The sequence below is a fragment of the Cloeon dipterum genome, chromosome 3, assembly GCF_949628265.1.
Source record: "Cloeon dipterum chromosome 3, ieCloDipt1.1, whole genome shotgun sequence".
Lineage (NCBI taxonomy): Eukaryota > Metazoa > Arthropoda > Insecta > Ephemeroptera > Baetidae > Cloeon > Cloeon dipterum.
Window position 1 is genome coordinate 10,978,791 of NC_088788.1, and position 242,343 is coordinate 11,221,133.

Below are 242,343 nucleotides of genomic sequence, written 5' to 3' on the forward strand. Positions count from 1 at the left end.
TTGCGGACGAATTTTGCAGGCAGCCGGGCTAATCAAACTCGCGTGAAGCAGGTATGTGTGTATTGTTTCGTCTCGATGCGGACTAGAGGGCGGAAAGGGGATGCTGATGGATGTTGGTGTGCGATAGTGCATGAATGATGTTGCGGCAAACGTACTTGAAACTTTTTTAGCCTGATGCCGCCACCACGCGCTTGATAAATTGCTTGTTGTTCTTTGCGCCGAGCGAATTTATTTGTTTCCTCGAGTGGCATAACGAGACCGCAGCAAGCAAGCAAGTTTATACCGCTGAGCGTTGCATCTCTCGCCAGGGGAAAACGAAATTGACCGCGAGCGTGTGATGCATTAGCAGCTAGTTCGCCGAGAAATGGATCGCTTGCAACTTTTGTGCCGCTCTGCCGCGCTTCTGAATAGAGCTGCAGCTTGAGAGCGCCCTGTCGGTTAATGAAAGTAACAAAACCACGTAAACAAACCCTTTACCTCTGCAAAGCACACTCGATTGGCACCTGACCGCCGTGTGCAAACAGCCCTTCGACAGCTTTTACAACTATTTGCCGTTCTGTAACTTGATTTCTCGGCTCAATTTCGCTTTAATTTTTGAGCTTTAATTGGAAATGTGAAAATAACAACCATTCGCGAAATTCTTAATCCACCTCTGTCCTGGAACATCAGGTATATGAAATCAAGATCGGTGCTCTATTAATTGCAACTTTTCACTACGTGAACGTGTTCCATGCTTGTAAGTATATAATTCCTCCACTTTTAGCAATAAAAGCACTGCAGTTTCCAACAAAAATAAAATAAAATTAAAATTCATTAAATAAATTTTAGGTTCCTAAATAGCTCCCTGCTTAAATTTATGCATTTCCTGATGTTTAAAGACGTTAATATTTTAGGTTTCCCAATGATTCATAGATGTGCGGTGTGATGGAATATATTTTCGTTTAAAATTTGCCCTTAAATTCGACATGATTATGAGAATTAGTACGAAGAATTGTTAAATCTGCCCTAAAATTTTTAGTTTTAAACAACTGATGTAGAGTACAAAAACGTCTTATTTAATATTTCCTCGTATAATTTTCACTAATAACAAATTTCCAGAATAAATTTCCGCGCATATTCCATTCCATAATTTCATGAATTTCATAAATTTACCTTTGTGCATATTATTTTTCTGTTCCTTAAAAACGCTTCCTTTGCTTCCAAATTTCCCTTCCTTTTTCATCTCAAGTTGAAAACACATCAAAGAAAGATAAAAAAATGCTTTTGAAAATTTTGAAGTAGGTAAAATAAATTTCCGTTCTAAATAAACAGGTAAATATGTAAATTTTATGCCAATTTAAACGCAGAAATTTTTCAGCGTGGCTAAATGGAAGCAGTTTTGACTTTCAACTGGTCTGGAGTCAAAAGCGGCAGTGGTCGTAAGTTTTATTGCCTGCAGATGGTCATTTTTCAGTCTGTACGAAACCAGAAAGTAGTAAAACACGTGGGCCGTGTGTGTTTTCTTTACAGCCGCGCGGAGCAGTCTCACCTCTGCATGAAAATTCGAGTTCATTGTTGGGCTAGTACTGGGAAAAGAGTGCTTCGGAACTCGTTTGTTTACAGCCGAGTGTAATTTCCCTCTGGAGAGCTGCTACTGCGATGCCCGTTGTTTGCAGGAGTTGCTTTATTTTTTAATTAATTATTTCGCGCCGCCTGGCATCTCGAGCGCTTGTTTTGTAGCTTTTTTAATTAGCCGGGTTTGCAATAAATTTGCAGCTAATTCTTTTATAACCATCCTCTTTGTGCGTTGCACAGTTTTAATTATTACTTCTGCTGAAACGACCTTTTTTGCCAAAAGCCGCGAGCTGCAAGCATTTTGTCACTTCTCTTCTTTCAACCTAGTTACTTAATTTAATTATGACAGACTTGTATGATAAATGACCCTGACCTCCTTTTTTATTTAACGTAGAAGATGGCCTTTTTAAATTTTTTAACCGCACAGTTCACCTCTAATAAATAAGATAGACATTGATAAACTTTTTTCTTCGAGACACTTGAAAATTTTCGACCCCAAAAACATGTAACGACGTGTCTATTCTAGGAGAAGTCTTGCTTGGCTTCCACTGACAGAATGTGAAGAAAAATTATTGCTTTGTTGTACACACACATGACTAAAAAAGAGAAGGGGCCAGTTTTTTGGCAGGGATTTTTTTCTACCCTTAAAAGAAAACATTATTCTTGACTTCCGCTATAAAAAATGAATGGGCTCGCGAATGACTAATGACAGAAGTTATCATCTAAGCATTCGATTAGGTTTTATTATTTTTATAAAAAAAAGTAAACTCTTTGTGAAGCCGAGATGAGGTTGTTCATACAAAACGTAATATGTAGTTTACAATCGCTAAATCATTTGCACAAATGAAAGCGACCGAGCAATTTCCCGTTCATGTGTGCTTGAAGCAAATGTAATAATCCTTTTATCCAAGCTCTCATTATAATTCTAATTTAATTCCGAGACAAATGCGAATTCCCAGAGAAACCAGCCGACAAAGCGCTGTCACCAGAGAAAAACAGCTCTTGTTTGAAATGCGGTCGCACGCTTTCCCAGCTGGGTTGTTTTTCCTCGGGTCTCGACTCGAAGAATAAAAGTGAATTTTTAATCACAGCTTGTGGGATTTGGTGGCTGACAGATGAAAAATTTACCGGTTCGCAGGCGTGCTCAGCTGGATAAATTAAATATGAGCGCAAAAGACGCGCCGGGCGCGCAAACAATTGCTCGCGTGGCGCACAAAAGGAGAGCGATGAGTACCTTGGGGAATGACTGCTGCCGTGCAGCACAAATGCTCTCGCGCAATATTACACCCGCAGAGGAAGGAGGAAGAAGGAAAGGTCCGAGATGAGGTCTTTTGCATAATTCAGCTTCTCGAATCATCGTTTGCTCACTTTTTGCGCGCCTCACGCCAGATGTTTGCATTTGCTGCCACCCGCGTCGAATGGTTGCCACGCTCCACTTTCCACTGTGAGCGTGCTAATGATAACTTGTGCAAAAACTGAGAGTCCGGCTCTTCATTTTCGCGTTAGTTTAAAGCAGAAAAAGAGAATTTATCTCGTAGACAAAGTGCATAAATTTTAACACTGATCAAAAAGCATAAGAAAATAAAACCGCTTAAAATTCTTGAGGCACTTTATTGGGACAAAGGATTTATATAGTTCAATTTATTTCAATCTCGTAGTATTTCCAGTGCTCATCAATAATCCAAATTATTCCTATTTTGAGATAATTTCCTGGTAAAATAGGAAATTTCCTGCTCAGCCAGGTTCGGCTGCTGGTTTAGCAGCCCTAATTAATAAGCTTTCTCTTTCGCCTTGGGCTCTTTTCTCAGTCCCAGACGCTTTATCCTCAGCCCTAGACGCAGGAAAGGAAACTCATGAATAATAAGGGCTGCAACCTAACGCAGAAAATGTTGAGCAGGAAATGTCTGTAAAGCTTAAAATTAATAAGCGACTCGTAAATCACCGTGGTACGTAAATTTATTAAAACCAAAACATCATGATATTTTATATTAAAATTCATCACATCTGTAGACTTGAAAAACTAAAATAATTATTCAACATTTTTTTTAACCTAAGCTTTAGGGATGAGGGTAGAAATAATGAAGACGAATGAATTAAAATGAAGATTTTTTGTAGATGCATTGGTTTACAGAAGAAATCCGAACACCATACCTGACATTTATTGTTTGTGTTATTTTTACAAATTAAAAAAAAAATACTGATGGTTGGACTCACCCCTTTGAATCGGGTTCTGCATTATTAAACGCCCCGCGTCGGCACTGGGGGCTTACGGACGAAAACTGAATTTTTATTTTTAAAATCATCTTTCGGTTGTTAAACAATAATTCTAACCGCAAACAATTCATGGCTCACAACAAAAGGGCAGGACCGCTACAAAATCAATCAATTACAAACCAAAAATGGGGTTTCAAATTGTTAGAATTTACATTTAAAATTTTGCAGCAACGCGTGGCAACCATAAATGCGAGCAAAACGGTTTCATGCACTCCTCCGCATAGAGCTATTCACCCCTCGCGATTGATTTCTGCGGCAGGCATCGTGGATGGCACAAGGCTTCTTGGCTGCACACACCATTTCCTCTTCTGGTCCTGACCGATCGACCAACCGCGGTTGAAATTACACGAGGAAATTTCCCTTCTTGATATTGCGGTTATCGATGGCATCTGCCAGCGATTTGCCGGCAGATAAGAGAGCTGCTCCTCGAAGAAAAGTAATGATTTAGTAAAACTGGAACACTGCATGGAGTCCTCGAAAGATAAAACGCTTGCATAAATGCTAAAATCGAAGAAGCTGCCTCTGACTGCTTCCGGCCTTGCACTGCGTACATAATATATGTATGTCATGTATATTCTCCTTCAGAATGCAATAATCGTCCTCCTTTTGCTGCGTGTCGATCGCAGTAAAATTTTACTTTTGTCATGCACTGAACAACGGTTGCAATATTGTGGCCTTAAAGGAAAAGTATCGAACACGCCGCATGCAATCTCGAGGATGCATAAAATGTTGCTACTTTTATACGAATCATTTGCTGAGGAAAATGTTCATATATTTTTTTAAGAGACATAAATCAACAGTTTTTGTAGACGATCTTTTATTCTGAGTTTCCAATTATCACGGGACCTTCTGTTTTAAGCCATTTCAACCACAATCAAGAACTGTAAAAACTGTCTTAAAATCGGTTAAAATTGTTTGGAATAAATTAATAAAATGATGGTTTACATCACAAATTTATTCACGATTTTTGGTAAAATGTTGATCTAATTTTGATCAGTATTTCATTCAAATTATTTTGCCATGTTGTTTTAGATAAATTTTGAAGTTTTCATTTTCTTCAGGGTAGGAACCCATAAATTAGACCTGAAACTCGCAGTTTGGTAGAAATTTCCGCGACGTTGCAAAAAATGCTCGCTAAATTCCAACATCGAGAGCAGCATAACATTTTATTTTCTATAGAAACGTCACAGAAATTTCTACCAAACTGCGAGTTTCAGGCCTAATTTATGGATTCCCTTTCCCCGTCTTGCGCTAAAGGGTAATTTTCATAAATGGCAGAAATGTCAGCAAAAAATTTCCTTATATCCTCCTGCAACGCGCTACTTTTATGGAATAGAAGCGGAAGAAGACGAAGCAAATTCAATAAACAAACGCGCCACTAGGCACTAACGCGCTTCTTTCAAAAAATCTACCCACCCCGCACCCAAATGACGGGAAACAGTGCACGTATAAAGTTTCATCACGCCTAATAAAATCGCATGGCTGCTGTGAAATATTCAGGCTGGCGTCCCCAAATATTATGTTTCGGCTCTCGCGCGCGCGACGCAACACCGAATTTCCGAACACGCATTGAATTTTTCATCAGCACGACGGGCGAGTGGAGACAAAAGCGACACGGCCTAGTTCCCTCTGCTCCCCACCCCTCGACACCCCTTTGTGTGTTTGTGTTGAACCTTATTTTGAAGCAGCAGCAGCAGCAACACACGCGTGAGCCATAGGTCGACGACGGTGCTCATCCTCGAGAGCTGCTGGGGTGCAGCTTGTCGTCAAAGGAGATTGAGCCCGGCTCTTTACGCCCTTGTCTTGAGAGACTGCAGACAGCCCTCCATCTCCTGCCCAAACCTGCATTATTACCCTTATAACCCGCACCCCCGAGTACACTACCCCGACCGCTCACAAGAACTTTTATACGCCCAATTTATTATTCACGCACGTGAAATTTCTCCGGCTGCCGTGATGTAAAAAATATACGGCCGCTGAGAATTCGGGCCGACGAGTTTTCAGTGCGGCGCGGAAAGTCTGTGTCGTTAAATTCCGTCTTCTCTATTGTTCCGGCGCGGACGAGGTAATATGATAAAAAGTGTCAATTTTTCTCGCATCCTCGCGCGGATATGTGTTGAATTTAGCCTTGGAGTAGATGGCGAGAACAAAACAAATCGATTTCACGTTCAGCCAGGCCGAACTGCCGACCTACATTTGCAGTCCTTTTGTCAGCTGTTGCTCTCGCGAAAAGATATTTTCACCAGTATGCAAAGTGACGTTAATGTTGCAAGTTTTCGTGATAAATGTCGTGGAAAATAGACTCGGAATCAATTGAACAGCAAATGAACTGAAAATGTTTTTTGCCATAGCTGCATTTTTCGTGGGTTTTTTGCAATTTCTTATGTGAAGCAAAAATATGAACTTATCCATGGAATAGACGGATTATAAGACTATTTTTAGACGGTTTTAGCAGTTTAAGAACGATTAAAAGAATGATTTTTGGATTAAAATTGCATGATTCTTGTTCGTTTGACGGTCCCACATCGATAGGAAGCTCAGAAAAGGTTGATCGTCTAAATTGCATGCTTTCTTAATTGTTAAAAATTGCAATTGAATCAAATATTTTCAACTTCTCATCAAAAATCACAAAAATCAAGGCCTTATTGAGAAAAAAATACATTTTCCTTACGTTGGCATCAGCACAGCCAGCGTAACAAATTTTAAATTCATTCGTTTAGTTCAAACGACTCAAATTGATTTTAAATTTTGCAGGTAGTAATTTGCGTGACCTGAATTCTGACTTATTAATTTCAATTTGCGGCTTGTAGGTTGCAAAATTAAGCCTCTGCGATTGATCGAAGCGCGCTGCATTTCCAACATACATAAATATCTAATATAAGCGAGAACCTCACCGAGATATGGAGCAACGCCTTGCGGTGTTTTCGACGAGCATTAATACCGCGCCGGACCCAGCCCCACGCGTAATGATAGGTTGTGCGAGCAGATCGAAATTCGATTTCGAGGCTGCAGCAAAATCATTTCATCTCGGCCGGCATAATAATAATCCGGCGGCGCTGATTGCGAGCCGGCGGCCGGCCGTCCGTCTCGGCATATCCGATTCCGGGAGATTTATCGGCCCTTTGTAATACGTTCGGAATCAAAAGGGCGAAGCTGAAACCGGCACTGCGAATAATTTACGACGTTGTAATGCGACGCGAACGACGCGTAATTGCGCACACCTTATTCTTGTTTTGTTGCTGGAAGGAGCAAGAAGCAGAGTAATAATTGAAAAGCGTGCGCATCGTAAATTTTGCTGCACTTTTAATGAAGACAGACCCGACGCCCTGAGGTTCGCGCTCGCATGGCCTGAATAGAAATGGGGCTGCTTCTGCTCGGCTAGCTTTTATACGCGGCGCGTGCACCCGGCGTAATTTTTTAATTAACCTTTTTCTCTCCAGTGGAGTCTTTATAACGATGTTTGCGTCCATGCAAGCAGTAGAGTTCAGGATGTTCATATTATGTTTAAAAGATTATATTTACGGCTACGGAAGCAGTCTGTTTAAATGTGGGTTAGGAATATTCCACAAGGAAAAATCAGAAGTTTTTTGCAAACACAACTTTCTGGGAACGTACTCAAAGTGCTAGAACTATCTCAGAAAGTTAAGATGGAGCTTTATAGGTCACGATTAACTTCATTAAGTACTAGTTTGTGGTAACAAGGGAGCCTAAGGTTTGTGTAATCTAACTCTATATCGTGTAACAATTAAATTAGAATGAGAAAATGGTCTGATTTTTAGGGAAAATTTAGAAAAATCTTATCTTCTCATCTCGTTAAGAGCAAGAGTTTTTGAGGGAAAATACAAAGTACACGATTTTTAATTGGCACAAACTGTTGTCGATAAGTCAAAGAGCTTTTAAGCTTTAGAGCTGAGAGTGTGGGTAAAGCGTAAATAAATTATTTTCCAAATTATTTATGAGTTTTAATCCACTTAAAAATATTTTAAATAAAGCATAAACAGACAAAATCTACGAATAATCTTAAAATTCATAAATTAATTTTTGCAAACATGCAAAAACTAGAAAATTCGTCTGGGAGCGTGCGCAACTTAAAAATCTCTAAAGCTAACTTAATCGGATATTATATGCCAGATTGAGCACCAGGTTGTCCTAGATCTTTGAAGCGCTTTTTAATTTTTGTTCCAGTCTTTAAAAGGTAGAAATTTAATTGGAGGATGAAATAGAAAATTAAAACAAATTGAAGGTCATTAATAATGTTAATACTATGCATAGCCCAGTCTTTGTGGCATTTTCATTGTTAAACTATCTATATCATCAAAAAAATAATGTCTGAATATTTTTAATAAAACTGAAAAATCTCAAATAGAATGCTGACCTCTTGAGCAAAAGGGAATGTAGCAACAGAGCCAAAAAAACTCAGTTGATTTTAGCGGATTTAGACGGTTTAAGCGTGTGGTTCAAATGGCTTGAAATTGGAAGAAATGTGCCCATTGAATCGTCCCGCTAATAATGAAAGCTCTGAAAAACAACGATCGTCTATAAATATCCTAACTCTAGTCAAGGACGAATGCAACACAACTGTTGATATGTGCGTGTAGAAACTTTGAAAGGAAACCTATAATGGCGGAACAACACCTCAATAACAATCACATCAAAGCAATAAAAATTCCCAGTATTACATGAAAACTCGATGAGAAAGTAGAGTTGCATATTACAAGTTGTAAAAGGAGCATCTTAAATCGTGTGGCAGGCGCCCCGCTCGTCGTTTTCTCCTTTTTCAATCGAATACACATCATACAGTTTGAGCTCTCCGCGATTACTTCCGAGTGGACAGGTCGTTGACAATAATCGAGCGAGTGTTACAGCTTTCCATGGTATGGTGCATTTCGCCACGAGTGAATTTATCCGTTGGTGCTGTCGCTCGTTACACCATCATCGAGGGCAGAACTGCATCTCCGCAAAAGCAATTGTCGTGGAGAGTCGCGCGCGCACGAGGAATGTTATTGTTCCGCCGTTTTTATGGCGGATTCCAGTCCGCTTCTTCTTTCTCTGAGCTGCGACACCCAAGGTCGGCGCAAAATTACGGCGTCGAATGCAATCGACGACGCGGTGTTTGCGACACGAGCGCGATTTCCGCTCATGCAAATAATGCACTCATCCGAGCGAATCTAGGTCGGTCATTTTTACCAGCCGAGCGAACTTAATTAAGGTGGATTTAGTTTTCAGCGAAAGTTGATTGAAAAGCGATGTTGCTGCCAGGCAGGAGCAATTTGCTTTATTAGATTCAAATTTATGGAGCTCTCTCGTTCCGACACACATCCCCCGCGCGCGCCAACAGCGAGCGTTTCTTCGCCGCCCACGCGCAGCTAGGAGAGCGTCTGTCTAATGAGCTTTTTATGAGAAAACGTTACGTTTACAAGCGGCTGCCGTTTGCCTTTTCAAAAATGACTTCTGTTCCGCCACCGCTTTGTGCAGTTTGCAGAAAACATTCTGTTGTACGTTACGAGATCAAAGCGATTAGTTATTTCAAAAGTGCCTGCAGCCAGTTTGATAAATAATGCATTGCTTTGAGTGGGTTAGCTGCAAGTTGATGCCGAGGCGAAACTCCATTCCCTGTTTGTTCTCCTTTCAGCGCCCTGAGAAGCGTTTAGAAGCATTTTGCAAATTGAAAAAAAGATTGAATTTCAGACTGCCTTGAGCATCTCTAAAAAATATATATACGAGAAAGGCATTGAATTTTAAACGATTTATAATTTTTCTTAGCTTCTAATCATCAAATTAGATTAATCTTGTAATTTTAAGCCATTTGAATTACACTTAAGATAAATTAAAACCCGACTAAATCTGCTAAAACAATCTGTATTGGCTAAAATTCCATACACAAATTGCACATTTTCAGCTTGTATGAGAAAATTTGTCCTAGTTTTTAATTATGCAGCTGAAAATTTACGGTTTAATTTTTTTTAATATTTTCTCCTAAATTTACTTTCGTAAATACAAATTTTGATACATATTTCATAATTTGTTCGTGCTAAAAGAAAATGTATGCATTTTCGAATCCTTTCCTTGATTAACTCAGCTTTTATATATGTTTAAAAAACTCTGAACAATAAATTACAGAGCGCAAAAATACATATGACTATAGAGGTCTCAGCCGCGTAATTTTAAGCGGCGGCAGGCTGACACGGCTTCAGCCAAACTTTCGCTCTGCGGCTGCAGAGCATTATTGCCAGCGACAGGCATGGTTGAAATATTTAACAAACTATACTAAACAATTATAAGCTTATAATTTTAAAAATTGTTATTTTGTATAAAATCTAAAGGTTATGATTAAATTGTTTAAATTTTTAGTTTAATAAAATTGATTTAATTTTATTAAAATATTCTTTTTTTATTTAATAATAGTTACTTTACAAAGTTAGGGGGATAAACAGAATTTTTTTAAAACATATCAATACAAAGCCATTATAAAAATATTTACAAATACTTTACTATTAGCTATGAATATATATTATTTTAAACAATTAATGGGAAATGTATTCGTCTTCTCCAAATATAAACCACCTGAATTATGATTTCAAACTAAATATACTCCATCAGAACAAAAGCATGTCATTCCTTGCGACAGAGAAGCAAAATCTGCATTGCAAAACCAGTCTCCATCAGCAATCTCCTTCATTTGTATTAAAAAAAGAAGTCGGCGGCGCCAGCTCATCCTCTGAAAAACATTAGAATCGACAGCAAAATCCATTTCCCTGCTTGGGAGAAAATTTAAATACCGAACAGAAAAAGAAAAGCCAATTTCCTGAGAGCATAATTCTCGTGAAAGGGGAAAATAAAGTGGGTTCTGAGTAATAAATTTGGAAATCCGCCCGACTTGGCCGAATAGCGCTGAGATGACCTTGCCTCCGCGGCTCCGAGTCAGCCAACAGGAAAGCGATTGGGTCATTTGCCTCCCCCGGCTGCCCCCGCGCCTCGCAAAACAACAGAGCTCGTCTGCGTGTGCACAGAAATAACTTTTTACTCGCGTCATTTCCTGGTGCCTGCTGCAGCCAAAGACGTTCATTTCCACGGCAGCCGACGACGGAAAATTGCCGCTCAGACTTGGGGGCGAAGAGTGACAGCTCTCGCTCTCTTCTCTCTCTTTCAGAATGGCTTCGCCAGCCTGCACTTTTTCTTTCCCATCTGCAAATGAGACTTTTTACTTCTTTCTCTCTGTTTTCGATTCAATTCGTCTTCCGCACTAACATCCTAGGTTTCCCTATTTTCCCAAGCTTGCTGAATGATATGATCTGACCAATTGTCCTGCCTAATTTCAATTCAGCAAAATGCATCCATTTCATTTGTTGTTTTTTTTCACATCAAAGAAAGGGGAGTCTTTTAGGATTGACATCACGTCATCACCATGGGTATATTCGTAAGAGTGCCAAAGATTTTATTTAATTTTAAAATTTAGTGGTGATTCTTCTTTTAATTATTTGTGTGTGTTTCTAAGAGTTCATTTCTTGGTGCCGTAAAATTGCGCACAGCTCAACAAGCACCTAAATTTTCATTGTCGAATTGATTGTTGCCCTTTTCTTGCAACAAGGAAAATCGCGTTTGGTTGTTAAACTATGCGCAATTTTTACGGAACCAAGACCATTAGAGGAATGATACTGCAAAAGCCTGAAAAATGCTTGTTGCCATTGCATAACCTCGCCCCTTAGGATTCAGTTAAAGCCTTAATTGATCTAAGAAGCGCTGTAATTTTTTGAGAAAATTGGCTGGAAAGTTGCCGTGTTTTTCAAATGGTAATGGCTGTCTCCTTACTTGAAATCCGATTTTATTTCAAAACCAAGAGTTTCCACAATAAGTGGCAAACACCGTTGGACAGATCTCGACGAGAGGAATCGGAATATGCCAAGAAAATATGTTCAAGCACTGTAAATTTTGGAGAAAATTGGCAAAATTTGAATTTTTACTGTAGGAAGGTCCTTTTTTACTATTGCAAATTGTTGAACAAATTGTTTATCGATCAATTGTTTATGGCATCCAACAATTCAAATAATTTTCAATTATTGCCCAGTATCATTCCACTTTAATTTCATGGCGACTTACAAATCATTTAGACATTTTTATTTTATTATTAAATAGAACTTAATTTACTAAAAGAGAATAAAAAATAAAAAGATTTTCTACAAAATAATTTAGTTTCTCCCTCAAGGTTTGCTACGTGTCCTAGACAAAACATTGTACCAAGACATTTCCTCCTCATTCATTTCAAGTTCTGTTAGTGTTGTTATAACTATAAAATATATCCCAAAAAATATAAGAAAAAATACTCTAAAGAGAAGCAGCTATATTCTGAAACCCTCTAAGTGTTTCACGACCAGTGCGTTTAATATTTTTTCTATTACAACCTCATAGCACAATTTTCAAACTGTACTAAATTTTTATTTCACTCTTTTAGAAGTGCAAATTGCAAATCAACTGCTCTCACTCTGCCACCTTTAAAAACGATTAAATGAACGCTGCGGATCGCAAATTGATTGTCAGAGAGCTTTCCACTCATGAAATCGACAGCCTTGAAATAGACATGCGGGATAGGCACTCACTTTTTAATTGGAAACTAACCAGCAGCTCTTGCACTACGTTGCGATTAATGCAGGCAGAGGAGAGAGGAATCGGGTCGAGAGGGTGCACTCAAAAAAGCCAGAGCGCGGCCCATCCATCCATCAATCGAATCGCTGACGTTTTATGCAACTGGCAGGGCAGAACGATACACGCTTTGAAAAAGTGTGCTCACATTTCAGCTTGCAGAGAAAACACGGGACATTAGTGTCCGCTCCGCACGCTTCATTTAGCACTGCAGTCGTTTTCAGCAACTCTACTGCGTTGTTTGTTGCGTAACCGTTGGTTTTATTTAAGCTGCATATTGTAGCAAAAACATTCTTTTTATCTAAATCTATTGCCAATGAAAATAAAGATATAAATATCTTGCTTAAATTATATTTAAAAGGCACTATTACTAAGAAATATTTTGTAGAGCTAAACATTCGAAAAATAAGGTTGCCGTTGGAATTCGCAGAATCGGCCAAAACACGTTGGCCATCAAGAGCTGAACAAAAGAGCGGCAAAAACAATTGTGACTTCATCACTGCTCAGAATGGCAAAGATAATAAGTTTAGCATGCGTCGATTTTTCAATGATTGTTTGGCTGTTTGTAGGATTTTCCTTTGTTGCTCATTGCAGTCATTGTATAATTAAACCAAACAATTGCAACAAGGAACATCTATCAGTGCAACAGAAGTGACGTATCCCCTGAACAATGTGATGGCTGCTCTCTTTGTCCAGCTTTGTTACAGCTAACGCGATGGCCGATGTCAAAAATTCAAACAGCACAAATTCTAGAATTTTTAGCTAAACATGAGAATGTAATATTCCATTTTTTAACATAAATGTCCTTTAAAGTCTGCAGAATTTCTCAAATGATAATATGAGCCATGGAAAAGATTTAAGCCTCAGAAAAGGATTCGTGAAAAATGTATTGGAAGGAAATAAATTTATAAATCAGCTTGAAATGTGATATTTCTAACCGAATTGAATTCTCAATTGCCTCGATCTGAAAGTTCCCTGTGGCAATAATAAACCGAGGTCAAAAGTCCCCTTTGCTGCAATTTAAATTTGATTCAAATCTCTGATTTATGTGAGTTGTCTCATTTATATTAAATCCAATATTTTGGCAAAGATTATCTAAGAAATCCAGGCACATAGGAAAATTACTGGCTAAGATAAAAAGCGGTCAGATTTATGAGTCTGGTGATAAAGCCATAACTCATATACGCAGTAACAACTTTGCCCACGGAGACCTCGCTGAACACTTTTTGCGGCCGGTGGTCAAATTAACTTGTCACTTGAGAGCAAAATACAGAAGCCATAACTTAAAATAATTTCCGTTAGCAAGAGAGATTATGCCCTTTAAGAAATCCGGTTGCCGCAGCACGTTTTACTCTCTTGAGGGAAAATAATGCGAGATAAAAAGCGGTACTCGCGCACGGGCCAAATTCACGGTGCCTTGGTGAGATGTGTGCGAGACGAGTGCTCACTTTTATTTACGACCAGGCCAAAAGTTAGTGTGATATTTTATAAACCTCGTTTTTCGTTCTCTTGCAGCAGGATTTAGAACTTCTCGAAGATTACACTTTGGCCCTGATGGAAATATATCGCACGAAATGCTGCTTTTCTTTTTGTGAGAGTACGTCAATCTTTGGCTGGTATGCCCAAACAACAAATTGTTTGGAGTGCTTGGAGCATTTCCTATATTTCAAAATACGCCATAAATCCACCCGTCCTCCTTTCGCTGCGATGCACTCGAAATTAGTTTCTGTTATTTTTACCGTGGAATGCATCTAATTAGGACCACTTAGGAGGTGGCTCGTTCATTTCAGCGGTGTTGACACCCGAAATATATTTCTTTCACAAATGGTCAAAACATTTAGATCGAGCAAACACCAAAACCACTCGCACTGGCAACGCGCTTGTTGGTTCGCAGCACAAACTGATTAACGGCGTGATTTATTTCTCGCGACAGCAGAAGAAAGTGCCCGAAGCAAAGTAAGTTATTTACGGTCCTTTTTGTCGGCTTAAAATTTTGATTTATGCCTGCTGCTGTTGGCCGCGTCGGTGCATTTGTCCACCCACGGCACACTTGGCCAAGTGGCGACGACTGCTTTGAGTGAAAGCGATATTTTTGAAAATGAGTAGTTGGAACTGGAAGCAATCATCGCATATATATCAAATTCTTTCAACCTTACAAAAAAACTTGCACTTTTTAACCACTGCATTCTAAGTAACAAAAACCATTTTAAGATAGATTTTACCAAAATGTAAAATGTTAATTATATTTTCAAAAAATCTAGCAATAATTGAACACTTTCTCTTTCACTCATTAATTTCAACCCTATTTTATTGTTCACTAACAAATAATTTTAAAACTGCATATTAGAATTCACCAGTTGTAAAATTCCCATGGTTTTCGTAGCCTCCAACTAATTGAATTTAGATTATAAAGCACGCCGTCATTTTCGATTCAAACCTGCCTCTGTACACTCTTCACTTAAACTATTTCTTTTAATGTTCCGAAATAAAAAAAATCAGTTCAGCCAATCGCCGCGGGAACGTAAAAACAATTTTTTGAATAAAAAAACATTACTACCGTTTCTGCGACGAAACCATCAACAGAAGATCATTTAAAATTAGAATGCACAGCTGCGGGATTGAGACTTAAATCGCAGCAGTGCCTTAAAGTCATTAGTATGCGGTGGTGCCAAAACTCTTGGCGACTTCGAAAACTAAGGGTTTTTGCAAATGGTGAATTGCTATCATATAAAATTTTTTAACTGCCTTAAGTATTTTCAGTTTAGAAATGGAATTACGGCAAATGCCCGAAAATGATTTACCAGAGAGGCATTTCGTTTTGTAAAATGTTCGAATACGTGATTTTAGCCACATGTAAAACCAATGGCGGTCAATAAAATTCCACCCATAGTGGTTCTAATATCCCTCTCGTCGTCGTTAATAAAACTGTGGCTATGTTCTATTATCGTAATGTTGGGCGCGCTCATGCTGCTCATCCTCAAATACATAATTACCGGAGGTATATAATGCTGGGTGCACGGATTTGCAATCATTATTTTGCAGCTGGATGGCGCAGAGTCGACCTGATTGATTTATTGCGACCGACATTCGCCAAGTCAGCAGAATGAGTTATGAAGGGTGTATAGTGATTTGACGGGCAGGTGATTAAATGTGCGGTTTTGAAACGTGGATTAGAGCTTTCAAAGGTTTCTTTCGCCAAATTTAATATTATTTTTAAAACTAGTGTACCATTAAAGTAAAGGCGTTTCGGCAACCTTTCTCGAAAACTAAAATTCTTTAACAAACTATTTGTATATATTTTATGCTTGATATGTTTGATAGAATTTTCCTAATTTTCTTTTAAAAGTAAAAGAAAAATTTAAAGAAGAGTAAATGCACAATTTATGAAACAAGTTATTTTGATTAAAATGTGAATAATTTTAAATTTTAAACTTCATCACTTTAAAATAATTATTATTCTTTAAATTCTTTTTAATATATTTTTTATAACATTTTTTGTATATATAATTTATTCATTTATCATTTTGAATTTTAAAATTAAATTAATTTTAGCCGGTTTTTAATTTTTATTTTATATTACAGAGTATATCAGAGAAATTTAGTCATTGAAATTCCTGTAAGGAAAATGGTTGATCTACATACACGTACTTTACATCCCATTCAAAAGGACTTGAATTATTCTGACTGAGAAGTGGATAATGCTAATTAAATTAAATATCGTGATAATAATCTAATATAATATTCCAAAAAGTTCCCTGGCACTTTATTGGAAGCGAAATTGATAAAAAGAGCCGTGTCTCTTAGTTTAATAAAATTCAACGCAGAGAGTCGGGAACGTTTCAACGTAATAAATTTGGTTTTTATCCTCGTCACGCGGAGGCGAAAGAATAACACTCTCTGCGTGCGTCAACATGGTGTAATGGATAAGAAGTGTCAGAGCATGAAAACTTTTACCATCTTTCAACGCATTCTGCTTTTTCCATATGTATAACGTATACTGCCATCCTGTTTCGGGGCGGACTACTGTCCGAGGAAAATGTTATGCGCGCCGGCTTTCTCGCGACGAGCGACGCCTCTAGACAATGCGTCGTGGGAGGGCGCGCTCGAATTTTGATAAAAACGTCAATCTAACCTGCCTTGCCGCGTTTGAATGCGACGACACGAGCTGCGAAATAGGGCTGGCCAAAATATTTATGTGTTTTATTTTCACCCCCGGCTTTTTATGTTCCTCTCCGCTCGCTTGCCATTGCATTCGAACAAAGACTATGGCTGCTGCGTTGCGAGCGCCAGCCGACAAAAAAAGAAGGTCAAAGACGAGTGAGACACGTCGCTTTTCGCGAGTTTGCCAACCATGTGCCCAATCGGAAGCATATATGATGTACGAGGGGCCAAAAGTTTCGGAACAAATAGGCGGTAATATTACCGGCGCACTTGGTGCCAAAAATGCAGGCGAACTATCAATATTTGCAACGTTAGTCTGTCACAGACTGATTTGGGACGCTATTAATCCAGAGAATTGTGCGTGGAGTTCAAGATAAGGAATTCCTAAAGTGAACGTCGCTTCAGCCACGTCTGTCTGTAATGTTTGGCTTTGAGATTTGGATTGAGTGAGCTCCTCAAGTCCATAAAATTGCCACATAAAACTCGTCAGCAGTAAAAAAAGCTATTTCATGTAGACTGTCGCCGTTTTTGGATATTTGATTTAGTTGTTGAGAAACTCTATAAATAATATTTGAACGAGCAGAAAGGACTTTCCGTTAATTTAAGTTAATAACAATCACTTCTTGTTAAAATATATCATGTTTAGTTTCGTTATTACTTATTAGATTCTATATATTTGGCAAAGTGAAAAAATGTTGCTCGATAATTTTTTTAAAGTGAATTTCGTGGCTCTTCGTCCTCAATTTTGGTACCAACCAATTGGGCTCCTCAAATGCAATTCATTCTTGGGTATTTTATAAAATTCGACTTCAATTTGGCCTAAAATTGTTATTGATTTTATACATTTTTTTGCCAAACTTGAAAACCTTGTGTTTTTTCTGAATTCCCCTATGGCCTCCGGATTTTTTCATATCAACGATGAGTGGGCATTTTTTGTTGTGCAGGTACGACCGGAACCGACCATCCAGATTTGCGGATAATCGTTTTGCACTGTTTGTCGTTATCACAAGGCTAGATAAAAGGACTGACATCCAGACTCCAGAGTTCCAGACTGGTAGATGGAAAGGAAAATGATGATTATATTTTATGAATGATTTAATATGGACCAAAATATTTTGGGCAGTAACTTCTGCAATAGTGCAAAAGGGAAAGGATCCACAAGACTTAACCTTGCGGCTAAACTAAAAAAAAAATCGTGGATTCTTCGTCCTAAGGAAATATGGCAATTCTGCTTCAGCACAATCTTATTTTCCCTGTGTTTCATTGAATTGGAAATAATTTTCAATGACATAATTAATTCGTTAATTTATTTTGAAATGACTATTGAATCAAAATGGAAGACCAATAACATGTTGAAAAATTATAAATTATAAAAAAAATTAATATCAAACGCTCTCATACTGCACAGCAGCTTCTTCGGCCCCGCAGGCCTCATCAGCATCACTTTAGCTTCAAAACAAAAATTTGTAGCCTTATTAATTTGCATGGGATTAACCATTGTAAATTAACCCCACACATGGATTTTCTTTTATTTATATATAATTCATCTTCATGATACCCTTCGCAAGGGATGGTCAAACTATGTATATGTCTGAACTAGGTCAATTATAATAATAAAAAAATAGCATTTAGCTTCCTGTAGCAAACATCAGAAGACTCTCGCAAAAAGTGGTGCCGGCTGGCCACACAAGGACAGCGTAGGAGGCGAAGAAATGCTCTTCAGCGGCTAATTAGTAAACAGGGCGGCGCACAGATTGTGTTGACAGAGCGTAGGTGACACAAAAGCAGCCGAAATAATCTGGTAACGTAATCTGCCGCGTTGCTCTGCTCCTTCCTTTGTCGCCGCCGACAGTGGCTGCATTTTTCTCCCTAGGGACAAGAAATGTGGAGAGAGAGAGAGAGAGAGAGAGAGAGAGAGAGAGAGAGAGAGAGAGAGAGAGAGCACATTACCGCGTCTCTTCGCCGTCGTGATGTAAATAGAATTTGAATGCGAGCGAGCGCTAATTAGGACGTGCTGTCTCTCGGTTATTATGACATGCAGAATCGATACCGCGCGGCACAATACAGTGCTGAGAGCGAGTTGGGGGGCTGCAGACAACAACGTACACAGCCAGCACGCCGGCGCTTGAAATCAGCCAGCTGTATCCTGCTCTCGCCTAATTATGCTTTCTCTATCTGCATATTGGCTTTTACTCTGAAGCTACCAGAAAATGACTGATCCGCATCCGCACGCACATTGTTTTGCAGCCGCGAATGCGAGGCTCTGTAAACAGTTTAATGGGCTCTAAAGTGACGAGAAACATGTTTTACATTTCTGGATTGGTGAAACAATAAATAAATTAATAAATTACTGACTTTCTTCCAAATGAAATTTAAATTGCCAAATGTTTTTTTAGCTCTGTGCTGTTTTGCTTAGGATGGATAGCTAGCAATATTTTGAGAGGAATAAAATAAACAACAAGTTCTCGTACTGTTCTGGCGCAGAGCTAAATAGCCATTATTTGTAAATTTAATGAAATTGTCCGAATGTACAGTATATTTCTTTTTTCTGTTTTTATTTCGTATGTTCCCTAGGATGGCAAAAAGTAGAACAGTTAAAGAGAACATTTTTTACATTTTATCTCCTTCTAACTCGTTGCTGGTCAACGTTTGTCTGTGCATTTACGATTTATCCAGCGTTTTATGTTAAATTAAAATATCTTTGTGTATTTTTTCATTAATTTATGCGTAACATATCATTTAAGCCTAGATTTATTTTCTAAATATGAAAAAAGATTTAATGATTAGAGCCGATTCTTGGTCTCAATGCGAGATTCACGAAAATCAGCCCTCAAAGTGCAATTTTCTCATGGTTTAGCATTTTTATAATTTTCTTAGTTTATTTGAACACAGATGTTTATTGTAATATTATGTCCAATATTTTTCGTATCAAGTATAGAGTGATAAAATCAGTTGATGACTTAAAATAGCTCAGCAAACCTTTAAGAATAAGAAATTTGCTAATTATTTGATTCATTTTCATAGTATATAATAAAAATTAGCCAGTGAAATAATTTGGATAGGACTTAAAAACTCAATTTTTTTAAACTACACATGCAAAGGAAAACGATAATAACAACCCCAGAAAACGAGTTATCTCTTTTAGCAAGTAAAACCATCTAATATGTAAGAAAATAGACTCCTAGCCCGTTTAAAAATTATATAGATTCAGCCAAAAACTCTGAAACGGTTTGATAAACACTTTTTTTCTTATAAATTACTTTTTTGATTTTGACTCCTCTTGTCACCCTCGAACGGTGTGCAAATTTTGAGGTAAATTTCTCTTTTGGGGAAATCAATCATGATTTTCAATAGGGAGAATCTGGAGAATGTGCGCTCACCGCTTGAACAGCGCGCAAACTTCTAAGCCGATTTTCTCGCAAATTGAAACGGCAACGTCTTTCCTCATTTTTAGAGAGCATTTCAAGAGGTAAATAAATTATCACATTTTTTTCTCCATAACTTTACATAAAGAGACAAAACCTCGATCACCCATTTGACTGATTATAGTGTCAGCGTTTTGAAAAAAATAATTAGCTTTAATTGTGTAACAATTTTTTGAAACATAATCCCTTACACACAGGATTAAGACACTACTTTATTTTTCAAAGCTATGCAACCGCCTGCACAGAGCCGTCTTCCCGATTGCCTATATACCTCTCTCGTCTCATGCAACGCGGCTGTGTGTCAGTCATTTTCCTGCAATCAGGCGGCGTCGTGCCTGCCTGCCTGCGGACTCGTTTTCTTTCCGATAAGCCGCGGATTTTTGCCTAACGAGGGTGCTCTAATTCTCTCCAGCAGAGTTGGCTCGCCTTCTTCTTCATCTTCCAGCAGCAGGCGACGCTTCTTTTCAACGCGGCTGGCGAAAAAAGGCTGCATACATATTGCTGCACCACTCGTGTGTTTGATTAATAGAGCTGCTTGATGTGAACTGACGTGGCTGCGCATTCTAATTAGAGTTGCCTCTCGAAAAGTGGAGCAAACTATATTAACCTAACTCGCTAACTAAGTTAGGATTTGATTAGTTCAGACACACTTCCTCGTGTGCAGCCGAGTCGCGTGCCCTAGTTTGTAATTCAAACTTCGTTAACCTTCAAAGGTGCGCTTTATGAATAGAAGCAATGAAGAGATGCGCCGCGTTTAATTGACCGTATAACAAGCTGTGCAAGGAAGATAAGATCCTAATTTCATTAAAAAAATATCCATGCATAGACTTGGGATTTAAACCAATTTTTCGGAGGAAATCGACATTTTAGATTAATATATGGTTTATAAATGGAGAATTGTATTCATCACTCTTATATCGATACTTATTTTAATAAAATTCTTAGAACAAAAAAATGGTTAAATTAGTCGTAAAACTTTTGAAATGGAAAGAGAGATAATGTTAGTTTCATAACTCTAACTCAGAACCAAAAGATGTTAAGAGTTTGTCTTAAAGAGAGGAAGTAATTACTCTAGTTTCATTTCAGGATAACATTGAGAGTGGTAAAATACACGAGACAAAGTCAATGTTTGACAGCTATTATGTTGATTCGCAAGGTTTTTCCTACAAAATAAATATTTTTTATTGCTCAAGTAAGTTGAAAACTAAATCAATTCAGCCTTAGAAATTTGTTATTTCAAAAATTACTTTTAAAAATAAATAAAATTGCATTTTTGGCCAGTTAAATTCTGACAAAATCAATTAACTTGAACAAAAAACTAATCAAATGGCCAAAATAATCGAAAATAAGATTTAAATTCTGAAACTTGAAAAGCTTATAAAGTTATTGGATTGGATGTCTAGCATAGCCCGCAAAATAAATTTTGCAAAATTGCAAAGAATCGTAAAAATCTTCCTATAAGTCTACGAGAACGCATTATTTAAATCGGGAAAACCTGCTCAAGACCAACTATTTTTATGTGTAAATTATGAAGTCAATTTTATGAATCACGAATAAGTTGTAATCTTTACAGAGAGCTAAGATAAAACCACTTGCGAACATTGAAGCGTTTTTATTTCGCAGGGCCTTAAAATCATATCCACTCAGCACAATCAGATAATCGGGCTGATTACATTCCAACCAAATTTATTATCTCTGCGTAGATAAAATCCATAATATCAATATCTTTAAAAGGTAAAGAGCAAATCTTATGATCTGATATTATCTTTTTTAGGTCAAGGCTTAAATTGAAAGCGCGTCAGACATTTAACGTCTGCACAAAGCTAATCTGTGAAATTGGCTCTTCGCGAAAGACACTCTATTGCACTGCTTGACTGCGAACAATAACTTAACAGCCAAGGCCGTGTAAATATTTGAATGGCATTTTTTTCAAAGTTTATCTTTCCACTTCGTTTGCTGAGAGTACCTTCCTTGTTTACGGAGTGCGCTCGCGATAAAAATGCAAACCGACGGGGAAACAGAATATTGTGCTTAATTGGTCGTTCAATGCTTTCCACACCGCGCGAGGTGATAGGTGAAAACGTTCGTTCTGACATTTACGAGCTTTGCGGGAATGAATTTTGCAGTATTCACAGCAGTGGGCAGTAGCTCGAATAATGGTCCAACGAATCAAACGCCAATTTGACCCGCCGAGCACACAGCATGAAATATTAATGCCATGCTCGCACCCCGTTTCAATCGCCTCGCGAATTCATGCAAAATTGCACACGGAATTCACACTTTGAATCCAGAATTTCTAAACAAATGCATCATCCATTGTTCAAGATAAAAAACCACACCTTAAGTGAGCCCAGGAAAGATTAAAATTTGAATTTAATAAATTTAAATTATAAAATGATAGTTAAATTTAATTTTGAAATCTAGAATTTTAAACTATAATGTTTGACTTAGTGCTAGGAAATGCCTTTCAGTTTATTGTGACTGATTGAGAATTTAGCTTTAAATTGGGATAGATTTTATTTTGGACCCACTTAAAAAATGAAATAATGGCTTTTAACAGATTTATATTTTTATAAAATATTTTTTTTCAATTTTTATGAAGTTTAGGAACTCAAGTCTCTTCCTTTGCTTAGTTTTTTGTTTTTTGTCACTCCTGGACTCTTTTAGAGTTTTGGTTCTTAGCCAGAAATATGTTTGTTTTCTTAAAAAAAAATTATTTTGAAACTTAAAATCTATATTAAAGTTTACTAAATTGATGAGCTTATCAAGATGAAGCTCTATTTTTATATAAAAAAAAACAGATGATAATGTAATTTAATAAAAACGCAGTTAAAAAAAGAAAAATCTATGATTGGAATTCTTGGACGCTAACAGATGAAGAGATGAATCTTCTCAATATTTCACGGATGAATAAAGCCAACTTTTCTGCCTGACCTGTGCCACAAAAGGTTTTTTCCAGCTGCACGCTCCACCGGGCGAGCACGTGAAAATTATTTAGTGTCAAGGAAGAAATTTATTCGAGCCGGGAGGCGCGAAGCAACTGACCGGTGCAGTGCGAGAGCCGCCGCGTAATTGGGTACGGCAGGACGTCGCCCCGCTTCGAATTAATGGCCTGTTTTGGGCACTGCTCGTTTGCATTCCCCGTGAGACTGGCTAAAGAGGGCCAAAAAAGCTTCCGCAGCAGTTTGCTTACAGCGTTTTTCGTCCGGCCCGCGGGGAATCTTTTGGGAAGCGCTTACATAATTTCCAGCTGATAAATTGATAACTTTTTCTGCCAAAACGGGGACGCCGATTAATTATTAATTATTATTCAGCCATGTCCTGTCATTTGCATACGCGGTCGTTAGCTTTAATTGCTGCGATCTCTCTGGCGTCGTTTGTGTTTCCGTTTTGCGGTGTCTGATGTAATTGCAGGTCGGCCGAATCGGGTTATGCAACCGTCGCATCAAGCCTCTCGCGCGGGTTGCCGAACCAACGAAACGTTGCTCAAGATAGTCGCAGAGAGTGCAGCACCAAACAATCGACCCGTATTCTTACAATGCATGTATTGTGCTGGAAAACTCATGAATTTGAGCTTTCAATTTGGGTGCTATTTGGTTCATGGATTAAAAATAAAAACAATTAAATTTACCAAATAGTCACCGACAAGACAAAGCCTCGGTCTGATTAAAACAAAAGGTTATTTTAAAAATCTGCGCGGATTAACTCAGGAGGGGCAGATACTGGTGTAATTTTGAGAAGAAAAATATTTCACTAATAATTGCTATCCATCCTGAGTAAATCTACGCAGAGCTGAGCAATTTACAATCAATGAAGTTAATTTCATACTTCTCATAGCATAAAATTACATGCTGTTGTATTTCTTTTTTTATTTTTCAAACATATTTAATAAAAAATAAAAATAAAGTAGTTTGGGTTGAATGCGCCACGTTTTTGAGCAAAAAAATATGTTGAAATATTCTAAATAAAAAATAATCAGCATTTAGGTATTCAGGAATATCTTATTCATGTTTATTTTGAAAATACTCAGCGCGGTTTCATATCATTACAATAAGACATTTATCACAATTCATGGCTTCACTTCTCCAACAACACCATTGAGTTAGTACACCAGGTTTTGATGATAAAAAATAACAATAACATGAACTTGTGCTATACCACTAGACGCCAGAGAATCGGAAATGAATAAGCCACTGCAGCGCACTATCAGACAAACGATGACACGTCTAGCTAAACATTAACATTTGGTGCGTCGACACTGACCTCTCATTCTACAGACAATTCGGAAGGTGCACTCGTGGTTTTGTATTTTGTTCCATGATATATAATTCTAGTCTTTCGTGGTACATCAACCATCAAACAACAGACCCGGATAAGAAAATCAGTCGGAAGGTTTATTGTAAAGCTACATAAAAACAAGTAATGTGTTTTCTGCACGAAAGATGAGAAAATTGTCTATAATGGAGCTGAGGTTTGTGCTATATCGTTGTTTGAGAGTATTCATAAAATACTTGTAAACAATCACATCAATGCAGGTTGTCGATAAGTTGGTCTCTGACGGTAGGCTACTGGTGGCTTTGATGCAGTCAGTCTCTGGTTTTGAGCTCTTCAGCCGAGGAAACAGTGGTACTGACTTTTAGGCACCTTCATTTCATCCAAGAGCCTGAAATAAGACATTTACAATGTTAAAAATTGAGCTTTACTTCCATTATATCCGCCGCATCTTTACCTTTTTGTCGTTTCAGTAAAAGGTGTGGGGCCGCACACGCAAAAGAAGGTTGGTTCTTGTTTTAAAGCATCACTAACGCTGAGGCCCTCCTTTTCAATCAGAAGTGACTCGATAATATCTGTTCTGATCCGCCCTCTTGTTCCAGACCAGTCGTCACTTGCCTCGGAAAGGATGTGTTGCACATGAAACCTAAAAACAGTACAACATGATGCCTACAATTTTTCAGCCTACAATTTTAATTTACCTCTCGTCCTCCTGAGATAAAGAACTGAACTGTTCTTTCCATAAAATGTCCTTTTCTGTTTTATTGAAGAAGGCCAGCTTCACCAATTTACTGCAAATTAGCAGCTAATTAGTTTTCAAATATTAAAATTCAAGAATTAACCTACCAATACTTTCTGCTGTCTGCCAAGACATGCAAAATTACCCTGACCATCGGGGTTATGCCAGTGCCAGCAGCAATCAGACAGAGTCTGCTGGCGTCTGACAAACATCGCGCGTCAAAATTTCCTACAGGTCGGCTGACTTCGAAACCCTTCTGCTCGACTTCCAGGTTGCAAAGAGCGGAACTCAGGGCTCCGTCTGGATATGATTTGACCATGAGGTAAATTGAGTCGCAGTCGTACGAGTAGGACTTGAGGGAAGGCACAATTGGGGTGTAACTTCTTGCAACTATCACACCTGCAAACACGATTCAATTTCTTGGTTAATTCAGTAAGAAGAAAAATCATTGAATATAAATTAAATGAAAACATAAATGCCATCCAAACACGATCTGGCTCAATTTTATGTATAAATTTATCAGAAAAATCATTAATAAATTCTAAATTTAAATGAAGATATATGATGTATGATTGGGATTTTAAGACCGTTTTATCTATTTATCAATTTCAAATTTTTTTAGCGAGGAAAAATTATTTCTGGATTTCTTTTCTTCTGATTAGGCTTGAGCTGCTGTTCAGTTCAAGATAACCATTTTCTACTTTAATACCAACAAATTAAAACATGAGAATACCTTGAATATTCTTTTGCACTCTGAAATGATGTCCAACAGGCACAGTGAAACACACCCTGGTCGAAAACTTGAATTGCAGCACTTTACTGTTGTGGTTAACTTGAGTTTCCTCCACCAGATGCACAGGCCAGAACTCGCTCTCGGCTTGCACATCTTGCGAAATGACTCCGTGCGCTTCGTCAGGAACGCCAAACGTCTTCCAAATGACGTCGGTCGCCTTCTTGAACGTGACCTCGACCTTGCCTGAATCAGGATGCACCCTGACCGCGGTGCAAGGCCACGTGACAGGCGCACTCAGCTCCAGACGCGCCTCGTAGGTCAAACCGGGCTCGCCGCCCACGTTGCAGACCAGGATGGACACTTTGGTGCCCCCGTCGTCCAGGGTGACCCTGACCCACGGCGGAAGCTTCCCTGGAATTCGAGACACCTGACGGGCGTAGAGGACAAGTGTGACCGCGCCCAGCTGTTGGAACCAATCTAGCCGAGGGTTGCTTGGCTTTGGCGCCACTGCTGATGATAGACTTGGAGTGCCAGAAGGATTGTACTCTGCAAAATTATTTTTTTTATTAGGTTGGAAGCAAATTCGCTTTGTTAGCAAGTCATGCTTTGATTAAAAATTATATTTTGTGTGAGGTAAAGGGTTGTAAATCCTCGTTAATAGAAAAAACTGATATTTTTATTTTTTTTTATTATTTGGGGGATTTTAGAAGCATTAAAGTTCATAATGAAATCGGACAGGAAATCCAGCCAAAATTGAAGACGAATGTTTAAAAAATGGCTGTTATTTTAGATATGGTGTTTCTTAGGCAAAATAATTTTAGCCTGTTTATAAGTAGAGATGGTTTCTTTAGAACACAATTTTTTAAAAGTTAAAGAGGATTTTAAAGAATTTATTATTGTTTTGATAATGCAGTTAAAAATATTATAATATTTGATTTTTACGCAATAGAGTCACGTTTACTTTTAAACCAACATTTTGAAAAAAGTCTATAAAGTGACATGTGAAGAGTTTTTGTCATAGAAATTAAAATTGCTCATTAACTTCTTTTTGTAAGTTATAAAGTAAAAATATCAAAATATAGGTCAACAATTTCTTTGTACCAGAAAAAATATTGTGAGTAAGAAAATATGTCAAAAATATATTTTTATGCTCATCAAAATCCACCTGAATATTAAGATGATTGCATTGCCCGAAAATTGAATGGATTTTTGGCGGATTTCAGACTGTTGTAAGACGGTTTGGACAATTTTTAAGGCTTAAAATGGTTTTAGATATGATTCAACTGGCTTAAAGTAATATTGTTCGTGCTCATTTGATGGTTCTTTCACAATTGGAAACTCAGAAAAATTTTTCCACCATCTCAAATTCACAGCCCTAGTTTTTAGATTGCAATGTACTATGAGCTAAATCCGGAAAATAAAACATTAAAATTAAAAAAAATCTATATATCTTGCGTTTCCTCCGCATGAAACAGGTGAGTTTAAAATTACGGTAAAAACTATAAGGAAAATGCAACCCTGTTAAAAAACCCTGATTGTAAACGAAATTTTGGCCATGGAACACTAAATCTTGAAACCGTCATAAAGATTACACAATTTAATATTTTGATGTTGTTGGCGTGACAGTTCCTTCTCAAATGAAATTAAACTCACGCATTAATTATCTCCTTTTAAACGTTTTTATCAATTAATTATGCTTGGTGATTAAATAAATTTGCAATAAAATATTACCTATTGCTTTGGCAGACGGAGGAGGCATTTCAGCCTTTTCCCCTTTCTTGCCGAACAAAAGTTGAGTGAGGGGCTGCATGGGTTTGCTGGCTGAAAACAAGAGTCCTCCGCGCAAAGGGCCGACCATGCACTTTTGCAGGATGGATTCGTAGTTCACCCAGGCGTGAACCTGCGGATATTGATCAGTTCCATCAATGCAACACTCGCAGAAAGGATGAAAAGAGCGAGTTGGTTCACGTGCCCAATGTTGGATTCAAAGAGTGCAGGGCACAAAAGCACCGGAGGTGTCTATTGAGGGTGGGCGTGTGGGCGCGCACGGGACGGGAAGCTACATTAGTGGAGCGCGCACATTATTAAGGCGAGCTCGAGAACGGCGGCGCAAAGTTTCCGACCCTACCTGATTAAAGAGACTAGTGGCGTCTTTGCCGACGCCTCTCATTAGTTCCTCCACGCCTCCGGGATGGAAATCCATGTAGTGTGTCACATTGTACACGCGACCTGCGAAGCGAAAATGAACTCACTGAGGGGGTGCATTAAATATATGTTCGTGCCGGGAGGAAAATCAATCGCGTCAGTGTGCTGACAGGTGCGAGAAAGGAAATTTCGCTCCAGACGTGTTTGGTTCTGCACAAATTGACGTTAATCAATTGCTTGAAAAGGAAAAGGAATGGAGGTAGCGATAAGCGCGGAACCGAATGTAAGCCCACTGATGGAGAAAATCTAAAAAGATAAATCGCAAAAGAAGCAGTGTAACAAATATTTGTCAGAAATGTTACCATTTAGAGGGCTTTCAGAACTCCACGTGGTGAAAATCTGACAAGGAAACTCTTAGGTTTCTACCCATTAGTGTTTGGCGAAACTATTGATTTCGTGTAGCCTCTTCTGATGTAAGCAACGTATAGTAGTGGAAATTTTTCGATTCGACAATGTTAGCGATTTTTGAAGATTTTAATTATATAGTCCAACATTTTAAAATTGACCTAAAATACAGTTCCTGCTCTTGATTTTGCAGAAATTTTTATTGCAGACATATTTCAATGATACAAATCGATTGGTGGGTAAATTATGACGTTCCAGAAATTCACTATTTTTACATGTAGACTCAAACTTTCTTGGATCATTTTTATATCTGGAGAAAATTTCTTCATTAAAATTAATAAAAAAAATAAGAACATTAAAATTGTATTAAAAAATTTCTTTTTACAGTGATAAAAATGAAGCTACATGACCTGGAAAGTAAGATTACAAATGTTTAAAACATTATCTTAAACCGATAATGAGTAATATTCTGATTTACCAGCGAAAGTCTACAATCTAGGGACTTTTCCGGAAAGTAAAAATGACCCATTGATCGATTTGTCTTGTTGGGTAGAGGCTTTCTTTAAAATATCATCGCAGTTGAGTGAAAAATGGCTTCAAAACTCAATTTGGAATCATTTCCCATAACTCGCAAAGCCCGTGTAATAAAAAATGGTTTTTGAGAAAATAATCAAAATGGTCCGTCTAGTTTTAGTTAATTTCGTTAAACTCTTCCTTTTAAAAGATTTAATACAATTAAGAAACTATGGTATGTCTAATTTGTTCAAAATATCCAAAATCCAAAGGAAAAATAAATTTAATTAGACCATCCATCTTAAGCTAATTTCTTTAGAATTATCCCATAAAAAGATTGCTTACGAATTTTTTATATCATCCAAGATAGTTTAATTAATATTGCAACAAGTTGGTAAAGAAAGACTAAAATTATTTCCTGCACGGTTGGAATTAGTAAGAAACTCTTGAATTCTCAAATTTTGAAATTTATAGCTAAGCTTTCTGACTTAAATGAGATATGTTAAGAAGTAGTCGTCCTTTGCATCGCGAAATTAGTTGGTGCAGATAATTACCACCTCATTCAAGACCAAATATCATAAACAATACTCGCAAAAGCTCAAAATGTTTTTGAGAGCCAGAGCTTTGAGAGAAAGTCAAGCGGAATAATTGGATTCTAACTTTTCCTTTCAAGCAACGACGTCCAAAATGAGATGTAAAACTTGTTTGCGGCTCGAGCCGCAAATCTAATTGCAGAAGAGCTGAGGGTGCAGAAAACAACAATAATTCCATTTCCAGGAACGAGATTATGGCCGGAAAAAGCACTCGGTGCAAGAAATGGCGTTAACACAATTAGTGGCTGCTTTTTTTCGGGGACGAGAGGGCCGTAAAAGCCGGTTAATCAACCGTGCTGGCTAATTGAGCGCAAACAGAGTTTTATAGCGCGTCCAGAGTCACTTCCTTCAATATTTGCAGAGGCGAGTGTAACTGCCGGCGGATCGATGCGAGCAAAGGGCCTTTAAAGGTGCACTTTCGACGACTCACCCTTGACGGCCAGCCACGCGTCGTCCTGCCGGTTGTGCTTGGCCAGCTCGGACGCAGGTACGTCGCGCGGCACGCCACCCACGCCGGTCAGGTCCTTGCCCGAGTTGCCCAGCCGGATCCAGTCCATGAGCGAGTGGCCGGGACGAAGGGCCACCTTGTTGCGCGGATTGCCTGAAACACAGGATCACAACAGTTGCGATTATTCTGCCAAGAGTATCGATTGTGCAAGAATATAGTCCGCTGTCAGCAGGTGATTTATTAATGCTCTGTGTATACATATTTTTTATCCGCACAAAGGCAAGAGTAAATTGGAAAAGTTGGGAATCGATATTCCCCAGGCAACACTTCAGAGAAACTAAAAATACGTATGCTTCTTTGTAGGAAAAATCTTTTCAAGGCTGTGGAAGCCAGATGTGCTTAAAATAGAAACTATAGTTAATGAAAGTCTTGATCAATAAACTCTCGTCCGAACTTTAAGTAAACGGTTTAAATGGTTTCTGTTGATTCCGACTGCTCCTTATTTCAACAAGCTTGAAGGGAACTGAACTTAAAAATACACATCTCTAATTAGACCACTGTTCCATCTACAATGTCACTTAGGAGAAAATTGTTTTACCTAAATAATCCAATTTTTTACGTAACACAAAATAGTTAAATATCACTAAAAATCTTAAATACATTTTTCGTATGAATATAAATAGTCTCTATAATTCTTATTTCCTACAAAATAATTATGAAAGTATTTTATCGTGTTCAGATTATCTTCTTACGCCCTGGAGGACATTATTTTAAGTTCATAAATAAATCAACCATCTAATGGAGACCAAAAATATTCAGTTAAAAATTTTTTACTATTATTTCTCTATATTGGATAGGAAACAAAAATCAAATAATTTGTTCATTGAGAAACCAATTACATTCCTCATGTAACCGATTTTAATCTGCATTCAGCAGTATACTATTTACTGGCGACAACAAATAACAAAAACACAGACAAAAGCCGAAAATATCGATTTTGGTGGTGGCGATCCGAGTGGTTAACAGGGTCAGACAGCTCTCCACCAGCAGCATTAATCAAACTAATTCTGCTCGCCGTTCACGTACAGCGCGTGCCATGGAGTATAATTGCATTAGCCGGGGAAATTAATGGTGCAGGTGCGATTAAAACAAACAGCTAAGCGAGCAGCTAGCTATTCGTCATGGGTCCCGGAGCAACACCGCGCGCAGCTTCCAATTAGTTAATGAGTCGGGGGCCGCCCACTCGAACCCACCCCCAGAGATGGGGTCAAATGGGCATCGATTTTCAGTTCGAAGGCGACTAGCGGTGATTTGTCTTCTACTCGAGAATCCTGCTCCTACCATGCTCTCCTCTGATAAAAGGGTTATCGTATTTCTTGGCACGTAAGATCCATTATCGACGGACACGCTCGATTTGGCGAGAGTAAGCGTTTCACAAGCTATGAGCAGGAAAAAAATTTTGTTTCGTATTGGCATCACCGATCAACGATCACATACCTTAATTTCATAGTCATATCTTGACATGTTTTTATTTTATTTTTAATAAGAGAAGGATTGACCAAATTTACGAATAGTTAGTTAACATAATTTTAGACTTTTTGGAGAAATAATTTAGGGTGAACAGATCGTCCTGGTAGCGGAAAATCGTTCAACAACCAAACGCGAATTTCCTTGCTGCAAGAAAAGGGAAACAATAAATTCGGCAATGAAAATTTGGGTGTTTGTTGAGCGATGCGCAATTTTAACACAAACAGGACGAGATACTTACTTACTTCATCTTTTTGTATTGACTTATTTATTACAAAATATGACAATAAGAACATTCCAATTTACAAACTAGAAACTGTGGAGCATAAAATTAAAAAAAAATGATAGAAATAAGGAGAACTAGTTTTATTACGAATAATTCAAACGCTTTTCCAGCCATCTCGAATTCAGCTAAAGAAAATTTCCCTGACTATGTTAAGGAACTAAAAACTTTTCGGTAGAGTCTTTCAACTGCACCAATTAATTTGCATTTTCCACGCGGCTTAGCAAAAAAATAACACTGCAAGTAAAAGCGGAAATTGCCACGAACAAGCATTGCCAAGTTGGTTATTCGAGTAGTCATGGCTGCAGCCTAGCTCGTTCGCTCTCGAGCGATCGGTCGGTCGGGTTTTGCTTTACAGCGGGAGGATAACCAATAACCACGCCAGCCGGAAGGAAAGGAAGACCAGGAAACAATTTAACTTTATCGCCGAGCGCTAAAACTTAGCAGATTCACTCCAATAGAGTTAACCGCGGCCGGTATTCATCGTCTTCGTCAGCGCAAAAAGCAATCTCAAGAGTAGTTGCAAAAATATTTCAGCTCTTCTTCGAACGCAATTTAACGTTCTTGGTGAGGCGAAAACTACTTAAAAAGCCTCTTTCTAAAGTTGAAATGTAATTTCACGCTTCGCCAATACAGAAGCGCATTATTTGTTTCCTAACTTTTGAAATTTGAGAAATTGCAGTGGTGGAGTGGTTACGGTCAGCTCCAAATATATTACCATTAGATGACTGGGGGGACATAAAGCTCGGCGGCGATAGGAAAGAGCAGTAAACGCAAGGGAATCTAGGAGTTTCGACAACGCCCCAAGGAGTCGTAACTAAAATAGACTGGGCAAAAAGCAATTAAATACGCTCCATATTGCATGGTGTAATCAAAAAACGAATTAAAACTTTTGACGCTGTAGCAATTCCAGATAGAATTCCCCTGTTACGTCTGCCAAGGATAGAATTCACAGGAGTGTTACTTTTTTTATTTTTCCCTGATTTTCAAATACAATAGACCTGCATATTAGTGTAAAAAGGTGCAGAAATTAAAAAAAAATAGCGACAGTGTAATTTTCACGGATTCAAAAAAAATTGGGATCTATTTATGTAAATCACATCTAAATCGTTATCCTATTCTAACCCCTTGAGGGAATTAAATATTTGAAGATGAAATTTTAGCGATCGAGATCAACCATTAAAGGTTACCATTTTCATAAGAACACCCTATGGTGGCTCAGTTGATAATTTCCGAGAAAAAGAGAAGGTTTTGCAAAATACAATTTGGAAAGTTAAATTGTATTTAAAACTGATATAAAAATTTAGATGGAATGTGTTCAAACTTCAATGATATTTGAGCCTGGAAATAGTTTCTGGAGGATAGAAATAAATAGATTCAATTTTTAGGCCAGATCGCCTCCTCAGCACTCCTGGAAATAGAGAGGAATCGTGAGTGCGGCAAAACTGACCTAATTTCGCTGCCAAATATGTCCACTGCTCAAAATAAAAAGTTCCCAGTCTCTCAACAGCATAAATTGAATCGTGAAAACATCATTTTTTTATGAAATTTCGTGGCAATGGAATGCTCCGTGTCCGAGCGTTTAATCACATCTTAATTTTAATTGCCTAAATTTGACGCTTTAAAAGCTCCGCACTAAATGAAATAAATGAAAATTATAAACGACTTGGCCAGTAGAGTTTTTGGTTAACCAGAAGATTTCAGGAAGGAAAACATTTAAACTATAGGTTATAAACGGTTTTTGGGTGTTTCCAGAAGAGATTTGATAAAGCCTTTGTTGTTAACTCTCTTTTGAGTTTTTTTTATGTTATTGAAAACAACATAATATATTAAGGTGTCGTAATTACTAGGTTTTAGGGAAAAATTGAGGTACCTTTCCCGGAAAATCGGGGTAAAATCTGGAAATAATGGGCCTACTGGATTTCACCAAATCATGAAAATCACTAGTTAAAAAAGCTAGAACCACAAACAATACGCAAAATGATGTCTAATTAGACAGCCAACAAAATTTATGTTTTTTGCAAACCAAATGAAAATTTCAAATTCGAGTAGTTTTTAGGTTATTTTACTATTAATTTTAATCTCGAAAAAGGTCCCGAGATTGCGGATTGCGAGATACAGAGGGTCATAGGTCGAAAAAGGGTAACTTTGAGTTCTGAGTTCAGGTGATTTTTATTATTTAGATCTTTAATCTAACGAATGAAAGCTTAATTAAACAATAAAAGTGTACAACAGAAAGATAAATACTATATGGATATCACCGTCCACTGCTAATTTTAGCTTTGAGATAGGGTTCAGTTCTTCGTATCACAATCGAGTAAATAGAAGATAATTATTGCATTATTGGTTTATCACAGAATTTTCCTTTCCAGTCCTCACCCGCGCAAAAGTGATAGGTCTTTTAAACACATTAAATAGTTAAACCCGTGACAAGCGTGCCTCTTGAACATATGACTGTCAGCAAAAAAGGCTCCCTCGCAATTTTGGTTGCGAAAAACTCTGGGTCAATCTATTTAATCTAACGAGGCTCGTTTTGAAATTCAGCGATGTATTGATGTTTATAACTTCAAAACGAAAAATACAGCTTTGACATTTAACCTTCATGCAATGCCCATATTGAATTTCCCGACCACCTTTGTGACCTTTCCGTTAGAGGCTATAGCTTTCTCCTAACAGCCCTTTCCCAATCGTCAATTTTCTAGAAAACGAGCTGCAGCCCCGAGGGGACATCGATTTCGAAGAGAAGAAAGAGCACTCAAGAAAGCACTTTGCCAAATCAGACACGCGATGAAGAGCAACAAACTGCGGCGGCAGCGCACCGGTGCGGAAGCCATACCTGACGGAGCGGTGGCGGACGGCGCCGAGTCATCCGGGTGTTGTTGTTGTTGTTGGCGGCGTCGGCCGAGGCAGCAGCAGTTGCACCAGGGCATCAGGGCTCAGGGTGCCGCCCCCTCGGCCGGTGCAGCTCTCGCGGCTCTCGTGCTGCGGGGGTGAATCGATGGGGGGCGGGTGGCGCGGCTCGCGTCAGGGTGCGTGCTCGCTGGGCTGCCCGTCCGTCGGGCGAGTGTGCGGATGGCAGCGAGCGTGCTTGACCCGACCGCGATCGCCACCCCTGCGCTCGAGAGCCACCCGAGAGGGTGGGTGGGTGGTGCCGCCGCCGCCGCCCCTGCTGCCACCTCGACAGAGCGCCGGGAAGCAGGCCGTGCGCTAATGCGCTTAGGGCCGAGTGCCCGAGCGGAAAGGGTGCGCGCCGAGCGTGGGCAATACGCTTGGGCTTTGTGGTCCGACTCGTTCCCAACGGTCTGGAAAATGACATACGACCGATGCCCACACCAGATTATAGGCGCAGAGCATGTGAGAAATGACAAAGCGTGCCTGCAGCGACGGCGATAGAATTTAATCCTTTCACGGCGAATTTCGTTCATTGCAAAAAGGGGAAGAATTTTTACTCTTGACCTATTTTGGATTACTTATTTGTAATTTTATATACATACTTAAAATGAATAAAATATGTTTAAAAAAATACTCAGGTTAAGCGATAAATTTAATTAGTCATAAGAATGTATCTGGTTTTTTTAAAAACAGCTGAAAGTGAGGCAGACTCTAAAAATTAACTAGACATACGTAAAAAAGGGAAGCTCTAAAACCCTGTTTCCCCTTCACAAAAATCTTGTTTTAAAATTTTTTAAAGTGGATCAATGCATGACGACAATAGAAAATTATTTGAATTGTTGCATGCAATATATAAACAGTTTGATCGATAGAAAAATTTGATCTATAATTTGCAATAAAATAAAAAAGGACCATGCAACAGTAAAAATTCAAATTTTCTCCAAAATTTTCAGTGCTTGACCTGCTTGATCTATTCAACAATGAATGACACTTTTTGGGGAAACATTTTGTTTTGAAATAAAATCAGATTTCAAGTAGGGAGACAGTCCTCACCATTTGAAAAGCGTGCTAACTTTGTACCCACTTTTCTCAAAAAAAAAAATATAGTCCTACTTGGGTCAGTTTTGGTTTCAACTGAATCCTAAAGGAATATTTAATGCATTGGAAACAAAGATTTTCCAAGGTTTTCCCTCCTCTTTAATTTATTATTACATGAAGTTTTAAGCAATAATTATTATTTCATATTTGGTAGTGCAAAATCCTGATTAATAACTCGCAAAAAATATTATTGGATTTGCGGAAGTCATATTTTTGTAAATTAGATACAGGGTTACAAACTAAACGACAAAATCAATTCGGAATTCGGACAGGCTGCTTAAATCAATATATTTTTTTTTACTAAATTTCATGAAATTCGAGTGATCCAGTCATTTAATCACTTTATTTCTCTTACAAAGCGTAGAAGTAAAACTGCAACACAAAGAGCAAATAATAATTCAATTGAAGGCCATGCATTTTTGGCTTTCATCCATTTTCCTCCCAAAGTTATGAGCAGCGCAAGAGCACGTTGACAAAATTCCAAAACATTTTTATTTATGATACATCCTAATTTAAATTGATTTATCTTCTCACCTGTGGCTGATCCAACATTTTCGGTGGAGAGAAGTTTTTTCGGAACAGCCGAAAGAGTATTCGGCTTGCGTGATTGTGTTTTTTCATCTTGCGATTTCGGAGCTGGTCGTTCAGGGCAAAGACTTGCAGAAACATTCAGCGTATTAGGCTCACACATCTTGCCGTGCAATCAAAGTATCTATGTAGTTGAATCCACAGTATGCACAATGTTTAACCTTGCACAACAAACTATTATGAAGAAAATGTTCCGGATTTCACTGTGTTGACAACATCTGTCAAACTGCCAAGTCTTAATTAGTGAGTTTTTCAAAACAGTTTACGATGACGAACAAGCAATTAAGGTTCAATAATTCGTGAAATCACTCAAATTCTCTTCGTTCGTTTGAGATGATAGACTGAAAGGACATAAATACACAGTTTACTTGGCACGAAAACTATGAAAAAGCATGGACTTCACACTCTTAGACACTGCCTGCAACACCTGTTTGAAGTAAACAAAAATACAGGTGTACCAACAAGCAAAAAATGTTTGTCTTGCGTAAAATTCAGAAAAAATGATAAAATTTGATTTCCTTATAAAAAAAATTGACCATTATTTATTAAAAATTTTATATCTTTTAGCTGATGAATTAATCAGAAACATAAAATATATTTGCTATGCATAGGTTTGTAATTTAATAGTTGGTACTGCGTTCACAGCAGCTGTTTGATTTTGGTATTGTAAACATTGCAGAAGGAATGTTAGTTTTTGTGTTCTCTCATATAGAATAGAGGTTGTCAATGTTTTCAGTTTTCACTCCATTTCTTGTTTTTGACTTAAAAATTTGTTTCAAATCAATTTGATGTTAACATTTTTTTAATTAACATACCGCTCTTGAAATTTGGCATTCAATTTGTATTTGACGAAGATGCCGACGTGTGTGATTCGCGGTTGCAAAAATAGACCAGAAATGGTCCAGCAAAACAGGCAGAACAACAAACTTCAGTTGACTTTCCACAGGTGTGACAAATTTAATTTTTTTAAGAAAATATTTTATAATTAAAAAAAACATTGCCAAAGAATGAAAAGGTGGAGAAAAGTGAAAGTATCTATCATAGAGTTAATTTTTAACACAAAATTGAAAAGTTTTTCAGTCATTTAGATTACATATAATATAAATTGTGTGTGGCTTCATTCTAAATTTCAGGTTCCCTCTGATGAACCCAGAAATGATGAAAGTGTGGATGCAAACAATAGGCACCAAGAATTTAAAAAGCCCAGAGTGTCCAATTCACAAATGCTCCATAATCTGCTCCGATCATTTCGATCCAAAATTCATCAAATTTTCTGGAATGCGCACGCGACTGGTACCTGAAGCCATTCCTACAATTTTTAGATACACCACTGCATATGTACGTTAAAATTAATTTAAGTTTAATTGGTATGAAAACAAATTAAATATTTGAACGACAGGTTATGAACAGACCATCTGGGAAAACTAGCTCAATTAAAAATGAACCTTCTTCCTCCGTAAGTAAAATAAATTAATTCGATTTGAAATAAATTAAGTAGCAACTGAATTTAAGACACATGCTGTTGGAAGAAAGAAAATCGATGCCACGCTAACCTGGAAGCCTGGATCAAAAAAGATAGTTGATGTTCCATCTGCACCTGTAAGCTTTATAAATGCAAATTTTTCTTCTTTGAATGCAATCCTAATCCTGTTACAGTTATTCAGCAGCAAAACAAAATGTGTTAAGATTCTCCCTGCTCCTGAACCAGAACAGCAAATGTTTGTTTTCTTGAAAAGTGGCTCCAACTCTCCTCCAGTTCTTGAGGTTTGTATTTCCCCCATAAAAACTCGTAATTTAATTATGTCCGCTTTCCAGCAACCACAAATAAAGGCGCAAGAAATAACTGGCAGTAGTTCCATCATTTCAATATCGAATTCAATCTCCACCATTAGTGAGACTGGGCCATGTAAGACATTCCAATTATTTAAGCTCCAATTTAATTTACTATTAACTATTCAATTTTAGTCGCGATTCCCATTGAAGAGATAGGAAAGCAAAATGTTGTGTGCGTCGTCGGCATCAATTCTGGAGAACAGCCGAGTGTCAAAATTTTAGACCCAGTTAGTGTGGAGGGCTCAAACAAGTTTGAAGATCTCTGCCGAGTGTGCCTTGGAATGTCACCTTTGATGACGCCTATTTTTAAAAACGGAACTGATCTGGTTAACAAGATTCACAAACATCTGTCAATCAGGGTACAAGTTTTCACGTAAAATAAATATTTCAAAAATTAATTTGTTGACGTCACAGGTTTGCCAGGATGATGTACTGCCAATGAAAGTGTGCTCCAAGTGCATAAAAATCCTTGACACGGTAGAAGAGCTTTCAGCGTTGAGCTATGAAAATGAACTGAAGTTAAAACTGGCTCTAGAAACAGACAAAGAAATTAATCAGATCAGCACAGTGAAAAATTTAGTTCCTTCGGCAGAAGTAATTTTATCGTGTTTATATTTTTTAAATTAGATCATAAATCAATGTTCTACATCCAGGTCACTAAAAAAGAGATTGAGAAGGAAAGTGAGCAGATCTTCCATTGTCTAGACTGTGGCAAAACCAGCTCCAATTTTAAGTCGTTTGCTCGCCATTGCTATGCTGTGCACAAGAGGAAAAAGTGCAAGTGGTGCAATGCCTTACTCGCAAATGCGGAAGAAATGGAAGCGCATAGAATTGAAGCGCACGGCTCGAGTTGTGAGGCTTGTGGTGCCAAGTTCAAAGGAATCAACGCGTTGCTCAGGCATATTCGCCAGCAGCACCCAGATTTCAAGGTATTTCCAACTAAGATGTTTTTCTCTGATTGTCGAAGTAAATAAAATTCAGTGCTTGAAATAAATTTTTGTCAAACTTGCTTACAGTCAAACACATGTGAGATCTGCGGTAAAAGCTTTATCAGCAAGTATAGCCTGGCGGTGCACTGCCAAATCCACAATACCAACACGCCGTTCCTCTGCGATTCGTGCGGCAAGAGTTTCAAGAGCAAGCAGAAACTGAAAAAGCATATTTGCAATCCAGAGGACGAGATGGAGGTTCGCAGCAACAACAAGTGCAACATATGCGGCAAAACCTACACGTTCCGCTCGTCCCTGCAGAGGCACCTCATCCGACACACTGGCAACAGGAGGTTCCAGTGTCACAAATGCTCCAAAAGCTTTTACGGTGCGGTCAATCTCAAGAATCACATGGTTGTGCATGAGAAATCAACTCTTTTCGAGTGTCAAATGTGCTGTGCAAGGTGAGAAAAAATTCCTATTAAAATTTGTTTTGTTCATTAATAATGTTTCGTTCAGGTACTACCACAAGAGGAATATGATCACTCACTTGAAGGACAAACACTCAACACAGTGGAACTACAAATGTCCGTACTGTGTCAACCTGTTTGCCTCAATTGATGAGTGTGTGCGGCACAGAGACGAGGCTCACGGAAGCGAGCATAAGGAACAAGGCGTGGTATCAGCCCAAAAAGACGATGTTGAATTTGAGGAATTTAGGTAGGACTCTCAAAGGAGTCATAAAAATTGCACTATAAATGAAATAAGGGAGAAAATTTTAATTAAAAAAAAATATTGGAAAACACGTTAACAATAGAACAGTGCATCTCGGAAGCTGGGGAAAATGAGTTAGCTTCCATGCAAAACATACATGTTACAATATTTTTATAGTTTTTTGTTAACAACAAATATACACGGAACAAGTATAAAAAATATATAAAAATCCAATGCATTTTTGTTGGGGTTTCTTGCTGCAAAAAAAACTGCGAGATATTGCATTTAGTGATTGTGCAAACCCTTTTGGTGATTTTTCTTCATAAGCACCCTGTGATTCCAGATGCAAAATATGTGACAGACTGTTTGAAAACATCTACGCCCTGACGCACCACTTCGAGGAGCACGTCATGCACGGGCCAGAAGACCTGAACATCAAAACCATTGGGGTGGACGGGTTGCTGGAGTGCGCGTTGTGCGGCGCCAACCTGACCTCTACCTGGGCGATGCGGTGCCACATCAAGAAAAGCCACTTGGGAGTCAGCCAGAAGGAACTGCTGCACACGTGCGACACGTGCTCGAAGCAGTTCGCGACCAAGAGCCAGCTGCGGCGCCACGTGATGATGCACACCGGCGAAAAACCCTTCAGCTGCGGCAGATGTGGCGCTGAGTTTAGGAACAGCACTGCACAGAAGATCCACATGCGAATCCACACCGGGGAGACTCCCTATCACTGCCAGAAGTGTCCCAAGCAATTCCGCAGTAGCGCCATCCTCAGGAGCCACGAGGTCTTCCATGCCAGGCCTTTTAGCTGCAACCTGTGTTCGCAGAAGTATGCTTTTTGTCTTTGATATGTAAATTATCTAGTAGATCACTATCGCCTCTTCGTAGAAATACTCATGATGGATAACAAATTAGTGAAATTTTTAAAGGGAAAAAATTAAATAACACGCTCTCGTTCTTTACAGCGGCTAAATTTTGATAAGATTCCATAGTTGAAAATTAAAATGAGCCAGTTTATTTGTCCTTCATATTAGAGCTACCGTCAAAAGATCTTTTTCTAATAACATTTCCTTGTTGCCAAGCGATCAATTTAATTTTTTGACAGATCTGAAGACGTATTGCCTGGTAAACATTTCAAAATTACACTGGAAATTTTAATTAGTTTTTAAATACCTATTTCCTCTTCTGAAAGGACATTCAAACTGAAATACCGTAAAAAACAACTAACTGCCTGCCTTATTAAAATGTATGTTCACAATGTCCGGAATTCATTTATTTCAACAATGGAACATTCCTCAAGTGGCTTCTTTGATGAGATTTATTTTGTATTTTTTAATATTAACTTTTTGAAATAATCCTTAGAGTTAGTATTAATAATTATTGTTTCTCTTCAACTATTTCATTCCTAATGTGTTTTATTCATGTTGTCCTATAGATTCTCATGCAAGTCGGCGCTGAAGTCTCACTTGAATTTGCACAATAAGGACGAAAGTGAAGATAAGCTGGTGGTGTACAAATGCCAGTTCTGCGATTTCATCAGCAAAAGCAGGTCCACAGTGAGGAAGCATGAAGTCATTGCCCACGTGGAAATTGACATTGAGGCTGACGTGAATTTGGAACAACTAGCAGGTCCGAATGTGGCGTCTGAAGTGCAGACGGATGAACATACTGAATTTGTGACAAATGTTGCAGCGACCTATTTTACTATGTAAAATCACAATTTATATTTACTTAAAGCTCTGTTGACCTGCAATAAATTAATTTTGAATCTAAAGTGGACAGTAAATTTTTCAATTAAATTTTTTCGTGATTTTCTGTTCATTTAAACTAGGCTATGAGAAAAAGTAGCAAAAATGAAAGAACGACTAATCTGATTTATCAAAGGTTAATTTATTTTTAACAATTTCTTCGCATCTCTTTAATTGTACTACACAAGTGATAGGAACGTTCAAAAGCGAGTATTTATGGCTGTGAAAAATGTTTATAAATTACCCAATGTACGTCTGTGTAAGTCATTATAAAATTTAATCAAAACAAAAAGCAAGCTTCAATGCCTGTTTTTGCTCAAGCTTTATCTTTGTGAATATTTTGCCGGTGCTCGGATAGGGCTGTCAGGGAGGCCGCGCTGTAGGAGCACAACGAGCATTGGAAGTTACCAGATTTCAACTTCTTCAGGGCCGCGTCCAAGACCTTACACCTCTCTTTAAGTTTTATTTCTATCACGGAATGCACCTCCGACACCGCACCGTGAATCAACTGTTTGTGCTTCACTAGTTCATCCATGGCAAAATGCTTTCCGCAGCACACTCCTCCCCTGAAATTTCCGTGATTGGCGAATGCATGGTCTACCAGATTCAATTCAGTTTGAAACTCTAAATTGCACAGTCTACACGACAAGGAATTAAAATCAAATAAAGTCTGTTTGGATTGGCACTGCTGCTTGGTCAGTTTTTTTCTCTCGCACTCGAGCTTGTGGACTTCTAACTGCAGGTCACTCTTCAAGTTGAGCAAACAAAAATCGCAAAAGTGGAATTCAAGGTGCTCTAGGCCACTGTGCCGCGAGAGCATGTTACGGGAACCAAAATTTTCTGGGCAGAATGAACAAGTAAATCTAAATTCTGAAGTAGTTTCGATTGCTGGGGAATTTTCAAGGTTAAGTTCCTTGATCTTCTCTTTCGCAGGTAGACTCTCCTTGGAAGTATTGTCAACACAACACGCAAGTTCATCCTCTTCCCTCAATTTCGACACAGCGGGCTTAGGAGGTCTCTTTTTGTACGTTTCTTCCGGTATTTTACCTCTCAGTTCTGCAGTTTCTTCTGCACTGTCAGTGCTGCTGTTTGACTCGAAGATAGTTGGGCAATTTCTTGATAGAGCGATTTTTCTATACTTTTCGTCCCTCCAACATTTAAAGCAAATGTCCATCGTGTCTGGACCCAAATAGGGGTTTGAGCATTTGCGACAAACACCATATTTTTTTCCTGAATTGCAACGATGCTTACTCTTTGCAACGGAAGTGCTGAAGTGGGTATTGCAGTCTTTGCAGAGAAGATAATCTTTTGCAGAAGGGGCTGGCGTTTGTTCCACTATTTTCTTTTCCTCTGGCTTGTTTTTCTCTTTCCTTTCTTCTAGCGTTCTACGCAGTTTTTCCTGCATCAGCTGGATCATATTATTTTTTAATTTCCTAGGAAATTTGCTACAATTCTTCTTGGGTGAATTTTTCTTAATTTTGTTGCCCTCCTTGGTCTTCTGTTTTCCACTTGATCCGTTCTGCATGATGCTGTTCAAGTCCACGTCGAGGACCATTGGTTCAGATGAGCAATTGAACTCCTGCGTCTGCTTCTCTGATGATACAGAAATCTGTATTGGGTCGATCGCGTCTGAGTTTCCATTTATTATATTTTCATCATCTACGGAAAACTGGTCCAATACTACGGGTGCATCCACGAGGATCACCTCCTCAAAAGACATTGTTTCTGGAAAACAAAAGATATTTAATATAAAACTTTATGGCAAAACGTAAAACCAACATCAATTGCAAAAATTTGCAAAAAAATATATTTTTGGTTTTTTTCCAAATTTCATACCTACAAAATCTTCAGTTATAAGGAAGCATAATATTATTTATTTCCAGGGCAAGGCTCGATCGTTTTTGGTTCGTCCGTATGAACATAACCCGTTGTCCATCACGGGCTAATTTGAATTCTACGCACTGTCATTTAAAAAAGGTGAGCTGCAAGGAGGGGGAAAAATTTATCGTAATGTTTCTAATACTACTTTAGCTGATGGCAAAAACGTATACCTTAAATTAACAATCAAATCTGCGGAATTTGGGGTACATACGGTACATACATGGAGTATGCAGGCTGACACTGAAAGTCTATCTAACACTCGACTCGAGATTTTTGTTTTGGATCACGTGACCCTCTGACGACACGCAGTATTCTCATTTTTACTCACGTTTGGCGCGAAAAGGGTTATGCTGTCTATAGTTTTATTATGTAAATATTATTTAGATAATGGAAGAAAAAAAGGAATATTGAAAAATTAATGGTTATGCTAAATTTCTGTTTATAATATTTCTAAAAATTTGAAGAGCATCCGGAAATTAATTTTTAAACATCTTATTTCTAAATTCTGTTTGAAATTTATTTGTTTGAGCATCTGAGATTTTCCTGAAAATTATGTATTAAATTTTTTATGGAAGGAGCCTCAACGTTTCCAATGAATATGACAGAATGCGATGAACACCTCTAATGCTTTATTGAGTCTAGAAATATTTTCCACGTAAGGGTAACAGTGATTAAATGGAATTCATCTTTGAAATATTTTTATGCTATCCATATTATGTAATTATATACTTCATTTATTCTGTATGAAATATTTTTGACGCAAAGCATGACTAGACTTCTGCTTTGAATTCAGCCCAGAATTCAAAAAATTCGAACTGGAAATTGTATCAACTCATGATGTAAAAGAAAATGAATATTGTGCTTGCTGAGTAACTGGAGGGAAAGGATCATTCTTTGTATATCCAAAACGAAAACTCCAAAGTTATTCGCGTAAGAATTAAAGCATATTTATATCATTTAATTTATTTAATAGTACTTAAACTGTATAGGATGCCGATGAAACCAAACAAACAGTTCCTCGTTCCTCATCTGCGCATTTTGCAGCGAAAAGTTTAAAACCAAAGGGGAGTGCGCAGAGCATACAAAAAATGCTCACCCGACCAAATTGAAGGGTCGACATTGCAAATTTTGCAATGTATACTTCTTGTGCCCGACTGTAAAAAAGAAACATGACCAACTAATTCACGAGATCTAGAGTAGAAGTGATTCATTTCACATATACCGCCGATCAAAATAAAACAAAATAACTTCTGACTTTTTTGTTTCAATTTAAATTTAACCTATGGTTATAGGGATGCGGGATGGGCAAAAATAGTCCAGTGTATTAGGCAAAGAAATTATCGATTTATAGGAAATAATTAATGAATGCGCGCAGTGCGTTTACTATCATATGAATTTTTATTAAAGATGCTGTGGGCTGCGGCGTGTTGATGGACTGCGACTTGTAGTAATGGCATGACATCGGAAATGTGCGTAGACTGGCTGCGTTTCTGTGTCAATGTTGATGCGAGGAAAGGAACAGTTGTGAAACGGAATAAAGACTCAGAGCTGTCCGAGTGGGTATGTCAGGGACTTCGGTGAAGCAGGGCGCAACATCCGAAGTGTGACACCGCTTAAGTCCGCAGGCGAGTGAAGCTACATCGGGGACGGCCGCTTTCGTTCAGCATGGAGCAACAGCCGACAAAAATTGGGCGGCTCAGACCTCATCTATATAGAGCATTAAGAATGGTTCTTCCCAACAGACCGAGAAGTGTAAAGTGAGCGGAAAGCGTGAGTCCTGCTCAATAATATTGACAGCTAATTAATATATTAGAAAAGCCGGTACATGGAAATTGTCACGATTAACCTAATAAACCCCTTTTTATATCCCTTGACATATTGAATTGAAATAATTGCCATTGTGCTCCTAAAAATGTGATGAATAAATAATGTCGTCTACATTTCCATCGCCATGCACCGTAGGTACTATATTCCCAGTCACAGTAATAAATAACATATAAATACTATAGAGAGAGCAGGATTTCACTTTCTTATTTTCTAAATAAAGTTATAGTTTTTGTGGTTTCGAAACAGACAGAAAATAGATTTTTTTGTTTTATTGAAAAAATCAATTAAATTTTATTATAACTGTCTAGTAGACTAATGAGTTGTTCATCAACAAACCAGCTGATTAATTCGTCGACATCATCCACTTGCTGCAAATCGCTGAAAAAGTCTGTGACGTCTGGCCTGTCTTCATTAATAGTTTTCCCATCACGTAGGCTTCTTGCCAGCGTAGAATATTCACTACGACGGTGATTCAAACAAAACTTGACAGATTTTAATTCAGGGAGAGACGCAGTCGCTGCGCGTTTTACCAGTTCCATAACTTCCTTGAAACGTTCAACTCTCGAATTTTCATTAAACTGCCCAACGAAATTTGATCTCAATTCAATTTTGAGCATCTTGAGGTGTCTCAAAACCTCATTCGTGGAAATCAGAGTGGTCAACTTTTTCAGGTCTTCTACATCCATGTACTGGCAGTGGAGCGTGACCTTCTCTAGGTTGGGCGCGCGAAGAATGTTGCAGAGCTCATTTCGACTTTCGGAACGGCTATGAAAACATTTGAATTAATAATTAAATTAGCTCTTCCTGAAAAATAAGAACACTCACAGCCAGAGGGTCAATTCGACTTCCTTGAGGTTGGAAAAATTGGTGATCGCTTCAGGGTCGTTCAAGGTTGTGCGCAAAGAAAGTGTTTCTAATTTTGGGCACGAAGTGAAAATGCGCGTAAGTGTTAAGTGAGGATCTTCACTTCGTTTATCGTCACTGATGCTGAGTGAAAGCAAGTTTTTCCCGTACGTGTCCAAGAAGCGGTTCAAAATTTCTGGGGGTAGTTTGTTTTCCAGGTCAAGGCTTTCGATTAAGGGAAAATGCAATAATCTCTGCCACTGATATTCAGTAATGGGACTATCCTCCTCGTACCAAAAAATCTGAAATCAAATTTATTTTTACAACCAGGTCTCATAATAATATATATTTTCAATCCTACCCAGAGATGTGTCACGAAAGGAAATTTGAGGTGCATGTCCTCGCTCGTAACTCCGTATTCAGAATCTTGATAACCGAAGTCTACCAATAAATGGCGCAGTTTTGAAATTTCACGGCAGACGTTGTCCGGAATACTATTATTTGACTTCCAATCGTAATTATGGGGAAATGATTCATTCGCAAAGTTTTCAACCACTTGCAAATTAGGCAGACAGTCCATACACAAACGGCGAAAGTCGCAATGACAGACTGAGGCATTGAAAATAAACACTTTGAGGTTCGAAATGTAACTCATTAGTTTTTCTGCCACTTTGTTTTCTTCAAAATCTATTGCATCCACTCCTTGAGGAAAGTTGATGCTAAGGAACTGAAGGTTTGGAAGTTTCTCGCAGAGATGACACATGACATCGAGATCTTCGAAATAACACAACTCTTCCAGGCGGAGGACTTTGAGTTGGGTCAGTTTGCCGAGAGCCTCGAATAACTCGGGGTCCACAGCATTGTCGGGAAACCTGCATTCGCATTGGCGGCTGGCTTTGGTCAAAAGCAACAGTTCTTCAACAGTATGAGCAGCAGTTTCTGATATTTTCATCACCGCCTTTGAAATTAATTATCATGATTAAATATAAATATGCGTCAGCGTTTGTTCATATTTAAACCTACCGATTTGAAGGTTTCATATTTTAGTTCCATTGGACAAAAGGACATGTAAGACGTTAAATCCACGACCTTCGGCCCATGTGCGAGGTACAGTCTCAAGGTGGGCGTCATTAGAACGCTCATATCTTCCTCAAAAAGCAATAGTCTTGTGCACTCGCTCGTCATTAAGTGCATTAAAACTTTTTCGAGAATCTTTGATGCTGAAATAATTAAAAAATATCAGATAAAAGATTGAAATATAAGCAAAATTATTTTCTCTCTGCTATTATTAAACAAAATACGAATTAAAAAAATAACGAAAGCAATAATTAATCTTTGGAAAATACCAAAAAAACTGTTTAACAGAGGATTTAATTGTACAATTTTTGAGTGTGAATAGAGGTAGCTAAACTGAATAACGACCAAAAACAATTGGCGAATCTAATTCATTATTATCATTAAAATATCAAACCAGTTAAAAAGAAACTTACGAATATCAAAAAAGTTTTCAAACTTCAACCCTTCGTCGGCTGGAACTCCTAGCTGAGAAACGATCCTCTGAATTCTCTTCGTGCACATATCTATTTGCCGATAAATTTTAAACATTTTGACCATAGCCTGGCTGTCCATGCTGACTTTAGTTCACTATACTTTCCAATCTACGCTTAATTTCTTAATATTTTAACAATGAATGTTAATTTGGTATAATAAGCCTTTATATTATTACCAAATTTTGATAATATTTTTGTCAGCACCAGGAAATGCTGCTATTTTTCTTACACACCACGTTGCAGGCCAGTATGATATTAGCGTGTTGTTTCTTCCTCTAGAGCCTAAGCGTACGTATAGGTGGCGTGTTTGCGTCTGGGGGATGATTTTAAGGGTAAAGGAGGGAAACGTGCGTGGCAAACACACACACCTCCCATTTCCAAACATATCATGGTGATCAAATAATTTGTTTAACTCTGGGAAATTGATAGAGGTGACGAAAAAACATGTCTCGCGTTGGAATTAAGGCAATCGGTCCCATAGGAAAATTAAGAAATAAAAAGATGACCATTTTTTACTTTTTGCGTGGCCCGGAGGCCGGCGGGGGCCAAAGGTTAGGGGCGCGGAGGCAGAAATGGTTCCTCGATCCTGATCGACGCAGAATTTTACGATAAATTTTTTGAGCATTGGTAGAGCGCTGTAGATGCGATATAACTGGAGATAGCAAATTTTATTGTTGAATAAACGCAATTTTGGACATCTTGGTACTCTGTTTTCGGGGCCTGGGTTGAATCCAATGGGCTCTACGGGGTTCCAATTAACACGTATCATTCGATGCCCCTTAATGAGTTCTACTAGGCCGAGTTTGGTTTTTAAAAATCGGACTGTGTTTCGAGTTTTAAGCAATTTTTTACTGTTGCAATAATTGAAAAGTCAAATTTTTTTTAACAGCCGTGGTGAACAAGCATCGAATGGGTTTTGACCTGAGGTGAGCGGCCAGGTCCCCCCAGATTTTTAATACTCAGGGGTTACTTATTCATGGTAAAAAAACAAGTTTCAGGGTACTTAAAAGCTTCTAAAACTTACCTTTAAAGTGTGTTAAATTTGCCTGCACTTCATTTGAAACCAATTACGACCCCATCTGATCGAATTATTGTGAGTTTTGGAAAAATTGCTGACTTTTTCACTTTCGGCACCAACGAGCTGCTACAATATTTCGTGTAATATTTTCTATCCCTTTAAAGGAGACTTGCGCTCTTCCCTCTTCTTCTTGGCCTGGGGGGGTCCTGGATGGTTGCCTTGGGCTTCTTGGCGGGGACGGGCTTGGCCCTTTGTTTAATTTTTAATATTACCATATTTTTCAACATTATGTTTTGCTTTCTTGTTAAATAAACAAATGAAATATAAGGTATTTTAAGTATTATTTTGTTCCTTATTCTCAGGAAATTTCCGAGTTTTTCCAGAAAATCTATATATAGAACCCATAATGTTGCATGGACCTATTTTACTATAATGCAAAATCACAATTTTTTTGCTTTAAGTTCTGTTGATCCGCAGTAAATTACATTACATTTGAATCTAAAGCGAACATCAAATTTTTTCATAGGTTTTTCTGTTCATTCAATACATATAGGCAATGAGCAAGTAAAAAAAATTAAAGAACGAATAATCTCGTTTATCGGTGCTGTCAATTTATTTATAAGATTTTCTTCGCATCTCTTTAATCAGAAATACCAGAAATACACATGTGCTAGGAACGTGTAAAAATGAGTATTTAAGGCTGTGAAAAATGTACATTAATTGCCCAATTTCCGTCATTATAAAATTCCAAAATTTAGTCAAAACCAAAAACAAGCGTCAACGTAATGAGCCGCCCGTTTACGCTTAAACTTTGTGAATTTTTTTCCGGTGGTCGGATAGGGCTGACCAGGTGTACGCGCTGTAGGAGCAAAATGAGCATGGGATCTCACCATATTGCAACTTCTTCACGGCCGCGTTCAAAACCTCGCACTTTTCGCTTAACTCCATTTCTATTGCGGATTGCACCTCAGACACCGCACCGTGAATCAACTTCTTGTGCATCACTAGTTCTTCCGAGGCATAATACTTTCCGCAGCACTCACCTCCCCTGAGATTTCCGTGATTGGCGAGTGCATGGTCTACCAGCTTCAATTCGGTTTCAAATTCTAAATTGCACAGTCTACACGACAAGGAACTAAAATCAAATAAAGTCTGTTTGCACTGTCTCTGCTGCTTAGTCAGTTTTGTTCTCTCGCACTCGAGCTTGTGAACTTCCAACTGCTGGTCACTCTTCAAGTTGAGCAAACAAAAATCGCAAAAATGGAATTGTTGGTGCTCTTGGCGACTGTGCTGTGACAGCATGTTCGGGAAAACGAATTTTCTAGGGCAAAACGAACAAGAAAATCTCAACTCAGAAGTAGTTTCGATTGCTGGGGAATTTTCAAGGCTAGGCTCCTCAGTTCTCACTTTCGCAGGAAGACTCTCCTTGGGAGTATTGTCAATGAGAGACGGAAGTTCATCCTCCTTCCTCAATTTCGACACTTCGGGCTTGCGAGGTCTCTTTTCGTAGGATTTTACCGGTTTTTTTGATTTCAGTATTGCACATTTGTCCGCTTTGTCAGTGCTGCTGTTTGATTCGGGGATAGATGGAGGACTTCTGGATTGAGCGATTTTTGCATAAGTGTCCTCCTTCCAACAATCGTAACAAAGTTCCAGTATGTTTGAACTGAGATAGGGTTTGGAGCATTTGCGACATAATAACTCTTCAGCTGGTTTTTTCCCCGAAGTGTTCAGATGCTTACTCTTTGCAACGGGAGTGCCGAAGCAGGCATTGGAGTCTTTGAAGAGAAGAGACGCCTTAGCAGCAGGTGCAGGCGTGTTTTCCACCTTTTTCTTTGGCTTCTTGTTTTTCTCTATCCTTTGATATTGCATTTTATGTAGTTTTTCATGCATCACCCGCATCATATTAGTTTTGAATTTCCTTGGACATTTGCTACACTTGAAGTCTGGACTCTTCTTAAGTTCATTGCCCTCCTTGGTCTCCTTTTCTCCACTTGATCCGTTCCGCATGATGCTGTCGAGGACCATCGGTTGAGAACAATCCTGCGTCACCACTGGTGCTGCAGAATTTGGTATAGGATCGATCGCGCCTGACTTTCCATTGATTGTATTTTTACCATCTACGGGTGCATTCATGAGGAGCTCCTCCTCAAAAGACATTGTTTCTGGAAAACAAGATAAAATTTAAAAGTAAATCCAACATCAATTAATAAAATTGTGAAACATTTTATTATTATAGTCTTTCTGGAAATTTCATACCTACAAAAACTTCAGTTATGAGGCAGCATTATTTATTTCCAGGGAAAGCCGGGAAAGCCTCGTTTTTGGTTTGTATGAAACCCGTTGCACACCACCCTGGCTCATTTGTTTTCTGCGTCCTGAGTCATAATACAAAAAATTGAGCTGCAAGGAGAGGGAAAAAATTAATATAAAATGTTTCAAAATGTAGTTTTTAACAAAAACGCACGTATACCTTCAATTAGCAATCAAATCTGCAGTAATATGGAGAGGTGCAGTGTGGAGCATGCATACTGAAAGCTGCTAATCTGACACTGAAAGCCTGACACCTGACGCACCTGACACTGGAGATATGTTTGTATCACGTGACCCTCTGACGACGCGGTGTATCCTCACTTTTACTCACGTTTGGCGCGAAAAATGTTGTTGGGTAACAGGGTGTAATACAAAGAACTCCGATCTTTTCCTCTATCTTATGACGTCGTGCATTGTAGAATTTGAACTGTACAGAATTCAACAATACACATTTCAACAGGTCAGAATGAAAATGAATTTCAATAATTCACAGAGAGGAATGCATAAACATTAAAAATATTACAATAACAAGTCGATTTAATTGAATTTTACTGTCACCGTTACAGATCAAATGGGTACATTCTCTTCAAATCACAATCACGCTAAAACAATATTCACTAAAATTACCTTAATTCACCTACACACGCCTCGCACGCTCGATTGCTGAAGGTCGAATGGCACAGCTCGCGTTGCCTGCCGGCGCAGGTAAGGCATGCGCTTGCTCTCACCACCTGCAACGCAAATTGCCTAGGCCTCCACGTTGTGTCTAATTATATTAATATTTATTTGGGAGATTAAAAGCTATGATGAGCTAAAACTTACAGCAAGAACCAAGATTTTGCTAATTGAATTTTGAATTTTACCCTTTTTTTGTCGAGGCTAGTTTTTAATCTTATGTTTTGCTTTCTTGTTCAAAACATTAAATAATGAGAAATTGAGGTATTTTCAATTATTATTTTGCTCCCTTCTTAGTCTCAGGACTTTTCTAGACAATCTATTTAGAACCCAAGCGACTATATATAACTGCGGCAAGAGTGCCAATTAGGCTAAAGCTATAACTTACAATCCACAATTACATAGCGGCTTTTACCACGACGTAAATCAAACTTTGTCTCTGATGGCGTAAAACAGCGTTGAGATGCGACTGACAAAAGCGACGAGACAGTAAATTTCTATTTTGTTCGTTAAGATGGAACGCAGTTTTTCCCCATGCTGCTGCTTCCGCAAAGAGATAAAAGCCCACGAAGGACCTGTAGCCTTTAACGGAAAAATCGAAAAAATTAAAACTCTACGTCACCGAATATTAATTTTTTTATTAAAAGATGAGAGCAAAATATTCATTCTCTACTTCTAATTAATCAAAACTCAGTCCACCCACGTCTTTGTCGATTTTGTGTTTTAATACAGTCGGTCGCGTTTCCCGCCACCAACCCTTAAACCTTAATTATCCCCCTCCCCCTCCTGAGGTTTTACAGGGTAGTGCGACTACAGCGCTTTCTCTCCCAACCTCTATCAACAACAACAAAATAAAGCCACGTGTGCCGAGCGCTCGCACACATTTAAATCGGATTGTCAAGAATAATAATAGCTCTCTATTAGAAGCACAAGCAAGCGGCATAATAAGCAGCGCAATGGCAGAGCAGGAGGCACAACACGCCCTAGCCGTAAGCAGGATGCACCAGTTCGTAAAAAGCGCTGAGCGAATAAGACAAATTGCCCTCAAATTTGGTTTGCCAAAAAGTGCCGCTTCCGAAATTCATACCCTGTTGGATCTGCGTGAGTATCAAACATTTTAAAGCGCTTCTGTTTATAACTAGCTTGTTCTGTGAATCGTGTTGTGACGTTCTTGTGAGCGTTTTTGTGATTAAAACCAGAAATATAATATGGATGTGGTTTTTAATAAAACAAACTTTTTAGCGGGCAACATTTTTAACATTTTTACTATATTTTTTCTCAGGTCAGCTTCAATTAAACTTAATGTTCACTGATTTAATTACATAAAAATGAAAGTATTATAAAGCATAGGCAATTTTAAATAAGGCGTGGAGTGGAGGGAAAATTACCTTATCATATCATCTTTTTTGCCGTTAAATTTCATATACTTCAAGCCTTGACACTTAATTAAGCTCCTCCAGACATTTTTGCGGTTTAACTTTACTGGTGACAAACATTTTAAATTTTCCCAATTACAAGTTATTTTTAATGGGCCTACTATTTGATCGATTTATTTAGTATTGTGTTGGATCCATCCCATATTTTGCCTATGCAATTCAAAGATTAAAAATTCAAGTTCAAACACAAATAATGACCAAAATGCGGCTCTTCGATAAATCGCGCAAATTAAACCATGGCGCGTCATTATCATAAATCGCATTTGCAAATTTAATTTTAATTTTTCAGCTGACGACATCTTATTTAAAGTTTTGAAAGATCTGATGACGACCGAGTGCATCAAGCTGACCAGGGAGGAAGCAGAAATGAATGTGCTGATGGACCCAGCATTGCGCCTTTATCTTTCGCTTGGAATAAAGGTCGTAGATCTAACTGCGTACTTGTCCTTTTGTCCCATCAGATTGAAGTATCAATACTTAAAACAGGTGCGCAATAATAATTTTTAATCATTATCTGTAAAATTTTGATTATTATTATTTTGATTTAGGCCGTTCTTCGGATTGTGAAAATTTCTCCCAACATTGAAGAGCTATTGTCGCTAAGCAAAATTCCAAATTGTAACAGAATTTACGATACCGTCGTTGATGAGGAGCTGTTGGAGGCGCTTGGCAAATTGACTAAACTGAGAGTGCTCCAAATAGACGAATGGTGCTGCTTCGAAATCAAAGACTTGTTTAAACTTTGCGACAAACTTCCCAATCTGCAATATCTAAGAATCACTTTACCTGACAGTTACGATGATTTCGTTTATGATGAATATGAAATTCTTGACGATCTGAAGAGGAGCCTATCGAAACTGAGAGAGTTTGTTTTTTTCGCTAAATACAACGGTTCTTTAAGATACGCGTGCATGAAGCATCTGCCTAATTTGAGAGTTATTAAAGAATTCGCGGAACTCTTCTGTTTTTCTGATGACGACGAGTCTACAGAGCCAAATACCATCCGTCCAGGAACTTCTGATCTGCGACATTTATTTGAAAATTTAAATTATGAAATATCTGTGTTCAAGGATATGCATTTGTTTTATCCTAATATCAATCACCTCGAGGTATATACGATTTATTTTATATATTTTGCATCCTACTTCAAGAGCTATAACCAAAAGTTTTATAGTTGATTTTGTATATTTCGTTTATTCGTTTTTTCCAGTTATATTGGTACACAGATTTTGTATGGGAGAACTACGCTTCTCGACTGGAAGAACAAGTTTGGCCCTATCTGCTGCATTTCCCCCAACTTGAGAGCCTCAATTTGGCCGATTTCCCAGTTCATATAACGCGCAGCTTCCTGGAATCGTATGGACTGAATCTGCGTGCATTGAGCATCACGAAAGATGATGATAATGCAAGCGATGCTTTTTTAACGTTTGACGAAATTTTCACCGCATGCCCGAAATTAGAAAAGCTTGCATTTGGCAGTGACATCAAAGACCCGAAGCCCATCAGCTTTTGCGCTAATCTTAAAGTGCTTGATTTGGAGCTATCTCTGTGAGTATTTAACTGAATAAAACTTCAAGTTTCTACAATTTCAACTCCCCTCCCCCCTTCAACAGGTACTGTGAAGAACGGAACGAAATGCTGAATATCCTGCGAGTGCCCAATTTGGAAAAGGTCACATTCAGCTGTAATGGAGTGAGTGTGAGAGATCTGGAAAGGCTAACCTCCCTCGTTGCTGAGAAACAAATCCTTCAGAAGATTCACACACTTGCTGTTGAGCTCGATTACAACACCTTCGGTCTGCTCAGCAACAACATTGACCATTTCAGAAAAAATGTCGAGTTTCTTAAGTGCGCGGTCTCTTCCCTCACAACATTGACATGTGTCAAGTTTTATTTAAATTATCGACGTAGCGAATATTCGACGATGGCCAGGAGCCTTAGAGAAAACAAAATAACCAATGAAGAAATTCCAGACGTGGCAGCCTTTTTTCAAGACATTCACATCTTGGACAGTAACTCGAACCCAGCCAGTTGGTTTGTTGACGAAGAACTCATTCTAATTCTTGACAGTTTCAAAACTAATGAGATTTTTGGAGGAAAAATTAAGCTGTTATACAACGCATGAAAATCTCAATAACGATTTCAACGGCCATTATACCCTTATTATAAAATTTGTGTATAATATGGTTTTTATCTGCTTATCTGATGTTTTCAGGGTAGGGCCCTCTTAATTGTAGTCAATACAATGTTATTCAAAATGTTAACGTTTTATTTCCATTAAAAATTTTGTTTGAATATTAACCATTTGTAAGTTCTTTGTTGTTGTTGTAAACATGGTGCAGTTTTGAATCTTAATTAAAAATATAATACAATTTTTATACATGGGGAGCTCTGTAATCTATGTATATTAGTTAAGAGAAAATAATATTATTAGCTTGATTATTAAAGGCCTAACGAGGGCTAAGCAGAAGGGTGGTGTATAGATTCTGAGAGGTGGCCTATTTTAACACAGGGGGCAAGGGAACAAAGAAACAAAAACTCACAGGTTGGTAGAAATATCTACTATTCTCATCCCGATTAAGTCACGGTTAACACGACAAGCCTGCTCTCTTCAAATCACAATCAATCCAAAACAATATTCACTAAAAAAAATACCTTAATTCACAAACACGCCTCGCACGCTCGATTGGTTAAGGTCGAATGACACACAGCTCGCGTTGCTGCTGGCGCAGGTAAAGCATGTGCGTCGCACTCGCTTACCACCTGCAACGCACGTTGCGTCTAATTATATTAATATTTATTTGGAAGATTAAAAGCTAGGATGAGCTAAAACGTACAGCAAAGGATGAGCCAAGATTTTGCTACATTGAATTTTGAATTTTTCCGTTTTTTGTTGAGGTTAGTTTTCAACATTATATTGGTTTACTTTCTTGTTCAAAACACTAAATAATGAAAAAAATATTCATTATCTACTTTTAATTCATCAAAACTCAGTCCACCCACGTCTTTGTCGATTTTGTGTTTTAATACAATCGGTAGCGTTTCCCGCCACCAACCCTTAAACCTTAATTATCCCCCTCCCCCTCCTGAGGTTTTACAGGGTAGTGCGACTACAGCGCTTTCTCTCCCAACCTCTATCAACAACAACAAAATAAAGCCACGTGTGCCGAGCGCTCGCACACATTTAAATCGGATTGTCAAGAATAATAGCTCTCTATTAGAAGCACAAGCAAGCGGCATATTAATAAGCAGCGCAATGGCAGAGCAGGAGGCACAACACGCCCTAGCCGTAAGCAGGATGCACCAGTTCGTAAAAAGCGCTGAGCGAATAAGACAAATTGCCCTCAAATTTGGTTTGCCAAAAAGTGCCGCTTCCGAAATTCATACCCTGTTGGATCTGCGTGAGTATCAAACATTTTAAAGCGCTTCTGTTTATAACTAGCTTGTTCTGTGAATCGTGTTGTGACGTTCTTGTGAGCGTTTTTGTGATTAAAACCAGAAATATAATATGGATGTGGTTTTTAATAAAACAAACTTTTTAGCGGGCAACATTTTTAACATTTTTACTATATTTTTTCTCAGGTCAGCTTCAATTAAACTTAATGTTCACTGATTTAATTACATGAAAATGAAAGTATTATAAAGCATAGGCAATTTTAAATAAGGCGTGGAGTGGAGGGAAAATTACCTTATCATATCATCTTTTTTGCCGTTAAATTTCATATACTTCAAGCCTTGACACTTAATTAAGCTCCTCCAGACATTTTTGCGGTTTAACTTTACTGGTGACAAACATTTTAAATTTTCCCAATTACAAGTTATTTTTAATGGGCCTACTATTTGATCGATTTATTTAGTATTTTGTTGGATCCATCCCATATTTTGCCTATGCAATTCAAAGATGAAAAATTCAAGTTCAAACACAAATAATGACCAAAATGCGGCTCTTCGATAAATCGCACAAATTAAACCATGGCGCGTCATTATCATAAATCGCATTTGCAAATTTAATTTTAATTTTCCAGCTGACGACATCTTACTTAAAGTTTTGAAAGATCTGATGACGACCGAGTGCATCAAGTTGACCAGGGAGGAAGCAGAAATGAATGTGCTGATGGACCCAGCATTGCGCCTTTATCTTTCGCTTGGAATAAAGGTCGTAGATCTAACTGCGTACTTGTCCTTTTGTCCCATCAGATTGAAGTATCAATACTTAAAACAGGTGCGCAATAATAATTTTTAATCATTATCTGTAAAATTTTGATTATTATTATTTTGATTTAGGCCGTTCTTCGGATTGTGAAAATTTCTCCCAACATTGAAGAGCTATTGTCGCTAAGCAAAATTCCAAATTATAACAGAATTTACGATACCGTCGTTGATGAGGAGTTGTTGGAGGCGCTTGGCAAATTGACTAAACTGAGAGTGCTCCAAATAGACGAATGGTGCTGCTTCGAAATCAAAGACTTGTTTAAACTCTGCGACAAACTTCCCAATCTGCAATATCTAAGAATCACTTTACCTGACAGTTACGATGATTTCGTTTATGATGAATATGAAATTCTTGACGATCTGAAGAGGAGCCTGTCGAAACTGAGAGAGTTTGTTTTTTTCGCTAAATACAACGGTTCTTTAAGATACGCGTGCATGAAGCATCTGCCTAATTTGAGAGTTATTGAAGAATTCGCGGAACTCTTCTGTTTTTCTGATGACGACGAGTCTACAGAGCCAAATTCCATCCGTCCAGGAACTTCTGATCTGCGACATTTATTTGAAAATTTAAATTATGAAATATCTCTGGTCAAGGATATGCATTTGATTTATCCTAATATCAATCACCTCGAGGTATATATACGATTTATTTTATATTTTGCATCCTACTTCAAGAGCTAAAACCAAAAGTTTTATAACTAATGTTTTATATCATTTATTCGTTTTTTTACAGTTATTTTGGTACACAGATGATGAATGGGAGAACTACGCTTCTCGACTGGAAGAACAAGTTTGGCCCTATCTGCTGCATTTCCCCCAACTTGAGAGCCTCAATTTGGCCGATTTCCCAGTTCATATTGCGCGCTGCTTCCTGGAATCGTATGGACTGAATCTGCGTGCATTGAGCATCACGAAAGATTTTGATAACACTAGCGACGCTTTTTTATCGTTTGACGAAATTTTCACCGCATGCCCCAAATTAGAAAAGCTTACATTTGGCAGGGATATCAAAGACCCAAAGCTCATTAGCTTTTACGCTAATCTTACCGAACTTGAGCTGCAGTTAACGCCGTGAGTACTAATACAAATTTTCAGATATATGTAATATCAATTTACCCCCCACCCCCTTCAACAGGTACTGTGAAGAACGGAACGAAATGCTGAATATCCTGCGAGTGCCCAATTTGGAAAAGGTCACATTGAGCTGTAATGGAGCGAGTGTTAGAGACCTGGAAAGGTTAACCTCCCTCGTTGCTGAGAAACAAATCCTTCAGAAGATTCACACACTTGTTGTTCAGCTTGAATACAACACTTTTGGTCTGCTCAACGACATTGACCATTTCAGAAAAAATGTCGAGTTTCTTAAGTGCGCGGTCTCTTCCCTCACAACATTGACATGTGTCAAGTTTTATTTAAATGTTCGACGCAGCGAATATTCGACGATGGCCAGGAGTCTCAGAGAAAACAAAATAACCAATGAAGAAATTCCAGACGTGGCAGCCTTTTTTCAAGACATTCACATCTTGGACAGTAACTCGAACCCAGCCAGTTGGTTTGTTGACGAAGAACTCATTCTAATCCTTGACAGTTTCAAAACTAATGAGATTTTTGGAGGAAAAATTAAGCTGTTATACAACTTATGAAAATCTCAATAACGATTTCAACGGCCATTCCCTTTTTATAATATGTAAAATACATATTATCTTGCTCGGCATATCTGTATGTTTTCAAAGTTGGGCTATCAAAGTAGGGCCATCTCAATTGTATTAATTGTAAAAATATTTAGTTCATATTTCCATTAAAATTGTTTTTGAATAATAACTTCGTAAGTTTTTGTAAAATTGATGCTTTTTTGTCTTTATAACTGAAAATAATTAATTTTATTTTTATATATAGAGGGAGGTCTCATCATACATATGATGAGACCTAACAGGATTAATAAAAGGCTAAGTAGAAGGATGGTTTATAAATCTGCAAAGAGGTGGCCTAATCAAACGGGGTAGCAATGAAAAAGGCACCAAAGAAACAAAATCTCACAGGCTGTAATCAATTTCACTTTATATTTTTTTTTTCAAAAACATTAAGTTTTCTTTTGTTATAATGAACTTAACGATTTATCAGGTTTTATCAAATTAAAACAAAACGGGACAATAAATCAATTATATTAATATTGTAATATTTGATTTAGAATAAATTTTATACTGATATTTTCAATTTTGGTAAACACATGTTAACCTTTCCATTATAACCATAACTGGAGTTAGAGATTATTCACGAAACCTGTAAAATGCTACTATATAGAGCTATATCTCCGCACATTGGAAGAGATTTTTCCAGACTCTAAGCAAATTTATTTTTCTTTAGTTTGATACTAGATCGAATTTTCTTCTTTGAATTGCAGATTTGAAGGACTTCATCAATATTTTGTAATTGTATTATACTTTATTATATTTCATGGTACTGCATTTCTGCGCTGCAGATGAGGCAGAATAACATATCAACACACCTGCAGTGCTGCTGCGCGCCGATATTTTATTCTTAAAATATATTTCGATCTTTATAGGATCTGGTTCGGTTTCAGTTTAAACAATGTTTCTTTTTGGTCCGTTTTTTCCAAGCACGCACTTTAGAGATAGAGATTCTTATAACACAAGCATTTAAAGAACACCAAAGGAATAGTGTAAATTTTATTAAAATTAAATAACTATCACATGAGATTCGAACCATTTTTTTAAAGCAAGAAATTGTAAGTTTTCCCCAATTTTCATATTAAAATTTATAATATTATTTATCAATATAGAAGAATTAAGCGCAAGCATTTGATTGGTATTTTTGCATGTGAGTAATCCGAAAATTGTAACTGCTGGCCCTGTTAAATGATGTTTGAAATATGTAGCCATGAGAAGTAGTTTTGGAATGCTAGTAATTCTAGAATTTCGGTGAGAGCCTATAATATTTTGCGCCGCATGTACTGTCTGCTCTGGTTCATTTAGCCTCTGCCTCTCTGAAGAGAAACGCTGAGCACGCACATATACAATTTATATTCTTAAAAGGTAAGAAATATCTCATATTTAATTGTGTGGGGCCCCCATAATGTTTAGATCATGGAAAATATATTTGCCGCAGTTATTGTCGCTTATGATTATCATCCTCTATAAAACAGGGAGCGCATGTTTTTTTAAAATTTGATTAATTAAATTTTCTTAGTTGAAATTACTTTTTAAAAATGACTCCATATAATTGTACATAGATACTCAAACATGCCGGACGTCAAAAAGGAAAAGAAGAGCAAGTCCAATGCCGAATTCTTAAATAGAAGAAGAGCAGAGTCGCTTCATAATCTTCTCAAGAAAGGGGAGACCCCTTCTAAGGAAGACATCAAAAGAGAGTCTGAGAGGGCCCAGATGGAAGAGCGTAGGGCTCGGAGAGCCGAGAGGCAAAGCCCAGCAAAAGCCCCCTCAGCACCACCACCACAACAACTCGTTGGCCAAGTTGAAACCAAAGACAATCCTGTAGGCCAAACTGACGCTCAGGATGATCTTCAGCAAGTTTAGTGTTTTCCCTGGCGCACATTTAATAATGCCTGAAGAGAAGTTTAAAACATAACGATGTCAGTATAGACGAATCGACTTTAAGCCTTTATTCCTTAGCCATCCCATATCCCATAGCCATGACACAATTTGCATTCCAAATTTAAAAAAAAAAAATTATAAAAAATAAATAAATGATCCTCACGCAACGCAAAACATGTAAAGCAGTTTAATTTCCTTGACCTTGCTATTTAAATAGCCTGCGCAAAATAAGTGTCAGTATTTTTAATTTTCCGAGTGGTTCTCTCGGTTGAACAATTCGGAGTTCTTCCATTATATAAAATGTTCTCCGGAATCCGGATATTTAATAGTTAACCTGGTAACGAGTAATTGTAATCACTCATCAAGCCTTTTAACAATCATTTTGAGAACAAAGCCATTTGGTTCGCACGAAGTAAAAATTAGGAATCAAAATGTCTGGTAAATGATATAAGTAGTCAATTTTTAGTACTATTCTGTTGAATAATTAATGCAAAATCAACTAGCAAGTTTACTACGGGATTAAGCTTAATTAAAAATTGTGAACATATACGGCTCTTCCACATAGATACATTTATTTGTATTCATACACATAAAAACATCATTTTAACATAACGAGATTTCATTCTTTTTTGACAAAATGATACAAAAATTTACTCGCACTTACTCTCAAATAATATTTGCCATCAAACGCAAATCACTCCAACTTTCAACTTGGACATGCATTAGTCAAACAGGTGTTCTAGGAATTGCACAATTTCTAAGCTTCAAATTTTATTTGAAACGTTATTACAAGTTTTATACAATTTGCAAGGAAATTTAAAAACTGACAAACAGAAATAAGCGGTTTTCATTGTCTTGAATCTACGTTATTTTTGCAATCTTGGATTGTAACCACTTGAATTTTGAAGTATGACAAATCAATCAACATTTTTTCCAATATTTGGAATTATTTACACACAGTTTCGCCCTCACTATCATTCTTGCAGTTACAATCAAAATGTCTTTCATTTCGTAAGTTAGAGTTATACTGCAATGTGTCTACTCTATAAAGTCGTCATAAGAAAATCATCTACACAAAGAGAATTTATTTAATGCCTATAAGTCTATAATGGTCTTACAGAAACCACAGTTTCATATCCTGTGTTCTTTTACATATTTGTTCACTCTTTATTTCAACGTTCCTGCGCAATCCACAAGTTGAGATTGCAATTTATATTGAAATTAATAAAAAAACAGCACTTTTTGCTGCAGATCTTTATAAAAATCAGTGCAGGGTGATTTTTCTATTATGTTTTTATGTTTTAATTGTACCGACGAGATTCTACAAACTAGCTGTGAATCGTTCAAATATTAATATGTTTTGTAACCCACGTTGAAAGACAGAATAATAAAATATTATCATGAATGTTTTCCTTATATTTACACAGACCGCGGCCATGTGAATTGAGGATTCAAAATATTTTGTGGCACATCGAGGAAAGGTTTCTTTCAGGGGGGCGGGAGGAGGAGGGTATTGTGGTGGTGGGTAAAGGGACAGGTCGCTGCAGCAGCGCTTGACGCGCGATGTACGAGCAAGATCGTCCAAAGTCGATGGCAAAACTGACGCGTTCAACGAGAGGAATGAGTGCGAAACAGACAAGAAGAGGGACTGTTGAGATTGAGCTTCGGGGGGCGCCTAGCTCCGGGGACGAGAGGGGTTCACACGTGGCTGACGGCGCCACGTGGATGCCGGCACAAGAGCTGCTCCTCCATGATATAGTCGGCTCTCGAGGGCCTCCAGTTTCTGGTAGGTGTGCACGGCTGGTGTTCCAGCAGTGGTGGTAGTGCCGGTGCCCCCGGAGCTTCCGTCGCTGCTGCTTGTACTGCTTCGGCAGGAGGAGCCTGTCATTTCTGGTCCCTGAAAGGCAGCAAACGAGAGCGGTGAGTGCAAGGCGGCGAGTCGTTTGGTCAAGCTTTCAAGAAGCATGATTCGGATTGTGGCAGGAAATAAATCGTGCGCATGCGGATGGAATGAATTAACACTCAAAAAACTCATAAGGAAACCCTATGGTGATGCGGCATTCAAGTTTTTGGCGAAATCATTGATATCATGTTATTTGAAAGATTGGAGAAATATCACCACGAGAAGATTTCTAATTCCACTGATTTTACGAGCTAAAATGAGCTTAAAAGTAAAATTTCGTTTAATCATGAAAATATTTGCTGGGGCGAGACAAATTGAAAAATCAAAGAAAAGAATTTGCAACTTTGGTTCAGAAAATTATAGATCATTAATGATTATATTAAATCTTTCAAAATTTACTAGTGAATCATAAAGCACTGAGTATGAGTAAACAAATGTTATAAATATAATCAATACTTAATTATTTTCTGATTTGTTTTTAAATAAAAACACAACAGACTGTTCATCATTAAAAAAACCAAGGATGTGATCAGATTTTTGCTCTGCTAAATAAAGCATAAACTAAAGTAATTTGTCATTTTTGCCAAAGTCCCATTAGTTGCTAAAATCATTAAATTGAAAAATTCTCACTAGTGTGCATGAAAATCAACACAAATTCAATAACTTCATCATAAACCAAAACTTGTAATCCCTAGAGTTTCCTTGTCAGGGACGAATTCAAAGGGCTGGTCACGGGGTTCACACCAGGCTGCATTCCGACTGCAATCTAAGCTGTGGTGTGTGTGCTGTATTTTAACGAGAGACTGGCTTGAGCTACGAATGACGCCTCAGAACGGAACACCACTTGCAAATTAGTGTGTGTGACGCTGGTTTAGTGTCTGCTGGAGTATGTGGGGACAAGTGGTTGCGTGTTGGTGACTTTGGGCGGTATGTATATATGGGCAGCTGGGTGTGTGTGTGGCTTAAACTTAGGATATTATTCAGATTATAGTTTCTTACATATTTATAAAGACCGAGAAAACTTGGCGAACTGAAAAACAAGAGAGTTTGGCATGAAACCCCGTTTTATACAATTGTACACTGATCAATTTTGCTAAGTTACTTTAGGCGAAAATCATCATAATTCAAAACTAAACTGATTTGAAACTAATTGGCAGCACTCTGGCTCGGCTACGGTTTCAGAACAAAGCGACTTACTTATTGCCAATGATAAATTGGAAAAAAGCGAGTAGGATCCATGAGAGAAAAACACTTACAAGCTGTTTTTGCTTTGCATAATATGATGGATTGCAACACTGAAAATATATATATATATTTGCAACTAGCGCTGAGAAAGGGATGAAGCATGCTTGCAACTCATGATCAAAATGTAATCCAGTCCAGAATGAATGGGTGGTTCTGTGTATGATGTATGAGGAGGGGCTGAAGAAGCTAATTAAACAGGGACACTGCTCTTCTCATCTCTCAACCATCTCCAAAACGGACAACAAGATTGACAAGAAATCTTACTCTGGTGTGTGGGATGGGAGGCTGATGCCCGTCAGGGGGCAGTCGGGCGCTCGCCACCGCAACACTGGGCATACACACGCAAGTCAGTCATAAATAATGTTTTTTTATGTTCAAACCAGAAGATTTTGGGAAACATTTGTGTTTGTATATCTCATTTACAGGGCACACATCACAGCAATTATAGCAGCAGCGAGCCACACAGCAAGTCACAAACAACTGTTTATAGTCGAGTGGCTAATATAGTGACTGTCCAGTAATATGACAATGATCTCAAAACTGGCAGGCGTTTCTAAAGTTGGGAGCCCTCTAGTGGAAAGCGAGCTCTATTTATATGTATAAAAATCAATCAGTTTGTACAGAAATCAAGGAGGGGACTAAAACAGACTGTGAACATCGTCACAACGAATCCATACAGAAATAATAAGAAACTGGGGACCGATTGCACCACTGCTAATAATCCAAGCACCATCAATGGCGTAGTTTGTCGAGCAAAAGTCACTGGCCCAAGTTTAGTTTGATCTCGATCTAAATTTCAGGACTTATGCTCCACAACTGCCATACAAACATTTGCACGGAAATTTTTATAGAAGAGACTGAAATGGATACAATTCTTACCCTGGACCAGGATAGTAGTATGGCGGTGGGCGCTCGTACTCAGCACCAGGCGGTGGGCTGCGGTAGTGGGGAGGGCCTCCAGCTGGGAAGTCCCAATGCCTGAAAAATATACGTTTGTGTTATTTTCATTCCCACACACTGGATAGACTGGCAGCTACCATTAATGTCAAACTGATTTATTAAACGCCTTTCCTAAATAAGGATGAGATTGTTATTTCAAACTTTTTGATGAACTAGTACTAAGCAAATAATGCTTTATTAGAACAAGAAAATATTATAATTGATTCTGATCTAAATATAAAAAATACATACAACTATAAAGTCATTAATTAAAAATTCTCTATGGACGACAAGAGTGAATAATATGAAAGGAAAATTTCACGAACTGGACAGCGGCTGTTGCAGCCCCTTGGGCCTACATTATAGCCTGCAAAAAATAATTACTGCAGCACATTGTTCCCTTACAAGGAAAGTGCATCTTAACCGAAAATTATATGTTGTGTCAATAGTATTAATTTCGTAAAAGATAACAACATGCCAAAAAGGATATAGTTCCCGTTACTTAAGGATCGCTTTAAGAAATTTCAAACAGCAATAACTTCTTGAAAAGTGGTTGGATTTCATTTAACTACATTTTTGGAATCTGCTCAGCGAGACAAATTGACTGATGGAAAAGATAGAGATTTTTATAAAATTTTCCGACAAAAAATTGATCTGTTAAAATCGCTTGTAGTCTTGCAGTAGAGTTTTAATATTTCTTAAAACCATTCTTTATTTTTACTAATAATTTTGCGGGTGGAAAAACTTCCTATTTAATACAAGTCAATAATTATCCCAGTAAATTAGGGGGATATTTTTTTAGAATAGGATAAAAAAATCGAAATTTTCATCAGCATTCAGAATTTGTTAAGATTTTAGCTCTAGCACTCATTGCGTTAAACTAAATCCAAATTATGGTTTAAAACGACAAAATCACGTTTCATTAATTTTTTGAGATGCGTTTTTACTTATAATAATCTATTGTATCGCACATACTTTGGAGTGGCAGCAGTGTCTCTGTATCTGGATCCCTCTCCGGTCATCGGCCTGCGCCCTCGTCCACTGGGTCCATGGCCAGCTCCAGAGCTGCCAACGCCGCCGCCACTGTAATCCCCATCGTATCCATTCTGGTTGTCATATGACTCTTGGAGGGCCTGCTGGCCCCCCATGCTGCGATGGTGACCCCCTCCTCCGTATTTCTTGTCATGAACGCTGCACAAGCCATTCCATAATTTTAACATGCTGTGTCATTCAGGTCCATGTTTTCGCTCAGAATTGGCAATGAGTACAGGGGAAAATAAAGAGAAAAAGAAGGCTAATGTATGAGATAGCGAGAAGGATACTTTGGAGGAAGATTTTTTTTACCAGAAAAGTTTAATTTAGGAGAGCGAAAATATAGAGAATTTGCACAGCTGTGACCAATGAGACCAATAAATAAGGTTTAATTTCTAAATTTAGTTTTTTTGTTGTTTTTATGCCAATTGAGAAATGACTGTATTGAAGCGGCTGATTTTAATTTACTCAGCACCAGCGTCTATTTTACCGACTAAGGTTTTAATGCAGCACCCACATTTTTTCTTTTCAAAGGAGGGATTCTCATCGACTGTTTTTTTTCAATACGGATTTTTTAGGGCACAAACAAAACCGTGTGGTGAATCAAACACAAAATTAATGTGCATGCGGAGGCATAACAGAAATCAAGGGACTCAGCGGTTTGAGAAAAGAAAAAAATGGATGCACTTAGAAACAGGCTGAACAAAAACTTACTTCAGTGGAATGTTATCTCGATCACCGTATGCATCATACATGTCACTGCAAACAGACGGTACTTGTGTTACTGCAGGCAACAACCTACCTTGTACTGTGTTGTGTGTTTGTGAACATTATTTTAAGTTTAAGGATGCAACTAAATACAAATTTATAATTCTTCTGAAGTACATTGCCTCGTCTTTTTTAAAATTCAAAGAATGTGAAAAATAACGAAACCCTGCTCCTGAATCATATTAAGCATGACAAATTGTACAAAACAATGATATTAAAGCTATGATCAAGTAGTTTGGACGCTCAAGTTATTGTGATAGATAACAACATTCATTATTAGTGTAACATGGAACAGGTGAGAAGCATTCTAAAATTTCAGCAGCAGATTTGCAACTTACGTGTCCAGCGGGCCCAAGTATGTGTTGCTCTTGCTGTACAAGCTGGCCAGAATCACGCACACGACAATGCATGGCAAAAAGAGAGCCAGACACCAGCCAATGCTCACCCAGTAACCATTCTGCAAAACAAAAGAAACGATCAAATGAGTTAACTGCGCGAGCACAATTTGAAGCATCCTTACGAAAGGATTCACTATTTTGCTGCACATTGATATCACAGTAGCATTGTACGCTTGACTAATTGGCCAGCACTTTCCAATGGAGTTCTTGGTCATCGACACTACCCTCAAGTAGTAGTTTTCGATGTGCTTCATGAACTCGTCCACGAATATTTGAGCAAGCTGAAACAGGAGACAATTGTGGGTGGTTATTTTGTTTTTAGCGGCTAATTCTTAAGCAAAAAATTCACATACTATCTGGTTTTTGTTCATTATTGTTAATACTGATCAAGAAAGTGTAGCTTACCTTGACAACTTCATCAGGTCCATGTTGCTGTAGGTATTCCTGCGCGTCGTCAACTTCCCTGAGCAGCTGGTCGATGGCCTGTCGCAAGCTGGTGTAGTTGAACTTCAGATCTTCCTGAAGGTTGTTTGTGCTCTCCCTCAAGCGTTTGGACAGGTCAATCATCTTATCTAGCACGTTGACCTGGAAGCCTTCGATGTACATGACATCATTCCTGAGTTCGTAGTAAACAGTGTCTTCTGGCCTCAGTTTCTTGGTGGTCTCGTTTATTACAAGGATGAGTTTGTTCAAGTCGATTGATGCGATTTGATTTTCTACTAGATCAATGTAGGACGTGAAGTTGAGATCGGAGAGTGAGGAAGACGCTAATTCAAGCAGGCGAGTTTTAGCTTCATCAGTCAGAATGGTAACGTCATTGCTGATCTTGATTTGCTTCTGCATTTCAGCCATTTCATCTGCGATTCCGAACTTGAACTGTGATACTTGGGAGACGTTCATCATGGCTTCAAGACTCAGAACTTTATAAATGCTTTCATTTCGGTGGCACGAGCTGGAATAGAGAGCGAAAATGTCCATAAATAGCGTTTAATTTGAGGCAAATTTAATTGCTTTGTCGTGGCAGAATGATTTTATCTTCTTAACTAGAACTCGCGCAAAATGTAGCATAAATAAATCAAATAATTTTTAAGTACCTGATCATGTGGGTAACGTTGATTCCTGCAGTGGTGCTCTTTGGGTCCCGGTCCATGTTTTTCACAAGGTCGTTAACCAAGGACATGACCTGGTTGTTGGGAGTAGGGTCCTTCAGAGATTCACAGACAGTCTTTTCAGCGACAACACCGAGCAGAAGGTGGATGACCGCAACCGCAGCCAGGCCGATCGTGAACAGGAACATCAGATAAACCGCTCTGAAAATGTTTAAATTAACCTCAGCCTGAAACTTCAGCAAAAAAAACTTACGCCATCAGGTATCTGCCTCCAGTGCCCTTGTTGCAGCAGTAGTCATCGGTTCCATACATCAGATCCACCTTCTTGCCGCAGAAGCCATAGAAGAGGCCAAAAGTGAGGCAGATGAGGATGAGCAGCAGGAGACTGCTGACCGTCGTGTCCACGTAGTACCTGTAGATAGCATACTCCTTGATGTAGTCCTCGCCCCGGTCGATCTTGCCGATGGCATTTTGAGGGATCTGCTGGCTGTTTTCAATAGCTCTATTGATCTTGAGAGCCGTGTCTTCGCATGCTTTTCCTGGGAGGGACGAAAACGTTGTGAATTCAGCAAGAAAAACAAGAATCGGGAAATAAGTTACCAGCTTTTTGAATGGACTGCTTGATGCGAGGGATGGTGGTGTTTACTTCGTGCTGGATTCTGAACTGAATGTCATCAAAGGCTCTCTTGCCCTTCATGACCTCATTGCCAATGTTGGAGTCGATCTCAAATGCAAGTTTTTGGTAGTTGGCAGAGAGATTGGAAAGCTGCGGCAACGATTCAATTAGAGATATGACATTGACAAGAATGAATTTTCAAGCAAAAATCTGTCCTATCCTAGAAATGAATGATTGCTAGTTGAAAAGGCATGCAACGCGAAAAAAATACAGCGCATCCCACTCCATGCAAAACATGCAAGAATTGATTCCTGTGTAACAACTTGAGAGATAAGTAAGTACCTTTGGCACATATTTGTCCAACAACTATAGGCATGGAAAAAAGTATTATTAGATTAGTAAACGATGCACGGACTGAGCAGAACCTATGAGTTATTCTTGAATTTTGGGAGTCAACAATTTTTTACTGTGGATACTAGGGTTTAAACCCTCCCAACAACAGATTAATATTCAGGAGTATTATGGGATCAGGGGAAATGGGCAAAACAAATGTATTTTTAACCTAAAAAGGTATTAATTGACCAAAACCAGCTTAGAAATCTCACCAGGTGACAGTAGATTAAATCCCATTACCAAAGCGTGGTTAAAAATTTAAAATCGCATCATTTTAAGGTTTACTTACTTTGCTAAAATCAGATTTTGCGGAGACTCCATAGATTTTGAACTGAGTTAGGGCATCTCGGCAAGGTTGTTGGCACTTTTCAATCCTGCTCTTCAGCTTCTCTTTGATTTCCGTCATACCTGCACAAAAAGAGGTTTAAGGAACAGGACTTACAGATATCAAAACGAAAGACTCACCAGCATTGAGCTGCAGACCAAAGCGCTGAAGTTCTTGAGATATTTTGCTAATGTCTGAGAGATCACCCTTGATTTTAGTCAGACCTGTAGCGATTGCGGTCAGATTATTGAGTGCGACCGCTTTTGAGACTTCTGCTAATTTATCCTTGACAATTTGGCCACTAGCTGTGAATAGAAAATTTTGTTTTACAAAACAAGCTTGAGGTGTTTTAAGGCAGCAAACATACCTTCAAGAATTTCATTTAAGACAGTCTGCAACTCTCTGTAGTTTGTGACAAGTAATGTGTTTACTTCCTAAAATTTACAAAAATCATTAATATATATCTTTAAGAAATAAATTAAGTGTTAAGTGTTACAACCTAATATGTATTTCAAAAATTAAAATTCATGTCAAATAAAAAAAGCATAATTTTACCTCTTTGGTGTTTGACATGTAGAGCTCCACATCGCCGAGCCCCGTCCGAGCATTGTCGGGCAACTCATGCACGCCGTCGTCCATGTACTGATTGGTGACAAACGCGCACACCACGCCGAACCTGCAAAAGATCGACATCAGAACGGACAGGTGGCAACAAGCGGAAGACTCACAGAATGATAGTAGCGAACGTGGCGAGGATGATGCCCAGGAAGGCTCGCTTGCAGGGATCGTGTTTCTTATCATAGGCGTGCGACCTGGCTCCGCACTTGCCCGAGCAGCGACAGCAACAGAAGAGGAAGCCGGCGCAGGGCATCACCACGCCGAAAAGCAGGGTGCCCATCGCCAGCATCAACGGACCGGCGTAGTGGAGCACCACCTTGTGCCAGTCAGTCACAAGTTTGGACTGGATTTCGTCCACGTCCAAGCGGCCCTGCTTCACGGTTAAGAAACCTGCAACAGACAAATTCCGGATTTAAATTTGTTAAAATTTGGGAGACAAATTTACTAGAAATAAAATACTGAGCGACATCGAGGCAATTTCTTGTCTCTTTTTAATTGGTTTTAGTTTCATCGCTGGAGTATTGTTCGAACAGATCGATAAGCTGGACGAAATTTGAGGCAGCGATTAATTGTTGCGTGCTCGTCGGTCATATGGCCGGAAACTGGCAATTTGCGAGCCGCTACGCTGCGTCCTTATCAGTGCGTTTTTTACACCGGAAAATCAATTTTTAGTTTCTGCGTGCGGGGGTTTTCTGTAGTGCTACTTTGAACCACTTTGGTTTAATATAAACCACAAAACCCGATCTGCTTGTTTGCATCCTGTTTGCATTGACGCCAATGGGTAATTCCCAGAAGTGCAACTAACAATACATGATGCGGAGTGCAGATACTACGTAATTAATTTGGCTAGTAAGCAACTTCAAAAATGCATCTCTATTTTTCAGAATCTTGTACATTGCTGAGCGATAGAAAAAAAATCTGATCTCTTCCCTTCCATGCAGTGCCATAAGGAAAGTAGGCCAATACCGTCTTACAAAGACACTCGTTGTTGTCAAGTTAAGAATGCAATTTAAAAGTTAGCTTGAAACCGTGGCAAATTTTCCTAAATTCTAGAACAAAACAAGAACTAAATTTGCGCAAGTAATGAAAAAGCATATTTTTTAAATCATTTCTAGAAATTCATAATAAAGGAGTAAATTATTTAAATCAAATACATAAAATAAATTGGTGATGATGGAATCTGGAAAATATTGTTCGTTAAAAGCATTTTATTTTTCCTGTTAGCGTTCCGTGTGCATTTGACGCGCACAAAAATGACCACTGTCGAGTGTGACTCACTCGCTCGCTCGCCGTAGCGGTTCTGAAAATCTAACTGTTATATCAGCACGGCGGGACTGACGGATGCGAGAAAAGGAAAGCCTAATTGGACACACATTTTCTGACAGAACGTAAGAAAATCGTGAAAGACGTCGGCTCATCAGCAAAGCTTATTAAACGAAGGGCAAATTTAACGCTTGGTTTATCACGTACGTTGTTAGAAAAAAAGAGAGCATCATCTCAGTTACTATGGACCGAGGCAGAAGAGTGTTTCAAAGCGTGAGGGAGCCAAGTTGTAAAATCGGCAGAAGAGATGGCACGCCAGCTGAGGCATTACTTGTGTTTGTGACACCTGACAAATGCAGACACCGCAGCAGGAAGGAGCAGCGAGTAATGAATACGAACACAAGATGTGGTTTAAGTTTAGAGGAACGGCAGCCCACTGCGGTTTGAGAGTGTTTCCCCATTTTTGGAGGTAAAGTGTGGTTTCAGTTCGGAAACAAGAAATGTGCCATGCATAGAGACAAAAATTTAGATAACAAATTTATTTGTAGTAAAAATTTTAACGAAATCGAAATTATTTTAAAAGCATAGCTTCCCATTTTTGCATTCACTTTTCATAAATATTATAATATTTCACAGATGGAAACCCAATCAAAAAATGCTTCAAAAGATTTTTTACCTTCCCACGTTATCAGCCAAAAAAAACTACAATTAGCTAAAACACATTAAATTTTCACTTCCCCTTTTTAGTAGATTAGACTGACAAGAGATAACTGTAACTAGACACTTTTTCCTTTCCATAGCGACGCAAATTGCACGAGACTATTTTTCGAACTGCTCGAGTGAATCACGTTGCACAGAAAAATAAATTGTGCCGTTTCACCGTTTGCCATACAAACTTTTATTCTACGAGAGAGCTAAAAATAACTTCGTCGACGCGTCTATATGGGCGGATAAATTTTCTGAATTACAGCGAAAAGCTCACTCGGCAGACGACGCGAGAAAAGGATCGTTTCTGCCTCTTGGTCACGCACGAACCCTAATCGATAGGAGAGCAAGAGCCGGCGAACCTGCGAGCGCACCACTTGCCGTGCACTCGGCGTGGTGAAACGACACCGCAAACCCTTTCCCTGTCATTCATCGCACTCGATGGGAACGGCGGCAAAAGCGGCAAGTGAGAAAGAACCTTTCGTACGTTGAGCAAGTGAATTGGTAGTCGTTACAATTATCATACGATTCATACCCAAAAGTTTTGGTTTCAGTTGGCGGTTATTATTGGCTAAGAAGGAACCATTCAACTAGTCATACAAAAATTGTATTTAGTTGTATTTTCAGTACTGTGAATGCATTTGCCAGTAGAATATTTAGGAATGAAAACAGTACAAAAATTGGGTTACTTTAATTTTATTAACTTTGTCTACAGTCAAACCGCCACTAGGTAATAAATCCCATAAAACGATTAAACCTTCAAGATTGGGTTTTTAATGGTTCAAGTTCAATAAAAAAGTTCGTTTGTAAATACTTCTTGAAAATAGAGCACTAGAGATAACATTTAATAGATCTTCGGTGTACTATGAATCAAAATTACATATTTAGGTGTTTCCTGAAGGGTTTTGTGTCCCTATTTCATTGCACTGCGATTCTATACAACACCACCGTCCTTAGTCACAGGCGGGCCAGATTCTAATGAATAATCCAGCACTAGACGAATTAATCTGATTTTCCCGCAGGCGCAGCCAAGCGAGACGAGAGAGCAGTCGGGAGAAGAAAGGGTTGAAATGCCGCATGGGCCACGTGACCTGGTTTGGTGAATGCGGGTATCTCATTGCGGCAGATAAAGTTACATTCACCCCCAGGCCGGAAATGGTACCGCGTGAGAGGAGCAGACTGCACGCGTAGGTAGCCAGGCTGCATTCACTTTAGTCGAACTGAGGCGCGACACACTGAGGAGCGTGTTGTGCGGCCGCAGATGCTGCGAGCGAGAGGGAAAGTCACCCACCGCGCCGGCTGCTGCGGGGTGGCATTCCTCTGTCATTGCTCCGACAAGTTAAAGATGCTGAGAGCATGTCGAGGCTTTCAAGTTTGCGGATATGTTGTTCCGTGGCCAGAGTCAAGACTGACTTGACATGGAAACATTGAAGCGCAACTCGGCGGCACGATGTGAAAACTTCCAAATATTTGCGTGGGAGTGATGGAAACATTCTGTAGGTCTATCTTATTTCAAATTTCGTGGCACTATTACATGGCTCAGATTATTTTTCTTGTGAATGTCACAGATTTTAAATCCAAATATCATACAGAAGTGCGTAGCAATATTTGAAGAGGGTCTTACAAGATAAAAGAAAAAACTTTTTACAGCTAACTAAAATAGAATAAATGTCATGCTTTTCAAACAGTGACTGGATATCACATGCGACCACGTTCTTAAAAAAAGTGATGCGGCTCTTCCTAATGCTATAGTGCTGACATTTCCATTTGAGTTTTATATAACGACCCCTCAAGCTTGAGGTTAGGGATGAAGCTAAATCCGATTACGGTCGCGACGGCCAACGAACTCTTTTTATTGCTGAAGCCGCAGAAAAACTCACACGCACATGTATGTACGCTAAATTGACGCGGACAAAATAAGCTGGGTGTGAGATTTGCAGGCATCGTTGCAGATGGCACCCAGATGACACTGAGAGTTGGGGGTCTTTAAGCATGAGCAGGCATGCGTGATTTTCATTGAGTGGAACCTTGTGCATCATTCAATGGTTGAGCTCAAATTACTCTTCACGGCAGGAAAAAAATCGAGAAATAATTCCTTTCAAGGTATAGGACTCTGGTGATTGCTTTCGATATTTTCCTTTCACTATATATAGCGAGAAATTTGGAGCTTTTGGGGAGAGTGCACGTCCTTTGATGATTGAAGCTTCTAAGAGCATCGATCAACGAAAGTGGAAATCATTCGGATAACAATAACCTTTCACATTTTCTCTTACATTTTGTTTTATCCTTGAAACTAGACAGGTTTAAAATTGAAAACAATGCTTGCTTTTTCATGTTTATCACGGGTCACGCAAAATATAATTCAGATTACAAATTTGAATGATAATTACAAGTTGTTATCAGTATTTAATTTTCAAATCTGGAAATTTGACAGGATAAGCCTCGACTGGTGTAAAACAGTTTGCACGATTGTAGAGGTTGCCAACGATTTATCTTCCTTTTTAACGTTACGTGAGAGTTTTAATATTTTTTTTTTTAATTTCCATAAGAATGGAGCCTGATGGATTTTTAACGCTGCTTGACATATTCAAGTCCCAATTAAATGCAGATTTTATAAATCATTACAGCTCTGGTAAAGATTTTTGGATAGAAACGATTCTTGTTGTAGAAGCTAAAGTCTATATCGAAATGGAGAACTAGAATGAGGCTGACCAAGGCGGTCTGAGTCAACCGCGGGCCACAAGGGTGTAGCCAGTCTAGGCCTATTGAGAGGCGCAGAAACTTATAATACCGCAACTTATACACTCACGCGGGCATTCAGTTCTATAAATTCTCTGCTAATGAAAAGGTAATCAAATGTCAGGGTTTCAAATGAAGGCCAATTTCACAAACTCGGATACAATTGCTGTGGCAACCAGCTGAGAATGAATGAAACCATAGTCTCGTTCCGGAGCGACGCCGAGCGAATCAAAGCGTAAAACAATAACAAAAATAAAATACGCTTTTTTTCTTTCAGATCCGGCCGCGTCGCTCGTTCGTCTTTTTCCCCTTTTCCCACAGACCTGAGACAATGCCTTTCTTTGGCCAGGTCATTCGCCGACTCCGTTTATATCACCTTCCACGAACAGCCATTCTTCCTGCTCTTGTGTGGAGAAGAAAGCCGTCGCTCCGTATGTGGGCAAAAATGACAAATTGCGCGTCTCATCGCAAACCAGCTGGACGGGAAGACTCGCAGCAGCTGCGCGTAATCATATTCCCGTTTCCGAATCGCCACCCCACCAGCTGCTTATCTTATCACACTATTTATTTCCGCATAATGCTGTTGGCCCAGCCGGCGCTCATCTGCACGCCAAGTGCTTTTTTTGCAAGCTTAATTAGCGCCGGCGGTGAATTGCACGTGCTTGTTTATAATCAGATAGAGAGACACGCTTGCTTAACAAAAGCGAGCTAATTTTGCCGTCACCTGACAATTAACAGTTTCGCAAATTATATGCTAAAACTGCCGAATATTATCAGATGGGGATGGTAACTAATTGTAGGCTTGAAGTAAAGAAGAACCTGCAGTGAAGGTTAAATAGATTTGTCTCTTGGATTTAAAAGAGTTAAACGAATTAGTCTGCCGTTTCGACTAAAGCTGATTAAGTTGTGGTGGCCAGCAAAACCCATTGCCGAAGCCGCAGAAAGATGCACGCACGTGTACTCTTAAATTGACACGCAAATATGTGTTTGTTGGTAGCGAAAACTCGGGAGGAACATAAATGGCACACATGAGTGAGCACCACTAGGATGCTGCTTCGACGCTTTATGGGTCAATATAATTTATCAATTTATATCCGTAATGAGAAGAACACTGGTACGGTGTTCAAGATGGATTCAGTGGATAGATCATAACAGGAAAATCGTGAGTTAAAAGAAATCAGTACAATTTTAGGCAACACATTTTTCAATACCTTTCTTTGAAAAAGAATATGGTTTAACTCTAAAAAAAGATGGCACAAAATTTACTATAAACTAGTGTTCATTAGAAACCCAAATTTATCCAGAGCGTGTGATTTTTTTAAGTTTTACTAGAAAAAATCTGTCCAGTAAAGCAATAGATCAAACGCCAGCAAGGGCAAGTGCTATAAACAGACCGAAACTGCCAGAGAAGAAAGAAACGCAGGACAGACATAATGGGTTCACCCATAACTTTTACGACTCCATGGCATACCAGAAATTATAATATCTCAGCCAGAATCCACAATTCCTCCACGAATCACGCGTCGTCCTCGCCAGGAATACATATCGTCCACCGTGCTGCATAAATTGCGGCAATTTGAATAAATCCACGACACGAAAAAATCTCCATATCGTTGCCTTAACTGCTCACACGCGCCCTTTTCCGAAAATAGTCTGCCTCCGCTCTTTATTGCCGAGGAAATCGACATTCAGGGAGGACTTGAAAAGCAGCTCGTTGTTTGCCTTTCGCCGTCATGACCAATTCAACAATAATACTGACGCAGCCTGACCCCAGGCAGCAGGCAGCTCATTCGTGTGCTTGCTCCACATTCGACGGCTCGGCTGGCTCTTGGCAACGGCGGTGCAGCCAGCCAGCTCTATCACCGCCTGCCTGCCCATAATGTATCCTCTTTGCTTTGCTTTGTCGGGCCTGCTGTTTTTTGTTTCAACTGCAGCGTGGTGCTCGCCCGCCTGCCCGCTTTTCTGACGCCACGAGCAGGAGGAAGAGCAAGAGCTAGCTGCATTGGCACGTCGATAATCAACTGCTGCCGCTTCGCGGATTTTCAATTGAGCACTATATTAGCCGATAATGCTCTCCGCTCTCAATGTGAAAGTGGAAAGGGCGCTTCTGATAATAAAGTCACGACTTTTTGTCTGGTGCTGGAGAAATGAATGATTAACAAATAAACGTTTGGCTGGCAATAAAAATTTGTTTTTTCGCTGTGTCATAGCAAGGTCGAAACCTGTTTGAATATTTTGAATTTTTCCGACGGCACCGTCACCATTATTTTATTTCGTTTTGTCTGTATCGACATGAGTTATTTTCAAAACAACTAAGCCTTTCGAATGTCATGTCAGAGAGTAAGTGCGTCAACCAAAATGCGACCCCTTTAGCGCGAGATCAATAACTCGGAAGTCGGTGCGAAAACGGTGTCACTCCGCAGAATAATAAAGCCGCAGCAGTGCGCCGAGATTCGAGTCGTGCTGGGAAAAGATGCTGTGGAGCAGTAAAACACAATCGTCAGATAGCCTCGCCCGAAACAAATCACCGGCAAACTCGCGCCATAAAAGGGTAATAATATACATCCGCACGCAGCAAATTGCTTCGTCGATTTTTTTAGAAAAAAATCACAGTTAAACGACCAACCTCTTGCACGTGACTTGTCAGAGTGAGGCTTTAGGCAGAGCCAAATAAAATTACGAAGCAAAGTCGTGAATTCAACACGCGTTGAGCAAAAAATTGAAATGGTGGGATGTCTAAAAATCAATTTTATCGTGCTTACGAGTTAAAATTTGCAGTCTATTGACACCGCTGCTTGCAAAGTTCAACAGTTGCGGGAAACCTTACGTTGCGTTACTTCGGCAAAATAAGTACTGCGAGTAGCTGGAGAAACACTGGCGGCATTTCTCACTCTTTCCCAGTGCTTATTATAAGGTCACCGCTTTTCTTATTGCATACGGCCCGACCGACATTCCGAGAGCAACGTGACCGACAAGCAGCGCACAAGACACGTCTTATATCATGTGCACCCCAGGAGCCTGCTTCGAGATGGTATATATAAAGCGAGCCTATACGATAAATTTGTTAACTCATTCAATTATCCGACACCCGCAGGCCCTTGCATTAAATTACTGGCTCCTGAGTGGAAATCGAAAGATGTTAAAACCGTGCATGACTGCAACGTCTTAGCAGGTGTATCAAATCAACTTGAATTCAGGCGTAAAAATAACGTTGAATTAATTTGTGTCGGGGTATTTATCAAACAAAATTGGTTCAATACGACTTGTAGTAGGTTCTCGGGTATATTAACCAGAAGTGTCGGACTCCATATATCTTGTATTTTATTGACTTAGATAATAACATATGTTTTGAAAATTATTGTGTGACCACTTAAGCCCATTAACCAAAGTACTTGTGAGTTAGATAAAATCTGTTCTTTAATATTTCCTTAGCAAAAATTCATGTAAAGTTTAAACATTTTTTCATACATAAAATCAGCGGGAGAGAATGAAGCGTGTGATTTAATAAAATATTAGAAATAACCAAAAGTACAAAAATCACCCCAACCTATTGAAGCTAATATCTTGCCTTCTGTTAGCTCAAATTCAATCAAACAAACACAATTAAACTCAGGATCATAAGTTCTAGCGAATGCAGCAATAAAAAATCGGCAAACTATTTTTTCTCATTTAAATAATTAAATTTATTAATGTCTTAATTTGATATTCACATTGCAAAATATACCAAGGGAAAGAAGTGAATTTTCTCTATTTTTTAAGTTTTTTCAAGATTAGTCAACGTTCGTCAAATTTGAATTAAAAATATTTAATCAACAAAATATAACGCGCGCGACAGCAAAAATGCCCAGAGCCTGGAAAGATAATTTTATTCGAAAAGTGGCTGAGCAGGTGAGCGAGCGAGCGGCCTATTGTCTCTTTTTGAAAGCCTCGCTTCGACCCTCCCCTTCTCATTCAACCCTGGCCCAACACATGTGTGCTCTGCCTCAATTTTTCACGGTCAGCTCCCTGATAAATAAACAGGCGATTTCTCCTGAACGACAACGGCACCCCCTAGATTTTTTTCAGATAACTTTTAACTCCAATAAATACAAGGGAAGACTGGAACTTATGCAGCAGTTAACCCCAAAATGCAGCTCTGGTTGCATAAGTTAAATTCTATTTGTTGCACCCCAGTTAACGAATCGAAAAAAGGAAATCAAAAGAAAAAATTTTGAAATTTGAAAATTGTAAAAAACAGTCCTGAGGGCATCGGGCATGTTAACTGAATAAATTTTAAAGTGAGAAACCAAAAAATTTGAAAATAATTTCAATATGAGCAGGAAAGAATAGGACTTAACAAAGATTTGATTTTAGTTCACACGAACCTCTTTTTTGTCTGATAATTGCTCTCGAAATCTAATTTAAAAATCGAGCATGTTCGTTGGCGGCGAGCAAAATCGTTTTTGACGGACCGATAAATTGGTTCTGTGTAGACTCGAGCAGTCCGAGACAGAGGCATAAAGTTCATGAAGCGGATCATATGATCCGAAACCTCGCGTCGCCCGCTCCTAATCCCAAGTTACGGACTGAATGCTCGTCCGAACCCCATATTTTGGTCCTAAAGTGGTCCGACCCCTCTGGCACTTTTCGGACGGCTTTGGTCCGATAGAACTGAATTTTTTCGGCAGGGAAACGCGCCTTCAGTTTAGGACGGTATAAGTAGGACTGGCGGATAATAAGCTCCTCCTCCAATGATGTCAAAGCGCCGTTAAGCTGGCAGTCAGTGTAACGTCATTGGAGGAGGAGCTTATAATCTCCTCTATAAATATGTCGGTGTCCACCAGTCCTACTTAGAATTATCCGTATCTTCAGGACAGCCAATCAAAAGCACTCTATGAGATCAAACATATGGTTTGGAAGAAGCATCAGATCTAGCTGACGCTGCCACGGAATTTGACCTTTTCGACTAGATTAGACGTGAGTTTGCATTAATTTTAGGCTTTGGTGCATCCGCGAAACAATTTTTGAACATGTGTCGTGCTAATTTAGCAAAGATTCGTAATAGTTAAGCTCCGTTCAGATCGTTGAAACTTTAATTGGACTAAAACCTCGTCAGTATCGGAACGAATATTTTTTATTCTTTTCATTAATTAAGATGCATTTCAAGTTTTTCACGTTAATCATTTTGAAAATTAAACAAATTTTTAACTAACATTTACTTTAGTTGCAGACAAATTGGAAATGGACCAACCAGGTGAGAAATTCTCAATATATTTATTCTAAATTGAAGTAATAGTTCAAATAATGTCACTGCTTAGTTTCGGTTATGCAGTAGAAACATGAAGAAACCATTGGAATTTTTCACCTCCAAAATTCGTCCTCGAAAATGTAGGTTTTTTAGAATTTTTAATTTTCTCTTTTGCCTGAAGGTACTCCGGTTAAACGTCCATCCAAAAGAAGTTTCCCTGACATGACTGAGTTTCATGCAAGACTAGAAATGCAAATGGCACTAAATGGAGTAACCGTAGATGGTGTTTCGCCAAAGAGACTAAAGGTGGACCTAGATCTGGAGGGATTACCCATTAATCCTATCTATCGTAAAAGTATTACTTTATTACATTATATTATTACGTTTTAAAAGAGCACTTTTAGTTGCTTTGGAGAAGTTCCCATGCCCTTACTGCTTCATTTTGCCACCAGAGGGCATGGAGAAGCATTTGAAGCAGTATCACAAGGTCGAAAAAGTACTAAAGTGCAACCGGATTGGATGTGGAGCCATCTACTTCACAACTGAATCAGAAAAGATGCGTCATGACACCAAATTTCACTTATAGTTTGAGTTTTTTTTAACATTTCTTTTCAATCGAGGAAAGAAATATGGAAGATTTAAAAGCATCATCTACGATACTCATCGATAGAAATTAAATTAGCCGCTGCAAACATTTTCAATCACCCTCAGCTAGAATTAACCTAGAAATTAGGAATATATCCTGTTAATTGATTTATTCAGAAATAAAGTTAAGATGCAACTCCGGAAGGTTTTTTAGTAAGAAAACCGAGGATTTTATCAAGTCTCATTAGCAATTTTAAGTAATGAAATAAATCTGTCTTTCTATACACTATTTCCAATTGTTTTCATTCCCGAAAAGAGTTGTAAATCTATAAAATGAATCGTTTCTGAGGGAATATTAAAAAATGTATGTCGACCAGCGGGGCCCAGGTGTGCGATAAAATTGGTTACTATTGCGCAGATGCAAGATGGCGTCTGAATGTGGGTATGAAAAGCTCTCTTTGGATTCGTAAACGCAAGATCTTTTTTTGAATAAAACCTGTATTCCATAAAAGCCAATTTGTGTTTTGGTTTACGGTCAGACACAGCGAAATTGAAGCACAACAAATCATGCACAAATAAGGAATGTTGGATTCGAGAGGCCCGATTATTCCAAAGAGTCACGCAAAAAGCAGGCGGATGCACGCAACCAGCTTTCGATTTGCATTTTCGTTGCGGAGTACGGCATGCGTGTGTTGCAAGGCGGCATAGGCGGGCATATAATCACTGCACATCCCACCCGTTCCCGTTATGCAGTGATGCATCAGGAATGGAGAACGATCTCTGACTCTACTACGGGATGCATGTGAAAAAACATTCGCACTTCTGAATAAAATTACAAACAAACGGCTGGCGATAGACAAAGAGGCCTTTCGTGCGCGCCACCAGCTTCCTTCCTCGAATTTCTTATCAAGCACCGGCTCCGCGATAGATACACACACTTCCTTTGCATGATTCGGATTTCCATCACGTCTGCCGATGAACCCAGCAAAAGCTGTTGCTACGCCGAAATGAGCAATTTGAAGTCGCTGTGGGGAATAATAATAGTTTTTAGCCGCCTCGTTGTACAATCTTTCCCAGGCAAGCGCACGAGGAATCAAATACCTAGGCATCAGCGTGAATGAATAAACTGTTTTATCAATAAAATCGAGCGACGTTTCGTTTTAGTCTGGCGTTCGTTTCAAAGACCAGACACAAAGGAAAAGAACGCCGCCGCTTTTAGCCTACGTTCATTAAACGTTTTCAGCTTAGTCAGCTATTTTATTATAAAAGTGCAGGCACAAAGGGTCGGTGGAATTTTATTATCGCTCGTTGGCCAAGTCAGAAAACTTATCTCTGCACGGCATAACCTTTTAAAAAGTTTAAATAACATAAAAGTTTCAAGGAAAAGAAAACACTGCGCGTGATAATGATAATATAATTGGGATTCCATTCAGTGCACAAGACCACACGCTCAATGGTTTTCCTGCTTTGCTTGACTGACTTAATAAACATATATATAAATTAATATACCTATTAAAAATGATAAAAAAAACTCTGCGCAGCCTTTAAATTCGCGCCTAATTCGATAATGGTCTATAGAGATCGAAATTTGCAACATTTTTTTTTGTATTTTAATTAAAATTTTCCAATTTATGCGTGTCTGCCGTGACCTCCAGCCCCTATTTGCGCCTAATTTAGGTATATTTCGGCCTCTATTTAGGTGCGAATTGTGCCACCCTTAAAAATAAAATGAATTTAACTACCCTCATTGATCCATTTTATTTTTTCCTTGATTTTTGATTAGCTAGAAGGATAAATTTTACAACTAGTCATCGTACAGAAACACTAGAATCGAGACCCACTGCACAACACGGGAACTCCCCCTATTTGTTCGGCTGCCGAATACGGCAAGTGGCATTGTAAAGCCGCTCTCGAGCCAACAGCTAATGCAAATAATCGTCCCGCGTGCTCAACACGCATACAACACTAATCGGGCGGCACTCATCGTGATTAGCGGACAGCATCAGGTAGTTGTTGTTGCTAGACTGCAGTGTAAGAAGGCTTGCGTCACCGTGGACGCAGATTGATCGGCCCGTCGGCTGCGTCGGGTACCCCTTTCACCTCGTACCAAGGTGCAGGTGGGCGGACGGGTCTTGGGCGGTCGGCATCGTCATTAATAAAACTCTTATTGTGGACGCATATTGATTACAGTGCGGCTATTTCGGCGCGCCCCCGCCCCTTTCAGAGCTATTTCCAGCCCTTTTACTCTCAAGTGAGCATCGCTCGTGATAATGATCGAGTGAGCGGGCGTGAATTGGGTCATAATTTGCATCCGACACAATGAGCCCTCTGATTTTCGCTGGCTCATCAATTTTGTCTTCCTATAGGGTGGTCAGATAAAATACACTGCCCTGTCAAAAAGATCAGATGGGGATATTTTCGGACGAGAAAAATTCTAAAAATAAAACCATATCAATATTGATTTGAAATATTTCACGGATTAGTTTTCCAAAAATAAATTCTCTAAATAAATGTAATGGAATGTTGGTCATATACTTGGTTCTATTTCTATACTTTTTTTGCTGATCTTTGGCAGAATTTTTAATAGCACAAAGTTACAGTATGCTGGTCATTCCGATTCAGTTGGCTCTTGAATCTGGTCATCGTATCATGGCCGAGTAAATTGATTCTGCTAGTTAGCCTTTGACACAGCGTCGCGGAAAGAGATCTCTCGCAGGAGCTGCTAATGGCTTTAATTTGTTACTTGCGCCAGTCTGCTCGTGCTCGGCGTGAGGGTCGATTGAGTTCGCCATCTCATATGGCTTCTTTTTATTGTCTTTCCCCTTTAATTGCCGGCTCGGCGAACCAGAGTCATGCACACTGGTCTTATCAGAGGCTCGATCGAGCATTTCACTAAGCAAGTCAGAGCAAAATATTGTCGGAGTTTATCTTGGCTTGAAAGCTTTTAGGAACCTAGCGTATCCGGTGTAACTGCGTGATTGTTTTTCGTCCACTTCTCATGTCGGGCAGAACCTGCTATATTATTACGCCAACGCAAGCACACTCTCTGAGGAAAAAAAACTAAATTGGCGCCAATTTCTCCTGAGCTAGCTACCCAGACAAACAAATGCCTCAGTCCATTTGATTAGCTCCGAGGAAACCTCTTTTTGCACTGCTGCTTTAGCCAATCCCGTCGGGCGTCGAGGGGAATCGAATTTCGTCCGTGCACTTTTTTCTGCGGGGAGCGAAAAACAGCATCGTCTCGAAAAGTATGGAGCTCCACCGGATAAAAAAAGACTGCTTCTCAGGGCCAGTTTTCAGTTGTCAGCAGCGTTTCAGAATTTATGTGTAACATATTTCCTTCTAGTTGGCCGGTGAAGCGAAAATAATTGTGTCGCCGCAGCTTAAGTTAAGAAAGGGTCTGCACAGTAATTGAACCTTGAGCTGGCGCACAGGCGAGAAGGAATTGCAACGCGCACACGTAATATAATACACAAGTGCTTGAGTCACACAATTTACAGCAATCACGCTATTGCTGGATTTAATTAACAATTTTTGGGCTAAGCACGAGCTGGAAGAAACGATTTCCACGTTTGCTTGTGAAATAAATGCACGCAGAGACGAAATTTTGGATGCTATCGCAAAATTTACAAAATTTACGAGCACGAGTGAAGTAATAGCCTTGAATTTGGCCAGTTTTTGTTGCAACTAGTGTTTTCACAACTTTTATGCCGTAAATTGGCAATTAAAAGGTTCTAATGAAGCAAAACACTTTACGAGACTAGAGTACGGTTTTTTATTTCCGATTCGTGGAACGCACTTGATCGCGCTTGTTCTTTCTTTCTCGATCCTGTCATGCCGGATAATTCTCGAGAAAACTGGCGTCTCACCAAACAGCTTTGTACTTTTTCAGCACGTCAAATCAAAAATTCTTTTCTCAGTGACACGCGGCTCAGTCGAATTACGTTCCGTGAGAGCGCGGGCAAACAGAATTTGAGCAGGCAAGATGATATTGACGGCCTAATTCCGTCTCAAAAATAGCGTGCCGCGGCGAAATTGTGCTTCTCGGCCAGGAATAGGAATAGAGAGTCTCGAGTCGGTGCGGGCACCCGCAAACAAACTCCCTCTAAGGGAAAATCGGCCGCTCTGATTGATTGAAAATCAAACACGGACAATAACGTTCATTCTCGATTTGAAAGTAACACACAAGCTTTGCTCTCTTCGCGAGTACAGTTAGCTGCACATCAGCAAAAAAGCGCGCGCGTTCGAGTTTCGTATTCCCGTCCACTATTGCGAGTTGGTTACAGCCGGCAAGAAAAACGAAGCAAATGGAATAATTGCGCGTCTGAATGAGGAGGATGGAGCCTCGGACGGATTAGCGGAGGAGGGCTCGTATTTAGTGCTGCTGGCGAGACGCTCATAATAGAGACGCCGTCTCTGGAGCAATTCACATAGGGCTATATGCTGAGCGGACTGAGTCACGAGTATTCTTTGTAATTGGTGCATTGCGTGGGCAATGCCACTAATTCATACTTCCCCTGCTTGCAGCAAACAAAAGAAAAGCCTTTCTGTTTATTCTTCAAGCGCGAGGCACAGCAAGAAAGGGTGATTTGTTATGCGTAAAAAATTAATGATCCTTGTATAGCAGGCTGCTGTGTTGCCGATCGATTCTGTTTTCTGTTTGCCCATAACAAACAGGCAACGAGCATACTTAAATTTTTTGTCACTTGGTTTTATCGATCTTGTTCTGAAATTGCTAATATTTCTTCAAGTGCTGTTCGTTTCGTGATAGTGAATTCAATTCAGCCCTGTGGCCTGAGCACTAAAGACGAAGGAACATTTATGTGGCATGAATGGCGCTACAGGCGTCGTTACGTAACTGGTGACTCGGAATATGCTTATCAAAAGTCATTTTTCCCTGTTCCTGCTTTAAAATCAGAGTTCAGGATTTCAAAAAATCCATAATCCAAAAACAACATGTTGTGAATTAATGATAACGGAAAACCCCAAATAATGAAACCACAACGCTTGCTGACTCACAATTTGTGAATACTGTCAATCAATTTTCGTATCTGATTGTGAGACGGTTTTTATCACCAGTGCAATTTAAACAAGCCGTTGTTAAAACAACAGAATGAAAAAGGGGACCACCATCCCTGACAATGAGAGCAGACGCATGTGGTAGATTCGGAAGCTGGAAACTGCGCGTCTTTCTCTCGCGTGGACCATTATCGATTCGGCACAGGGTTGGCTCGACGCACACGCCGCTTCAGCCCCTGGATGAAAAGGGGTGGTGCGCGTGTTTTTGGGTATTGCAGGAGGTCAGGTCGCAACAGAACGACATCAACAAACCGACGGAATCAGCCGAAGGCGCACGAATGCGCCGAAAATAAAACCATATAATATATTTGCTCTCGCGCCGGGTGCAGGTCAAGGTCGCTGGTGCGATAAGGACGTGTTGATGTGCGCGAAGCAGTCGGCGTGAAATCGCGGAAAACGAGCAGCTGGGATGGAATCCTAGATGCACGAGGAAGGACACGCTCATGAGCTACGTTGGATTTGATCTCGTGGGCGCGGAAATTGGCACATCGCCGGATTGGGGTCACACCTTCTCGCCGGGGTGCGCACCACACGTGTGCAAATCCGAGCCGATAAGGGTTCACGATGAGCTAAATTGTCCGGAAAACAGCTCATTTTGCGGGGAGATATAATAATTTCAAAATCTCCTTGTAGAAGTTTTATTGCCAAAAAATAATATTTTCGCGGGAGAAGTAGTGGTGATGGCGAGACAATAAACAATGGGATAATCCACTTCCACGTGAAAACTTGCCACGTTAGCAATTGAAATCGAAGCCAAGTGTAATCCGCGTGGCAGTGCCAGAGTTCAAAAATGAAAGTCTCGTGCCAAAACGGGGCGAGCAGATGCGCTTGATAAATAATTCAACCGGAATTAATATAGCACTGAATAGCCGCAACGCCAGCACTATGTAGCGAGTGCAATTTAATTTCCCACGAGTCGCGCGGTTCTATTGCCAATCATTTCACTCCTTCAACAGCCATTGTGGAGGAGAAGAAGCGGAAGAAAAAATAGAGCAAACGTTGCTGGTTGCTGGAAAGCGGTCAATGCTACTGGTGCAGCCTTGCGAATGCCCCAGTTCGAAACAATTTGCATCAACGAAAGTAAAATGAAAATAAAACACGCTGGGAGATGAAAACAAAATGGGTCGCGAGCTGCATCCAGGCCATCGATTTTCCATGCAGTGCACGTGCATTCGGAAGCAGCTCGTTTTGCAACAATTGCATGAGATTCATGACAAGGGATCGCATTACGAGCCACTTTTGCACCCAACTGACGGAGTGGCAGACAGCATCCCCATTCGCTCAAGATGACACAGGAAAATAAGCGATTCTTGACGTCTGAAGTGGCCCGAATGGCGGTGATCTCTATTTGGCTGGTGCTACACTTCCTCAGGCCTTCTTCAAAGCAAACATTCCTCCACCAGCACGCACGTGGATAAATACACTTTGATATCCGACCTTTTCTCTCTACGTTTATTTAAATCGCATTGCATTCAGTAGTAGATTTTAGCACCCACCACGAGATGTAGCGTTTTTTATTCTTCTCAAAATTGCTGAGAATAATTAAGAAAAAGTCGATCTGCAAAAGAGTTCTCGTTTTTAAAGCTCGTTGATTGAAAAATATTATCTTCATTCCTCACCAATTTGTCGGTTATTTAGCAGGGAGCTTGCACTTGATAAATGGAAGAAAATTCAAAAGTAGTGCTTCAAACAGCAATTTCAGGCAGTATATTTTCGTAGAAAAATCAAATTAATCCTCAGTTTCCCACCACTTTGTAAATCAACAATCTCATCAGTTAAGGTCAGCAAATCGTCATGCATATGTATATTCAAATTAAGTTTAGCCAGAGCAGAAGTTGAAATAAAAAGCTCTTTTGCCGTGTTTCTCTTCCGCGGTTTGGTTCACATCAAAGCTGCTGCAGCAGCTGATTCGAACTAGAGGAGGCACATTCACAATAAAACCGAGCGCTAAAGAAATCTCCTTTGTGCCTGTGAGCGAGCCAGTCTGCGATCAAGTGTGCTAACTCGCTTTGCATGCATAACACAAAATAAAAATTCTGCCTGTTTCTAGCCAGTGGGTTTGATCAGTACGGTGGCACAAAGAGAGCCACCGGAGCATTTCTAAATTTAGTAGCGCTTTGTCTGAGCGCCACTCACGAGCCGGTTTTTTTTTTCAAATAATGTCACATCCAAGTGAAAATCTTTCAACAACAACGGACGCACGCGTGCGGCTAATTAATAGAGTCGAGGAAGTTAAAAGTGCGAATGGTGTTAGTTCGTTTGTGACATCCGCCTAATTAAGTTGCGCAGAAACGCGAGTTCGCTTTGAATAGAAACAAAGCCGAATAGAAGAAGATGCTGCATAATTCATAGAAGAATTAATTATAATTTTTTTCAGCAACTCAGTGCATGAACTAACAATTTGATGGAAACTATCATTTATTAGCATGTTCCTTACGTAGAGAATATCCCTGAAGTGCCACTCTAAAAATAATAACGTTTTTGAATACGTTTTCACGCGAAGAGGAAATTAAGAAGCAAATGAAACGGACTGCGGTCGTTGTAAAAATGTTGTTGATATATATTCAACTCGAATAGTTTTGACCTCGACGAATTGCCACGCTTAGCTCCTAAGTGTAAGTGTACAGCACGGCACCTTTCACGATAAGGGCGTCATTTGTGGACGAAATTTATCAGGGCGAACAAGATCGACGAATTTTTTACAGCTATTTTCTTTTGCACTTCTCAGTATATCTATAAATTAAAGCCAATTTTGGAAATACAACTAATACAAGATAGGAAGCTGCTAGGCACGAAGCAACCTCCAAAATTTGAAATGCTGATAATGCCCATAAAATTATAATGTGTGCATTTGGAAACCACACGCTGGAGCTCTTGGCTAAGCAATAATGTAACAAACGGCTAGATGAGATATCATAATAGGATTCGTGATTACTGTAAGCAACCAGATGTTATCTCTGCGGACGTTATTTATGTGCGTTTAAGATAAAATCGAGAGACCGCTGCATCAAAATCATCAGGGCTCACTCGCTGTTGGGTGAAATTATTCAAGGTCCGATGCTGGTGAGCACAGAGACGTGCTCTTGAACTGATGCAGCGAGGAAAAATCCGTGCCTATCCGCCGCGGACACCAGAAAACCAAACACCAGACCTTGCGGTTAACCAAATCAAATTGTCAATACCACCGCTTAGCAAACGTAACGTCCAGTGTTTGCTTTCGTGGGTTCTGAAAATGAAATTCGAGTGCGAGTCAACATCGTTAAGACTGCATGCACACCATTGGGAGCGTCAGCATTAGCCGCTGTTTATTAGCATCATAACTCCAGCTTTTCCGTCCAGCTGTTTTTGTCATGCATATATACACATGTTTTTAAATATTTACCATTCATAATCACGAATAATTACATCTATGGGATTTTGGTGCCGAATCCCATGCGGAACATTGCTGGAAGAAATTATGCTAAATAAATAAGTGTGAAGCACGTTTGTGAATTCCTCCCGAGGCATCTATTTATCAAACGGTACGAGGTTTGTTTGGCACCAAAGACATTCGCACACATATTTATGATTTATTTAAGACGACTGCTGCTGCATCTGTTATTAACGGGACAAAAATTGGAGTGTGGTGCATAATCGACTCAAGCAACCGCTAGGAGCAGCTGAGGGCGACAAGGCACGGTCATCTCAGTAGAAAGGCACCGCGTTACGAGCATAATAAACGCAACGCCCAGGAGGGAGTCGACTCGCCTGATGTAATTGCAGTCTTTTCAGCCGGTTGCTTGTGACCGTGAATGGATCAAATGGTATTTAGAATATACACACATTACTTCTTGCTCTTGCACAATCTGACTCATGGTGCGATTATCGGTATGTATATTTCGTCTGCTAGGAGCGGAGTTGAGTTGGCCGGACGCGACCCACCAGTCCTTTTTTCTAAAGAAACGATCAACAGTCATCGCGAGTGGGTTTAGTTTTATCCGCTGGTTTGGTTGGTGCGAGCGAGGCAGTGATGCGTGCTGCCTTTTCCACAATAGCTCCGGGCCGAATTTAATAATCTGGCGAAGAAGCTCCTTTTTATTAATGACGTGAGCCTCCGCGAGGAAGGCAGAAAACCGGATTCGTAGCAACAAAATGGCTTCGGCGGCTGCTATGTTTTAGATCTTCGCGCAAATAATAGTTTTTCGGATGGACGATCGCGTACTGTCTATTTATTCGCGCTATGTTATCCACGCACCGCTTGAAACTACGTTTTGATTTATTTTCATTCGGGAGATACAACAACAATTTGTAGATCCCAGCAGAGATAAAAAAGTACACACCGCATATTCATGTGTTATCCACAGCTATTCTTCCCCCGCACGAGATTGCATTCGCAGCAGGAGGGGGAGGAGTATTTTCCACCCTTCTCGGTTTTTTTCCAATGGATGATTTTTTTAAATCTCTCGTCCTCCCAGACAGAAGGGGGATCATTGTTGTCCGCAATAAGAGACTCAGCAAAGACCAGGAGCAATGCGATGCAGGTGATTCTCCTGTCACTATTTGACGCCGCCACAGCAGCGAGCTGCGTGCTCAAGTTTTTAGCCCAAGATGCCTCCAAGACGCACAAGGGTTCGTTTTTTCTATCTCAAAACGGGAGGGAAAACTGTTCTTTCCTCAGAACGACATTATTATTGCCAGACTCCTTCTGCCAGGAAATGCGAGCGGAGGGTGCGAAAGGGGCTGATTGTGCGAAACACCATCCTCCCAAGCAAAGGAAGAGGCTCAAAGGGGAGCGTTTTGAGGATTTCAAGACGTTGGGGTGTTTGCGTTTAGGGAGCTCCAAGTTGAGATATAATGATGTTTACAGTCCCCTCAGTGGCTCAGTTAGGAAATAAAGAGAGCATTTTTTAAAAGGGGAGGCTCTAGCAAGCATCCAGCAATTTTTAAGCGATTCCAGCGACTCATTTTCATTTTAAAATACCAAGACAAAATGACTGGCGTTTATACACTGCACTCAAGAATTATTCAATAGGTGAGTGTGATCCTTGGGATTTTCCGAGCTGATTTTGCACGAACACGCAATTGGGAATTCAATATAAAGAGGACAAGGCACTAGCTTATTTTGGAAAAGCTTTTTGCGTTTGTCATCTATTCAAGTAGAGTAAACAGCGATTTAAGCATCGTTCTCCATCTCGTAAATCAAAACTAATGCACAATCAATAAGCAATCATTAACCCGATTTTTTTCCGTGCGAGAATCTCCCACGCACTGCCACAACTGCGCAAATCGAAAACAAGTCGGGGCAAAGACCGGAGTATTGGTCTGGCCACTGGTTTGAGACCAGACGGCCAATATCCGTTGGGAGAACCTTGAAAGGTGGGTAGCGGCAAAAACTCACCTTTAGGCAGTGGGTCTCCCTTCTGGATGTACTGCATGAACATGGCGGTGACCATGTAGAGGTGGCCCATCCCCTTGGGGTTGAACTTGGTGGTCGACTTGTAGGCGACACTCACATTGGCCGCCGAGTAGCTGATGGACTCGTAGGGCATCACGTTTTTGAGATCATCGTGCGAGGGTTGGTCAAAAAGTTCGCTGCTCGCGAGTCCAGCCAGGGCGAGCAGGCTGGCCATCAGCGGCAGGGTGGCCCTCATCGTGGCGGTGGTGCTTCTCACTAAGTGTCCAACGGCTCAGTGGCCGCCGCTCCGCAGACAGAAAGCAATCGCCGGCAGCCTGCTACGCGCGACACAGCGGCTCTCGGTGCGATTCCTCCACTGGCGAACGACAGCCTCCGAGCCGAGCTTATAAACGGCGACGCCGGCGCCGCAGCGGCCGTAACATGTAACGCGTGTCTCCAGGCGAATTGGTGCCTCTGCAACAAGGATGGATAAACAAAAATTAGTGTCTGCCTGCAAATGTTTGGGCACAAATATTTAATAAGAGTTTCGGCTTAGCTTAAAATTATCTTAACACAGAGAGGGTTCTATTTCACTTACGAATTATTGCATTTTTAAGTTTGTAAATTAGGATTTTTTCCAGTAAAAAAAATCAATAATTAGGTTTGTTAGTAGAACGCTTAGAAAATAGCTTAACACATAAATGTTAAAAAAAAATCGAAGATGATGAACTTTTCTCTTTAATATGTTCCAAAATAAATAATATTTTGTTAATTCGTAAGATGATAGGAAAATAACTGTCGAGATTATCCATAGAAATATATTTTCATAGCTTGTGTAGCCAGTAATAAAAAATATTTCAAATATTTGTGCAAGGAATATATTAAGAAATTTGATCCAGCACTGCTTTAAAATTTTTCTCGACAGTACAAACACAAATATTTTTGAATGATTTTCTAAACTTGTAGTATATACAATTATGGAAAATTTCTCTTTCCAGCTAGAGATTAATTTTTCCGATAGTGCAATACAAAACAAGTGGGCATCAGTAACAGTGAAATTTTCGAAATATATTTCGATTACTTGGCTGTAAAATATTGGAAAATATCTCATTCCATCTTCAAATTAATTTATCCTATTACATATAAAAAAGATTTTTTTTTATTTATTTTAAAGTTTTGCTACTGGTTCAGTCTTAATTCCACACATTCCCTAGTGGATAAAATTTGAGTTTTATATAGCTTCCTTTAGACAGCTTTCACAATGTTTACAATAAATAAACTCGCTCTAGGGAAGTTGAAAATAATAATTTTAATGTGTTGATTCAAAGTAAACAGTGTGGTGCGAGAATAATCTAACAAACAATTTCATAGCTTTCATAGCAAAATAAAGGCTCTCGAGAAAGCAGCACCGTCATTATTTCTAGTTTTGTCCTGGATTCCGTCCAAATTCTCGGCCTGAGAAATGTGCATTACAAAAAAGGCGACTCCCTAATGAAAAGATAAGATCTCGCAGAGAGGAAAAAAGACATTTAAGCACACATGATGTGGGTCACTCACAATGAGACTTTTTAGGATGTCTATAGCTGTTTACCAGCGAGTGTTTTTTTTACAAGTTAGTGATGTTTTTTTTTCAAAAGCAACTGTCCGAAAGGTTAGTTTTTCAACTAATAGAAATTTTGTGTAAATAGATTGCTCAGAATAAAGTTCGACTAACGAAAGGGAGATTGCGTTTGAAAAAGCAACAGCGGGAAAGAAAAGTCTAGCTTCAATGCAATAAAAAGTTTAAATTTTCATAGGAATTCTTAAAGAAGTTGAGAGGAAAGACAAGAACACAAAACACATGAATTCGCATCCTTAATTATAATTTACTAAAAAAATATTGCATGTATATATTTATATTATATTTATTTTAGTATACATATTTCTTAAATTCAAGCCAATGACCCACAAAAACTTCTGATGATTATAAATCACACTCTATGAAGTTCGTTAATTAAGAAATTTCACACCCGGTGACTCAGAAGACAGAGAAACAGCTGACAAGGAGGAAAAAGTAAGGCTTTGGCAGCTCAAGTAGCATCAAGGCCCCTTTTCCTCGTCACAGAAAAAAAATGAAACGAGACTGAATATTTTACGATTCTCATCACCACCGTCCCCATGCGTGTGCATTACAAATATTCACCCGACAGCTGCAATGAGCGCTCTTTCAGAGGTCTCAATGGTGCTCGACGACGAAACCGAGATCACATCGACCGCCACAAACATTTCATTCACTCATTACACGCTGTCGCCCCCTAAATTCCTCGGTTCCATCTTCTGAGGGTGCAAAAAACGACTGCATACACTACACTACATTCACGGTGACGGGGAAAATTTATTCGCGCGAGGGGAGCAGCGGAGGTAATGAGTTTCGCTCATTAATATGGCAGGCAGGTAGACTTGCAGACTTGAATTGTGTTTCCCCCGCGAGGCAGACGCCACACCCTGGCTTTCGCGTGCGATGTTTGTGTATTTTAAGTTCATGCAGTTTTGCTATAATTTCAGCGACTTATGAGCTCGATAAATCTGGCAGTCGCACGGAACTTTGGCAATTATTGCGGCAAACTTTTGCGCCGGCCAATAAAACAATGAAGGATAAACAATAAAATGTTTCGCCCATTTAATGGCGGAATGCCCGAGAAACTAAAGATTTTTTTCAATTGTGATTATCATGACAGTGACAGGAAAAACTCTGAAAGATCTTAAAACGCAAAATTTTTAGCCTGGTAAATTGACTTTGTGATGACCCAACTTTTCGCTTCATTCGTGGTTCAAAAATATTTCCATTACATACAGCGAACAGGGATGTTCGTCAATCGTGAGGTCGGTGCCTGTGTTTCCAGAGTTAGTGTGAAGCTAAACTGGTTGAAAACACAATACCGGATGCCCTTCTACAAATAGTCCATGTTGGGGGCTGCTTATTCCACGCCATGGCGCTTGAACAGAGACGAAGCAGACGACAAGGGGGTAGCTTTTGAATTTATGTCTGTTTATTTTGGCCACGATTCCAACCAGACCGACTAAAGCATGGAGCGGAGAGGGTTTTATACCAGATTAAAAACAAGCATTAGTCTGGCAGGCAACGCAAATGTAAATTACGATACGCCGCGACTAGTGAGTCTGTAAACTGTACTTGTCGGTTTCAATGCGCCGCTTTAAACACCGATCCATAAAACGATAAAAGCAAAATTACTCGCGTGCTTGTTTTTGAAATGCTGCCGCCTTTCGCACTCGGCGCTTTTCAAAACACTGGAGTTCTCACGATGAGAGTGAGTTCTGTGTGCTAATCTCTCAATTTTTCACGGCGCTAGGGAATTAAGCGCATCGAGAGCAAAGACCTGTTATAATTGTGCTTTACGTTTTTTCCGAGAATGCTAATGACCAAAATCTTGACCTCAGCGCCGCAGCGCGAGAGTTTATTCTTTGCGCATCCAGGAAATGTTTGAATATCACAGAATACGCTTTATGACGCAGCTAAAAAAAATCTAGTTAGAATCCTAATTAATTAACGTATTCAAAGCGTATCCATTTAGTTTGCAGCAATTTGAGTGAGTTAAATGCAATTAAAAAGTCAGTTCACTGTCACTAAAATTTATCCAAATCATTAATTAGATTCAATGCATCTGATTGTGAGACAAGCAAATTTTCCCCATTGCGCGTTTTGAAAGTTCATAAAGATTAAGAACAAGAATATCCTTAAGCTGCAAAATCTGATAACAATTTTATCTCCTTTATACACTGCTGGCACTTTTTGTTATCACAGGAAGTGAATATATTTTTTATCACATCTATAGACAGCACACCAGTCAGTCACCTCTTGGAAAGAATGTTGTTTACGTTCCCAAGCATCTGCATTCTGCATATTAAGAGAATGAAAAGGTTTCCTGGCGCGGAAAGTGCAACGCACCCGTCGTGATTTTAGCATGAAAAATCAGCAGGCATATAGGCAGCTCGCGTCAAGGCGAATGCTCAACCTTGGAAATTCACGGGCTGGGCGGCACGCTGGCTGCCCGAGAACAAGAGCAGTACGTGTTTCATTTGAACTAGGAGTAGCTGGCCCGCATGTTTCACTTGTTTCACTTTTGACTGTGGCCTCAGAGAGGTTTTCAATGCCAGAAGCTAATGCCTAAACTATTAAACGTTGGAGAGTGCCAAAATGACACATCTCTAGCCAAAATATTCAGATCTAAATATAGTGTCTGAAAAAAATACTTAGTTGACTAGCACTTTAATTAAACACCAACTATTCCTGAAAAACTAAAATTCCAACTGCAATCTATTTTATAAATTGTTTTTAAAATAAAAAGGTAAGGAAAATATCAATATTTTTATATTTCCTCTGCATTCTCCTATAAGTGACTTTATTTTTCGAGCAAATACACCCTGGTGCCTCTCGGAGCCACTTAGACGCTCTCGATGGTGGTTCGATCGCACCCTCGGCGTCGGCCGCTGTTGGCGCAATACACAATTTCCGCCCGCTCTTAATTACGCACACAGATTGCACAGCGAAAATCAATGGTTGAGGAAGTTATAAAATCGGCAGGCACGGAACTGTGTCCAGATTCACACACGGGAAGGGGGTGAACTCATGCGTGTGCGTTACGTTTGCTGAATCACGGTTCAGCTCGCGATGCATGACAATCACGTTTGTACAATTCGCCTTAATTCAATCATCAAAAGGTAGCGGGAAAGGGAAATTGAAGAGGAGATGGGAAAAGCGTAATAATGAGTTTGCATAGAGGAAAGTATAAAATTGCAGTTATTAATGATTTGTTGTGCCAAAAGATCTGCTTCAATTTCCGTAATTGACCGATTTAGCCATTAATTTTTAAAATTTACTTTACAAACAAAAAATGTGCAAATAATTAAAAAGCAAGTATTGCAATGCAGCAGAGCTTGTTAACGTAATCAACTCATCAGAAGTTAACACTAAACATATTTTAATGGTTGGTAGAGGTAGATACCAATGAAGGCAGATGCACTCGAGGAGCAGGTCTGGTCATAAAATATTTCCAGTTAAAATGAAATGCAGTTACCTCCGAGCAGTTTGCTTTTCTGTATCACTGCAGAGCAGGAAATTCCTGTAGTGATACAGACGAATAAACAGTTCATTAATATACACCATATTCAGTGTTTTTTCAATTATATCAAAAGCATTTTTATTGAACTATCAAACGATGAATTAATGGTAAATTTTTATTCAATATTACTTGGCACGACGCAAGCCAACGCCTCGCTCCTTGGCAATGGCAACCCAATTTAAGCAAAAAGAAAAAAATGTTTATCTCTTCGGAGAAAATTGCGAGTGGTTCATTTCCTTTTTTTTTAAATTGGCATACGTGTTCTACCTTTCCGTCAGGCATGAAGGTGAAGAGCAAGAGAGCACGTCAAGGAAATAAATTGACGGCAGAGCAGACGCATGAGCTGATTGAAACATCAAGCTGGCAGGAAAGGAGACAATTTCGCAAGGGGACAGAGTAATACGAGACAAAGCAAACAGTAATGTGCATTGTGTGTTGACCAGACGCAAAGGATATTATCCCCCAGATTGAAAGAGCCGTTAGCTCCAAGTATATACTCTGATAAATTAAAAGAAGGCAGAGCATCACAACATTTTAATTAAGATGGAATTATATTGTTTTTTGTAGTGCTGAAAAAGGTGAATGTGACTCGTTGGGAACTTGTTAAAAATAATTGGTTTGAGAAATATTTGATTGGAATTTTCAAGCAGCAAGAAATAGTACCTTTTAAATAGATTACTAGGGTAAAATGTATAAAATACGAACAACTTGATTGATGTAATTGACAGGTATTAGCTTGCACCAATTTAATAAGAAATTGAAGCAAAAAGAGCAAATTGACTCTAACATGACAGTGAAAGTCCGTAAATGAATTAATTCATTTTCACCGCCAGCTATACCAAATGCCAATAATAACAATGTCGAGTGTGCCTAGCGTCTTCTAAATGTCAAGTGCACCAGTTAAAAAATCTGCTCCACGGTGAAAACTTCATCGCGACACGTTTCAGGCCAGAAAAAAATACACAGTGGTCGTTTGCGTGTAAAATGTCACATTTCCCAGTCTCTATTAGTAGCAAATTACGCGCACTATCTTCGTGAAATGGCAAATAAAAGGAGGGTTGCCAGAAGACGGTTTTCAAAAGGGTTAACTTTCAGTCCCAACAGATTTTAATCTATTTTTTTACTACTTTTTACTGTCGCCTATTTTCAGCTCTTCAGAACTATCAGGAAATTAGTTTAAAACCTCATTCCTGACAAAAAATTCTTTAGATGCAAATTTGAAAGTGTTCAAAATTCCAGATTGCGACGGTAGAATAATTTAAAAATTTAAAAATGTTGTTCCGAGAATTTGAACGGTCCAAATTTAAAAAAGAGCAAAGCAGGAAGCTGTTTCAAGGTTGAAAATAATCAATTAATCCTGGTGTGAATTTTTTTAATACTCTCTTCTAGAGACGTCCTAAATTGCACGAGGAAGGGGCAATGAAATACCCACAGGTCATTTCCGACGTTCCAGGGTGAGCTTTGGGTCCGCTTGGCTACCCTAGGTGGCCGAGAAAGAAGACAAGAACGAATTCTGGCCGTGCGCCAGCAGCAGGGTGGTGGGTTGCTATGCAGCATCCGACCACCCACCCTGCACCCCCCAGCCCCCGATCCGTCCACCCCACGATCTGGGTCAGCCCGCTCTCTGGGTGGAGGGATGCAAAAATAGACTTGCCCAGGATGCAGCAGCCGCGTGCTCCCCGTCCCCGCGCGTTTCACTGCTCTCCCTCTGGTGCAACGCAACGGTCAAGGCTGCCTGACTGCGAATCTCGCGCCGCTGGATGCTGGCTGCATCCCAACGCGACTCAGATTCCGCGCGTGACAATGAAGTGCGGATCGATTGCGTTTTACCAGAGCAATATGCCATCATTACGACTGAATTGCCTTTCGCCTGCCTGCAGCGAATTTACAACTCCATCAGTGATCTCCCTTTCTGCAATGAAAGCGACTTTTGACAGCGTCGACTAATTTGAAATAAATTCAACGATTTTAACAAACGCTTTCAAGGCCAACATCAGGTTGCAGCACTCTAAACAATTTTACATTTTGCCCATATTTCTCATCTGCTTAAAATAATAAATCGACTTTACTTTATATTATATCCTTTTTATCTGAACCAGTATGGTAATAGTGGTAAAATTTTTTGGAAAATTTTGGGAAATAATTAAAAAAAATATAGGGAAAAAAATTATTGGGTAGCACTGAAATTAACCCGATTTAAAGAATAAAAATAAATAAAAATGTTGATTTTAACACAATTTTATCAGTCAAAAATTACTTCTGAAATGTTCTGAATTGAATGCACACATTAAAATAATGCGTTTAAGACGAGAAAACTTTTATAATAAAAAAGAATTGTAAACTCGATAACTTCAAGCATTGTAAAAAGCAAATGTAACCCTTATTTTCTCTATTTCTAGTTTTTTTTATTAATTTACCTCTCAGAAGACGTAGTACATACTTTCAGTCTGTGGCAAATTTTAGTTTTGAATGGCAATATATGAGTTGTTTGTTGTTTTTAAGCTTTAATATACTGCAATGACTGCAATAATTTTGATTAGAAATTAAGGAATTGTGTTTGGTGTATAAATATTTTCATATTAAATGGACCAGATAATTCTACATACATACATTTAACATTATGTATTTTACATAATATTAGGACTTTCCTTTCCCACACATTTCCATGTGTTAAAGATATGATACATGATACATAAATATAATTTAATTATGTATGCGCAACTTGTAGCCATTCACAAGTTAGTGGAAAAAAATCCTAACACTTCATCGTTGCGTGACTGTTGTGAGGCGAGAGACAGGAATGCACACAATAATTCGTAACAGAGAAATCATACAAAATAAAAGAATTTTTTATGTGTTCTATACGGCAAAAGTATGCATACTGATAGATGTATTAATTCAGAGCAATCCCCAATTTGCACCTAAGAGTATCTAATACTCACCGAATAGCACGTCACCGAGGTTAATTTTAAGTGTCGATTCACGCACTTAGTCGCCCTGTGGTTTCGCGCAGAGCTTGATGAGATCAGCAGTCAGAAATCCACTTGTTTTCTACAAAATCGTCTCAGACTAGGACGGTCTCGCTTCAAAAGTCCACCATGTTTATCGAGACTCGCCCCCGCCCCTTTAGTCGTCATCGTCTATCCCTTCTTCCCCTTCTTTGTTCTCAGCTTGGCCTTTTGCACTGTGCTCCAGGAAGAAATCGGTGTGCGGTGTGACTGCAAATTCGTTCGAATTTGATATCATAGTCCCTCTAGCGGCAACTTGCACAAACATCTACATGACAGCTTTAAAGAGGTGGACGAGGCGGAGGGTTTCTGCTGTTTCAGATTCATGGGCTGCCTTGCCTGCGCTTGGTTCTTGGTTAATTTAAAATCTAAATCAAAGTCGTTGATCATCGATAGAGTAAATTAATGAGGTCGAATGTTGCACCTGTTCCGTACTTAAGTAATATTCTATAATTTAATAATAGTTGGCTATAAATGAAATTTATTCTTAAATTAAGAGAACAAGTTTATTATATCATTTAATTTTCCGGTGGGTTGAAGGGAAAATTAAATTCTTTCATACATAACTTTATAATTTGTGTGTCTCTATGAGCTATATTATTTGGTTGGACATCATAAAAGATTAATATCAAGACCCGATAACCCTATACATCAAAAATCTATTACTACATCAATAAAAATTTTTAGATGGTGCCTCAGGCGCCTAAATCGTGAGCAAGCTTAAAGTTATGATTTACTATTCAATAGCACTTGTGAACAAGAAAGGAAATTTCCGAAATTTCATAATAATGCAATAATAACTGATATGCGCGTGATTGGGAATTTTAGAAAATATCAATTTACGAAGTGTAGCTAATTAATTTGAATATAAAACCACTTGGATTGGCTTTTTAACTATCTAAATGAATCCCAGACTCGGCCAAAATTTTTTTCTACAATAGAGTCTAAAATTCCCAACATTATTTTAAAAAAGTCGAGTAAAAAATTCCCTATTAAATTGGTCAAAGGCCTCTGCACTCTCAATGCTTTGATGAGCTTCAAAAGAGCGCTTCATAAGTTCACCAATGAAATTCAGAATTAACATTTTTTACTCTTTTAAGGCTTTTAGGCTAGTGACTTCCTTCTTCATAAGCTTATTTCTTGTCCTCCTTTCCGTCCTTGGCCGCATCTTGTAAAAAAATCAACCGTTTATTGTCTTTTTCTACAACTTTTCAATTGATTAAACATACCAGAACTCTGATTCGGCACAAACTTCAAGGAGGCACTGTATATTCAGAACCTTGACCCCCCGTCATCTCTATCTTCCAAGAACTCGTGTCCAAGACCTGCACCGCACTTTCCACAGGAGACCTTTAATGATAAATATATTTTTATTTTTTTATTTTGCATGCAAATACACAATATAATAAACAATTTATTATATTTGTACCTTGATGGCCTTTGGTCTTCCAGGCTCTGGAGTTTTTGACACAGAGTCTTCTCTCACAGTTTCGCTGAACGCAGGCCACGGAGTGTGGTGCGTATACTTGGACAAGCTCGAAAAAAGCTCATTTCCACACTCAGCACAAGCGTAAACACCTAAAATCAATAATTTTTATAAATTATATAATCTGTGTAAATCACAACGGTAGAAATTAATTACCAGACTTGAAGTGGTCCCTGTAGTGCTCAGGGTTAACACCGCGCATGCAGAATGCCATTATTGCAAAGACAGCACCTTTCTGCAGACTGCTTTAGACTGGTGTCGTGTCTCGGCTCAAAACTGGGCGAGAGCGTTAGCGTGTGCTTTCTGATCTGAATACAAATTTTACGGAAGCTGACCTCAATGTAAGTCACCGCAACTTTGACGTGCTCAAACGATATGGAGCATGCTCATGCTTGTCACGACAGGCAGGCTTTGTTTACAAAAGAAAATGTGGGCGTGGCAGACATCATGTGATCGTGGTTTAAAGTTAAAGAGACTTCCACAAGCGAAGTGTTCTTAAGCGGCTCTTTCACGTGAATTTTGCAGTTTGAGAGTGTTTTGTGAGCAATCATGTTGAAGCCAAAGGCACTGACACAAGTCCTCAGCCAAGCTAACACTGGAGGTGTTGAAAATACCCTGTAAGTAAAAATTATGGAAATTTTGTATATTATAATCACACCTTAAAAATAGAGCCCAGAAGATTGTTATAGATATTTTGTGGTTCAGTTTCATTAAAGTCTTAAAAATATTTCAGTCTCTTGAATCACGAAGGAGCACTCCTGGCGTACAGCGGCTATGGGGACAAAAATGCCAGGGTGACAGCCGCGATTGCTAGCAACGTTTGGTCGGCCTATGAGAAGAATGGAAAGTCAGCTTTCCTTGAAGATCCTCTTCAGTTGGTTATGATGGAGTGCATGGTAATTGACTTGGTTAAAATGTGGATAATCTAATTCAAATTCAATTTTCCCACAGGATGGCAAAGTGGCGATCACTCAGGTTGCAAATTTACTTTTGTGTCTCTACGCCAAAAACACAGTTCCCTTTGGACTTCTTAAGGCGAAGGCTGAGGCGATTGCAGAGTACCTTGATAGCCCTCTCAAACAGATTGCAGCATCCTGAATGTTTTAAGGTCTGGTGATTAATAATGTTTCTCTATCTTTCATTCGATACGTTTGATTTATCTAATTAAGATTTTATACTGAATTATTTTAAAGGCTATCAATAATATAATTATGTTCTGTCATGTACATATTATGCCTAGAAAAATAAAGATACGAATTATCCTAAACGTGGTGTTTAAACAAACACAATAATATATTCTGCTGAAAATATTTATTTTACAAAATTATTTTAGCTCATCTTTTAATCATAAAGCACTGGCATCAAAGACTTATAGTTCAGTCCGCAGTTTCTGAATTGCTTGGCAAGCACTGGAAGATTTTCTCCTGCATTCCTTTCCACACTTTTGACATCTGAAAATTTAAAACTCGCGTAATCTTTGGGACAGCTAATTAAAAAATGCAAAGGTACCTCACTGTGCCCAATTAATTGAACGGATATCAAGGAGTTGAATATTTCGGTGACAATTCCTAAATAAGTGTGCACTAGTTGCGTCTCCTGTGTCATGCAGTGCAAAGAAAATGCACTTCGCACTTCAACGTCGGCGATTATGCTTTCCTGTTCCATCATTCTTTTCTCCAAACGCTCCAGAGTTTCGGTCTGTCAAATTCGCCTATTATTTTATATATTTTGTTTTTGAAAGAGAAACTCACATCGGTTCCACTGATGGACTTTTGAATTTTCACTTTCTTGAAAGCCAGCATTTTAGCAAGCGCTCGTTGATGGTCTTGTGCGACTCCTTTCTCGTGACGCTCGCACAAAAGTTGATGAGCAGTCAGTACGTCAAAGAGCAAATTCAGTTTCTCCAGAACCTCGTCTTTCTGTACCGTTGCCTGATCACTTGCTTGAGCGTAGAGGTCGTTGAACTCGCTAGAAATTCAAAATTATATTACATAATTTATCTATTGACAAAAATTGTTTTCTTTACTTTGCCACTAATTTAAATCCCATTTTTGTCTCTTCCCAGATTTTGTTGCCTTTTGCCGCCCACTCCGAGGAATCTTGATTGTCGTTTGACATTTCCAACATCACGATTCCAATATCTGATAAATCTGAAGCGTATCTAAAAATTAAAAATATATATTTTATTCAATTGAATTTCCAATTTCCAGGGCACAAATTATCCAAATTATTCCATGAATCACCACAAATTCACAAATTTAAACTGTAATTTGATTATTGAAAATGTTGCGATGAAATTAATTTTGAAGGTTTTTTTATTTGTCACCAATTCAAAATGAATGGACTGAAAGAATAAGCGAGCGTAGCTTTTGGGCTTTGAAACGAAGTCGGAATTTTTAACCAAAGTATATTAAATTGCGGTGAATAAAATATTTCTTACTCTTGAGATCGCGCAACCATCCTCTCAGAAATTCTTTTCAGTTGCGAAATCCCAGCAAGTATCACCTGAATTTGATTTCGGCTGTTCGCTATCAGCGTAGGACTCACAGACTTGACTAGTTCCTAAAAAATAATTACTTAATTTTTAAATATGCTTTTAAACGATATTTGTATCTTAAATACTGTTTTCAAATACATACCTTTGATTTTGAGGCAATGCATGAAGTTGTAAACTCGTCTGGCATGCGCCTGAATATCTCCTGAATTTTGGCATGCACCTTCGGTCCCTCGAATGTGAGGAAAAAGCGCGTGGTCGCATCTGCACTCAGAATAGGGTGCTGAGCCACTATAGTTAGCCATCTCTTGAGAGCTTTCCGTCTCTCCTCAATGAACACCGTGTCAGCTGTAAAAATTATGCTTACACTGTGAATTGTTTTATTTTTCTCTCGATTGCTTTCGTATATATTTATTTTGAAACTGATAAAAATCACGCTGGCGCAATCAACGGCAACGCCTTCATTTTAGTGGAAAATTCTGCTAATTATTGTAGGCTTCTCCAAACCTCAAATCCAATAATTTAATTTAATTTCAGAGTATTTAGTTAAAATTATGCGAAAAATTATTAATTTTCAATATGAGAATCGATTACTTTATGGAATTCATCCGGTAAGATTGCAAATGCCGATTTTACCTCCGATTAACTTCTTTGGCGGAAGCCTTGGCACCAACCTGTACGGATATGTTGCGATCAAGAGCTCGTGAAACGAAACAAAGTCCGTGTATCGCCTCTCCACACAAGAATTGAATCTCTGATTGACAAATCAAAGTAAATTATTTAATTTAAACAGTAAAAAGTTATAAGTACTTTGCTCTTGACAAAGTATTCCTGGTGGCTGGTTAACACCCCCCATTTCTCCGGTGCCAAATCCATGTCGATGACATCATGCTCGAATAGCTTGTTATAGGTCAGTCCAATCATGTAATCAGCGGCGATTCCATTTTCCTTATTCCCTTCTGCTTCCTGCACATCGCCGCTTTCTGGGGCTGCAACAGCATTGTTCACTTGCAAACCGTACCATAAATTCCACCAAGCTGAAGCGCCTTAATGCAATTACATATAGACGTGACCTCAAACAGCACAGTTTTCTAATGTTACTTACCGAGTGCGGCTGCCATGTTGGTGATTGTGAAAAACTCCCACTATGAAATCAGTCCCCCACTGATGGGAAAATTATCTCGCTCGCCTCTTCTACAAATCGCCGCTCTGATAACGAGCCAGATTTAGATCTGCTGGATTGTCTACTTCCAAGCTGGCTTTTCTCTCCACTTGCACCACTCCTATCCTATTTTTGTTTACACATTTCCAGTGTGTGCTGAGAGAGAGAGAGATAGCTATAATTTTTCGAGTTCTTACCGTCCGCCTTGAATTAGTCCACGCGATATCAGGTGTCTCCGTGTGAAATAAAACATTCCGTTCTCGACTAATTCGCCATCCCAATCCTGGCGCCTTGGTCTTCTAGCAGGATCGAAATTTACAGCAACAAACGTTTTTTCTGTATTAAAAAAGAAGAAATTGATTTTTAAAAATAGTAATTATATACTTAAGTTAAATCAAAACAACTCAATTTGTTAAAAACTGGGATTTCATTTTGATTTACTATTACCTGGCCGATTTTCTTTCCACCTCAGCTTAAATTCTCTCGTAACAGAGAAAACCGAGTCGTAACCTTGTTGTAAATGTTCAAAGGCTTCGTTTAAATATTTCACAGCGAGGAAAGGAGAAGTACACTGGATAAGCCCTATTCGGTCGAATTCTGTAAATATATGTGTATTCAATAGGTATAGACTGGCGGAGGAAATATTGTTACGTTCTATAATGTTAAAGGGCTAAAAATAAAACTTGTCAAGCAACTTTACGGTTGGTTTCCCCTAGAATAATAACAAGCCTCACAACTGCATAAAGCCCTGTTATGCAAATGATGAAGAAACAAAATACTATTTCCATTTAACGTATTATTAAACTTGAATGAAAAAAAATATAGTTAATTTTTTAGGGGAAAATAAAAAAGTCGACCTTTGTGTCCTTTGATGAAATCCTGCAAGGCGACTAACGAGGATGCTGTGTCTGTGGCCGACATTCTTGATCTCCAGTGAACTTTCGCCCCACACTTGGTGGCCTCGTTTGCGATCATGTGACTGTCGGTGGAAACCCAAATCTCGCGAAACTCTGAAATGAAACATAAAAAATCCGAATAATTTATAATTTGAAAATACTTTTGGAGTGCTTCATTTTTTCCAACGCCAATGTCAACAGAGATCTGCCATTTATAGTGGCGAGATTTTTCAAAAGAATGCCCTTGCTTCCTCCGCGAGCCAAAATTAGGCCAGTCACGTTCAGCTTTCCCGGGCACAGAGCACCTGAGTCCACGGCATCGCCCATCAACAAGTTGAAAGCGACGGCCGGCCAGAAGAACAGGCAGAGAACGGCGAGGGCGGCAGAAAAATTCATTTATCTGTATTGCTTTTGATCAGGACTCTGGCGAACAAAAGAACTGGAGCACCATTCATCCAGATTCGGTCCCGCTCCCGCAGCAGCGGTGTGGCCCGACATGCGCCTTGCCGCCAGTCAATACAAACGAAAGATCCCTCCTCCCCTCGTCCCCCTCCTCCCGGTGCCCGGTGAACAGCTGGACGTGTTTACAGGTGAAAAACAGAGTGAGGTTTTAGTTGTGTCCGCGATTGCAGCAGTCGGCCGATCGTAGCAGCCGATCCGTCCGATCGATCGAGTCGATCAAGGTTGCGCCGACCTTAATTCGGCGCCGCGGGAAGGCTTCCTTGTCACTCACGGCTCGCACCGCTCGCGGTTTTTATTTTTACATTCTAGAAGCGACACATGCGCTGTATTACTGTCCAAGGGGTTGGTTGGCAGGAGCACTTAATAGTACATTTTGCTTGGCGACGAGCTGCAGCCGCGACTTCTAGTGCAGCAACTGCTTCCGTCGGCGCCGTCCCGACCGCTGGACATGTTCTGAACGTCCGCCGAACGACAAACGAGCTCCCGACTCGCTGTTCGCCGACGTCCAGGTGTCTTTGTTTTTGATCACCAGCGAGAGGTAAACAAGCACCAAAATGTCAGACCTCAGGCAGAGGAAGCCCGCCGAAAGTGGCGAAGTGTCGCCGGTCGACGAGAAGACCGCCTCCGCCGAAAACAGCCAGGTTCGGCCAAATTTTCGTCTTTTCATAGGTTGTCATTACTTTGGACACGTTGGGCCACGCCGCGTCGTGTCGGGGCCCATATTATTATTATTGTGCTCTCGTCTGGCGTTGTTGCCGTTTTGCGCACTTACGCTCAAACTCTTTTTTTATGTTGACCTTTTTGTCGGGTGACCATTCATCGTGCGCATCCAATCAAATGAATTATTCATGTTTACTTATTGCTGCAGTCTCAGCGCGACTTGCAAATAATAATAATTATTAGCACCATTTGGTGCTAGACACCTGCTGTATGTACTCGTTCTATTTGAGACTAGGATAAACAAGAGCCGAAAGAGAATTTTTATTTTTCGCAATATATTGATCGATCTTACAGTTTACACTGTGATTGGCTTCAGCCAACACAAAGATCTTCAGTCACCTGTTCGTTTTATTCAAATATTGAGTCGTGCCCTCCCTTATCGATCTCTTTTTCTCACGAGGTCTGGAAATAATCATGATAATGTGGGCTCCTCTTGTTGTAGAAAAAAATTCAATCGCATCAAAATAACCTTTTCAAGCACTTTCTTACTTCCTTGTTCCAACCTCTGCTTTGCGGTTTTTGTGGTTTGTCAGAGAGCGAGAATACTACTTATTATTATATTTAGTTCTACTGACTGATTCAAGAACTAATTTTATCATGAAATGCTCTATAAAGGATAGGTAGGTTATGAGGTTTCTCAACGTATTCGTGATGAAAATTATCGAATTATTAATTAAATTAGAAATTAGAAAAAATATAGACGGAGCACATCTGTTTTTTGGAATGACATTATCAGGAACAAACAATTGCTTAAGAAGGTTGAAATTTTTATTTCAACAGAAAGAAGATATCGACTCCGAAGATGATAAAGGTATCGAAGAAAATTTATCCACGACAATTCCGCAAGGAACCGACAAAACGCCCGAAGCGCTCGACAGCGCTCTACAGAATCTCTCACCCAGGTATGCCTCTGCGTCCATTGATTCAATTGAGACTGATTAAATTTTAACCCAGATGGCGGAATTGGGTGATCCGAGGTATTTTTACCTGGTTGATGATTTTTGGATTTTGCTTCCTAATTTATCTTGGACCTTACGCCCTCATGATCACGGTAAGCAACCTTTTTAGATTTAAAGAAGTGTAAAAACATGGTTAAATCAAGTCTCGCAATGCCTAGAAACAACTCAGATTGATAAACGGCTTCCTCCCATTAAAGGAAATGACATTAAAAATGATTATCTATTATTGGCTATCAATACACACATTTTAAGTTTAAATTTCTATTTATTTTCCCAACATTTTAATCATTAATATTTCTTTGAAATTATCTAAATTGTTCTTGATATTATCATGTTAAATTTAATATATATACACTTCATTAAATCTTTAACTCTCTTTCCAGACGTTGGTCGTTCAAGTTAAGTGTTTTGCTGAAATAATCAACATTGGATACTCCGTGTACCGAATCCATGGATTGCCCTGGTTCAGGTCGTTGTCATGGTACTTCCTTCTGTGTTCCAATTATTTCTTCTATGGGGAAAGTCTTGTTGACTACTTCGACATGGCCATCAACAAAACTGTGAGTTGAAATGATATTTCTCGACACGTGCGTGCCATGCCCAAATCTTTGCCTAAAATAACCTAACTGCACACATTAGCATTGCATGTTTTATTGATTTTGTGTGAAATATTTTAATTTGGGCAATGGACAGTCACCAATGGTAAGATTCTATATTGACACTTTTAATGTGCTTTGTAATTAATTTGAACAAAATTCGTTTCGATGTATTTTTGGCTGTTTACTTTTATCCTAATTATTTTACAGACGTGGCTAACTCGTCATATAATAATTTCAGAGTGTATGTATTTTTGCTTTTATTTTAACATAATTTGCTATAGCTAGTTTCGCTAGCAGTAAATTAGAAATTCGCTTCTGCCAGGCAAGAGGGATTAACTGTTTGTATCTCTTTCAGCACTTTTTCAAAGTTCTGGTCACATACCACCGCTTCTTCTCATTCTGCCTGTATATTGGAGGCTTCGTGTGGTTCGTGCTGTCTCTGGTCAAGAAATACTACATGAAGCAATTCTCGCTGTTTGCCTGGACGCACGTTGCTCTCCTCATTGTTGTCACGCAGAGCTATCTGATCATCCAGAACATCTTCAACGGGCTCATCTGGTAAGTTCAGTTGCAATTGGAAGCCTTTTGTTATAAGTTTGTCTAAAATTAATCGCGAAATATATACCTAATCCGCCACGCAGATGCAACCTGTTTTAGTTTGGTAGAATATTTTCTGCACTGATAGATAAAGAGAGTAAATAATAAAATATAATGAAAATAATAGCATTAATTTTATAATTAATATTGCAATTTATTCATTCATACATTGTGAAGTTTTGGAGGAGTAAAATTAAAATCCTACGTTATTTTCAAGCTCAGCGCTCTGGTTAGTCTTCTCTGACCTTCAAAATGAAAGATAGTTGCAGAAAATCCAGAATTTATGGTCATTGAAAACGATGATTGCATGAAACAATTTATTTCAAAGAGGAATTGAGCCCTTTTAATTTATTTCCTGCTCTGATTGTTCCCTGAGATTTAAGTCTTGTACAGATTTTTCAAAGTGTTAGACTTCTATTTCCGGCACCCTCACAGTTTTGTTCTCTTTCAGGTTTATTGTGCCAGTGTCAATGATTGTTTGCAATGATGTCATGGCCTACATGTTTGGGTTCTTCTTTGGCAAAACCCCACTTATCCAGCTGTCCCCAAAGAAGACGTGGGAAGGATTTATTGGAGGCGGGCTATCCACAGTTTTATTTGGACTAGGGGTAAGCAGTATTTGTGCAGACGCGCTTGACAACTAATTTATATGCCTTTCAGCTCTCGTACATCTTATGTCAGTACCCGTTCTTTGTGTGCCCAATCACATACAGCGAAGCTCTAGGAAGTACCACCATGGAATGCGAACCGTCGCAACTCTTCAGACCTCAGGAATATTCCCTTGTACGTTTGTTTATTTTCTGTCTTTCGGCCCATTTCATCAACTTCTTTTTTGCAGCTCGGGAAAACTTGGAATATTTACCCGTTCTTGCTGCATTCGTTATCTTTGTCAGTCTTCAGCAGCGTGATTGGACCCTTTGGAGGCTTCTTTGCCAGCGGATTTAAGAGGGCGTTTAAAATCAAAGTGCGTATACACCCAGGATTTGCACTATTTTCCTTTGATTTTTTTTTCTAATTTGGAAAAAACCTGCAGACCTGCAGAAATGTTTTTTTCAGACAGTAGATATTTAAGTATTTTTTCTTAAATATTTACTAAGTACTGTAAAATGTAGGTTAAAATCTTTCCTACCAATTTGATCACAATATTATTTTCTCTAGACATTTTTATTGCACATTTAGGCCATTGAAAATGTAGGATGATAAAATTTTGAAGTGGAACCTTTAAAAATATTTTAAATTTCCTAATTAGCTGCTTCAAATGTAAAAAAACACTTGATTTGAAAAGCTCTGGTAAAATTAAAACACATAATATGAGAAATTAATTTTACAACGCTGATTTAAAAATGAAAACCTTGTGCTAAATTGAAACCAAATATTCTAGAGCCTTTTTTTATTTTTAATTTTGCCATTAATTAAGTTTTTGGGGTTTCTTTCTGGAAGCTAATATTTAAAAAGAAATTTCCCTTGGATTTTTGTTGCTGGTAAATGATCAATTTTTATAATTTTACCGATAGAATTGTACATTAATGGGTTTCTCGTAAAAAAACACTGCATTTTCTTATCTTATGAAAGCCTGCATAATTTTAAATATAATATCCTTTCAAACAGGATTTTGGCGACATAATTCCTGGGCACGGTGGAATAATGGACAGGTTTGACTGTCAATATTTGATGGCTACTTTTGTGAATGTGTACATCTCAAGCTTTATTGCTACAACGTCACCACAAAAGCTGTTACAGCAAGTAAGTGTCCGCCAACTCAGTGGCTTAGAGCAGATAGTTATTCAGCAATTTTTGTCGTTTTCAGGTGCTCACCATGAAACCGGAACAGCAACTGCAGATGTTTTACACTCTGAAAGAGGCCTTGGAGAACAGAGGAATTTTGTCCCTTGGCAATTGAATTTCCACCAAATCCTAAAAATATGCATTTTAAAATCTTCAAAGTTGCTTGAGTTGCTCCTATTTTTGCTTGTCTATCATTTTTGTATGTATATTTTGTGTGATCTTAAACTCTAATGAATTATTAACTGTCTAAGCCACGTTGTGGAAATATTGTTATTTCCCTATAAACTTAGGTGGGTAACCAAGTTTGACTGCAGATTCATCAGGTTTATTCTACCAAAAACCTATTTCACCGTCTTTATTTCTGTCCATGATCTCAATCGGACATCGTTTAGAAAACAACCGAGTGCCACACTTGCCAAAAATTGTTAGCAACCCCTCCGTCAACTTTATTGTGATGCATGTTGGTGTAACTAATACATGTTTAGCCATACCATTCCATGCCAATCACCTCTGGATGATAGAGAGCAGCTGGCCACTGCATCTCCACGGTCAAGGTTTTGGCAGGTTCACACAACCGAAATCGTTGAAACAATTCAACACCTTGAACTCGAAAAGAAATTTTACCACAATAATGCTTTGGTCTAGCAACTGACACACTTTAAAGTCTCAATATATATGTCATATTTATACGTGTATTGCTGTTTCACACCTTTGCACATTACCTCCGATTAAGAATGTGCTGATTTCCAAGCTCTTTTGAATTGCATCCTTCGTAATTATGTTGCCAAATGTGGCATAGAGTTAATTATACCACACCGTCATTTAATGATAGAGTGCATGTGTTGAGAATAAAATCGTGCTACTGCATCAAATGTTTTCTGAAGAATATTTATAAGATCGCGAGAAACTTTGCGGCCTGTTAGCAACACTGCATGAGATTGGAAATAAAGGCAAGGTAATAAGAAGCTGTTGATCACAAAAATCCACATTGCTGTTGCATAGAGGAATTAAATCTTATATATGTTGTGTTGAGATATTGGCTCCTATGAAATTAGGAGATTAGTACACACTAGATTATAAAAATTCGTTGCGTAGAGATATTGTTTACTTATTGATTGGCAAACGAAGCTGTTCTGTTGTCGGGTCTGCAAGAACTAGTCTTTAAGATACGTTAAATATATATGCAGCAATATTGCAGTCTACCATTGTATCTCCATGCTCTATCTCTGAAACTCCGACTGGTAAAAATAACTCTGAAAATGTATACTTCCTGAATCCACGCAATCTTCATCACTTCCAACAAAGGAGGATGCATGACCAGCTCACAACTTATAATTATGCTAGATAATTATGTTTTCAAGGTTGCAAACTCATGGCCAAATTATTCCTTTGGTAGTTCAGATTTGGACTGCAATCTTAGTCCTAAAAATGATTGTTTTTATGCCTAACAAACTGCGGTATTTCCATGTGAATTAAATAAAATGAGTTGAGTGGAGTAATAAAATATATAATTGTCTCTTTCCCAACAAACCCTTCAAAAATTTATAAAAATATAATATGGCACATGTCATGTAAATGGGACTATCTAATTGAATATCACATTGCTGGAATCGGAATGAACGTTGGCTCCTTGTGGCCTGTGGCTAACTCGAGCAGCGACCTTTCAATGTTGCCCAACAATCCTGAAGCTCCGATGCGGAATAAATGGGGGTTCAGCCAATCCATGCCCAACTCCTCTCTTATCATGTTCATCCACACAACAGCATCATTGGCCGTTCGTAAGCCACCAGCAGGTTTTAGGCCAACCTGAAATAATGGAGATGTTGAAGATGCAAGAAGTGAGCATTGCAAGTCATGATTAGACTAACCTTTCGTCCAGTTATAGCGTAGTAGTCTCTGATGGCTCTGCACATGACAAGTCCGGAGGGCAATGTCGCGTTCACAGCTTCTTTTCCTGCAAATGTAAAAATTGATGGATAATTTTTCAAAGAAAATTCATTATTCCAAGCACAAAAAACTCATCTTAATACAATTGAATACCTTATGGAGAGTTCAAAATATTAAGTAAAATTATAAATAAAATTTTAGGTTAATTTAAAAAAAAAAATAATTCCCATTTTAAGACTTGGGAGACATGATTACCAAGACAGGTATACCAGCACGTACGTTAATTATTAAAAATTTACAGTTCCTCTATTGCATTCAACCCCTTTTAAATCAAAAATGAAGTTAAACAGTTTTCTCAATTTATTACCTTAATTAATGTGCTCATGAGAAGTCAAACTGACAACTGAATAATCAATATTTAATATAGAACAAACCTGTTGAAGTTTTGATAAAGTCTGAACCAGCAAACATGGTAACAATGGAAGCGTTGTAAATGTTTTCCAGCGTGCCAAGTTCGCCGACAGCAAGAATCGTTTTCAGGTGAGCTTCACCGCACGCCTTCTTCATCGCCATCGTATCCTTGTACAGCTCTAAAAGAAAAAGCTGGAAAATAGTTCTTAAAACATAAAATTGTGATTACGGCTCCAATTGCGGGAAATCACTAAGTGGCGTTCGACAACAATGTCTATTTCAGTGGCTCCAGCCTGCACAGCCAACTCGATTTCTCGAACTCGTGTTTCTAGCGGATACAGTCCACTTGGAAAGCCAGCAGCCACTTGAATGCATCACAGAGAATTGATACATCCATTATAATAGAAAGATTTTAATTTACCAGATGCAATTGGTAAATTGGATCCGATGGTGTCCATGGTATTTTTGGCATGTGGAACCATTGCAGGATACACACATACAGCCGCAGTGGTTATTTTTTTCTGGGAGTTGGTACCCAACAGGAGGTGCAAAATGTCTTGGCTGATCGGATTTTTTGCTTTGCGACACAGCCGTGCCACATTTGATTCACAATCATCGCCTTTAAGAAAGAAACAATGCAACGGTAATTCAGATTTTAAGATTCATCACGTAAATAAGTACCTCCAAGGGTTGTCAAATCAATGAATGTCACAGCGCGGAGCAACCAAGCTGCCAAGGCATCATCATTTTGCAACTTAAACTCTTGCAATGTTGCAGCACGTCTATTGACTGCCGCCTCGTTGATCCGGACATTGTGGTTCATAAACGACAATTCTAGAAAAAGTTCATTCAAAGACATACAATTAGTTCTAAAATTCTAAAATGAATTTTTCATGAATAATATGTACCTTCCATTTCTTATCTTGGAAAAAGTGAATTATTGTAATTAATTTGGCGAATTCGGCAAACACCTAAGAAGAAACACACATTAGAAATGAGAAATAAGAGAATATAAAAAATCAAATTCACAACTTTTAAGAAGTAAAAGATATTATGAGAATAATATGAGTGAATAATAATTTTGCAATAAAATTTAAATATTATTCAACTCTAAATTAATTTTAGGAGTTTTAGAACAGAAATCCATCCATACAACCAATAACATTTTACGAGAAACACGATTGCAGGCCATAACTGGCCATAACCGGCATAATATTATGTAAAATTTTCAAAATAATGTTGGATTAGGATTAGAGCGATTAGAGTTGGACAAGAGCCCTCACTGCCTAGAGAGAGTACATAGCTAGCCATAAGGAGAGTAGAGACTCTACTCTCCTTAGCTAGCCACTTCTTCTTCTTCTTCTTGGTCGTGTTTGATAAAAAATGAAGGGTTTTGGCTGCCTAAATGAAAAGTGAGATCATCAGAACTAACTTTAATAATTCAGATTTTGTTGTCTTTGTCTTCAGCCTTGCCTGCAGGAGGAGGAAGAGACCAGGACAGGGACAGAACCAGACAAGAGCACATGTGGGCGTGGCAAGGTTTTGACAGTGCTACCACACAGCACACATTATATTTTCAAATTTGTTCATTAAGTTTTAAAAATATTGTCAATTCAGCGTGTTTAAATTTATTCATTATGTTTACATGTTAGTTAATAGGTATTTAAAAATACATTTTTCTTGATTCAAGAAGTTAAAACTGCTTTCACTGAAATAAAGTTAAAACTATACAGATGGCAGCATTTATGTTACTGCCTGAATTAAACTAAAATTACATACCATCCAGTCTGATGTCGGGCTTGATAGTTGCGTCTTTCGCGGTGCCCGTTTTCGCATTTTTTCATTAGTTTTCGCAGTTCTAATTTTCCTTCCTAATCATCTCTGGCACTTTTAAGTTTTACAATGATTCAAGGCTTTTTCCGAAAAATTTCAAACTTTGTCTCTGGTACCCTAAACACAGATCACAATCGCAAGAGAAGGTATGACATGATTTGAAACTAGACAACTAGAGATAATAATGTGTGCGCTTTACATTTATTAATTGTGCGGTTGAGTTTTCCAAAAAATTAATCCAATCGGTTGCTCTAAATGAACCTCTCCTTAACAGTGTCAATCTAATGGTTGTGGAGTCGTAACCCAAAAAGCATGCCCAACAAGTCCCAATATAAATTAAAAGGAGCTTCAGAGTTTCTGAAGTTCCCAGACCTCGGCAAACCAACCAAATCTCGGTAATTTTTATCTTTGTATGTTCTTTCAAATAATTCAGTTTCAAGAGAATCGATATAGTGTCATTATTATATTTTCGCATGCAAAGTTTTATGCCAGTCGTGTGTCTACTTAAATTGTACTGCCCAGTTTTGATGTACATTTAGATACCCGACTTTCTATTTATAAAATTACATTTTCTAGGCACTCTGAAAGTGAGACTGATTTAGGACTACCACGGTACGATTATCACAGCAAGATGCGCAAGGTAGAACCCCAACCAGGTCCCTCAAGCGTCGAATCTGCTCCTGCTGCCGCTGCTGGTGCTGGTACTATGCGTACACTATTAATTTTGTAATGTATTTTCCAACTGTTTATCTTTGTTTCCAGCTGCTCCTCAGACACAGAGCAAGCCAAACACATTTAGCAGCAAGTGCTTCCAGGTCTTCAAACCTGCCCCTGAGAAGCGCAAGGAAAATTTGGCAGATGAGACTGATGTAAGGCGATAATTATTGTTTTCAAATAGCATCATTTGATTATTTGTCTACTGCTTCAGGTACAGATATTGCCTAACCCTGTTAGTGCTTCTGCAAAATGCAGTGCATTCTCTACTTACCAACAAAGACAACCTTTGACTAACAGACAACCACCTGAGGAGGAAGATATCAAAGTCCTGTCACAAAGAGAGGTCCAAAAGAGGCACACATTAGCTTCTGCAGGTAAAATCTTATGACTCTCTTTCTAGCTGATTTTTTACTAATACAATTTTGCTTGATTAATCCCAACGAAGTCATTATTGTGATAAATTGAAATGCTGGCCATTTTCCTCAAAACTAACAAACGTCTGAAATTTTGGAAAAGTATCTTAAGATTCAACGAAATTAATAATATACAACCTGAGGACCATCAGGATTCGATGGCAAAAAGTTTAAAACAAAATTCCTTTTTACTTTGACATAAGCAACCAGTCTTGGACCCTTTTGGTCGTATGGAATGAGCTGACGAAATAATAAGTTGTCCTTGGGAGAAGGCAATTTATTCACCAATAAAACTGTATCAATCATGTATGTTAAAAATAATGGATGATAGGGCAAAAATGATGAAAATGAAGTAATCACGCACAAAATGCGGAGCCACGATGCAGCACCACAATACCTTCAAGCGCGCGTCCTGCATTATTTCAAATTTCAATCATTGTCATAAAAGTTCATATTAAAATAAGATTTAAATACCACACTTTTATGCCAGTTAGCTAAATTTTCTTATTCATTTTTAACATCAAATGAAAACTTTTGATCAGCAAACGGCTTTGAATTTTACTCTTGATCTGAGATAATTATCAATTTTGTTATGCTTAAATTTTGTTAAACAGGGTTGAAATTTGCTACAATAATTGATATTTGTGATGAATTTTAGGCCCATCAGGCACCAATTGGTTGAGGCCTGCACAGAGCAGACCTCCTTTCTCCTATTCAAGAAAGGAAGCTTGCACAAGCACACCTAAGCGCTCTTGCTTCACAAACAGAAAGGTTTGTGTGGACAGTAAAACCATTCGGCGTGACACTCGGCAGGTCAGTTTGCGCAGCCTCCTTTACAACAATGAAGAGAAAACAGCATACCGACGTCTGATCATGCAAGCTGCCAATATGCCCTCCATGGTGCAGTTCAGGTTGGACATTCACATATTTGCAGTCTCTGATTCACATGTTCAATCCCATCAGAACCCCCATTTTCCTGGAGAAAAAGAAAATACCTCTGATTGACCTCACGCTGGATGAAAGAAATATCCTCCCTGATTTGACTTCCAAGTCTAAAGAAGTGAAGAAGCTGGAAATTCGTGAGTTGAATTTCAATCTAATGAGCATTCTTATCATACTTTTTGAATAACAGCCGCATTCAAGAAACCTGAGGTCATCACACTTGATGCTGAATTCAAGCCAAAAGCCCCAGTTGTGGCCAGAAATTCCTTTGGAGATTCTCTGAAGGACAAACCATTCATGAAAGAGGGCTTTGCTGAAGGAATGTGAGTTTGCTTCTCAAAAAACTTAAACTGAAATTTCATGTAACCTCCAGCTACGACAGGTACAGCGACAAACAGCAATTGCGCGCCAAGGACATTGAGCAAACCAAGAAGGACGTTCAGCTGCTTGAGGTTCATTCCCGTAGCGTGTTTGAATTCAACAGTGTTGCCAGAGCGCTGAAGCTAGCCACTCTCTTTGACATCGAAAAGGAAGAGGAGATCGAGGAAATTGAGGAGGAAAAGCTTCCTGAACTGCCTGATGAGGCTTATGTAAGAATATTTTTACACTTTATAGATTTTAGCTGTCATTATGTAAAAAATCTGACACTGCGTCTTTAATCAGTTTTTTTAATGCAAAAAATATGCTTCATTCGGATTTGTTTATGAAAATCTGATTTTTATGGCAATCTTTCTAGCTTATTTTAAAGTAGTCAGATTGTTAACTTTATTGAAGTTATTGGGAAGATTTTACAGCTAAATAGTAATTTACAAGTCGTTCGTGATGTGGTGATTCAGTCGATCAATACCTTTTTGAACTCCTTAGAAATTCTTCCAAATAATCTTGCCAACAGTTATTTGTCGTAATCGATTTTAATAGCAAAAATCTTGATTCTGACCATATTTTTACGAATCCAGGGGGACATCAGCTTTAAAATCTCAGAAACTTCATGATCTAAAAATGTGAATTCGGCTTAAGTATTACCAGTGGCAAATAAGTTAGCTTTACTTTCTTTACAATGCGACTTAGTCTTGATTGGTCAATTCACCACGGCATGAATGAAGAGAGACCGCATTATTTTAATCAATTTTTATGCACAGATTATTGTGGACAAGGCGCTTTATCCGAGACCCCCACAAGAAGTCCTTGTGTCCGGATTTAATGCAGACATCACACGCAAGGACATCAGCACCTTGGCTGACCGCAACTGGCTCAATGATGAGGCAAGTCCTCTAAATTAATTCCTAATGTTTTTAACACTGAATTCATGCACAGGTCATTAACTTCTACATGGAACTCATCAGAGAGCGTGGAAACTTGGACAACTTCCCTAAAGTGCACACCTTCAACACTTTCTTCTATCCTAGATTGCGACAGACTGGCTATTCAGCCTTGAAGAGGTGGACCAAAAAGGTGCTATATTTAATTTTTTCTTGCGTTTTTAACACTGACCAATAAATTATAACTTTCAGGTGGACATTTTTGCGCAAGATCTCATTGTGATTCCGATCCACTTGGGCGTTCACTGGTGCATGTCTATTCTGGATATGAAAAACAAACACGCACACTACTTTGACAGCATGCTGACATCCAATCCATCTGTTTTGACGGTGAGACTTCTGGATAAAAGGTCATGCAACGAAATTTATTTCCATTTCGTCGTTTCAGCTGCTAATGAAATATTTAGAGGAGGAAAGCGTGGACAAGAAAAAAGTGCCTTATGATACAAGCAAGTGGAAGCTGATTCAAGAAAAGGTCAGTGCAATTATTTTAGATTATTCTTGTAGGTTAACTGAAACTATTCAATGGCTGACCAGGAACAATATAACAATTATTTGATTTGACACGAAGTTTTATCTCTTAATTTGTGTTTTAAGTGCTGATGAGCAGATGAACCCTTTTCAGTTTTGTATGGTTTTATGTTAAATTATTTAAAGATTTGCAAAATTGGCTAAATGTTTCATAATTTATTAAAAATACTGCGTGATTTTTTTGGAAATGCGGCTTCATGAAACTATACTTGTTTGAACACATTTATTGATGGGTGAGAATCTATTCTTAGATTAAAATCATTAAAAATAACATATTACCAAAATGGGGTTACTTCTGAATGACTAACCAAAGATGTTTGGAAGCTCAATCTATTTCTGATGTTCTTGACGTTAAGTTTTCGATATATCTAGAAAAATCAAACTAGGAGACAAAAATGAGAAATTAATTTTAAAATTCTTGTACTTGGTCCCCTGCTGCAGTCATCTAAAAAAATGACCATACCTTGAACTACTTTTGGTGTTCCTGGCCCAAATCAACAAGAACTAATTTTCCATAAGTTAAAACACGCATTGAATTTTTCTGTCACGTCAAAGTGAGAACTAAATTTAGAATGAAAAATTTCCTAAGCTATTAATTTAAAAAACATGTATCTAAAAATCTAAATGTTATAACTTCTGCTCTACCTGCTCCTTTTGAGCTCCATGATATTCGCCCACACTGTCAAATTTGACATTTACACATAATGAGTGTGCTATATATATGCACACTAAAAGTAATTCTCACCATTAGGTTGGAAAATCAGATCTCAGTCGAGACTGAAAATTTTCCTCTCGCCCCGAATCGGTTTAGGGCTTCAATCTCATGGTGGGAAGATTTTTTAAACTCTTGTAATTCAACTTTTGATCACGCGTTGAGATGTATTGTTATTTTATTTTTAATTTGTCAATGTAAGCCCACAATATGCATAGTGGAACCGATTATTATATAATAAGTCAGTTCCTAGCACGATCCTTGTAAAATGATCCTGCCTTTGATAAAAAAACAAAGTCCAATATTTTACCCAACATTATGATGCATTGTGACGCAAAAATGGGTTAAATGTTTTTTGTTTGATCCTTGGTTTTGAGGGCTGCTGCACTATTGACGTTTCCCCTCTAGGCCAACCAAAACTTCTATTGTGTTGTTCTATCATTCATCCTTGATCGGTATCAAAGGAAGAAAAATTTTAGGCCATTGAAACATCACATTTTGGCGCTTTGTTTGGACACGTGCTGCGTTTCACAAAGAGCTCACAAGATTCTATGACCTACTGTATAAAAATTTATAATTTTTAGCAAGAAGTTAGTAAAAGAGCATATTATAAAGAATAATCATAAAAAATTCGTGTCCTGTTTAAATAATTTTCGCAAAATATCTTATTTAAGAAGCGATCAATGTGTTAGTTGCATTATCTGTGCCACCGTGTTAAAATTTTGTTACATAATAATGTTGCTATTTATTTTTGGTTCGCAGGAAATCCCAGTGCAACACAACGGCTACGACTGCGGCGTGTTCGCGTGCATGTTTGCCGAGGCTGGTTCTCGAAGAGGGAAATTCCTTTTCACGCAAGATGACATGCCAGATTTGCGGAAGAGGATGGTGTATGAAATTTTGACCAAGAAACTGCTAACCTAATTACTGTAAGTAATTCTGAAGGGTGATTGAAGGAAAGTTGTTTGGTCCTTTTATCTGATAATAAATTCTCTAACTAGAGTTCAATGTTTATTTTATATCCTGTACTAAAATGTTCGCGCCTGTAACTAGCCTCAGATTACTTCTAATAACTCGCTTGGTCAAAGTTAATTTGAGTGGCAAAGTCGAAGTGTCAAGCTCTGCTTTCGTTAGTTTATTTTGTATAAAACAGAGGCAAATAAAGTGTGTATATTGAAAATATTATGAAATAAAATCAATTATTTTGAATGATCAAACAGTAAAACTTTAATTCAATTAATTTATTTTCACAATACTTCTAAATGGTCATTTTTTACAACTTCTTAGCAGTGTAAAGGCCCCAAACGTGCTCATTCCTGCTGACCCAGCCAAGCTTCTTGGTCCACCCGTTTTCCAGATCGTTGTAATCCTTCTGGGAAAATTCCTGTAACAATTACATAATTTAAGATCAAATTACACCAGCACTTAAAAAATGTTTTTGGGGAAAATTCTAACTATTCACTTACAGTTATGAAAGAGTCCTTAATGCTGCTCAAGAGTTCGAGCTCCCTTTTCATGACGGCTACGAATTCCTTAGTGTTGTCCACTGCCTCCACTTCCTTCCATCCAGCCTCCTCCAGCAGTTTTCCGTACTGAGGAACGGTGAGCAGGCGGTAGCCTCGGCCAGCCACGTAATCTTCAAACTCCTGGCCGCACTGTTCCTGTCCCCTTGCATAGTCGGTGATGAGAAGCTGTCCTCCAGGCTTGACCCAGCTCTGTATTCGAATTTGCAATAATTATTACTGCCAACAGTTAGACAAGTTTTCTCACAAGTAATTTCGCGAACAGCTCTTCCTTGTTGCCAATGTGGAGGATGGCGTCTCGGCTGTAGACAGCGTCAAATGACTCGGCAGGAAGATTGACTTTCAAAACGTCAGCGACTTGGAAATCGACCTGTAGTTGTGATTCATTCGGATTATTTGCATGACAGGTTCGTCATTGCTGCAAATTACCAGTCTCTTGACAGGCTCGTCCAGCTCTCCTTGGTACTGTTGGGCTTTGTTGATCATGTTTCGGGACAAATCAAGGCCAAGAACTTGAACACCGTAGGTTTTGGCCAGGTAGAAGGCGCTTCCACCAATTCCGCATCCAACATCCAGCACGCGCTGTCCAGGCTGCAGATTCATCTTCTTCGTGAGGTCCTGCAATTTTTTTTTAAATACTTATACTTTTTGGATCTTAAGCAGCAGATCTGGAACGATTAGGCGTTTTTCTTATCTTTTAATGAATAACCATCCAACTGGATGGTATTAAAAAGTCGAATTGTTTTGCAGTTTGGCAAAATACCCGTTACGTAATGGTTCAAGGGAATTGACATAATTTGAAGAAAAAACCGGCTTGATTAAAAACCTCCTTTTTAATTTTTCTTTCCTACAGTTGCGGCTTCGCTCAGTAGTGCCTTTTTTGTATTTTTTTAATTAAACTCAAACTTGTTAGGGAATGCATTCTTGAGCGATAATAACCAATTTGGGAAATTACAAAATCTTCTGATCAAATCCAAGAAGAACTGGAGTGGACCGGAAAATATTGAATTTTTCTTTTGATGCCCTAAAGTTTAGATGATGAGGGTTCAATGCTCTAAACAATGTCTAAGAGAAAAATAAATCATGTTTCAGTTCATTCAAGCGCAAAGGAATTGTTACATTTCACAATTTCTCACATTGGTTTAGTGTTGGGTTGGAGCTAATTCAAATTAATTGTATTGAAAAGAATTCCATAATTCTATAGCAGTGTCTAAATATTTTGATAAATTTTGATTTATTCAAAATAATTAGAAAATGACAAGAAATTCCTGAAATCAAAAACATATTTTTGAAGATTAAAATAAATTTGAGTTTACAAAATTATAAAATATATATAAAAAATAAAATTTCTGGTTCGTGTTGCATAATATATGAATGCCTCCTCTAGTGATTGCAAGTCAATTTCAAATTAATATTTATTTTAAAAATTCTATTCCGATGAGGGTGATAGGGGTGTTAATTTTCATAATCATCTTGTAACGTCGATAAGTTAAATGTTGGCTCAAGGCTAGGTTTAACACGTAATTATTCAAAGAGAGAATAATTTGTTTTCATTTTTTTAATATTACTTTTGGCAATAAACAGGCAATGGATAGTATTTATTTTACTTATTTGTTATTCAACTTTAAATAAGCAAAAAAGGTAACGCAACTGAAATCTAATCCAAAGTAAATCCAATGAAGCTCTTTAGGGTTCACTGCGGTCATCCAATTCCCAAAACAATAATAATACAAAAAAAATGAAAATAAATTATTCTCTCTTGGAATAAAATTTCGTGTTAAACCTAGTCTCGAGCCAATTAAACTTTATAACTTTACAATCTCTCTTATTAAAGTTTAATGTTATTTACATTTTAATAGAAAACGGAGAAATTTTCACTATATTCTAGCTAAACCAATTGAGGTTGAGGGAGAGCAGGAATTCAAAGCAAAATTTCCTAGCAAACAAATTTTTACCTTGGTGGTGCCTTCGCCTCCAGTGCTGACATAGGTTCGTCCGAAAATTTTCTCATAGCGGGAAATGCTATGGTCACTGTACTGGTGAGCGTCGAGGAACTCCTGGGAAGCGTTGCGGTCACCCATTTTTCTCGTGTTGTCGTCTCCGCAGTGTTGTGAAGAGAAGACAGGAAAATGTGTTCCTCTAACTTTTATACTAGTTTTTAGGCCCGCCCATTGCGGACAAGCCCTTTATCTTTCTCGCGTGATATCGTTACCCCAAGAGAATATATCCTGACTAGTAATCTTTGAACTCTGATGGTGTGATTTCTGATATACATAATAGTGCAAAAAATTATCACTTTCTGGTGAACTCTTTTGTCTGAAACTCAAAGTTTAGCAACTCCATACACACTTCTCGAAATATATATGCATTTTTACCCCAGAGCTCCAGAGGAGTGGTTCATAATAAAATTCAGTCGCGAAATAAGCAGGTTTGAAAATAATTCACGCGTGAATGTTGCTGATCAAATTATCCTAAAATGCGAAAGAAGTCATCACATTAATTTATTTTTTTTATTTAATTGGCAGCTTTAGTGCAAATATTGTCGAAAGTTCAATTATAATTTTTTGTGAAACCACGCAGATAATAAGCTATCAATATATTATAATTAAGTTGTTTTTAAATTCAAATATGATTTTTGTCATTGATAATTTTTTTCACTGTCATGGGTCATACACAAAAATGCATAAACTGTTGAATATTGTTTGACTCAATTGATTATTAAATCGGTAAAACCATTTATATCAGACAGATTGTAAATTTTTATAAAAGATTTAATTAACATAATATGTACATAGTTAATTTCGTTTAATTAAAAAGCGTGTTGGTTGCGAGGAATGTTATTAATTGTTAAAATTATACTTTTATCTTTGTGAGAAAGAAAATGAAGTTCATGTTCTTCGTGATGGTCTTTTCTGCGATTTCCTTGCTTTTAGATGATGTTGTGATATTTGATCTTGAGGTGTTTGACAGAATGAGCATCAGCATCTTTGCCACTGCACTACATAAGAGCTAAAACCGCGGTCCGCGATTCGCAGAACACTGACAGCAAAAAATAATAGTCGTTATACCCGTTATACCACTCGATCTTGATCAGAGAGCAAAAAGTGATCAATTGTGAATGTGGGAAGTGGAAATTTAAAAAATTAACGAGATATCCGAGACACAGTAATTAAATGCGTGAGCAGTGAGCATGGTTATTGTGCTTTGCCGCTAGAATTAATTTTTAAACATTCAAATTTTCTCCCGCCACAGAGCTACGTCAGAGTCTCCTGTCGTGGAAAACCTAAAGTGAGTCTTGCTTTTGCTCTGCTTAGGAGGACATTGATTTCTTGTAAGTTTTCTTGTGTTTTTCACTCAATTTCGCTATGAATTACCATGTTCTTGATAGAATTTGAGACCGACATTGCAACTAGACACCTCAATAAAAATTTAAACGTGTTAATTTACTTGATTTGCGCGCTAGTAAATCTTGAAACTGCTTTTTCTCCTGGCCCACTAGAATTAAATCATTTTTATCGGTGTCAAAAAACTAAATATTGTACCCGTTTTTCACTATATTAACTGGATTTTTGTGCCTCTTCAGCACACAATGGCAGTGATTGGCCGATCTGTTCGCTCCGCTCTGCGCCTCTTGGCCTCCAGACCACTCACCAAGAATGCCATAAGCCGGGGCTACGCAGAGGGCAACGAGATGGCCTTCACCTTCGCCGCCCCCAACCAGGTGAGCCTCTGACCGTAGCTAACTTCAGTCAAATTATTCTTCCAATAAATCGATTCTGACGATGAACTCTGCTTTAAGGTGTTTTACAACGCTGCCAACGTAAGGCAGGTCGATGTCCCATCCTTCAGCGGCAGCTTTGGTATCCTTCCCAAGCACGTACCAACCCTGGCTGTCCTGAAGCCTGGCGTGGTCACTGTCCTCGAGGCCGACGGCAGCCCCAAGCGCTTTTTTGTTTCCAGCGGCTCTGTCACCATCAATGAGGATTCCAGTGTGCAGGTCCTGGCCGAAGAGGCCGTCCCAGTCGAGCACCTGGATGCTTCCGCTGCCAGGGATGCCCTGAGCAAGGCCCAGAGCGCTCTCAGCTCTGCCTCTGGTGAAGCTGCCAAGGCCGAGGCACAGATTGCCATTGAGGTTGCTGAGGCTGTCGTGAAGGCGTGCGAGTAAATTTGTGTTACGAGTAGAAGAAAACTGTTGTTGTTCACACATTCATTCTGTTTTAGATGAAAATGAAATTAATTTGTAAATAAAACACTTCTCCATATATTAAATTCACAATATTTTATTGAAGCTGATCTCATCAGAATGATATAACAATCATTATTAAAGTATTCAAAACCATCACAATAATTATAACAGCTGAGTTACATTTAAAAATCTAAAATAAAAAAGTTATCAGCCGAACCAGTGGCTTCCCATGCAGTCCCGTGACCAAGGGGTTTGGCACACCCAGCACCAGTGGAATCCGCACTGAGGTCTTGTGCAAATCATGTGCATACAGCCTCCTGTAAAATAGTTTTAATTATTTATTGAGGCTCTAAATTTTAAATGGTTGAATTTTTCTGGGATTAATTGAAATCGTGTAGTACCCAAAGAGTTAAGAGGAATCACCAAGGTAAAATTTTCAACTTGAAGGATTTTGCGAGTTGAAGTCAAAAATCCAAACGGCATTATTTAACATGGAATATGTTTTGATATCAAATTGTGCATCCTGTTTTTGCTCAAACGTAATTATTGTTTACAGGCAGGCGCTACTTGACAAAACAAACCAATCAATAAATCGTTTTTGACTTTTTGGAAAATTCCTTAGATTGAAGGCCTATCCGGGCCTATCAAAAAATTGGCTAAAATTGCGTATCAGGGGATCAGAATTATAATTACCACATTTTAGAGACCGCTACCAGGTCATATAGTTCCATTATTTTCAGAAATAAATAAAATCAATTTACTTTTTTCAACTTGTAATTTTTCCAGAAGAAATTCACAAAAATTAATTTCACAATACTCATCTTGAGTTAAATTTGAGAATAAAATAACACTCACCATCTCTTTCTGTTGGAGTTCTGCATTTGGGACATGGCTTAGTTGTAACCTTGATCGCCACCTTGCTTGCTTCATCCCATCGAGCCTGGATTTTTGAAAAATAATTACTGAACAATTTTATAATTTATATATACTTTACCTGAGCTGCTCTGCCAGGGTCAACACTGTAACTGGGCTGCTCAAGGGCTGTTGCGCCAATTTCCACGTCTTGGCATTCGCCAATGTGGTACCCTTGCAGACAATTTTTGCAGAACACAAACTAAAGCAATTTGAGAATGTATTTATTCTCTGGCTCTGTTAATGGAGACTGTACCCCACATCCATTGACACAAGCAACTTTGGTGCAGCCTCCATCAACCAAGATTCCCATCCCACAGCCAGGTTGCGGGCACAGAACACCTCCGGCTTGAAGGACAAACTCCTCAGCACCAAAACGCTGGTATTGCGCATACTGTAATTCAAAATGTACACTTTGGTTTTTCAAATAAATGTAGAAACGCACCTCATCCTCACTAAGAAGTCTGAAATGATGCGTTTCTTCAATAAACGAATTATCACATCCTGCTGGACAGGGAAGTGTGTAGCCCAGCCTTTGGTCACTGTGGAAGCGCCTCTCTCGCAAACGGGAACTGCAGTACTGCCGAAAACAGTCAAGACAAGTTACATGTCCTTCGCTGCACGGGAACACAAGAACGGTGTTGCTGAAATTTGAACAAAATTCCAAATTAATACAAACGGAAAATAAATTTTTGCAATGCAGTACTGATCAATGTAAAAGATTTTGTATAAATTAATCTGCCATTGAAACGAATATTTATTTAAATAATTACTCTTATCAAAAATCTACCTGACGTCAGTGCAGGCCAAGCAGGGAACTTCCTTGATATTACTTTTTATCAAATATAAAGCCACAGCCTCATCCTCTTCTCCTTGTGAAATATGATCAGCACATCGGAAGTAGAACTGACAAAACCTAAGTTGGCCATTGCACTGCGGTGACTCGCAGTGGCCCTCGACTCGATCGGGCGTGAGAACATCTTCCCAGCAGCAAGGATCTCTGGCCACTGTGACGGCACCACTTTTGCAGTGGCCACATCTCACTCTCAATTTCCCAGCTTTCATGCCATGACACGACGATCCACAATATACGTAAAAATGAGCCTTGTTTTTCTCGTTCACTGCAGCACCATTGTTATTTTTTTTAGTTAAACCAGGTAGATTAATTTAGAAATTACCAGTCTTGTTATCTTCTCTCTCTTGGAGGGTTAGCTGCAAATCAACTAGAGTTTCGCACATAGGCATAGACCCTTCTGATGGGCTGCCAGCTGACGACATCGACAGAATTCCAATAGGTTTAGATCTGACAGCATGAAGGATGCTCTGGTCTCCCAAGTCGCAGTCCTGTAATAAAAATTTTGTAGCTTTGTTCTGAACGCAATTTGATGTCAAAGTTTTACTGCAATGATTGTCGTGTCAAGCAGCTCTTTGCCCGCAAAAATGATTTTGACTTCTTGTGGTTGCATGCCCAATTTCGGTGCGACTAGCTCTTTCACATTTTTTATGTCCATTTTTGGGTCTAAATCGACGTTGACGGACTTGCCTGTGTTGGTTTTTATGTAGATGTTGAGAGTATTTTTAATACTCTGCGTTCCTGAACTAAACATATTAAGAATTCTATCTAAAATACTCCTGAAAAACGTAAAAATAAAGCTCATTGCGCCTCTTTCAAGAAAATTTAAAAACAGACGAGGAGGGCGTGGCTGCTACTACTTGAAGTTCATCATCTGGAGGGATTTGGAGAGACAGCCTTTTAAAAAATGTCACTCCTTTGTTGATACATTGATTAAAAAATTAATTCAGCACATGATAATTAAAAAATTAAAACCAATTTTTATAGCTTTTAAGGTTGCAAATATTGATGAAAATTTAATAGATGATATCCATTGACTAGGTTGGTCTTTTTTCGCCGACAGCCGACACTTCTGTTCGCCATCTTTAAATTTTCTTCCAAAACACTTGGTTGGAAAGGTAATGATTTTGCACTGAATTTCTAATTTTCCCTTCAAAATGAATCAAACCATCGACTTTTTGAAACCTCTTTTAATCATTTCGTTTGTTCAGAAATTATTGTGCTAGCAGAATCAAAAAATCACAATTTAAAAACATTGTTCTTGATTTCACCTCTCCATATTTCGTTCGAATAGTTTGAAAACATTTTTCACTGAGGACACACTAATGATTTAAATATTTTCAATTTGTCCAGAATGCTCGTCCGACAAATCCTTAGCTCCCTGAGGAGGGTCAGCAACAACGATGTTGTGAGCCGCTGCCTGTCTGTCAATGTGCCAGCCCTCGCCAAGGCGGCTGACCCTGTCCAGCAGCTTTTCATCGACAAAATTAGGGATTACGCACAGAAGAGCAAGTGAGTTTTCTGTTGATCTATCTGCAAGTGAAATTTTCTGACAAACCACTTGATAGGGCTGCCAATGGCAAACTGGTCGACGCCTCTCCTGAAATCCAGAAGGAACTGGCCGCTGAACTGGAAAAGGCCGCTAAGCAATACGGTGGTGGCCAGGGGGTAGATATGACTCAGTTCCCTTCATTCAAATTCACCGAGCCCAAGGTTGACCCCATTAGCCAGCAGTCTTAAAAAAATCCATTAGCGCGATATGAAATGTTGAAGGCCTCCCTTTGATTTTGTCTCAGGGCCCACCAGCTGGCCGCGAATAATTGTTCTTATTGTAAAATAAACACCCGTTGTTAGTAGTATAAAACGATTGTATTGTTTTTTAAACAGAAACAAACTCAAACGATTGAGAAATTAGAAGCTCGAGCATCAACTCCGTAAACGCCCTTTGTCCATTTTTCAAACTCGGTTGAGGAGGTGAAAATGTTGAGCATCTTTTTGCCGAGAACCAACTCCAATTCTACCTGCTGGGTGATCCGGCACTGATAAATATCCAAACAAAGCTGGAAATAACATACCTGGAATTAATCTATCTCTAATTTATAAAAAAATCTTACCTGAAGAATTTTATCCGGTGAAACCATCTCGTCAAACATCATATCAAAAGCATTTCGCTGCCAAATTTTTGCCAAGTACGTCCACAGAGACAGAATCACGCCCACATACATTCCAATGAGCCTTGAAAAATCGCCGTTTTAGTTAAAATGGTTTTAATTTCGCTGAACACCTCACCCTCCAAATTTCTTCACAAATCCAAACAAGGGCGGGCGCGACGAGAAAAGGAAAATGTTCAGCGTCTTCGTCTTGCAGCCAAGATCGTAAGGCAGTTTGGACAGGTGCTGCTCGTATTCCTCGGTGAGACAGGAAGAGACTATCCTCCAAGCGAAGTGATCCTTGATTTGGTGGAGCCAAACGTACACAGCGTCCACAGAAGGGTCTTTATCCTTTGTTACTAAAAATTTAAAAACAAAATTAATACCGACGTCATAATGATCACAAAATACAAACTCATTAAGCTTTTGATATTGATTGACGGTGCAGTGCGGTGGAAGTAAAGGAATTTCGTCAGCAAACTGGTGAAACCGAGTGCCATCTTAAATCCTCCAGCCTCAATCATATCTGCCAGATAATTTATCTCTCGCCTGTACAAAACAGTTGTGTGGTCGTTGAAGTCTTCATCCCCTTCCACTTCTCTCTCAACAACCCATTTTATTGTCGGACGCAGGGTGGTCACTAAAATCGTATAGTATGTACTAAATAAAACAGTTAAATTACGCAATTTTTTACTGTTCCGTAAAGTCTTTGCAATGTCACGTCTGCTCTTCGCGGGAGACCACCTTGTAATGGAAGTTGTGGGCAACTTGGCCACCACAACATCGTCGTGTTTGAATTTATTGAGGAATGTGAAGGCAGCTCTATTTGTGGCGTAGTGATTCTTCATTTTCTCGTACATCTGGAAGGTAATGCTGTCGCAACGAGATTAATAAACGTCAGCAGAGGCATTAAAACAATGTTGCAAAATGCAAAACCCAAAAATCTTAATTCAAATTAATTTGATAAATTTTTTAACTGATTTTTTTATAACATCGAATATCATTTCATCGTTTACTTTCAATATCAGTCGCATCTCACGCAAGGAAACTCTGGATTCTACGTTTTAGTTTTTGGTGAAATTATATTTATATGGAATTTTCCGGTTAAATCCTGATTTTTTAATTTGACCCGAAAATTTGTTGATGGCTATTTGATAATCTCTTCATATTTTTTAAGCTGTTTCTTTAGCTTTATTATTTTGGTGTCTTTAGGAAAATAGATTTAATTGTAATAATTCATTTCCAAAGTCTCCAATTGATAAAAAAAAATTATCAGCATTCAGAATATTCTTGACTTATGGTTCTACTGTAAACCATTAAAACTTTCAAACATTTAAGAGAAATTTCCAGTTTTTCTCAGAATGTAAAGATCGATTTGCTTATATGGGCCAAATTTAATCCAAAACCTGTATTTATAAATCGATTTTGATAATTTGGTTCACTTTCTTCAAGACCCATAAATCACTAAAACGTCGAATGAAATGTTTTCTACCAATGTACATGTTTTTCATCATAAAAGCCTTCACAAATTCAATGGTTAAACAAAATTTCGAATCTGAAAAAGAGTTTTCCTATCAGGCTGGCGAAAAGTGCTAGTTAATTTATGGCAACTAAAGTATTCCGCCCCTAAAGACGTGTTAGCCTCCATAAATTAAGAAAAAAAAATACAAGTAACTGAGTCAGACGTTGTTAAAAACCGTTCGGGGAGCTTTTTTAAATTTGCAATCTCTTACGGGTAGAAGGTGGACACGCGTTGCTGGTACATCAGTCCAAGTACGGGACTGCTTAGCTCGAGCTGCAAATATTTGAACGGGTTTGGGGGGGTCATTTCGTTTTCCAGCGTGTAGTAGATGAGAGGCGCGGCGATGAAAATCAGCATGGCCAGAATGGCGAAGAGGCCGACAACCGTTTTTATCTTTGTCCGTGTGCGCCGGTTCGTCAGATATTTATACTCATTGACTCTCTCGCACTGAAAATGATGAATCTTGCCATTCTGACTGCATAATTTGAAAATAATAATACCTTCACGCGAAAGACCAAGTCGAAAATGCTCTCGATCAGCACAAACTCTTCTCTGGACAGAAGGGTTTTCGTGAAAAAGAAGTCGATTGAGCGACGCACTGGCTCCAGGAACGGAACGTTGCTGTAGCTAAATTTCCTCGGTATTGGTTTGAGGTGGAAATTAATCAAGGGCTCACATCAGAAACGCCTGTTTGTTGAGGGGACTGAAGCTTTGGCACAACACGCTCACGGCCGAGCATCGCGAGTGGCGGGTTCGCACTTGATACGCGGACAGTAGGAGGTAGATGGACTGCAGGAAGTAGTAAAGCTTCTGCAAGAATTTGTGCCCGAATCGCCTGGAAAGTCGGAAATGTCCTAAATAAATTTTTAGGGATTTCTTCACCAGGTATCAGATCACATTTTTTTTATCTAATTTACTTATGTTTGCAATGCTTGAGAATCGATTGGCTGGAAATAAATTACAAAATCCGCACCTGTTGGTCAAGTGTGGGACAAAATGGAAGAGCCAAAAATGCAGCGTCAGGTACACGATCGCGTGGAAAACCTGTCTCGAGCGAAATGCTGCGCTGACATACAAAATCCGGTCGAGGGCCATTCCAATCAGGTGTAGAAATACCACAACTAAAAACATGACGGGGATCGTGTCTGAATCTAGATCAACCGCTGATGTTCCGTCATTGTCGAGCGTCTCAGCCTGGGCCATTCGTAATTTAGATTCGATCACGAGATTTTGAGCATTATTTATCTTGCGCACTCACCGCGAACGAACTGAAGCTGCCAAGCACGATGAGGGTGCTGGCCACTTGAATGACGAAAATACTCGAGAAGACGTCCACGAATGCCACACGCGGACATTTCCTCTGAAGGTTCATAGGGGCATCCCACAGACCGATATTTCGGAGGATTGACCTTTGTAAATAAAATTTAAGTCTAGAAAATATTTAAAGCCATCCAAAAAGAGAAAGTGCTGGTTATGGTTACAAACGAGAATCTCAAAGGGTTGCGGTTTATTACCACCCCGATTTTCACCACTTCTGTTTCTCATTTATCAGTTATTCATTAATCATAAGAACTGCATGCAGTAATATTTTTTGTTACGTCAAAAAATAGTTTTTTAAACTTTTAGACTTGATTGAATTTTTCCAATCCTTTCCAGGGATTTCAAAACCCCGCATTTTAACGGAAAACTCGCTGCATTGCAATACAATTTTTTCGCTAGGTTTTCTGTCAATTTCTCATTTCTCATAAACAATTGCACCAGTACAGCACTTTCAAATTAAATTTATGACGAAAAATACTTGTGCCAAATGATGGAGACCAGAAGAAAGGCCTCCAGGTACGCAGAGGAGCCTCCGAGCCGAATGATCACTTCTTGTCCAAAATCATGCGGAGCCCCCACTTTTCCAACGATCTGAGAAACGCACAAGTTAAAAATAAAAATAATAATATGTTAAAACTGCTCACGATGGCAAACATCACCAAAGTGAGGCCGTTCCAGTAGAGGTTCGAGGGTCGAGGATACTTGGTGGACGCGTAGAGCACCAAGAGCGGCAGGGGCAGCGTGTAGAAGGAGCGGTAGTGGAAGGCCTGCAGGTAGTAGATGGTGATGAAGCTGACGTACTGCGAGTGGGCGCGCATGCACGTCCAGAAGGCCTGCAGGAGCTGCACGGGCCGCGGCTTCCACAGGATGTTGTACAGATTGTTGGCCTCGTACTGCGCCCACAGCGCGTCCAGTTCTTCTTCCGTCGGCTCGCGCTGCTCGTTCGACTTGAGGCTATTTCGGTCTCCTTTGACCTCCTTTAGCCGGCTGCTCAGGCCAAATTCGATGAACCGGAAGACCAGGGTTGTGCTCCACAGCCACACTGTCAAGCCGTAAGGCATTTGCTCTTCGCCGACGCTCTTAGGAATTTCGACAACTAGACAGAAATGCGTCAAAATACAAAACAGTCGGAAAAACCATGAATCAATATCAATATATATATTCTTGCTACTTAGTTTTTTCACCGCACTGATTTTTACAGTCGTTTTTTTTATAAATAAATGATTTTTCGATTTTTTCCGAGCCAATATTGTAAATAAGCGGTCATAGGGGACAAAATTTGCCGCTTTGTTGAGTAATTAATTTAAAAATGCATCAGCAGAATATTTTGTCTTTTCTCATGTCTCAATTCGAGGTCACGGGCAATTAATTGGCAAATTACTAAAACTCTTTAAGTGCAACAAATAACGTGTGCATATTGGTAAAAATTAAAAAAAAATGTGCATTGCATTAAAAAACTTATAACTGAAAAAACGCCAATTTAAAGGTTTTTACATTTTTTTTGCGTTTTTCCGGATTAATGATCCAAAAAATAGTAAGCTCTTTGCGCCTTATAAGACAGAGTAAGAAAAATTGAGAAGATCCATAGATTTGTGGAATCAGTGGCAAAAATTATATTTCTTACATTTTAAGCATCCAAGTATGGTAGCTAACAAGTAGTTAATATTCAAATTTCGGTAAAAAGCAAAAAATTGCAGAAAACCTTGCAATATATTCTGCAATGGGGGTTTTCTGGTAAAATGCAAACCCTACCCCCAGCCGCTATCAAAATTTACCTCTGTTCATTACAGCATTCTTCAGCAGAGGTGCAGCTTGAAGATGCTCTGATGCTGAAAGCAAGAATTAATTTTTGCATAATTATATATTTTAAGGACATTTTACAAAGTCTAGATTCCATGTGCTTCTTCAGTTCAGCAGTGTAATCGGTTTTCTTTTTTATCTGCATCTGTGCCCCTTTAGCTTGGAGGAAAGTGCCCCTGTTGGAGAAAATGTATTTCGGTTCTACACTGAAATAATTAAAATTTAATACCAATTCCGTAGATAGTGTCTCGCCTGATATTCGCGTTTAATTTGCAAAAAATAGTTGCTCTCAATCAGCCTGCGAACTAACAAGAGCAGTCCAACGTAAATGGCGTCAAAGTAGAAGGTGTCCGTAACTGCTTGGAAAAGGCCTGAAAAAATTAATGTAATAACCACAGAAAAGTCACTTTTTTAACGGAGTTTTCACGAAGAAATATGAAAATCTCCTCACTTCGTTGTAGCAGCTTTTCTTTCGACAAGTTTTCCATGGAGAAGACGAGAAATTTGATGTTGATCGTGAGAAAAGTAAAGCCAAGTAAGAACTGGAAGCTGCGTCTGATGAGGTAAATGCTCCTCAAATAGAGTTTGAAGGAACCCTTTGCCATGATGTAACACGCCACGGTTAGGTATCCTACGCTAAATTGGTTGGGGTTGTGAAGGCTGGTGAAAATGATGAACACTAGGGTGAGATAGGGGAAGTTGGGCAGAACGAAGCACTTTATCACGTCGAGCCATGTGCTGAAAAAAGAAGCGAAATTTTAAAGCAGTCCACGGCGTTTGGTATAGGCAACCGTCGCATTTGACATGACGAGCAAAATGCCTACTCCGGGATCTGGCAGGCGTTCAAGAGAATTATTGATAATATTGCGAAACTCAAGAAAATCTTTGTTGTAAAATGCAAATTCCAAATCCCTAAGAATTCAGTTACAGCCAAAATTAATCTAGGGTAGCGCCGCAATTATTAGTGAAAAGTGGTTGAAAAGTTATTTCCGAGACTGGATAAAACTACCTCGCAAATTAAATAACTCGAATAAGACTCTTAAACAAAAGTGAAACAAAAAGTGAATAAATTTTTGTTTGTATTTTTTGTTTTGTTATGAATTATGAAATACCTGTGATTAGCAGCTAATCGAGCACCTGCCGATAATTCATCTGAATTGCATGGTGGGCGACTGTTATGTTCATAAATATATATTTTCTTCGAAAAAGTTAGAATGCTTTTCAAATTGCTAGGACTACTGTCTTCCCTACTGCTTGAAAATGTCATGTTAGATAGATCTCAAACGAGAGGAATCGAAATACATGCCAAGAAAAGTGATTAAGCGCTGTAAATTTTGGCGGGAATAGATAAATTTGAATTCGAAATGTGGCAAGGTCCTCTTCTGATTTTTGCACTGTCGGAAAATCGTTAAATCTAAAAATTTTTATTGTAAATTCTAATTTTCAGCTGTTACTCTGTATCAATCCACTTTAATAATAACACTCACTCTTGCGTCTGCATAAAGTCGTCAACCTCAATTTTGAAGTCAGGGTCGTCAAAATTGCGCCACTGCTCGGTGTTTTTGCCGCCGTATTTTTCCCAATGCCCGTTTAATACCCAGATTTGTCTACTAATCATCAGTGTGACAAAATAGTTCCCTGGGAATAAATTATCTTTGTAAAATTAAATTTGGAAAAAAATATTAATACAAATCATATCAAAACTCGTAATGAATTTCTTGATAATCACGACTTGCAGAGATCCTGGCAGGAAAGCTTGCATCATGTCCCGCACCAGGGAGATTGATTGTTCTAATAAAAGCATTTTCCTTATTATTAAATTATTTAAAAAATAATTTGTAGCACCTGTTGTTGAATGGAATGGTTTCTCACTAGTCTCCACGATGTATTTGAATACGAGATACATTCCCACCTGTGCCCTGACAAATGGCCAAAATTTGCGCATCGAGGACCTCGGCAGCACCATCAGCCAGAGCATGATGGACAGACCCACGTCTAACACGTTGATTCCGATGCACAGCTGCATTGCAATGGAGAACCAGCAAATCTGAATTATAATTGCCATTATGAAGTGTATCCCTGTTTTCCTCTGCAATAATTGATCGGAATACCGCAACGCCGAATTTGTAGAAGACGAAATTGATCATGTATTTGCAGAACTCCCTGCAGCCCAAGTCTGCGTGTCTGCGTTGTATGGTTGGGAAAAGAACGCACATCCGGTTGGCACGGACAACGTCTAATTCCTGCATTGCGCAACTCAGGAAGATCAGCATCAGTGTCACTATCAGGGGTGTCAATTGAAAGGGAGTAAAATAAAAAATTCTGGCACGAACGGAATGAGTTGAGAATTTGCTGGGATTCTTCAAAGGTCCAAATTTCAGTTTTTGCTTTGTTGAGGTGCGTCAAGGCATCAATCACGTCCTCCTAAAATTTTCATTTAATTTTTTTTCCCGTCAAAAGATACACCAGAAACCGTCTCATTAGTTTTAAAGTCATCGTTGTTGAAAATTGGCTTGAATTTGAGAAACATCATTGCAGAGCCCAGGTAAGCACCCATTATCTTGAGCAGAACATTCTGGACGGTGTTTCCGACAAAAATGGCAGCGATGGCAAGGGCAAACAGAGGAATATTCATTTGATATACCTGTAAAAAGCTCTCGTTCGAGTCACTAGGCTATAATTTAAATAATCTCATTTGAATTACGTGCAAACAACAAAAGGCAGCCACGGCCAAAAGCGCTATGGCACGGTGGTGGTTTGCGTATGTGATGGCGACGATCGTTTCAAGGTACCAATTGATGCGGAACAGGGCCTTGCTTATGTCCTCTTTGGAGTGCTGGCTTGCAAAAGAGCGGAGGTTATTGAAAATGGATTGGGACCGCATGGGCTGTTTTGCAGGTCCAGCCGAAGGTGGTGCCTTTCGTTCATCCTTCAGGAAGTATGTCCATGCTTCCGAGTCTTTGCTTGAGGCTGGAGCTGGTTTCATCGTGAATCCTGTTTTTCTCACTGATGCATCTGGGTTTGATGAAGGTTTTGTAGTATTTATGGATGTTGACACTCTTTTGGGGGTATTTGGAGCGATTGATTGATGTTCTTTTTGATGCGTTTGAAGAATTCTTTACTTAGTCTGAGACTTTAGAAGTCGTCTTCGACATAATTGTACAAAAACGTTTCAGCCCTTTGAATTAATTCTGCACAACAATCAAGAAGACGTAACAACTTCTAACAATCTGCTTTTGCATTTTAACTCCACCTCATTCTAAAAGCGGGCAAAAATACGCATAAATCCAAATTTAAGCTCCTATAAATTGAAGAGATTTGTCAGACATTAATGTACTACATAAGGATTTCAAAAAGGCGAAATATTTAAAAGAAAATAATAATTTTTAAATCTTAAAATAATTTGGAGTTTTTATTAAGTTACCAACAGCATAAAAATACCTAAAAAAATAAGGATCTGTAACTACCTAGTGGTAGCCCACTCCATGGTTTCAAACAGGATAGACATTTTAAAAGTTTGGGCTAATGATGACAGGTTGTACACGTATTTCCCAAACTGTTTGGGGTCCTGCAAGGTGATGAATGGCGAAGCGCAGGCACACCTCAACGGCATATTCTCCATTTTCACCTGTCGGCACCTGGAGCACTGCAGGTCTTGCAAATTGTATGAAATCATCCGTTTGTTGAAATGTTCAATTAGCAGAAACTCGACTTCAGTGGGCGTGATTCCTCGTCTGCATCCGGGACACTCCCAAGGCAACCTTAAGCAGTGTTAAGAGATTTACAAAATATTTTTGAAAGCAAACACTCACGATTTGTCTTCTGGATCTTCAAGGTCCTGCCACAAACAATTCTTCACTAAGTCCAGGTCGAAGCACAAGCTGCAATTGTGACAGAGGACGTCTGACAAGACTACAGAATCACATGGGTCTTTCCACTCGGCTTGGTCGCTGAATTCACTGACGCCAATCAGCCTTAGCATGTTCCGCCTAAGAGCACCAACCTGCAATCAGATAATTGTGATGAATGAAAATTATGGATTAAGTGATCTTTTTTTATCAAGCACAGGACTGAAATCTAGAGGTCACAGCAGCACAATTTCGAAAGTGAAGTTTGATAGAGCTTAAGAAAGGCAAATGGTCAATTGTTTCTCCCACTTTTATATTTTTCTGGCGGATTACTGAGACCTACATATATTAAAATCAAATGAAGTTACAAGTTACGCAATTACAAAGAAGCTAAATCACAAAATAATTATTAATAAATTCTGCATATTAGTTTACCTCTATCTGGACTGTGCTGTCCAATTCCAGCACTTTACAAATCGCCTTTGTGAACTCCAAAGCTGGAGACCCGAGCTCACTGTTCATCGTCGTCAGGTAATTGGCTTCCTTACCCTTGAAGCGGCCTAAGTTTCCAGGAAGCTTTCTGTTGAGCTGGTCGATAATGCTGGGGAACGTTTTCGTTTTAATTCAAACCCAAATTTCAACAAATTTAAACTTACTGGTAGAGTTTCTGCCCCAGGTCACCACTGATAAGACTCTTGGCGTAATCCGCTGCCGATTGCTGGACAGAACCAAGAGGGGTGGCTTGCGACATGGTCCTTTTGCGAACCGGAGTGTCCTCTTGGCCAACCCTGCTCACCTGGGCCTCCAGGAGCTTCATGAACGTGGCGCTCACGTAGCCAGCGACAAGCGCGTTGAAGTTCTCTCTGCAGCCTGCCTCGTTGGGCAGCCCCATGGCCAGACTCCACTCCATCTCGATTTCAGGCTCTTCTGAGGCTTCACCATCACTGCCCTCTTCGTCGCCTTCCTCATCTTCTTCGATTTCGTCCATGCCTCGCTGGCTCTTGACAGGGGATTTCTGCATTATGCTTTGCTCCTCCATCATGTCGTCGGTCACTTTGCCTTTCACTCCAGCGTAGTTTGTCTGCAAATGGTTATAAGTTAAAAATTAAGAATAAACCCTTCTGAGAAATTGAAATTTGTAAACCAATTGTAGTTTTAATTTCCGATTTCCCCTTGAGATTAAAAGGTTGATGAGTTGATGGCCATGAAATAAAACTTACCGGTCCTTGCCACAAAAGGTACTGCCAGCAGTCCTTGAACTTGACGTCGACGCAGTGAAAGAGTTCCTTGTTTGAGATGCTATCGACCACAAAATTGGTGTAGGTTACAGCATCCACGATATTCGTTTTTTTGGTGCTGATGATGATTCTGTTGAGGTTTGCGAATACAACTGAGCTGCCCATGCGTCGAAACTCAGCCACAAGCTAGGAAGGAAAATATTCGTGAAAGAAATCCGTAAAAAATCTACCAGGAAATTTACCTGCAAAAACAGCTTCTTCGAGAGGAGCTGGATTGCCTGCCGCAAAGCAGGGTCATAAAGCAACGTGTGGGGAGAGCAGAGCCAACTGCAAACAAATTATATGAGCTCTTGTGTAACAAAGAATCGCGTGTTCAAACATACTGGTAGAAGTGAACCAGCTGGACGTCAGAGAAAACATTTTTGTGTACAATACAGTCTCTCAGCCAGCCAGCGACCATGTTTTTCATAATTCGCATTGCACCACTCGAGGTTGACGTTTCGCTAGAGACCGAGGCAGCTCCCCCAACAGAACTGCTTGCACCTGCCAAGGAACTCACGGAAACTGGTTGAGCTCTGTCAAAAGCGACACTCGATCCAGTTCCTGAAATATGTCACACATAAATTATTGAATTTAAATAATCTACTATAAATTGATCAAACCTTCAATATCGTTGATATGCTCTGATTGGACAACAGCTCCAATTGTAATAGACTGCAGGCTCAAGTCCATGCACACGGTGGTGTAGCAGCCAGGATTGTTGACCGTGATAGACATGACATCCTCATTTGAAGCCATCATTCTGTTCAAAGTTTAGACGATGATTAATTTTAACTTCAATCAAGAAAATTTAACATTTAATTACTTTTCAAGCACAGGTTCATTCATTGTGATTAAAAAAGTACCACCTAAATTCTTACATGTAATCATCAGCTTCCTTGCCGCCCAAATCAGGAGTTTCATAGTTTGAGCACCAGAGAATGAAGTTGTTCCTCAGCAAGTGCCTCGAAAACATGAGATCAGTGGCAAAAAGCGCCGCGTCACTGTCAATGGCTGGCAGGTTGCCGAGCGGCAGGTGCAAGTACCTGCACTGCCGCGTTCGCACCTCTAGCGCCATTGGCATGTCCAAGTAGCGCTTCAGCATTGCACGGGTGCCAAGGCGCTGCCAGTCGAGTCGAGTCAGCATCTCGTCCGACTCTGCGTAATTAGCGCCTGGCGTCTGCGTCTGAAGCTGCACCACGGGGAACTCAGACAAGCCAGGCATCATGGTCATGATGTCAGACAAATCTGAAGGTTTTAAGAATTGGAACATTTTAATTTATTTTATTGGGAATTGTATTACTCAGGGTGGATTGAAGAGCAATCATTGTTGGGCCTTTCTTGTCCTCTTTGAAGCTCTGAAGGGCTCTTTGCACTTGACGGAAGGCAATTCGTAGATCTGTTTCAACTTTGACATCGTAAGCGAGTTCGGGAGGAGGGAGCATCTTCATGTCTGTGCCGTCATTCAATCTAAAAATAAGGAAAAGTTTTTAAAATGTAGATGAAAAATGTTGAAAAAAATAAATAAAGTGTGCATGGAAATCAATCATGGTTGAAAAATATTTTCAAACAACTTCCCTTCATTGATATGGCACATTGTTAAAGAGTGATCAAAATAATCCATAATTATGTAAAAATAATTCTTAAAATAGGTCCACTCAAGATTGATTGCAAAAATCATTTGTCCAAATATTAATAAAGCCTTAACCAACAAGGATGGAGTCTTGATTTAATTTTTCTGTCTAATAAAAAAAGGACTTCCATTGACGCACACACATAGAAGTGAAAAATTAAAAATCATCATTATTTTTTATGAAATGTTACCTAGCATTCCTCTCAGCAGTGTACAAGGCGCTGATGTTGGGCATCTGATTAGTGCGCACACTGTCGACAGCAACAAACACTGCCTTCTTTGTTGGCGGCATGATGATGCAAATCAGGGCGCGCGGACTCGGCGCAGGAGCCCTGAACACGCACATGCAGAGCGCGTGAACTGAGCCCGACGAGAGGTAGGGTCCTTGGCCCATCTCCTGGCCCTTTGAATGGAGCTGCTCTAGCGTGAATGTGTTTTCTCCGACTTGCGAGTCGAAGCCTTCGAATCCTTTGGCAACTCCACACACGCAGCCCAACTGCACCAGCGCACGGAAGTCCAATGGAACTTGTGTTTCGTAAACACCAATGATGTCAGGCATGGATAGATTTCCAATAAGGTTGCTGGAGCGAAAAATTATTAGTCTCCGATCCAAATTAAAAGGCTATCGTGAGGACTTACTCGCTGTATTTCTGGAATTGCTCTTCAGGGACAGTGTAACGGTAAAGCTGGTTCACAGGCTGGCCCCTCGGCAGGTTTCGGTTGACGGCCCTCCAAATTGAGCCCTCCTCGTGGGCTCTTTCTTCAGGCATGGGAGATCTTCGATTGACATAGAAAATTCTTGGTACGACCAGTCGAATCTGGAATGCATTTGAATTAAGAGTTTTGTACTTTTTTACTAGGTAATTCACCAACCTGATGAAGTTCAGAGCCAACCAATGCCCACAATTTGAACACTCCAGGCTCGCTGGTGTGCGCAAGTTGAATTACTTGCCACGTGCTAGTCAGCAACGTGTGCTGAGCTCGGCGCAGAAATCCTCCAATGGTGCTAGTCGCACTTTTGGACGAGGCAATTTTGTTGCTCACGGTCTTACCACTGGTATTCTGGTTGGTGCGTGACGCCGAGAGTTTAGCTCGCAACTTCATTTGTTTCCGTTCATCAGCCATGATTTTCCACTTCTTTTTGTGATACTCTAACCATTCTTCTAGATCTTCCTACAAGAAAGAAAAACCATTTTATGAGTGCACAAGTTAACTCATGAAAATGGTTCTAATCAATGCAAAAACCTACCAAACCTACGAGTTAACACGCAAATATAAATGAAAATTAAAAAAAAATCAACAATTAGCTCAATTAACGATTATTTTGTTATCTGTAGGAGCTATTCTTTTCTAGAGCGAATAATCCCCATAATTTCAGAACTATTATAAAAATATTTTTGTGTTCTCCTTCACCTCATTCAATTTTGATGCTTAAATGAATCCTTAAAATGTAATCTTCTGTTTACGTTATAAGAGTTAGCAATAACACACACTTTGAGCCACCCATTCCTTATTTTTTGTTCGCTCACGGGAGAGGGAGATTGTAAAATCTAATTTTAATTTAATAGCCTCCAACATTTTTTCACTTTGTATAGTTTAAAATGTTTTGCTGTAAAATTCAGAGCCTAATTTAATCCTGTGCTATTGTGCTTTTTAACAAATTATTTTACGAAGCGGCAAAAGAAAAGCTAATGACCTACCCCTGGTTTAGGAGGGTTGCCCAGAACAGAGCGCCAGTCTTTAGCTCCATCTGATGAATCGGTAGATCCAAATTTGCGCTTAGTACAAGTTGCGACTACAGGTCCTTGACTGTTCCTTTTAGGTTGACCCAAGTCTTCAACATCAACAATTTCTGCGCTTTCCCCATTCTGAGAAGGTTAAAATGAAGACAGTACATAAATGGTAAAAAATTTACAAACCTCATCCAAATCATCCTGCACCCTAGGGGGAAGTTTCTGGAACATGGCGTCGATTTTTCTTTGCTTTCTGGAGTCACCCTTTTCGGCCAACTTCCTGTGAAGCCAGTCAGGGTGGCGGACACGCGGCACAGGATTCGCAACGCCCTGCATTGCGGCGGGGATCGTAACGATCTTCTGAATGCAGCCGCCAAGTCTCTCAATGTAGTAACCCCAATCAAGCACTGACCGGATGTCAAAGTCTTCGAGCGTTGAGTCTTTCAGCCAGCGACACAAATAGTGCCTCTTGACGCTCTCCTCCGCCTGGAAAATGGCTACGGGGACAGCTCTATCCGTGACGGGCGACCCTTCTGGTTGCTTCGACACGATGAACCTGCAGGCTAAGCCAGCGTCCTTCACCATCTGGTCACCGAGGAACTCAGCGAGTCGCTTGGCAGTGCTGATTGAAGTTGACTTCTGCGCTCCGTATTCTTCCAGTTTCTTGGACATGCTCCTGTTTTCTGACACCAGATCCATCAGCTCAGTATCAGACAGGTTGCTAGCCTTGGTGTAGAGCACGTCGAGCCAGTAGTCGGCCACTTTAGCCACGTTCGCGTAACACTCATCAAGCGTGTCTCCTTTGAGGAAAGCTTCGAAGACCGCGCTCTGGAACACTTTAATCAACCGCAGCTCTCCTCTCCTCTTCACCTCAAAACCTTTCAACTCGGCCAAAGATCCGTCGTCGTTGAAGACAGCATAGCGCTTCTTAAGCCTCTTTCCTTCCTCCTTGGACGCAGGCAACACCATGGCTCTGTAAGGTCCATCAACTTCGAAGAAAATCGAGTTCTCGCTCTTGGTTTCGTATTTCAGGTTGTCACCGTCCACCAACGTCTGGTATTGGTCGTTCGTGTAATTTTCCCTGACCATCAAGTTGAGAACCGCATTCGGATACGACACAACCACTTTGGACTTCTTCGGGTTGCTCGTTCTGATCTCAAAGTTTTCGGGGAACGACGCTGGAAGCACGCACCAGATACCATCCGTGTCGAGTTCAAGCGGGCGGCCCACCTGCTCAATGATCTCGCGCGCTTGGCGGATGATGTTGGCGCCCGTGTGACACACAATTCCGGCCATCTCCATGCTGTACCAGCGGGCGCCCCTGCGCATCACGTAGCCGTAGAACGAGTTCAAAATGCACTTGTGCGCCAGCTGCAGCGAGTCATACAGCACCTCTCTGTTTTTGGCAGACTTGATCTCAGCGATGTCGCCACTAGCGATGGCCTGCGACACCTGCTTCTTGGCCAGCTTGTTCAGGCCCTTGTACTCGTAGCGTCTGTCACGGAACGCGCGAACGGTGTCCACGTAGAAACTGTTCTCACGCTGGCACACGGTGGTGCAGCGCTCCTCGATTCTGGTCACCTTGGTCTTTTTGTATGCAGTGCGGCAGTATTCCGAGAGACGCTTTTTCTCCAGTGCGGCCCTTTCGTCCGGATTGAGCTCGTGAAGTGCTCGAGGTCGACCGCCGGGAAATACTGGAGGGAAACGCTCAGTTTCCAGCTGTGCACGGATTCGCTGAAGTTCGTTCAAACTGGCAGGCACTGAAACAGAAATTGGCCACAGTTGAGGCTTTTTACTGAGCAATAGTCTAGTATTCCATATATATGTATTTCTGGCTTCATAAAAAAAGACATTTAGAATTATCGCACGCAAGTGAACGTAGAAATTACAAGGACTTTGAATGGTACTATGTGCTTTACTAAAAAAAATATCTATAATATATATAGGTATGAACTTACAGTGTTCTCCTCTCCAGGTCCAAACCATTCTCCTTTGACATTTGGCGTTGGGCCTGTTGAAATCGCAAGCTGCGCATACCATTTCGTCAACCATGGCTGAAGGCTGCAGTCGGTTGGTCAAAATGATGTTTGGGTACATAGCAGCTGAAAATATAAGAATGGCCCTTTATTTGTAGCAGATATACGACAGAGAACAAAAGAAAAACTCCCAAAGAAAAAATGTTAACATAAGTTAAGCTGCAATTCCTGACATACCAACGTCAAGATGGTAGATCATTGGTGTCTCAATTCGGTTTGGCTTGTCACGCAAATCTTTGAGCATATTTACAATGTCATCGTGGACCTCTTGCAAATTAAGTACTTCACTCAACGGAATTTTCTCTTCTTCAATCAGTGTGTGTTCAAGGGCCCTTTGGACGCCATCCATGAGCATTTGCAATGCGTCTGGTTCCTGTCAAAGACATCCAAAAACAAGTATCGTACAATTTGCATAGCTGCACCAGCTCTTGACATACCAGTCGAAATCTGCAGGGCAAATCTGATCTGAAAACTCCACTCTCCAGAGCCTCGACGTGCCCGCCAACGTAGGTTTCTGAGTCGAGAAGCCTGCCGTCTGCAGTGAGTTTGTTCAGAGTCTCTTGCTGCTTGTTGGGGAAAACAACGTTGGCTCTGTAAGCTTCAACCATCAAAAGCGATTCGCACAGAGTGCCTGATCCTTTCCGCAACACCTAAATTTCAATTGATTACTGTCTTTCTGTCTGTAAATGAGCTCTAAATATTTTTATACCTCATCTGGATCACGAGGGATGATGGTGCACAGGGCGAAAATGAAAGGATGCACATACTTCATGTAAAGATAGTAAGTGGCAACAGCGTCGGACACAGAGTAGCTCGCGAGCACTGAGGGGTTGTTCACAGCCATTGGACACATTTCTTCCGGGTCCAGCTCCACAGGGTCATATCGCAATTTGGCCTTTGCTACAGCTTTTAAGCCCTGAGAACCCATTGGCAGGTACGAGTCTCTTTTTACCCAGCTAAAAAAGAATTATAATTAGAATATTTTTTTATTTCATTAATAAAATAATGCTTCTTAAGTAAAAAAATGGTACCACTTAGTACAAAAAAATATTACTTACCATAAGCAATCCAAGTGGCTCGCGGCTCGGCAAGAATAAACTCCATCATTGCCTCTAGAAAACCCAATCTCCTGCTGCATGTCAAGGCCGTGAAATTTTGCTCTAGCCTCCACGAAAGGCCAATCGAAAAAGTCTCCGTTGTAGGTGACAAAAACGTGAGGTCTGACTTCCAAGACGTGGGAAAAGAAGCGTTCAATCAACCCCTTTTCGTCAGGAGCGTTCCAGATGGAAAAATTCCCCTCCAAATCAGGTCTGGGCGTGTACTCAAAATCTTCAATGTCCGCAGACACAATTTCCCGGTTGGTGATCAAAAAGCCCTGCATCAATATGGTAAATAAATTATATTCTGCCAGCAGAATAAACTTACCTGTCCATCAATCATGTAGGAAATCATCATGATTTGATCACTGTTTGAGTCAGGGAAGCGAAGAGGCAACTTGGTGGTTTCAATGTCAAACGCGAGCACAATTGGCTCAGGCCATTCAATCAGGTCTGGTCTGTGCACAATCTGAGGAGGCACGGTGCTGCCTTGGCTCTTGACTGTGTACCAGCGGCCGGCAAAAATTTCCAAGTCGATTGACACTCGGACGGAATATGCAACATCATACTCCCTGAAATTTTAATGAGTAACCAAGAAATAAAGGGAAAGTAAAGCATTCACCTAATGTCTCTGATGTAATCAAGATATTCCCCGATTGTCTTCGATCCAGGCGCATCCAAGTTGCTGCCACCTGCTAGCATGTCCTTTTCAGTGTGATCTTCTCTTGACAGACTTGAGGTTAGCAGGTTGATGTAGTAAGTATCATGCTTCTCCCTTTCTTTATTCATTTGTACTATTTTATCCAGCTCCTTACGCACTTTCACCAAGTCATTTGTTGTCATGAAGTTCAGTTTGAGATATTTTTGTTTCAGTCCGACCAGATGGTTTGGCTGAATTGAATTTAATAACCGTTTTAAAAATGATTTAAACTAGAATTTGAGTTCTTAGAAATTTACCAAATCCAGGTCTTCCTTGACGACTGTTTCCACCGACGCAATCATGCCTGTAAATCTCTTCGTCAAGTAGGTTCCAACTCCATCTATTTTTTCTCTGTCGGCCAGGACTAAAAAGTACGGCTGATACGGCAGTGATGCTTTAAACCGAGATCCATCCTCTTCAATGAAATAGAAGTCCATGGCACTGACAAGTGCTCCCTCCGCGTTGACAATGGTTGCCTTAATTTAAAAAATGTAAGCCTGTGTTTTTGAAAATTGCATCATTACATACCACTCGCATGTTGATGAGGAAGCCTGTTCTCTCGCCAACAGTTTCGTACCTCTCAAATCCATATTTTTTATCAACCAAATCATCATTGATCAGCCTCTTAACTTGATTGTCATTGCTCCTATGAAATTGAAACATTAAATAAAGATCCGAAGTTTAGTAAACGGTTTAGTTACTGTTGCTGATTGGACTCGTTCCGTTTGAACCTGAGAGGATCGGCACGGAATTTACCCGTGTTTGTAGACTTATTGGATTGCTGGAAAACCATACTGCTTGGCGACGTTTAACGGGTTTTACATTACGAATTCACACTGCACTTGATGAGAAAAAAGCAAGATCCGCAGACACTGAGCTAAATAAGTTTTCAACAGTTTACTTCAAAGAGAACATACGCGATTTAATTTATCTACAAAAATGAGCTTCAAGCAAATTAAGCAAGCAGAAGCAGACAAGCAGAGCAGAAGGCAGCTGTCAGCTGATTCTTCCCGCGTGAAAAACATGTTATGCGCAAGACTAATGAAATGGTAGGGGGAAAGGAGGAGGGCGGCAAACTGCTGTCTTTCGATAGACCCAATATTAAAGCGCTGTGGGAGATGTCTGCACTCGTGTGTTAATTTTGTAACTTTCCTTGTTCAAAGATCCCATAAAATTGAAAAATCAAAAAATGGTTCTTGCAATTATTTTTACCGCCAGTTTTATTAGTAATTTAAGCATTCAAATCGAAATAATATCTGTAGACTTATAATTAAGACGTGCGCCTAGTTCAATTCGTTTAATTAATTCTTGAATATTCACACAGAGTAGCGCTGCGCCTGTCAATGTCAAGTAGTGTATTTTAATTATAGGATAACAACATAATATTTAGTTATTGCATTTTGGTAGGAACGACTACATAACACATTGACTAAAATATTGTAAAATCTGAAGTATGTAAATTTGCCAAATTTGGAATTCGCTAATTAACCTGACCCAATTCATTTCTTTTACAACTTGTTACTGATGTATTCCTCAATATGCAAAGTGAGAAAATTCAGTGATTGCAAATTTATTTATAAAGATACATTTAAAAATTTATGTTCTTGAGTTTACAAGGAAAGTCGTTGCTATATTTAATGAAAATGCAATTTATTATGGTTTGTGAGGTTGCAATGTACGAGAATGAATGTTTTTTTGCATTGAGTACAATTAATACTTGAAGTGATGGTACTGATAAAAACAAGCAGACAGATTTTCTTTTATTCAATCATCATGTAAGTCACTTGTATTTGGAACGAAGGGTACGCTTCATCTTCTGCGCCTCATTTTCCACTGGCACTTTGAAATCAATATCAGGCACATCAGGAGCACTCTGAAATGTACAAATCAATAGTTAAGTCAAATGAGGAAAATGGGTTTGAAAACTTACATCCAGTGCTGGATGGAGATCCGAGCACAGCTTGCGCCTCGCCGCTCCTCTCTTCTTGGCCACCTTTTCCTTTGGCAGAGGGGAGTTTTCCTTCTCGGTGTATTTGGTGGTAGCCTTCCTCTTCCTGCCTGAACTCCTGGTCATTATAGTGCTTGACATATCAGACAGCTCCAATTGAGCAGAGCAGGGGATGGGCTCACTGACGAGTAAGTTCTTCTTCTGCAGTGAACTGATAGTAGCAGGACAAGGCGAAGGTGAATTCAGGTTCATTGTGCGGACCGAGTTGCTGAGCGCTGTCATCATTGGAGTCTGATAGTTAACTTCAAATTAGTGCCTTATAAAGATAAGAAATGATTTTCTCACCCTTAGTGGAGTGTTGTTTTCAAGCTTCTTTGGCGTCATTCCCAAAAGCTGCTTCTGCAATGCTTGCACCTCCCTTTTTTCCATGTCCAGTTGATTGTTCTTCAAACGGAGTTCTTCTTCATTGATGGCCAACTGAGCATTTCTCCGCTCCTCCAGCTTCTTGTAGTCTTCCTTGGCGAGTTCCAGGTCTCTGATCAGCCTAGAGTTCTCTTTCTCCAGCTCTTTCATTTTGGAAGGCACCGCATCAAACTCTTTTTGAATTAACGCCCAAGTTTCTTCTTCGCTATGAGTCGCAAGGCTGTCCCTGTTTTTTTTTTTTGGTTGCCTGTTAGTTTAGTTCGTTGACATCCAAGTTTTGTTTTTTTATTTACCTTGCTGAAGGGTGGTACTGATTGATGATAAATTGAGTGAGACCTTTGTATCTGCTGCAGTCTTTTTGAAGTGTGTTGGCTCTCACACTAAGACTCATCAATTCTTGTTTCAAAACTGCAATCTTATTATCCTTCTCATCCCCAGCTTTGATGAGCGTTTTGATCCGTTCAAGCTGGGATTTGATACCTAAAAAGTTCGGAATATTAACATTCACTTTAAAATAAGTAAATCAAATGAAGCGGGTAAGAAGGGAACAAAAATTACTTTGCTCCAAGGCAGAAACTTCTTCTTGCAGACCACAGTCGGCAGCACAGTTTGCTGAAAATAATAATAAGCTTGTTAAATTCTTCTTCGAGCACAACTGGAATAGTTTGATTAATAACAGACAGCACCAAATGATTTTACTTACCCTTTGTACTGTATTTTTCCCAATCTCTCACTGCAATTTCCAACTCTTGACAGTACTCTATTGAACACTGAAATAGAAGTAGAAAATCAGTTGATTATTGTGACAATAGGAAAAGCAAACATAGTTTTCTTTACAATTAAAAAATTTAAATGGTTTTAACAAAAATGAACCTTACACTCTTGTAGGTAAAAATAAGTGTCTCACCCTTAAGTTGGCTTCTTTAATGGCAAGCTGTCCCTCGTAATACCCTTGCTGAACATCCATTCTTTTCTCCATCAACGTTATCAGCTGGTTCTCCTTTTTCTCTAGAGCTTCCACAAACGTATCTCGCGTCTCTTGCTCAATTTGTCCAAAACCATCGACTAGCTCTTTACGAAGCGCTCTCTCTGATTCGTAATGCTCAGCTCTGAGGGTAACTATTGACTCCCGTAATTTTTTGTTTTCAGTCAGTGATGCAGCTAGTTTTGCCTCAACTTCTTCTCTCAACCTCTTTTCCTCGTCAAGCTGTTCCATTGCAATTCTCTGTAAATTTAACATTATGTGTGAAAAAGAAATAGGGAATTTGAAAAGCTGCATTTTCTTCCTGCAGAAGTTGTAATAATAATAAAAAAGCCATACACATGATACACATCCAATTTTTGAGGGCATAGATATTAATCAATATGAGTCTTAATTCTGAAATTAAAAAAATTACAGTTGTATGAAAAATTTGTTTTCTTGCAGCCCTGCTTAATATTTATAAGAGGTAGCTTCCATTATATTTACCAGAGTATCATTAGAGGAGTTTGTGTCAGATAAATTTTGCGGAGGAACAGTTTCAGTGGTGCAGATATTAGTTTGAAGCTTTTTGACCAATAGGAGAGGCTTCTGCGGCTCTTTTAACTCCACGACTCTGGCAACGCATGAAAATTTCAATACATTATGAGTTTCCTCGAACAAGTTTGGGGATGTGTTGATGTTGACCAGCAAACATTTGGGTCCTGGTGTGCAAAGCAGAGGTTGAAGAATCTTAGTTAGCTTGCTATCCCGATATGGGACCATCTGTTGGAATATAATTAATATGAAATCAAATCCTTGTTGATAAATATATAAATATTACCATGCTCTTGGACGAATTTCCTGACTCTCCCTTAAGCTTCAGCATCTCCATGCATCGCCCAAGCACCAGCAGTGAAGAATTGATGTTGCCGGTTTCCCTGGCCCTGGAGGTGTTTGACAGTGTGCCAGCTTTGTCAACTCTCTCGGAACCAGCGAGGTCAACGAACATGAAGGTCGACACCTTGATGTCCTTATTGTCTGCAGCTGGAGACAGAGCTTGTTTCCGTTTGGCGGGGGTAGATCGGTCGACACGTAGCAGACGTACTCTCAGGATGCAGTGCGAGCGGCTGCTGTTGATATTGAGCAAAGTGGCCATTGTAGTGCGTTGCTTTTGACCATACTGTAAAACTTTATTGGCTTCCTCCAAACTGCTGACATGAATCTCAACATTGTCTGAAAATCAAAACTATTGAGATTTCCAATCACACTTGAGTCCTGATAATGTTACCTTTGGGGCAGAAGTTTCCCAGTCTATCACTTTTAATTTTCACACTAGACTTTGTGCTTTGGTTCAAAGGAGCCAAAAGGTCATACACAACCTCATTGTACACTTCCAGCATTGAGATCCAGAGAGAACACCTTGAATTTCTCTGGAAAGCTGAATGCAATTCAGACGGGCTGGAACCTAACGTGACAAAAAATATTGAATTCAAATCAAGAGCATTATAAAACAACATCATACCCAAGGCGACTGGTTCACACATTGTTGAGCTCAATGTGGGCATGAATGATATGGACAATTTATCAGCTGCAGGAGCAACGAGCTAGAAAACGGCAGGTTGCCTGTCATAAAAAATTTATTGATTACATGAAATTTAGTAAATCAAACCTGAGGAGGGGTGAAGATGATATTGTTCTTGGCCATATCTATCTGCTGCCGATCATGGGAACTTCTAATTACCGCTTGATTGAAGTACATTGGCGTAATCCTGGGATTGTCATCAATGGCGCAGGCCAGTTTTTGGAAGATATGACGCATTGCCCTTGGTATAACACCTGGCTCACTTGGAGTTCCTGGTTTAAAAATTAAAGAGCATGACAATTTTTCGAATTTTTCATCTTATGCCGCAAAAACAATTTTTTTACCTTGAACGGAATAGGTTTTCCCAGCATTTGTGGTGCCATAAGCAAACACCAAGCAATCCTTTCCATTTAAAAATCTGTCGACTGATTGTTTCACAGTTTGATCAAAAATCTCAGCTTGCGATGAGTCCTGTCCAAAGATCTTGGAAAACCTGAAGGTTTCAGATCCTCTGGTGATTGAGTTAACCTTGAGCTTGGTTTCATCCAAAATAGAGAAGACCTGTGATCACATAATATTTAAATATTAATTTTGGGAGTCAAATATTTGGGATAAGAAAAAATGTATATTGCCAGGCTTGTCGAGTTCAAGCCAAAGGTGCAAGGTGCACTCCAATTATTGCCGAACATCTACATTAATTTAAAATATTATTTTTATTAAACTACTGCTCAGCACAGACATCCTGTGGGCTATGATGAGCAGGGTCCCAATAACACCGTTGAGCAGATAACATCGGGCCTGAGTGGCCGCATGGCTTAGGCCCAATATGGCCATCTTTTAGCCTCCCCACACTGAGGTCTTTTATTGAGACGCCAGACATTAAAGTCTCTGCAAAGTATCTCCAAACAGCTCAAAAATCTCCAATTACTTTGAAACTATCCTAAGAATGCCTTAACAACGCGAGCCAACGATATGTAATCATATGTATATACCTTATTTTGCAGGTTTCCTAATGGGGTTGGCTTGATTCGCAGGAACACATTTAGTCTGCTTTCGTTAGTGTCTTCTGTAGAGGATGACATCTTGCAAAAATCTATGAGAAATGTGTTAGCAAGTTCTGTATGATGTACATAATACATATGTATTATAATCTAAGTATGTATGTGAACATAAAAATAACATAATATTAAATACATACAATATTGTTCAGTACATAATATGAGTATGTATATGTACATACCTATGTCATAACAGTTAGACGTATGTATATCAATGTTGCAGCCGCCAGCGGGCCCAAACGCTTTTGGACACCTAAAATGAAAGCCGAAGTCGATGAAATTGTGTGAAGATCTTGTGACAAAAAATTTCAATGTTGGAGCCGGTTAACATCTAAGAAAATACATTATGTTAGGACTTACGAAGATCAAACTGCTTTAGAGGTCCGTTTCTGTCGCTTTCACCTTTATCCTGAATCTGGATTGTGGATAAAAATGAAACGATGGAAGAAACTCATGCGTCAGTATGTATTCAGATTCAGAACTGTTACCAGCATGAGCATGGCAACTGCAACTGTCACCGGCAGTTTAGAGTTTAAATTTACGCGCTCAGTTTTAAATGTACAGCGAGTGTCAGGTGAGAGCTAATAGGATCGCGCGAATGCAGTGTTTTTGTCGGTGCTAGTGGGTGTGTCGACTTGACGTCACAGGGAGCTGCTAATTTATGTTCTTTTGGAGACATCTGATTGTAAATCGCAACTCTGCAAGATCCGGCACAGTGTTTTCGCATGTTTTGTGGCCTGTGACATCTCGATGAGCCCTGTCAACCGTTTGCTACGTGGAGAACTGTTTCAGACAACCGAGATCTCAATCTTAATCCCCAAAATTTAACACTCGTCAGGGCAGAGTTCCAAAAACTTCCAAAATGGCCGATCACCATGGAAATTCGTCCAGCAACCACATCAGTCAGGGTAAAATGGAAAATTTTCGACAGAAGACTCATCACAGAGTCTATTAAAAGAACTCATTTTTAACATGTAAATTTTAATCATGGCGAAATCACCAACGTAACTCATCTCCTAATGTATTTTGTCATTTTTATCTACAACAAATTACGCAGATTCCAAATTTAATTTGGAATTTTTCCTCATTCAGTTTTATGGATATTATCATTTTAAGCATTATGTAGAGAAATATTGAGATTCAACTTAACAAAAATTCTATTATTTCAGTTGACCGAGGCAGGTTGAGGTTATCGTTCGACTTCCAAGCGAATAGTGCTCCAGTCCAAAACATCCAAAACGCAGCCCCAGTTGCAGTGATTCCCCAGCAACCAATCATGTAAGACAGCTCGTTTTCGCCTTTAAATCACCCATAAATCTAATATCAAAATTAAGCGGCGTCACTTAAATATTATTTCTGTGACATTGCGGATTTAAGCATTCAAATTATCTTGCACTGAAGCCAGCACCAATTTTATTACTCTCTTTATCATTATTATTATGAACGGCTATTTATGTATTCTACGCATGTCGCTGATGACGGTGTGGGGGCGACCATTCATTCGTGACTCTTGAATGTCTCGGCAGCAGTAGTGCTTGAAGTGGTAGCTCGATGCAGGGCTTTTTCTGTATGCGTGGTTGTGTGTCTGTATGCACAGGGAAGGAAGGGCAACCTCAGCAGCTGCTGCTAGACCAAACCTTTCCCTATTCAAGTCCCCTGAGGAGGGACGCGCTGTCAAAGCAAAGCAGAGAGCACGACCCTTTCATCCGCCCGATTATGTACCTGAAAAGACTCGGTGAGTGTTTATAGCACGCCGTTGCCTGCTCTTGCACTTTTCTGTGATTAATTTTCGATGGTCTGACTACTACTCTAGTTAGTTTTCTTGCACTCACTCGTAACAACCACAGCTTTTCTTGTATGAATCGTTTTAAGATGAAAAAGGTCTGCATTACTGCGTTTGCGTGGATCCAGTGGAAGGTGCGAATAATTAACGATTTGAGAACACTCTTCTTGCAGGGAGCGGTTTAGGATTTGCCAGAGCATTCATTCGACGGGAACTCTGCAGCTCTCGCCTGATCTAGTAAATTTGTGATGAGTCTGTTTAATCAATTATTTAATGGCCCCGAATTTAAGGTGTACGATTTTACGTCGGACGATCTCCTAGACATGGGGGAAATCGGCCGGGGTGCTTTCGGCACCGTTAATAAAATGGTGCACACAAAAAGCAACACGGTCATGGCTGTCAAAAGAATCCGCTCCACAGTCGACGAGAAAGACCAGAAGCAGCTGCTGATGGATTTGGACGTTGTCATGAAAACCAGATGTCCGTACATAGTCCAGTTCTACGGTGCTTTATTCAAAGAAGTGAGAAGGGTGTGAATATCCTGAGATGACTTACCCCAAATCGTGTTTTGTCTGCAGGGTGACTGCTGGATTTGCATGGAACTGATGGACGCATCCCTCGACAAGTTTTACAAATTTATCTTTGAGAGGCTCAATCAGCAAATCCCAGAAGAAATACTGGGCAAAATTACTGTTGCTGTAAGCTTTTGATTTTATTCCCAAGAACCTTTTATATTTTTATTTTTGATCTATGTAGACTGTGAATGCGCTCAATTACTTGAAAGAAGAGCTGAAGATCATCCACCGTGATGTCAAACCCAGCAACATTCTGCTCGACAGAAGAGGGAACATCAAGCTTTGCGACTTTGGAATTTCAGGCCAGTTGGTTGATTCCATCGCCAGGACAAGGGATGCTGGATGCAGGCCGTATATGGCTGTAAGTTTTCAAACTTGTATTTGACAAAGAACTCTAATTGATGTAAATCTGTTCAATCTGAAAAGCTAGTTTAAACTCTTGATACATGCCTATAAGGGCCCACAAATTATTTTTGACCAGTTTTTCAGTCAAAACAGTATTTTTAATAGCATCACACTTAAAAGTAAAGGAAATCGCGCTACAGTTTCTTTGTTAAAATTTTCAGTTAAGGAAAAAGATTTAACTTAGATAATATGTATTATTTTAAAGAATAATTTACTATTTTTGCAGACAAAAATAATAATTTGTGCATTGGACACAGTTCTCCTCAAGAACATGATGAATATCTTGGAGCCATGGCAAACACATTTGATTTTTCCGTAAAAATGTTCAATTTATGAAGCATAATTTGGCTTAAACGATTTAAAAAACGTCATGCACAGATTTTGACCAATTCGCATGATAAAATTATAAAATTCGCCATATCTCATTGCCAAATTTTCAGCCGGAACGAATTGACCCGCAGAGAGCTCGTGGATATGATGTGCGATCTGACGTGTGGTCATTAGGAATAACACTGATGGAGGTGGCGACTGGCCGCTTCCCATACCCCAAGTGGAACACGGTGTTTGAGCAATTGCAACAAGTTGTCCAAGGCGACCCTCCAAAGTTGTCAGCCAATGAAAATGGAAATTCCTTCTCGGACGAATTTGTGTCCTTTGTTAATACTTGGTAATCCATCATTGCATGACTTGAAATGATCCCAATTATTGAACTCTCATTTTTCCCGCAGTCTTATTAAGGATGAAACTCAAAGACCCAAATACAATAAACTCCTGGAGCATCCCTTCCTGCGGCAGAGTGATGCTTCTAACGTGGATGTGGCTGTGTATGTCAACGGAGTTATTGAGAAAATGGCCAACAACATCCGGCCTTCCTTTGACGACCCCTCCTACTGATTTCCTCCTCAAACCTCCACTTCTTGAGGAGATGCACCAATCTTATTATAGCGTTTACTGTTAAATTATGAATTATCTATTTAAACAAATTTATTTCCCTTTTGCCTGTTAAAACATGTAGGCGGAGAAAATCTTGTACGCTAATTCGCAGCAGCTAACAAATTGTTTTGTCACTCTTTACCTTGTTAGAAGTTCTCCTAGAAGTGACATTGACTATGATTGGATCTTTTGAAAAATCTATTTTTGTTATGTTTTGTTTTGTACGTTGATAACCAAGCCTTAAATCGCTTTCGCAGCTGCGATTGCCAGTAACTGCTCACAATGGAACACTAATTCGAGTGTTACAAAAACGCTCTACAATTAAATTCAACCCTTAGTGAGAAGTTACTGGCAGTCGCCGCTGCCACAGCGAAATGCTGATGTATGTTAATCGATCGCGCTCTTTCAAAACTGCAACTGGTAAGCATAGGTGATTTAAAATCAATGCTTCTGTTAGTTCCACAAGGTCTTGCAATAATGCAACAAGTATAAATTAGCAAGCGTGACAGGATCATGCTTGCCAGCAGGGACCTGAGTTATTCTAAAGGCCGCCCAACTGGAATGTACTTTGTCAGGGCACTGCCTGCTATACAATAAGAATAAAAACATCTTGTTTTGCGGAGGAAACAATAAATTGAAAAATTGTATAAATATAATGAGATGGCTTTTAAATTCATACGTCAACCGAATTGTAATTAATTTTGTAGTTTATTTACTATATATACATATTATGATACAATAGAATTTGTGCAACGCAAGGCAAGGCCAAAATCAACTCACAGATGAAAATAAAAACGCCTTGGATTTAGGGGACAATGAGTACAAAATTAAATGGGACAGTCAGTCTGATGAAACTGTTTGTTGGCGTTAAAAGTAATCAGAAAGTAGTTAACAACATTTAAAATAATGCATCTATGCATGACCAGATATATTCATGAATTGCGGCATCTGTCTAAGATGCCAACCAGCATAATCCTGAAGTTGGTTAAGACAGTCCACATCAGTCTTCTATCACAATTAAACAACACGCGTGTAAGCACCACATCAGCTTTGTGGGGAAGCGAAGTTTTCAGCTAAGCACTTAACTATTTCCGTGATGCGAGTTGGTTTTCTGAGCCTTCTTTTTCCTCTGTGCCAGCATGTCGTAGAAAGGATTGTGGCTGATGCTCTGCCTACAATACAGATAAATTAGCATTCTAAATTGGACTTTTATGAATATCACTCGCCTGACGCATTTAATCCAATCATCTTTTTCTTCTTCTGTGGCGGCCGACATTCGATACACGGTGTGCTTGCCTGTGAAAATTTTCACTCCGTTATCACACAATTTTTAATTTACTTTGCACAAAAATACCTTCAACGACTTTTCCTTCAGAGTCGGTTTTGCAAGCTTTGATAAACTCCGTCCCCGACGCATGCAGTTCAAAACAGTGAGACTTCTGCCGGTCCTGCGCCTCGCGAACCTGGATATTCTCCAAGGGGATGATCCCCCGGGGTTCCTTGTCTGTCGTGTACTCAAAGTAGTAGAGGCAGTTGTCGTTCAGGATGAACCAGCGCCTCTTCCAGCTCTTGATCCGGCCGCCTTGCTTCCACAGCCAGCCTTCTTTGTCGGGGTTGAAGAATGTGTGCATCAGATCGTTTCCATCGTCTTCAGGGATTTTGAATGGCTCAGTTTTAATACTCTCATAGAGACTCTAGAAAGGTAGGAACCGTCAGCAACAAAGTTTATGTTGAATTCAAGATGAAATACCTCTAGTAGTTCGCGAGGTAGATCGCCCCCGTCATTGATTCCCCGATTCATGGAGATAAACTGCTCTACGGATGGTTTCTCTTTGACACTGGGATTGTGAAGACTTGTATTGAGCATGATGATGGCAAATGATAGAACGTAGCATGTGTCTGGAAAATAAAAACAAGTGAGTAAAAGAAGGGTTCAGGTCAAGCATAACTCACCCGTGGTGGTGAAAATGTCTGGGTTATGCTTGCAATAATGCTGCGCGAAACACTCCATCATACGATCAATCTTTTGGGCTTCACCAGGAAGACGAAAACTCCATAAAAATTGTCTGGAATAATGTTTCCCCGATTATACAACATGGTGGTTGAAATGATAAGGGCTGCTGCAGTACCTAAGCGCCTGAACCAGGATAAGATCAGAAAAGTCGTGAAGGGCCACAAATGCGCGGAGGACAGCTTCATTGAATTCACTGCGCTCTCCCAAATAATCTCCAATGGCAGTCTTGTTGAGGCCTTCTCCTTTGTACAGAAACTGGGCGACACTCTCTGCAGTTCCGTGCACCAGGCCGTGCTGGATCAGGAACTCCAGCCCCTTCTTTGGGTCCATGTTGAACTTCTTTCTGCCCATGGACATTTGCTTGTTGTACGTATTATTTTTGCTGCAACAGATATACATGATTTTAATGACTTGAGTCCAAATTTTAATGAGTTGAGTCTATCTTCGTATTTAATCAAGTTTGTTTTTGTTTGTTTGTTTGTTTAGCTTAGAACATTGGAGTTTGGCCATGGAACACAGCAACAAATATGTATAAATAAACAGCCGTTGTACAGAATAAGAACGAGATATTTAATTTTTCCTCGCAAATTTTTAATTTCATAAAATTTGTGCACGTGTTTTTTGTTATTTTAATTGATGATATTCTTTGTCTGTAATATTTTGATGCATGAACAACAAACATTAATAATATCTTTCAAAATAATATCATCTCTAATTACCTCTCGTCCGCAGACTCCATCTGCTCCATTTCCGTGACAACCTCGCTGAGCTCATCTTTGAATTGCTGCAAAGAGGTAAAATAACGGTTGCAGTGCTCGGAAACGAAAAATTGACACCGTCATTTGTGTTAGTACATGCATCGAGTGATTGGCCCAAAAGAAAGAAAAGAGGAAAACAGGGTTAGTGCTTGGAAAAATAATAAATGAAAGTCATGAAATCACAAACTACAGGTGGGTGAATGTGTCTGAAAGGGTTGGCATTACAATGAAAAGGACGGGGCGTGAGTTGTGCTTGCATCACGTATTTTGTCATTCACATCAACCAACACGGAAAACAAGTTTACCGCAATTCGGATAATATGCTGTACACCAATCAAAAACCAAAACTATCCATAATTTAGTGCAACTTTGAACTAATGGAACTGGACCTGTTATAATTTAATACCCAGGAAATGAGATGAATGGGGAAGCAAGTAACAATTTCCTGGTTTTAATTAGAATCTCTCAAATCCGTGGAAACACTGAGAAGGAACAAAATCAGAGTCCAGTTCGTTCCAAACCGAGAGTGCAGAGCGGTTGAGAAAGAAAAAAGAATTTGGAAAAACTGCGAGTCTGAGGGCGCAATAACAATGAACGTGTGAGTGTCGCAGGCTGGGAGGGCTGAGCACTTGTTGGGGGAGGCGGAGAGGGCGTGGGCGTTAGGTGCAAGTACCGAGACATCCAGGGTGGAGTGATGGGTGCGGGAGAATTGCAGGGTGCGCAACCAGCGCGGCACATGGTGCCCAGGGCGGGGATGGTCCGCGGCAGGGTCGCAGGCGGCGCTCTCCTCGCTAATTGCTCCCTGGACGGGCGGCCGGCGCTTCTTGCGTTCCCTCCGCAGGGAATTGAACCACGAAGTCATGTGGAGCAAGGGCAGCGGCTGCTAGTGCTGCCCCCAGCACCATTCGTGGCCGCCGCCGGACGCTCAGACACTACACCCTTTGAAAGCACACCGCCAATTTCTGGCCGACTGCAGTCACAGAGTTTGATTGTTCGCTTTGTCTTTTGGGGTTTGCTTGCCGATCGACTAATTATTGTAACTGCCGGGCGGGCAGGCGGGCGGGTCAGTCCCCATGCTCAAGATGAGAGTGATGAAAGCCACCGACCGTTAATACCATGATTACCGACCAACCAACTAACCAAGGAGCAGTGTCAAATTAACAAAAGTGGATGGAAAATAATATAAAATCGAGTGTCGGTGTTGTGAGAGACGAACCAACTAATAAACAAGTGACCACATCACCCTGGGCACTCTCGTCAGCAGACACTCGCTATTACCTGGATCTCTAGCAAGAGTTCCATTTTGCGCTTGCGGATCTCCAGCAACATTCTTTGCTGCTCGTCGCTGAGGTCTGAAACAATCGAGTTGCAAAACGATTAGTCGCTCCGCTGGCAGTTTGCGGCCGCTCAAGCAGCATCATAATTGCAAGGTCTAAGGTTGCGGTTCGCACGTCCTCTTTCTCTCGCTCGCTCGCGTCGCGCCGACCCTTTCTCTGCAGCCGTTCTGTTCATTTCGAGCGACGCACTCGCGATTTGCATTTCTTGCCACACACGCGCTTGCCGCTTATCTCACTCGCCGCAGCTACGCGTTATTATTATTATTTATTTATTCATCCCGTCCGCGCAGACTTATGAAACTACATAGTCCCGTGTAGAGCAACATTTACTTGCCAAACAGATACATTTTTTTGCGCGCTGGCACGTTTTTGTTTGTGATTTACAAAGTGAGGCAAGGACAAATTCAGTTAAAACCTAAAGACAAACGTGTTGATAGATAAGGTAGTGACGTTGTTCAATTTTGCTGCTCTCCAAAGACATTTCTGCGGTCAGATAAACTCTCCGGAAAGTTGAATGAACGCATCCGTCAAATATTTGAACAGGAGGCACGTTAAAGACCGTAATAATCTATTTATATAAGTGCCTGGAAACAGCGGCAAATTGATATCAAGAAAAGAGGCAAAATGAGGTATTTTCAACGGCTTCTTTTCCTGATCTTGATCCACACGCTTCAATAAAAAAATAATTAATCACCTGTACAGTAAAAGTTGTTCCAAATTGGATTGTTTACGAGGGGAAAACAGTTTTACAAATACTACGTAAATTAAAAAAAACAACAAACTACGTCGCAGCTTACAGAGAAAACAAACACACTTTCAACTGACGCAATCTCCAAAAAGCTCTCAGGCCGTGCTTTTCTAATGTAGCCCACTAAAATGTCACACACTTGGGAACTCGGTGTAACGTCGGCTGAGGTTAGAATTTCACTAATGGGAAATTTCTTTCCGATGCATTAGCGGGAGGAGGAGTGGCGGATTTCCGAGGGCAGCAGTGAATCAGCTCGATTAACTATCACAAAGCAGTGCTCCAGTTGTGTCGTCAAGGAGGAAAGTGTGTGTACGCATGATAACCGCCGTATCAATTCCGTTTCCTTTCCAATACTTGACATTCACATAGCTTCGCCAGCCGCACATTTGTGTATGTATTTAATTCATTAGCCTGACTATGAGCAGCGTTTGTGCAAACCGTGAATCACGCTGATTCTGAGAGCGGGTGCTTATCTGCAGGCGCGAGAGCGAAGCGGCCTAACTGAGAAGAGCGAAAATAAACAACAACAACTCAGCACCATTATCATTTCGATGCGAGACGGAGATACGCCATACGCCGGCGAAATGAGTCGAGCGCCGAGAAAGTACACTCTTGAGAACAATTGCATTCCTTGTGAGTTATGCTGGGCCACTTGTTTTTAACTGAGAGCGGCAGCAATCAAGTTCCCGTGGTGTGGTGTTTCGTCCGATATAAGTAAAAGTTTCTGGTATCTTCATTTTTTGAGAAATTAGTGATTTTACTCATTTTGATGTAAAAATCTTGCGTTCATTCCATGGATCACGGTGAAATAATGTGAAAACGCACGGACAAATTACACATTTGGCACCTCAATTAAATTTAATGATTTCCCTATATGAGCATTTTATGTCAGAACAGTGTCCTTGCTTTTTAACACGTTAATCTGTTAGGCTTTCCTCGCTTGAGTACTGTAAAATTTCGTTCCTGGAATGATTTTCTCGTTGCTCAAATGCGACTTTAAAAATACAACGAACTATTTCCGTGTGAAAAAATAAGCTTATCATATAATACATTTAAGAGGTCACTAAACTGCAATGGATTGCTATTTAAAAACTTTTGTTTAGCACAATCGGGTATTTTATCGCAAACTTAACCAAATTGATAAAAGATATAAAATTCGTTTAAATCACATTAACATCACGTCATATCGATAACTCGGAGTAATTTCGTAGTTAAATACATAATCTAATCGATTTGAAGCACGCAAATTGCTTCCGACAGACGCCAAAATTAGTCTGTTCTCTTTTGAGCTATTTTTGACGTGGACAGCCGGCCGAGGATGGCCAGACTGCAATCAGTCTGCATCTGGCAATTAAGAGCCGCTTTTGAGTGGCTGCAGACACCCCTTAAATTCTGACAAAACAAGCCGACTGGAAATGGAAGAGAGAGAGAGAGAGAGAGAGAGAGAGAGAGAGAGCCCTAATGGAATGTGGCAAGATTTAACGAATCTTGTCAGAGTCACGATGGTCGGTTTAATTTTCCTCGAGCATGCCTTCGATTGCAAATAACAAACTGACTTAGTCACTTCAAAAATAAAAGAGCTTATTCCAGAGAAGTAGAGAAAATCATGCAACCTTGCGATGAAACTAAGTTATGGAGGATTGCGTTAGACCCTCAAGAATATCAGATTGTTTTTCAATGCGGTGCAAAACAAAGAGCGGCAAGCTGTGGAAATCTATAAAATACGTAACTTATTTTGCATTTAGAATTAATTAAAGTCGAGCAAATAAGAGATAAACGATAATAACGAATTAAATAAAGCTAATATATAAATTTAATGGATACAAAATTGGATAAAAATTACGGGAGGAGTGTGCTCAAGTCGCCAAGGAACGGAATTTATTGTTGTTTTTTTTTTTCAAATTAGTTGATTAAGGTCGCAAAAATTATGATTCATGAAAATTAAAGAAAAGTTTGTCAGTAATTTTAAATGTGTTTCATTTATTTTAAAGAAAGCGTTTGCTGTGGAAATTGAATTAACAAATGCACGGTAGCGATCTTTAAGATTAAGAAAAATCATAAATTAAATGAGGAAAGGCTCCCGTTTTCACTATAGTTATCCTACTTATGAAAAATGACTCTCAGGGAGAAAATTAAACTGCTACAATAATAGGTCACTTCCATAGAAAATTTTCAATGACACTATTAAAAGTAGCCTTTGTTTCCGAGAAGAAGGGAATTCTATTCGGAAACCCCCGTGTAAATTAACAGCCACAAAACATGATTCATCGTCTGGTAAAAATAATTAACCCCGCATGGAAGGAAAAATGACAACCACTGACAATGAACTTCACACGCAACATTACCGGCGCGTGAGTCACATTTCGCAATGGCCCCCTGAAGCCAAAACACGAATGCAAAAGAGACGTGAAGCAGCAATGATAATAATTACGTTCGGGCCAGTGAGTCACTTCACTTCACGCGTTCCCTGGAGACTAAAACGCAAATCAAACAAAATAATCTAAGTTTTCTAATCTCGTTTTCACAGAGAAAAGAGGTGTTCGTTCGTAGCCTCTCCTTGGAGTCAAGTCAACAGACGGGCTGTCACTCGGGTTGTAAATTTTGGAAGTGATAATTTCCACCTAGACGCGGTTGAGTGGCACAGGACAAGGCGTTATTATTATTTTTGTAACAGTATCCATTCCGCAGACAGACGCAATTGGAGACGAACGTGTGTTTATTTTGCCCCATTGTGTACTGTGTACTGTGTATGAATTGTCGATTCTAAGAACGTGCGTGGCGTGACGTCAGACTCGGCAAATAGGTCTTTATGAGCTGGATAAGAAATACAAACGCGGCTGTTGTTCGCTCTCTTCCTAAATGTCCAAATAAGAGCGGGCAAATGAGCCGAATAGAGTTTGGCGCGAAATGGTTCTTAAGACTAACTGGGAGAGAGCGTTCCGATTGAAATCCGCTGAATACTTGCTCTCTGAAAGGAACATTAATTTCATGTAATAATGTTGAGTCATTGTGAACAATCCCATTTTTACTAAAATTTGTCCATTGACCCTCAGCACGAATCCAAAAAAACAATAATAAAAGATTATTATACAAACAGTTTCATGTCTACAAAATCGCTAAAAACAATAATAAGAAGTGAAACTCAATACTTCTTGTGAAATGATAAATTATCCTTGGCAACCAGGGATAACATAAAAAACACAGCTTTGACAGCTAATCACTCTCTGTAGGATTTGCCAATGTGCATCCCTTAGGGAAGAATATTTAATTACAACCGTCAAAATATCTAAAATAGTGGTTTTACCCAGCAATGCTTGTTTTGTGTTATAATAGTAGGAAACAACCGAAATTTACGGGCTGTCTGTTTTTGACTGTATCTACTTTAAAAACACAAAACAAGCGTTGCTGGCTAAAACCACCATTGTATGGATGTTTTGACTGTCCTAACTAAACATTCTTCCTTAAAGGATGCACATTGGCAAATCATACAGAGAGTTATTAGCTGTCAAAGCGGTGTTTTTCATATCCCTGGTTGCCAAGGATTTTACCATTATAAAAGTATTGACAATGAGTTTCGTTTATTATTGGTGTTCCCTTCGAATTAATTACCTTTTTACTGCACTCTTGCGGATTTTTTATACTTGCTGAAATAGCACAATAGGTACACATTACAAGGTGCACTGGCAATATTTTTCTTCAATTAATTAAATAAAATTATTATCGACGTGAACTATGAATGAGAGAAAATTCTAACGAAATTGAAGGCAGGAAAAATATTTTAAAATTATAACTCAACCAGGCAGCAGAATTTTCTACCTACGAGCCGCTAATTTTATATTTAATATAATTTTATATATAAATCGAAAAATGCATTTCTTACGCGAAAAAAAATTGTTAAAAATCAGCTGATGAAAATTTATAAGCACAGTAGTTATAATCCCTAAAATGAAAAGTAGCAATTAAAATAATCTTAAATGTTGGTTCAAACTGTTTGTGTTGAAAGTAAACATATATAAGCCTCTACCATCATCAATTATTTTGGCATCATACAGAAGCTCCGTTACTGAATTATAAGTTAGTATTTTTTTAGGTCACGCGTGGAATCAAAATTTATTTAACTACGACAACATCTGCCTGAGCCACTTTGCAGAATTGCGGATCTACAGTTATTTGACTTGTCCACGCTCAAATGCGTAAAAAAACGTTAATAATGCTCGTGTTTGGGCAGTAAACAGATGCTCTGCTTGCGTTGGGACCGAAGAGCGTTTGCACGCAAGTGTGTGCTTTGTGTAATTAAAAGTAGCAATAATTTATCGGGTGGCAGTACAACAGGTTTCGGTCTTCGACCAGCTTCCTCGAGCCATACAAGTGCGGCGACAAGCCAAAACAGCATGCAAACCGGACCTATAGGCTCGATTGGGCTTACGAATACGCAAGTCGCGGGCCCGATTTGCATGTGTGCAATAAAAATTGGGACGGCAATTGAATGCTAATCAGGAACAACGGCTGTAATGTCGCTGACCGCAACTTCCTCCCGAAATCAATGGCCTGCGGCGAGCGCGGAGCGCGGCCTGCGATCGCCACTTTGTACTTGCGAAAAAAAAACAAAACACAATTTACAATTTAGGGAGCGGGTCAATAAAATGCGTGATCAAAATCGTTGCCATTGATTGCTGCGAACGAAGGGTTGGCGCAATTCGGAGCGAGGGCCGTGCTGGGCGGGATAAACATAGCTGTTTCCGCAGTGTTTTGGTCCGATTAGATTAAGCGAGATCGCGAGTGATTCGCGTTCCAGTAAAAAACAAGGCCGCCTGTTCTCACCTGAAATGTTGAAAGTGTCCGAAGTGTTCATTTTCTTGGCGGTTAAAGCGTCATTGTAGTCTTTCCACATCGGGTTGGACGCTGAAATCGGTGCTCAGGCCCGAGGTTTCCTGCGACCATCAACAAATCGCAACCACAACCTTTGTTCTTTCAGTTATTTTCTCTGTGCAGCCAGCAGGCAGGCAGCAGCCAGTAGCAAATAATCCCCACCCCTTTCGGCCTGCATTCCTGGATAATGACGTGCGAGACACCTAGCGGCCAAGCTCACGTTAGGATTAATTTGATAATCAATCAGCTGATTGGCTGACGTGCTCCCGAGTCTGATGATATGATTGGTTGAATGAGCACCAGATCAATGTGGCCACCACAAGGGGGTGTGTGTTGGCTAGACTGCAACCGCAACCTGACTGATGCAAAACATGTCAGGGTGCAGTCACTAGCTTTTACTAGAATTCCTACCTTTTAGCGCAATATAATGTCGTGAATTGGAATAAACTTGGATAAAAATTAAACAAGATGACAGACCCCGAAAAACCTTTTGTGTGCACCGAGCAGGGTTGTGGAATGGTGAGTAGAAAGTATGCTCCTCGAAGGCTTTCTCTATTGTGGTTGTCAATAATATTTTGCAGACCTTCACCAACGAAGACCACCTGACGGTTCATAAAAAGAAGCACGAGATGAGCTTATCAATTGCAGGAAAAAGTGCTTTTGTTGGTATGTTACGGTAGAAATGATAGATTTTGCGGTAGCAATTTAACATCTGTTTCTTAACAGATCAAACACCAACACCGACCAGATTTTACAGATATGGAGAAGAAGTTGGCCTTTTCCAAGATCTCCAGAATGTGAATCCTTTTGAAGAGCAGTTCAAAAAGGCGGCAGAGGCCGTCAAAATGGGTGACACGCCTCTCCAGGTGAGAAACACCTCAATTATATATTAATCAAGTTTTAACTTTGCTTCAATCCTTTAAAGCCTGAGCCCATGTCTGGGCCTATTGATGACACATTGCATACTCCTCAAGTTATGCCTCTTCCATCTGTGCACCTGGAGTCGCCAGAAGTGAACAACCACAGCGTCATAGCGATGTCACCAATCCTTTCCTCGGGCATAGAGATGGATAAAATCGTCGAGAACATGGAGGAAGACGTGCTGATTCCCCAAGTCGTGGAGCAGACTACCATTGTACCTGCGGCCCCTCTAGCAGAAAACGCTGTGGAGGAGGAAGCGCCTGTTCAAGTCATTGTCAACCAGGATCCTTCTGCTGTGAACACCCAGAAGTATTTGCCTCTTATACAACTACCTGATGGCAGATATGTCACCATGGCCGGGGAGCCAGTGCAACCCTCCAACTTGCCTTCTGTTGTTATTCAGTGCGCCTACACCACCGCTAATGTGAGTAATTCAAAATCTTCCCCAATGTCTTGTTTTTAATTCATCAAAATCTGTCAAGGGATCGTTTTTCTGTCAGTCACAAATTTTTTGGAATACATCAGGAAATAATATTTATAGTGCCTCCTATTAATCTGTAGGAGTTGGTATTGGTTGAATGAAACACGACAAGTAACTTTAACTCTTTACTTTATCTCACAAAATCAAGAAGAGGTCGTAAAATCCAGTGTAAGAACTTCACGTCATGACGTGGAGTTTATTTGAATCACATTAATTGTTCTGTACAATAATTACACCAATTAGTTTGAAAAGTAATTTGTCACTTATTAAGAATACTTAGTTAAAGTCAATTTGGTCAGAGTAAAATTAAATCAAATGATCTGAAACTTGATATTCTGAAACTTACTGTGGAAACGTCTATTAGATTCTAGTATGTAGCAATTGAGACTTTTGCAAGTTATTTTTTTTTTAAATTTGACAAATGGAAATTATCATTTGACAAAACTGTGCTTATTTTGTCAAAATTAACAAGTTTTGCTAATTTTATTAGAATAAACTGACAAGGCTCCCTTTTTGTCATTCCAGCCTGGCAGTGTGATAGCTGACAATCCAGTACCTGCTGCTAGTAGCCATATCCCGGTAGAGTCTGTCTCTGGACCGTCCACTATACATATTTTGCCAAAACCAAGTGCTCCCATTCCACCTCCAAAAATCTCGCTTGCCAAAGAGGTACGATCCAGACTTAATTTTAAGGGCCCCTAGGATAACTTTGATTCTGATTTCAGAAATTAAAAGAGAAGGTGAGCAGAAAGAGAGTGACGCAAACTTTGCCCACTATAAATCAGCCAGTCAATCAAGTACGTTTGAAGGGATCTTTTAATTTTATGACATTTCTTAATCTTGTCACGTCTTCCAGGAACCTGCAAAGCCATCAAAGGCGAACAAAACTCAGATCTCAAAAAAACACGAAGATGATAAAACTTCTAAAAAATTAGAAAGAAATAGGTATGTATTTTTGTCACAACCCAAAACAAACAGTCTAAAGATTTGATTAATATTGCAGAGCCGCAGCAGCGAGGTTTAGAAAAAAGAAAAAGAACATGGAAAACGCTCTTGTGCTTCGAGTTCAAGCTTTGGAAGAGAAAATCAAGGACTTGCAGAATGAAAACCGACAAATAACGAGCCAAATGATTTTCTACAGGACTGAGGCAGCAAACGCCAAAGATCTCCTTTTGGCTCACAGAGACTGTTCTGTCACCAGGCAAATGAACAGAAGTAAAACTGTCAGAAAACCAGTTAAGGACCTGCTTCTTCTATTCACATGATTTCAGCTGATGTTATCGCTGTTGTCGATTCTTCCACCCAAAACAACGAAGTGTTTGCGGCGAATCAAGAATTAGTCGACTCCACTGGTGAAATCAGTGATTTGCCGACCGTGAAAGAGTCCATCACCGTGAGAAGAGCGTCCACAAACAAAGCACCCAGCCTGGCACCCCTGATGATCATCAGGCAAAACAGTGGAGACGGAGGAGGGGTTCTGCGGTACTGTTCTAGTGATACGGTCATTGTGGAAAACTTTCAGAGAGCTAATACAGATTAATGTGGGTTTTGTTGTGTAATCTTTTGTTAACTACTTGATTACTGTCCTATATTACGTGAATTCAATTTTTCTTGACTTTGACAACTTAAAATAATAACATGCATTTGACCTCTTAAGGTTACAGCAAAAACCTTTTCATATTTATTGTGTTGTTACCATTTCTTAGGTGCCTTAACAGTGAAATAAAAAAGGTACGCTATTGTATATTTACACATGTTTAATTTTTATACAAAGAGGTTGTAAATCTGCCTAGTCTAAATTTTAGCTAACATAACTGGATTACATTTCGATTGTTTTCAGTATAAGGCCAATACTAAAATAAATTATTTAAATAAATATAATCGTTTGTAAACAACGGTACGGTATTACTGGTTACTTTGCTGGTAATTTCCACTCTTTAGTGGGACGGAACGGAACGGAACAAAGCGCCCGGAGTAAGTAGGTGTTACAAAAGAATTATGTTGGTATTTACAAACTGGTACATGAGGTAAAAGTCAAACGGTCTCGTACAGTTTTTTAGGCACAATTTAAACACCTCGATCACTCATTGTTATGAACTGTGTCAGGTATAAATACATCACAGATGGTTTTGAAAACTCTGCTTGATTCGTCTTCGCTCGTTTAAGCAACAATCCGTTCGATCCAACCGACAAACTTCTGGATGTTGGTGTAGACACCTGGCAAGTGTTCCCTGCCGCAGCCGATGCCCCACGACACGAGTCCAATCAGCACTCGCCGTCCGTCGACGCTCGTGGTCAGTGGTCCACCAGAATCGCCCTAAACGTGAAAAATATATGCCGATATTAGAAGACGCACGTGTGCCATGTTTGAGCAAGAAAGTTGGAGTCCGCCGCGCAAGGAAAAGCAGCGGCGAGTTTGACTATTTAAGGCACTGACCTGACAACTGTCGCGTCCTCCTTCTTTGTATCCAGCGCAGAGGAAGACGTCGTGAATGGTTTCCCTTCTTCCAGCTGCCCTGAACCACCTCTGACACCTATCGTTGGTGAGCACCTCCACGTCCACTTCTTGCAGCACGCTCGGAACCGACGTCACACCTGTTAAAGTTCGCAATAATCAATATTATGATTGAAAAAAAATAAAATTTAAGAATTTGCTAAATTTCTCGAAATATTAAAAGGAGCAGTCGCTTGATGTCTATTCATCTAGTCGCGATATATCCGATGGCGTGCGAATTATGAGAAAAATTTTGCTTTTAAGTAAAAAAAAATCATGATTTATAATAGGGAGAAAAGTGCTTGCCACTTGATTAGCATGCAATCCTTGTTAGCTAATTTTCTCACAAGGATCTAAAACTCTTTTAGATTTCATTGTTTAAATATTTTGCGAAATTGTTAAAACAATGTAGACTCCAACAAATAAGAGATATTTCTATATAGAAGTAATGTTTTGATTTGACGGAGTTGCGACTTATGGCGAGCTCCAAAGGTGAATTCTTATGGGATTTATCATGGGAAATGTTACAAACTCGATCTATAAATCCATAGCATAGTTTTCATTAAATTATGGTGATATTTTATAGATAGACTGTGGTTTACATCAGGATACATGACGTCCTGTCACGGCAAAATTGCGCAACGTTCAATAAACAAATTTTCTTTGTCGAATTGATTGTTGACCTTTTCTTGCAACAAGGAATTTGCGTTTGGTTGTTTAAAGTTACGCAATTTTGCCGGGACCAGGACGAATGAACTCAATAGTATATATGGCAAAAATTAAAACATTGAAACCTAAGAGTTTCCTTGTAGTAAATCGAAACGGCAAATTTGGGAAAACTTAAGCTTTTTGCAATTTTTTACAGAATATTTAGTAAAAATTGTTACTCAGAATTTTGCAGCACAAATCCTGTTTAATTAGCTCGCTAAACTGCGCGCAGTGCAATCCTGTTTTTCTTAATTACCATGTCTAGTGCGGCCCCAGCCGGCAACGGTGGCCTGCTTGCCCACCAGCTTGGTCCTTAAATTCGGCAGGCAAACGGGGATAATGTGCTGCTTGAAGGCAACCTCGCGGTCCAGGCGCAAAAGGGCAAGGTCGTTTCTGAAGTCGGTGGGATTGTATTGAGGATGAACCTGCGGCCGAATTCGAGGTTGATTATTATTTGTGCGGATTTTCCCACGGATTTGGTTTTACCTCTTTGCGTTCGATCGCGTACTCTTCATGAGCGAGGCGCTCCGATTGTTCTCGCACGTCATACTCGCCGAGCCGCACTCTCAAATTGCTGTTTGAAGTCCTGCAGAAAGATGGTACTTAATATTGAAAGAATTTGCAAAAAAAATAAACCGATGAAATTATTACTAAAGGTTGCGTGAAAATTTTAAAAGAATAAATTTAGAAATTGAAATGTCTACTTTTTTCTACAGACGAAAAATGTGGGAAAGCATCAAATTGATTAATAACGTTTATTTAAAAGACAAAAAATACTCGTCAAACGAACCGTCGAATTATAATTTTTAATATTTTGATTCCCTTCTTTGGGAAGATGAAATTTAAATGGATTAAATTGACAAAAGCAAGAGAAACTAATTAAAATAAAAAAATTGATATAGCGGCTCGATGCGTTTAACAGTGATTTATTTGGAGCCGTTTAATTATTCCAACCTATGCAGACTATAAAACATTCCCCTTAAAAGATTTTGAAAAATAATTTTTAAGATTCTAGTGAATCGATAGCCTTGGTGCTACATATTAAATTCTGATTTTTAAAGCATCTGGAAGAAATACATAAAATATTTGCTAAAATAATGATTGATGTTAATTTAGCATAGTGGAAAAAGTTTCTTCTGATTACTTTTAAAAAATAATAAATTTATAATAACCTAAATTTACTTTACCGTCTGACAATTCTGATCAATATGTCAAGTTTTAAAAAAAATTATACACAAATTCCCAAGTTTATAGCAGAGAAGGTGGCTTGGAGAAAGTTTCGCCTTACGTTGCCACACAATGCGCTGCAGTCACCACCCAACGATTGCTGACCAACGCGCCTCCGCAAGAAAGCTTCTTAGACAGGAAGCTCGACTTAATGATGGCTGCCTGCAAAGCAATGCGTTTCAAGATCAATATCAACTCGGCCAAATTAATTTGCAATTTTTAATACGTTACCTGCCAAGGGTGGCTGCCGAAACTAGTACTGTGTCCGCCGACGATTCGGTTGCTCCTGGTGTAGAGCTCTCCGCAACCTAGAATTAAACCGAGCGGAGCATGAGCAATGCTAATTAATTAATTGAGATTTCAGTCGAGTCGAAAAGGCGTGTGCGCTGATAGAAGGCAATTGTCAGTCAGAATAAGTCTAGCTTGACACAAACTATGTCACAACAACAAGCGAGCAGGAAAATAATGTCACAATAGGAAAGAGGTCGTCGAGCCGCGCGCACGTTGGAAGAATGGCAGTAGTTGAGTTTTTGTGCTTGGAGAATCCGAGGCAGGCGCGGTGCTCTCGTGTGTGTGTGTGTGTGCGCGAGTGCGATTTTAACAGAAGACGACGTCTCTGCAAACGAGCACTCATTAAACTCACTTTCTTTTGCTCCACATGTGCAAAAAGGCTGAGCCGAGAAATGAAAAGTTTTGGCGCTCACAGGATATTGTTTGCTCATTGTAATGGCAAAAGATAGCAGCGGTGCTTATAACAATGGGATACACCGCTGCGTGTCCAACACGAGCCAAGAAGAATGGGGTTTGCACTATTGAGCAGGATTCGCAAGAAAATTGCATTAGGCGAAAAATGATAAGGATGAAAAATGATGATGTGACACAAATGTGGAAAAGAAAATTTTTGCAAAAAAGGAAGAAAATCAATTTTAAATTTTTCTCGCTAATTGTCGGCCGTTGACTCGCGGTCCAAGCGTCGGTTGTTGATCAGTCAGTTGCTGCCCAAAAGCGTTCGTCTGTCAGTCAGTGTCATTATGTTGTCTGTATGTTAATAACTGAGGAAAGCAATTTTGAAATCAACAATCTAGAATATAATTAGAACTGAATATTAAATATTTAAATAAATTAAAACAACAGAAACACAATAAAACGGAAAGAAAATAAAAAAGTAGTGCTAAGTCTTTGAAACAAAAGCGTCCCTCTGTGTCGGTAAGTGAGTGTGTGTATATATGTATGGACTGTAAATGGTACCCCTGTAATTCAGCTGGCCTGGCCCCGAGGGTCGGTTGTAGTCGTCATGGATATAATCCGGGACAGGATGAATAGGTGGTCTCTGCGGCAACGGTGGCGGCAGCACCGGCGGCTGCATTGGCGGCCTAAACGGCGGGGGCCGCGAATCACCCCCAGGGCCCCCGAAGAACGGAGGGCGATCGTTGAAGTTGTTGAACATGTTACTTGGTGGCGGTTGATTCAGTAGGAAACTGAGTGCTATTTCGCAAAATCGGAGCAACGATTGGGTTATTCATGCAGTACAATATATTGTATTAATTAATATCCCAACATGATTAAATTATAAAATTAACTTTGACCCAACACAAAACAAATAACAAATCAACAACAGTTGTTTTTGATGATTTTGGATGAAAGTGGAACAGAACTCACTGGCATTTTCGAGGGCAGCAACCGCAGGGGTGGATTCCTCACTGCTAGACGTCAGTTTCGAGTATGGCACGCAGCAGCTCCAGATCATACCGCCGCTGCACAGGTCCAAGGGTTTGCTGTTGCTCAAAACGCAACTCAAACTCAGGCCGCACTCGAATTTTTCGCCGCGATACCAGCATGACTGCGGAATCACTGAAAACAGAGGTAATTCATTTCGTTAATATTTTTTTATAATAGTGCAATTTATCATTTTTGTAAGCTTTTAAATTATGACTCTTAATTTGTACCAAAAGACTATCCTTCTATGCAATGATGCAAAAATAAGCCGATGATATAAATAAAATTGCCATAAATGTTACGCCACAATCACTTTCTGCCCATGACTGAATGTGACAAGTGGTATTTCCTGATCCTGTTCGGCAACGAGCTCTTGAGTCGATTTCACATTATTTGTTTTGACCAATTAATGAATAAACGTGCGGTGATTCACTGTTGGCCGAGGACCTTTGCGGCCTGCGCGTCTCGGTTGCGGAGAAAGACAGACGCTTGGATCAGTGAAAGTGATTAGGGCTTTCCCGTGAGACTGGTTGTGTCTTTCGAACGGCGCCTTACTGCTTTACTAGGGTCTAGCTCCGGGAGCACACCCTGCTATTAGAGTTTGCACTTTCATTTTCTACCTGCCGGTTCCTCTCCGCTGTATTATCGCATGTAATTGTGACTACTAGAATTCAAAATTGCATTCACAGCTTTCACTGCTCTAATGATTCATCCCGTTTATTTCACTTTTGTATCGTCATTTAATGCACAAGTGGCCGTAAAACTTTCTTTGATGTCGCCGGAGCAATTAAATTATGTGATTACTAAAATTAACCGTTAGCAAATTTCGTGGCATCAGAACAATGAGAGGAATCTTTAGTGCGGGTTATATGTTCTAATTACTCCGCTGTGACGAAAACTCAACATTCAGCGCGGAGCATCGGATTCAGAGGCTCTGCGACGTTTGTTTGTCACGCGTTTCACGCTGCTGCACGAAAAAAAATATGAAAAGTAGGTTCATATTTTTACCAAATTATTCTTTCCCGGTATTCCAATCGCATGGAATTGCACAATATTGATTTTCTAAAAGTTTAGGAATGATATCTTTCAAAGCCGGGAAAATTGCAAACTGGACTTAAATAGGGGTTGAATACCACCGGATGGGCATTCGTGTCGCACTGGCTGCATATTTTTGTGATCTCAAAAAGACATTAAAATAGACGGAGTTGGAAAATTTTTCCATTTGCGTGAAATTTTGCAAAGAAAATCAACACCCAAACTGAGGAGTTTTTTTCATTTGTTTTAATATTAAAAAAGTCATTTAACAAATTTCCCGCACGGGCCAATAGAATTGGACCTATTTTTAAGTTAAATTCTTCACCCAATTTAAATTTTGCTCTTTCAAGACTTACTTTCATTTAACATTTGGGCGAGTCTGTCCTGAAAGCGTCCAGGGGATCCGTCGACGTTGAAGCCGTCCCAGCGGCTGGCATTTCGGACCAGAAGATCGACGAGCAGTTCGTAATCGCGATTCGGGCGCTGATACTGCTTGACACTCTGGTCCTGCGGGAAGGGCCTTCTGCCCCTACCCCTGTGCCTGTACGGATCCGCGTCCTCTGGGGCGACGGCGTCGTCCAGGAGGCCGCCGTGGAAGCCTCCAGGGCCGAGGTGGCGTGCGTCGCGCGGGTTTTCTTCCTCTTTTTCTTGCGTCGACGAGGACGGCTCGACGGGTTTGTCCTGCAGCTCGTCGTCGATCGCGTCGCGGCGCTCGGGAAACCGGACACTTTGGACACTGACGATTATGGCACAGAGCAGCAGCAGCAGTTGTACGGAGGACACCATTTTGGGGCTGAGAGCAAGGATCGGTCACAACAGCAGGTTCTCGCGCCACGACATGGCAAGAAAGCGAGCGGAGCGGCGTAAGTCTCGATCGGCAGCCACCTCGAGGAGAAATGTCTGCAGTCTTCCTTTCCCCGCTGCCTGCCTGCGATGATTCCGTCGCTCGCCCGCTCCAGTGCGTGCAGCCGCGCGTAGAAGGGGTTTCCCTTCAATTGTGAGCTGCATGCGGCGAGCTCCCTCGCCAGGGAAAGTTGTCTCTATGCTAATTGCGCGATGCACCGCCGGCAACAATAGTGCAGATGGGCGAGCGTGGCATTGGCCGTGAATCACGCACTCGGCCAAAGCAGCATTTCGCCTCGATCTTATTGTTTCCAGGTTGCAGGTGGAGCACCAGGTGCCACCGTGAGTCAGGAGCAACCCTTCAGATTGCACTTTGTGATAAAAAAAGCCGTTTAACTTTTTTATGGTAATTTATTCGAATATGAGTCATTTTTAGATTTTTCTATTTGATTTAATAAATTTCAAATGAACAATTTCAAGAAGAAAAAATTTAGTAAAACATGCCTAAAATAATTCCTTTCTCAAACATAACATTTAAATAAAAAAGTTATTTAGATCAATAATTTATACTGCTCGTGATTTTCATTGCAAACTTCAACGAAACTAATAAAAACTTATTAATACACAAATTTAAATTAAATAAACGTTTTTAATGTAAAAAATAGAAACTAAATTAAAAAATCTAATATAAAAAAAGAAGAAAACTTTATTATTAGTTGTGCAAAGCTTGGAAGATTTAGAAAAACAGTTCTTAACTTTCAAAAATCAAGGGATATTATAAAGTGCAGTAGAATTGACCTAATATTGATCTCCAATTTGGTCATTTTTGTTCGAACATATTTTTAGGGGAATGAAAAATATAGGAATTTTTTCCCTTGGTCGAGAAAGCAATTTTAATCCAAAATTTTTATGAAAATCATTGCCAGAAATTACCCACGATTTTTTTAAAATAAATTTGTATTTGTGTGTTTAAATCCTAATTCCCTGCTTGATTAAAAAAATCGACATTGCGTAAGACAAACGCACAATCCTCTTCCTGTTTATGATTCCATCCAGTCAAGCAACAAAATAACTGCCATCGCATTGTAAAAGACCAACGCATTGTTCGGAAATTAAATTCGCGGCGCGTGCCACCAATTTCTTTGTTAAAAAGGCAGTTAAGACTCACTCAACAGTCATCTGGCCTAGTGAACTAAAAATATCATCGCTATATCGACAATTTTACGCCGGCATGACTGCGAGTCTAACTTGCACTCATCAATTAACACGCTTATTGATTTACGCTCGATTTCTCGAGTCTATAAATAGAGTTGAGAGTCGTATCGTCTGCATGAACTAGTGGTAATTGATTCTCTCTAATTATGGAACATCAAAAAACTTGTACAGGAAGTCCAGACCCTGAACTGTTCACAGAAGGCAAGTGGTCGTGTTGTTTTATTCGAGTCTGACCGCAAATTGCATATAATTTAATTCCCTGCTCGGCCAATAAAATCAATCAGCAATTTAAAACCACAGAGCCTTGAAATTGGCCTTTTTCATGGTTAAATTGCATTACCTCTCTCCGGTATCGCACTTGGTTTTTCTCTCCGTACGGAGCTCGCTTGCGCCAAGAAGTAAAATCGAAGAAGACGAGCCGTAATTGGGTTAACAAGTGAGTTAAAATAAGTTACATTAGAAATCAAACGTGTTTTTTTTTTAAATCGAGTGTGCTGCACTTGAATTAACTGCTCACTAGCTTTCCTTAAGTGAAATTAGATTGTCAATACTGTGCATCGAGCGCGTTCACTGGCACAAAACTCGTAGGAAACTGCAGTGACGAATTCATTACTTTGTCTGCGACCATACTGCTCGATCTTCATCGCATTTTCTCTTTCAACGAGTTTTACACTGTAGAGAGTAACAAAAATTGTTACATTTTGATGACATTGTAAACAAAAGTTACAAACGCATAATTTTTTAACCAGTTACAAAAATTAATAAATTTGATATTCTTTTAGTGATAGTGTAAACGGTAAACCTAGAGCAACTCACTCTTCCGGACATGAATCATGCTGCTAATTTGAACCAATTAAGGAATTCGCACCTGCACTACTGATTGTTAGAAGTAGCAAAGATTACTTACAAAAGTCGTCGATGAACCTGGAAACGTTGAAAGCGGACGAGGAAGTCTCCAAGTTGTTGTCGACATTTCCCATCATGCTCAGCGCAGCAGCTGCGAAATTAACACAGATTTAGCTTGCATTTCGAAACAATGTGCAGCAGCACAGTAAGTGGAGGATGACAGGATGACTTATTTTTTTCAACTCTACGACATTGAGCAAGTTTTAATTACATGAAATTTAAGTTTACACGTGTGAACCGCTTTTTCTGTTGCACATAAGAAATTTTAGATTTTTATGGCTATAATTTAGTTCTAGTTAATAACAATGAAGAAATAAAAATATTTAATGCGATCTGTTATGACGATTAAGCAAATAATTTTTCATCGGTTCAACATAATACAAGTCAAGCCATAATATTAATTTAGCCTGTAAAATACTGTTTTGTGGCGTAAAAATAATTCGCACCTTTAGAATAGTTTATTATAAATTAATATTTAATTCAATTAATAACACAAAAACTAAATAAATTTGGTATTATTTGCAGAACATTTTCAATTCTTTTAAACTGGCCTTTATCAACAAAAAATGTTGTTGCAAATTAATTGAAAATTTACCGAAAATTTTTTAGCTAAATAATATTAATTTTCTTCTTTGTAAGTTCATCAAACCGTAAAAGAAGAAAATTTGAAAATTTTTCGTGAGCGAAATTTGGCATTTGGCATTAAGCAAATAGCATTTTCGCGCTCGCCCGATCACACAACAAAGAGTGGCATTGTTACGAGCTACCCAGTCGTTTAATCTGCTTCGAAGCCCCTTTCTCTCAACCGCTCAGCATAATGATAATAATGGCAAGAGCATAACACAAAGCAGTCGCGCGATTTCCATGCGTGAGAGTGAAAATAGCACTTTCGTTCGCGATTTTATCTGCAGAGAAAGAGAGACTAATTAATAATTGTTATTTTGGGGGTTATCTCACCATTGAGGAGCTCTTGGGCGTCGTACTCCCTCGCTGTTCCTACGGCCGCCGAGGGGCTTCCTGAGACCTGGCATAGCACCAAAATGCAGACGCATGCCCTCAGAAACAGGCGGTAACTCCGGTTGGTTTTGGTAACTTCATTTTCCATCTGAAAAATGACATTTTCTACAATTACTCTAATGTATTTGTAGCTATTTGAAAATAAAGAAATCGGAGATCAATTTGTGGAGAACATAGCTTCTAAAAATTTGTCAAATTTGCTAAGTTTGTGTGGCTGTGTCGCTTTTGATTTCTAAACGTACAAAGAATCGGGGATTTATTTTGCTATACTAATATATTTGCAGCCACTTTCAACCAATATAATTGATTCAGCATCTCTTAAATGGGCGGATTGCGTGAGACTATTTATAAATTACATGTCGATATTAATAAAAATTAAAATATAAAAGAAATTATTAATCTGCATCAAATTATTAATTCAAAAAATTATTAATAAATTTTAAAATTTAATCAATTTAAAAAAACAGCACGTCGTGTTGTTTTTCAACAATAATAATTTATTTAATACTTAAATAATGATTTCTTCTTACAGGCTTTAAATATGTCAGAAATTTTAACCACATTTACAGTGTTATTTCTAGGTCAGAACTGAAAGGCTGCAGAATATGAGGAGGCAAATAATTCAGATAAAAACTGAACGCAGAGTAATGTTGAACTAAAATGCAGGTGGAAGCGCAGAGGTGAGATATCTTTGTCAGGTGATTATTCTCGGGGCGTTCGCACGCCAGCATTGTTTGGAGAGAGCTGCTGCATTCATTGTCTGTTCGGTTTTTCTCTCTTCCTTTTGCTGCGGCGGCGGCGGCGCGCGCGCGGACGGACCTCGCGGTGATTGACAACCCTTTCACTCGGCCGTCATCACGAGTTCAAAGTCAATGGCAGAAAGCAGTACCGGTCTCGCGCATTGCACGATGCGCCGTTTCGGACAACATGTGAGATGAAAGTGTAAACAATCGATCAGGATGTTAACTGCCGAACATCCTTAAACGCCGTGATAAGTGTACGCCTAACTAACAATTTGTTGATCAAAGCGCGGAAAAACGGATTGTATTTTGCTCAGCACCAGGAAGTTTTCTTACTTTCTAGTTAAAGTTCTCGTAATCTTGTCTTTCTTTGATTGATTTTAACTCGTTTGACAGCCATTTTTTGCCGCGTTTTTTAGAGGTTAATAAAATAAATTGTCATTATATAAAACAAAAGTTAAAATATTATAGTGGGTCTAAAATATCAGTGTTATCCACCACCATTTCAAAATAATATTTTTAAATTATGAAATTTAAAAAAATAGTCAAGGCCAAAATCGATCCAGGCTGCCTTGCATACTTCCTAAAATAATCGACTTCAAAATTTAGAATTTTCAAGCGGAAATAATTGTGTGCCGTTATTTTCAAAATTACCGGATTTGCTATGAGAGCAATGTTAACCCCAGCCTCACTCCATTAGATATATACTGTACAACAAAAAATAATTTGAAATTCGCCACCTCTAAAACATTTTCAAATAGTGATGAGTAAATAAATTGATAATGAGTTATTCCAATTTTATTTATTAATTATTAAAATCAACTGAAGTTATTCTAGATTCCGCTGAAATTTATTAAACCGTTCAAGCTTTTGCAGCAACCTAAAAATATAAATTTATCCAATTTAACTTCACAACCATTCAAAAGAGGATGCAAAACAAGTTTTTATTGCGATTCTAGAAAATTAGGTCAAGGCCTTCTTCCACAGTTGAGAATAAAAATTGACAAATAGGACCAATATTGAAGTGTTCGAATGTCATGAAATGATTTTAATTAAAAATGGATTTCACTTGATTTACCCTGGAATTTATTTTTAATAACAAAAAAATACGTATGGGGCATCGTCTTTTTCTGAAAAAGTAATTAAAAGCAATTCATAAATTCGATTGTTCTGTAAAAATCCTCCTTCAATTTAAACCTCTCAATGAACAGCAGAAAATGTTGTCCAAAACTTTTTTGCAAAAAAATCAAGTAGTTTCAAACTGTTTCACTCTATTTACCCTCTTGTGTTTTTATTTTCTTTCGCACAAATCTTAAAAAAAATGTTAAGCCGCGAGTATCTGTTGCAGATTCTGCACGAAGATGCAATTAGCAAGAAACTGCCGTTGGCAAGATGCGCGTTGCATAAGAAAGAAGGACGTTTGCCGTGTATCAAAGTATACGCGGATCGCATCATTTAAGTGTCATCTTGATTAAATTTGATCAGCTGGCCCGCGAAGGAGAAAGTGGCAGAGAGGACGTGGAATAATGTTTGCGCCGGTGAGCGAGCGAGCGAGCGAACGAACGAGTGGAGGAGGAGTCGCTCAAGAGCGTAGTTAGCGTCGAACGCGAGCGCGGAGAATGAGGCATGTTAGCGCAGTGTGTATTGAATGCATTTGAGGCTCAGGTGACCTCCATCTTGGCCGGCCTACTTTCTTTCCCACGGGCCCTCGAGTGGAGAAAGAAGAAGAAGAGATTGCGAGAAGAGAAGAGAATCCATCCTGGCGCGCGCACTCAAGTTCACGGTCACTGCCGGTAATTGATTCTCGATGCAGCAGAGATTAAAGTGCATTTTTCCACAAGAGCAGATTCACCGGACCAGCGGTCTTGGTGTTATTCTCAATTCTCGTCTACATGCTTTCTTTTTTCTACTAGAGAGAAATATGAGTAAAGAAAAAGCAATAAAAAAGCGAAAGCTGCTGCATCTATCGTTTTTTTATCATTCAAATTCAACAGGCGACCTTTTCGGGCGTTTGACTCTCTCCAGAGGAATTTCTTAATATTATCGCCACCGAAATTGAAGAAAAGGAAAGTTTTCTCTGGAAATCATCGTACGATTGACATGCAAATAATGTCTCGGGTGCAACGAGTGCACTGGAAATGTCTTGCCGGCGCGGAGTAAAAGTTTCGTGCGCGTTGGGGTCCTATTTAGAGCATGAAAGTTTTTGAACCGCACTCTCCAGCAGGAGCCTTTATTAATTATGTCATTCTTTTTGCCCGCTTTTTCTCGTGCGTGAATTCGCGCGTTCATCTCTCGCGGCACCGGCGGCTGATGATACGGCAGATAGCATGGTCGCATAATAGTAGCTCGTAACAGCAGGGCGAGCGCGGGGAATCATGTTATTATGATGGAAAACGCCGGCGTGTAATTGGCATGAATTATATCACTTGCGCATTTTGGCAGCGATTTTGCAACTGATTGAATCCGGAAGTTTGACAGACACTCAATATTTGCTGAATTCTCCAGCAGCTTGATCTTCATACGCACTTTCTTTTTTTGCGTTGAAGGAGAAATTAAGGGTGGGTAGAATAACGGTCCTCAACGGTTTGAATAATCTAGTTTCTCTTCGCTTGTTGTATTGGTTAACATGTTAAAAAGGAAAGAAAATAAATCTATAGATGGAATGATTTATTTTCTAAGATGGTACAGCCAGTGTTAAAAATAATTAAAAATTAGAAACAATAATAATTTTCTATTTTCTTCTATAAAGCATCTGAAAAAATAATCATTCAATACAATTAAAAATTTAGCTTGAATTTAACAAGCTTGATTTATATCAAATAATTTTTAAAGTGGTTCAAATAGTTCGAGAAACGAGTTGATTAGAAATTTAAACAGATATCCGAATGCTGCGAAGCAATAAAGAGCCGTTAAGAGGTAATAACCACTCAGCACCATCAGATTTTGGCCAGCAAATTTGGTTCAGCAGCGTCAGGACGAGAAACCGGGCCAGAAAAGCAACCCACCCATACCTCCTGGCGTCTGCAGCTGGAAGAGTTACAGACCCGCATCACAATTGTTACAAATCGAAGTAGAAGAAAAGCGAACAATCCGATTAGAAACTCGCGTGTCGTGCTGCGAGCGACATGAATTTTCACTTTCCTTCCTCTCATCTCCGCCGGTTGAGAGTAAAACTACGAAGTGAATGAATCTGCGCTCTCGTATAATTCGTAATTGAAGCAACACACACTCACCTGAACGAGAGAGGGTGGGGGATGCGATATGTGTCGTCGGATGTCGCGGGCGGGCGTGCGGGCGGACGCGTGTATGTGTCTTGACTAGAGGAGCGATCGACGAGCACTATCCGCGGATCAACGGGCAAACCGAGCTGCACGACTGGACTTTGTGAGCGCACTCGTCACTGCTCTCCGCACCCTACTACTGCTTCTTTGCCTTCTTTCTTTCTTTCCGAGCTGCAAAGTAGGTGCCTCCGATGGACGACGAAAGAGAAAACCCAACCATCCGTGCCGGCTAATAAAAGTAATCAGCAGGCAGCGAGCCATCGACGCCCGATCCGCGCCACTCGACTCGCGCGCGCTGCATGCCAATTTCGCGCTCTTGTTTGTCCACTCGCTCGGCTTTTGTCTCGCTAAAGACACCAACAATTGTTGCTAATGTTGACTACGTTGACAAGTCGTGTTATTGGCAGTGCAGCTGAAATTGTACCGAAGCTAGCTTTTTTCGTGGAGAGGCTGCTTGCCATTTAAACTTTTATCCAGCAAAAGGAATTTTTGCAAGGTCCTAGTTTCTTAAGTAAAAACATTATCAATATTGGTGAGTTTTATGCCTCGTGTATTATGAAAAATATACGTTTGAGAACAGTAAATACAATTTGTAGGCCCACCATATTTTACTGCAACACTAATTTCACGATAAAAAACCATACAATATAAATTATTAAAATTTACTGTGCTAAAATCATCTGTTCAAAGTCGTAATTTTTTATGTAGTATATATTTCAACATGAATTTCAATTGGACCTATTTTCCTTTAACAGCATAGTGTGAAATCGCTTATCAAACATTTCTCTTCTAGTTATATATAGAGGTCTCACCGAGCCGCGCTGCGCCGCGCCAGCCGGCCGATTATTAGTCACGTGGTCAAAAGAGACGGCGTCGTACTCTTACAATTAATTACGAAAACACCATAAACTTCATCAATATAAACGTGAAACCCATTTTGTTATTTCCTTGCTTCCCATCGACAAAAATTGAAGATCAAGTTTGAGAACAAGTATCTTTAAACACACGTTTTATTTTATTTTGTGGGGCTCCTATAGGCCTAATCGTGCCGAAAATGGGTGGAAAAGACGCGCTTCGTCGAGAGCTATCGATTGCGTGTTTTTTTTCGAGAATCGGTTTGCATCGTTTCTTAGGGTGAAAATCATGATCTTTCCACCCCGCTAGTTTGCCGGCAAAATCAGGCGAGGGCTGGCGAGCACTTTCGGTTCGGAAGGGGAATTTTTTAAATGCCTACCGCCGACGAGTATCATCAGTAGCATGATACAAATTAATCCACTGCTGTGTTGCTTCAAATTGCCCACCTTAATAGCTATGCAACCCGCGAGACGTAGATGCACAGCGGGTCAGTATAATATAATTTTCTCTCGTGCTTGTGGCTTGTGGGATCGAATGGATAAAAATAGTCAAACATCTTTAGCTTAATATCATTTATTAACAACAGCAGTTTTATCGGTGATTTCAATGATATAACATATTAAAATTAGACAGTGTATAATTAATCGATGATTTGGATACGCTCAACTAAAATCATGAGATCTATGATTTACTCTTTTTTAATAAATAAATAAATATATAAATGATCTACTTTTTACAAATGATTATGAGGATGGGTCTGCTGGCGTGTTAAATTAAAAACTAATTAATGGATATGACCATAAAATAATCCTTAGTAAAAATCGAAGTTTTGATTTCTTGCAAGCATTTTAGTCGCATCTGAAGAGGGCAACACACAATCTTCCTTAATACTTCAGAATTCAATTTGAATTAGAGCTACTCGTCGTCATTCAGGTTTACAGAAGAAATCATACAAATTTGAAAAAGCTAAAGGTCTTTTATGGCGCGTGTTCAAGAAATGTTTAGTTCCTCAAAGTCTCAATGGCACTGACATGGTATTTGTTTCTCTTGAACGTGTTAATATGTAAATGTTAATAAATGCACGCGGCCTAGTCGTGTTGGAAGTCAACAAATCTGGAAGAGTTTGCGATGGTTTTCACGATCCACCTCGAGGTCACGGCCACTTTGTGGTAGATGCCAGGCTGGTGGTCCACCGCGCACCCGAAGCCTGCCGACGTTATCCCGGCCAGCGTCCACCGGCCGTCGTGATTCACAATCAGCGGCCCCCCGGAATCACCCTGAAAACGTTTCAGAGAATTTTTAATGGCAGTTGCTGAAATACGAGGGGTGACACGAACCAAACAGGCATCCATGTGACCGTCCCTGTGGCCCGCGCAGAACATTTCTGAGAACAGTTCCAGCCGGATATTTTTCTGTTTGTGCCACAGCAGACATTCGTCGTCGCGCAAGATCGGCACTGTTGCTTTTTGCAAAATATTTGTACCAGTTTTTCCTGAAATGTGTCAAATTAATATTAAAAATAAATTTGATTGGCAACCTTTAAAAAATCTACGATTCTTTTAAGGTTTTTTTTTGTTCAACTAAAAGAGTCTGTTACATAATGTTAGGGAGTAAATTAGAATTTTTTTGCCCTTCCCCAAGAAATTATTATTTTTTCAAGGTTGAAAAATTGCATGGCTTTGAAATTAAAAGATATGAGAAAAAACTTGTAAATTAGACGACTGTTTAGGTCCAATAGAAGCAATAATAATTATATTCTTTTTTACTCATAAATTTAGTATAAATATATACATGGTCGGACAATAAGATTAAATATAAAAAAGGCAACAAAGCCAGCGGAAAACCAATAAATCAGACTTTAGTCATCGCAATACGCCCGTGATAATCTCTACTCACGAGATCAATAATCAGTAGACAAACAGAAAGTAATTACATTTGAAAATAAAAACCAATTTGAAGCTTTATTTGTAAAGCAAATATGAGATGAGTGTTTTAAGTGCCTCAATAGGCGATTTAGATGGTTTTTATGGCTTATTTCGTTAAAAAATAGAAAATTTAATTGCATCCAGGTTCAAGCGTTTAATTAATGTATTAAAATTCATTCACTGACTTTTTTAAGGCATGCTCGATGAGTGCTTAATGATTTTTTTCCCACCATTTTGAAAGACTTGATTGAAAACTTTATTTGTTGTTTTAATTATTCAATTTTGCTATTGTTATAAGGACTGAGTATTTAACTTAGGTCGCAATTAATACTGGTGCTCTGGTCACAAGTTTTTTTTAATGTACTTGACGTTTGCTGACAATAACCATATGTATATACAGCATTTGATAATAAGGATTGTTGTCAACAAATGTCACTTCTGATAGTGACTTCGAGCAGTTTATATTGAATGTTTAAACAAATATTTCCCCAGCTTAATAAGATATTACCAAAAATTGTCATTTTTTAAAAAATATATTTAATGTAATAATATTTAAAATTTAAAAACAAATAGCTAGATAATGATTTTGTAATAAAGTTATTTTTGCTATTCCCCCCAATATTTACTAAAGTGTGCATTTATAATTTATACCGTAGGAAGTGTCAGTTTTTCCCCAACCAGCGACAACCCCGGTTTGTCCACGAAACGACGTGTCCTCTCTGGGCAGGCATATGGGCAGTATGTTGTCTTTGAAATAAACAGGTCGCGCCAGTCTCAGAAGCGCCAAATCGTACCTGAAAATAAATATTTAATTGCAACATTTTTTATAGATTTGAAAACAAAGACGACCAATTACCTGTCGGGCTGAGCGACCCTGTACTGGAATTTCGGGTGCACAATTTTCTGCACCACCCTGTGGACTTCGGAGGGCAACGGCTCTTCATACCTGCCAGTGTCCTGAGTGTCGTATTCGCCCAGATATACAGTGATGTCCTTCAAACGAGCCCTGTAGGGTAAAAAAATAATTTTCATCATTCAAGGGGTTAGAAAAAAAGAATTCGACTGTTGAGATTTAAAACCATTACTCTTTAGCGAAGGGTTGGAAGAAAGTTTAATAAAAAAATCTGGAATCAAAGGTAATATAAAAAAATCAGTGTCGTAGACTAACACCAATATTAACCAAAAGCAAAGAAAGCTTCTCTGTTATCAACCAACAATGCGGACATAAAATATTCACAGGTGGAGAAATAAATTGTTGCTTTTGGTCATATATCAAAGGGGAAACTAGCTCTGCTTCCTTAATGGCCCAAAGTAACAGTTTGTTGCTTTTATTGCTCCGCTATCGAAGAATGACAATGCACCTGTGAATGCAATGGGCGGCGGTGGCAATGAACTGTCTGCTGACCAAAACGCCGCCGCACTGGTAGCCGGATATCCTGATGTGCGCCTGCCAGGGAAACTCGCCGAAGTAGGCTTCATCACCGCCGATTATTCTCTTTCGAAACTCGTGGATCTGCGGGAGTCCGCACTCTGGAACGAGGAACACATCCATCACTCGATAATCATCCAGATTTCAGCTAACGGCTAGGCAATTTTTTATATTAAAAAAATAAATGAATAAAAAATAATCATGAAAATAAAATTTCCCTTCATTAAGATCGCTTTGAAATATTCTCTGATAATTATCACAAGTCAACTCATGTCTTTCTGCAGATTATTTAATTTATAAAGACTAAGGTGAAGGATACTTTATTTTTTTTTCGCAACAAAATACAGGTCTGAGGTAAATAAATTTATTGTTTAAAAGCGAGAAGCGTCTATTTACATTCAGCACCTTTGAGAAGAGTGATTTTTTTTCTGGACTGTTGAATAATTTTTCATCACTGTTCCATTTATTGGGTTTCTGGCAATTGATTCAACAAAACAAGAGTGAAAAAAATTACCAATTTTTCTGATAGGATGGAGTTCATTGGACTCATCGTGCTCCCTGCGGTAGGGGTTGTTCCTGAGGGCGATTTCATTGTACTCGGGCGGAGCGGGGTGGTCGGTGCGGACGGAAATGCGGGCAGGCACGCAGCAGGTGACCAGCCAACCTGGACCTCCACACCCGCGCTGGAACTGGCCTCCGACGAGCCAGCAGGCGAGGCTGAAGGTGCACGCGTGGAGACCTCCGTTGTAGACACACGACGTCGGGTAGCCGAGGAGAGAAACTAGCACGCGGCCACCTGCAAAAACAGCGAGAGTATTTCATTAGAAAAGAGATTTTTTTAAATTTAGTTTCAAAATTAAGTTTATTATGGGCTGACAGGGCAACTCTGCCCCAAATCAGCACACATCCATGAGTAATGAGACAATTAAGTAGGAACAACATTTGGAAGGAAGTAATGATCAATGGTAGCTTGAGATTATTGCTTCTTCAATTTACAGCAGTGAATAAGGTTAAAAAAATCATAAATTTTATTTCAGAACTTGACAATTTTAGACTTATCAAATGCTCTAATTTTTTGAGACGTGACTCTGCTTCTAAAAATATAAATTTTTTTAGTCACTATTTATCAATATTTTCGGTTCTTACAGTCAGGATATAGTCAAATTAGCAGGTATTGGCAAAATAATTAAGTTTTAAAGCATCGTATTTCATCAGTATTCTGTACAAGAGAGCTTAAAAAATAGAGGTTCATATTTTGTATACCTCAAATGTTTTCCTAAATCGTTTAAAGTGGAATGATACTGGGCAACAATTGAAAATTACTTTAAATTGTTGGATGCCTTAAACAATTGACCGATAAACAATTTGTCCAACAATTTGCAATAATAAAAAAATGACCTTCCTACAATAAAAATTCAAATTTTGCCAATTTTCTCCAAAATTTACAGTGCTCGAACATATTTGCTTGGCATAATTCCGATTCCTCTCGTCTAGATCTGTCCAATTGTGTATGCCACTTATTGGGGAAACTCTTGGTTTTGAAATTAAGTCGGATTTCAAGTAAGGAGACAGCCATTACCATTTGAAAAGCACGCTAACTTTCCAGCCAATTTTCTCAAAAAATTACAGCGCTCCTTAGGTCAATTTAGGCTTTAACTGAATCCTAGGGGACGAGTTTATATGCATTGGCAACAAGCATTTTCCAGGATTTTGCAGTATCATTCCTCTTTAATGATCAACAAATATTAATGGAAACAATGAAAAAAATTCAAGAACTATTCATTTTTAAAGAATATTAAAATAAATCAGTATGGTTTCAGTACATAATCGTTTCATGAAACATATTTTTTTATTAAAAAATCGCAAATTTAATTTTCCATGCATTATCCTGATTTGTAATTTTAATCAGTAAATTTGTACTGTGGAGGAAACACTGAAGAAACAAAAGAAACCTGCTGCGCCAATTCCAAGCTGGAGCCTTTGGTTCTTCTCATGTTATCTGATCAGCGTTTGTTTGTTTTACTTTTTCAAGGACGCGGACGCGGCGGCGGCTAAGTAAGTGTGATCGCACCTCAGGCGGTCAGGTGTTTTTAATCAGCGTGCTCCAAAACGCAGCAGCTTCAATTATCATCGCATTTTATGCAAACGATTTCTTTCTCTTTCTCGATTTCTTTTCTCCGAAGAGCCGATTTCGGCGCTGTGATATCTTTCCGAAGATGATTCACGCGCGCGTTTATTGTTGGTGGCCCAAATTCGGAATGGAACACACGGCAGACTTTTACGACGGTGATGCTAATTTTTATAACCACACGCCGCAGAAAAAAAACTCGTCTCCGATTTTGAGAAGTGGTAAAATTATCGCGCGGCAAAAAATAAAGCGAGTCGCAATCTCACCTGCTGATTCGACCGCTGTCCCGGAATATGAATTTAGTAGAGTGGCGATATTGGCCATTAATTGCCCTCCCTCCGCGAATTCGCTAGCGTACGTCTAATGGAACTTAATTAATCCGTCCCAAAAGAGGTTACTTGGCTTTTGGCTAAAATTAACATGCGCAGAGTTTGCGAAACTTGTCATGAAATAGATATTTACGAGTGCGAAAAGGCACAATAATTGCGTTCCTGCGAAACCAATTTACTGTTACGGAGAGAGGATAACTCAGATATAATCATCACCGCTAATTTAAAGCAAATAAAAATATTAACGCGCCACGAGGAACAATTTTGAGCTCTCAAACTATTATGGCTATTTCGTGATTCGCAGTTCGCAGACACTACTAAAATATAGAGTAGAACAGATTATTTAATACCTTGTTTCTCTCCGTAATATAGTCTTTTGAGCCTGAAACTATTTTTAGGATTTTTAGCGTATTTGCATATTTTTTAATTTTTGCAGATTGCAGGAGACATTAATTTTAATTGATATTAATGTTTAAAAAATATATTTATAACAAATTTGGTAGATTTTTTATAGGAATTGCTGTTGCCCGCTGAGGACCATTGCCCTTCTACATATTTGTTTTTATTTTCAATTTCCGATGTGAGCTAGATGACAGCTAGCTGCAAAAATTGGATTATTTTTTCTCCATTTAACGCATCTAACCTACAATTTCTCTATCACGTCAATTTCAACAGGTGTAATTAAGTACAAATCATCCGGCATTCTGGATACTGATTAAAAAAGATATGAAAAATTACAATTACCAGATTTTTTTAAATTGATTAGGATCTTAAATATACAAATTTAGACATGTTGGGATTTTTTTTCAACTTTGATTGTCATATTGCTTAGCTTCTGGACTGCGATTTGGTATAAAGCACACAAACTGTTCATTCAGTAAACTAACCTATTTTAATTTTACTATGGACTAAATTGCTGAGACTTCATGCATATTCTGCTATGATGTGAGCATTAAACATAAATTTGAATAGTTAGCTTTCCTCCGTAATGAGCAAAAATCGTTCCCATCCAAATAGTGCTCATTTCTAGAAATTCCAAGATTGCCAAGATGTTGCAACAAAGCAACGACCAATTAGGACAAGACGTAGGTATGCACACATTGCTCCTAGAAGAGGCGTATATAAGTAGGAACGAATTAAGGCTGTAGCGAAAGAAAGAAAGAAAGAAAGAAAGAAAAGAAGGACGCGCACTCCTCCGCGTGTCCATCAATCATCCCAGGCCTAATGACACGCCGCTGAAACTGGCAGTAGCCGCGGAGAAAAGAGAAAAATGCGTGCATGCGAGTGGCATAAGAACAGTTTTCCTGGACAAAATTGTCTGAGAGAGAGAGCGAGCGCGCCGTGTTTTGTTGTGCGCCAGAGTTTGTTGATCGCGCCGCCGGTGTGGCCTTTTTATCGTCCTTCACGTGGCTTTGAACTTCGTGATCACAAGTAGGAGGGCCGACCTTGCCTTGGGCTCGCTTTGTGCCACATCCGACTGTGGCGAATTCGGTCCCGACAAAAAATAACAGATGAGCCAGCCCATCTTCTTCTCTCCTTTTCTCCGGCTCATTATTTTGTAATCGTAGCACTGCATCTCTCTTCTCTTTCTCTCTCGCTTTATCTCTCTCGGTTGGACCGTTGGATTTATAGCCTCGATGTTTTACATGCTGCAATTGCTGTGTAGGCTGCCCATTAGGAGAGTGCTGGGCTGGTACGAATTTAGGTCTTGTTGCCCAATAAATCGAGCCGGAACTCTCATCCTCTTCTCCGACTGCCCATTTTGATTCGTTGTGCAATTTCTCGTCATTGCTCTGCATATTTCATTTATTTATCTGTCTAATATACGAAACTGCTATGTTTGTTAATTTGTTAGCATGAAAAATAAGGGCTCTGACTGGTTTCCAGTATCTCTATTTAACAATCTATGTAGGCAAAAGCATTTTCTTCTATTTTTAAACCGATGAAATTCTGATCTTTTAAACGTGGGTCCTCGGCGAAAACTTTTTTTAAGTTTTGTAGACAACAGGTGCCAACACATATGAATTGTGAGATCCTGATTGTAATAATAGCGTCTTAAAATCGACTACCGTCGTATTTTTAGACAAAAAAACACCTAAATCGCAAATTTGGATACAGATAACACGATACGCTTTTGTTTGAACACATGGATATTTCTCTCAGGCTGTCAAAAATATCACACAAGAAATTGAAATGAAGATACAATTTGGATTTTATGCAGATTAGCAAGGGCAGTACAAATTTAAGTTTTTCTGAATCACCATTGAATTTTTATTTCCCACCAGGGTTCGAAAATACAGAAAAAATATAATTTATGAATAGCAAAATAAATGTTCAACATAATTAAATGGAATTTAATGGAAACAACCTCGAGTGGTCGCATTTTTCAAAAGCAAAATAAAAGTTGCAAATTATTTACGATCTTTCTAAAATTTAAGATGCCTTAAAAATCTTTAATATTAATGAAATCTTTATTAATTTTTATAAATATAAGGAAATCACAGATCAAAATGAACTATGTGATTTCCTTGTCTTTGTCTGATGTACACCTTTGGTGTTTAATAAAGATTTCATCATTAAAAATAATTAATAATACTCTCCTTTTCTCTGAAAACGACGTTTTTTCCGAAAAACAATAAAGAATATTTATTTGTTCCAAGAAAGCGAGCCTCACAAATTGCTTTCGGACAAAATATTATAAACGAACGTATTATTCAGTTGAACTATTCTATGTTCACATAATTCTCACAAAAGTTCTAAAATGGTTTTGTCCATATTTCTCTCTTATAAAAAATAAATCGTTTTTGTGTTAATTATTCAAAGAGGATTTCAGACGAAAAAACTTGAAAACACTTAAATTCATTCGTCAAGTCGGTTTCGCTGCACACTAATTGAAATGTATACTACCAAAAATGTATATTTTTACAAAAAGCATGCATCCTTATTTACTGCGAGTATGCAAATCATTTCTTGACACCTTTGGAAGAGTGCCAGGATATGAAAAAATTCAGAAAAAAACAGGTGAACATTTTAAACTGGATTTCTCTCTATTTTTTCGTCCCATCGTGTTACAAAATTCTCATTCCTCTCGAAGTAGTTTGTAATAATCGCTTTCCTGTTATTTTTTAAACTATGTCGCTCAAAACTTTCCATCGCCGAGAGCGGTATCAGATTCTCATTTCTCTCGCACGGGCCGGCGATTGTTGCTGTCGGATGCACTCATCGCGGCTGCGGCGGCGGCATTTTTGCACCCGCGATTCAAGGTCATTGCCTCGTTTTCACCGAAAAAAAGCAGCGCCGTCTGCGTCATGTCCACGACAAAGAGGTTTTGTCTGTGCCCAAATCGCTTACGGTACGCACGTTTTTATCTTCTCTCTCTCATCTTCGCTCGTCTCGTGATTTACAAAGCAATAAATCGAACAAGAGAAAGGGAGGACAAGCAAACACACACTGGCGCGTGTGGACATCGTGTTTATTCACACTATTCGCAGCCTATGTAATTTATAGGATGCGCGTGTACGGTACGAGAACACACTTTTGAGGCTGCGCGTCTCAAAGCAGCCGCGCGTTTTTGTGCTCATCACGTCATGTTGCGATTGTCGGAGAATTGTTCTTTTTGATCGCTCTCCACGCGAGTAACGGTTCCGATTGCCTAATCTGTCTCTTTCTTTGCTTTTTCTTTATAGATTCATCTCAGGAGCAATCGGTGGTTTTGGCCCAACAGCACCCATCTCAGATCTCTTCATTTGTTTCTCTTCTCCAATTTTTGCACTGTGAGCTCAATGACGGCTGGACAAATCAGCTAATTTTGCCTCCAATCAACACATCAACTACTATTACATGAGTAGTTTAGTAAAAATATCTGACGATCGGAGGAAAATACTTGGGGTCAACCTTAAGATCAGAAAGAACCGATAAGAAATCGAGCACTGGCGTTAGGGTAGCCCTCCAACGATCGTAATATCATTCAATTTACATATGTGACCACGTTACGGACACCTGACGGGTTCTGTAATGGTTCTTTCAGCAAGATCTGCAAGTCTTTGGAACGGCCAAGTTGTGAGCTTTCAGAAAATGTGCATTTTTTCCCAATTCTACCCTCTTCGTGCCCAAAGGGTGCTCTGAAATGGGATTTTGGGCACATCAGGGCGTTTCCTGAGCACCTTGAATGCTTCCAAATTGTCTTTTTCTTGGCCAAACAAAATTAATTTCGTCTTTTTTGTGTAGAAAATACCCTAACGCTAGTAAAAATAGCAGATTAATAAATTTAAAATTATTAAGGGTTGATACTATGCAAAATTATTTGTTTTAAAATAGGATCGTTTTTGGTGTTTTTTTTTTATTAAAAAAAAATACTTGGAATCTGTTGTACAACGTTCTGGCCTACTACGGACCTTAGGGGCGCCATGACAAGGCGCCCAATAGCACCGTAACGAACCACCGTGTATCGGCGCGAAATGCGCCCAGGAAAGGGGCAAGATGGCACTAACAGCAGGCGCATGTTGGGGCAAATCAGGCCGAGTCGTGTCACGACAGAATCAGAAAATATGCTTAAAATCCATTTTTTTGCAGTGAATGTTAATGACCCCCTATAAGATGAACTTAAGTTGACACTTTTAAGTGTTTGAAAACTCTATTTGACATTGTACTTTTGGCGATCGCCAGTAATTAAATCCTGACAAACAGTTTTTACTCAACAATCTTTCCAAACGTTTGTCTTAATTACAAAAAGGAGAAAAAAGTTCAGCGTCTGGTTACCATTTTTCATATTGTTCGCAGTTCGACCTATAATTCTATTTTTTTACACATTTAACTAAAACTACTTTTTTAGCCAAGCAAATTTATTTTTAATCCTAAATTCCAAAACTGCACATGGTAGTAAAAAATTGATTATTAAAACATTAAAACGCAAAAGTGTTTAAATATATAGAATTAGTGATCCATTTCTTTCAAAAGTGTTCGCAGTTTTGTTGTGCGCGTCACGGGTCATAGCGCAGTCGGAGCGCCTCTTGTGCTCCGTTATTACCGCGCGCGTTTAACTCGTGTTTTCGCAGCTCTCACTCTATAGGCGAATTCTTTTATTCCATTTGTCCGCGCGGCGGTTGTTTCCGCTCGAAAATACACACGCTCGCACGCGGAGAGTCGAAGACAAAGTGAGTGAGCCATTTCGAACTCGAAAGCTGCTTTTGACGCATACAGAACGAACTCGCGTGTACAGTTATGTTAAGAAGGACAGGTGCATTATTAAGCGAATTATGATCATTAGGCTGTTTACTCACTGGACACGGAGTTGCTGGAGGATGACGCCGACGACGGAGGTGACGACGACGACGAGTAGAAGCTCGACCCCGCGGCCGACACGAGTGTCAGGAAGAGAAGTAGCACCCCGCTCTGCCCAGCTCCTGGCAGGCTCATATCGCCAAACACCACGGGCACTGCTGCAAAATATATGCAAACCAAACGTTAGAATTAAAGTTGCAAACCGCTAAAAGAAATTCCGGCTGGGAATCCCAGGATGTTATTCGGTGCCATCACAGTGACCAAAAAAGACCACTACGTAGCAGTTTTGGTTTAATGACCATTAGCAATTAAATGCTTAGACACTGGCCTTAATCGTGTAAAATGCATGAGTACTGCTTTTAGATAATTTCCATTAATTGTTTATTGATAAAAACTTGCCTTATAGAAAGACCATTTTTAAATAAGATGTTGTAAGTAAGATAATATCTCGCCTTTAAAATTGTTTCTGTTAAATTTGGTTGAATTTTGTAAGAAAGGGTTATTTTTCAGATTGATTGAGGGGTTGCATCATGGAATTTTGTCACTCTTCTTCATTTGGTGAAACTAATAATTGTCAGTATGAAGGGCAGTCAATCATTTTTGGCGGCCAATGATCCAAAATCCTCAGCAGTTTGTTGAAGGTTTAATTTTATTTTTGCAGTTTGCTTATGAGGCCTGAGGGGCCGGAAAGAGTCAGTAAACCTAAAAACAATAAATTTTACTTTTATGTTTTATTCATGTACGTAATGAAATTAGATAATGACTTTTTTACAAATTTTAAGAGCGGGGAAGTCTAACGATTTTACGCTCAACAGTCGGCTATTTTTAGTCCATTTTCTGGTTAAAAAACTGTTGAAAATTTGATGAAACTGTTTCATTTTTTTAATTAATATTTATCTAAAGTTGATTGTTTTTATCTTTCTTCCTAACTGAAAAATAGGAACCTTTTGTGTGAATTTCCTTTTTTATATGAATAGATAACAGCAATATAAATCTAATTATGATAAGAGTGTCGCATAATATCTTAACTTTTATTTTGCTTCCACAAAAAAATTTAAATATTGAAAACACCTCCTTATGCAAAACATAGTTATGCTTTTACCCTCGAACTCTAAGCCGAGTTAAATAATTTCTAGACGCTTCAGGGTGGTTTTTGGAGTTTTAGAACATTTAAGGTGTGGTTTAAAATTGCATGATTCGTGCTCCTTTGATCAGCTCACGACGTCTGGAAAGATCAGAAAAAAAATGAATGACCGTCTCAAAACTACAGCCCTTTTCTGATACTTATATGGTTCTCTCCTTCTCCACTTTTCACAAATTTTGACCTTATATTTATATTTTTCTTTGAGATGTGGGTGGTTTGTAACAAATTTGACTGGCCGATAAATAAAAAGTAATCAAAAGTACACAATTTCTATTTATAGCGGATATTTTAGGAACGGCTTCATACGGATGTGCTCAAGAGTGATGAATACTCCTCATTAACATTATGTATTTAAATATTATTTACATGATAATGATGTACGAACGAAATTATATGGACAAATTTGTCCTACGTAGCCATAATTTGCAAAAATTAAAATTCTCCAAGCACCAATTCACAAAATATATTTGCCTTCCAGTCTAATTACCGCGTGAATATGTAATCATCAATGAAGACGGCGGCGCGTCCATATAATTTAGATTGCTGTTCTTCCAGTGCACACATCAGCGCGCCGCATTCCAGCCGGTCCGAATTACCGCATAAATAAGTTGAAGCGTTGTTTCCAAAACTAATCGGCTCGCGCACCAATCTATCCGCGCGGCGCAATTTCACCGACCTCTCGTCGCTAATTCGACGTTTTAACATAATTTTCGCCGTGCAGCAATTTCCTAATTGAATACGCCGCAGTTAACGGCACACGCGGCTGCGGCTCCACGCACAGAAAATCATCGCATGCGTCTCCTGGTAAAATGAAAAAACAACAGCGGCTGAGCTTATAAGGAAGTCTACGTCTTTAGAGACGACGTCCGAAGAGGAAACAGTGTTTAAAATAATATTCAACACTTGATATACATGCGGTGCCGTTTTAATTTATATTTATGCAGAAAAAATTTAATTGTTTTTTTTTAATATTAATATACGGGTAGTTAAAGAAGCTTGAGGTGAAGATTTGTTTGAAAAATTGATGGAAATTTGTTTTCTTGTGCTGTGATGCTTGGTCAAATATTAAAATAATGGTAGGGAGCGTCTCTCGTAAACAAATTGCCTTTGAAAAAGGATCCCTTCCAATTTTGGTTGACTGTTATTGCAGGAGCCTTAAATGGAGGGCTGGCAAGCTAAGAATTTAATTACATTCATTTTAGTTTCCTTGAATGAAACAGCTCATTGACAAAAAGTCTGTGTCTGCCAGTTAAAAAAGTCAACGTGGAATTAATTCTATAACGTTAAATGCTCCTTTTCAAAATCTTTATTTGGAGGATTCAGGTTTGTGATAATCCGTTGATGTTAAATTTGGTATATTCGTCTCAATTGCATGGTTTACAATCCGGATTCGTAGAAACCTGCACTTTTGCGGAAAATCACTTTGTTTGTTTATTCGTTGCGAGTTTTATCACAATACCACGTATTCTTCTTTTCTTGTTCAACTGGTTTCACAAGAAAATTAATTTTTAAAATTTTATAGAATACTCTCTGTCTTGTTGTTGCAAAATGTGTATTTTTAGAAGGCATGCAAATTCTGAAAAAAGCAGAAAACCAAATAATTGTAGTTTTTCTGCTGTTTTTTACGCAAAAAAATCATTGGTTCAATTTTGCGCGTTGCATAATCGGTGAACTCTACTCGCAATGGGAATTTCTAAGTTTTAAAGCAGAGTATTTATTGGGTGGCAAGGCCTATAGATTTAAAAATACAGTCTAGAATGAAAATTCGAATTTGTCATGAATTAACCCCTAGGAAGGCGGAAAGATCTTTCAAAAAATAACCATTTTTTTGTTTCTTTTTGTGTAGTTTAGAAATTTAAAACCCAATATGACAAGGCAATGGTTTAAAAGCCAATCGTGTCGGGCGCATGGCGTGGTTTTAAAAGCGTGTTGCAAGGTCACTCGCGAAGTGAATCAAATTTGCAACGAGAGTGGGCACGCGGGCAGGGCGGGCAAAGGCGGCTCTCGTTGAGCGGAGGATTCTGCGCTGGAGCGTCGGATAAGTTAGCAGGTGTCTAATGCGGCGGAACTAGGTCGGCAGGTAGGTTGGCAGACGCGCGGTCGTGATCCCTCTCAGCTGGTGAGGCGAGCAAAAACAGCTTTTCGCCGCGCAATAATGTGCTTGCTTGCTTGCAGCAGCCACCGCCGCGTTACGGTTACGCACATATATCCCATCCCATGGGCACGACCTTCGAGAAGAAAGCTTCCATTGTTTTTTTGTGTGTCTGCCCGGCAATTCGGACATGGCAAATATTTTTATGTGTGGTTCCCGACAATGAGCTGTGTATTTTGGCGCACGCTGTCTTATTACTGCTTGTTCTGATGACAAAAACGTTACTTTGCAATAAAACTTAAGTGTTTGTGTTCTCCTTTTACGCGCTCTCGGTGCTTTCTTTGCATTTGCCTAAAATATTCTCTTGTTGTTAGCGGACATTGCATTTCCTCGTTCGTATGCCAACTCAGATTTGCAGACTGTTGGTATTCGCCTCATTTGCCTGAACTGTTTATTCAAACCATCCAACATAGCAAAGTAAGCCGTATGCAGAAATGAAAAAATCAAAAATTGTATGGAAGGAAGGAGGAAATGTGCAGCACGGCCGACACAACACTTGATCATTCCTTTAATCTCAATTTTTCATCCTCATGAGTCAATTCTCCCTCTCATGCTTCCTTTTTACCTCTTATCCTCTGTCATTTTCAACAGTTTTCTTTGAAACTTGGTATGGAAAGCCGAAGTAGAAGTGGAAAAATGTATGTTCAAAACATTTTTATATCTGTTATTTTTAAGATGCCGAGGAAAATCTTTTTACGTCAAAATTAGACATTAGGAAAGTGAATCTTGAGTTAATGCGGAAGTGCCCTTAAATTTGCGGTGGCTAAAATTGCAGTGGCTTCAAACACTAAATTATTACTAAAAGATTAAATTGGAAAAGTCACTAGTGTTCAAGGCTGCCGACCGATGGCGCTACTTTTCATTTGCAAATAACTGGAACAACTGTATAATTTTAGATTGAATCCTGCTGCTATGCATTCTTGGCGTAAAAATGTTTCAATTGGCGTGCTGAAAACAAAAATCGCTGTAATAACAACCAATATTTATCGTCTCTACCGCGATAACCTGAACCGATTTTGTCCAGCACATCAATTGAAATATATTTTTACCCCATGAATGAACAGTTTCGGTCGTTTTGAACACTAATTGTAAGAACTTTCTAAATTGGTGAATAGCCAATCAGCCATACCATAATATCCCAAACTCAAACAGTGCATTTTGATCAGCAATCAAAAGAATTCGAGCAAACACGTGTGTGGCACATTTTTCTCATCTTATTCACTGAGTCTGTTTCGTAATAGCGATCCGAGCGCGTCTAAATCGAGCAGAGAGCGCAAAAAGCGAAGCAGTCCTAGATTCCTGTCACGAAGCGTGTGTACGTAATTCGAAAGAATGAAGCGATGATGATTGCGGCGAATTATTTGCTTTGCTCATTTCGCGTCAGAGCCGCGAGTGAGTTTAGTGTGCCTCTGACTGATGCCATCTTTTCGGTCCAAAAAGTCGGAATGACTGCGATTGCCGCAGCGCGGAGAAATCGCTTCTCTTTTCCTTCGCTGCATGCTCGCAATTTTAATTCATTTTCTCGTGACATTTTCGTTCTGTGCAAAAAGTAGGCTCCGAAATTTGACTGTTAAAGTGGACGGATTACCCAGACTTTCTAGCAATAAGGAAGATGAATCTCGGCAGATTATTTCCTGCCATTGCAGTTACGGGTCAAAGTATGAAATTGCACTTTTCTTTTAATTGATGGCTGCCAATGTGCACACGCATCAGCAAATATCGAGGAAAAATAGGATTAAAAAATATAATAATCTACTTTCCAGCCCACAACAAAGCAGCTTTTACGAACGCAGAAGGGGAAAATAAATATAAGTTGAGCGTATTTAATCGAGAGCACCGCTACTTTTTTATATTATGTATGTATGCACGCTTGAGTGGGAGAGCGAACGGAAAATCTGTGTGTGTGTGCTAATAAATATATAAATAAATAGTTGTTGCTGCGAGTGACGTGAAATATTAGCGGACTGATGGCCCGAGAGTGCAGATTTTTTACAATGGCGAGTCGCGCTGCCGAGTGTTTAGCATATCTCGCGGGACAACAACTCCTATGTATCGCAAACTGGTTCTGCGCTCGCTGCACTTTTTGTTTTCCTCTTCTACACGCCAAACGGACCGTGCGGTGGTGAAAAACGAGCAGCACCGAAAATATACAGTAAGGATTGTGTATGTGTGCGTTGATATCGATATGAAATATGTCCACGCTACACATCTGCATGAACCAATCTTTATCACCCACCTCCTTGCAACAAATAATAATGTATCCAATTTAATGGAGCAGTTAAAAAACTGGTTTTGTTTATGTTGAACATCGTTAGAAGTTGAGAAGGAATTTTAAATGCTTGGCGAAAGTTCTTAAATTGTCAATGCTGCTGGGAAAAAGTACCTCAAATTAAAACGCTATTGTTAAAGTGAATAAAACAATTTTCTCACGAGAATTTTCAATTACACGTTCTGGGATTAATTGAGTGTGCATCCTGAATTAAATGTTAAATGTCTATTAAATTTTTCCCGATCTGAGAGTTCAGGAAACTTGTAATTCACACGACTGCTTGTGCTCTTCCTGCACCAGACAATAAGCATTGTAAAATAATTTGCAGGTTTGACCTGACGAAAAACAGTAAATGATCAGAAATAAAAGCGAGAAAAATCTACAACGTTTCCGGTTCGTTTCTCTAAACCACTTCAGTGTCAGAGTCTTTTAATTAAGTCAAAAAAGTCACTCAGCCATTTGAAGGGTCGCCAATTCATTAAAAGCCGAGGAAAGCTCTATCTAGCTCCATCTTAATTTGTCCGCTTTCCGCAGAATCACCGGTCCCGCTAGCCAAACGACCAAATTCAACAGTCATTTCATTCTGATTTATTTCTTATCACTAACAGTTTGCAGAAGAGTGCGATCTAGTTCCGGCGCGAGATACTGCCCCAAATCACAGGACAATTCAGCCGAAAAACGAGGCGTTAATTGCGCCCGAGTTAATTTGTCTCGTGGGAATAATAACAAGGTGAAGCAAATTAAGAGGAACAACGTGCAAATAGCTCACGGCGCAGCGGTCAGGGAGGCATTATTTCACACTGCGTGGGCTAATTTGCATGCGGTGCACGACTTTCCTTGGTGCTTTCGTAAGGAGATACAGGTTAGAAACTTTTGCATTATCGTATCGTCATGGGAAATGTCAAGCTAATTTCTCTAATTGGCCGTGCTGTCTAGAAAATAGTACGTGTGCCTTATTATTCCGAATGCTGAGTGTTACCCGGGAAATCTCTGGTGATGACAGAGAAAGATGTGAGGATGTTAAAATGTCACTCGCGGAGATTGCAATAAAAATGAGGTTTCTGGATGTTTTCTGTGCTCGTTTCGTCACCGAGACAAAATAATTGGATCGCTCAAGGCCTTATTTTTCCTTCGAAATAAAAACACTAGATCAGGATGAATGTTTTTGCCTTATAGAGAATAAAAAATGTGATTTTATTTTGTATTATTTTAGAGATGAGCCGTGAAACAGTTTTAATTGAATTATTAAATTATTTAAAAAGTGGTCTTGTTTCTGGAATTTAGCAACAGTAAACCTGTGCAAAATAAATGAAGGACCTGACTAATAAGGAAAATCTTAATTGCAAATTTCGCCAATTTCTCCGAATATTAAACGGTTTCACAGTCATGTAATTTTGCTTGATTTCGATTCCTCTGGTAACGATCTATCCATCGGCATGCAAATTGTGATGTAAATTTGTCTATTGATGAAATAAATCATGATTTTCAAGCATGCCAATTGTGGAACCGACCTTCTTGGAAATTTAAACGGCATTTTAGCCCTAAAATTTTTATAAAATAATTTAGCCAAAGGTAATTTTAACTTTTACCCTGCTTTAGATTAATTGTTCAAGGCGGGTGAAAGTTGAAACAAAATTTTTCAAACGCTAGAAAAGGGATGGATTTTTCTATATAATTTTCTGCTGGGTGTGGGTTCGTTGGTTCGCTCGTTCATTCAAATCACTGCGGGGGAAAGGCGAGTGCGGCGGAAGAGATTGAAAGGCGTAAAGCAATTCGGCCGAATTTGTGCGAGTCGTTTGCATACCTTGTTAGCCGCGCCAGAGTTTTTTGTGCTGAATTTCATTCCTCCCGGCTGGAAAGGGCCAACTCGGAGCGAAGAAGGCGCGAAAGGCGTTGCGAAAGCAGCGCGGCGCGAGTCAAAAGGGGCCCAGCGCCGGCACTGAGCGAGTGAGCAGAGCAGCAGATTCACCGTTGCTCCTTCTCGGCGCGCGCTCGCTCGGCTCGCTAGCTCGCTCTCTCGATGCAGGCAGGCAGGCGGTCTCGCAGCCACTACTGACTGACTGACTGCACTGCACTCGGCTCTCCAGGCACCACAAACTACTACTCACTGACCCAAAACCGCCTCCGTCCCCACCTATTATTATTTCGCCGGCGCTCCATCTCAACTCGGATGATATTGCCTCCGATTATACGTTTTAATAATAAAAATCTCTTTTCTCTCCCCGCTGGTGTGTGGTGTGAGTGCTTCTCCCGCCGACTGACGCAAATGCTCAGGGCGCACTGCATACTTGGAAACTGCCAGCTCCGTCATTGTTGTTTCGAGGGGCTGTCCGTTTCTTTTTTTTTGTCACTGAGGCAATATTCATTATTCTCTTTTGATTGTTTTGCTCTAGTTTGTTTTTAATTTACTCAGCCAGTTCAGGGCTATATTTTGCAGAAAGTATTGAAAATATAGATTATATAATATTTTTTACCATGTTCCATTTTTTACTTTGATCTGAATCAGAATAAACAACAATAATTATTTGTTAATAAAGTAATTTTTTAATTTTTATAGTTTATTTAAGTATTATGCATAGTTAAAATTATTAATTAATCAATTTATGCACCAAATTAAATTTAAAAGAACTGCAATAATTTAGATATAAAAAATTTAAAATTTTATAACAAATTTATTTAATTCAATTTTTGCGTTTGGTTTTTTTAAATTTTAATTTTATTTATCCTATTTAAAAATAAAACTAAAAATATATATTATATAAATTTGTAAACAGCACCAACTCAAAGGTTACACTTGTCTCAAACAAGATAAATTGAACTGCTTCCGCCTCATTTTCATGATTGAAAAGTATCGAATATTTATTAGATTTTATTACATTAAATTGATCTGAAGTGTTTATGTCTAAGCGAAAACATCAATTGTTAATCGGAACAGGGGCGTAAAATTAAAATTTAAATTACTCTGGCTGACTGTTTTGCCAAAATAATTGAATATCATTTTTTTTTTAAATTATTTACGTGGTCGGGTTTACACAATTACTGTCGTTTGTACGTTTTTTTAGTGCATTGTTTGTATCATATTTTACGTGTACTTGAGATTTTAGCGGAAAATCGACATTTAGTACCATTTCAATAAGAGATTACTTATTTTCTTGAAAATTTTATTTCGTTCATGATATTAAAGAAAACAAATCTTTAAAATAGGGAGATAGGTAATCACCCATATAACCCATACTATGTCATTATTTAATTATTCAAATCTTAAAAATGGCAATGAGTTTTTCAATCTTCAAAGTTTTACAAAGAGCGCAACGAAATCGTTTTCCTTATCGATGAATATAACTTTCTCCCTGGATATATCCAGCAGACAAAAACTTTTTTAAGCCACGTAAAATTCCACCTGCTATTTAGAAAACTTGGAAAAGGTTTCACGCTCACGAGCCAAAAGGTATACGCTTTTTACACGGATTTTAAACGATGCAGACGGGTTAAAACATTATATTGGGAAAAGCTATTGGATGGTTTTGATAGTTTAAAATTGTTTTTACTATGATTTAAATTGGATCATGCTCATAAAAAAACAACCGTCTAACATTCACAGCTCCATTTGAAATCAAATAGTTGGAGTAGGATTTTTGAATTATATTTTTCGACTTGAGAGCTGTTATCCATGCAGCTATTAAATAACAATGAAAACCTTGTCTATAGTAGCTGCAACCTGAAAATATTGCCCATATATTTTTCTATTACTGGGCCAGAACAACGCCCAGACTCGGTGGTATAATCCTAATTCAATTGTGTGTCATGTCACCATTTGGGCGTCACTTCGATTTATCATCTCAGTCAGAGGTTCCGTTCATTATCTCGAACATGACTCGGCATAATACTCGCTTCGCTGCATGTCACACGGCATTACATTTCTTCAAGGTCGAATTTTCGAATCTCCTTTTCAATTTTCCGAAATCTCTGATGCTTGCGCTCGCGCACCGGGCTCGCTGTAAAAGCGGTGATTACGCGCGTGCACACTTTATATACATCTGCATAATATATTGAACACACAAATACGGCCGGCAGTGAGTAAGTGTGTGTTTTACCGTTAAGAGAGTTCGCACTGACGCGCGCGCGGTGCCTTTCGCAGTCTCCACAATGCGGGGCGCAGATCTAAAATAGGCAGGTGCAGCGCCGCGCGAGTCGCCCACAGATTACCAAGCGCTGATCCATTTTTCAATCAGTGTATTATATTAAGTGCATGCGGCACAACGAGAGAGACACGACAAGCAAGTCTTTTCTCCGTTTCTGTCGACGGATGGACTGACACACGAGGAATGCTTCTAATTGGGATGATAATTAATGACTTTACGACCGCGCTTATCTCGCAACAAAACATAAAAATACGCGGCATTTATTTGCGAGTTCAGTGGGCCATGAAATGATAGAATTTAGGGCCCCCCTTACCGTTTAACAGTTCCTTTTAATCATAAAGATTGCGATGCAGGAAGCGAAAGGATATAGTGGCTGAAATTAAAAAAAAACAACCAGGTATTTTGATTTAAGTCACGCGGAATTTTTTTAAAGAGTCGTTTTTTATTTTATTTATTAAGTCTCATTTGAACGGCGTGCAATGAGTGAGTAATCGATCATTCAGAGGTGTCGTCAGCAATTAGCGAAAAATCCTGATTGAATTGTACACGGTAGGGCGTTGCCGGACGGATTCCAGGCTACACGACACTGCTGCTCGACTTGTCTTTAGCGCACACTAGACATAAATCCAGTCCTCAGGCGGAAAAGAGGACACAAAAACAGAGGATTGGGTCGAGCGCGCTGAACTTTGGTTGGGTGGCCCCGCATCGCAGATCTCAATAGGACTGATTTGCATAGCATATTTATTCGCTGCGTGCCCACTGATCTTTTGATTGTGAACAGAGAATGGCTGTGCGTTTCTTTTTGAACAAAATTGAGGTTGTGCATGGTGCGTTGTTTCTGGTTTATTTGCAATTCCAATATTATTCTCTACTGGTTTCAAGAAATAACAATCGTTAATCCTCACCTACACTCGTCAACTGAATCATTCAGAAGTTTTTATAGCTTCTAGTGAAAATTATGTATAAATATAAGAAATTTAAAAATTAGAACAGAAGAAGGAAAGAAATGTACGATATCCGAATTTTCCCAGTAATAAGTAAAGCCGGACGTTTTCGACGATCGCTGATTCAGAATTGTCTGCAGCTAATGCTATGGTACGAATTGTTTTGGAGATATAATACTGCTGATGAAGCCTAAGGTGCCGAAACAGCTACTGTACAGGACGTGCAATATAATTTTTTTCCTTTCAAATTTTCACTAATAGCTAACAATACAATCAGACGCCCAGAACTTAGCCATTTGATCATTTTGAATTTCAAGAAAATAAATATTGCTATTTGAATTAAATTTCTGAGAAAATCAACCGCAAAAGTTGTGTCTTTTTCAAGCACACAAATAAACACTGTCGGCTCTCTAACTAAAAATCGTGATTTATATCGCTTAGAGGAAAATTTCCTTTGTAATATGCTACACACCGTAGGATAGATCACGACAAGAAGAAATTTAATGCAATCAGCATCAAAAGCGTTTATTTCCAAGAAAATTGGTCAAATCTGGATTTTGGCTGTTGCTCTTCGTTGATATCATGATCTGAAAATATTCTGAATATTCTCATTAAAGAAGAACGTAGGAAAATCCTTTTGCCGTTACACAAACCAACTCTGAAGGATTTGTGTAAATAATCCCAGAAAGCATGTATTGTGTTTGTAAACTTACTAGAAAAGTGGCTGTAGAGTTTAAGTGCTTTTCACAGAGGGAGACAAATGTCGTCCTATTGTAAATCATTTTAAGTATTTTATTTCGTTGCAATGGGATCCCATTGTTCTATTAAGAGACTTAGGATCTGTAAATTTGCGAGTATTTTTAGAAAAAATATGTTTGTTATATAGTCTTAAAATGTTAACTCTAAAATCGCTCAACGAATTGGGAGTCACGCCGGCGCCGATTAACCACTATAAGCTATTTTTCGCATGTTTTATTAAGCGGATTGAGAGGGACAAATAATGTCTGATGTTTCAATAAAAAACCCTACCACCTCTGCAACCGGTCCCGTGTTATCCTCTATCGGAGATGATATTGGGATCTGGTGAGCTCATAGCCCACAGGATGTGCTGAGCAGAGGGTCAAAAATGAAAGAAATAAAAATACCGCTTGCTGTTAAGCAAATCATTTTTTAATTGTTGGCCTTCATCGGTGCCAGTGACTGGTTCTGGTAGGTATTGTTTTCTTACTTTTATTTTTGGAACCACATTTATGACACATTTCACTCACTAAGAGGTTGGATTAAATTAGTGGGTTACTTACAATTAATTTTCTTTCCTCCAAATTAAGTTTTTAAGGAAAGAGTAGAAACAGAGAACATATTTTTTAACTGAACAGTCGCCAGCAACCACGAAAATTTAAAGTTTCAAATAATAAAATTACGGAAACCCATTACTGCAAAATTAAAAATCGACATTTTCTCCTCGACGAAGCATAGGATTGTCTAGAGATGGTTTTTGTTAGATTTATTTATTGCTTTATATCCTGTTAATTCTGCGGGTGTGACTCGTAGTTGCGGCACCAAACGCACACGCAGTCCCATTTTTCTTTCTCCGCGCTCGCTGATTGTGAGTCACGCAAATCCAGGACATAAATACGTTGGTTCGTCCGTCCGCAAGTCAAGGTGGCTGAGCGTTCCGAATTTCTGCGAGTGGGCAATAAAAATTAAAGCCTGGCGCGCGGATGACTCACGGCAGGCAGGCAGGCAGGCAGGGTAATTGGATACCCTGGCGAGGATGTCCTGATCCTGCGTGATGTGACGGCACATCCATCTCTTCTCGTCTGAGCTGAGCCCGACAGAAATTTCGTTTTCCACTCGCACGCAGGCAGGCTCAATTTATTCTGCGACTGTGCAAACGAGTTTCCTGCGACGGACGCATGCACGCACAGCACACTTTGATTTATTTCGGCGCTTAGTGTCCGAAGCTCGAGCTTTCCTTTCGTCTGCGAAACTTGACAAAGAATATTAACTGTAAATTAAACGTTCCTAGCATCACGGTAATTTTATTGTATATTGTTTATCGGCGATGACGTGAAAGACAAATAAATATGTACGTCGCTTATCAGAAAATCGTGACCAGTTGGCAATTTGCTAGTTCTCCTCCGCTTTGTGCTTTCGCGCGGCATGATTGTGATCGGATCGTTTTCATGCAGAATCTAATGAAGGCATTAAATGGAATGATATCCGTGATCATGCGATCGAGCCGAATGTCTTCCTCTTTTTCGCTGTGATTTACGTATTTGTTTTTCGCCATCATCATTTACCGTCATAAATAATCATGATTCTATGTATTTATAGGGTCCTTGATTTTCTCTGTTCTAAATCTGCAACGCTAATTCAATTGAATGAACAGCAAAGCTCTCACAGATATGATTTATTCAGTTCCGCGTGTCCTTAATTTCCTCGATAGTTCTAGCAGGGCAAATCTTGAACATTTTCATTTTTTTGTTGTTTGCACCTCACTATGAAATGGAATTTAAAGTTTATCATCTTGAAACTATGTTATTATATCACATGGGACATGAATATGAGCCGGGTGGTATGCAATTTTTGCAAATTTGACTCTTGGAAACTGAGGTTTAGTTGTCACACTTTTTTAACTTTGCTGGTCTACCAAAGAAAACATGTTTTTCACTCAATCTTAGCTTCTAAAGATCAGATTTACAGAAATTGCACACCGTTCGACTCTTGATAATCTTCCTGTAGATAGCTGAAGCAGTCAAAGAGTGTCAACCCCTTTTCAATCCCATGAAGGTTACCGCCAGTGAGGTGCAAACAGCACAAAATTGTAAAACTTTCCATTTTTGTATAGATAGTGCAAAAAAGTTTGCACCCTTAGACAGCTTCTTTTCAGACTCTTAATTAACTCAGACAGTCATTATCATTATTTTCTGGTCATATTTATCTGCAGAAAAATTCCTAAATATTCCTTTTGGTGAGATAAAAAAATTTAAAAAATACCCAAGCTCATAAAATCTAGCTGCATTTTTATTATTTTGAAAGAAATAAATTCAGGGTGTCAGCTTTCTACGTGTCGGCGGAAATTAATCACCCATGAAATGCAAAACAATTATTTATCCCGTCAATTATAGATTCGGATAGAACGTCATTGCGTCACGCTTTTAAAAAAGAAATAAACATCTGTCTCGGGTTTCTATTTGGGAAGTGGAGTGTTTATCCCGGCATCCTCCACACACAATGGAGCTAATGATGGACACACTTAAGCGACGGTGAGTGGAAAGTCTGCGTGCGTGTCGGCGAAATTCACGTTGATTTGCATCCTCGTTCGTTCGTGTGTGTGTGTGTGTGTGTGTGTGTGTTGTGCGGCCGGCCAGCGGTGGAAGAGACGCGAAAAGGTGAGCGCGCGAGGTGTCTCCGCGCGCGGCCATCCTTTCTCTCCGGAGCCGCAGACTCTCCGCCCCCACGCGCGCGCGGATCCACCTCGCGCCTATGGTATGCGCGCGTATAACCCGATACTCCCTTTACTGTACTTTTGCATACTTTACTTTTTTGCCCCGCTTACATTGTTATATATATGAAGTCAGCGCGAGCAGCGGCAACAAGTCCATGTGAATGTTTTGTGGTGGCTGCATGAGAGAGAGAGAGAGAAAGAGAGAGATTATATTATGCATGAGAGAAAGACAATAAAGCAAGATCGAAACGAACGAGTTGGAAGCAGAGCAAAAGCGGCTCATTCATGCATCGTTGCATGAACAGCACCACGGCGGACTATCCACATTTAATTCTCTCTCTTTCTCGGGGAATTTGGTCTGCGGTCTTCCGACTTTTTCTATCCTGATAATTCCAAAGCTAATGTTAGCCGCAGAAGCCAGAATGGGAAGAAATGCTGAGAAAAGAGATTTATTTGGGAAAAAATGTGAATAAAATTGACATGACATGTTCCTGATTGATGAGAATACTCTAATCAATCTTTCATTTCAGCATTTTGACCATTTATCAATAGCAAATGTTTTATATGTTTTTCAGAGCTAGAACACATTATTTTTGAAGCAATTTAATAGATTAATAGACAAATCTTTAAGGCCGGAATTTTTCCACCATTTTGTAATTAATACCAATTATTTGAGTAAACACTGCTTGTTGGAAGTAAGTAATTAGCGATTACAACAAATTGGAATGCCAGCAAGTGTTTTCAAGCTTCAAAGTGCTGACAAAAGTTATTCGCTTTTCATAATTTTAGATAACAAATTTTAAGACCTTTTTAAATCCTTGCCAATAATTATGTCTTATTTCAAACCTCTAATTATTATTATTAAGTTCCAGAAGATCACCAAAAATGTTTGTTTTGTGTTTTAATCAAAACAGAAAATATCTTTAATAAAATACTATAATTTTAACAAAAAATCAAGGTAAACAATTCACGAGTTTTCTTCTGAATGCAGCATTCTAATCATGAAATTTAATCTTCAACTCCTTTACATATCGTAAGAGCGTTACACCCGCATTCATGAATGCCGCATTCTGCATGTTCCCTCGTGTTTCTGATTTCAACTCCCATTAAGGTAAAAGTTTTGCATAAAATAAGACAGAGAGAGTGTAAAAGTCTTCCGGCACGTCTGCTCTAATGGAAAATTTCAACTTCCAACTGCTTGGGAATATTTCCCCATTTTTGTTCAAAATCTCTCTCTCTCTTAAACTCTTTCATAAAATTTTATATTAATAATGCTTTGTGAAATCATTGGCACTAAAGTTGAAATTTTTGGTTGGGAAATGAGGGTTTTTTGGGGCAAAAAATTAATAATATTTTCTTCAAACCGTTTATAATTTATCTGTTTGCAATCGAGTGCTGCCTGCAATGAAATTATCTGTTTCCGTTCCCCTTTTTAAAAATAGCTATTTTTCCCAACATTTCCTCACAGTATTTTTATTCACGCTAGATATTAAGTCCTATCCTGCATGATATTGTATTTTTAAATAGGTAATTCCACTTGAAAATTGATCCATTGACTCGCATAATCTCATAGAATTTGCGAGAGTTAATCCCGATCGTGCAGCACATTAATATCCAATCGCGCGATTTCTATCTTTCTCTCAACAGAGAAATAAGGCACGAGCGTAGCCGACTTTCTAGAGATACGAAATTGCCATTAGCTTGCATCGCAATATATAAAAAGTGCATTTTCTGCAGTGATGCGCTCGCTGATAGATAGGTAATAATAATTTTCTGGACGATCGATCTGCGCTGCGCGGCGCGGCGCGGCGCGATGAGGAGAGCGCCCTGAGAGTGAGTTGGCTGCTCACCTACATCCGATGAAGGGTGTTGCGCAAGACGAGGATCCTCTGCTGCTCTACTCCGGTCCAGTGCCTCACTTATTACTCCGCCTTCACCGCGCCGCAACCTCACATTATTTGCCATTTTAGGTCGCAGGTCGCGCGAACGAGGATGACCAAGCAGCAAAAATGCACACATATCTTTATTATTTATATGCATACGTGTGTGTCGTGCGCTTGTCAACTACTTGTCCGTTGTGTGCATCTGAATATACGCGTCGCCCGGCCTGCCGCAAAAGTGCCAGCAGCATTTCTACGCTTCTCGGAACAGCTATTTGTGTTGCCAGAGTTAATGGTCCGCCTTTGAAGATGGATTGTCAGATTATTTCCAATGCAGCAGCATCGCTTTGTGGAATTTCTTGTTTGTTTTTAGAAATTTTCACGCCACAGTGCATCCATCGCACACTTTAGGATCGAAAGTTTTGACAAGTAACGAGTTCATTCAATGCACGTTCGTTTCCTGTCGTTTTGTATATTAAGAGTTGGATTTTACGAAATGTCATGGGTTAGAGGGTAAAATTGTCAAACACCTTTTTCTGCCTATACCTGACAGCCAGCTAACAACAAAATTTGAATATGAAATTTCGTTAAAGCCATTCTTTATGCCTGATCTTATGTTAAATAAAAGTGAGTGTACCATTTCGACCCTCTGTCGCAGGAGAATGTTACCTAGACCGATCGAGAATGCTTTTTTAATTATGTTAAATTAAATTGAAGTAAAATTCTTTAGTTGGAAGAAGAAATTTCCATTTAATTGTAAGGCCAGTAAGAAAATTTTTAAATTTCACTCTTCATTAATTCTAAAAGTAAGTGGAAAATTTTCCCCAACTATCGCTAGATAATTTTCCTCCATTTATGACATCTTTAAAAAAAATAGATGATTATATCCTAGAGTAAAAATTCCCAATGATGAATTGTCAGTGCAAATAAATATAGTGAAAATCAGCATAATAATAATAGTTTAATAGAAGACGAAAAAAAATCCAATTTTATAAGAAATATATAGTTTTTTGCAGCTCCAGAACCGTTTAACACGATATTTGTTTTGAAAAATGCGTCGATAAAATATTAAAACTAATCATTCTCAATTTTAATCACATTTTTAGCTAATCTTTGACGGTGGGAAGGGTTAAAGGAATGTTTATTAAAAACCTCGACAATCTTTTTATACAAAAGTTTATTACTCCTTGTTTACAAACCTTAATAATTAGTACCCCTCTCTTAAAATGTTCCTGGCGGACAAAGTTTTCTCACCTGAAGTCAAGCACATCAGCAGTACACAATCAATCAATTTAAAAAAGTGGGCGGATAAATAATACATCGCAAATTAAATAGAATCCGGTTAAAATCTTCTTTTCACATAAATAAAATATATCGATTTCTTTTGAACCCAACTTTGCTGGAGATGAAAAAAAAACTGTTTAAATGCAGCACGGAGAGACGCTCATTAATTATATCAGGAGGAGGCAGCAATCACATGCACGGAATGACCCGCGATCAGAGTCACACACGTCAACCGCTTTATTGGGTCCCAAATTTCGCCGTCACGCAGACTGTCTGGAAAATCTCTGGACCCGCAATCACACACACGGCTCTCTCATTATCACACACGACGCTCCCCGCAGCTCACTGATTCTCGCGTTTTGCTCCATGAACGAACGAGGCGCGATCGTCCGTCGATCTTCTTACGCTTACTGTTCAGTCCTTGTCATTTCAGGAAGACTTGTTGATCACGTGCGATATCCAGTCGACCGTGTGCGCCACGCGATGGTAGATTCCAGGCTGCCCCCGCTGGGCGCACGAGTAACCCGCCGACACGATGCCGATCAGGTACCACCGGTTGCTCTTCTCCATCATCAAAGGGCCGCCAGAGTCACCCTGAAATTGCGATTTGTCGATCAGTAAATTCTGTAATTTAAATTAATTCGTCGATTTTTTTTTCGTTTCAAATCAGTGAATAATGTAACTAATTTTTAACTCAAGATACATGCCTGGTTCACCATTTTTTCATTGCAAAAAGTGCTCTAATGATTTTTCAGGATAAAATACGTCAACCACTAATCGTATGTTTTCTATATTTATTCTAGATTTTCAGTTTAAAATATTTACAATAACAAATGCAGTTACGTGGTTGAAAAATAGTTAATTTTTTAACTCCAATTGCCTTGAAAATATTTTTTATTGTAAAAACATTGCTACGCAATTGTATGAATTACAATTAATGAATAAAATATGCAGAAAATATTGTTGTAAATTTATTTTATTTTTTTATCTTATATTATTGTGTGGAAATGTGTTTAAAAGGCTTGTAGTTTAGATTAAGATCTTAACTATTTTAATTTTTAGTTCCAAATTTGGATATTACAAAATTGGCTAAGGCTGTGAAGTCTAGATTATTGTTAAAATACATGGGAGCACGTTTCCATTGTTTATTTAAATTATTTTTTTGTGGCAAACAAGTGTTGAAATAGCACTTTTAAAAAATGTCATCGAAATTACGATAAAATGCCATTTTCTGAGGGAGTACAGACTAAAAATGGTTTTCGCAACCAAGTAATTTATGCTGATTATATTTGGTATTTTCCTCCTGTAATCTTCAAAATTGTAACAAAGTTAACTTTGTGGGATTTTCATCTCTTTAAAATTTTTATAAACTAATAATATTTTTTTGCTTTTGTAAAATATTTCTTGCATGCCATCGAAACGGTTAGGTCATGTTTGAGTTTTCCACGTTCAAAAGAAAAATATTTGTGAACTGTTTAAAATTTGTATGTATAGCAACATTTTGTTTGCTGGATTTTTTCCTTAAGGGAATAAAAACCAACAATTTGTGTCTAAAAATAGCAACAAAACCAACTTTCGAATTAAAAAAATAATTTGACCATGGAAAACTGATCAAAATAATGTTGCACTCCAAAATACCACCGAAAATTGAATTGTTAGAAAAATATCCTCCCTTGTAACATAATTATGTACTTTTCCTCAGACTTCACGCTGATTTAGATGGGTAAAGATTGTTTTTAGACAGTTTTAAACGATTTGAAGTGCTAGAAATTTCATGATTCGTGCTCATTTAATTGTTTTAGTTATTTATTCTCACGTTTGTCGAGCTGTCTAAGCTGTCTTAAAATTCACAGTCCTACAAATGACCCTCTGCGTAATTTCAATTAACTTTTGCTCATTTTGATATGCAAGAAATGAAAATCACACTGCGAATGAATTACGGTAAAAAAGCCATAACAAATCTTGAAAGCTTCCAATGCAATTGATATAACTGATTTTATTTAATATTAGCTCATCGAATAAAATCTTTTTCATGAGGATGAACGGTGTTAACAGCTTTAGACACTTGATATTTTTGCAAAGGGCCAAGATGTAGAGTTTTTTTGCTGAAGATGTTTCTTCAATACAAAGCTGATGACACGTTAGAAAGACTTACAAGTCAAATTGTCGACCTGTCAATATAAAACAAAATTCATTTAACTAATTGTGTGCCAGCAGTGACGTTGATTTTGATGGGTACATACAACAACAACAAAAAATGAATAAATGCGCACCTGGCAAGAGTCCTTTCCGCCTCCGCGGTATCCGGCGCACATCATCTCGTCGTAGATGACTACGTTGATGCCGTTGGCTTTGTGCCACCGCTCGCAGAGTCTGTTGTCAATGACTGGCACGTCGACGGCCTGCAGGGTCTTTGGCCGCAACCTCGAACCTGAAAAAGGGCCACGAAAGTGATGAGTGTCGTCATCAGCGCGATAAAACTGCTGCCGCCGATTGTGTGTACGAAGAGCGTGTAATTAGAAAGCACCATAATTCAAGCGGAGCCGAGCGGCCGCGGCCGCGCCGGATTCGGGTTTATTCGAATCGCAGCGCCGAAGCAATTAATGAAGGACGCGGTGCATCCCGAGGAAAGGCCGTCGGCAACCGTTTTGATTTATTGCACACGCGCTGCTCAAATTATTTTCAAACTAAATAAGACGCGAGAAAAGTAAGAGAGAAAGTCGCCGACCGCGCGTAATTTATGTTTATTTTTCATTAGAAAAATGTGCGAGAAAGCCCGCGCCGTGGTTTGTTTTCATTAGAGAGAAGCACCAGCGTGCGAGTGGGACGAATTATTGTTACTCAGGTGGTAAATCACTTTGGGAATGCACTTCTCACACCGTTTATAATTGAGAATGGAGAAGATTAATGAAAATTGTAATTCTGGTGCGTTGTTAGGGACATGCTCATTAATGAAGGATCATAATGTTTAACTGACATGGAATAAAGTATGTTGTTAACGTGTTAGGTTAATTCATTTGCATTTGTATTGTTGAACTTCATTTCACAAATTAGAAGAGGCCACAGAGGGTCCAGTATGCAGATGAAACAGTAATTTAAGAACATCGTTACTTTGGGATTCTCAAAATATAAATAATATAAACCTAAAAGTTTTATAAATATGCATTTTAAAAAAAATATCCAAAGAAATTTTTTTTAAATATTATAAAAAATTAAATAAACTAAATAATTACAAATTATATAGAAGTGCAAATAATTTTGTTAAAATACAAAAATTAAACTTTTTCACAAAACTTCTTAATTTTAACATTTTATAGTATTTTATATTGATATGCACAATACCTGCTTGCAATGCGCCCCATCCTGCGGCCCAGCCGAACTGGCCGAGGAAGTCCTCGTTCTTCTCAGGTAGACAGATAGGCCCGATGTGGGGCATGTAGTGGACGGCTCGGTCCAACCTCAGGACGGCCACGTCGAAGCGGTCAGCCTGGGGCGTGAACTTGAAGTAGGGGTGCACCTTGATTTCGCGCACTCCGTACGTGAAGGCAGGCAGTGGCTCCACTTGCGAGTTGATGACGTAGTCGCCCAACGTCACCTGAACCTGGCGGGAAGTCGCCCTGGAAAAAGGAATTAAAATCATATTAGTTCAAAACAAATTTAATTCGCTTATGTATTTGTTCAATTGCAATTGTTCCAATTTGGAATGATTTTTGGTTGAATTGTTGATTTCTATTTTCATGAATATTTTTAAATCAATAATTTCTGGTCAAGGCGCTTTCATTTCATTTCATTTTTTGGCAGAGCAGAGCTGACCTAACCCAAGAATTAGGTTTTCATTTTCAAAATTTATTTCATGGTGCGATGGTTTCTTATTGGGAATCAGGCTCTTATACAGCTCTCATAAAATAAGGGCATGCACCATTTCAAACATTTAAAAAAAGCTTACGACTTCATTACGCTCAACTAGTTCCGGCTTCTATACCCAAAACCATATTTCATGAGCGAGCAGTTCTTTGACCCTCAAACGGTAATATAATAGAAATCATTTTTACTGTTGCATTTTTTGTGAATGAAATCTTAATTAAATACATACCAAAGGTGTACAACAGATAAAGATATAATATGGATACGTTGCATTTTTTGTGATTTAAATTTTTGTTAAATTTACTACAATTTTTCTTAGGCCGAATGGTACAAATGGTTGAAACCTTTATTGGAATGTTAAAATGAAGCTAACCATTCCAATTTTTTTCGAAAAAATGAATTTATTTAATAAAGACTAGACTGGTTGCACACGCTTTGACTCGTTTATATAAGAAAATGAATCGTAAAATAAACAATCAGATTCTTTTGACACTTTAAAATCTATTTATTTTTGTCAAGAAATTTTCTTCTGAATAATTCTTAGACAGATAAATTGTTCATTTTCTAATTAATTTTTCTGAACAAGACCACAACATCCCAAAAGTTGATTACCAAAATGTAAAATGGTTCTAAATTTCATCCAAAAGTGAAAATCTGTGTAGATATGAACCATCGAATAACTTAATAATTTTATTAATATTTCGTTGCTGTTTAAAATAAATATTTCTCACCTGGCCACGCAGTGCCCAGCTGTGACCACATGGTATCTATTGACTAGAGATCCTCCACAGCGACTGGATCCGATCCTGATGTACGCCTGTAAAATAAAACGTCCAGTCAGAAATCGAGGTCCAGCTGACAGGCATCTTCGGGAAGGGTTTACCTGCCAGGGGAAGCTGCCGAAGCCAGCCTCGTCGCCGCCGACGATTCTCCTCTGCGCACCCAGGTTTCCTTCTCCCAGCGAGATTCCGCACTCTGCAACAACAATTGTGATTTTTGTCACCACCCTCACGTGCAGCAGCTGTGCAGCATGCGAACAAGGGTGGCGGTTTGTAATTTACATTGGAATATATGTATTGTGTTAGGTCAGCAGCATTCTGGCCCTGCGTGTGTGGCGGCTGAAAAGGCAACGTTTTACAATATTAGTAACAATAATCGTAAAATATGCGGATTAGTGAGGAATTAAAGAACGGACAATTCAAACAAACAGAGAGACGCAAAAACGCAACAAGTCAACAACAGAGTTTACCCACCAACCAGCCTTTGAAGACAATCGCTATTATTCAACCTCAGTCTCGAGACACACAGAGAAGACAATAATAATATGTCATCGTCTTTGTTCAGTGTTAGTTAGTTGGTGCAGGCTTGAGAGTTTTTATCTTTCACAAAGACTAGGAAACGGGTTTTTTTTCATTACTATGCAGATAGTGAGCAAAAAGATTGCATTGTGTTCATCAGATTGGAAATTAAGTGGCGACTTCCACCGGAATCGCTCACATTATGGTTCTAATAAAGCCACTTCTTTACTCTCTGATATAGAGGAAGCTGTGGGCAACGCGCTTCACTTCCCTGTCGTGCCGGTTGCGTGCCTCCCAGGGTGCGTTTTTGAACGAGAAAGTGTATTGTGCGTGTGTTGTGTTTGCTGGAGTGAAATGAAAGTATGCATATGGTGCTGCCGTTCGCTCGAATACTCACTAGTAAAAAAGCAAAAAGTGCAAATAGTGTTTTGTGATGTGCAGCGTGCATTTTTCTACAGGGGCACAAAATTTATACAAACAAAAAGGAACACAGAAAGGACAGATAGATAACAGAGATAGGAATTATGAATTGCTGCCAGTGAAGTGAAAAAATTCTTCCCTGGTTGAGATTTGAATTTTGGAGAAAGGTGTGACGTGTGTTGTTTGTGATTTTTCCAGAGTTTTGTCAGGATTTTCAAAGAAGGCCCTTTTCATCACGTCTTCACACTCATTGTCAGTTAGAAAGTCGTTTATTTTTTCATAAAGTGCAGTCAGTTGTGACGGGTCCCATGGCTTAGTTAATTTCATATTTAGTTTGCAGCGAAAACTTTCTTTCTCAGAGTTAGATTATTTCACTTGCACTGTCGGTTTTTAATGTGGGTTAATGAAATGAATCTAATCGAAAGAGAGACAACAACTACTGTAAGTCAGGGTTGCTGGGACGAAACTACAGGAGGTAATCTAAATAATTCCGAAATGTCCCTGGCCCGAAAATCATGAAAATATTGAATTTTGAATCTGCAAAATTTTCTAGTGTTGATGGTTGATTTAAACCAAAATCTGTAGAAAGTTCTAAGATTGACAAATACAAATATTTAAAATAATGGATGGACGGCAAGAACAAAATTTGAAAATTGTATTATAATTTATCTCCTTTACACTCTAAAAAGTCTTATTAAATGACCGAAAAATTGCTGTATAGTCTTAAAACGTCCGTCTCAATCAAGATCTATTTTTGAGTGCAATAAATGAAAGGAATTTTAAACATTTTATTTGTTCTGCTGGTCAATTCGATCCTGAGGGGCTGAAGCAGCTGCTGTGCAGCACGAGATAATTTTTTTACCATTCAATTATTCACTTTCACCGCCAATCCATAATTTAAAATAGACATTTGTCAAAGTCAGATGATAGATTGATTCGACTTTCGACCCAGCAGTAAGGAGATTGAGATTTCCGTCGTGCAGTGTACGTTGTATCAGTCCTACTTACTGGGGTCGTTAGTCACCGGACCATTGACGTAGTCCTCTAAGTCATTGTCATCCGAGTCTGGCTGGTGGGCGATGGAGTTTGCGCCATTATCGCTAATGGCCACCCCGTCGTCCGACTTTTGCTTGCGTTGGCAGCAGGCGAACATGAATCCGCCGCAGCTGCCCTCGATCAAGCCGCCGGACATCCAGCACACGAGGAAAAACTCGCACTTGCCGACGAAGCAGAGGCTCTGGTCGCCACCTACATTGAACTGCTGCGGCTGCTGTTTTACCCTGGCTTCTGAAACAGGCGCTCCGGTCAACCCAGTTTCACACCCTTGCTCGCCGCGACGCCGTCCGTGTCGCTTCAAAGGGGCGAAAATGAGTTGAGCCTACACGCTTCACGCGTTTCCGAGCGTGTGCATACTGGTAGCGAAAACGAAAGTCAAAATAATCGTCGGGACAAAAATTTTGAGTTAAGGTGGTGAGGGAGAATTTTGGTGTTGTGAATCACAAGCGAAAAAATAACACTGGTTTCGTAGCTGGGTCGAGTTTTTTTAGAGTTGTCAGCCTTGCATCAGGAGAAAAGCTGGACTTGAGGGTTTTTGTCAGTTTTTCGAATAAAATGGCGTTATTTGAAGGGGCTTCAGACTAAAAACTGTGGTCTTGTCAGTGATATTATGTACATTAATGGACAAGAACTTTCCTTACGATGAAATCTTTCTTGTCATTTTTAACAAAATTGATTTTACACTCAAACTTAATTATTCAGGATGGCATTGAAAGGTCATTTTATATTTTTTTCAGTACATTCATTCTCGCTTTTGGCGGATTTGCTTACTTTACAGATCATTATATTTATTATTTCTAAAACTGGTCATTGTAGCTCGAGATTGCCTCAGATTTATTATTATGGCTTCGCATTGATTTATTTTTCCCTCGATCGCAGGATTTAGAAGGTTTCTGATTTTTGCAAAGAATATATTACTTTTAAATTTAAATGTTATTAGTTTAATTAATTTGGCGTTTCACTTGCTCAAAAATTGTCAAATTAAATCATTTTGCACCAAAAATACTGAAATTTTTAAATAAAAGAATTGAATTATTAACAAAAACCAACATTTGTAGTGCAGGGAATCTGGGAAGATATCTGCTTCTGCAATACCATTGAAAACAGATCATTTTATTTTATTTTTAATTACAAAGTCCAACCAATTGAAAGCGATCTTTATATGTATAAATGTGGCTATATCGTACAAGTTTTTTACTCTAGATCAAAGATTTTTTCTTGTTATTCATGATACGGGATGAGAAATTTATAATTTTAATTAACGGTATGTTTACCCAAGGAAGCAAAGGAATTAAGTTGATTAAACAACTTTTAAATTAGCAGTGAAACTAACTGTCAGATTGTTGAAAATTCATTTCGCTCTGGAAAATCATTAAAATTTTCAGAGAAAAATAGTCGAATAAAAAATATAACACATTAAAAAAGTAGATTTTTTTGCACAGATTCCTGAAAAATTTAGTTAGGATTGTAAAAATGACAAAAAATTTGTAAATTTAAACGATCATCTAATATTCAGAGCCCTATAAAATTTTAAAAAAGTGCCTCTTTGTAATCTGAAAGTGTCTGAGGAGCGACGAAAAAGCCCAAGTCCAGCAATCACCAGGCATAGCTTTCGGAAAAAAATCCCACCTCTGGAGTCATCGTGCGCAAGGTCCTGCAGCGGAAACTGCGGCTGCTGCTGCTGGGACGGGCCGGTGGGGAAGTTGTTCTGCGAGATGTAGTCAGGGTCCCTGAAGACGAGGCGCGGGCTCCTGGGCCCGGCAGGGATGACGGGAGGGGCTGCGGCTGGGCCGGTGCCGCCCCACGCCTGCGGCCGCTGGTAGAAGCCGCCGCGGTTACCAGGGAAGCGGACGTAGCGCCTCCACCTTGGTGGTTCGAACCTGGCCCTGGCGGTGAAGTTGTGCGGCTGCAGGCCACGTGCCATCACCTGTCGGCTGGGAAAGGCGACCGCGGCCACGGCGGCGTCAGCGGCCGCGTTCGCCGCCTCGTGCGACGGGAACGTCCACGACGCGTTTGCCGCCAGGGTGCACGAGGCCAGCAGCACTGCCACCGCCCAACTCAGCGCCTGCTGCCCGCTCATGGCCCGCCGCTGTCGACTCCTGAAACATTAAGCACAAACACAACGTTTTAAAATGTGATCGATTTAAATTACAGTCAGAGAAATTTTCTCTCAATGAGGGTGAGAGAGGAAGACAATAAATATATTTTTTTCATTCAGACTAATCGCTCCTGCTCTTAATTTCATGATTTTATTTCAACAGTTTATTGATCAAGGGCTGCTAGGGAGATCTTGACATTATTTCAGATATTGCAATGATATTGATATCAGGTAATACAAACGTGAAGGTTGAACAAATTTATTTTTTACTGATATATTTAATTAAACAATATAAAATATATTATTAATAATAAAAAATAAATATATGTATATGATAAATTAATTTTGACAAGATTTACCAGCTTAATTTATTGTGTGTTAAATATTTTGATGGTGACTTTGGCGATCAGAGATTGCACCAGTATAATACACGATTGTTACTTGCCGCTCCAGTTGTCGAACCAATGTTAGATAACAAATATTTCAATAGAACATCTGAATGTATTTTGCCGAGACTGTGGAACATGTTACCGAGTGAGTTAAAAAATCTGAGAGACAAAAGTGATGTTAAGCGAAAAATCAAAAAGTGCCTTATAAACAATTGAATCGAACTCTTATCGACCATATACTGCATTAATTTCATGATAATGTGTACACGATTGTATTAAATTATGCTGCCTTGTGCAGCTATGTATAAGCACCAGCCGTTAATTCTTCGGAATTGGCTGGACTTCCAAAGATTACAAATAAATATTCTTCTTAAAAAAAAAAAACAATATAACTTTTATATTAAAATAAATAACACTATTTTGTTTAATTTATTTGTAGCTACATAAGATGTGTTAAATTTAAAAATATAATTTTAAAAGCTTTTAAATTTTAAAAACCTAGTGTAACAATATTAAAAGTTATTAAACAGATTTGTAACAAAAGATTTGACGTTTCAGATATAGTTTTTTGAGCAAGAAAATATAAATGCACGGTTTCTTAGTTCAATAGTTTAGCATAATTGTTAACGTACTATTTAAAGTTTTAAAAGGCATTTATTTATTATTTTCTTTAAATAAAAAAGTAAAATCTCAAATTTTCACCACATAGATTGTTCGATTTGTTCCTTTTTTAAAGAGCTGAGTTCCCCACTGAGACAAGAAATTTTTATTCTTTTCAACACAAACCAAAACTGATCGATGTATTTAAATTCTTAAAATTTACAAAAGATGGCGAGCTAATTTCTCTTGCAAACAACAACGACGGCAACAATTTTTTAGAATGATATCAGTGTGCTTTTCAACTTCTGAACTACGAACGAATTAAATTAATTTTCTGGTCCTTAAAAATTAGCATTACGATTTCTGAAGCTATTTTTTTTTAATTAGATAAAATTACGATGCAACAGTTAACCTCCTGTTTTCTACTCACAGAAAAAATATTCAACCGGCCTCAAACTATATTTTTAAACTTGAAATGCCCAATGAAATTGGAAACATTTCTTTTTTGATCCAAAAATTCGTACTATTGAACCAATTTTTTGCCGATTTGGGCTATATAGGCAGACCTGAAACCGCATAATTCGGTCTCATTTGATGATCCCATGACGGTGATGATTGGAAAGAATATATAAAAATATTCGATATGGTCTTGAAGTCACAGACTTGTCATGGACAACTGGCACAGTCTATATACTCGGAGTAAAGCCCTCTTTAAAAGCAAGAACATAACGTTTTTCAATTGCTGCTGGTCAAATTTTTGCATATTTTAAGTTCAGTGCTAAAACGAAAATTACGAACAAAGCAAATAAACCAGTTCGGTGGTCGTTGCGTGCAATCGATACTTTTTGCGTGCGCACTTTCGAGAAATAAGCGTCCAAAAAGCCATTTTTTTAGTCTGCAAGCAAGCACCGTAAGAGAATAGCACCAGTTTAGTCGAGTGGACCAAATATACTGGCCATCGATGCGATCAAACTAGCAATAAACTCGTCTTTCTAATTCTGGACAGATCCTGATCGCCTGCTGACACAATTACTTTGCGGGCGGCGAAAATTTGCTCGCACGGCAATCCGAGTTTGCACAAAACGTGGGCCGGCCGCAGCGACTCCTCTGTTTGCTCTCTCGGGCGAGTACTTTTCAATCTAACGGACTCACGCCTTATTTAGAGCCAGCATCGGGGAGAAAGAAATGCGCGCAGACAAGTGCAATTTTTTGCCAGCCAGCTTCCTGTGCTGACAATCCAGCAACTTCTCCCAATATTGTTTCAATTCTGATTGTTTGGAATAATTCAACGCGTACGTCACTTTCCAAAGAGAAACTCCACGTGAATTGCACACGCGCGTTATGCAAAGTGCATTTATTTATTGTTTCACTGTTTGTCTGCCAATGGACAGCGAAAATAACACTTTCTTTCCGCCCGCATTATGTCACCGAGTTTTGAAGCAATATGTCAGCATTATTTTCACTTCAAACGAGCCAATTTTGATGGCTAGAATTATAATAAAGCGAAATGACCGCCGGCGGAATTCGTCGACGCTACTGTGCTACTCTGCAGACAAAAGAACGCGCGCTGCGCGCATTATGTTATCATTTTCACCGGCATCAATGATGAGCTGCGGCAAACAAGCGTGTGAGAGGAGCTAAAAGCAATTTCTCTTCCGTTTTGCGGTGTAGAAGAGCTTTTCAGTTGGCTGCTTTTAGCTTCAATGGCATTGTGCTCCTGTCAGTGTGTGGAGTTCTTAGGAATAAATGAAAGGATCGGCTTTTATCGTATCCCAAATTGAAATCACTCGGCTTAACCAAGTAAATAGGGGATTTTCACGATAAAATAACCGTCTTTTAAGATAAACCGTTCATTTTTATTGAGAATTATACAAATTAAAAATCAAACCCTGGGTTTGGTTGTTTAGATCTTAAAATTTTTGTAATTTTCAAAACACTTTGGAGTGCAAAAATTGTCATGAAAGCTCAGAAATAAATATTTTTAATTATTTTGTAGGAAATTCTCTATGAAAATTAAAGTTGTGAAGCAATCTATAATATTTTCTATGCATTAGGTGATTTTTAGCATCATTTTTCTTGCAAATTTAAGCATTCTCAGTTTGGAATTAGAATTTCATCAAATTAAATAGCTGAGGATCGAATAATACCTCGAATTAAATTTCTAGGTTTAAATAAGCATTTTTAGGGGATAAAATAATTATCATAATGACCTTTGAAGCTCACGAATTATTCAGAAGATTTTTTTTTAAATAATTCACTTCCTCTCTGTACTTTACAATGCGCAAACTAACGGTTCAGTTCCTTGCATTTCCTGCAAAATTAATTTAAATAAATTTCTTTCACATTTCGGTTGCCAAGTTTGCATCCTTTTTACTTCAAGAGCCTTGGCAGTTTTGATAAGCAGAATTTCACATTTGATTGTTAACAACAATAACAGTCTTTCACTGAGACAAACAAAAGCACTGAAAGCCTATCCAGAAATTTGGCATTTGTGGCGTCGTTGGGCGTGAAGGAGATAATGGAAATTAGCATATATAAAGCCGGAACGGAACTATATATAGGAAGGGCCGAGAAATTAATTCGTGCTAAATCAACCCGTTTACTCCGGACTCACGATCGCACGCGGAACACCCACGCGCGATAGAGGCGGCCTTGAATAATTAGGCGAAAATAAACGCAGGGATGCTATAGTGGATCACGCTAGTTTACCTCGAAGCGGCAATGATAGGTTGGCGTTGTCATGATCGCCACCAGCGGCCTTAGCTGCAATCATACCTGCGCCGGTTCGCGAATAAAGAGACAGCCACCTGGGTCACGAACCGGCATCCTTCCTCTTCCTGCCGCCCTTTTGCTGCGCGACGCCAACAATCAAATCAGGGTTCAGCTCCGCGGCGGACAGAAACAAACGAAAGAGCCGCGCAGACGTGTTCGCCGAGCCGCACGATTTCCTCGCTGATTTACACTGGGCGAGATGCGCCGCGCGAATGCCGATCAAAACTCGATCTGGTTTCGAGTCCCCACTCGCGCGGCCGGCGCGGCACTGCATATTTGTGTCATCACGGATGGCGGGCCCGTCTCGTCAAACGCGATCGACTTAATTTTAATGACGGGTCACATCTTCCAAAAATGTGCCGCCGAGCAGCGTGACAAACGATTAACACAGTCCAGTGATTTTTAAATTTTATTTGTAAGAAGAGTGCCAAACCCTAAGCCGGACGCAATTTTAATTATGATTTAAAAATAACAATGAAGACCAAATTAAAAAAATATACGAAGCACATTTTAGACAGCAGATAAAGCCTTTCAATTCTATCAACTATTTTACTGACAGCTCACTACATATAAATAGCATTACAGAAATATTTTTATTTTTCAAAGGATTACGATCGATTAAAAATATAAAAAATATAATGATAAAAATATTTCAATAAAATCAGATTATATCTCTCAAATAAATATTTCACTCATAATATAGCCAAAATATATACGCTGAATGTTTGGCACACAAAACTGATTAAAATTCCCAACATATAAAATTTTTCACCAGATTTATCGTTGTGATGCATAAAATTTCATGTTAAAACAAAAATTCGAATTTAAGGCGCTCGCTCCCTCAAAAAATTAAAAATTTGCAATTCCTCTCCAATACAGTTCGGCATTGATTGAAAACAAAATTCTTCCAGCTTATTCTGGAATTTAAATTTCATGCGACTGGCTTGAAAGAATTTCAAAATAAAAACTCTGAATATTTATTTATTCCGTAGTTGGCGAAACAATGTGAGTCACCCTGCAGGAATTGCATCAGTCTGCTCTTGTTTCTGGATTCCGCGATTATTGCATCTTAAAATGCGGAGCGCATCTTCGGCGCAGCGGCCGATCGCGAATTAATTACGCGCGCCCGACGATTTTCGTTCGAATCTGCTGGCTTTTAATATGCGAGTTATGTAACGCTTCGTGCGGACAGAAGTCGGCGCTCGGTTCCGAGAAACGGCCTCGTTGTAACAATCCTCATGGAAGGCAATTAACATACACAAAGGACCAGTTTTGAAATAAGATCGCATGCATTTCCAGCTTCGGGGGGAGAGGGTTCAACAAACGAAAAAAGCATATGCAAATTGAAAAATCACGCCACGTGAACAAACAGCGCAAGTACTCGCAGCAGGGTAATAAAGGTGCGCATGCCGAGGTCGAATTCATCAGATTTATCGCCGTCAAATAACAAAACATAGTAATTTAGCTCGTTACCGCCGGAGTTTTGTGCGTCGCCGTCTACGCAAGGGCAAATTCAAATTATCTCTCTGATTTCATATTTTTCTACGCAGTGCAAAAATTCCCTTCCGTGAGATTTGTTTGGACTGTATTTGAAGAGGGTTTTAATCATAAACAGATTTTGAGGACGGAATTGATGAGTAAAAATAAAATCTTGCAAATATAGCTTTATTTCATAATCAAAGTTTTGACCGAGTGATGCTAGTTTTTTCATTTTTTTTATTGAACTTTTGTCTTTGAGTAGCATGGTAAAAAAACTGAATTTTCATGGTCTGATTAAATTATATTAATTAGCACACAATAATTATTTAACAATTATTCAAGTCAAAAATTTGATGGAGCATTTTGAAAATTTTAGCAAATGAATCAAAATAATGTTTTGAAATACAAAATACTTAAAATTTATAAAATTACTTAAAAAACAAAAGGTTTGCAAGTAAAAATTAGCTATGAATATAATTAATTATTTCTTATTTTGTAAGAAAATTGCTAATAACTATTACAATTCTTACAATAAATCAACTAATGATGCACTCAACAGCGAGAGGAGAAATTTTACTGCGCACGTTCCCTTCCGCAAAGGTCGCAGCACCTTTGCCTGATGCTGCCATTTTCACCTTTCAAACTCACTCAGATAAAAGATACAGAGACAAGAAACAAATCCCTTTACTGGAGAGCAAGTTTCGCTGCTGATTTCGCCTCATTTCAATTTGATCGAAGATCAGTGCACATCATTCATTGAATGGGATGGACCGAGAGTGGCACTATTAAAGTAGCCCGTGAAATCGCGTTTGGCGGCTTGGTGAATAGCGCCGCGCGAGAGCGTAAGCGCCGGTTTCACTTTCTTTGCCAAGGGTAGCCAAGTGTGAATCCCTGTGCGCGCCGCGAGCAACACACTCGCCAATTTAATAAGATGAGCACACAGCAGCCGGGCAGCAAAAACCTTTTTTTCGCCTAGTGCATTATCATGATGATTTTCGCAACTGCCTCTCTGTTGTGATTTTGATCAGAGAGCAAAAAAGCTTCAATTAAAAGTTATCAGGTCGAGATGATGAATGCTGGGAATATCAAGTAGGATTTCTAAAATGCAAATTAAATATTTGGTGCACGAGAGTGTTTCCCTTTTCTGCGATGAATTGCAGAAATCAAGGATTGTATTCAAAATTGTATTTCACGGTTGAGTGAATTTAGTGGCCGTTTCTATATTTACAGAGTAATATTAAAAAGAAATTTTTAGCGATTTCTATAGCCATGATTTCCACTAATGTACAAGAATGGAAGATTTCAAATTAAAACTAAAAACATAAATTGTAAAAATAACTAAATTGGTTAGAGATGAAATCTGCCCCATTGTTTACAACAAAAAATTTCGAATGTTAAAAAATGTCAGAAATTAAAATAGATTTGAATTGTAGAGCCAGGCTCTGCTGCACTCTTAAGATTATGAAAAAATTCTAGAATGCAGAATTATAGCAAATCCAACAAATATTTATATAAAAAATGAAGAAAAGCTAGATTTTCTGCCCTCTTGGTAAAAAATCCTCAGTAAAATTTAGTTAGGGAGATTTGAATAATTTAAAATATTTTTTAAAATTTGATGCGTTCATGAAATGAAAGTGAACGAGGAAAGAAACCAGTATTCAAGCTGACCTATCGGTGTAACGAGAGTTAAGGTGAGCTCTTTGAACAATTGTTAAGCAAGTGAAAGTGCAAAGCAAAAGGAAGCTGTCTTCCTTTGGCTCCTACTCACATTTCTGCAGAGATGCGATCAGCGCTATTTAGGAAACTGCTGTGACCCGCGAAACCAAAAGTCTCGCGCAGAAAGCAAAAGGCGAGCGGAGCAGAGCAGTGTTGTTCTCTTATCAGCTCGAGATGCGCACTGCCAGTTTCGAAACTGAACCGTAACAACGAAAACTCCCCTTTCGATTTCGTTTTTCCTCCTTCTCCCGATTCTTTGTAACAGCTATTTGCGGCATTTTCCTCCTCGTTCTCGTGTTTCGCGAAAAATAATAACAAAGCAGTGTGCGAAGGGAGGAGGAGCCAGTATAAACGCGCGTAAAAATAATAAAATAAGCAGATCACGACTCAGAGGCACGCACCCTGCCTCGTGTCGCAAAAGGCGTTGAAACTATATATTACTCACAGCATTTTCAGCACCGCCAAATAATATCCTCAGGAAATAGACGAAAAAAAATCAACACGATTTTCCGCTGGCGACACTCGCGCACATTTTCTTCGGCACAGAGTGAAAGACAGGAAGAAAGCAAAAGTTTGTGTCCGTCCGTTCTTCGAGAGTGAAAAGCTAAGACTGGCTGCGCGGCGGTGGAATTCCTGGTGGCACGAGCGGCGGCGCACTCCCACTCGCTGGGCCGCACACATTAATGAAATAATAAAGCACCCTTTGATGAGTGAGTAAGCACTTTCACTTTCCCTTCCAAACGCAGCGGCTGCAACAACAACCGGCATGATGAGGTGGAAAACGCTGCTTCGGTCTCCCGCAGGAAACTATTATCTAACGCTGACTGGGCCTGATCTCCTGCTCCGAAATGGGAAATCCCCAGTTGGCACACATGCATCGAATCACCACACTTGACTTCAGGTGTTTTACAACAGGATATTTGTGCCCGGCTTACGCAACTCTTGCAATAGGGACACTCCGATAAATTTGCGGACACGCCGCTAAATTTAGATAAAATTAACGATTGAAAGATGTTACGCATGGGCAGTTTCCTTTCCAGATAAATTTGCGATTAGATAGTGATATTGTCTCTGCAATGTTTCGAAACTACTGTGGACTCCATTGCTGGAAAAATGTTTCGAACTTGGCAAGCAGTGAATTTTGGTAATGTTCATTTTTTATCAGAGCATTTAGAATTGGCTTAACAATAATTTCATTTTAAAAAATAGTCTTTGCTCAACTTAATTTTGTCGCGAAAAAAGGAAATTAACAATTAAAATTAAAATAGTTTTTCCTAGTGATCAAACTAAAGCTTGGTTACTTGTTAGTTGGATCAACTCAGAAAATTTTGATATAAACTGTCTTTAAACGTTAACGACCATGTCGCTGTTTTCCTATACCCATAACAAAATTCTTTCCAGAAAGTAAAAAAAATGACACATCGATTGATTCATCTTGTCAAAGAAAGTTTTCTTTCGAAATATCTGCACGATCGAACGTTAACTGTGTTTAAAACATCAGTCAATTATTATTTAAACCATTCAAGTTAAATTGGTAATCATATATTAAATCTAACATTAAACAAATAATGCAAAACATAAATAAAAAATTATGTTATAAAAATAATTTTTAATTATATTTATTTTTTAAATTAAGATTTACGGATTTTAAACAAATTTTATCGTTATATTTAATTTTAATTTTTAATAGAGAATTATTAAAAAAACGTAAATAATTCCTTACATTATGAAATTATGTTTAATTAAAAAAATTTAAAGCGCCACTGAGAGTATGTTATAAATAATTGAATCAAATTACTAATTACTTCTATCCTGGCAATGTTAAGGATTGCGCGACGTTATATCAATTTTGTATCATCATCATTATTAAAGTTAATCTTGCAAAATTAAAAAATAGATAACATGTCCCAATCAACAACCAATACAGTGGAATCGGCAAATGACTCATTGAACCAGACCCGGAACACCTTTTAAGCCAAATTGTTGCTTTCTGCATCGGTAAAGCACAGTCCGTTCACTCATTAAATGAATGAGTCGGCGTAATAATCGCGAGTTTTATGGTGTCCACGGGTAGCTATATTTATCAGATATATGCATGCATACTACAGTGGAGAGGCGCGTGTTATTTTACTTTCACCGTTCATGAGTCGTCGACGGTCGCGAAGACGCATTCACTCTCTCTCTCCCAGACGGATACAGAGAGAGATGAATGTGGGCCACGCATAGAGCAGTGCATTACTCCACTCGTCGACATTTCTGAAAAACCCATCCAGCACGTCTTCCGATTCGAAATAATTTTAAAAGTATCAAAATCGCTGCATGCTCTGAAAATTTCGCGAGTGCCACGCCTGGCGAAAGAAAGGAGAGTTGACATTTGAATAAACTAACTGTCGTGTGTGCTGTGTGGCAGGTTTCACTGCCCGCTGGTCACCTTTTTCACTTTCTTCTTCTGCTCATTAGCAGAAGTTAGTTACCTACGTGAAATTCGGCTCGTCTGCGCTCCAATAATAATGTGCTGCGATTAATTTTGATGACATGCAGCCGCTGTTTTGTTGTTGTTGTTTCCTGGTTGTCCGTTCTATATGGACTTTTGCATAATGCGTGGGCTTGCGATTGCAGAGTGGCCTTGTGCTAGATTTTTTTTGGGGAAATTTTAAAGTATGATTCTGCATATCCTCTTGCGTTATTAAATGTACTCTCATAACAAAGAACACTTTTGCTTTGTTAACCGACCCTAACACTACTCCAAATAAATGATAAAAACTTTTTGCATTTTCCCTAAAAAGCGTATTTCGTGGTTTCCCCTTTTCTCACTGCACACAAAAGCTTTCCTTTCATCTTATGCAAATCTGGGACGCTTTTCTCATTTGAATGCAGCCGCATTTATACTTAGAGAGAAACTCATTGGTTTTTATTGATTTAGCTACCGAGCGGCCAACAACTCTCTGTCCGTGTAAATTTATTTATGGAACCCGTCTCTCACTCTCGAACGGGCAAATTGGGGCCATATTTATCCAAATAATTACCAGCGTATTGCAATAAACCAAGTGGCGTTAAACAGAGAAATGAGCAGCGCTCGCTGATGGATGGCACACGCATGCAACTCGCGACACTCTCGTATATATCAACCCGTAACTCGACAAAAGAGAAATTACGCATTGTGTTAACTCAGCAGCAGAAGCGAGAGTGACAAAAATGTAGGGCATACTGATAGATTAATATCACATCAAACCCGTATTCCTCAACACTTTCCTGTGACGAGAAAAAATTATTGGTCTTTAAACTGTTTCTACAACTTGTCAACAAACAGTTAATAAAGATTATTGTTTTAAGACTTGACAGGTTTGTTGCAAAATAGATATAATTCAAAAGAAGATGTACACAACAAAACAAAAATTACCCAACTAAAAAAAATTAGTTTCTGTGTTAGAAAATAAAAAAAACCTTCAAATTCCTGGAATTAGACTGTAAATTCTCCAATCCCTTGATGAGTGAGAAAATTTCTGGTCATTGAAAAGCTGCTCTCCAGTGCGAGAACGAGAGAGAAATATTTTATTACATAATATGCCGCACAAAAAACCTATTTACGATATTACATTTTTTAAAGTAACTTTTCTCTTTCTTGATTTCATTGTCAGTTGCATTTTTCTGCGTTCCTAAATCCTAAAGCAAAAAAATCTGCAGCATGCCATTTTTTCTATAAAAAGGGCTAATAGATGTCATGTTGCAGGATGGATGCACTTACAAGAGTAAACAACTTGTAGGAAAAACTCCTCGCAACAAGAGAAGATCATGTCTGGAAAAAAGCAGTTTGCAAAACGAGCGGCTCATTACTGCGAGATCACGCGCCGTTTCAAAATGTGCTGATTCGTGGAAAATAAAAATGCAAAACATGCTTGGAGTGCACGTGAACGGAGGATCATGATTCAAATGCTCATCTCTTAACTCTTAAGCGCGTGTCTTTGAACTTGCCTGACCGTGAAACGCGCAATTGGGCTTGCACACCAGGTGAAAAAAAGGAAAAAGGCTTTTACAATTCGATTTTTCCTCGTCGAAATTTATGGGAACTCGTTTACGAGATAATAAGTTGCTACGCTGAAATCACAATTAGAAAAATCCCTCTATTTTCTAAATTTTTTTCCTCCTTTGAAGGGTGATTGATCGCCTTGTGAAGTAAATTGGATATGTGAGGCGCATTCTATTGTAGTATTTAATGCTCGATGGGCATAGCTCAAATTCATTTATTGCAACGGCGGTAATTACTAGCCAGAAAGGGAAAGATAATTACGAAACGCATTATAACTCTCCGAGGGATTTTTGTGGTTTATCAATTTACTTCGTGCCAGCCGTAACCAGAATTTCACTTTTCTTTTCAGATCTAACTCGTGTAATTACTACAGCCGCCACAATTCACGTGTAGGCTGTGATTTCACGGCTAATTAAAATGAAAAAAGGCGATAAATTCCGAGCAGAGAGGCGGCAAAGAATTTTTGATAAACCGAGAGACAACTTTTACCCTTTGGAGCGCGTTGACGTTTCACTAGTGGAGCATTTCTTTTTATTTTTTTCCTCGCGCCTTCTAGATACGAGAGTGAAGGCAATTAATTAAGCATAAATACGAAACCCGGCTGTTTCGCGCAGGAGAGCAGAAATCAGCGGCGATAGAAAGTTTGAGCGTGCGGAGAAGAGAGTGATTGGCGCGATGACAACATCTCTCGCAGGTGCGACCGTGAGCACCTTGGCTCTATTGATTATATTGCTGAAAAGAGTGAGGGTCACGGTCAGTGTGAAAGTCGGTGTTGTTGTCACGTGACCAGCTGGTCGTTGGTCCGAGAGGAGAGAAAGTAATGCGCGCGTTTACACATAGAAGGTGCTCATCCCTGATTGTGAGTATATATACGCGATAGCCATCATCGCTTTTGCTTTTACTCTCACTCTAGACGACGAGCGGCAGATGATTACGATAGTAAATGTTGCGCCCGCCAATCCAGTTGGCGGCCAGGATAAATTAGCTATGCGTAATCCGCGCGAGCAGGCGGCACTTTTCTCGTCTACGAAAGTTGGTTCGTCTTGCGGCAATTAAATCTAGATGCTGACTTATCTGGGTCAAAAATCTCGGTGCACTTACACTTTCAGAATGTTTTAACTGCATTTCTCAGAGCAAGAGTACTATCTTTTTAAATAAGAACGGACGGACAAAAATTATGTATTTAAATCGGAAACATTGTCCAAATTTGACTTCATCTAATTTTCAGTTTTCTAAGCAGGCTGCAATTTTTTGCCATAATTGAAATGAATACCAAAGAGTTGAACATTGAGGTTTTATCTTTGAAGAGTTCATTGAAATTAAATGGGATGAAAAATGTTTCGAAAATATTTAACAATATTAAAGACACTATCTACTCTAATTCATTTTAATCATGCCAATAACAGAAAAAAATAATAGAATTAGGCTGGGTCAGCTTAGCTGCTCTTATGGATGTAGAGATAAAATCCTTAAAAGTTTCAAGCAAACCTGGTGTGTTAAATTTCCTTTCAGAGTGCAACAATCCAGAATTTAATTAGGGCAATTTCATTTATTAAATTTCGCTATTTTCAACTAAATATTCTTTGATCAAGAAACAAAACAAGCTATTTTCTTCTTTAATAAGAATAATATGACCAGCATGGTTGGTCTCATAAAAAATAGCTTTGAAATATTTCAGAAAATTAGTTCAGGCGATTTTTATCATCCTTGAGTCTGTAAATAAATTTTCCTATTTTTCTTGTTTCAAGGTTTTTGTATGATAATTCATTTTGAAATTAGATTTTGATCTCTAAACACTGACTAAAGGAAAATATTTGAAAATTGAAGCTTGTTATAAAGTAAATATGTTTTCATCAATCTCTGATAATTAGCGCTATACATAGCAGCTAAATTGCCATAAATACACGGTCCACATCAAAGAGCTACACTTCCTAGAATTCAAGAGCCATTAGATTCGAGAGTCTGTTAAGAACAAATTGTCACGAAATGTTTCAGTACTTATTCACGATTGTTTATTATGAACAAAACGAAGTGTGAGATAATTAACGTTAAAAGCCTTGTTCAAAAATAGAATTCGCACGATCGATGAAATTCTTTTAAGCCAGCGCCCAAGGCGATAATATTTTTCACAGTTGCATCACGAATTCGAGATAATAATAAATGGTACAAAAATAGCTCTGAATCCCCCGGCAAGAATCTTTTATTGTCACTTTTGCGTTGGAATTTGATGCACTTTTCATTCGAGTCAAAGCTCAAGTTTATGTAGGTCGGCAGTGAAGGCAGAGTCATTTTTATCCTGATTTGAATACACGCATTCTGAAGTAACTGACGGCAGACAATGATCGTGTGTCTATCTGGGGCGTGACAGCTGGCGAAGAAAGTGACATCACGAATATATCTGCTCAAAAGTCACAGAGAGCACCGGAACCGCTTTTCAGCTTTCGTGTTCAAACTCTCCTTCGTGATGATGAATGATTTATCGAGCACAAAACTCTCTTTTGTTTCAATCTCAGGATTTTTTACTCCGGATTTCCTAACTGTTTGTGTTTTTGTCAAACAATAAAATAATGCTCATCGTTTTCAGTAGGCGGGATTTTCGCCTTGATCCAGTTGAAACGAAAGTGCGTACAAAATTATGTCCTCTTATGGCCTTCTGAGAAACATTGTGCAATTTCCGAGTTAAACGGGAAAGTCCCAAAATTTCGAAAGTAAAAAGTATTTTTGTTTTGTTGTCCTTAACAATTCATGTTTAAATGTTCGCAGAAAAGTTTCATCAGCTCTGGGAAAATTTAGAGATTTGACATTTGTAAATGCGATTGACATCGTTACTTACGCCTAATCATGCAGTGACAAAGAAATAAAATTTATTTGGTGAAGGTAACCTTTTTTTGCATTTGCATAATAGTCTCTTAGAGAAACCTTGAAGCATTAATTATTTTCAAATGTATTCATAGATGGTTTTCTATTTTTGGAAACGAGCTTGCTACAACAATAAAAATAGAAATTTCTATGCAATGATGTGGAAGCCGCGGAGAAAACGAATAATCTACATGACAATACATATAATTATAAATTAAAGAATTAAGTGCATTCAATTTCCTTCTAAATAGTCATTAGAAAATATAATAGGATAGAAAATTCTAATGTAAAAATTCATTGTTAAAAGGTTACAGGATGAGGATGCGGACGTAATTTGAAGAGCGCACCAAGGATTCTCATAAATTGGAATAATGCTGGCCATTAAGTCTGCCGTTGCTACGAGCCCGTGGAAATGTATTACAAAAGTCTCATTTGAATGTCACTAATGTGAAAAAATGACACAACCACCGGCCGTTGAAAGTAATGAGACGCTGCCGCATAACGCACGTCCTCTACAACTTTCCTCCTCGGCCAGATTCGTTACACACACAGTAATAATTATTATTATTAGCCTTTGCGCGTGTTTTCTTCACGGAGTGTCACTTTTCTTTGTACCTCGTGGCCGTTGAATGTGAAAACTGGCGTACAAAGGATGAAAAGCAGCGGCGGCGGCGACTGCTCTTAGAGTACTCATGCATAAGTGCAGAGAGCGAGTGACGGCGGCGCGGCTCCAGATTAGAGAGAATGTAAAGGAGCGAGAGAAAGACTGTAATGAATGTGAAAAGTAAAAGACGCAAGTAGCCCAGCATTCAGCTCTCTAACCGAGACAAAAATAGTCACATTTCACTGCGCGCAGACGAAAGATTTTCCATCAAATTCGCCGTGCATACAATTAAATAAAAGCAAATTCCGAGCTGCATTATGCGCCGCGCACGCAGTTTCGTTTTCACTCTTGCAAATCAGATCGTATTTTTCCTAACGACAAAGGACAAAGGTTCCCGCGAGCCTCGTTTTATTCATTCGGTAATAAGAATGATTATCATTCATTAATCTTGCCACGGTGAGAGAATAAGATGGAAATTGTGATTGCGGTTTTTCACACCGGTATGTCACGATGCCGGCATAATTCCCATCGACTTCCACACACACACACACACACACACACACGGCACAATTAGTTAAGTGTGGAAGAGGAAAGCAGAGCTCACTCGGTTGCTCGCCTGCTGATGTATAAAATGCAGCAGAATTGGCGTGGATCAAGATGTCCAATTTTTTAAATGGCTCTCGCCAGCACGCACTTCAAATAAAATCGAGCTCATCTTCGTAATTGCATCGACACGTTTTGCACATTATGATACTTCATGTCCGATATATATCACTTGGAGAGGATATTGTTTCCGATAATTTAATCTCAGGAGATTTCTAAATTGCAGTCACAACTCTTGTTTTGATAGATTAATCTTTAAATGACAATGTATGTTCAATTTCTTTCCAACAATTCTGACCAAAACAATGTTCGATTCGTGTAAAAAACAGTTGAACTACAATTGAAGATTTATTAGCTTCCAATTAGGGCAAATTTCATCTCGATATCATAGACGTAATTTTCTCAATTTTCTAATCTGCTCAAAACAGTAAAAAATGTATTAATATGTTTATCAACGGTCTATTTGCCTGGTTTCTATTTACCTTTCCAATATTTCTCAGGCTTTTGCATCTGACAATTAGCAAAACGCTCTGATTTTAATCGAAATTAAGAGGTCCAAAAAGTTGCGTGTTGAAATATCTAATTTTCTCATAAATTTTTAAAAGGTATTTTCTTTGCGTGTTAAAAACTTTAGCAATTTTGGAATGTGACCCCCGAAAAAATAAGAATTGAACTGGTCAAAGTGTTGATTTTGCCCCATTTCGACTACTCTGATGTGTTTTGCTAGTTGAGCGCGGCGCAGATATTGCTAAATATCCTCATTAGGTACATTTTCGACGGGAAACGTGGACAGCAACTTTCCCCATTGTATAAAATTTCAAATTTTGAATGTCACTGATTGGCGTAAATTTTGATGTGGGAATGTAAGGGGCATAATTGCTCTGCTGATCCGCAATAAAAAATGGTTTAGAATCTAATTTATTTAGACTTTCGTCTAAGAACCACGTCAAATTATTGAATTCAAAATGGATTTGAATTATTTTTAACTTCAAAATACCGATTGGGAAAAAACCAAATTGTAAAGATCGTTCCATGTTAACAATGTATTCTTGTCATGGTTATCATTTTCTTGTTTGCAAAAATACTTGTTTTCACCTTGATGTTACTGATAAATGCAAGTGTAGATTCTGTAATGATGATCTGTATAGTATGTACCACCTTCTTGATTGTCCGACAAAACCTATGGCATTATCCAAAGCAGCCTCACACAAATGCTGAAAATAGTTGTACGCCGTTGGCGGTCAATAAACAAATAAAGAAATTAAACTTCAAAAGCCTTAATTCCTTTCCATGAAAGCCATTTGTATGCCTAATTTTTTTTAAATATTTCCATCATGTTTTTTGTCTAGCCGTGCAAAGTACAGGTTTTATTGTCTTGCATTGAACAGACTCGTTAAATTTTTAGGAAATTATTAACATTTTTCGTTTTGAAGCTGCTAAAAATAATTGATGATTTTTTAACAGCCTATTCGTGAGGATTTTTATGGCTGGTGCGGCTATAAGAACAAAATATAAAAGTCACAAAGAGAGTGAACGATTCACTTTACGATGAAAGCATTGAAAGCAATGGAAAGTCCAAGCAGCTCGAAAAGGTGATCGCTCTCAAACGAGCAGAGCACGCAGGAGTCGAGCGAGTTTTCATCGAAGAAAGGGCATTAAAAACTTTTTCATCGGAGAGAAGCAGTGGCGAAGATAGAAAACGATTAACAGGCAGTTTCAATTGTCAGGCACGAGCGCGGCGGCGCACATTTTCGTAACCGAATGACGACGTGAGAGAGGATATAAATATAAGTAAAAGTGTATCATCTGCCGGCTGGCTGTTAATTTTCGGGGAAAAGAGAGTGAAACCCCGAAATATATTAGATTACGGCTCGACAGCGGTGCGAGCGCGGTAGCAGCCAGGCAAGAGGCATCATTTAATGCCACCACTTTCACATCAAACTCGGAGAGGATAAGGCGAATCTCTTTTCTCATTCTGCCTGCGGGCCACAATTCGGTTTCTCATCATTTTCTACTGTGCGTTGCATGTTCTCGGTGCCGTCGGTTTGAAAAGGGAAACGCGCGCGCGCTCTCGTATATTATTAGTATCACTTCCACGCCGCTCTTGCAACATTGAAAAGTGATGATAAAACGCAGCAAACACTCTCGGAGAATACTAAAAGCATCACTACCATAAAAATTATATTATTCTCAACGAGCATAATTGCTGTTGTTGGGAAGTGCACGCGGCAATTCCGTTTTATTGCTTGTTTTGTGCTCATAGATTGAGATGTTTATTTGGTCATGAACTATAGCAGATAATTAATCCCTGCCACGGTGAAATTACATAGAGGCACATAATCGGTCATCATTTGGCTGTCAAAGGTTCAGGCTTCTTCAGGATTAGAAACTATTGCAAATTTTAATTTTCACTTCGTCTGATTTATGTCTGTTGATGCAATTTATGGATTTATTTTATTGAATTCGAGTTATTTTGCGAGTGAACTTTATCCTGTAATATATATACAATATTTTACTCAAAACTTTTAAGTTTGTGCAAACAACACTGTTGAACCTGGTACCTCGTGATTTAAAAAAAACTCAGCGACAAAAATGAGGTGAAAATAAGCGAGTTATAAAATGGATCATTGATATTTTATCCTGCAAAATTATTTTTTGTGATTTTGTATGCATTCTTTTGCCATGTGATAACTGAGCGAGCACCAGCTGATAATTCTTCTGAATTGGTTGGACTTAGAACAGTCGTTTTATAATTAGGGATTAATTTGTTGTGCTGCATTGCGTTTTTCAAAGAATGGATGGGACTTCTTCACACGCGTGGTAAGCAGCTTTTTTACACAAGAGTGATTAGAGGCCGGAAATTGTGATTATAGGTGTTACCCGCGGGACACTTTGAATTTCGCCTGCAACCACAAGAAGTGCCTCACAACACTGCTCACGCAATATTGCGGTCAAATTTAATTGCACTGCAGAAAAGATGCACTTCTCGTGTTTTTAATTGGTATTTCATCTATAACGAAAAGAGGAACATTAACCCTGCCTGGAGGACGCAGTGATAAAAGCCGAATGTCAAGTCACTTAGCTTTTTGATATGTAAATGAACATTAATCGGATGCCAACGAAATTATTTTTTAGCCTTGAAATGTCCTTGAGAGAGGCAGATGCACCTGAGGGTGCAGCGGAGTGCAATAAAATGCATCTCGTGCTAGGAAAGAGAGGAGACCGCGAGGCACGCTCTCTCAGTCAGTTCTCATCTGATCCGCGTATCGAATGTAAAATATAATAAATCCAAGAGTGCATCACGCAGCGCAGCGGGCGTGATGTTTGAGTAGGCAACCGCAATTAAGGAACAAAAGGTGCAGCCATAAATCAGGCGCCGCCGCTGTGTTATTGTTGTTTCCTTTTTTGCTCTCTCGCAGAAGCGAAAAGCACAAGTGAGGAAAAAGCATGAGCTCTCTTTCTCTCTCTCTCTCTCTTGCTGCCGCGCGCATATTAAAATGTAATGTTTTTTGTGCTCTCGCGAGCGGAGTAACCTTTCTCTCAGTCAGATGGGCCTACATCGACGAGACCCAGCTGGATGTATATACGCGTATATGCACCGTGCCAACACTCGCACTCTCATTCTCAAAGTGGAACAAATATAGATACGCCGAACTGACAAATGACTAGTAATGCGGGCACCGCCTCTGCAATAAAGCTTTAAAAAGAAAGAGTGAATCGTAAGGATGAAAACGCACTAAAAGCAATTTTACAGCTCCTTGGCACTGTTTACCGAGCTCAAGTGTGGGAAAAGAAACTAAAAGTAAAAATGTATGAAAAATAATGCACCAAGAACAGTGAATTCCCACGCGGCAAAGAGAGAAGGTGACAAATTAAGGATGTGCGAATAAATCAAGTTGCACTTTTACATCGCTAATTGCACGCTTTGAATATCGTAGCTGCTCTTCACGACTTTAGTGGGTAAAGGTCGCAACAACACGCGAAAACGAGTTTGGCAATTAGCTCCGTGCGTGGTGAACACATGCAAAAGCAGCGATTTTTTTTTTTCGGTAAATTACATAGCTGAACCGCTATATATCCCACGACCTTAACAGTTTCGGATGCGCTCTTCCCACACAGAACAACGTGTTGATGCATTTTGCAATAAATTTGTCATTTCTTTATAGACAGCGTGCGTCGGGAAAATTTTGTTCACACCGGCGGAAGTCAATTATATTTGGCCCTTTTCAATCTCTCAAACTTTGAACACTTTTAAATTTCTAATTGCATGCACGAGAAAAGATTTTCTAAATGCAGGTCTTTACTTTAAAGTCTCGTTCAAAAAGCGAAATAATTACAGGCTAGGCTGTGAAAGTATGAAACTGTACAATTTGCATAGCGTTTTCTCCCAATCCGTTCGTTGCCGTGACCAGCACAAAAGAGGAGCCGCGGATGAGTCAGTCAGCCAAACATGCATAAAAACTGCCAGCGATGATTTGCAGCAACGTTGTAAAAACCATATTAAAGAAGCGGGCAATTCCGTTGTAATAATGTCATTACAATGCTTGATAACGTTGCATAATTCAACAGAGTCACTCCAATAAATTATTAGACTTGCATAACTCCGATTTTTAATTTATAAAAACAAAACTTGCCATACATTAACGTTTTGATTGTTCAGTTTGTATTTTTTTTAATTAATTAATTGAAAACCACAACCACAGCCTACCTTCTGGTGCATGATGACGATGAGGGCTTCTGACTTGTCTCCTGCGGGTGGTCCTGGGACATATTCGTGCGAAATGGGTCTTAGGGGTTGTTCAAAATTGGACCAGGGGTAGTTTCTTATAAAAAACACCGGCGTTGATCCATGAATGGAAGCAGGCAGCTGGGAGAGACTCGGCGGCTGGCGGTCGGCTCTGGCTCATCGGTGGCGGGCCTAAAGGGGTGTTCGTTCGTCTAGCTCCTCGCACAGGTGTGTTGGTCAGGTGTGCTGGGCCGACCGACACCGCAGGGAAACTAAAGTGAGACGGGCCGACGGTTCAGGTAACCCTCTCCTCTCTTTCTCGCGACTGCTCGCTCTTTCTCCCGGCAACAACAACAAAGCAGCAGCGACTGTTAACTCGATCGCGGCACCACACCACACACCGGGAGAATTTTCCTTCATTTCGCTGTCGCCTCCCCGCCATATCCAGATTAAAATTTAAACTCGCGTGTGCTAGGCATTGTAGTCAGTCCCCACTGATGATGCAGCTCGCAGCTTTCTCTGCGCCAGCCACGGCCAAGGCTGCCTCCGAAGAAAGAGAGAGCGCCCACCGTCAACCACGCGTTGCAAACCAGACTCGTTTGTTGTTGCATTCAAAACGCGTGCTTTCTGTGACGTACTGCCGTCGCCAAATTTTCTTTCTCTCCCCATGCATCTCATTCAGCAGAATATTTGCATTTTACGCCCCCTACTTAACTCACGAAAGAGGCTGGCTCCGAATATGGCTCGAAGAGTTAAGTAATTAAATGTAATCATTTCAAAATTAACCAATATCCAATATATTGCACTCAGAGAGTCTTCGTTTTGAACGTGCGGATGGATTCTGTGGTTGATGACAAGAACAAAATAAAATAACTGAAAAAGTAGATTAATTAAAAAAAGAAGATTATTAAGATATTAGTTTATATTCATTATTTTGAAAGTGGCAGGGCTTGGAAATTAAATTAAAATTAAATGATAAATACATTAAAGCGTCGAATGATTTTAAAATATGAAATTATATATTATTATTAATGGTTTATTAAACGCAAAATATGCGTGCAACAAAATTATATATTTATTTCTTAAATTAAAATATTGACTAATTCTGTCGTCTATAGAGTTGTCCAATATAACCACAGAAAATGCCGATTAGAAACTGTAAAACTACATACGATATGGATTAACGAGAAATTAGGAAAGTGTGAAACACTAAAATTTATCAACCACAAGGTGATATAATCCCCCTGAAAAGACCAATTTTGGTACTTTCTTTGCTTCTACGTTTAATAGCTCAGGTGATGTGAAGTGAGAAAGAATAGCCAACCAAATCCATCATAAAAGTGTCTAAAGTGTTTTTACATTAATTTCGATTCGAGCCAACCTGCCGCGAGAGAGCCAGCCAGGCGAGTAACGATCGGATGCAGCGTATTAGCGCGGTACAGAGAGGAAGAACTTTCAGGTCATTATGCAAGTAGGTCGCACTTTATGTGAAAGAATCAATATTTTATTTTTGCTCCGCCTAATCAAATCTCGGTCACCTTGCTGAACTTGAAAATTAGCTCCCCAATGTGAAAATTATTATTTCTATTTTTTCACAGGAAAAAAATTACGCTAAGATAAAATGGATTCTTTTAGTTGGGCTAATTTTTCCGATTGTGATTAGTTCTTCAAAGCAATTTTTTAATTAATTAATGGTTTATTTACAATTATTCGCTATTTCTCCGAAAGTATTTTCTTGCTGTACACTTTTTTCACAAGTCTCGTTACAAAAATTACATCTACAATCGTTACTTGGTTCATAATGAATAATGAAACGTTGTGTTACAGAAAATTATAGTGATAGTCATAACAAGCAAATTTTATTAAAAAATATTAATACTTTTTTACAAATTAATTTTTATTGAACCACCATTGCTTTGAAGTGTCAAAGTCCAAGCAATGGGAGAAATTTAAGCATTTCTGGAATTAATTACTAGTTGCATAATAGAGATAGCAAAAGCTTACAATAAAAGTGATTCGAATGCACACATTAAAGCTTAGGATTATCAGGCTGCGCCGACTCGCTTCTTGCTGGTGTTTCAATAATAAGAGATCACGATATTATGCGGGGAGACGAAATGATGGCCACATCGGGCCCAAACTCCTCTACGGCCACTCGGACTCCATGTCCAGCGATGTTATTGGGACCTGGTGAGCTCATAGCCCACGGGATGTACTTTATGAGTAGATGTTAAAAGAAAAATGGCAATATAGCTTTCGCTATGTGATCTTGCACTAAAAAAATACAGCAATACAAACGCCTGGGAGGTTATGCAACCCGCACAAAAGAAATGAAACGCGGGTGGCTCGCATTTTGGAACTATAACAGTAGATAAAATTGGTTAAATTGTATAATATTTCCCTGAATTTCTCTGTAACTCATCATGTCTGTGCAATAAATTATCTAAAAATTCGCTCATCTTGCATTATTTTGATTTCTTTTTTTCTCAAGGAGCACAAAAATTGTATAACTATGTAACAAATCCACACATGCACACAGTCACAGCACACAGTCGTAAACACGCAAACCAAGAAAAACTTTAGATACATATATCAATTCAGATTTTCACCCTGCAAAAATAATTAAATTAATGATTTAAACAGAAGAGATATAAGAGTGCGATTGTGCACACTCTTCTGCTGACAAAATTTTTGCTCAGAAAGCCTTTCAAAATTATGGATTCTGGAATACCCGTGTGAAAGTCGCATCAAAATAAGGTCCAAATCACAAATCATTTTACAGAAAAACCTTTTATGTCTCACAATGTAGAGCGCATGTTTGAGCAATAGGCAACCGACTGC

The 242,343-nt window shown here is 39.0% G+C and overlaps 27 protein-coding genes and 1 long non-coding RNA gene across 56 annotated transcripts; 11 read left to right on the plus strand and 17 right to left on the minus strand.

The window, feature by feature from the left end:
• Positions 1 to 24,032: 24,032 nt before the first annotated feature.
• On the minus strand, positions 24,033 to 36,643 carry LOC135939752 (cytochrome b5 reductase 4). Of its 2 annotated transcripts, none has more exons than XM_065484302.1 (9): positions 36,234 to 36,643; positions 29,882 to 30,052; positions 27,924 to 28,024; positions 27,527 to 27,695; positions 25,796 to 26,341; positions 25,170 to 25,461; positions 25,025 to 25,114; positions 24,781 to 24,969; positions 24,033 to 24,714 (listed from the first exon to the last, which is right to left on the minus strand). In XM_065484302.1, exons 1-9 carry the CDS (start codon positions 36,388 to 36,390, stop codon positions 24,660 to 24,662), a joined length of 1,770 nt encoding a protein of 589 aa, XP_065340374.1. In that variant the 5' UTR covers positions 36,391 to 36,643; the 3' UTR covers positions 24,033 to 24,659. The 2 variants fall into 2 exon arrangements, with proteins under 2 accessions (XP_065340374.1, XP_065340376.1); XM_065484304.1 differs by lacking the exon at positions 36,234 to 36,643 and adding an exon at positions 34,546 to 34,835.
• A 311-nt stretch (positions 36,644 to 36,954) lies between these two features.
• Positions 36,955 to 41,540, plus strand: LOC135939874 (zinc finger protein 11-like). Of its 2 annotated transcripts, XM_065484476.1 has the most exons (14): positions 36,955 to 37,006; positions 37,142 to 37,233; positions 37,421 to 37,625; positions 37,687 to 37,743; positions 37,800 to 37,886; positions 37,944 to 38,051; positions 38,103 to 38,193; positions 38,253 to 38,479; positions 38,535 to 38,714; positions 38,774 to 39,049; positions 39,137 to 39,513; positions 39,569 to 39,769; positions 40,107 to 40,595; positions 41,202 to 41,540. In XM_065484476.1, the coding sequence occupies exons 2-14, from the start codon at positions 37,142 to 37,144 to the stop codon at positions 41,476 to 41,478; spliced, it is 2,667 nt and encodes an 888-aa protein (XP_065340548.1). In that variant the 5' UTR covers positions 36,955 to 37,006; the 3' UTR covers positions 41,479 to 41,540. The 2 variants fall into 2 exon arrangements, with proteins under 2 accessions (XP_065340548.1, XP_065340546.1); XM_065484474.1 differs by having other exon boundaries at positions 36,955 to 37,233.
• A 99-nt stretch (positions 41,541 to 41,639) lies between these two features.
• Positions 41,640 to 43,625, minus strand: LOC135939875 (uncharacterized). Of its 2 annotated transcripts, XM_065484478.1 has the most exons (3): positions 43,566 to 43,625; positions 43,351 to 43,496; positions 41,640 to 43,239 (listed from the first exon to the last, which is right to left on the minus strand). In XM_065484478.1, the coding sequence occupies exon 3, from the start codon at positions 43,232 to 43,234 to the stop codon at positions 41,831 to 41,833; it is 1,404 nt and encodes a 467-aa protein (XP_065340550.1). In that variant the 5' UTR covers positions 43,235 to 43,239; positions 43,351 to 43,496; positions 43,566 to 43,625; the 3' UTR covers positions 41,640 to 41,830. The 2 variants fall into 2 exon arrangements, with proteins under 2 accessions (XP_065340550.1, XP_065340549.1); XM_065484477.1 differs by having other exon boundaries at positions 43,351 to 43,608.
• A 5,597-nt stretch (positions 43,626 to 49,222) lies between these two features.
• LOC135940684 (zinc finger protein 423-like) lies at positions 49,223 to 52,309 on the minus strand. Its single transcript, XM_065485678.1, has 3 exons — positions 51,107 to 52,309; positions 50,893 to 51,036; positions 49,223 to 50,798 (listed from the first exon to the last, which is right to left on the minus strand). Exon 3 carries the CDS (start codon positions 50,791 to 50,793, stop codon positions 49,438 to 49,440), a length of 1,356 nt encoding a protein of 451 aa, XP_065341750.1. The 5' UTR covers positions 50,794 to 50,798; positions 50,893 to 51,036; positions 51,107 to 52,309; the 3' UTR covers positions 49,223 to 49,437.
• Positions 52,310 to 52,472: 163 nt separating this feature from the next.
• LOC135940128 (uncharacterized) lies at positions 52,473 to 54,591 on the plus strand. The gene is made up of 3 exons (XM_065484897.1): positions 52,473 to 52,722; positions 53,347 to 53,543; positions 53,606 to 54,591. The coding sequence occupies exons 1-3, from the start codon at positions 52,578 to 52,580 to the stop codon at positions 54,233 to 54,235; spliced, it is 972 nt and encodes a 323-aa protein (XP_065340969.1). The 5' UTR covers positions 52,473 to 52,577; the 3' UTR covers positions 54,236 to 54,591.
• Positions 54,592 to 56,203: 1,612 nt separating this feature from the next.
• LOC135939523 (uncharacterized) lies at positions 56,204 to 58,968 on the plus strand. Its single transcript, XM_065483980.1, has 5 exons — positions 56,204 to 56,457; positions 57,082 to 57,278; positions 57,341 to 57,901; positions 58,002 to 58,339; positions 58,404 to 58,968. The coding sequence occupies exons 1-5, from the start codon at positions 56,313 to 56,315 to the stop codon at positions 58,909 to 58,911; spliced, it is 1,749 nt and encodes a 582-aa protein (XP_065340052.1). The 5' UTR covers positions 56,204 to 56,312; the 3' UTR covers positions 58,912 to 58,968.
• Positions 58,969 to 61,387: 2,419 nt separating this feature from the next.
• Positions 61,388 to 99,399, minus strand: promL (prominin-like). Of its 8 annotated transcripts, XM_065482055.1 has the most exons (20): positions 99,221 to 99,399; positions 91,162 to 91,632; positions 70,297 to 70,576; positions 70,124 to 70,244; positions 69,936 to 70,002; positions 69,709 to 69,873; positions 69,533 to 69,651; positions 69,193 to 69,216; positions 68,835 to 69,000; positions 68,488 to 68,773; positions 68,220 to 68,435; positions 67,531 to 68,077; positions 67,248 to 67,406; positions 67,066 to 67,184; positions 66,674 to 66,718; positions 65,903 to 66,118; positions 64,868 to 64,966; positions 64,253 to 64,316; positions 63,743 to 63,773; positions 62,599 to 62,737 (listed from the first exon to the last, which is right to left on the minus strand). In XM_065482055.1, exons 2-19 carry the CDS (start codon positions 91,412 to 91,414, stop codon positions 63,747 to 63,749), a joined length of 2,973 nt encoding a protein of 990 aa, XP_065338127.1. In that variant the 5' UTR covers positions 91,415 to 91,632; positions 99,221 to 99,399; the 3' UTR covers positions 62,599 to 62,737; positions 63,743 to 63,746. The 8 variants fall into 8 exon arrangements, with proteins under 8 accessions (XP_065338125.1, XP_065338123.1, XP_065338121.1 ...); XM_065482053.1 differs by lacking the exon at positions 63,743 to 63,773 and having other exon boundaries at positions 61,388 to 62,737; positions 65,903 to 66,010; XM_065482051.1 differs by lacking the exon at positions 64,253 to 64,316 and having other exon boundaries at positions 61,388 to 62,737.
• Positions 79,784 to 81,060, plus strand: LOC135938422 (uncharacterized). The gene is made up of 4 exons (XR_010574655.1): positions 79,784 to 79,849; positions 80,097 to 80,126; positions 80,302 to 80,475; positions 80,525 to 81,060. It is a non-coding gene; the product is annotated as an uncharacterized LOC135938422 (long non-coding RNA).
• Positions 99,400 to 99,766: 367 nt separating the features above from the next.
• Positions 99,767 to 101,175, minus strand: LOC135941515 (methionine-R-sulfoxide reductase B1-like). The gene is made up of 4 exons (XM_065487114.1): positions 100,929 to 101,175; positions 100,716 to 100,864; positions 100,516 to 100,636; positions 99,767 to 100,454 (listed from the first exon to the last, which is right to left on the minus strand). Exons 1-4 carry the CDS (start codon positions 100,984 to 100,986, stop codon positions 100,420 to 100,422), a joined length of 363 nt encoding a protein of 120 aa, XP_065343186.1. The 5' UTR covers positions 100,987 to 101,175; the 3' UTR covers positions 99,767 to 100,419.
• Positions 101,176 to 101,227: 52 nt separating this feature from the next.
• Positions 101,228 to 106,427, plus strand: Lamtor2 (Late endosomal/lysosomal adaptor, MAPK and MTOR activator 2). 2 transcript variants are annotated; one of them, XM_065487113.1, is made up of 4 exons: positions 101,228 to 101,389; positions 101,506 to 101,668; positions 101,724 to 101,880; positions 105,744 to 106,427. In XM_065487113.1, the coding sequence occupies exons 1-3, from the start codon at positions 101,322 to 101,324 to the stop codon at positions 101,868 to 101,870; spliced, it is 378 nt and encodes a 125-aa protein (XP_065343185.1). In that variant the 5' UTR covers positions 101,228 to 101,321; the 3' UTR covers positions 101,871 to 101,880; positions 105,744 to 106,427. The 2 variants fall into 2 exon arrangements, with proteins under 2 accessions (XP_065343185.1, XP_065343184.1); XM_065487112.1 differs by lacking the exon at positions 105,744 to 106,427 and having other exon boundaries at positions 101,724 to 101,913.
• On the minus strand, positions 102,067 to 104,538 carry LOC135941512 (sorting nexin-8-like). Of its 2 annotated transcripts, none has more exons than XM_065487110.1 (9): positions 104,372 to 104,538; positions 104,077 to 104,255; positions 103,903 to 104,020; positions 103,412 to 103,614; positions 103,213 to 103,334; positions 102,799 to 102,933; positions 102,524 to 102,740; positions 102,282 to 102,470; positions 102,067 to 102,223 (listed from the first exon to the last, which is right to left on the minus strand). In XM_065487110.1, the coding sequence occupies exons 1-9, from the start codon at positions 104,385 to 104,387 to the stop codon at positions 102,149 to 102,151; spliced, it is 1,254 nt and encodes a 417-aa protein (XP_065343182.1). In that variant the 5' UTR covers positions 104,388 to 104,538; the 3' UTR covers positions 102,067 to 102,148. The 2 variants fall into 2 exon arrangements, with proteins under 2 accessions (XP_065343182.1, XP_065343181.1); XM_065487109.1 differs by having other exon boundaries at positions 104,077 to 104,312.
• Positions 106,286 to 111,950, plus strand: Cds (CDP-diacylglycerol synthase). 2 transcript variants are annotated; one of them, XM_065487106.1, is made up of 11 exons: positions 106,286 to 106,427; positions 107,287 to 107,408; positions 107,461 to 107,557; positions 107,849 to 108,025; positions 108,159 to 108,167; positions 108,420 to 108,622; positions 109,113 to 109,269; positions 109,322 to 109,444; positions 109,500 to 109,625; positions 110,270 to 110,404; positions 110,469 to 111,950. In XM_065487106.1, the coding sequence occupies exons 1-11, from the start codon at positions 106,341 to 106,343 to the stop codon at positions 110,559 to 110,561; spliced, it is 1,329 nt and encodes a 442-aa protein (XP_065343178.1). In that variant the 5' UTR covers positions 106,286 to 106,340; the 3' UTR covers positions 110,562 to 111,950. The 2 variants fall into 2 exon arrangements, with proteins under 2 accessions (XP_065343178.1, XP_065343179.1); XM_065487107.1 differs by lacking the exon at positions 108,159 to 108,167.
• Positions 111,938 to 114,283, minus strand: Dera (deoxyribose-phosphate aldolase). The gene is made up of 8 exons (XM_065487111.1): positions 114,177 to 114,283; positions 113,653 to 113,715; positions 113,426 to 113,578; positions 113,166 to 113,363; positions 112,974 to 113,108; positions 112,768 to 112,923; positions 112,315 to 112,400; positions 111,938 to 112,252 (listed from the first exon to the last, which is right to left on the minus strand). The coding sequence occupies exons 2-8, from the start codon at positions 113,657 to 113,659 to the stop codon at positions 112,043 to 112,045; spliced, it is 945 nt and encodes a 314-aa protein (XP_065343183.1). The 5' UTR covers positions 113,660 to 113,715; positions 114,177 to 114,283; the 3' UTR covers positions 111,938 to 112,042.
• Positions 114,284 to 114,529: 246 nt separating this feature from the next.
• On the plus strand, positions 114,530 to 120,213 carry LOC135938758 (uncharacterized). 3 transcript variants are annotated; one of them, XM_065482672.1, is made up of 14 exons: positions 114,539 to 114,723; positions 114,852 to 114,972; positions 115,154 to 115,278; positions 115,340 to 115,446; positions 115,506 to 115,668; positions 116,366 to 116,618; positions 116,671 to 116,786; positions 116,840 to 116,972; positions 117,023 to 117,239; positions 117,789 to 117,911; positions 117,964 to 118,101; positions 118,161 to 118,298; positions 118,357 to 118,443; positions 119,974 to 120,213. In XM_065482672.1, the coding sequence occupies exons 2-14, from the start codon at positions 114,890 to 114,892 to the stop codon at positions 120,133 to 120,135; spliced, it is 1,845 nt and encodes a 614-aa protein (XP_065338744.1). In that variant the 5' UTR covers positions 114,539 to 114,723; positions 114,852 to 114,889; the 3' UTR covers positions 120,136 to 120,213. The 3 variants fall into 3 exon arrangements, with proteins under 3 accessions (XP_065338745.1, XP_065338744.1, XP_065338746.1); XM_065482674.1 differs by having other exon boundaries at positions 117,032 to 117,239; XM_065482673.1 differs by lacking the exon at positions 114,852 to 114,972 and having other exon boundaries at positions 114,530 to 114,723.
• A 6-nt stretch (positions 120,214 to 120,219) lies between these two features.
• LOC135938761 (uncharacterized) lies at positions 120,220 to 122,861 on the minus strand. Its single transcript, XM_065482676.1, has 5 exons — positions 122,690 to 122,861; positions 121,164 to 121,352; positions 120,982 to 121,104; positions 120,678 to 120,926; positions 120,220 to 120,595 (listed from the first exon to the last, which is right to left on the minus strand). Exons 1-5 carry the CDS (start codon positions 122,813 to 122,815, stop codon positions 120,485 to 120,487), a joined length of 798 nt encoding a protein of 265 aa, XP_065338748.1. The 5' UTR covers positions 122,816 to 122,861; the 3' UTR covers positions 120,220 to 120,484.
• A 1,110-nt stretch (positions 122,862 to 123,971) lies between these two features.
• Positions 123,972 to 125,003, plus strand: ATPsyndelta (ATP synthase, delta subunit). The gene is made up of 3 exons (XM_065482677.1): positions 123,972 to 124,065; positions 124,318 to 124,455; positions 124,534 to 125,003. Exons 2-3 carry the CDS (start codon positions 124,324 to 124,326, stop codon positions 124,897 to 124,899), a joined length of 498 nt encoding a protein of 165 aa, XP_065338749.1. The 5' UTR covers positions 123,972 to 124,065; positions 124,318 to 124,323; the 3' UTR covers positions 124,900 to 125,003.
• Positions 124,995 to 127,533, minus strand: park (parkin). Of its 2 annotated transcripts, none has more exons than XM_065482675.1 (8): positions 127,233 to 127,532; positions 127,011 to 127,176; positions 126,623 to 126,953; positions 126,278 to 126,476; positions 126,089 to 126,226; positions 125,915 to 126,034; positions 125,776 to 125,860; positions 124,995 to 125,237 (listed from the first exon to the last, which is right to left on the minus strand). In XM_065482675.1, exons 1-8 carry the CDS (start codon positions 127,488 to 127,490, stop codon positions 125,128 to 125,130), a joined length of 1,407 nt encoding a protein of 468 aa, XP_065338747.1. In that variant the 5' UTR covers positions 127,491 to 127,532; the 3' UTR covers positions 124,995 to 125,127. The 2 variants fall into 2 exon arrangements, 1 of the variants encoding a protein (XP_065338747.1); XR_010574692.1 differs by having other exon boundaries at positions 125,183 to 125,237; positions 126,094 to 126,226; positions 127,233 to 127,533.
• A 119-nt stretch (positions 127,534 to 127,652) lies between these two features.
• Positions 127,653 to 128,549, plus strand: ATPsynCF6 (ATP synthase, coupling factor 6). The gene is made up of 3 exons (XM_065482679.1): positions 127,653 to 127,803; positions 128,039 to 128,197; positions 128,254 to 128,549. The coding sequence occupies exons 2-3, from the start codon at positions 128,040 to 128,042 to the stop codon at positions 128,423 to 128,425; spliced, it is 330 nt and encodes a 109-aa protein (XP_065338751.1). The 5' UTR covers positions 127,653 to 127,803; position 128,039; the 3' UTR covers positions 128,426 to 128,549.
• A 31-nt stretch (positions 128,550 to 128,580) lies between these two features.
• On the minus strand, positions 128,581 to 134,209 carry LOC135938757 (piezo-type mechanosensitive ion channel component 1-like). Its single transcript, XM_065482671.1, has 16 exons — positions 133,929 to 134,209; positions 133,707 to 133,848; positions 133,559 to 133,653; positions 133,453 to 133,506; positions 132,322 to 132,773; positions 132,156 to 132,268; positions 131,616 to 131,766; positions 131,331 to 131,551; positions 131,034 to 131,192; positions 130,858 to 130,984; positions 130,569 to 130,804; positions 129,530 to 129,708; positions 129,251 to 129,475; positions 128,975 to 129,194; positions 128,800 to 128,920; positions 128,581 to 128,745 (listed from the first exon to the last, which is right to left on the minus strand). The coding sequence occupies exons 1-16, from the start codon at positions 134,080 to 134,082 to the stop codon at positions 128,581 to 128,583; spliced, it is 2,814 nt and encodes a 937-aa protein (XP_065338743.1). The 5' UTR covers positions 134,083 to 134,209.
• Positions 134,210 to 134,960: 751 nt separating this feature from the next.
• On the minus strand, positions 134,961 to 135,790 carry LOC135941316 (piezo-type mechanosensitive ion channel component-like). The gene is made up of 4 exons (XM_065486702.1): positions 135,589 to 135,790; positions 135,323 to 135,524; positions 135,167 to 135,268; positions 134,961 to 135,115 (listed from the first exon to the last, which is right to left on the minus strand). Exons 1-4 carry the CDS (start codon positions 135,748 to 135,750, stop codon positions 134,961 to 134,963), a joined length of 621 nt encoding a protein of 206 aa, XP_065342774.1. The 5' UTR covers positions 135,751 to 135,790.
• A 1,070-nt stretch (positions 135,791 to 136,860) lies between these two features.
• Positions 136,861 to 146,745, minus strand: DNApol-epsilon255 (DNA polymerase epsilon catalytic subunit 1). The gene is made up of 25 exons (XM_065483624.1): positions 146,503 to 146,745; positions 146,330 to 146,447; positions 146,059 to 146,277; positions 145,724 to 145,992; positions 145,430 to 145,673; positions 145,063 to 145,379; positions 144,714 to 144,960; positions 144,442 to 144,654; positions 144,182 to 144,377; positions 143,927 to 144,070; positions 142,155 to 143,728; positions 141,936 to 142,103; positions 141,109 to 141,408; positions 140,875 to 141,053; positions 140,427 to 140,816; positions 139,906 to 140,072; positions 139,484 to 139,850; positions 139,226 to 139,365; positions 138,947 to 139,166; positions 138,806 to 138,890; positions 138,546 to 138,749; positions 137,982 to 138,406; positions 137,761 to 137,926; positions 137,290 to 137,480; positions 136,861 to 137,238 (listed from the first exon to the last, which is right to left on the minus strand). Exons 1-25 carry the CDS (start codon positions 146,592 to 146,594, stop codon positions 136,941 to 136,943), a joined length of 6,933 nt encoding a protein of 2,310 aa, XP_065339696.1. The 5' UTR covers positions 146,595 to 146,745; the 3' UTR covers positions 136,861 to 136,940.
• Positions 146,746 to 147,430: 685 nt separating this feature from the next.
• LOC135940974 (kinesin-like protein KIF20A) lies at positions 147,431 to 152,277 on the minus strand. The gene is made up of 16 exons (XM_065486144.1): positions 152,134 to 152,277; positions 151,956 to 152,026; positions 151,708 to 151,808; positions 151,060 to 151,276; positions 150,803 to 150,987; positions 150,656 to 150,737; positions 150,422 to 150,598; positions 149,975 to 150,366; positions 149,641 to 149,916; positions 149,080 to 149,397; positions 148,876 to 148,942; positions 148,731 to 148,784; positions 148,466 to 148,652; positions 148,095 to 148,398; positions 147,732 to 148,040; positions 147,431 to 147,674 (listed from the first exon to the last, which is right to left on the minus strand). Exons 3-16 carry the CDS (start codon positions 151,795 to 151,797, stop codon positions 147,582 to 147,584), a joined length of 2,751 nt encoding a protein of 916 aa, XP_065342216.1. The 5' UTR covers positions 151,798 to 151,808; positions 151,956 to 152,026; positions 152,134 to 152,277; the 3' UTR covers positions 147,431 to 147,581.
• A 107-nt stretch (positions 152,278 to 152,384) lies between these two features.
• On the plus strand, positions 152,385 to 156,125 carry Mkk4 (MAP kinase kinase 4). The gene is made up of 9 exons (XM_065486158.1): positions 152,385 to 152,681; positions 152,943 to 153,051; positions 153,371 to 153,508; positions 153,730 to 153,793; positions 153,847 to 154,077; positions 154,135 to 154,254; positions 154,313 to 154,492; positions 154,977 to 155,203; positions 155,265 to 156,125. The coding sequence occupies exons 1-9, from the start codon at positions 152,636 to 152,638 to the stop codon at positions 155,428 to 155,430; spliced, it is 1,281 nt and encodes a 426-aa protein (XP_065342230.1). The 5' UTR covers positions 152,385 to 152,635; the 3' UTR covers positions 155,431 to 156,125.
• A 33-nt stretch (positions 156,126 to 156,158) lies between these two features.
• step (cytohesin steppke) lies at positions 156,159 to 165,341 on the minus strand. Of its 6 annotated transcripts, none has more exons than XM_065486152.1 (10): positions 165,148 to 165,190; positions 159,520 to 159,593; positions 158,915 to 159,376; positions 158,203 to 158,267; positions 157,599 to 157,865; positions 157,423 to 157,535; positions 157,220 to 157,368; positions 156,824 to 157,163; positions 156,692 to 156,765; positions 156,159 to 156,637 (listed from the first exon to the last, which is right to left on the minus strand). In XM_065486152.1, the coding sequence occupies exons 3-10, from the start codon at positions 159,101 to 159,103 to the stop codon at positions 156,551 to 156,553; spliced, it is 1,284 nt and encodes a 427-aa protein (XP_065342224.1). In that variant the 5' UTR covers positions 159,104 to 159,376; positions 159,520 to 159,593; positions 165,148 to 165,190; the 3' UTR covers positions 156,159 to 156,550. The 6 variants fall into 6 exon arrangements, with proteins under 6 accessions (XP_065342224.1, XP_065342223.1, XP_065342226.1 ...); XM_065486151.1 differs by having other exon boundaries at positions 156,159 to 156,641; positions 156,696 to 156,765; positions 165,148 to 165,189; XM_065486154.1 differs by lacking the exon at positions 158,915 to 159,376 and having other exon boundaries at positions 165,148 to 165,341.
• A 160-nt stretch (positions 165,342 to 165,501) lies between these two features.
• On the plus strand, positions 165,502 to 168,341 carry Atf-2 (Activating transcription factor-2). The gene is made up of 9 exons (XM_065486149.1): positions 165,502 to 165,714; positions 165,777 to 165,861; positions 165,922 to 166,061; positions 166,121 to 166,540; positions 167,123 to 167,266; positions 167,323 to 167,394; positions 167,454 to 167,542; positions 167,601 to 167,812; positions 167,869 to 168,341. Exons 1-9 carry the CDS (start codon positions 165,664 to 165,666, stop codon positions 168,135 to 168,137), a joined length of 1,482 nt encoding a protein of 493 aa, XP_065342221.1. The 5' UTR covers positions 165,502 to 165,663; the 3' UTR covers positions 168,138 to 168,341.
• Positions 168,335 to 181,916, minus strand: LOC135940975 (serine proteinase stubble-like). 3 transcript variants are annotated; one of them, XM_065486147.1, is made up of 11 exons: positions 181,732 to 181,916; positions 177,699 to 177,846; positions 176,743 to 176,832; positions 172,686 to 172,877; positions 172,275 to 172,511; positions 171,258 to 171,334; positions 171,088 to 171,188; positions 170,286 to 170,385; positions 170,056 to 170,224; positions 169,035 to 169,192; positions 168,335 to 168,914 (listed from the first exon to the last, which is right to left on the minus strand). In XM_065486147.1, exons 2-11 carry the CDS (start codon positions 177,844 to 177,846, stop codon positions 168,759 to 168,761), a joined length of 1,428 nt encoding a protein of 475 aa, XP_065342219.1. In that variant the 5' UTR covers positions 181,732 to 181,916; the 3' UTR covers positions 168,335 to 168,758. The 3 variants fall into 3 exon arrangements, with proteins under 3 accessions (XP_065342219.1, XP_065342218.1, XP_065342220.1); XM_065486146.1 differs by lacking the exons at positions 176,743 to 176,832; positions 177,699 to 177,846; positions 181,732 to 181,916 and adding an exon at positions 174,134 to 174,722; XM_065486148.1 differs by lacking the exons at positions 172,275 to 172,511; positions 176,743 to 176,832; positions 177,699 to 177,846; positions 181,732 to 181,916 and adding an exon at positions 174,134 to 174,714.
• A 1,275-nt stretch (positions 181,917 to 183,191) lies between these two features.
• LOC135940222 (serine proteinase stubble-like) lies at positions 183,192 to 201,349 on the minus strand. The gene is made up of 8 exons (XM_065485025.1): positions 201,095 to 201,349; positions 193,725 to 193,883; positions 186,503 to 186,784; positions 185,921 to 186,089; positions 185,416 to 185,565; positions 185,211 to 185,353; positions 183,972 to 184,126; positions 183,192 to 183,911 (listed from the first exon to the last, which is right to left on the minus strand). The coding sequence occupies exons 2-8, from the start codon at positions 193,858 to 193,860 to the stop codon at positions 183,723 to 183,725; spliced, it is 1,224 nt and encodes a 407-aa protein (XP_065341097.1). The 5' UTR covers positions 193,861 to 193,883; positions 201,095 to 201,349; the 3' UTR covers positions 183,192 to 183,722.
• Positions 201,350 to 210,866: 9,517 nt separating this feature from the next.
• On the minus strand, positions 210,867 to 239,906 carry LOC135939393 (serine proteinase stubble-like). Of its 6 annotated transcripts, none has more exons than XM_065483729.1 (8): positions 239,485 to 239,906; positions 219,259 to 219,728; positions 217,582 to 217,857; positions 215,739 to 215,830; positions 215,587 to 215,672; positions 214,334 to 214,608; positions 213,265 to 213,422; positions 210,867 to 211,585 (listed from the first exon to the last, which is right to left on the minus strand). In XM_065483729.1, the coding sequence occupies exons 1-8, from the start codon at positions 239,544 to 239,546 to the stop codon at positions 211,421 to 211,423; spliced, it is 1,584 nt and encodes a 527-aa protein (XP_065339801.1). In that variant the 5' UTR covers positions 239,547 to 239,906; the 3' UTR covers positions 210,867 to 211,420. The 6 variants fall into 6 exon arrangements, with proteins under 6 accessions (XP_065339801.1, XP_065339800.1, XP_065339802.1 ...); XM_065483728.1 differs by having other exon boundaries at positions 217,582 to 217,860; positions 239,485 to 239,905; XM_065483730.1 differs by lacking the exon at positions 239,485 to 239,906 and adding an exon at positions 227,129 to 227,286 and having other exon boundaries at positions 217,582 to 217,860.
• Between the last annotated feature and the right edge of the window lie 2,437 nt (positions 239,907 to 242,343).

Bases quoted from the DNA above. Each gene is read 5' to 3' on its own strand.
- LOC135938758 (XM_065482672.1), top strand. From the start codon at position 114,890: ATGCCCAACAAGTCCCAATATAAATTAAAAGGAGCTTCAGAGTTTCTG. The intron at 116,619-116,670 runs GTTGGACATTCA...CAATCCCATCAG, and splicing joins CCCTCCATGGTGCAGTTCAG to AACCCCCATTTTCCTGGAGA. The intron at 116,787-116,839 runs GTGAGTTGAATT...TTTGAATAACAG, and splicing joins AGTGAAGAAGCTGGAAATTC to CCGCATTCAAGAAACCTGAG.
- ATPsyndelta (XM_065482677.1), top strand. From the start codon at position 124,324: ATGGCAGTGATTGGCCGATCTGTTCGCTCCGCTCTGCGCCTCTTGGCC. The intron at 124,456-124,533 runs GTGAGCCTCTGA...CTCTGCTTTAAG, and splicing joins CCTTCGCCGCCCCCAACCAG to GTGTTTTACAACGCTGCCAA.
- LOC135940975 (XM_065486146.1), bottom strand. From the start codon at position 174,563: ATGGTGTCCTCCGTACAACTGCTGCTGCTGCTCTGTGCCATAATCGTC. The intron at 171,335-172,274 runs GTACCATTTACA...GTTTAATTCTAG, and splicing joins AGGCCAGCTGAATTACAGGG to GTTGCGGAGAGCTCTACACC. The intron at 171,189-171,257 runs GTAACGTATTAA...ATTGCTTTGCAG, and splicing joins TCGGCAGCCACCCTTGGCAG to GCAGCCATCATTAAGTCGAG.
- LOC135940222 (XM_065485025.1), bottom strand. From the start codon at position 193,860: ATGAGCCTGCCAGGAGCTGGGCAGAGCGGGGTGCTACTTCTCTTCCTG. The intron at 185,354-185,415 runs GTAATTGGTCGT...ATTTATTTTCAG, and splicing joins AGGGTCGCTCAGCCCGACAG to GTACGATTTGGCGCTTCTGA. The intron at 184,127-185,210 runs GTATAAATTATA...GACACATTTCAG, and splicing joins AAAAACTGACACTTCCTACG to GAAAAACTGGTACAAATATT.
- LOC135939875 (XM_065484478.1), bottom strand. From the start codon at position 43,234: ATGTCTTTTGAGGAGGTGATCCTCGTGGATGCACCCGTAGTATTGGAC.
- LOC135941512 (XM_065487109.1), bottom strand. The intron at 103,335-103,411 runs GTATGTATTTGA...ATTATTTTTTAG, and splicing joins GCATTGCCTCAAAATCAAAG to GAACTAGTCAAGTCTGTGAG. The intron at 102,471-102,523 runs GTGAGTTTCTCT...CGAATTTGACAG, and splicing joins AGTCCATCAGTGGAACCGAT to ACCGAAACTCTGGAGCGTTT.
- Atf-2 (XM_065486149.1), top strand. From the start codon at position 165,664: ATGACAGACCCCGAAAAACCTTTTGTGTGCACCGAGCAGGGTTGTGGA. The intron at 167,267-167,322 runs GTACGATCCAGA...TTCTGATTTCAG, and splicing joins AAATCTCGCTTGCCAAAGAG to AAATTAAAAGAGAAGGTGAG. The intron at 167,395-167,453 runs GTACGTTTGAAG...CACGTCTTCCAG, and splicing joins TAAATCAGCCAGTCAATCAA to GAACCTGCAAAGCCATCAAA.
- LOC135938757 (XM_065482671.1), bottom strand. From the start codon at position 134,082: ATGGCAAAGGGTTCCTTCAAACTCTATTTGAGGAGCATTTACCTCATC. The intron at 133,849-133,928 runs GTGAGGAGATTT...TAATTTTTTCAG, and splicing joins AGAAAAGCTGCTACAACGAA to GCCTTTTCCAAGCAGTTACG. The intron at 129,476-129,529 runs GTAAAAAATTGC...ATACGATTTTAG, and splicing joins TGCAAAGACTTTACGGAACA to TGACCACCCTGCGTCCGACA.
- LOC135940974 (XM_065486144.1), bottom strand. From the start codon at position 151,797: ATGTCATCCTCTACAGAAGACACTAACGAAAGCAGACTAAATGTGTTC. The intron at 150,599-150,655 runs GTATGATGTTGT...TTGTCACGTTAG, and splicing joins GTGTGAACCAGTCGCCTTGG to GTTCCAGCCCGTCTGAATTG. The intron at 148,041-148,094 runs GTGAGAAAATCA...GTTAACTATCAG, and splicing joins AAAACAACACTCCACTAAGG to ACTCCAATGATGACAGCGCT.
- LOC135939523 (XM_065483980.1), top strand. From the start codon at position 56,313: ATGGCAGAGCAGGAGGCACAACACGCCCTAGCCGTAAGCAGGATGCAC. The intron at 56,458-57,081 runs GTGAGTATCAAA...TTAATTTTCCAG, and splicing joins TCATACCCTGTTGGATCTGC to CTGACGACATCTTACTTAAA. The intron at 57,279-57,340 runs GTGCGCAATAAT...ATTTTGATTTAG, and splicing joins AGTATCAATACTTAAAACAG to GCCGTTCTTCGGATTGTGAA.
- LOC135939874 (XM_065484474.1), top strand. From the start codon at position 37,142: ATGCCGACGTGTGTGATTCGCGGTTGCAAAAATAGACCAGAAATGGTC. The intron at 37,744-37,799 runs GTAAGTAAAATA...ACTGAATTTAAG, and splicing joins AAAATGAACCTTCTTCCTCC to ACACATGCTGTTGGAAGAAA. The intron at 38,480-38,534 runs GTACAAGTTTTC...TTGACGTCACAG, and splicing joins ACAAACATCTGTCAATCAGG to GTTTGCCAGGATGATGTACT.
- Cds (XM_065487106.1), top strand. From the start codon at position 106,341: ATGTCAGACCTCAGGCAGAGGAAGCCCGCCGAAAGTGGCGAAGTGTCG. The intron at 109,626-110,269 runs GTGCGTATACAC...CCTTTCAAACAG, and splicing joins AGAGGGCGTTTAAAATCAAA to GATTTTGGCGACATAATTCC. The intron at 110,405-110,468 runs GTAAGTGTCCGC...TGTCGTTTTCAG, and splicing joins CACAAAAGCTGTTACAGCAA to GTGCTCACCATGAAACCGGA.
- LOC135938761 (XM_065482676.1), bottom strand. From the start codon at position 122,815: ATGGGTGACCGCAACGCTTCCCAGGAGTTCCTCGACGCTCACCAGTAC. The intron at 120,927-120,981 runs GTGAGAAAACTT...ATTCGAATACAG, and splicing joins AGCTGTTCGCGAAATTACTT to AGCTGGGTCAAGCCTGGAGG. The intron at 120,596-120,677 runs GTAAGTGAATAG...TAATTGTTACAG, and splicing joins TTAAGGACTCTTTCATAACT to GAATTTTCCCAGAAGGATTA.
- Mkk4 (XM_065486158.1), top strand. From the start codon at position 152,636: ATGGCCGATCACCATGGAAATTCGTCCAGCAACCACATCAGTCAGG. The intron at 153,052-153,370 runs GTAAGACAGCTC...CTGTATGCACAG, and splicing joins ATTCCCCAGCAACCAATCAT to GGAAGGAAGGGCAACCTCAG. The intron at 154,493-154,976 runs GTAAGTTTTCAA...CCAAATTTTCAG, and splicing joins GATGCAGGCCGTATATGGCT to CCGGAACGAATTGACCCGCA.
- Dera (XM_065487111.1), bottom strand. The intron at 113,364-113,425 runs GTACTTATTTAC...TCTTTCTTAAAG, and splicing joins TGATTTGACAACCCTTGGAG to GCGATGATTGTGAATCAAAT. The intron at 112,401-112,767 runs GTTTGTTCTATA...TTACATTTGCAG, and splicing joins CTTTATCAAAACTTCAACAG to GAAAAGAAGCTGTGAACGCG.
- LOC135940128 (XM_065484897.1), top strand. From the start codon at position 52,578: ATGGCAGAGCAGGAGGCACAACACGCCCTAGCCGTAAGCAGGATGCAC. The intron at 52,723-53,346 runs GTGAGTATCAAA...TTAATTTTTCAG, and splicing joins TCATACCCTGTTGGATCTGC to CTGACGACATCTTATTTAAA. The intron at 53,544-53,605 runs GTGCGCAATAAT...ATTTTGATTTAG, and splicing joins AGTATCAATACTTAAAACAG to GCCGTTCTTCGGATTGTGAA.
- park (XM_065482675.1), bottom strand. From the start codon at position 127,490: ATGAGCTTTATTTTTACGTTTTTCAGGAGTATTTTAGATAGAATTCTT. The intron at 126,954-127,010 runs GTAATTTCTAAA...ATGGTGCTGCAG, and splicing joins GAGAGAAGATAACAAGACTG to TGAACGAGAAAAACAAGGCT. The intron at 125,238-125,775 runs GTGAGTGTTATT...ACTATTTTACAG, and splicing joins AACTCCAACAGAAAGAGATG to GAGGCTGTATGCACATGATT.
- LOC135939393 (XM_065483728.1), bottom strand. From the start codon at position 239,546: ATGTCCCAGGACCACCCGCAGGAGACAAGTCAGAAGCCCTCATCGTCA. The intron at 215,831-217,581 runs GTAAGTAGGACT...TTGTTGTTGCAG, and splicing joins TCCGGTGACTAACGACCCCA to AGTGCGGAATCTCGCTGGGA. The intron at 214,609-215,586 runs GTGAGAAATATT...TCCTTTTTCCAG, and splicing joins GCTGGGCACTGCGTGGCCAG to GGCGACTTCCCGCCAGGTTC.
- LOC135941316 (XM_065486702.1), bottom strand. From the start codon at position 135,750: ATGCTGATCTTCCTGAGTTGCGCAATGCAGGAATTAGACGTTGTCCGT. The intron at 135,525-135,588 runs GTATTCCGATCA...ATTATAATTCAG, and splicing joins TCTACAAATTCGGCGTTGCG to ATTTGCTGGTTCTCCATTGC. The intron at 135,269-135,322 runs GTGCTACAAATT...TGCTTTTATTAG, and splicing joins ACCATTCCATTCAACAACAG to AACAATCAATCTCCCTGGTG.
- promL (XM_065482049.1), bottom strand. From the start codon at position 91,414: ATGAGGGCCACCCTGCCGCTGATGGCCAGCCTGCTCGCCCTGGCTGGA. The intron at 64,317-64,867 runs GTAAGAATTGTA...GTGTATGCCCAG, and splicing joins TACTACTATCCTGGTCCAGG to TGTTGCGGTGGCGAGCGCCC. The intron at 62,738-64,252 runs GTAAGATTTCTT...GCTGCCTTTCAG, and splicing joins CTCCCATCCCACACACCAGA to GGACCAGAAATGACAGGCTC.
- DNApol-epsilon255 (XM_065483624.1), bottom strand. From the start codon at position 146,594: ATGGTTTTCCAGCAATCCAATAAGTCTACAAACACGGGTAAATTCCGT. The intron at 140,073-140,426 runs GTAACATTTCAT...CCTTATTTTTAG, and splicing joins ACTGCTGAGAGGAATGCTAG to ATTGAATGACGGCACAGACA. The intron at 138,407-138,545 runs GTAAGTTTTATT...AACCATTTGCAG, and splicing joins ACCTTTTGTGGCAAGGACCG to ACAAACTACGCTGGAGTGAA.
- Lamtor2 (XM_065487113.1), top strand. From the start codon at position 101,322: ATGTTGAAGCCAAAGGCACTGACACAAGTCCTCAGCCAAGCTAACACT. The intron at 101,390-101,505 runs GTAAGTAAAAAT...AAAATATTTCAG, and splicing joins GGAGGTGTTGAAAATACCCT to TCTCTTGAATCACGAAGGAG. The intron at 101,669-101,723 runs GTAATTGACTTG...ATTTTCCCACAG, and splicing joins TGGTTATGATGGAGTGCATG to GATGGCAAAGTGGCGATCAC.
- ATPsynCF6 (XM_065482679.1), top strand. From the start codon at position 128,040: ATGCTCGTCCGACAAATCCTTAGCTCCCTGAGGAGGGTCAGCAACAAC. The intron at 128,198-128,253 runs GTGAGTTTTCTG...ACCACTTGATAG, and splicing joins GATTACGCACAGAAGAGCAA to GGCTGCCAATGGCAAACTGG.
- LOC135939752 (XM_065484302.1), bottom strand. From the start codon at position 36,390: ATGTGTGAGCCTAATACGCTGAATGTTTCTGCAAGTCTTTGCCCTGAA. The intron at 28,025-29,881 runs GTGAGTCGTCGA...TTCGCTTCGCAG, and splicing joins CGCGTGGCTGGCCGTCAAGG to GTCGCGTGTACAATGTGACA. The intron at 24,970-25,024 runs GTAAATTAAAAT...TACTGTTTTTAG, and splicing joins TTATCTCAGGAGGACGAGAG to GTTTCATGTGCAACACATCC.
- step (XM_065486152.1), bottom strand. From the start codon at position 159,103: ATGACTTCGTGGTTCAATTCCCTGCGGAGGGAACGCAAGAAGCGCCGG. The intron at 158,268-158,914 runs GTACTTGCACCT...ACCTCTTTGCAG, and splicing joins ACTCCACCCTGGATGTCTCG to CAATTCAAAGATGAGCTCAG. The intron at 157,866-158,202 runs GTAATTAGAGAT...TATCTGTTGCAG, and splicing joins ATGGAGTCTGCGGACGAGAG to CAAAAATAATACGTACAACA.
- LOC135940684 (XM_065485678.1), bottom strand. From the start codon at position 50,793: ATGTCTTTTGAGGAGGAGCTCCTCATGAATGCACCCGTAGATGGTAAA.